The sequence below is a fragment of the Anomalospiza imberbis genome, chromosome 8, assembly GCF_031753505.1.
Source record: "Anomalospiza imberbis isolate Cuckoo-Finch-1a 21T00152 chromosome 8, ASM3175350v1, whole genome shotgun sequence".
NCBI classification, from domain to species: domain Eukaryota; kingdom Metazoa; phylum Chordata; class Aves; order Passeriformes; family Viduidae; genus Anomalospiza; species Anomalospiza imberbis.
This window is the reverse complement of record NC_089688.1, coordinates 9,050,247-9,282,993: the sequence shown is the minus strand read 5'-3', so window position 1 is coordinate 9,282,993 and position 232,747 is coordinate 9,050,247. Positions and strand designations below refer to the sequence as shown.

Below are 232,747 nucleotides of genomic sequence, written 5' to 3'. Positions count from 1 at the left end.
ATTTGTAGATATGGACAAAAGACAGGATAGCAATAAGAAAGTGTCATCCTGTGAGAAAGGTGCCATATGGTACACAAATCCCATTAAGAGGGTTTAATTGTTATTTAAAAGCCTACAGACAAGCAGGAATAAAAGGGAGCCCAGTTCAGACATTCTCTGGATGATGATTTTGCTTCAGTTTCGGTTGCAGTCAGAATGCAAGATCCCTCCCTCCTCCTGCAGGGAGGTATTAAATGTGACTGGAAGAACGCAGAATAACCCCCAGTAAGCTGGTGCTGTGCATGTATCTTACCAAGTCACCAGGCTCCTGCAGTTCCTCAGTGCTAGCAGCCAGTCCTTTCTCAGCTGCACTGACAATTTAACTCAGAGAAGCAGGTTCATCTATAATGCATGATGGGAATTCCATGGTTTAAAATTTTTTGTGTCTATTTTCAGAAGTAGCCCACCCTCCTGCCAAAGCCATAAAGCCATGTCTCCAAACAACAGTATTTGTCACTAGTCTGTTTCTTCTTTTTTTTTTATCTCCGGGTGATGGAAAAGAAATTAACTGGGAGGTCTTTTCAGGCAAGGTGGCTGTACTGTGACCAAGGGGCAGTGCTGGAGCTGCAGAGCTGCCATCTGCACTGGTTCCTCACATCCCAGGCCGGGCTTTCTTGTCACTGTCATGGAGGAAGGAATGCAGACGAGGAGCTGGCTAACTGCTGCCTCCAGCAATCAAAAATTATGGCACAGAGCTGGCTTGCCAAGCTTCAGGCGGTGGAAAAAAATGACCTCTGAAAATGTATCCTGTTCCATCAAGGGTAAAACTAATGTGTACAGTTTGATTTTATTAAATTGGTGTATGGAAATAGTACATAATTTAGAATCATAGGCTTTGGTTAAAGATATGATTGCAAAGTTTTTAGCAGGTAAGGGGCCCTATTAAAAAAATTAAGTCTACAAAATTTAATCCCTCTGTACCTTTATGCTTCAATGTGACTCCTGTTAACTCCCTAAAATTAGATTTTTAATCTCAGATTGGCACCCCTTTCTCTGCCACTCAAGTAACACAAGCAGTGAGAAGATTATGACCACTTATGTAGTATCTATTTTCCTATAATCCTTTTAGCACCATAAATGCTAAATATAGTATCCAGTTTAAATTAGCTTTAACCTCAAGTTGACTCCAGTTAACCATGCAGGAACAGTCAGCGGAAAAGAAAAGCACAACCAAAACCAAACCACAACCCAAAGAAGGCTAGAAAGAGGTAGAAATATTCCTACACTTTTTTAAAAAATGTAGTAAGCTGTTCAGTGCATATTAACAGATGACTGCAATAGTGGTGAATTGTCAACAGCTTTTTGAAAATGTGGGGCTTGTGAGCCCTTAGACTACCACACATGAGTAGATTGGTCACAGTACTCACCCTTGCAAACAGCCATCCCAAAAAGTACAACAAGAAATTGGGGCTGCTCCTGCAGCTCCTTATTCCTGGCTATATTTACAAATCATTAACACTGAACATGGAGGCATTTCTGTGAATCAAACTCCCACTAGATTTCCCAGGAGAACCCTTTGTAGGCATCATGAGACCTTCACAAGGAAAACTGATACATCCTCTAATTAGGGGAGGACCACCGTTGTAACTCAGTAGTGAGAAGAGCTAAAACAGGCTCAAAACCTAGAACAAGAATGACTTCAGTAAAACAACTGCAGAGAACCCTGTCTTTTGTCTGGCAATTGCTTCAGGAAGAAATAAGCCCTCAGCACCAAAGCAGGAGTTTCAGGAGGCCTCCCACACTTGGAGGGATACCCCTGAGGGTCCCAGGGAGTGGGTGCCAGCTCCTGCTGACCACAGCCAGCTTTACAGCTGCCAGGGCCAGATCACTCCATGCATTTTACCTGGGACATTGACAGGTTACATACTTGTTAGCCTGTATGCTCTGTTTCTGCCTCTGCAACAACACTTACTCTGACCAGCTGTTTTCCCAGCTGTTTTAGCCAGTTTGCCTAAGGAGCATAACAGCAAATGAATCCCAATAACCAAATCATCCTGAAGTAAACAACCATACACCATTAAAGTTACGGGTTCATCTCAAAACTTAATACTAGATTTAATAAGGCTGCAAGTTTCTCCACTTCTTACTTTTACCCTTTTCAAACATCACATGGAGACAAGGGAAGCCCACCCTCAGATAGCCTGGCATTTTTTCATACTCCAGAGACAGAATGACTGCCAAACCCTACTCTGGCATGGGAAACGTCATAAAGATGCAAATTAAAATATACCTGACTCTGTCTGCCTGTCCATTTTGGTTCAGCTTGTTGGGAACAATCAAACAGATGCCTAATGCTGAGCAATAAAATGAGTACCCAAGAGCTCTTCCCACAGTTTTCCTCCTTCACTTGGAGGACAGCCACATACACAGATTGCGACATTCTCAAATGTTCATTATCAAGACACAGTCATTTGTTACACACGGATTAGAAGGAGAGGATAGGCAGAGTTGGTCAAAGGAGAAATAATGAATTACGAAATGTTTGTGTGTACTGTCACAGCCACTACCAAAACATGTGGTGAGCTTCTGTTTAAAAAGATATGAAATCCCAGCAAAATAAACAAACACATTGACGAAATGTGATGAAATTAGGGTTCTACACCAAAAGCAGAATCAAACTGGCTGTAGGCAGGAACTCCAGAGCCCACAGTACCCTCATGCATCAAATTTCTTTTATTTTTTGGAAAGGTTTTATAGTAGATGAGTAAATAAAACATTTTCAACTACACCTGGCTAAAAAACCAAGGAACAACAAGACAGCAACCAGTATGGGTCATATCTGGAGGAATTATAAACTCCAGGTACTTATTTTGAGCCTCCTGAGGTTAGACTGAGCACTTACTGGACCACAGAAGGAGTATCACCGCCTGAGGAGCACTCAGTCTCACTGAGACACAAGGGGAGCAGCAGCACCATAGAGAGCAGGGGGAATACAAAGGTGCAAGAGAAGGACACAGTGGTAGAATCACATATTTAGAGGGGATATTTATTGCAAACCTATTCAACTCCTGACTTCAGCAATCTCTTTCACTCTGGACCAAACCCCTACAGTAGGCGATGGACAAAGATCCCAAGTATGTTACACAAGAAGTTACCTGGCTTTCATAAACTTCACCCTTTGGAATAAAATCTTTCTGATTACTTTCATTCTGCAGAATTTTCAAAACTTTCTCACTGGTACTTTTAAAGTGATTAGCAAGTTGAGCAATTATCTAGGCTACCATTTCCTCCTGAAATACAGGTTAATTAAATCTTCTTAGGCTCTGCAATGGTACTATGGCACACAGTTACAGTACAGAGCAACAAGTCACTCCAGATGAAGGAGGCTGTTAAGGTTTTGCTCTCCTCTTTATTCTTAAAAACAAAAACCAAGACCTCATCATGACATAAGAAAACGCAGTCCTAGAAATTGGAAGAAAGAGATTAATGTTATTATGCTAGTGGGGCTATGGCCTGTAACAGTGAAGAGCCAGCATATCTTCTCCTTACTCAGTCCTGGGCCACCATCACCAGTGTATACTGAAATGGCAAACTTCCACAGAGGGGAAAAAATAAGTGGCTCTATGCCAAGTCACCCCTATGCCCACAGCCAAGAAAGATTCACAGCTGGTGCACACCTGAGGTTGCCTAATGACATATCCCATCACTGCAGCAGCCTCAGCTGGGCCCCAAGGAAACCTCAGTCAGTCCTTTTTTTTCTTAGTTAGCTCTTTTTCTGTCAGAACAAAAGACTTCAAAACTGAAAGTGCAATGAGAAGAATATTTCATTAATAGGATTTTAGGCTCAGCCAATGCCCAGGCACTTCCTAATGTCACCAGTGCCACAAGTCCCCTGACAAGAGCACTGGACTTCTCTTCGGCTTTTTTGGGTTTTTATTTTTTGTTTTTATTCTTGTTTTTTGGTTTTTGTGGTTTTTTTCTTTTTTTCATTTTGAATTGGTTTTGGTTTTTGTTGTTGTTTTGTTGTTTGTTACCTTTTTGTATTCTTTTTTTTTTTTACCAGGTCATGGATAGGGATTAATCAATTTCACATTAGATTTTTCCTCACCCTCCCCTCAAGACAGCAATGAAATTCAAACTCATGTCAAATTGATTTTATTTGTCATGAAACAACAGGTCTGTGTGTTGAAGAGTACTGAGTACTCCTCATATATAAATATATACTCATGTACAAATATGTGAGTGACTTGTTTAACTTCTGCAAGAGGCTGCCAGGTTCTGCTGGGGGCTCACAGCCTCTTCAGGCAGGAGATACACAGCAGAGGCAAAAGGATGTGTGGCCATTTGATTTACTCAAAATGTGAAAACCTCACAGCCAGGAAAAAAAAAATCACGGGGCATCTCTTGGTTCTGCTTTTTCTGAAAAGTCCACATTCCTACCATATTCTTTCTCTCTTGTTACAGAAAGAGAAATACAAAGCCCACAGCCTCTGTTCACCCAGCACATGCACAGAGCAGCCCAGGGTATATACTCAGATAACCTGCCAGAGGTGTTAGCAAGCCCTTTCCCACAGCCCACCAGGACAGGGACACCACACTTGGTGACAGGATTTGGGACTAGGGTCTATAGGGCACAACAGAGGCACATATTTATCTCAATGACTGCAGGGCATCCCGTGCCCATGCTGCTGTTTGAGACCATCATTGTGTCTTTAGCACAAGTGTCCAAGCAGCATTGGCCAAGTAAGCCAAGAAAAAAGCCCTTTTCTCCTATCGTGGCATCCATGGAAGGGAAAGGCATTGGCAGTTTGTACTGCTGCTAGATTTTCAGGCTGTCTCTTACTCCAGAAGCATGTGCATGTAGGGATGGGAGCCAAAGACAGGGAATTACCTCTGTTTGCTAGCAAGCACCATCCTCCCAGTCCTGGAGATGTATTACACCTCTTAGGGACCCCTCTAACCAGGTCTCTGTCATTACTTCCAAGTAAGGACAAAATAATTTCTCCAATAAACTGTTTCTAGTAAGAGTAGTGTTGGAGGGAGAGAACAGTCCCTGCATCTCTTGCTGAGGGCATCTGGTGTCCTGAGCACATGCCAGTCCATTTAATAGAGTGACCTGTCTCCATTTACTGAATTGATTTGTCATATGAATGTTTACACTGCCGAGTGTATTTAAACTAATGGCTGCTAAAGCAGCTTATGTGACTTTTTAATCTAGCTTTGCCATAGAGTCAATTGTGGAATGACTGTTTGAAAGGGAAACAGACAAGAAATTGGGGCAAAACTTACACTGACAGACACTGAAAATGGGATGATGTGGCCACAGTAGTTACACAGGCAGATTTGTGGCTCATTCATTACCATCAGACTGTTTCCCACAGCGGAGCTTTTCTACAGGCCAGCTGACCAGAGGCACAGCTCTCCCCCTGTGAGCAGACCTCAGACAAGCCCTGGACAGACTGCACTTTACAAAATTAATTTCATCCTCTGAAGCAGAAAATACAAATTCCTTTCTCCCTGAGGAAAGGGGCTAGTGGGGAATGTGACCAGTTAAGAGAGGCCCAGCTGGGTGCCTCATTCCCCTCTGCTCTCAAGGGTTTTGACTTAATGATCTCAAAGGTCTTTTCCAACCTAGTTGATTTTGTGAGTCACACAGTTATTTATAGGATTCTGTGTGAATTACAGTGAACCTCAAAAGTTGCCACAGATAATTATGTGTGACTATCATTAAGCACTGAGGCAGAAGGGCTATTGGTGACTGAAAGATAGTTTCAAGGGCTTGCTGCAATGTACAGAGACTGGCTCTGGTCACAGATGACCTGATTTATTAAGCAGGTATAATATTCTGTGCCACTATATAGTGGAAGTCTCCTTGTGCCATTTTCCCTTAGAGAACATAATGTTGATCTCTTACAAAACACTGAGATCTGCTGATCTGTTAGCAAATCTATCCGTATCATACTATTTTCCTTTTCAAAGTCTTCCAAAACTTTTTATAGTAGTTAAGCATGCTACATCAAAAATCAAATATGTGCAAAATCATACTGACCCCCCCAATATGTCAGACAACTCATTTCAGCATATGATGGAAAAAGTGAATCAAGGGACAGAAAACAGTCTTTGCAAGAGTAATAATTAGATTTACTTCTCCTAATTCCTTGCACATGATCTTCTGATTTACACTGCATGCTTATCTACCTGCCACACTGCAGCCCTGCAGACAACACAGGACCAAATCTAGGTATTCTAGATAACATGTAACTTCTTCACAGGACCTCTTTGTAGGTACTGCCACTGCTGTTTTAAATATGACCAATAAATTGAAATAATGTTCATTTAAAAATGAGCATTGTCTAAACCTGCTATTCTGACACTGATATATCCTTACCAACACTTGGTACAAACATTGCTTCAAAATTAGAGAAAACAAAGGCAAAAAACTCCTTCAAGAGGATTGGTGCCTATCCCATCAAACATCTCCACCTGCAGGTGCCCCCACAGAGCCAGGAGCTGGGGTTGCTCTCACAATCACAGATCCCTGGTGACTGTCCCATTGCACTCACAACTCTGCTCAGAGCAGAGAGTTGGTAATCCAAGATATAGAAATAGGAAAATGAGATGGGAAGGGACACAACACAATTTTGGTTCCCATCTTTAGTTTCCTGAAGGAAACCCTATTCCATCAGCCTGACTCCAAAGGTGAAGAGTCAGTTCCCATCACCTGTCACAGCAAGAAAAGAAGTCACCTTTGGCTAATCTCATCCTGGGGATAATCAGGTTAGCTCCTCCTGACAGCTGCTGCAGATCGGAGAAGCAGGAGGAGCAGATGCAGCATGATGTGCCCAGCCCAGCTCTTTATGAAAGCCACCTTCACTCCTGCGTGGTTGAAACCATGCTCTGAGCAGGATCTTCCACTTTTCTGGGTATCCCACCTCCCCACGGCAATGGCAGCACCTGACTTTTGCTGCAGCATCCAAAATTTTGGAAGGAAATGGCATGATCTCCTTAAACTGCAAGATCCACCTGGCAGAGGATTTCTGAGCGATTATCACATACCTCGGCTTGTCCCCGGACTTCCACCACCTAAGAAGTGTGATAATCCCCAAAACATACACCCTAGCGTGTCTTATCTGCGGCAGAAATTACAGTGATGTATAAACAATGAGTTGTGCTTTCCACATGCGCGCGGATCTGGCATGAATCCCAGGAGCCAGCCCATGCCCTCTGCCGGGTCAAGTGTGGAAATCGTCTCTCTCCTTCCACCACTGCCAGCTCCAAGCCATGCCACGAGGTCATCTCCAAACACAGCTCATCAAGTATTTGCTGACTAGATACTTGGATTCACAACTGGGAAATGGAAGGTCATTCAGCACTTTGCCTCCTCTCAAAACATAGTATTACTTGGAAGTAAGCTGCTGAATGTAGATTGCCAGTCCCAGACTGCCAGCACAAAGCAGCAGAAAGCCAAGCAATGAGAAGGGAAAGCCACAGGACCCTGTCATAATTATATCTTCAGTTTCAGAAATTACTTTGATGTTCTCTCAACAGGGGATAGCTTCCATTTCCTTCAGCCTTTGCTGTAGCTTTAGTAGAAATATTGGCTGTTCCTGTTGGATTTTTAGTTAGAAGTGGACTACAGTATTTCCTGCAGAAACCAGGGTGTTCTCCCTCAGCACCCATTTAGACTGTATGAAAAGAGATGAGTAAGACCAGAACCAAAGGGGTGCCTAAAAATACAGAAAATATTCCTTGGAAGAAGGCGAAGACACAGAGGTGCATTCAGGCTGTAGTTACAAAACAGTGCAAACCTCCAAAAGCCTGGCTTGCTCCTGCATTCAGCACCTTGTCTAAGGAGCCTGGCCATAGCTCAGCTTGCGATTTATTTCAGACTTCCAGGACAGAGCTGAGTGTGACAAGCTGGAGGAAGGTTCATTATCCGGTCTCTTCAGGCTGGTGGCCACTGGCAGCACACCCCTCACTGCAGATTAATTGGCTCTAAGCAGCCCAGACAGCAGCTGCCATTTGCTTTGTGCTCTTGCATAAAATGCTGCAGATTTTACTCTGAAATCTGGATTTGACAAACTGGGAACAAATAAAGATAGCTGATGGTGATACCCATCATCTGAGCAGACTACCCTTAATGGAAAAGAACTCTGCCAGGAAGAAATTTGTTTCTTATATTTTTAAGATTTATGTTTTTGTTTGCTTTTCCCCAAATAACTTGAACAATATTAATCTCCTACATTATAACCCATCTTCACTGACATAATCCTAATATATTACTGGAGTTACAATAGAAAGAAATAAGAATAAAAACAAAAGACAATGTCACAAGTGAATTAATATTTGACCCACTGATCATAAATCACAGTGAATACACCCTCAGAGAGAGGCAGCTTTTATCAGGATCCTCATGAAGTGGTTAGAGAGTATAAAACTAGGACTTCCTCCTGCAAAACAGCTGTTGAAGCCAATAACTTTAAGGTAGCTACTAAGTGAGGAAAAAGTTCCTAAATGGTCTATCAAGCATGAAGATACCAACATTTTGGTATCATTTTGGTCAAAGAATTTTTATTTTTTTATGTCAAAAACACTGCCTTGTGCCTGTTAATTATTTTAAATATTTCTACCACTACATACATACCATTACCCTATATATAATCTAGTGAAGATATGACATTTATTAAAAAATTTTCTAAACATATAAAACTGCCATCCGAGTCTCAGACAAATCAGACAGCTAATGTTTGTGTGCAGAATTCAGTGACAGATACACCAACCCAGAACAACACTTGCTAAAGCAGCAAATCAGGGTTTATAGCAGTAAGCAATAGAGAATTAAGTTTGTATATCAAACCCTTTAAGAAACAAGAGGAAACATTAAGTAGGTGCACTCTGTCATCCTGAAGATGGAATTAATTTTTTGGTATGCCCCAATAACTAAATCCCTTCTCATTTCAGAAAAACCTGTTTTTTACATGCAAAGGGTGGCATCAGATCTTTGTGAAAGGAATGAAAAGGCAGAAATCATTCCATAGCTCAAACACGAAAATATTTTTTCCACAAAAAAAAGACATGCAGAAATGTTGTGTTGTCAACAGCAATAAAAATACTCTCTAGAAAATAAAAATGACAGTAAATAGAAGGAGCCCCATTGCCTGGCAGGCTGCATCTCCTGTAACTGGCATATGTGTAAAGTGAAATTAGATTCTATCAAATAATGCTTCTCCATCTGCTGACACTCTGCATCATCTGTGTTCTCTTTCTCCTTTTTCATTGAAGGCTAGGCACTAGATAAAGACTTGTGGGGCTGCGCTGAAGAATAAAAGGGTTTTTTTCCCCTAAAGCACACGCTACCTTTGCACCCTCTACCGGAGGAACAGCCAGGAGCAAAGAGCCTGCAGAGTCTCACCACGGAGATCTTCCCCCCCATTACCCAAATATTACCACAGAGGAGCAGTTTTCATCTCAAACAGGTCATTTCTTCTAACCCCGCCATATCCGCTGGATTCTAGTCAGAATCTTTACTGACTTTAGCTGGAGCCAGCAAAAAGTTTACAAATAGGACTAATGCATAGTAAGAGAAGCACATGAAAAATCCTTTATTTACCACATTCTTGCAAGGTAACTCAGGTTTTTTTTATTTGAATTTGGTTCTTTTTCTGTTTCTGGAGTTTCTGGGGTGTGGGGATTTTTTGTTTGGTTTGTTTGGAGTTTTGTGGTTTGTTTGTTGTGGGTTTTGGCGGTTTTTTTTGTAACGAAGGAGTCCCCTTGTGCTGAGTCAAAAGGCCATTTAAATTAAAAAAAAATAGCTCTAGTAGTAATATATCACTAAATAACATGTCCAGAGGACAAACAGTTGCTAGCTAGTGAAAATCAGACCTTTGCTATTGCTATACAGAAATGGCTGTGGCAGATTTTCTGTTGTGAGGCTGGCAAGCCCTTTTCCAGAACCTTCACTCTCTGAGGTAAGCAGCAGATCCCAATATAATATTTTGTTCTTATCTTAATTATATTTTACTAATATAAACAGTAACCCAAGGGAAAATTTTCATGTTACTTGGTATTAAAATGTGTTTCAATAAAATTATCCAAGAAAGCCACCAAAGAAGTTAGGTATTTGTCCATCCCAGTTTATCAAAGGCAGCAATAAACCCTATTAGAGCAGCTCTGCTGTTACATTTACATCCAGGAGGTGGCATTGAAAGGCCACAAATCTGCTCCCAGTGTCCTTAACTGCTGCCTGCCAGAGCCGAGCAGGGAAGGCTCCTGCGGATTCACACAGCGTAAGCATCAAATTTAGGTTACCACTCGCATAAACTCCCTGGGATTAGAGCGATGTAGTCATTAACTAATTCATGTTACAGTAGCAAGAAAAACACTTGATTTCTTCTCTCCTGTCTCGTCCCTTTGTGCAACCAACCTATGGCATATATGCTCTGGCTTTTTTGAGGGCCACTGAAACCACAGGATTCAGAGGGACCCCACACCCGTTAGTGAGTGCAGTACGTGCAATACTCTCACGTGGAGCAGCAGGATCGCAAAAGCTCGGGGGAATTTCAGAGGAACGCGTTCCCATGAGCCTTACCATTTATTCACATCATCTCCAACGACAAAGGCCCCACTAGAGAAACTGGGGGTGTGGCTGAATCCTCAGCTGGTTTCCAGCAGTTCTGAAAGGCACGCTGCCGCCTTGCCTCTCCTACAGCGTTTCTGTGTAACTCCAGGGATGCACTCTGTCGGTGGCCCAGGCAAGGGCTTGCAAGGTTTTACTTTGGACAAAGTCCTCCCAGGAGCTGGTGCACAGACAGGAGCCCTGCCCGAGCGCAAGGGAAAGCTGCCCAGCGCAACTGGGTGCGCACCGAAAGCATCTCACATGGTTGTAGCCTCGGGAAAAAAATCCAGACGTGCACACCGACACCAAAGAGAGCCTGCGAGCCCCGGGATTCCCGCACGCGGCTCAGCGGAGCAGCAGCCCGATTCCCTCCCGCAGCGCTCCCGTCCGGCCGGGCTGGCGGCGCACCCTGCGGCCAGCGCTGCTCTGGCTGCACCACCCCCGGCCGTCACGGCTGCAGAAGCGCTGTCCCGCTGTCCCGTGACAGGGAAAAAGCCGAGGTTCGGGCGGTGCCGGGAATAGCCAGTAAACGTGCTGCTCCGCAGCAGCGCAGGCTGCCCGGCTCCAAGCTGCCCCTCGGCGCAATGGCAGGGTTTCCAAGAGGACTGCAGCAAAGAGCAGAGCCGGGACAGGAGAGCCAGGGCCCTGCTCCCCTTGGTCTGCCACATCCCCTCATCAAGTTGCAGTCCTGCCGTCTCTTTGAAGGAAAGGTCTTTGCTGTCACAGGGCCAGCTGTCAATCAATCATACTACCAGCATGCAAACGCATGATGCTCTGCCAGAAGCAGTTGCTGTCTCAACACAGGCCGTGGTATGCTGACAGAAAAGAACTTAGAAACAAAGAAAAAAATAACTTTTTCTTACTAAGACAGCTTAACATGGCTGTTTCATTTACCCTTTTTAATGAGCTGATAATTACTCCTTTTCAGTGAAGCCTTCTCTTATTTAGTCTAGTGTTATCCCCAGCCCATCAAAAAGAACACATTTGGGAGAAGAAAATACCATTTACTAAAACAGTACAACAAGAGGGAAAAAAAAAAAAAACAGGCATCCAAAACTGCAGAATGGAAGGATCAACTATTCATTATATTTCAACTCTACTGCAAGTGACAAGGTGAACACCGGGATTTCCTTCTTTCTGTAATCATTTACATGCAAATGCAAAAGGAGACTCTTGTAAGAACAACCCAGTTATTGGAATCATTCTGTATCTACAGAGTAAGTAGCAATTATCTCAATGAGCTTTGACCTTACCTCAAAGCTTATGTGTAGCTTTGCTTAGGAAAGAAATAAAGATTAAAATAATATATTTTATTCCTGCATTTCAGATAAATAACTCAGAGGTTTCTGAGTTTTCAGACATTTCTTTGTTTTGAATAGAAGGTGCTCCAATGATGGACATGTAAAGAAGAGAGCAGCTTTGTCAATTCTCATGGCAGCCCAGACAAAATGAATATATGCATGCAGAGGGCAAGCAGAGAAATAAAATTCAGGGTTGGAAGAAACCTTGCCATTTGGGCTGCCAGTCATCAGGATCAGCAGAGCCTCCTGACAGCTTACAAATCTGCATTTCCTTTTCCTGGGGCTTGGTAGCTGAAGGACAGAGAGGACAGGCTGAGACCAGCTCCCAGCATGACATGAGCTAGATGTGGTCCTGAGTCACACCTGGATGTACAATATAAATATGGTACAATATAAACGTGTGTTCTGGGGGGTGCTTAGGTGTGAGCCCTGTTACTGCTGCCTCAGAAAACATAAGGCAGGGAAAGGCTTGGAGTGAACAGACAGTGGCAGGTCGATCCAATCAAAAGCACAGTGATGCTCAGTTTGTAGCACATGAAACTGCTGAAAGATTGAGTGCTCAGAGAGACTGAGGGAAATGCAAACAGAGCCCCTGGAGGGGACCCATTTTTCAGCAGGTCACGAGCAAGCCAATAATGATTTCCACTTCATTTGTATGTGTGCTAAACATACTTGGCATTACTTCAGAGACTGGGGTCAAAAGTTCGATGATTGCTAAAGGCATTGTGCTAGAAGATGCAGCTGGATAGCTGCTAGGGGAGGGTAAAAGCCAGGTTTGCACTAACCCTTACCCCTGCACTATCCTGGTGGGGTTTCCCAACTGAGAACCATTATATATGCAACCGGCACACTGAAAAATGGCCACAAAGTTTATTTTGCATGGTACCTCACTGCCATGATACTTCAAAACAGCAAGCAGAAAGCAGAGCAACTAGGGACAGCATTCCTTTTGTGTATCTCAATAGCCTTTCCATGCTGCTGGTCTCCTGGGCCAGCAAGAACCTTTCTTTGCTCCTGACTCTCTTCAGCATGTCCACCAAAAACATTTAAGCACAACACACACAAAAATCAAGTCATGCACACAAAAGCTAAGGGAGCAGCTCCCTCAAACAACCATTGCCACAGCCCTCTGGCAATTGAGGACACTGCACCAGGAGCTGCTCACTGCTGGCTTTGCTGTAATGCAGCAGCAGAGTCAGGCCCAGCACTACCTGATGTGCCTTGAGCCAAGCACACACTTAGCAAGAAAAAGGTTGGCCAGCCAATAACTTAATTTCTTGGAAACGACCATCAGCATTTAGCCTCACTCTTCAGGCTTTGGTGGTCTGGTGGACTCACAGCATCAACATCACATGCTCAGAGATACATGGTGGAGTTTCCCCCCACCTCCAGAGAACTCCATAAACTCCTTATGCTGCCCCTTATGGTCCCAGTAACACCTCACTGTGCTGCCTGGGGATGAGTGGAAAAGAAAATTATTTGCAAGCACAGGTTTCTCTGCCTGAAGATGATAACAAAGCTACAGAAAAAAAAAAAAAAAAAAAAAAAACAGGGTCAAGTACACAAACATAATGCTGCAAGTGCCCCTTTCCACCAGCTCTCCATTTCTTCTTAACTCCCTTGCCTTTCTCTGAAACATACCTGAGTTTCAGCACAAAATTTGACTTTCTTTGCATTGAACTGACAGGAAAGGAGGAGATTTACGTTGGTCCCGGGTATATTGCATTGACTGTGTTTTCCAAACACAAGAAGCCCTGTGGAAAAGAAATCTTCCAAGGAAACAACAAGCAGACTCAAGGGAAATGGAGGAGCAGAGGCTTCCATTAACTCACACAGGGCATGGCTGAACTGAATTCAGGTACTGAATATTGGCTGAGGAAGACAGAGGCTCATTTTTCAAAGACCCCTGTGCAACTGTCTTGAACGTGACTAGGAGCTTGCAATGTGTGCTCTAAGACTGTAAGCCTGACAGACATGCATTGTCAATTTGACTTTTCACAAGGTGGGGAGGAGTAAAGAAAACAAACCCATCTCTTTTTTTAGCAACTCTCCTCTGCCTTTTTCATAATTAAATTCACCATAATGACCACTGTACTAAATCTAATAAGAAGTCTGAGTTTCTGGTTTCCATTGGCAGCCATTTGCACAGCTCAGTTTAGGCAACTCACTAAACCATAAGAACAGCATTGTAAGGCAACCTTCTTGAGTCAGTAAGTAAGAAGAAAAGCTTACCTAGAAAGTATTAAATCACTAAAATTGATTGGACCCTATTGCTTACGCTCTGATTCCACTGGCAGGAAGGCTCTGAGCTGGCTTATTTACACATGCACTAGTGAGCTCATTCACACACAACTGCTTTCCACCTCAGAGCAATAAAAATTAATAATAAAAATAATTAAACCTCATCAGCCTTCAAGCATTTGGAAACCCCAGAGCCCCATTGCCAGATCCTCTGAAAATGCATCAGCCTTCCCATGAGAGAGACTGGGGCTCAATTCCTGCAGGGACTGGCTGCCAGAACTACCATGGCACCTGGTCGTCACATTCCAGCAACAGATTATTCCATACTATCGACCCTCCTGCTCTGGGTTAATTCTTTTAATTGTCTCACCACATCTTTTCCCATTAGGCTGATGTAACTTGTTTAAGCATACACAGATTGATTTATGACAGCACTAGGGATGTTAATCCAATGCCTGCTCTCCAGTTAATGCACGCACAGTGAGAGATGCAGGACAGCAGACTCCCATATGGGAGCTCCAGCCTTTTGCCTTGAAATCAAAGGCAGCTTCCCAGTGAGAGCAGAATTACAGCACTCCAAGAACAGTGGTTTCCACTGGTGTTATGGGTAATGCAAGGTCACTGCATCCTGCTCTCAATTCTCAAGTGCCATCTTCTTTAAGTATAACAGCAATCAAGGAAATGGAAAATCTCTTTAAAAGTTCACTGTTAGGAAATTATTGGAGCCCACTGAATTCCTAAAATCTTGTCAGGAGGTAAATAGTTCCCTTCAAATGCAACCTCATTTGTCTCCAATTAGAATCAGTTTCCTTCACAGTCTATGTTCAACAACCTTTAGCTCATTGCTGTATGTTCCCTGCATTTCCCTTTTTCTCAAGGGGTGTGCACATAGTATAGAAACCTGCAGAGAGCAGCCTTCTCTTCCACACATACAGTTTAGGTCATGAAATACACAGAATACATAATGCTTACATAGTATGAGTTGAAAAACAGTTCTCAACAGTACCAACAAAAATCCACAAAGCTTTGGGAAAAAAATAGGATACCCCACAGAACAAAAGTACTTTTCCATTCTGTTGCATGTTCACAATTAAAACAATTGGGTACATTAAAAAACAATTAAGTTCATCTGCAGGTGCTACCATCTAACTGAAAGTCAAAGAAAACTTGCCCTATAATTTTGTGTTTCTGGGACAAAAAAAACCCCAAGGAAACAAAACAACCAAACAAAAAAAAAAAAAAAAAAACTCCCAACACATCCACTGTGCCAAACTGCTTACGAAAACTGCAATTCTGCTTCTGAATCTAACCTACGTAACCAAGCATTCTTTGGGATCACAGCTGGGACACCACCAGTCCCATCACATTTTGACAGCAAAGCACAAGCATTTTCCCACCTCCAAGAGGGCTCAGAGCAGGAGCTATCTCACCTGTTTCTCCCAGGTATTCCTCCTGCTACCCAGTTGGTCCTGCCTAGGTTAGTAGTAAATGGACTTCATCTCCTTAGATTTTTAAATCCTCCAGAGAGCTTTCAGTACAATTTCTAAACACAAACTTACTAGATGTGCTGTCAAATCACACCACTTTTTATGAAGTTTATTCCACTTATGATCTACTTTGCAGTTTGAAGGGCACAGACATGCTCAGGCTGAGACACTAACACTAATTCCATGTGATTCTAGCCCAAGCAGGGAAGCAACAGGTGGTGTTCCATCCCTGAGAGCCAGTCAGTGCAGTCCAGATTTCTAATGTCAGGCACCTCATTCTTGCAGCAGCTTCACTGAGAACAGCCTTCGTGCTAAGAACAATTTACAGCATTTTCAAACAAAACAAGAGATAACCGTACAAGTGTCTCAGCACACACCACAGTTGAGACAGCACAATACACAGAGCACCACCATACAGTTTCAGAAGGCTTTAGGCATTCACCCATACACAGTAACACCTTACCAGATCAGAAGGCTTCAGGTGCCTGCCCAAACAGAATATCACCATGTCACTTCAGAAGGCTGCAAGCATCTGCCCTTCTTGCTCTTCAGCCCAACCTTTTATAGCCCTGATTGTTCATGCAGTGCACCTGTGTGCCCTCTGCTCCCTTTGGTGGTTGCTCAGTGCACCTGGGCACTCCATGGCTCATTGCTGCCAATGCTGCTCACCTGCTTCTCACAGCTGTGCCCACTGGGGATGAGGCTGGGCCACAGCCCCGCTCCCAGCTACCACACTCTGTGTGCCTACATACAAGTACCCTCAGATGGCTCATGAACAGAAAACAAACCAAAGAAAAAAAACACCAAATAAAAACACCAAACAAAACGAAAAAAAGTCTAATGTATTGTTAAATACAGGCTATTATTCCGCTTTATTCAAAAATACCAAAGGCTGCTTTGACAGATCTAAAAGCACCAGCAGGAGTCACTGCCCTTTGTACCTTGCAAAGAAGAGCCCCCAGCTGACAAAGACTACATATGGGTTATAAACTGCTCTGAAGCTGCAGTGGAAACAGAGACTTCAGCAGATACTCCCAGTGAAAAAAGCACCACAAAATCACTAACTTCACTCTTCTGCCTCTACTGAGAACCAGTTCCAAGCCTTCACTCCAACAGCAGTTCCACAGTGACACCAGTGGCTCATGCCATCCCAAGACCAGCCTCAGACTAGCAGGCTAAGAATCAGTCTTGTAACCTCCTGAGGTGGAAAGCATGATGCACCCCTGATTTCCCTTCCTAAATCTGTGTGAATACTAATCCCACACACCTATAAGGACCTTCAAAGTGGCTTCAGTCTCCACTGGCTTTATCTATGCTGTAGAAAGGAGCATTTTATCCACTTCTTTATAAGCACTTTGCTTTGAAACACCACAGCTATTCAAAATGTTAAGGCACAGGATAAAAGCTACAGAAGCATAACTTCTTATGAACTAAGCAGTCCACTGGGAAGAGATGGGCAAGTCTGGTGGCAAAAGCTGCCACAGACAAACCTAACATACAACATATGGACATGAGTAAATATCTAAGGTTTAGATATTTAGATGCATTAGATGTACATGAGAAATTATCTAGGTTTATTTTTTATGATTTCCTTAGGTCAAATGGGAAAGTAGGACCCACTACAACTTTATGTTGTTTGTCTCCTGACACCAATGCCTAGTTCATACTTGGAATTTTCTCCTTGGCAATAATTTTGTAGAAAGGCATTACAAAATTGCCAGATAGCTGAGCTTTTCCTGATAGTGAAATTTTACTTAAACAGTTAGAAGATGCAAGCTGACTTGTATTCTGTCACTGGGATATGTCACTTACAATTTATCTTTCAAATGTATATTTAATTATTTCCCAACATATTTGCTTCCCCATTTAACTAAAACATTCATATTCGATTCATTCTGCTTTGGACAAATGAATGTCTTTGCAGATTACCAATCCAAAATATCTGACAGGTTTTTTGATATATCTTTCTTCTGTAGTCAGCATGAGGAGAATGTCCAGCATGATGGAAATGCACATTTGAACAGTCAGCAAACCAAATTGCCAATCTAACATAAATTTTAAAGCCCAAGAAACTATTTGTGAGCATGTGGAAGATGTGTTTCCTGCTATCACAGTTCTGAAAGGCTGTTAAACAATGAGGAATTTGATTTGGACTGCAGCAAAGCCCCAAAAGTTGAGCAGAGATGAGTAGCTAGTGGAGAAGGATGTTAAAAATCAGGAGCATCCAAACATTCATTCAGCTCCCGTTCCCTGCAAAACTGGATTAGAAATTAACTTGAAGAGTCTTGGAGCAAGGACAGATTCTGTATTTTTACAGCTGAAAAGATGAAGACCAGGATAACTTTGGGGGAAACATATACTTTTGTGGTGGGGTGGAGAACATTTTGACAGCCTTCCACAAAAGAGCAAAGACATGACAGGACAAAAATGGTCTTCAAGGACCAGGAAGAGAAGCAGTCATTGGGAGGAACAGCATCCTCCCAGATTTTATAGCTGCTTCTTGCATCTCAAAGACCAATGCCACTTGTCATCCTTGTGTAGTCTGGGACTAACACAGCAAATGTTTGAAGGATATAAAGAAGAGAAAAAAGTGGTTTGAGTGGATGCACACAGTAGACATAGACTTAGCAGGAACAAAACAGGAAAAGAAATTTCAGACTGAACATCAGGAGACTACTCAAGCCCTGAATTTTATTGGCCAGATAGGTATTCTCCAAGAGGGAAAGTGGAAATTCCATTCACTGAGCTATTTACATATTCAGAAATTACTTTGTCATAGGGAATACCCTGTACTTTTAGAGTTGGAAGACATGCCATCATTTACTAGTTTTCTTTTAACTCTAAATGAAGAACTGTCTATTACAACTATCAAGAACATCAACTATTGCTAGAACTGACATAAACTTAGACACAAATCCTTGAATTGTTTTTTCTCTTATTTTCCCTATCTTCAGCTATTTTTCCTTCCCCTCTAAGCACAATTTCCAAAGAGTGAAGCAGCATGAAGTATGGCTGTAACATTAATTAAAAAAACCCACCCTGATCATTTTACCATTCCTCAAAGTATGACAACCATTAATAAAAAGCAGTTTTGCCTATTGAACAAAGTTTTTACAGAAGTGGAAGGGCACACTTTCATGTACAGTCTCCATCCCACATTACACCTGCATCAGACAAGAACTTTTGACAGAGTTACAAGATACATGGTCTCCCCAGAAGGCTGTGGCTAATCCTGCTAATCACAAAAGAACCTGTGGTTGGAGGGGCTCAGTCTTGTCCAGCCAGAACTGCCAACCAGCCCAGCTGGAACCCAAAAAGCAGGACCAGGGGCACCAAGCCCTGCCTGGCCCAGTGCCACCTCATGGCACCACAAGCCACTGGCAGGACTCCCTCTTTCCTCTGCTTTGCAAAGCTCCCCTGTGTGCTTCATGTGCTTCTGTCTGTACTGTGTGTCCGTCTGCCTTGGCAGCAAAGGTTTCAGAGCCTAACAGGAAGAGCAGGAACCTCAGCTACTACTGACACACAGCAGTATGTTAATGGATAATGCAAAATACCCACTGTTTTCTCGATCATTACATTCATGACAATAACTTATTGGCTGCCATTTGACAGCCTGACCATTTTCTGCATTTCACAAAAATGCATTTGATATTAAGTTGTTGAAAATGGACCTTACCTTCAATCTCTTCCATTTTCCTCTACCACACTTCTAAAGATTGTAACATACTTGTCAAAGTAGGTGAGCCTCTCCTGTTTGGCAGAATCAGATTAGCAGGTCTTCTGATCAAAAAAGGAACATATAATTAGTTCAGTCCTAAGTGCTAAAATGTATTGCCATATCCTGAAGAGGGCAAGCTCTCTACTGCACACATTAAGTACTCAGGCTATTAGGAGTATTAATATTTTGCAGACCTGGAGGACTCTTAACTCTCTGACTCATTGTGTTTGGACACCTCATAGCAAAACTTTTTCTCCTGTGAAAGAAAGGTTCCTAAGGATGCACAATTAACTCAGTTCTATTCCTGAGAGCAGAGTGCATCACAGCAGTTGTTGCTTCTCTCTCTCTTTTTCTGTAAAATTGCCCTGATAAAGCATCAAAAACAACTGTCATTTCAAAGCACAAGGACTATCAATTCAGTAGGCAGCAGGACAAGAAAGAGCAGACTGTACACAAGTAATTTTATCTGTTTAACTACTTATATATTTATTCTGATGTTTGGAGAGAAACCTCTCTGATTTTTCCAAAATTCCCAATGTAGGTATGTCTTTATAAACTGAGTGTTAGAAATGTGATCAACTGGTCATACTAAACCCCACTTCACCCTTACATTCAATTTAAACTGATACCGTCATCAGATATAAAGGTTTATATGCTCACATATATATTTTCTAGGATTTTTTCTGAAATCTTGAAGATCCTAAGTATAGTTTCTCTTCCTGGGCCATGGGCTCTTTTGGATTCAATAATAAAATCCTTTTTATTACCCAACAGTCATCCTGAGCTATTTTTCCTACTTCTACAGCCTCTAGAACAAATAAAGTGGTAAAAGTCTTGGTGCAGTCATCCCTGTCCTTTATACAGATCCAAAATCTTCTCTATCTCCTTGATATTAACAGTGGCTTTCCAAACCCACATGTTCTGCACTGGAAGACAAATGAAGTACATCACCTCCTCCACATTCCTCCTCTTAAACTAAATAATTGTCATATCTCTGGATTTTGGGATAAAAGCACAAAATTTTAAAAGTCATCTTATTTCACCTTAAAGTCCCTTCCCAAATAGAATTATAAATTTCTAAGCCAAATACCAGGGAGACTTTTTTTAACTTTAATTTACTGTGGGTCCATCAACTTTGACCACACTCAAAGGTACATTTTCTCCCCATTAGTTCTGTCTAGTCAAAGAAGCTCACGTAGTGATGACGCATCTCTTGCAGATAAAGGTATCCGCTGATTTGATTTACTAAGGAAGCTAAATTTATTATGCAACATTTTACAAGTATAATTCTGCTTTCTCTTGATGGTAATAAATTCGATATCAACTCCCATGAGACAAGAGAACCAGTCCTTTTATTATCCAGACATGACCCCCAGAGCCAGATTCCATTTTAGAGACGGGAAATGACCATATCTCTGATTAAAAGGGAAACTTTAATCAAATAAAGTGCCTCATCAAGCGAGAGCCAAGATTCCAATAGTCCTGACTGCAGCACAGCAACGATCCAATGTCATATCTGCCCCAACCCATTACTGCCTACTGCAAACGTGATATCCATCCTAAACAGCAGGAGCATCCTTCAGCCATTTCCTCATCATCTGGGTAGCTGCTCCTCCCATGCTCACAGTCCTGTGTAGAAACATGTTCTCAAGAAAGCTACCCCAGGGTCTGTTTGAGGAATCAGAGGAGGATGGACTTTGTAGTGTTTAGTTTGATTTTTTCCCAACTAAATCAGTCTCACAGGTGACAAGTATCTTGACACCATGCAGCCAAGTGCAGCAGCCTTGGCTTTTAGCTCAGTACCCTTCCAGTTAAACTCTTCTATTCCTTCAGACACTTTCCTTCTACACCCTGAAATTAGCTTTTGAAGCATTTAGGATAATAGCTTATTTAGAGTCCCAGGTCAAGAGCTTTATCCCAATTGTCAGTGGTGCATTTCTGCAGTTTTACAGTGGATATAGTAAATGAGAAACAACAGTAATAATGACAATATTGATGTCAAGGACTATTGCTATTTTAAATATTCTCTAAGGTTCCACTTCTGTGTAAGCACAATTGGATCTGTATGCCACTCCACATAGGGATCCAACTTAAAGTGTTTCTGGCCATCTATAATGTTTTCTTGCAACAGAGCAAGATCCAGCAACTGACAGATAAATCATCTCCCTTTCAGCTGTGGAAGCCCGGCTACGCAAGCAAATGAAGTTGCCCAAACTCCACATCCATTCAGGAACCAGTCGGCTGAGAGATGGGTTTAGTTCATACAGCCTTCTGCAGAGATCCTCCTTGGATCAGCCCACATGTCATTTCTGCTACAGGAGTACCGATATGCTGCTTTGTGCTATGGAGTACTTCTCAATATCAAAGCCCCTGCACCGGGTGAGGCTCCTTGCTCCGCAGCCCTTCCAGCAGCCACACTGGCCCGACAAAATGCGGGCACTGTGTAACAGAACCGCACTTGAGGATTATTTCCCTGGCGTTTGCCTGTGTGTCAGAAACACGCTCGCACGCAGAAGACAGTTATTGTGTGGCTCTTTGATTTCCAATGAAGCTTCCGTGGTCTCACGCCCCCCCCCCGAGATGGGGGGCTCAGCCCAGCCCTGCCAGACCCGTGCCCGATTAGCCCAAGTCTCCCCGAGCGCCCCTACACCCTGCCCCGGCCAGCTCTGCCGTCGCGGGCGGACCCGCGCGGCCTGTTGGGGAGCAGCCCCGAGCAGCCCCGAGCAGCTCTCGGGTTAGACGGCAGCAGCACAGCGGCAGAGCCCGCAATCGCCGTCCCCCGCAGGCGAGCCGGGCGCCGCTGAAGCAGCGGCGACGCAGGGCTGAGAGGACACGGGATCTCTCCCGCAGCACCGGCGGGCGCACGTCGTCCCGGCCCAGGGGGAAGCAACGGAGAGCTCCGGGACGCTGCCGGGGAGCCGGGCTCGCTACCAGCGATGCCCGGACGTCCGCAGCCAGCCGCGCCGTCGGGCCCCCGCCTCGGGGGCGGTGCCGCGTCCCCACCGCCCTCCCAGGCACACCCCTGGGGCGGAGAGCCCCGGCAGCACCCCCGCCCCGCGGACCCCTTACCGCGGCGGGCAGGGCTGCCGTCCCCGGCGCGGTGCAGCGGGCGGGGCGGGGCGGGGCGCGGAGTGCGGGCGGGCGGGCGAGCGAGCGGCGGGGCCGGCGCGGTGGCGGGGGCGGGTGGGGTTTCCGTGCGCGGCGCTTATTAGTGTGGTGATGGAGGATCAGCCCCTCGGAGCCGCCTGGCAGCGGCGGCGCGGGCTGACGGCAGCCGCCCGGAGGTGAGCGGCGGCGGCTCGGGCGGCTGAGGCGGCGGGGCCGCCCCCGCCGTGCCCCATGCGGGCGGCGGGGCGGCGGCGGCGGCGCTGAGGGCGATGTCGGAGGCGGGGGGCGCGGGCCGGGCGCGGGCCGCCGTGGAGCGGCTCTCGGAGGCGGTGGGCGAGCGGCGGCGGCGGCTGGGCACCGCCATGGGGGAGGCACGGCGGCAGCGGCGGCTGCTGCTGATGGTGGTGTGCGTGGCGCTTCTGCTGGACAACATGCTCTACATGGTCATCGTGCCCATCATCCCCGACTACATCGCGGCCATGCGCGGCGGCGGGGGCACCGCCGGCCCGTCCGCGCCCGCGGGGGGCAACGGGAGCGGCGGCGGCAACCGGAGCCTTCTGCCTGCGCGGTACCCGCCGGCCTCGGGGAGCAACGAGGACGTGCAGATCGGGGTGCTGTTCGCCTCCAAAGCCATGCTGCAGCTGCTGGTGAACCCCCTCAGCGGCACCCTCATCGACCGCGTGGGCTACGAGGCGCCGCTGCTGGCCGGGCTGGCCGTCCTGTTCCTCTCCACCGCCACCTTCGCCTTCGCCGAGAACTACGCGACGTTGTTCGCGGCGCGCAGTCTGCAGGGGCTGGGCTCTGCCTTTGCGGACACCGCCGGCATCGCCCTCATCGCTGACCGCTACGCCGAGGAGCCGGCGCGGAGCCGCGCCCTGGGCACGGCGCTGGCCTGCATCTCCTTCGGCAGCCTGGCCGCCCCCCCCTTCGGCGGCGTCCTCTACGAGTTCGCGGGCAAGCGGGTGCCCTTCCTGGTGCTGGCCTGCGTCTGCCTCCTCGACGGGCTGCTGCTGCTGGTCCTGGCGCCGCCCGGTGGCACCGGGGCACGGGCCAACATGCCTGTCGGCACCCCCATACACCGCCTCATGATTGACCCCTACATTGCCGTGGTGGCAGGGGCCCTGGCCACCTGCAACATCCCCCTGGCCTTCCTGGAGCCCACCATCGCCAACTGGATGAAGGATTCCATGGGGGCCAGTGAGTGGGAGGTGGGCCTCACCTGGCTGCCCGCCTTCTTCCCCCACGTGCTGGGCGTCTACGTCACCGTCCAACTGGCTGCTGCGTACCCACACCTGCAGTGGTTTTACGGGGCCCTGGGCATGGCCATCATCGGTGCCAGCTCCTGCTTGGTGCCCGCCTGCAGGAATTTCGGGCAGGTCATCATTCCCCTCTGTGGCATCTGCTTCGGCATCGCCCTGGTGGACACAGCCCTGCTGCCCACCCTGGCTTTCCTGGTGGACGTGCGTCACGTCTCTGTCTATGGCAGCGTCTACGCCATTGCAGACATCTCCTACTGTGTGGCATATGCTCTGGGGCCCATCGTGGCCGGCCAGATTGTGCACACCATGGGCTTTGCGCAGCTCAACCTGGGCATGGGGCTTGCCAACGTGCTTTATGCTCCTGTCCTTCTCTTCCTCAAAAATGTCTGCCAAATGAAACCCTCTCACTCAGAGAGGAACATCCTCCTTGAAGAAGGACCTAAGGGACTCTATGACACCATCAAAATGGAGGAACGCAAAGGCATGGGCAAAAGCCTCCAGCCAGCGGGCGAGATGGATGAGAACAGCATGGGTTCTTACCACAGAGACCTGAAAGGGGTGTCTGAGGAGGACTCATCCGACTATGAGTACAGTTAGGTTCCCCCATGTGGCCCAGACCCAAGAGCAAGGAGAGACGTAGGAGAGAAGCAAAGCGGGGGATGAAAATGTTACTGCATTATGTTTCTGTACTGACGTGCAATATCTACAGTTTAACCTTTGTCATGATGTAATGGCTTTCTTCTAGACTTACTTTTAATCGGTATTTCCCTCAGCGTTCTGGCAAGGTGGAGGGGGTGGAAAATGGAAGACAATACTGAAAAAAAAAATTGGAGTAATCATTAGCAGAAATCTGAGGGGATCTGTCAAAAAAATCACCAAAAAGAAAACAAAAAACCCAACAGCTTTGTAGCTGGGGTATAATTGTGCAGAGTGTTCTCAAACTGAAACTGTGTGTGACATACTGTATATCTCTGTAAAAATTACAAGAAAAGCAAAAAAGTATGTGTAAAATTTCAAATGGTGTATTCAGGGACTTAGTAAATCTTGTGTACATATACTCAGACTTTCAGTTGGTTTCCTATATTTAAGAAGAGCAACAGCTATCTCATTTTTTCTTCCCTGGGAATAAACTGAAGTATTGTACCTTTTTTTTCTCTCTTGTGCTGCGCTCCGGTAAGTGCAATATGCTGTATTATGTTGAAGTCCAAGTTACAAGAATAATATGATCTGAATAAACAGAATTGAAGGGGACCAATTGTCTTTTGTTTTGTTTTTGAGGGCTGCTTGAGGGAAGGAGCTGGCTGTGCTCAGTGTAACCCCTAAAGTAACAATTTCACAGAGCATAATTCTCACTAGCTACCAAAATGTCACAGGAGAAAACCCCAGTACAAAACGTTCTCATTCATTCTTCACAACATAACGGGTCTGAGCAAACAACGTCGTGCTGCAACCGTGCTACTGCTTGCTTTAAAACAGCTCCTTGAATTCTCATGTGAATTCAATTTTAATTCCCCACAATAGTGAATTTCAATTTTCTAATATTTAAACAATTATGTCACCAGCAGTTAGAGGTACAATACTGGAAAGTGCCTTTCTCAGTGCTAAATGCTGCCCGAATTAAAAGGCACCCACCTCAGTGACTCGACAGGGATTAAACAAAAACAAAAGATGGGTGAAACTCTTCATTGAAACATTTGCAAAGAGTGAAAATCTCCGATTCATTCACAAGGGAACCAGACTGCATAATTTGCCCTATAAATTTCTCTTAATATAAAATAAAGTCGTTTATTTTAATTCTTCACCCAATAGGAAACAAAATTAATTACTTGTAATCGCAAGAAGGGTGCAAAGACATTTACAAGCGGCCATAGCACCTATTAAAGGGCTCCCACCCATCCCTGGAGATCTGGGCGCCGCGGAGCAGCGGCCGGTGGGTTCCGCTGAGCTGCGCGGGACGCACGACTCCGCAACTCCCGCCGGGGAGGTCGAGTCGCTGCTCAGGCGGCGCAAAACTGATGAAGACAGCAGGATGGCGCTTTGGCACGGGGGTTCGGCGAAAGAGCAACGGCCACCGTGGTGTGAGGTACGACCCACTTCCCTAAACCGCAGCCGCTTCTTTGTGGTAAGCGGCAAAAGCGGAGCGTCCCCCAGGCTGCCGCCCGCGCTGCCTCCCCGAGCCGCTGCTGCTGCCGGCCCCATGGCAGCTCCTGCAGAACCCGGGCCCCTCCCGGGACCGCTGCCGCCCCGTCGCGGCTTCCACCCTTCCCCGCCGTGGTGCCGGCAGCGCCGCCCGCCCGTTCGGCCACCGAGCTTTCAGGAGCCGCAGATGCCCCACGGCGACAGTTCTCGACACCGGCGACAATCCCTGTGGCAACGCGGATCTGCGAACACAGCAGCCCCTCGGGGCTGTACTTGCCGCTGCCGAGGCTAACCCCGACGGCCCTAAGAACTCCGGCGAGCCCGGCTGTGCCCGACTGCCGCCGCCCGCCCTCAGGGGACACGGCCGGCATTGGGCGCCGCAGCCGCACGGGCACAGCGGGCGGGCAGCAGCGCGGGCAGCAGCGCCTGTTGCGCGCAGCGGGAGGGGCGGCGGGGCAGGGCCGGGCCGGGCCGGGCCGGGCCGGGGAGGAGCCAGCGGCGGCACAGTTGAGCCGCCCTCCGCACGCCCCCACCCAGAGGGGACCTGGCCGTGGAGGAGGCGGCGGTACCTTGGACAGAGCCGCCGCGACTTGCAGAGCCCGCCCGGCAGCCGCTCCGGAGCTCCCGACGAGCAGGTACGTACGGGCGGGCGGGCTGCGCGCCCCGCGCCTGCCGCTGCCCGGACGGCGCGGCTGCGGGAGAGCCTGGGGCCGGGGAGAGCCTGGGGCCGGGGAGAGCGGCAGCGGAGGCGGCGGATCCCGCGGAGCCGAGCCAGCTCCCTTCGCCAAACTCGGCGGGTTGGGCGGCACCCACGGGGCCGCCCGTTTTGCCGCCGCCCGAGCGTCCCGCCGCGACGGGTGGTACGGGAGGGAAAGGGCTCCTTCGGGGCTAAGGCTTAGGAAGGTTTCGGGACGTACCGGCAACCTCCGGCGGAGCCTGAGCGCTCCCCGACGGGTCCGGCGCTACCGTGGCCCGCGGGGAGCTCACGGCCGGCGACAGGGCGGTTCCTGCTCCGCTGGCAGTGTCCACTGCCGCGGCAGTGCGCGCTTCACACGTGTACTCCTGACAACGCGTACATTCCTCTTAACTTCAAGCATAGGTTCCTGAGAACTTAAAGTTTATCCTCCTGATAACACTGAGAGCGAGGATGAATGGATGGGTACTGAATGTATTGCCCCAACACCACCATATACTGCAAGCTGCCTCCTGAGTCCATCATGTCAGGAGAGCTCAAGTATAAGCACATAGGCTCATTTTAGTCCTTCTCTGCTATCTGCTAACGGAGAGATCAGCGCCTTTTGTTATGGATTTGAGTTACTGCTCTGAGCTGTGGGGAAGGCCACCCGGCTCCCCAGCCTGCTGTGACTCGCAGCCACCGTGTTAAGCCGCTCACCCTGTCCCTCTAGCTAAGCCAGCCGTAAATAAAAACAGCTAGGATTATTTTTTCTTTTTTTGCTTAATAACTTTGAAAATGAACCTCACAGCTTTCTAGTGAGCAACTTTGAAGTCATCTTGAATTTCTGCAGGATTTTCTCCTGTGTCAGTTTTCTTCTCCTTTATTAAGCAAATACAGGATTGGGTGTGATGCTAAGCTGTCAGCACTTGAACCAGGGACAAAGCTTCCGTTCATCCCTGCAATTGAGAAAAGCACCGTTCAGGCTACCACCTCCAAACTCTTTATCACACTGTTTTTACAGATACGCAGGGCTGTTAGTAGTAGCACTTCCCAGAGACACTGAGCAAATATAGACTTTTAATCAGTGTGACACCATATTGCAGTTTGACAAAAAAGCATAAGGAAAGAAAGAACAAAAGTCCCAACAAAAAGAATACCAGCAGGATTTTTCCTTTAAGGGAGTACAGTTTGAGGGGCTCTAAAGACAAAATGGCTGCTCTGCATTTGAATGCAGGTGGGAGGCTGGGGCCAGCCCATAAACAACTGGGCAAGCCAACAGTCTTCCAAGAGTTACAGGACGTACATTATTTGAGGTGCTTTGAACCTGTGTTTTAGGAAGAGAGTGCATGGCTTAGTGATGAGCCCTGTGCAGCACACGAGAGGGAGCGGAGCAGTGCAGTGAGTTAATGTGGCCTTTCCATGAGAGACATCGTCTCTCACCTGGGTTGAAATTGTAAGCAGATGACAAATCAACACGAGTTTGCTGCGTGGCTCATTGCAGGGCCCCAGGGACATCTCTCAACCTTATACAACCTATTTCACAGCACATGGCCCCACTGACAGCCAGTGCAGGACAGGGAGAGGACAGGATCAACACAAGGTGTCAGTGACCACATACACATTTGGCAGAGCCATGCTGAAGCTGCAAGGCTGCAAAAGCCAAGCTAATTCCTCAGGAGAGGAATAATCCACAGCCATCTCTGCCTATTGCTAAACAGAACTCTTCAACTCACTTTCATACATTGCAGAGTTTAATCTAAATTATTCTTAAAAGCTGTTGTAGAAATAATTTCCGTGCCCTGAATGTAATAATTCCAAAGATTACAGAAAAAAATAATTTTCTACATAGTCAACACATGTTGTCTTTTATCTTTTGCATATGCACAGTGCAAAGTAATTAAAAGAAAACCAAAAAACCTCTAATCCATCAAGAGCTGACTGAACACAAAAAATTCCCTCTGCTTTAGCTGTACTTATGTACTGTCATAATTGAAGGCCAATTAGTGGTCACTAGTATATCAGAAGAAATATGCGTGTCAGATAGTTTATTCCTGCACAGAAAAGGAGTGAAGAGGCATCTTCAGAAGTGAAAACCAGAATAAGCACAGTACCAGAGAGACACCAGTGGAAGTATTTGCTCTGTCACAGATCACTTTTGTGACTTTTAGCAGGTTAAGCTGTCTCTCTGGATAAGTATATGCTATTTGGAAAGACTGCTCTACGAAGCGGCTCGAGCCCAGCGTACAGCACCCCTTGTCAGCCCTTCCACAGCCTTCACAGGCAGGCTCACAGGGTCCCCCAGCCCAGACCTATGCCCCAAAGCACTGGTACCCTGTGAGATTCCAGGCTGCAGAGGACAAAGGCACATCTCCATCAAGCTCTTTTTTACATCTTCTAGCACCGCACCTCACTGTACCCATGGAGCAATGCCATGAAAAATACATTTAAAGGCTGTGGTGCTTTCTTATAAAATGGTAAGGGGAGGAAATATAAGATCCTAATATAGAAAACTGCAACGTTACCTGTGTCAACATAACTACATTCAAAGAAAAGTCCCCTCTTTCCTCCAGCTAAAATATAACAGTAATACAAAGCATGCAGATTATGCCACAATAAATTGCAAAGTAAATTACAGTGACAAAATAAACCATGCTGAGAAGGGACCTTTTATGAGCATCATATAGTTCTGAATAAATAAATTTATAGCAAATTAGACAAACAATGTCAGAGCAATCTCCACAGGGCTCAGTTTAGCTACTTTGAATGTTGTACTTCTATTTCTCTTCAGGTTTGCATTCTGAAGCTTCTGTATGTGTTTGTGCAGGGAATACTCCCCTCATACATTTTGGTTATAAATAATGGGTACTGACAGGACTTTAAATCTTTTCTATTTCCAGAACTGAGGCATCAGGCTCCATAAGTGCCCCCAAGTGACTTCAATTTCTGTCCTCAACGAAAGGTACCAAAAGAAATGCAGGAATGCCTGACCTAGAAAAAAACATGCAGAAGAACGAGAAAGATACATACAGTAAAGATGAAAGAGTAAGTAACTCTTTCTGGGAAAACAAAAAGGAAAAAAAGAAGATGACTTAACAACTTTTAATTCTGTAAATTAATATAATAATTGTAACCCAAGCTCTGTTGTAGAGCCAATTTCTTCATTTCAGGGAACACCAGTTATCCTGCAACAGTTTATAGCCAGAAACCTTGATTTAACACTAGTGCTTCTCATCTCCAAATAAACTTTCTCCCAACATCCTCTGAAGAATTACAGTAAAATAAATATCATTATACTACAAATATTTTTATACTACAAAGTCAGACATGGCATGAAATTATTCATACTAGTACAGCACTATTAAACTATCACATGTGATTCATTTTCAAGCTGGTTTAGAAGGTGCTGGGTGTGTATGCCTGTCAATAGTCAGCCTCCAGGGTTTTTTTCCTAAGCAAGTCATGAACTACACAGGAACCTTACCCAGAAAGATTGGACCAAAGCCAGGTATCAGAAAGAAATACTAGTTAGCACATATGTTTCCAATGACTGAGAAATCAATGACAGAAGAAATATGTCTTGACTAACCTGTAGAATTGCCATTCTTTTATTTCTGGGTGTATTACAGGCTAAGTTGGATTTGCATTTCCATTAATAACAGGTAATCCTGTGACACTTTTCATGAGCATCTAAAATCTTTGGTTTCTAGACAGGGAACATAATGCAGCACTGACTTTTCTGTGGATGTCAAAAGGCAGAGCTGGTACTTGAGCTCAGAGGACACCCAGTCCCTGCCTACTGTTCAGAGCACTTCCTCCACGCCCTCCCTCCCTGCGTGCACTGAACTAACTCTGAGCAGCAGGTGGGACAGGTAACTGCTAATCCTTTCTTCCACCCAAAATCACACTATGGCCTGCAATCCTACTAAAATGAATGTCCATTACAGCAGGAACTAGCAACAAAATCTGAACGTTGCGTACTTTTGGAGATGGGCAAAAATCAAATCAGAAAAATAAAGCCACCAGAAGTTTATGGCCTACACTAATCACTAATGGACAAGCATAGCTGCATTAGATGACCATTTCTCAACTAGGTGACACAGCTTCTTCCCTGAGGAACCACACCTAGAGCATCACAGACTCTTGCAACTTCCCAGTCTTTCATGAATTACCTCCTTGCTTTGTTTTCTCACTGCTCCCATAATTGCTTATTGGCGATGGAGAGAGAGACGGGGAGACTGAGAGCTGGTCAGAATCCAAATTGATTGTGGACTACATATGCTTATATACTATCCTAGGAAGGCTAGTAATGTTTTACTGCAATGACTGGGTTGATCATCACATAAACAAACTTACACATTTACAGCATCTCTTACTTGCAGAAGTCTTGATATAATTTTCTTTTTTGGTAAGTCTTGATTTAATCTTCAGCTAGTCTTGATTTCATCCTCAAAGTTCTGTTTGTTCTTGCCAAGGCATCCTGATGATCAAACCTCTTATGCTAACCAGGTCCAAAGTTCATCATCTGTTTTGTGTGTCCCAGTAATTGCTCTGGCTTTTAAATGACTAATTACACTTCACTTGGTTAATTCTACATTAAAAAACAAAGGAAGCTTAATTGCATGGACAGCATGGAACTCTTTTCTTCCCAGATACTATTGCTCCAAACAGGGTAAGGATAACGGAAGTATAAACAGAAATGTTTTATCAAGCCTTCTTTGGGGGGGAGGGGGGTCCAGACTGACTGACAGCAGAGGTTTGGCAGGGTAAAGTACAAGCTTATTGAGGACTGTACTCAGTACATAGTCAGTACTAATAAACAGGTAGACCTGCATGTTTTCTACTTTTATCATTTTATAACCATTCATATTGCCAATCATACAAGTATTAACACATGGTTTTACTAACCAAAAGCTAATCACAACTTCTTTACTAATGAAATACCATTAAGGTATTATTTGATTATTTTGTAATGTATTTTCAGATTTCCTAGAACTTAGCTCAACGTATTTCCTTGCATCATGCCTCTTTGTCGTAGGATTTCTAGAATTTTTACCAAGGAATAGTGTCCTCGATAATTTTCCACTAGTCCATTGCTCTATCCATTTGAAAGCCTACAAACAGTAAATTTGGCCTCTCAAATTTATTAGTTTGTAAATTAACTTTAAAGGGATGTAACATATTAATCAGCAACAAAAGGAAAAAAAAAAGAGAACAAAAGAGGACAGATTGGAAACAAGTAGAATTACTCACTAATTTATATTTCTTTTTTAATGATTAGGAAGTGCCAAAACTTCCTGTTCCACCACTGCAACAGACCTTACACATGTACCTACAGTGCATGAAACACTTGGTGCCAGAGGAGCAATTTAAAAAGACCAAGGCCATCGTGGAGAAATTTGGAATTGCAGGAGGCCTGGGGGAATCCTTGCAGCAAATACTTGAGGAAAGAAGTGAAAAGACAATAAACTGGGTAAGCAAATGCAGTGGAAAAAACAATTGCTGTGTTTGATGATGATTATTTACAAGTTCTTTCTGATATTCTCTATGCAATCACTGTTTTCTTTCAGCAGGTCAATGCAAACAGGGGTCACTCTGATAAAGGAATATTTCAGAAGTAATAGGCTAGATTCTTAAAATTATGTCAAAATCCAGGTCATTATTATGTTTTCAGATCAGCAGTTTGTTTACATTAATAAGGACATTCATTTAGCACAGGTTCATGCACAGAAGTGTCACAACACCTGCAGGAAATACACCTTTTGGATGTAATTTCTTCCTTTGCCTTAAATAACAGGATGTAGAATTTTTATTAGAATGAAAAATACTTTCTGATAGGGCTTTAAAAGTGCCTTGCACAGCCATCTACGCAAAGTTCTGATCCACACCAATTATTCTGGAATGGAATACTTCATTATAGGAATTAGTCTTCTAAAATTGAACTATTATTTGCCATTCATTGTCACGCTATATCAGTGTAGTTACCCTGAAGTAGTTACTTTGCCAAATATGCACATACATGCATACACATATACATCTATCACACAGACCATGCTGAGACCTTTGCCTTTACAAAAGTTCAGCTTTCTTCTTCCCAAGGCAGGCAAATTAGGTAAGGCACAGCTAAAGTAGATTTTACCATTCCACAAAGTCGCAGTTCATCCTGCCCCCATTAACCATGTTAGAATATTGCAGCTGAAAATTTGAGTTTTACTGAAGTCCGTCCATTCCAACAAGGAAAATGATTCTATGGATTCAGTGAAACCCTGCAGGCTTGTTACTGATGTCAGTGAATTGTGTTTCTCCCTTTTGTATGACACACCAAAAAACTCCATTGAATTGCTGCTACAGTCAGGGGGAGAAGGCTACAGTGCTGTCAGTGCTTTCATTTTAAAAGCAGTGCTTAATTTGTGAACAAAATGCTGCCCAATCTTGTTTTCATATTGTGATTACAGAACTTTGTGGTGGCTAAACTAACCAGCATTTGAATAGTGTTCCTGATAGGAAATAATATTCCAGAAGACAACTGCTCATTTGAACACTTATAGCATGAAAATTACAGAGGAAGGATGCATAAGTATTTTCTGAAATTGTGACAGTTTTAAATACTGGTTATTAAAATAAATACCTGATTCTTAAGGTAAATTAGAAATGGTTTTATTTGGAATTTAACTTACCAGGAGTGTATCTCTAGCATGTTCCCATGAAGACTCCAGAGACTGTGGGGGAAGCATCTGTTCTAACAGCAATGAAATATCTCGGAGGAAAACTTTTTCAACTGATGCATGCATTTGTAATTATTTTTGCATAATTTCGTTGTTGTTTATAGTTACCATATGCAAAGCCTGCCCTCTCAGAAAGGCCATTTGATCTTTTTATGATCTTTTAAAGCCTCCATTTTCCAAATAATGATTCTTCAATCTCTGCTCAGACATAAAGGAATGCAGTTACTGTTCATGTGTGTTTTCAATAAAAATTGGTAGAAATTGAATGTGTATCTGTCTGGGTCAAGAATCAGCAATCTGCATTTGTGTCAGTGGACACAAAGGGAATTCTCCAGGGGCTCTATCTATGTGCCACTCTCTGCAGGACTGAACCATTAGGCTTGGGAAATTCTGCTTTGCTCTGTCTTGCTACAGGACAATATCTGATGGCTAGCAATGGAGCATCTTGGCATCATTCACAAATATTCGAAGCCCCCTGAAAAAAAGGCATCACTAGTAAAACCCTGGTCCTCTTTTAAACATATTCTTATTGCTAGAGTTAACATGTTGTATTCAAACATTTTCTGGTTGTAGAGAGAAGCAAACAACAAAATACCCAAAGCACCACAATCTGGAGCTTGTGTAGTTTTAAATGGAACACACTGTAAATTGCCATTGATGGAGAAACAGGATTATGAAATTGCGGCTGACTTCTGCTGAGCTGAGGTCACAGAGCCCAGACTGAAAATGCTCAGCAGCTCCATTAATCAGGGCCCATGGCTGACACCAGGAGCACCAGGCACTGTCCCCTCACACCCAGACTGCTTTTCTGTTTGCTGTTGGCAGCTTTAAGACGTTGTGTCCCCTTCCCTCAGGTGTTTAACTACTGGCTGGATGACATGTACCTCAACAACCGCCTGGCTCTTCCAGTCAATTCCAGCCCTGCAATTATCTTTGCTCGTCAGCATTTCAAGGACGTAAATGACCAGCTGAGGTAATGTATTATGACTTTGCAGCTTTTCCTAAATGAAAGGATATGTTAAATGTACGGCTTTTGCAAAAAGACAATCAACTTTCATTAAAAAATAAGGGCTGTAGCCATTAAAATGATTTCCTATGAGGCCTGCTGACCGAGGGCAGTGTTTCTGGGGTAACTCATACTGATATTCAGAAAGAAAGATGTCATTGCTATTATGTTCATTGCATGAAAAAAATGCCAAGGGATTTATATTTTTAAGGAATATTTATAAAGCTTTTTACTGTACGTGATTCAAGTAAACCACTTTGAGATGAAAAAGATAAATACTAATTTCTGACACAGTTTCAAGGGAAATAATCTTTAACATGGCTTCACTATGACTCATAGCCACCCTGCAAACTGAAAAGGCCACGCTGGCATTAAATTGTCCCTCTCAGATGCACAAAAGGGCACCAGAAACACAGGGGATCTAAGAATAAGAATTCAGAAATCATTCTTCCCCAAGAACACTGCTTCCTTCAGTCCCATCAGTCCCAGCTCTGAACTGATCTTTCTACTTTGAGCTGTTGTGGGCAATTATTATCATTTAAAAAGTGAGAAGGTAAGCACGTAGCCAAGCACAGAATATACCTCTCCAGACACCCTTAAAACAGGATTCCATTCTTCAGCCTTTGCCAAAACATCCTTCCTTTTAAAACAGTAAAAATCTACCTTCATATAGTGCAATTTTCCTCTTTGCTTTTAGCACTCTCTAGCTGCTCATTACTGAAATAATTAACTGCATGTGAATTTATGCTATTATAAAACAGCCAGAACCTTGAAACAAATATGCATTATTTTAACATTTTGCATAGATAGCTAATGCATCTTTTTACTTTTCTTTAAACATAACTATAAATGCTTCCATTCATTACCGACTAAATTTATTATGCACACAGCTTTCAAAAAACCTCCACTTTGCATTTTCTAATGCACGTGCTTTAACAAGGAAATATTTTTCTCAGAGCCTCCCATTCTGACGCAGTGCAAATGGACAATGTCAGGAAAAAATACACCTGTCCACAGCTCTGCAAAAAGAATATCTTTTTAGGACAGGAAGTACTTTAATACTGGACAGGTTGTGAGTATTGATATTGAAACCCATGTGAGGATTCTATTAAATATTCAGTCTGTGCTCCCATTCTCTAAATAAGCACTTTCAGGCTTCCTCCTGTGGTAGTCTGTTTAACCATTTGAAAGGACTGTCTCTAGGATTTAATATTTCTCCTGACATGAATTAATTTAGGTTTTGGGTGGGGGCAGGGAGCTCTTCTTGCCAAGTCAGAAGACTTTCTCTCCTTATGCTGTGTCATCAATCATTCAGGCTTTCCTCTGTCTCCCAGAAACAGCCCAGTGTTGCCAAATGACAAAAGACTGATGTCACTTCTCTCTGCTACTTGCAGGTTTGCTGCCAATCTCATTTCAGGAGTGCAAGACTACAAAGCTTTACTGGACACGTAAGTGGCTTGGAAGGAGAGCTTGAGTATGCACAGGGCTTCTGATTCAAGGCTGCTCTCAGTACAAAGCTGGGCTGTATTGCACCTCTCCACCACGGGGAAGGGCTGGGGCTCCAGCATGCTCCAGGGCAAGTGCTTCAGCAATTTTTATGCCCTTTCTGCTGTATTCCTGCAGTGTAACAGATTGAAGAAGGATCCTTTTTGATGGCTGGCAGTCATCACTCGGGCAGGCACAGTGCAGCCCAAAAGGGCACAGACAATTTGCCTAACAGAGTTACTGAGAACACAAGAGGAAGCTTGTGCTCCCCACACCCAAAGGGCAGCAGCACTGTGGTTACACAGCCTGCACACCTTTCCTGGCACTCTCCACATGCTGCACTCTCCACTTACAACAACACTGTCCCACCTTCCTCCACCCAGAGAAATAACACATCCCAGCAGGGGAGGGAAGTCTCACCACAGAAAGGCTGGCTCAGTAGCTAGTAAAAATAAGCTACTTATGCTCGTGTTACTTTCTGAATAAAAACACATGGGAAACACATGATTCTTCAAGTCATGTATGTATTATGCACCACTCCAAAAAGTCACAGTTCATCCTCATTAACCATGTTAGAATATGGCAGCTGAAAACTAGAGTTTTATTGAAGTACAAGGAAATAAGTGATACAGAGAATTTGAGAGTTTGGAACTAAAGGAAATATTGCTGGTTTAGAACCGCAACAGTTCTAAAGACATGCAGTTCAAAACTAGCATAAAACATTACTCTTCATAAGCTGCATGAGAGTAAACATTCTTGCCTGCTTCTTTACCCATCCCCTCTGTTTGACAAGTTGGAAGCTTAGTCCTCTTTAACAGAAGAAAAAAATCTCTGCACTCTAAGATTTTCTTCCTCCTGTGGTCTCTGTAGCCTCTCCTGACCAGCAGCACCATTATTTCCTGCTGCAGTGTCAGTGGGGTATTTTACAATCCATAATCATAATTGTGACTGTGATAATTCTTTTTTTTTTTCCCCCTGGCCACTAAAGAAGCTTTTAAAAAGATGCTGGTTTCACCTACCTTCCAGTCAAAAAAAGAATAGGTTTTCAGCACATGTTACTCCATGTGTCTAAGTAAAAATTAGCACAAAAGTGAGTACCTGTGGAAAACAGAAATTCCCACTGTATTGCCCAAGTCATTCCTGTTTGTCAAACAAGGCCCTCTCACACACACTCTAACCAGTCACTACAGTGCATGACTTCTGTGATTTGCAGGGAATTTCATCACTACCTTTCTTTGAGGTGCTGGTCTTTCCCAGCTGTTCTGCTGACTTCCTTCCTGCCAAATTTCCAGGATCCCATCTAGGCAGGCTTCCTATGCACATTGCAAAGCTGTTTGTAACCTGCTATTTCCATTTCCACTAGATAATAATGCAATTGCTTAATGAATATGCATGAAGCTGCCAGGAATGATGTATTTAACTGTGGTATGGGAATTCATCTATTTCCCTTACACTGTAATCTCATTTTATTATTCAATTTGTGCTATACCTGATCTAATTGTAACAGAACAAAGGACAGATAAGATTTCTTTTCCTTTCTGTCTCCCTTCTTTTCCTCTGGCTTTGTTTTTCTCCTTCTCTGCAGCCATGCTTTACCTACTGATTTTTCTCGTGGACAGCTGTCTGGCCATCCTCTCTGCATGAAGCAATACTATGGACTCTTTTCTTCCTATCGTCTTCCAGGACTTACCAAAGATACCCTCGTGGCCCAGAAAAGCAATGTAATGCCAGAACCAGAGCACATCATTGTTGCTTGTAACAATCAGGTAAATTGGTTTTCTTTTTTCATACCTTTCTATATTTCTTAATTTGCTTAAATTCACTCCAGAAGAGCCTAATCTAATCTCTGTTCAGAAATGCAATTAGCGTGCTATGTATGAGCTCACTTCTTACCAAGCATTTGCAGTTGATATTTCTAAAAGATGCTTCTGCAGCATTTTTGTCCTTGCCCCACATTATGTTCCAAGTACAGTGATGCAGAAAGGAGGAATGTGACAGAATTTATTTGCTTTCTCTTTCCAAGAAAAATGTTTAATAAACAGAGATGAAATCACAAAGAAACAAGAATCCTATTAGAGTGCATTTGCTGGAAATGCTCTTCTCATGACAATCAAGTATTGGCACAGTCAAGTTCATGGCAACTATACTACCATCACACCTATGCATGGCATAGACACCGTGTAGGGGCCCTAAGCTATGCCTGAAGAAGTTAGCACAGGTGCAGGCAGAAATACTGAAGTGTTAGAGTGAATCTGCCCCAACCAGTAATTACCAGGGAGCAGCAAAATCTGTTTCTGGGCATAGCACCTTCCAGCCCAGCTTGACTATTTGCACTACTGGAGCCATGCCTGTAGGTGCTCTTGGAATGAGGAGGTAGCTTTCAGTGAAGTGCTTTCTGCTTTTCCAGGAAGCACAGGAAATTTTCTAGATTCTCTAGATTATGTTTAAACAAATAATACCATGAAAATTACTTACATACTGCCTGATTTTATCTTTCCAAGTTTTCTTAAATTATATTCAAATAGTGTAAATTTTATTTGAGTCCAACACACAATATAATTCCCCTATGGCAACTTGGCATTACATTGGTGTTAAAACACAGGTGGGATGAGCCCTGGGCCATTCATTCCCCAGTGGTTTTGTGTTGAATTGCATGCAGGCCTGGCTTTCCAGGCAGGACTTCATCATCTCAACAGGTGACAGGGTCCAACCCACCTCTGACTGATCATCTGACTTCTGTAATTTTTTTGCAGTTTTTTGTTTTGGATGTTGTCATTAATTTCCGTCGTCTCAGTGAGGGAGATCTTTTCACTCAGTTACAAAAGATAGCAAAAATGGCAGAGAATGAAGAGGAAATGCTGCCTCCAATTGGCCTGCTGACAACAGACGGAAGAACAGAGTGGGCAGAGGCCAGGATGACCCTTATGAAAGGTTAGCTGCAGCAACCCCAGCTTTCTCTTCATCATCTTCCTCCTCACCATCACTGCCTTTCTTTGCTGAGAGCAAACATCACAGCAAACACAGGACTAAATGTGCAACCCCACTGCTGAATTTTTCCAGCTGTAGGAAACTCTGTAAGATGTGTGTTGCCAGGGGGGCAGCAGAAATAGCTTGACCCTTTGGCTGTGTATGTTTAAGTGTTATGCCATGTAATAACTCTCACTCCATTCTTTGTTTTTCATCACATAAATTACATTATGTCAGATTTTGTGATTTGTCTCTTTCTTCATATCTATTTTGTACCAATAGGAATGATGTATCCTCTTAGCTTTTGGCAACTATTTGATATTATTGATCTTATCCAACAAAAGCATCTGCAAGTTAAACACCTATTGAATCTAGTTGTGTACTCTCACTAATCAATGGAGAAGGTGCCAGGGCTGACTCAACCAATTCTTAAGTATCTAGGAAAGGTAGCACCAGTTATTATCTGGGGACTGCTCTCTCTCTCTTTTCCAACAGGCAGCATTTAGCTGTCTCAGATTCTGGACTCGAATGTCAAACTTGGAAACAGATGAAAATAAAGGGTAGGATTAGTGACCTCTATCATATCACAACTTATGTATTTTACCCTGAGGCTAAGTGATAAAAATGCCCTCTTTTTGCCATTTTACATGTAATAAGTATTTACTTCTTCATCCTGAAGAAAACATTAACTCATCTCTCTATCTTCAGTTCAGCAAGGCCACAGAAAATATTGCTGTTTTACTAATGCCCTGGAATATACAAGAGTTGCCAATAGTCTTGAAATAAGTTTATCCTCCTAAGCAAGGTTCCCTTTTTCTTTTTCAAGTTTATCTGTGCTTACAAAACTTAGTACAGATACACACACAGAGTCCTGGCCATTATTTCAGCAATATTATATAGCATTAGTCCCATCTTTAAGCTTTCTCCTCCTCTTCCCATCATTTCTTTTTAAAGGAGGAGACAAAATAACTTATTTTAATGATAATTGAAGTTAACACCTAATCATTTATTTTCATATCATACTAAGTATAACAGTCAATGCCTTGAAACTTTGAAGAAAATTCTGTGTTAATGCCTATATCATCCAAAACAAAAAGAAAAATCAACAAAAACTAGCAAAAACTTCTCCATGGTGTTTTTAGATTGCCTGGCATTTCCCAAAATACTAATTTTAATCAGAAGGCAAACAACTCAGTTATGCAGCTGAAAAAAAACAGATTCTGCAATAGTAACTCTCATAGGACCATGATGTGAGCCTTCTCTACTCTAAGCAGGAATCCCATCCCAGACCATTCATGTTAGCACAGCTCTTCTATATAGTGAATGTATTGCTGTTACCCATGGATATATGATCATTAACAGCCCTTTTCTTTCTTATCTGTGATGGTGAATTGTTCCTGCAACAATATATAAGAGAGGAAGAGAGAACCTGGCAAGCAGTGTGGGTGAAATGTCACTCCACAGCTGGTCTGTGCTGGGCAGGGCAAGAGAGAACGCTTTGGGACAGAAAACCCGTGCAGTGCTTTGCAGAGGCTATGGAGGTTATACCTATGGGCCTCCACAGACCTGCAAGCAGAGCATACTTCTTCTAGGTGAGAAAATGTCCAAGAGACTGTAATAAACCCAGCCATCACTGATTTATAAACACACTCAGCATTGTAACTGCCTTAAGGCTGCAGAACTAGTTCGCTCTTCCTAAGTACAGGAAGTGAATTCTGTATGAAGTGACTGGCTACAGTCCCATGGGCTACAGTCCCATGCATACTATATCTGAATTTGATTCAAAACTGTCTTCTCATATTTTCCTTTCTAAAACTAAATTTAAAAGACCCCAACTAACCAAGAGCTGACTGGCCAATTCAATGCAACTGTGCATTAGAAAGGAAGAAATGTCTTGCAGGCTTTAGGCTTGGTCTTACTCTCCTTTCTTTTAGCTCTTCCTGCAGATATTTTCAATCCCAAGTCATGGTTCATGAGTTCTCGTGCTATTTATTGCCTGCTTCACATGATAATTTTTCAGTGTTTGATCAGCCCTCTGCATATGTTTGTTTCCTTCTGTAAAAGTATCTTTTTTCCCCTACTTCTCTGTTTCTGGCACGGCTTAATTTTATTCAATCTAATACCTAGACTCCAGATACCCTGAAGCCATATGTCAGACTAAGGGCTTCGTATCTGTCAAAGATGTGTGGTAGCAGCCACAATGAAATATATATAAACCTATCAAACAGTGGAAAGCAGAATGCTGAGCAAGCTGTGAGCAGTTTGTAAATCACTATCCAAGCTGTTTTTCCTCAAAGCTGCCTGTCTGCCAGCACCAGAAGCTGATGTATATAGGGCAAGTTCCATTCACAAGGATCTTTTCAATCTTTATACTGATGCACCCAGATCATCAATGAAAAAAATACCACAATTACGGTCAGCCCTGCAAGTGTGAGATACTAGAAAAGCTTTACAGCCAAGTGGACAGGGATGTGTCTTCTCTCTTATAAAGCTTCTGAATGCTTTTGAAGACACTCCAAAGGGATGCTGGTGTTCATGTTTCGCAGGGCAGCAACCTCTCTGCACGCCCCATCAAACACAATCTCTTGGCTCAAGCCTTTGTAGGAGCTGGCAGGTGCTCCGGCTGCTTTCCCTAGGACTCTTCTGTTGGCAAGGGGACACAACACGCTCTGCACTCCACCAGGTCCCCAGGGAGCCTGCAAGAAGTCAGGCTGACCATCTCTGTCCCTTGGGCCCTGGCTGCTAATGCTGCCTTGCAGGAGCCACCAAACAGCAATAGGCAGAACCTTACCATAACCTGCACAAGGCCACAGCTCCCCCTCTTCCTTCTCAGGCACTGCTATCACTTGCCTCTCCTTCTCTTGACACAGAGAAGGATTTTAATTTCTTGCATATTTGGTCTCTTTTTCAGTACACAGCATCTGAAGAATGAACCTGGATGGTAACAAGTGTCTGGGTTTTTTCAAGGTCCTGACTAACCTATGTTACTCCTTGTAACCTATGTTATTTTCCAGGAAAGGGGCATTATTTCTTACTATGAAAAATGCTGCTCTTTCAGACAATCAAGCTACTTTACATACTTGCAGACCTTGAAAACATGCACATATTGAAATGGCCCCATATTTCAAATGCAAATCAGAATTGTTTAATTTTAAATATTTTTCCATTCTTTCAGCTAAAATAGTTTTCTGAATTGAGCAGGTATTTGTTGAACTTAGCCTCAGCAGTTCAGAAACTTGAACTGCTTTCAAGTTCTAGACTTGAAAGCAGTTTTGATCAATCTGAATTCATATCTTTTGTTGAGAACATTCTGAAGCAAGTTTACATTTACACCAAAATCTAGCAAAACCAGAGGATGAAAGCTGTTCTGTTAAGAACAAAAGGAGTTTTATGTTGACACTTGAAAGCCCTTTTTCCCGTGATCTTGTTAACAATTGTTAAAGCAATTAATAATTTGATATGTTTTTAAATGAAACAAGTTCTTGTTATAAGCTGCACACTTCTATCTTTTCAATGAGGGACTGTAAAAAGTGCTCACAATTAAATATTTCCTATGCTTCAAACTGGTGCTCAGATGCAAACAAACCCTGAACCTTTGTAATATTTCTGAGCTAGACAAAGAACCTAAGAAATATATAAATATACCATAAATAAGGAGGAAAGCACTGAGGATAAGGTAAAAATACCTGCAGTAGTCCAACCATTTAAGAAGGTCAAGACAGGGAAAATAAACAGAAAGAGATCCAGAAAAGCCCATTTTATTCAGCAGTACAGTAATGACAGGAGACCAGCATAACGTGTCAATCCATGGTTTTGGCAAAACCACGTCCAAAAACTAAACCTCAAAACCTCATTTGCAGATGTTTCCTCATGTGATTGTAGGCAATATAAGCTAATGACCAGAGACAGGACAGACAAAAGGGTTTTAATACAATAAGACAAAACCAACATAGACCCTGCTGCTCCTTGTTCTGAAAAGCGTTTTCATGGGAGAACAACACAAAAACACTCTAAGCTCTGCTGTTCCAGAGCAGAATGCTGCAGCAATAGCATGAGCTCTGAAGTTTTCTATTTTCCACCTGTCCTCTGTAACTGTTATTTATAAAATAAGTAAGCAATACTGGCTTTAAGAGTAAAATAGATCTATTTTGTAATATAATTACTTCAAGGAAATGAAAGGCAGAAAAAGAAAGTGGTTATTATTGAATCATGTGAGAGATACACAGAGTTACAAAAGTTAACACAGGAATTAATGCCTTGGTATAATGTTCCCTTGCACTGAGATGATCTGCTGCTGAGAGAATCTCTGCAAACACCAGCTCATTGCAGAGTCAGAGTCAGATCTTCAGTGCTCTCCAAGGCAGAGGGTTCCCCAGCCAGTGCTGTACTCAGAGGTAAAGAGGATGTGAACATTTCACTCTTTTGTCCCCAGACTCCACCAACCGCGACTCTCTAGACATGATTGAACGGTGCATATGCCTGGTGTGCCTGGACAGCCCCAGTGGGGTGGAACTCAACAACACAAACATGGCATTTCAGATGCTGCATGGAGGAGGCTACCATAAAAATGGGGGCAATCGTTGGTATGACAAACCTATGCAGGTAAGAAACTTACAGCACTGTGACATTAGTTGCATACTGCCTTATGTTGGAGACCACTTAGAGTCAGGTGGGAGAAAGAGGGGAAGATGGTGTCAGCATCTGCCTGGGCAGGTTTGGTGTGAGCAAGGCTGTCCCTTGCAAGGCAGGGGAAGCAGGGACACTTCCACCTTTTCCAAAGCTGCCCTTTGCTCTTGAGATAACACAGATATTCAGATGTATGAGAAGGTAGACATTGGCTATTAAAAAACAATGAATTTTTCTACACTGAGTCAAATGCTGGTCTAGTATCCCAGAATGAAAAAAAAGAGCACAATATTTTTCTTCGTTTCCTCTTCTTACACATTTTCCTGACATCCTAGAAATGCTCCTACTTATAATTTGGCATGTGTTTAAATCCTCACTTAACAGACTGTTTATTCATTTAATGGCATCCTTGTTGAGACTTTCCTTAAGTATTGACTTCTCTAGCCTTTTTCCCCACCAGATTTTATTGTCATATTTTAAAGCACCGCACTGTTATTTCCACTTTGCAATAGACCTAGAGTGAAGAGATGTATTAATCTCCAACTGTCAACAATGTTGACACCTTATGAAAAATTGAAAAAACCCTGACTGATACATTGCTTGCATAATGCTTTTTACTCTTGCCATATCTAAGAACAGCAACATGAAAAGAGAAACACCTAAAATAATTGCCATGACCGAGACGGGACTTTGAAGGAGGGATGTGAGAAGTCAAGGCAAAAAGAAGTTGAAGGCACTTTATTGTTATCACAGATCAGTTTATATATTTTTGTGGCCCCAAGCAGTTACAGCCCCGAGCAGTTACATCCTTAAGCAAGAATTTCCCACTAGTTACACAATCAGCCTACTGTATGTGTTATTTGGCAGCCTTACAAAACCACATCGTCTCAAAAAACTTGATAGCTGTATATGCTGTACTTTGCTAGTTCTTCTTTTCATATCTATGGTTGCTTATCCCACAATCTGTACCAGACCAAGGCCAGAATACCTTGATCCATAAACTCACCTGTGCTCTCTGTTCCCTCTCCTTTCTCTACTCCCATAAATAATTTCACTTGCACCAACTTACCCAGGAACAAATACATTTCAGTAATCATTCCTGATTAATGCCACTGCAAATGACATTATTAGCAGACTCTTTCGAGGAACAGACCACTTGTCTTTAGAACAGTTAGAACCCTGCTATTTGTTGGGTCAAGTGTTGAGACATTTCAAGCAGATGAGAAGAAACAACACTTTCTTTTTGTCTACTATCATAAGGCAGCAGAAAGCAAATAAAATTGCATATATGTGAGAGAACTTAATTTGTCCGGTTGTATTCAGGCCAAAATAGTTCAAAAGTGAAGACAAATTCTTAGGGAAATAAGATCCCATTTCCTTTTATGCAAACACAGATTATGTAGGAAGCCATTATCACAGTAGAATTTGTTCTTTCTCTCCATATTCTTCCTCACCTTTGCAGTAAGGGTTCAGAAAATGTCCAGGTGAACTTTTTGCATCATGCCCACTTTCTGAAAACCTCATGGAAAGCAGGGAGGCAGGATGTGATACAATTGTGCAAGAGAGAGCTAAGTGGGTGAAGTCCAGCCAAATGCACTTCCAAACAAGTGTGAGGAAAAGCCCAGAAAAAGAACAGGAAAGCTGCAGTATTGGCCTAGACATCTGCTTTTGTATGAGATGCCGAAGTTACAAATTGCGTGGGTGTATCACAGAATTGGAGTGCAGCAGGTTGTCACCCGCAGTGCCACGTGTATATGATGAAATTCAAAATGAAAACAAATAAGAGGGAAATGAAATTAAGAAAGCATCTAGAAATAAAAGATTCAAAATAAGCTATGAGAAAGCTATCAAATAAGGACGAGCTTTGTAATAAAATGGGATCCTAAGGGTTTCCCAGATACAGATGTTTTGTTGTTCTCAAAAGTGGAAGGTGAAGCCTGGCCTGTCTTTGTATTGAGGGGTTTTATGTACCATAAAGCAGGTGCTAAATCAAATTTTCAGATTCCATTGGGAATTACTAACATTTACATTCTCACAGGATTCAGTCCCAAATAGCAGCATGAAAGGAATTCGGTGCAACACCTTTCACAGGACAAGCAAGTCTCCTGCAGTAAATCTGTAAGTCGCCGACTGATCTGTAGGGCAAGGAAGTTCCTGATACGAGCAATAAGAAAACCATAGGGGAAGGATAACACCTTTGTCAGGTTTCCATCATGGATAACTTACCCAGAACACAATTTATTCCCTGTATATGTTGCACCTATTCTTCTCCTGGTTCAGTTTGTGGTAGGAAGAGACGGACTCTGCGGGACCGTGTGCGAACATTCCCCTTTCGATGGCATCGTAATGGTGCAGTGTGCTGAATACCTGCTCAGGCACATGTGAGTTCCCTTTCTGTGCATTTTATACCCATTCCAGCCCCTGGGAAGCTCCTGCCAGTGGCAAATTTCCCCTGATACACAGGGGCACTAAGACACGTAAAACTGTTGAAAAGCAGTAATTCATCTGCTAAAAGAGCAGTGTTTAATAAATTGATTATTCCTGTGACCTTAATGACTTCTGTCTCACATACCAACAGGAAAGAAAGTTCCAAGAAATTAGTTCGAGCTGATTCAGTGAGCGAGCTTCCTGCTCCACGGAGACTAAGATGGAAGTGTTCCCCTGATATTCAGACACATTTGGCATCAGCAGCAGAAAAACTCCAAAGGTAGAACAGATGCCTCATCTTTCTCAGCCATGACTGCAAGCTGGGAACTACCCAGCACATTGCATGGGCTGCCTCCTTGGGGGCCTCTTGTCTTCCTGCTCCTCCTATTCTTACCAAGCTGTACATACCTAGCATCTCTCTGCAGGATAAGACCCTTATGGGCTGGAGCTACTTGTCTGTATTCAGGAATTGCATTACCACTGTTTTCCTTCCATGTAAATATTAGGTACTCCAAAAACCACTGGAAAAACAGCTTACCCATATTTGCACAGGAAGCAAACAATGCAGATCCTCTGTTTTTGTATCTTATGGGTTTGAGCTGACTCAATCTGAAGCCAGGGCAATAGGGGTACATATAGAGGACAGAAGAATACAACTGGTTTGAATAAACCATTTGAATTTAGGAATGTAATTTGTTTACATTCATATTGCTCCTACAAAGTCTAGTTTTCTGACTCTGTTTCCAGGCCATCAAAGATTTGCATAATCTGTGGGGGTGGGGGCAGCAATAAGAATTTTTTCTCAACATTCAGGCCTGTGATCTCTTTGTAGAGAATTAACACATTGTCTGCATGATCAGCTGTAAGCATGTTCAGTGTGGTTGCATTAGATATAACCTCAAAGTGGCTAGAAAGATACATATGAGTGAGAACATTCAGGATGCAGAATAACTCCTTTGTGTTTTTAAATAAAGGTAGTTGAACTGAATCTTGGAAGGAGCTTAGGGCCTTCCTCATGTCCTAAATGCACTCAATTCTCACATCAGTTAATCTCTCAGAAACTTGTGAAGAACAAAACAGACCCTTGCTTAGGCTTCAGGGGTGGAAACACTAGGTTGAGGGGAGGTTGCTGGGTTTTTGGTTTGATTTTTTTGTTTGTTTGTTTGTTTTAAAGATGTCTTACTCAAATGAAGAGACTTGAGTGCTACAGTTAAAGCTGCAGATAACAAGCCTGGTGTAGAATCTGTATGAATAAAAATTACTGTCTAGGAACAAGTTACCAAAGGCCAGTACTGTCTGCAGAGCAGGAGACCACTCACCTCTAGGAGGGTACTGGCAGGAAAAGATCCCTGGGTTTTATTTGCAAACAGAAATGGGACAGAATACGGTTTAGTGGTGAACAAGGTAGGGTAGGTTAATGGTTGGTCTTGATGATCTAAGAGTTCTTTTCCAACTTTAACAATTCTATGAGATTCTTACATCTACCCCAATAGTAACTGCCTTCTGCTTGTTTTCCAGGGCAGTGGAAAATCTGGATTTTATAGCCTACAAGTTTGAGCACTATGGAAAGGAATTCATTAAGAAACAGAAGATTAGCCCAGATGCCTACATTCAAGTAGCACTTCAGTTGGCATTCTACAGGTAAGGTTAGTTCAATTCATAGGAACAAGGTGCACAAGGCAGTGGGGTTTTATACAGAGGGTCCATTTTTTCCTCAACATTCAAACAAATGCCTCCTGCATGAAAATGAGTTATCTTGCCAAATGACTGTAGGGCAGACAAGATGGAAACTGATACCTGGTTCTGGGAGAGAGTACTCCTTTTCTTCATTCCCTTTCCCTCTTCTTGCTCTGCCTTCCCATCCCTGTGTCCCACACATGCCAATCCCAGCCAGTACCCTCCGGACAGCTGTCCCTGTGCTTGGCATAGAGAGGGTGAGGGAATATGCAGGGATGTCTGGAGCAGCAGCAGCTGGGGAGTCCAGGTCCCTAGGGCAGAAACACCACTGCCTTGCCTCGTGGGTAGCTTGGGAGGAACCACAGCAGTAACCACACATGCATCTCTGGCACAGGTGGAAAAGCATCCACTACAGCACAGCGTATCAGACTGGAGTTCCTACACAGAACAGTAACTACTGCTGTTCCCTTCTTCACAAGCATCCCCAGATTTGATAACATCCCCTAATTTCCATGGTCTTATCAAAGTTAAAAGCTTCTTTCTACATTGCCAGAACTCCAGGATAGAGATAGGTTGCATGGTTTCCTGCAGAACAGCCTATTACACAAATAATTCTTTATCACGTCAAATTAAATCCCAGAGTGGTCTTTACCTGGTCAAGACCAGAGATGCTTAACACATTTCATGTACTCCTTTAACACCTGTTGAACATCCATTTTGCATATTCCATTAATAAAACTTCAACAATGACCTGGCCCAAGATTTTCATCTGGATTCCAGCCACGATATAAATCCCATGTTTGCCATAAAAACCTTAGGGAACAGTGGTGTTCTGAGACCACCTGCTTCAACTGAAAGACACAGTGTCTCCTGAAGCAAGGAGTAGTATCTGTATACCTGGACCCAAATTAAATAACAGTCTTCATAATCTGTTCTAATTGCTATGAGGGTTTTTATTCCAGCTCACAAAAAACACCCTACTCCCCTTTTAGTTTTCTTCTTTTCATTGACGCACTCAGTGCATTTTCTCATGTTTTAAATAAAACATATTTCAAGCCCATAAGTAAATGATTAATTACACAATTATTTTATGATGCAGTACAAATAAAACATTCCTTGAGATCTTTCAGTAAATTTTTGTTTTACTAGCCTTGTTTTTACAAAACAAGTCATTTTTTACTGGCAATGCATAACTAAAACATATACAGCTGTATGCAGCTCTTCATATTAGAAAGGAGTGAGCATCCATCTTTTTAAAGTTTCTTACAGAATTCTATCGACATTAAGATGAATACTGTGCAAGAAATAAAAGTGTGGCTGTAACAATAAAATGTACCAAGCCTATATTTCTTCTAGCCTTTATGACTCTTAGAAAATAATCATTCTTTGTTTTTCTTCCTTCACTCTCTCAGGTGCCACAGGAGGCTTGTCCCAACCTATGAAAGTGCTTCCCTGCGCCGATTTGATGAGGGCCGGGTTGAGAATATTAGGTCTGCTACCTCTGAAGCATTTGCTTTTGTCAAGGCAATGGCAGGTGACAAGGCAGCTGTGTCGGTATGTTGGGCTGGCTCCCTCTGTCCTCTTTGCCAAAACACTAAGTAAATAATGCATTCATGGTCCCAATTCTCTCACTTTTTAACTCTTAACTGAGAGCATAAAGGCATAGGGCAGGGCAGCAAGCATTACAGGATTTTGCTTTTTGTACAGACCAACCATTAAGCTAAATATAAACATTCCCTTTTTTGTTATTTAAGCATCCAAACGATTCAGAGGTACCTAAATGTGACATTATAAGGAACATAATATCTAATTTTAGATTTAGTACTGTGATATGAAATGTTCTATCATCAGATGCAAGTTCAGTTCCCTGGAGAGATCTAGGCTGAACATGCAAAGTTCAGGATCATTAAACTGCCACACCAGGGGAATTGCCTGGCAGGTCTCCTGCAGTGGTTAGTTCTGCTGCAGCCTGCAATGTGTGATGTAATTCCCATGCTTTCATTCTTGGATATGTGGATATGTTCTTTTTTGATATCTTTTTTGTTTTAAAGGGATGTTTCTACCAAATAGACTAAGTCCTATAGGATCCTCAAGGGAGCTGAACCTTAATGATGAAAAGCCTCATCAAGTTAATTAAACAACTCTCTAAAATGTCCCGATATCATACTGCAAAAAGAAAAATTAAAATTGCCTTTCTTTGGGACACCACCATCTGTTTGCCAGAAGCATGAGCACTGTACAGAGTAGACGGCAATGCAAAGAGGTGCAGCTGAGAGCAGATCTGCACAAGCAGCCCTGTGCACTGTCCTGCCCACCATCCCTGGAGAGCCTCCCTCAATGTCTCTGTGCCACTTCCACCCACTGCGCTGCTGTACAGGGAATTTCCAGGTGGCTGTTTAGATGCAAAATGCTGCCACAATACAGTTTATTTTTCACAGTAAGCTCATTCCAGTGGCAACAGCCCACATGGCTGTTCTTTAGAATTTAGCATAATATTGCTAGAAGCATTGCTGGGCTATAGATTAGGTGTAAATTAATGAAAAATTATAAACCAAGATCTAACATCCCAGAGAATTATGAAAATTTGCCCAGATAAGTCCTCTCTTCATCCACAGCTTCTTCAATTTCCTTAATGTTATCATGCCCAGAACTTAGCTCCTGATGAACAAAGCTCAAGTAAGTCCCATGGTAAAATAACTCAAAAAACCCAAAGTAACTCCCTTTCCTGGGTGGGTAATTCATGGCAGACTATGACCATACTATTGCACAGAATAGTGACTACCACACAGTAGGCAAGAAGAGGCTGGTTTTATTTGCTATCAGTGTCCTGTGTGACATGATGGCTGTCAATCACATTTCATCAGAAGTTCCTGTTTTCTGTGCACTTTCCTCTCTCCACCTGGGCACTCAGCATAGTCCCAGCCCATGCTGTGGCACACTGACCATGCTTCTGGCAGGAGCCAGCATGCTCCTACCGCATTGTTTCAATACATCTTTCTAGCCCCTTGCACCTATCTCTTCCTTCCTGCCTTCTTCAAAGTTACTGACTCCTGCAGCTCTCCCAGAGCTTCAGCATTTCTCACCTTTTTCCCACCCAAACCTGAGATCGTGCTCCCCTTTCCCAGCCTCCAAAACTGTCCTGTTTTACATAAGCAAGCCAAAGAATGCCATGTGTCTCTAGATGAAGCTCATATCTTTCTACGGCATGCCTTGGCCATACAGAATAGGGGGAATAATGGTTTCATTTCCCCTGGAAAACCTGTAATCATACTGCAAACCAACCCAGTGATAGCTTTCCTGGCCTCTTCTCCACCGAGAGATACAAAGGACACTTATACTGGTCTGAGATGGTTCTTTCCAACAGACATTAATAAATCTTTGTTTTGATGTGAACATCTTCATCTTTCCATGCAAAACTACATATATATTACTATCACAGAAACATTAGAAAATTAATTTAATACAACCCTATTCCAAGGTGATTTCTTTAGATCTACGCACTGCTCTGAACGTGAAGGGGTTAATTCTTTTTTCTGGACAAAGAGATGCACAACCTGGTATAAGTAGCCTTGAACTCCCCAAAATATTGTCTGTTAATAGCCATTAAGTCAAATCCAATTAAAAAACATTTTTTTTCTGATACAAACAAAAATCATCCTCAAACGATAGCTTGAACAGTCACCAAAGATTGATTGAGTCAGATTGATTCTTCAGCAGGAGAAATATCTCATGCATTTGACACTTGCTGTAAAAGCAGCAGCTACTGCCACTAGAGATTGCTTGAATAGCTGTAAATTAATCAGATTTAAAGACTGCATTTGGTAATTTAATCTGTACAAGGGAACTAAGGCCTGGCTCTAGCCTTGTGAAAAAATATCAGACTTTGTATTTTGAAGGTCCCTGATGGTGACCTTGACTTGCTTCTAAAATGAATTCTTTGCTCAAAAGATCATTCATCGTCCATAGAAGCTGAAGGTCCCCTGTTTATCTGGAGACCCACTCATTACTGGCTGTTTCAGGGTCTCCCAAAGTTGCAGTGTTGGACTTTATGTACAGCAAGGCAACACTTCTTAAGATCATTCCCTTAATATAAAAGGCTGCCATTTGACAGGAGTTAAAATTTACGGCTTGTTATCTGAAATGTGAGAAATCTGTGGATGCAGCCTTGGAAAAATCTAGATGCCCTTTCACACATGGGAGTAATTTTTTGACTGGCTAGTAAAATATCAGTAATGGCTTTCATTAATATCACTGTCATTCTCTAGATAAACCATTCTGGAGAAGGAACACTGCCTGTTTTGAAAATACTGAATTACACTAGGCAATTAATTTCCCTACTTCAAACATAGTGATTCTATTGGTAATAATCTACATCCCCAAAATCCATGGAAGGAATACACAAAAGGAACTGCAAGCCTTTTCTTGACTTCAAACAAACCACCACCAAGAAACATGTTCTCCCCTTGCACGATCAGATGCTGGTGCTGATCAGGACATTGATCCCTGTGGCTTTTCATTTATCAGAGTACTTTTACCTGAGCTAAGAGCAAAGGACATTTGGGGTGCTTGCTATTTGGCTCTCAGTTAGTTGATGGAAGATGCTATTTCTTTGAGAGTTGATTCAATAATACATATATTCTGATTACCCCAACAGGATTCTGAGAAGATGCAGAAATTTAAGGATGCAATTGCAGCTCAGACTAATTACTCTGTTCTGGTGAGTAAAACACTGCCTGTCTGAATAAGAACTAGTCAGCTTTTTTAAGAAAAGTGTGAAGACTGTCATTAGCTATTTAAACACTAGAAAAATTTAGGCATCTCCAGACAGGAAAGTGTCTGCTGTATCACACTTAGGAACATTTCTATGGCCCAAATAGCCATATTCAACTAACCTCAACTTAAAAAAGCTCTACACCTAATACTAACCATCTATGCATTTTCTTATATTTCCCTTCACTAGATGATAGAGGTCCCTATCTGGAACCTGATCCTCAGATGGACTGGTGTTCTGGAACATGTATTCTGGTATTCCAAACTGCCATTTCTAATAAAGGTCATTAACAATGAGGGAGTGATTATAGTAAGTTTTCTTTTAAAGACCTGAATGCAGTGTCTAATAAAAGGGAGAGATGCCCTCCAGTAAAGAAATCAGTTTAATATCAAATACAACTCATTTTCTGTTGATTAAAAATGAGATAATTCAGTCTGGGTAATGCTCTACATCCCACTGTGCCAAGACAAAGCACAGACTTGTTCTATAAACAACTTACTCATACCACTTATGAAAATAAATATTAATAACCAGCTATGATAAGTGAATTTGCTACCTATGGTTTTGACTCAGACCATTGCCTATAAACCCATATTTTTGATTACTCTTTGAATATTCATAATATTCAAGAAATCATTCAGCTTCAAAGGTCTATTCTGGGCACTGAAGAGGCAAAGTGTTGCTTTCAGGCAGGACTGTGAAACAAAAGAAAAACAATTCTGTGTTTCGAGCCTTGCGCTGAGAACCCACATCTTAGAAGCTGGGACTTCACGTGTTCTGTAAAGAGAAGCCACGTCTTACTTCAGGGCAACTGCCTCTCCTGAACCATCTTAGGGTAACCTCACAATGAACACAGCACACTGTAGGTCTACTGGGTCACAACCAATAGAATTTCTGCACAACAGCTCTCAAAAAAAAAAAAAAGAGGAAAAAATAAAAACCCACATTAATTCTCCCTTCAAGTTATTTCGAACCCAGAAACTGTTATAAAATTCAGCCTTCACTGTAGCTCATGGGAAAATTTTAAAACTTCCTTTGGAAAAATTATTTATCTTTAAATTTAAAAAGCTCTCTAGGTATTTCTACTTACCAAGCTCCCCCTCCTTTCTCAGAAGAGCAGAATGAATGTAATCTTTGGGGCTTTAAACTCTGAGTAAGACTTAGATGGTCTAACTAAATTGTGTGTAACAGACTGAAATGTAATAGCTCCTAAGAAAACAAAAAAAAAATCTACTTCATAAAACAAAAAGCAATTTAATGATTTTATTTCCCCTTGTTAAGGCTTACTAGTAGCAATGCTATCTTAAAAGTGGAGTTCTAAAATTCAATTTAGCCCAGTTTTTTCCTATGCGTTGACTCACAGTTTATTTCGTTAGCCTGTCTCAGCCTCTCTGCAGACATGACATTGATCTATGTTGCAAAAATGTCATTGCTAACAGCCTTATAAATATTGTGTGATAGCAAAATATTTCCTTTGATTATCAAGTCAGTTTTCCTGTATGGGAAAAAGAACATAAACACATTGCTGATGTATGCTACCTTTTTGCAAGCATCCTTCCTCTGTCTGGGCTGATGAACAAATAGCTCCTTTACCAATGGGTGCTTAGTTCTTAATAAACCAAACCAGGCTGAGCACTCCCAACCCCCTGTTTTAGGCACTTAGCAGTGGTTAAAATTACTCTCCTCGCAGAAGTAAATTTGTGCTTTTTTTTTTTTTTTAATCCTTAAGAGGAAAACCAAGCTCATGCTCTTTTTTATATCCTGCCTTCTCTCAGGCTGTTTGTTCCCCTTGTTACAAGGGTCCTGTGCCACAGGGATATCAGCTCTGCTCTCAGGGCAGTACAATGCCCCTAGCTGAGGTTCCCTTCCTACATGCCTTCAGCCTGGGCCACAGAAGAGCTACAGCTCAGTCCACAAAATCAGTGTTTTCACCAGCAAGAACAAACCTGGACTGAAGGATTCTGAACACACTTATCTGAGGAATTCCTGCCTGGCTAGACAAAATTTTGGTGTGGTTTCCTGAAGAGACAAAGCTCTGTAACTATCCTGTGTACCAAGCCCCCAGTGCTGAATTTTGATCCCATTAGCCATCTTCAATCACATTTACTGTAGGGCAAAGCTCTTAAAGCTAATAAATGCCTTAAGTCTAGAGCACTTGGTAGCTGGACAGAGCAGAGACGTGAGCAGCTGATGGCAGGGACTCACTGCAGGCTCAGCAGCAGCTCCTGTGAGCTGCCACCACTGCTTCTGTATCCCTAACTCCAGTTTTCTCAAGTGGTGGGACTTGCTCAAAGATCTGTGATAGATCACTGGCAAATCTATCTGTTATTCTGCTCAGCCTGTTGCAGACACCTACCAGATCCTTGGATCTACATTCTATGGAATGGCATGGGCTTTAACTGCCAAAGGGAGATGCAGGCAGCAAGGTGATGGAAGATTTGTTCCAATTTGGAGGTGTTTTGGAGCCCTCCACCTTGAAACATAATCCAAATGATGCACAGAAAATTCCAAAGCAGGCTTAGAAATTTCTGCTGTCCCATATGCTCCCCTCAGCATCTTTAGAAGCCCAGCCCATGATATTCAGCTCTGAAAGACAACGAACACACAGATAACATCAGCACATAATACACATCAGGACTGTCTCTTTCCTAATTTGTAAATCTTCAGAGCATCATATGAATTTCTAGTTACTTACCTTCAGCAAAGTACATACTCAGAGTAATATCTGAACATTACAGGCTTTACATCACTCAAACCAAGTTCATCAGCTCTGACCAGAGCACTAGGCAGTAACAGTCCAAATGCCTGCAAACTCAGTTAAATGCTGTTGTCTTATCACAGGCTGTTACTGGAATGGCAATAGACAATCATCTGCTAGGGCTCAGAGAGGTGGCACGGGAGCACTTCAAGGAACTGCCAGAGATATTTACAGATGAGACTTATCTGACAAGCAATCGATTCATCCTCTCAACCAGCCAGGTGAGTGCCTCCTGTCCACGGGTCTTGCCAAGCAAAGCATAGTTCATTTGTGCTCTGCCAGACCTTGCTGCTCACAGTAAGAACAATGTAAAAAAGGCAAGCAAACAAAAGCAGTATCATCAAGAAGTCTGAAAATTGCTCCACATTTTCAGTCCTGTTTTGGTTCATCAGCACAGTAAATACTGACTGCAGTTATCACTTCAAAGGCAACATTCCAAAGTCCTTTGCAGAAATTCTGGAAATGCACACAAACAAACTAGCAAAATTCACATGAGGTCTCAGTTTCCAAACTACATATATTCCCATTCCCCTTCTTTCCCTTCTTCCCCTAAGATGACATCTCTAGTGAGCAGTCTTTACTCCACTGACAGTATAGCCACAAGCCAGAAGGGCTGCCACTCTGAGAAACAAAAAGCCAAGAGCCACGAGGAAATTTTACTCTTAAAAGTTGCCACATTTAAGATCTTTGAGAGCATTCTGTTGGTTGCTGTAGGACAGCAACACATGCAGATGTGCAACTTAAGACTTACAGACATTTTAGACAGGTACAGACATTTACAGGTTTACAGTTATGTCCACATACAAAGGTACTCGAAGAGTCAATACTGCCTACATTTAATGTTCTGAATAAGGAAGCATCTTTATGTCATACAGCCTAAAAATTAAATGTTTCATTGCATGCAGTAGTAGTCCTAATGAAAAAAGAAATCTCTGTAGGAATTCATTAACTGAAACACTAACCAAACTGCAACAGATTGGGACTATGCAACAAAAGAGACTTACAATAGCATGCTACAGTATAAAACCTTAATAAGTAATTTGATCTTGTCATAATGTTTGTAGGCTTTCAGACATGAGTGAATGTAACCAACATGCTACTACATAAATTCTCCAAGAAACTATCCATGAGCAAAGAGTGCTTCTGAATGGCTTTATGGCCTTCGGCTGTTGCACAGCAAATTCATCTGACAATTCTACGGCTCTATTAGCAGGACTAATGGCCTGTTCTACACCATTAAAAAGGCAAATGTTGTTTGAGAAGGCCCATGAACACAAAGTCTGAAACATATAGTTTTTTAACACCTTTTATTTTCTGCAGAAGAAAGTGTTTCACTGCTATATTTTGCCATGATTAAACTGGGGTGTAATAGAATGCCTACTTGCATTAAAGTATTTTTAAACAGCATCAATTATAAACTATTATTAGAAATTGACAATGCTCATTTCTCTAATTTAATTGCAGTCTTCGCATTACAAATTTAACATAACCTTAAGAAATTAAAAACCTTAAAGATGTTTTACATATCCATTTTATGTACAAAGATTACATAAAATTCCTATCAATAACAAATCTTTTACCTTTCAAATATCTATATAAATTGAGCAAAGAAATGCATTATAGCCACCTCAAACTACACCAGTTTTTAAAGCATAGCAAACAAATAGAGTAACCAGCTTCTATACTGTGATCAGCTTTTGCCATCCAAGGTAAATCATCTCCAGGTCTGGACTTCTGAAGACAGTGATACTCCACAAGGCTAGATTCACCACATTACCAGCATTTGTAACATTTTTTCTCTTTTTCCTAATTCCTAAGCAGATTTTAGGTGCCCTGATTAATCAGAGATCACTCCTTCCCTTCTCCCTGCAACCAGGTTCCTACTACTATGGAAATGTTCTGCTGCTATGGGCCTGTGGTGCCCAATGGATATGGGGCATGTTATAACCCTCAGCCAGAGCATTTATTATTCTGCATCTCAAGCTTTAAGGAATGCAAGGAAACCTCCTCAGACATGTTTGCAAAAGCTGTGGAAGAAAGTCTCCTAGCAATGAGAGATCTGTGCAACAAGTGCAGTTCCACTACAGCAAAGCCACCTGCTAAACAAGAGGCAGCCACACAGCTGCAGAGTGACCACCAGCGCTAGGAGGCTGTGGGAATTATTCTCCTGAATCCACTCCAGGAAGAAACATGACATAGCTGTTCAAAGGCAAGATAATACTAGTAATATAATAGTGTAGAACCAAAGTGTCATTTGTTTCTCATTGTTGCCAACATTTATAACTCTGTGTACTAAATCTGCTATTTCTTGCTTACGAGTCAGCAAAAAAGACTTGGTCTCACTGACTGAAGTGAAGGAGGAAGTCATAAAAGTATGTGTTGTACTACCATTTCTAACCATAATTATTTTGTGCCACTTTATTACCTAAAAATTTGAGTAAGTTATATGCATATGACATAAATACTAAGGATCACCAATTAATTAATATCCCCTGCAAGTAGTTCTAAAATATTCACATCTATTACTACAAGAGTTGCATGTAAAGAAAAAAAGCAATTTCCCCTCTTGGGAATTTTGAGAGTAACACTGTAAATAATAGGCTAATGCCATTGTATCTTGAACTTTTGCATGAAGTGCAATAATACCACCAGTCTATTTACCATATAAGAAAAACTGATTATTTTTTAAAGAGTGGCCCCTGTGCATTTCCACAGAGTTTAGGAACATAACATGAGTGTTTGCATGTTTCCCCCAATTCGAAAATGCTGCAGAAATTTAGCTTTATTCTGGTTTGCACTGGTCTCAAGCACAGTCCAGTTCTGAAAGCAGCATACTGGAGACATGATCTATCACACATAACTGGGAGAATTTTGTCCCTAATGAATTGACTTAATTATTTCTTTCTATCGGTGAGCAAAATCCAGCCTGACAGCAGCAAAGCACAAAACAAAAGTACTATTCAATCCTACTTAAGACCTTTTCTGTTTGCATTGGAATTAATTTAGTCACTGTGACTGGCAGGAGAGTGAATGCAACCGGACAAAATCCAAGAGCAATAATTAGAATGAAGAGGTAAATTTGCAATCTAAGGAAGTCTTCAAGCTAGAGTTATAAATACCAGTACTGGTACTGATATCAGCTTTGCATCATCCCACTTGGAGGGATTTATAGTTTATATTTTTTGATAGCAGATGTAGGGTATCATATTCTGCAATATACAGTAAATTCAACCAGGCAAGTGGCAATATATAGTGTCTGCTAATTCCCATTTTATGTGAATATTATCCTGAGGTTTTCCTAATTATCTCTTTCATTCCCTATAAATCCTTCCAGGGACTGATATTTCCAGTTATTTTCTCATGAGATCATATGTGCTGCCTTACTTAGAGGTGTTCAGTATCATTGTTAGAACACAACTTACTCACTGACTGAAGACATTCAATTCCTAACTCTGGCGCAGATCCCATGCTGCACAAGCTGGAACACACTCTCAGGCCTGGCCAGGGATTGCTTCCTTACCTGTGGAGAGGTGATGTTCTCTCTTCCTTTGAAAAATCACACGTTTAAGCACTCTGAAGCCTAAAAGCAGAATAGATTTATTGCAATAACCTAGAGATGCAGATACGTTTCTGTTTAAGAACTCTAGATACAAATTCAGGAGATTCTATATGTCCATGATTATTTTACTGCCTCTTTGGAGATACATGAATGCAATTAAGCAGACTGCTGGATAAAGGATATCCACAACCCCATATATGAAAGCACAGTAGGCCTGATAATCAATTAGAGCAAGTAGCTGTGTTTAAGTAAATCAGCTATGATGATTTACAGACATTAAAAGCTGGGTTCATTTTTTTTAAAGTTATTATATTTCACTGAAAAATATGTATGCTTTATTACTTCATGAGCTGTGGTTCAAATCAAAGATGAAATCTGGTTTTAAATTACATAAATAGTATTTTAGCATAAAAGCTACCCCAAATTTATCATAGAATGGTTTAGGTTGGAAGAGATCTTAAAGATCATCTTGTTCCCACTTCCCTGCCATGGGCAGGGACACCTTCCACTTGACCAGGTTGCTCCGAGCCCCATCCAACCTGGCCTTGAAAACTTCCAGGGTTGGGACATCCACAACTTTTCTGGGCAACCTGCTCCAGTGCCTCACTGCTCTCATGGTAAAGGTCTTCTTCCCAACATCTAATCTAATTTAAAAGTTAGGATGCAAAAGTACATAAACAAAACCCAAGAAAACTGTTGACAAGACCAAAAGTTTGCTTAAAGAATACACGGTTCAAAATAAAACTTTAAATTGTTCCTATACCATAATTACAAAAATTACTTCAAAACATTCCAAGTAATTTTTCTTTGTATCATTTCACTACAAAAGCATTCTGCATTTCTAACAGAAATGTAGCACTACATATTCTTTTGTAGAATTTTATGTTTTAAATTGTAGTCATATTTTAAGTGTATAAAAATACTGTGAATAGTTATTTGATAATTTATTAGTTTTCTTCTAATTAAATATATACTTTTATTTTGTAATCCTAGCTACATAAGTACAGATAGTTATTTGCAAATATTACCTGTTTCGCATTTTACTTTTTTGTCTGGAATCTTAACAGTAGCTTAGACACTGTGCTCAACACAGTCACTGAGAACTCAGGAAGCATCCACACCCACACCTGATACCTTATACCAATTTTTTTATTAAGAGCCCCTTAGTTGTCTACAGCTGCTGTAACAGGTGTTTTGCATTCTCCAGCTCTGGAAACTACTGGTGGTGGAAAATACTGACAATATATTTTTACTTGAAGACCAGTGACTACCCATACTTCCTATTTATTTAGCTAACCATTCTGTACTTGTATCTTACTGATCTGGTTTTAGTGTTCAGCCTGAATATCTGAAAGGAGCAGCTTTGATGACCTCAGTCCCTGCAGAAGAAATCTTTTGTGTACATGGTTTACCTTTGCCACTACCTGTGCTAAAAGCACTATCGGCACGGTACCTGACTTGATGCGGGAAGCTTCAGGCTCAGTTCAGGTCTGTTTAAATTGGAGGGTTCTGGTTAAATTACAGATCGATAAAAATTCACAGGCATGACAAACTTCTCTGACAGCAGGAGCTTCACAAGGGACTGTACTGCTTCTCGGTTAACACAATTCCCTACACCTGTGTGATGTGATCTCATGCTGTATCTATCAAGGATTTCAGGAAACAGGTTTTCTTAAGTTCTTATTTAAAATTGTGTTATGCAGATGAAGTTCCTTTATGAAGTGTAAAAATACACACCTTTATGCACTTGTGGAAACCAAACATGAAGCTTTTAAAATGTTTCTAACCAGAATACTGTGGAATAGATTGTTCAGTATAAAAAGAGAGAAAATTGATTGACAAACTAAGTGTAATTGCATTGATGTAACAAGTGGCTATGATTTAATGAGCCCGCTCGGTGGGACCCGGGGCACACAACCCCCTGCAAGAGAACTGTCAGAACGTAATTGTTTCGCTCTCCCCGTGGGTGTACACCATTGCACACGCAGTGCTGGGGTGCAGAAATTAAAAAGCAAATTTTTAAATGAAACTCCGTGTTCACAGTGATCAAAAATAAAAGACGTTCGATTTCAAAAAAGGGTGTTTCAAAGGTGTAAGAGCCCGACCTCGCTCCTTTGACAGGAGTGCTGCCAGAGCCCCTGTGCCACGGGTAATTTGGCAGGACACGGCTGTGAAAACACAGCGTGAGTTGCAGAAGACAGAGAAATATTTTAGTGATACTTTTATTTTTATAAAAAGGTATATATTTATGACAAATGTAAATGTGTATTTATAGCACATGTTGTTCCTGTTATGTTTTGTCTCTACTGAAATATATTTATCTGTCTATATCGATATGTACGCCCTGAAGTGTACGCTGATAACGCTCATTCAGCTCGTTCACGGACGGAGCTCCGCACCGCAAATAAAAGCTATCACAGGAAAGATCTTGTCGCCTTTTCGTGCCTTCAGCCCCGGCCCCTCGAGCCCACCTGGCCCCGCCGCTCGGAGCCTCAGAGGCCGCCCCGCGGCTCCCGGGCCCCGTCCCGCCCGGCGGCTGTGCGGCGCACTCCGCCCTGCCCTGCCCCGCCCTGCCCCGCCCTGCCCCGCCCTGCTCTGACCCGCCCTGCTCTGCCCCGCCCCGCCCTGCCCTGCTCTGCCCTGCCCCGCCCCGCCCCGCCCTGCTCTGCCCCGCCCTGCCCCGCCCCGCCCCGCCCGGCAGCGGGCGGGTCCCGGCCCGCCGGGCTCCTGAGCTGCGATCGTGCAGTACCGCGAGCAGGAAGGGACTCACAAAGATCAGCAGCTCCTGGCCCTGCACAGGACATCCCCAGCCGTCCCAGCATGTGCCTGGGAGCGTTGTCCAAACGCTTCTTCAGCTCTGTCAGGCTGCTGCTATGACCACTGCTCTGGGGAGACTGTTCCTGTGCCCAGCCACCCTCTGGGTGAAGAACCTTCTCCTGATACCCAGTGTCAGTCTCTCCCGGGGCAGCTTCAGGCCATTCCCTCGGGTCCCTGCTCAGATTCCCTGTGGCCACAGCGTACCGAAGGCTCTCGGTGTTGCAAGGCTGGCCGGCTGCGAAGGGGGCTCCAGCAGCTGTGCCACATGTGAGGCAGGGGAAAGGGCTGCTCCCCAAACACGCCTCAGAAAGCACAAACACCTCCATCTTTTGTGTTTGCTAGAATAAGCTTGCATTACAGTGTGCATATATTTTCCAGGTACACAAACCTCATTAAAAACACAGACTGAAATAAACACATAAACCAACGATGAATACATTTAAAGCCAAATGTAGTAGAATTTGCGAGTAGTTACATTTGCTGCTCGCAGCTCAGCTATTATTTCCAGCAACCAGCACACGGCAGGCAGCAGGTACCCCCAGGCTCGGGTGCCCCGTTTTGAGCAGAGCTGCTCCGACCTCCCACATCCGCCGGTGAGGGACCGAGCCAGCTGTGCGGCTCGGGGCACTGCTGCAGGGCTTGACATGGCTCCTCGGCTGCTCTGACAGAAGAGCAGCGCCTCGGGGCTCTACAGAGTTTGCAGGTGCTGAAGAACTTCACTACCCATACCTAAAGTCGCAGTGATGTACAGCCCACAGAGAAGGGCTGTAGCTATTTTTTTCTCATGCATCTCATTAAGGACTGGTATAGGCTATTTCCTCTTTAAGAGGGAATGAGCAACACTTTTCCTCTGCTCCAATGCTCTCCAGCTGTAATAATCATTTCTGCCTAGCAAAATTCATTTAAGGTTGGAAGACAAATCAAATTGCACGCATGTGATCTCAAGTATTCGAATAAGTACAGTTTTGTGAATTTAAAGGCTTTAGATAACATAGAGGCACAAAAAAAACTCAGTATCAGACAAATCCCTATTTGCTTGACACTGAAAATTTACAAAAAGCATGAGTCAATGCAATAAGTGGGCTACTGGCAGCTCATTCCAGTTTTTCTCACTGGGGTTGGTAGATCATTGCAATGTACCTGCCATGGCCCTAACCTGGGAAAACTAATAATGTGGGCTTTTAATTTAGAGCCCAGAGTATAGAGATGTCATCTCTGTCACCCATTTTATAAGTGTGAATTAATTGTCTGAGATTACCATCAAAGCTTCCTAGAAAGCAGTGAGAGCTGTCTGATGAAAATGGCAAAACAGCAGCAGAAGGTGAAAGCAGGCTACTTGATGAAGCACACTCTTTCCTCAGCCACTTCTACTTTTTCAGTAAGCTGAATTAAAATACTGCAAACAGCCCTCACAGGTGGACACAGGTTAAATCCTTGAGAAATGCTGACCCCTGCAAGTCATATAGCTACAGTGGAACTGGGACAGAGAAAGTACCTCCACCTGCCAGAATAACTGAGGTGTCAGTACAGCCTTAACACAGCTGATAGAAACCTGGAAAGGTGAGACCCTGAATGTTTGCCTATACAGGAATTTGCTTCTGCTTTTTAAAACAACTCAATAGAAAGTGATGAATTAAAAAAAAATTAAATCTGGGGTGTGCCCAGGCAAGTACTTGGCATTTCTGTGTTGCTGGAACTGTATTATCAGTCACTTTTCTTATTTCCCCAGTTCTGATTAATTTAATGTTATACAATGTACCATAATAAACCTGAAAAGCTCCTAATTAATCTAAAAATATGTGGATCAAGAGATTATTTTGTCCATTCTGATTTTATTCTCAGCTTCACAAAAATCTGAAGTGTTTAATGTCCTGAGAAATTACTCTTTCAGTAGAAGAAAGATGAATTATGCGTCAATGAACAATTGGGTTATCAAGGTTGTTCACTTAATGTTCCAGCTGTTCTGTAACACCATCTTAATGCTTACTGGAGAATTCTTCTGAATTTAGACTTATTCTGTGGTACTTATAAATAAATGCATTTTGTTTCTTACAGCTGCTCTGCAGTTAGCAGAGCAACTGTAGCAAATAAAATTACAAAATTAATTTCTTGCCATTTATACCCCTAGACCTAGAAATGACAGAGGGTGGAGGCATCATTCAAAGGACATCCATTAATGTAATAATAGTGAAGATGGAGATGAAAGCTGATAGGCTTTGTGGGGCGTTCTGTACAGCACTTAACTACATTAACACTGGGTTTTTCTCATCCTCATAAGTGCTAGAACTTAGATATACTCAAAATTCACTGGGAACCAAGAAAATACAGTACTGACCACTGTTTCTTTGCCCTTTTCCAGCTGGCATGAATGGAGATGGACATCACCTAATTCTGGAAGTGGTAACAAACTGAAATGCCGTAGACCTGGTTGTCAACAGGGAGATGGTATTTCAGTGCAATGTCTGTGACCTGCATTTGGACAACTCCTGAATTTATTATTTGCAGTTTCTCCAAAAGCACTTGCATTTTGAAATGAGCGCTTCCTAAGGCATAAACAGCCCAGGTTCTATCAACATTTACACTTTTAAACTCTGTACTGCTGTATATCCAAGGCAGTTGAAAAGGCACAGTCAGGAACAGAGAATGGCTTGGGAGTTAAGGCCATGTCTGGAGAGCACTGTCTGGGGTCATCCCACATGCACCAGCACACAACCACAAGAAAACCTGCTAGGTTTTGGTCCACAGAGGTATTAGGGCTTCCCTTTGCTTTCAAAATAGCAATTTTTCTTTTTTGCTTGAGCTGAATCCATCTCAGATTACAGAATTAACCACAGCAGAGCCAAACTGGGTCCAGGTACTGTGAGGGAGAGCACAAAGGGCTGTATGTGTGGGGTAAGAAGCAGAAATGTAAAGGGTAAATACATTTACTTGCATATATTTTGTAAGTTGTAGTTTTCTCCTTTAGGAGGTGATGGCAAGTTAGATCCACTTTGTGGAGAAGCCAGAAAAGCAGTGTAAAATTCTTAATTTACAGAGACATTTCCCCTTTAATCTTGGGTTTCTGTCAGGCAGTTTACTTACGTCACAAAGATACCACCAATTGGTTCTTTACAGTTTTAGGTCTCTTAATGAAGAGGATAATCTTGTTGCACCCCCATGTCAACCAAATAAGAATAGAACACCTTTTACAGAAACAGTTGTATGTTACTACCCTGAATATTGCCAATTCGGGTAGAACTGACTTGTATGGCATTTTAATAATTTGAATTAAATTAAAGAAGACTGAAACTCTGGATATCCTTCATTCTTTCCACTTTATAAAGTTTCTTATGGCAAAGATACTTTTGAAGTAATTCATAGCTGATAACACTTCTTTTTACAGTTATACAGGTTTACAGTTCAGCTCTTCTCTTGGCCACAAATATCTCAGAGAACATTTGTGCATCACTAGGGAGCCCAGAAGTAGAGAGAAAGAAATTGGCATAGCCATAAGGACAGGATTAAAACTGACTGGGTGTTATCATCGTTGATATTTCATGTACCTCAAAAGTAACTAGATTATGAAGCTTCTTTTTTGCTCCTTATTTTTCAACATACTTTCAACATCAATATTATTTTAAAAACAATTTAAACTTGGGTAAATTCAGCAGTGTGACAATAATCATATGCCAGAATGCTGGTGCCCTGAGCAATATTCAGTTTGGCCCATAATTAGTTATGAAAGAAGGAAGTGGTTAATCTTTGCATACTAACAAAGGGGGTTGAGCCAAGAAACACAAGGATTTGCTGAAGCCCAGGAGCCGCAGGCAGCAAAGCTGCAGTTTCCAGTAGGACTGCAGAAGAGCAGGCTGCCCAGCACAAAACTAAAACCCAAAGGAAACCTGTCACTCAGTATCTTCTACCAGCTGAAATCTGCAGGGAGATGGCAAACCACATTTACAGTAACACTGATCCAACACAAAAGTGTGTCAAAATAACACTATCACTATGTCCAGATTCAGTCCCTTCCCTCGAGGTGACAGAGGCATTAAACCAATATTCTTTAATAAGAAAAACAATACTCATAATTAAAGCTGAGCAAAGCAAGAATTGTATTGTCCCTTTAGAAGACTGAAATATTTTTGCTTTCTACCACTCTGATATAACAAGAAAGTGGGAACATCCAGACTGAGCTGGATTGAGATCAAGACAATTAAGCTTGGCACAGCTGGCATGGGGCACTTTTTGCAGGAAGCATTCACACAGATAGCAAACTGGGTTTGCTGCACCTGCCCTGGACAGAGGGAGTTTGTTCACACCTTGCTGTGACCCTGGCCCTCCCTGCCACTACCAAGCAGATTGTCCTGCCCATAAAGCAGCTCCAGTGCAGCTCTCAGCAGAGGCAGGGATTTCTCAAACACACCTACTGCATTCATCACTGGGACACCAATAAATGACTTTCTGCTCTGGCAGTAAATTGTTTATTGGCTTCTTAGATAAATGCAAATTAATTAGACTAAATTAGTTTAAATACTGCTAGTTCTAGGCAGGATTAACTCCCAAAAATAGCAGAATAAACTCCCCAGATCTCTTGAACATGGGAAGCTGTGAACATCACTGGAAACACAACAAGCAGAAGAGCTCACTACTGTGACTAGTCTTGTGGTAGATTTTTTGGTTTGTTATTTTCTTTGTTGGGTGGGTTAATTTTGCTATATTTGGTGCCCTCTTTACCATCACTCTGAGGACATTTCTGACATACCTCCAAGTCAGAATAACAGCAGTTTTGTAGGGAGATATTAGGCCTTAATAAATCAACATGTTGAACTGGAGTAAATACAACCAAGCTTTGAGGAACACAAAGCTGCAGGTTTGAAACAGCAAGCTTTCAAGACAAGCATGGGTTGAGGACAACTGCTCTGATTTTGCTTTAGAGTAATATTATGACCAAAATGTGAGAGTGAGGCAAAAAATCAGCTGCACCTAAAAAAGATCTCATAGCTCCACATAGGGAACTCAGGCCCTGTTACTGTGTTTTTGTTACAGAAGAAAGAAATAAATACAATTTTGCAGTAGCCCTTTCAGTCTGGTGCCTGCCCCCAAACACTACCTGCAGTTAGTTGCCACAGCACTTGCAGGCAGCTGGATATTGAAAGGCACTACAGTAGCCAAATGGACAAAGGCATGTAATTTTTTTATAATGAAATATCCACTTTTTTTCTCCTCACTTTTTTTCCTCATTTATAAGGGGATTATCTGCCCTGTGGATAATCATGGCCATTCAAAACTGAATTTAGCCTCCAAGTCTTCTCTACAGCAACTTTCAACCAGACTATTGTGATAAAGTCAAATCAGGAAGAAGAAAGCAAACCGCAGCAAATTATTCCAGTAGTAACACCAACTAAATTGCTGTGCAGCTTTTATGGTTTGACTAATTGTCTCATTAAGGCACATTTCTGATCACTGAAATGGATCTCAAGTATTATTAATCACTGAAAAAACGGTACCACTAAGAGCCTCTCTCCCTCCTATCCTTGGCACTCTTTGCAATGGAAAAGGCTCACAGACTCCTGTTGATTGGAGCCCCACTGCTGCACAGTTGGCAGTCAAATGGTACTAATGGCACAATAACCCAATATAACTAAAAGAGTTATGCCTTTCACAGTAACAATCTCTTATAACATGATTAAGCTCCATCATGTGCATTTCCTTGTGTTTTGCAAATGGCTCAAAAATCTGACAATTTTTCCAGTAACTTCTTCAAAAGGAGGGGGAAAATATATATAAAATTAAACAGCTATCAAGAAAAACATATAAAACCTCGATAAATTTTAGAATAATATGAAAACAACTGCAACAAGCATGGGCTGCATGGCAGCATGATTGTGTGGCACCTAGTCACTTCCCCTTGCAGAACATACCTCCAAAGACTGGCTTTGGCTCAGTTATTTGCAGGCACTTCAGTGAACCTTTGTTTAGGAGCTGGCTTGCCCTGGGCTTGCTCTGTAACTGATGGAGACACCGCCACAAAGCAGCTCAGATCTCTGTGCACAGACTGTGGCATTTCTGGGCTCCTAATCTAGGTATTTCATTGGTGTTTGGTTTGAAACAATATTAGGAAAGATTAAGCTGCTTCCTCATATAAGGAGCACACTTAAAAGGAGCAAACTGGCATCATCCAAGACACCACAGATGGGCTCTCTTCATTCTCAGCAAACAGGAGGACTTTGCTCTTGGCCATCACTCCCAGTGGCTGCATAGGCCATACACTGCAACAGGACAGTTCCCTTACCAGGGGAGGCCTTCAGGTGTTTAGCCCATGCATTATCATATTAACAGCAGCAGGCACTTGATTTCCAAGCAGCTGATTTTCAGAAGCCTAATGCAGAAGTGGTACAGTTATTGCTGCAAGACATACAGACTTTCATGGTTACCAGTTTGATCAAGCAGAAAAAGAGACCTGCAAAGGTCTGGGAGCTCTTCTGTGGATATGGAAGTGGTGCATGGGAAGAAAATTACAAAGGTAATCCTCAGTATAGGCTCCTTCAAGTGAGAGACAAGATGCATCACTAATTTAAAATTTATTTGAAATGCAGCCATTGCTTGCTGCAGCTTTCAGTTTTGATCAGTTTTGCAAGGCAGTTTTAAGAAAAGACAGGGTTGCTCTGCACCAACGCACAGGCACTTTTCAGGCACATAAATATTTGCCCACACATAGGTGCTTATGCAAATGTACCCAGGAATGACCCACTGAGGCTGTATGAAGTACAGCCAGAAACATCACAAACAAGTGGTCTTTGTTGTAGGCTTTGGAATTAATTCTCGGGAACAGAATGTGGCTACAGAGATCTCCTTCCCTTTGGGCTTTGTTACAGAGACAGGTACCACAGAGCTGAAATCTGCATAAATCTATTGAGCTTCTGAGCTGTGCAATATTATGCTCACTATGACAAATATTATTTTACTGATGAGTCTAATAAGGGACCTCAGGCTTCTGGTAAATGAAAATGAAATAAAAATAGAAGTAACAAAAATAATCACACTTCATGTAGCATGCCCCTAATTTTTTAATGTACATAAATATCAGAAGAGTAATGCTTAAAAGAAGGAAAAAATATTCAAATTTTTTTTTCCTGGCAGTCCCTTCAGAAGCTATTTATGAGCAGTCATAAACTGACACGTACACTCAGATATATTTTCTTGAAGCCTGTAGAGTTTTGTCTAAGCAAAAGCTTCAGAATACGTGTCTGTAAATAAATTAAAGACTGTCTGGTTTATAATGAGAAGGGTGTATTGTGGTATAAATATTGCAGAGCACATTAAATAAACATGGTCACATATGACCAGGTATCTATTAAATGAGCAAATCACAGGAGAAGTTAATTATCTGAGAGTGTAACCAGAAACTGTTTAGAATCACTGGAGATTAAGTTGCTTTATTTCTGTTTATCTTTCCTTCTGAATAGGCAGTAGGTCGTTGCAATGAAGAGTCCCTAAGCAACACAGAGCTTCAGCTCTTCATCAACTGTAAGATGACAGTTTTGTCAACACCAGTTTGAAGTCAGGATAAGCCAAAAATTTTATTCAATGTAATTTTGTGCAAAATGGGTTGGCACAAACCAGTACTTTAAGATGTAAAAGTGCAAAATATTTACAGATACCGTATGGTATGTTCAGGGGAAAGAGGAAAACTTTAATGCTAAGTATATATTTGTCTCACACACTGCTGCCTAAAAAAAGCATATAAGGACTTCTCCAAAACAGATTTGTAGTGTCAGAGAATAGTATCCTGAGAGTAACATACAACTTTACCACAGTAATAAGATTTTTCTAGATTTCACAAGTTACTGTGTTTCAGTTTACATGCAAAAACGTCAGTGTTGATGAAATTTGATTTTGCTTGAACTGTGAAACTCACGAAGAAAGCTGTCCACTGTTCATCCTATACAAAATAACCAACATTGCAAACATGGACTAAGTAAGGATATCTTTGGGCAAGCCACTGTAGCACAAAGAACAACTGATGAATGAGGATTCAATCACATACAATTATTGAAAACAAGATGAAGCCAAACCCCTTAAATTACTTAAGTACTGCTTAAACCCTGTAATTAACATATAGTAATAAATATTTCATCTTTAACAAGCCTACTGGGAGCAGTTTGTTAAACATTTATTTCTAGTCACGGGAAATTATGTACAGTCATTTTGTCATGTTTTATATTAGATAATTTTATTTTATCCTCTTTATTTTACCCCCAGCAATGGGTACGCTAATTTGGGGAAATAAAATTGTTCCTCTAATGTATCTGAAACATACTCTTCCTTCGTATGTCTTTTGGCTTTTACTAATTAACTTTACCCTTGCAAAGTCTTGGCCAGCACACAGTGCCTGCTCACATCTACTTCCCAGCCTCTCCTGTGGAACTGACTCACTCCAAATAGGGGAGCTTTAGTGGGAACCCCAGCAAAACTACCCAGGGCATCACTGCAGAACTGACCTCACAGCCTGGGCAAGGTCACTTTGGGCCAGCAGAGAGAAGAACCAGGTCTCCTCTTTGGCACGGGTGGGTTTTCAGGCAGCTTCTAGCACTGATCTGCACTTTTTCCTTCAGCCCAGGCAGCATCACAGGTGCACGGGGAATTCTGTGAGAGCACCAAACATCACTGCCCTTCAAGCAAGTGTATGTGCATATAGCTGCTACGCCACTGCAGGTGAAATTCCAATGAAATGCAGTCACTTAAACCAGTACAAAAACAAACCCATTAGAGGGATAATCTACTACCCACCCAAGGAAAATAACTGAGAGCGAAGCTGAGCTCTAACACAGACCCCCTCCTCCTGGGGCAGGCTGAATGCACCCTGTCCTGAAGTGGAGGAGAATCTCACATTGGCTGCGCATGACATGAGCAGAAAGTGTCTATGTGCTCTTTTTGTAAGAGCATCAGTGAATTTATGGGCTATTGAGCAGGAAGTAAAGGTTTCTGAAATTATAATTCAGGGTTTCATGCAGCATATTTAGCGATGACTACAACTGTTTTTCCCTCTAAACAAATTAGATCTCCATTTGCCATTAATGACTGAATCACTTAAATATCACAAAGAACTGCCTAGTGCACTTATTAATAATTGAAAACTTTGAGGAAATCCATGAAATATTTTCAATCAAAGCTAATAATTCTCTAAAATATTACTTTTCCTGAATAATTACTCCTTTTGTTCCTTTATTCCTTTTGGATAATAGGCGACATTTTAAATAACGGTATTAAAAAAACCTGAAGTAACTGTTAAGAGGCATCTAAAACCAGAAGTGGTTTCAATGTTAAAAAACACAAATTAGAAAAGAAAAAAATATTAATCTGTTTCCTTCCAGCAAGTATGCTGAATTTCTATTTTAGACTGCATGCTGTTCCCTGATATCTTACACCAATGATTAGGAAAATGTACTCACTTAATCTCTGTCCTCATTCTGTATAAACATGAAGAAAAACTTTCAATTATCTTTTTAATCAGTAGAGTCCATGAAATCAAGACTTCTATTGCTACACGTTTGGACTTTGCAGAACTACTCAACAGTCAAAAGGAGCAAAGACAAAAAAAAAAAAAAAATTATCAGACCTAATAGGCATCTTGAATGCCATATTGTAGTTACTCTGCTCAGTAACTTTATTGTTCAGGAACAAGGGCAGAAAGATATATGCAAAATTACCCACATCTGCAGGGGTTTTTTTGGTGTCTAAAATGATCATCAGCACAGAAAGTTTGTGTGACAGGTACTGACAAAATCTCCAAGACCTGCAATTTTGTCCACAGGACATGGAAAGAGGGAGAAGTAGAGGTTCAGTGTCTGTCCATCTCAGCAGGTCTCACCAGGGGACGATGGCTGCAGCCTGGAAAAGTCCAGGTTATTCTGTAACTCTCCCCAGGAAAGGAGAATTAATTTTTTTAAGTGTTTGGGGTTTTTTTGCAAAAAAGAACAAAATGCGTTTCTTTACCACTGACAGGTCCCCTTACTTTTCCCAAGCCAGCCTCACTGCACTCCACTGCAAGCAGCAGCATTTTACAGCCCGAGCAGCTTTCGCCGCTGCTCGCCTCAGAGATCCCAGCCGCGCCGTGTACTTTACTCCAGGCCTGGCAGTCCTCAGCAGCTCTGACAATAATTCAGTGTTCCCTTTAGCCCAGGGGAAGGACAACACGTCCCCACCCAGTTCCCAGTCTCTTACCTGCCCATACAAAGTCCAATATCTGGGAGCCTGAGGCCACTTCTCCCTCCCGAGCCTTTCCCAGCAGCCATCCTTGGCCTTGCTCCCCACACCTTGAGTCCGCAACTCCTTACTGCGGAAATGGCGGCAACGCCGCACAGGGCACAGCCACAGCCCTCCATCCTGGGAAAACAAGGTAAAATGCATGAGGTATTTAGGGCAGGACAGCAAATTAGAGAGACATGGGCCAGCTGTGACCACAACCTGGGCTTTAAGCCCCACAGCACACAGGCCAGTCCCATTAGCAGTAGTTAATTATCCCCACCTGCCCTGGGCTGCTCGTTAGCCTGGCAGGGGCCCTGACGCGCCTCATCACATCCCAGGGCCCAGCACCAACCTGAGGAGCTGCCTGAAAATCAAAACATTCTGAATTCACTGAACCAATATAAGAGACAACAGTGGACTCTTTTCTTCCATCTTTGACCAGCATTGTTAACTTTACAAATCTGTGCCATCTGCTTCTACAGCTAATCTGGCTTTATGTGAGTATTGAGTGTGCCTCTTTCATGTTTTAAACAATGTTTGACATCATCTATGTCAACAGCAATTAAAAGAAGACATATAGATACATATATAGATACATATATATACACACACACATATACATACACATACATACATACATATATATATGCATGTGGGAAAACACAGAGTAGAGGTTCCCAAGCTTTCATTTTGTTGCTGCTCTTAGCAGCAGTGGGCATTCCCAGCTCTGTTTCAGAGGCAGCACATCTGCTGGCTGTGCACCCAGGAAAGAGCTACCCAGAGCTCTTGGAACAGCAGCCAGAGAGTCTAGCAAGGGATACTTCAAACAAAACAAAGAAAAGAAACAGACAACACCCCCCAAAGCATACACTTCCATCTACTCGGTTCAAACAATGCACACACATTCCTGGATTTTGTCTAGTCTCCTACATTAATCTTCACCTCCTAGAACAAACAGAATGGTGTCTCTTCTGGAGAACAGGTTCCTCCTCTGCTCTTGCACAGACTCTGACTGTACCATGGGCAGAGCAAAGGTTTCTATCAAGCACACTCCTGCCGTCTGTCAGGAATGAAGAACAGTGACAGAAGCTGATTATCTTAGCAAGTCTTGCTGCTGCACAACATGGTGTGTCCCCAAGTAGATGAAGTCAACTCATTCTCACATTTGCTGTTTCTTCCAAATTGCAAAGCTGTCATTTGAATTTCAGTGCCAACTTTTTTCACAAGAGGTCTATATAATACTTCAGTCAAACATTATAGAGAGATGAATCTTTTAATCATATACCATCTCAAAGCTGAAGACACAGCATGTTTAGAGAAATGATTTACAATGTTTAGAAATTAGAGATGTTAATTCCAGTCTAGTTCCAGTATTTTAAAAACTCATTGAAATAAAAATGCATTAATGTGTTACTTCAAAAAATTAGCAAATAATAAAATGTTCTAATATAACATCAATGTTATTGTCAATTTTGACTCAATGGTTTGGAATAATTATCTTTTGCTAGTCCAAATGTTGTCTACCTCACTGCTTCTACGTTTAAATAAGCCAACATTGAGGAAACAAATGGAAAACAGAAAAATGAGCTGTCCTAACACTTTTACAAATATGATGTTAATGTCCCCACTCAAAGGAGAAATTTTCAAAAAGAACAACCATAACAGAGAATTTTCTTCTTATGTACTTTTATTTTATTGGGTTTTTTGCATCTTTGATGGAATTTTTATGCAACTATTACGCCACAATCTATGATACACAATGAGAGTGAAAATCTGTCATTTCCTGTTTATATTTCTATGTTAATTTTGTTTTCTACCTCTGTGTATACTGTGGCAAAAGTGCATTTATCATATTTCATGCAGCGCTGACTCCCTTATGCAAACTGAGAATACAATAAACAGAGCCAGCAATATTTAGCTGCACTCAATTCTTGCTACAGAAACAAGCATTCATAAAAGCATTAAAATACTTTGGGTGATGGTTACTGTCTATCAGTTTAATGTTTTGAGCTATAGAAGGGGATAGGAAACAACATTTGTGGCTGTCAATTGCAGCACTTTCCAAGTTTATTAGGTTTTCAAAGACTGAATTAGCTTAACTGCTTCAGTGAGAGAAAAAGCCCAAGGCAACCAGCCTGATTTAAAAGGATGCTACAGAGTTTCACAAACATTAGACTAAGTTCAGTTCTGGATTCCACGGTAAGTACCTTACCACATCAATTCTTTGCTCTGACAGAAGGATTCTTTCTTCACCATCACAGTGTATCCAAGCCAAATAAAAGGACAATACAAGGCTCACAGGCCTTTTTGGAAACCTGCCTGGGCATGTAACACCTGATCATAGCTGAAGTTTTTAATTACAGCTTTTTATTTTGATAAGACAAGAAGCCCAGGGAGCGGGAGCACCTCTTACTTTTGAAATCATTTGATGCTGAATTCTCCTGGTGATCACCCACTACTCTGTCAGCTGTGGTCTCATGTATACTTCTTGCCTCTTCAAGTACCCCCAAACAACTTTTTCTTGGTCCCTTTTACTTCTGCCCTTCTTGACCTCATATCTAAGTGGTTCACACTACTTACTGTTACCCCCAGTTGAACAAGTTTGTAAAGCGACTCCCTGTTTCCAGCCTCCTCCTCACATCTCCAGGTTACCTCACCATCTCCTTCCAACAAACACAGCTGGTACATTTCTCTACCAAAGTCAACTACCAGCTCTGCTTTTCAGTTTCATTGCTCTTCTCTGATACATAGAAATAAGTAATTTCTTTTCCTTGTGGTAATGACTCTTGTGTGCATAACTATGTTGCTGTCCATGCCTGCTCTACTTATTTACAGTAATTAGACAGTGCCCACAGACTGAGATATGAGCCTCACCAAGCACACATTGCATCCTGAGATAGGAGAAGCTTCTTGTGTTAAACAGGTCCCAATTCAAATAGACAAGTGACAAAAAATGGTGGAAGATAAGCTGGAAGTTTTTTTCCTTATAAACTGGGAAGCAAGGTACAGAGTAATGAAGTCAGCTACTGGATCCTTTTATTTGGTAAAGCAAATATACATATTTTCCAGTATTCTCTCCACTTTCCTTTTGGATGCAGTGTTTTGAGAGACTACTAGTCAGAGACAGGTCAGGGCCCTGCAGTTAGAATGTCTTTCCCTCAAAGGCCTCCAGGTTGAAAGCTGTATCCAAGAACCTTCTGAGTGACACCAGGTGCATGTTCTTGTTGCCCGTGGCAGCTGCAGCAGCAGGCTCTCGGCCAACATACCTTCATGACAAAAAGAATTGGGCAGAAATGAGGTGAGAAGAGACACCATTTTGACAATAACAAGCGTAAGAACATGCTCTTTAATGCATTCAAGTCAGCTTGGCAGGTCTGGATATTTAGTCAATGCTTTTTAAATAAAAATCAATCTAAGTTGTACCAAGTTATACTTCTAGTCAGCTTTCCTCTCATCATTGTTAAGCTGTGTCTTCTCCCCATCCCTCCCAGGGTAGCCAGGTACACTGTCTCATAATTAGGTTAACTTGCTTTCGGCAATGAAGACTCTCATTCATTTGACAGCTGCCCGGGCAGATCTGAGAGTCAATAATCTAAAATAAATGCCTGGACTGAGCTCTTACAACAGCTGTTTCTGCAGAAACCTAGCATCTGGAATGAAATTCTTAAAATGACAGAATCTTAGACATAAGAGACTAAGTGCTGTGCTAAGTAGCAATAAACATAGACCTAGCTGCTACTAATCTTGTTTTAGATCTACAAGAAGGTGCAATATGTGCACGTTGTATTTGAGAAACAGTAGTCTAGATTTTTCCCTCTTTCACCTAAGAACCCAGACTCAGAGGTTTTGATTTGTGAAGAACCTGACTTACCCATAAATACCTGAAAACAACCCCAACCAAATTTAAAAGCAAACAAATCAGCCCAGGAGACAAAGCAGTTGTTTAAAGTCTCATACCAGATGGGTCGAGTGCGGTTCACAATAGTGCGGAAACGAGGTCTGACATAATCATAATATCCACTGTTTTTGTGCTCCTCCTGACACCAGACTAGATCAGCAGTTGGATACTTATCAAGTTCTTCTTTCAGCAAGTCAAAGGGGAATGGTGAGATCTGGAAAAGGAGAATAATAATTGTCAAGGCTTTCTCTTACGTGGTATTAGCCCATGGTGAGTCATTACTTTTCCATGGAGAGTGACTCATGCTTCTCTAATTGATTTAATGCTCAGAAATGAATACACAAGTATTTTATAGTTGCATTAGTATGAACAGAAGTAGGTCATAGTCCAGACCACCTGCACTCCTACAGCTTTTTTAGTGAAGTAGCTGTAGCATGTCCTTAATCAATGAATGACAATATAGCTTCAAGTGCACTATTCACAACATTTAAACCTAGCAGACTGCATATACAAATTTAAGATGCTATCATATTATAATCCTCACTTTGTTATGTTGTTCTGGAAAAGTCATCAAGTTTTCTGGATCTCTGCCCAGTATGCTATTGATGTGTTCCTTCTCCACAAGGCCATGAAGAATTAGAATATGTCTTGTAAGATGCTAAGTGCTAGAAAAATGCTATCTTTAGCCAATCTAGGAGAGGTGTCTATTTAAAAGCACAGGAACCCCCATCACCCTGTCTTCTGAGATCAGAGAGTTCACCTGTTCAAGTCTGGTTATAGCTACTTGTTTCTCCAGGTCTTGGTTCTTTCTTTCTTTCACAAGGTCATAGTAGACTTTTCCTGTGCAGAAAATCACTCGCTTGACCTCATGTGGTGCCTGAGCTGCTGGCCCATTCTCAGGAATCACACGTTGGAAAGTGGTACCTAGTTGGAGCACAAATTTTAAAAAGTGTCCTCAGTGGACCTGACATTTCAATAAAGCAGCCCAAGAAACAGTCCTTTAGTCCTTTACTGAGAAAGCAGCAGGTTGCAGTGATCAAAGGGTTCTCCTGCCTGTCTGGTCCTACTCTTCAGACTGGTAACTTGGCTAAAGTGACTTTCAGCAGTTCTATTTCAAGAAGTTAGAAGACTGTTAAAAATCCAGTCTTTTACCATACTTAATAGACAGAATCATATCAACAGTAGACTGTTTTTCAGCTTTGTGCTGTGTATTACATCTTTACTTTTAAATTGATTAGACAGCTCCACTTTGCTTCCAGTTTGGGGTTTTTTTCAGAGAATCAACTGAACTACTCTCTTTCTTCTTTCCGAGATTATTTCAACCATGTAACTTTCACACAGCTTTACAAATTTCAGAAACAAAAACACATTGTCTATAAAAACAAAACACATTAAATTTGGCAACTGCAGAGATATTTACCCAAGCGCACACATTACTGCTATACATTTGATTTAAGCCTCTGAGAGCTAAAACAGCAATAGCCAAAGCAAGAATTAGCACAGAGCTGAGCTATATGTATAAATGCTAATGTACAAGTACAATTTCAGATGCATATCTTCACTGCTACCACCTCCCAGGAGTACAGTTTGCTTGGGATACTGGAAGAGGGACTTGATGGTCTAAAAGATCCTTTTCTTTGCTCTCGTATATGATTGAGTAGAATTATTTCCACATTAAACAACTGCAGAGTAGCAGGCAGCAGCTCGATCCCTATTCTGAATCAGCACACTCACTTATCAGGAGAATAAGCTCCTGTTTGAATCATTTATCTTGTGGAAGGAAAGCAACAGCACAAACATATCAAAGAAGAACTGATTTATGTCAGAATTATCTTGTCCCACTGAACAGCAGAATTCATCATTAAAAAAGACTGAATCTGTGCTTCATTGGGTCAGCTGGAGTCAATCTTCCTCTCTCTCAGCTTTCTATTAAAAGCAGAGCAAAAAGGGTTAGCTGAGAGTCAGAAACACTTTATTATCTGTTGTCCTCTTCAGCAGAAACATGAAAGTATGCCACAACTCAATGTTAATTTGGAGTTTGGCCACTACTGAGGTTAGCCTGAAGTAGAGGGGACTCCCAAGACAAAGTGACAAATCCCAAAGCCTACAGAATTTCTAATCTGACCCATTCTACAGAGCTTTTAAACAGTACTAAAAACAGCAAATGCCTTTGCTTGAGAAGCAAATTTTACACACTTAGAAAAATAAGATAATACAATATTTAGGCACACTTACACAGTGTAAGTTTCTTTTAAAAAACTGAGCAGTGGCTCTCTTCTGACAGCAGTCAAGACCCTCACTGGCACTGGAGATAGATCAGCACACCACATTCTCACTCTGAACAGTCACTTTAATCCCTCACTCATTACATGCCACTGCAATTCCTGATGCCACTCCAACAGTCTAACCAGTGCAAGGTAGGAGAAAGCCACTGCAGTGTTTGGTATTCCCCCTGCAGTCACTGTGTATCTCTTGGTGCTGATGGCATGCCAACAGCTCTGAACTCACTGATCTCACTTTAGATCACTGGTGTGACACAGCAGCCCCACACCAAGCATTGCAACAAGAACTGGGCACATTATTCTTCCAAATGGGTCCAGTGTAATTACAACCCATCTCTCAGTCATGGGGTCAGGAAGCATGGGCAGTACAAAGAACAACTACATTTTTATATGAAGAGAAAAAGAGCAGAGGGACATAGTAGCCTCTTGAGGGGAAACTCCCTGCAGAGATGGGAATGTGCTTACCATTAAGTTTAAGGGTTAAGGTTTCAAGATAAACCTGTTAAAATTAAGAATCTATATGTGAAAGCAAATTTTTCAGCAAAAGTCCCTGCTACCTCTCACTGTGGCAGCTCCACAGGAATTATGCCGAAAGAAAAGACAAACTTTGCAGAGCAGATTCTGTTCTTCACAGTCTGACATGCAACTTGGCATAGCTAATTATTTCCCCACAATACTTTGAGTTGACCTACCAGACACCATTTCATCAAAACTGGATTTAGCTTCTGGATGCCTCAGCAGTGACTTGGGTGTCAAAACAATCAGCTGTAAGACAGAATTTTTTCCAAGAGTCAGAAGCTGCTTTATCTTCATTACACATGCAACATTTGTAACACTGCGCACACAAAAAACCACAAACTGAATATGATATAGAATAAATTAGTATGATAGCAAACACAGTAAATTATTTTTTCCTGTTTTGAAAGCCATGAAAGTTTCAAAATTATTCAGAAGATTTATGTAGCCTACTCCTTTTACAGGTTCTCAAAACTCACTGCTTATACTTTTTTTTTTGACAACAAAATCAAATCACAGGCTATGAACCAGTAAAACATTCAACAGTTGTATCTTGGGTCTTTGAAGTTCCAGCAATTAGACATGCAGATTATATTTCTGCAACCTCTAAGCTACATCATTAATATCTTGACAAGCTCATCTGAAGATCTGCATAGCCAGATGGAAGCAAAGCTGAAAATCAAGCTTTAGAGCCATAGTAAATCAGAGCTGAGATTCTTTCCATCACACTAGCAACTTCAACCTGTGTTCAGTTAAGGTTTTCCACCAGCAATCCTCATTCTTTTCAGCAGTGTGTCATATGCAAAGGCCACTCCTTGTTTGAGGGCTAATTTACCTGGAATAATCAAGTCCATTAAGGTAACCTTACCGGCTTTCTGAATGGCAGCAAGATCTGCCTTCGGAGGACATGAAAGTAATTGGCTGGAGTTGAACAATTCACCACAATCCAGTTGCATTCATACAGCTGGGAAACTTCAAACTGCTCAGTGAACTCCTGAGAGAAACATTAAAGGCATTAGAAAAATGTCTCCAAGATCAGATAAAAGGCTTGAAAACCATGCTTCTATTTCTCAGCAGCTCCCTTCCTCAAAAAAATTATTTAGCAGCTCTCAGCTGAGATTGTTTTATTGGCTAGGGAAGCATCCCTACAAATCATTCCTTTTTGTTTCTACTTCTTCCTAAAAATTTATGCAAATAAGCATGAAAAGTTTCCATTAATTCAGAAAAGATGGGAAGTCCAGGAAGAAGACTGAGGAGGACTAGGACATTAGCAGATGGAAGAAACAAAATAGAACCACTTTGAAAGAATGTTTAACTATAATTCAATTTTTCAGTGTACAGTTGGCTTTCACTCTTTCATCCCGTAGAGCTGTGTACTTTATCTGTAGAAGTGAATGACCAATCTAGGAAAGCCTTAGCCCAATAAAAATTATAAGTTGCTTATTTTCATACTCCTAGCAGTACAATTTAGCTCCACTGCAAAGAGCCAGGGTAGTCTCACTTGACCTCCTTTAGAAATTGGCTAGAGAACCTATTTGCAGTGCACACAGCAGTATAAACAAGTTGGATCATTGGCCATGAGGAACAGCCTTATATAAAAAGATCATGCTGCCAGAGATTAACTGTATATGACCTCAGCTTTGTAATGAGCAGCAATGCTGCTTACTTCGATTACTTTTATTGGGATCAAGTCAAAGTTACACCAAGACTTTGACTTGGTGTAACTAGCTAAATCCAAACCCACTATACCTAGCTAAAAGGATTCTACTAACAAAAAATCTCAGGGATGTGAAAAACAAGAAAAGGACAAAAGTACTTACTGGATAGGCATCAGAATCATCATTACTCATCTGCAGAAACCTCTCAGGCCTGGCTGATGAATGCTCTGGACCCTGGCAAAGGTATCATTTAAAACAATGTTAAAGAGCCAAATGAGCAGTAAGACATCAGTCTAGACCACTCACTGCATGAGTACCTCCTGTCCCCTCTGCACCAGCTGCACAACTGACCCCCAGCCAAAGGCATCAACAGCAGCAGTGGGAGAGAGAACACATCACAGGACAGGATTCCTCATCTGTTTTCATAGGAGTTTGGGTTTCACATGTATTTCCAACATTTCTACCAGCTGCAAGTGATTTCTACCCTCAGACTAGCTGCACAGTGAAGACCAGTGGTCCATGTGGGCACAACAATCACCTTGCCAATGCAGAGCAAACAGGAGCACGAGGAATGACAGGAAGAGAAGCACTGGGTGCCTCAGAGTACTGCAGTGAGTCACTCTTTGTGCATGCTGAACAGGACAAACAGAAAGTTAACTGCTGACTACTTTTGCTGTATTAGCAACAAAAGCAGGCACAGGATCTGTCCTACTATTGTTCACTGCTCAATATAGGACCAAATACTGAGATGAATGCTTTAGCTAAAATGGATCAAAATACACACACGCATTATCTGCCAGACTAACCTATGATTAATTTCTGCCTCCTCAGGAGATATTTTATGTTCTGTCATTACGGAACACTCCCATCCACTGTCTCACTAGCAGTACCCATGGCAATTATTTGAATTGTACAAATGCTGTTAGCTCCATTTTGCATTAGCAAAACATGCATGCTGGCCACAGAAATTATCAGGAATAAGTAATGTCATAGAATCTGTTGTTTTTCCTTTTCATGTGCCTGTTTGTAAAGGATAAGAGAAAGCTGTGAGGAGTGTGAGAATGCAATGTGCTTTTTAAAGTATTGCTACTGCTGACAGCCTTGGCTTGTTCAAATGACAGGTGCCCTTAGGAAGGGCTTTAATTTCACACATAGCTGTTAAGTATTTTAACCCACAGACAAACTATTACACCTCTCAACTCTCCCCATGTCTCCTAAGCTAATAATGCTCATAAAGAGATTTCTTCTTTATATGGCTCTCATAATAACTTCCTCTATTGAAATCTTAATACATGAATTCCAAAATCAGTCATTATTCTGACAACTGGTAGTCCCCCTTGATTGAACACATCATCCTTCCTAATTCCAAGGGCAGGATTCCAGATCCATTGGAGGGACACAAAGGTAATCTGAGGACTGGAGCACCTCCCCTATGAGGACAGGCTGAGAGAGTTGGATGGTTCAGCCTGAGGAAGAGATTGTTCCAGGGAAATATTTTATATAATATTTTATACTTTACAGTACTTAAAGGGGACCTGCAAGAAAGCTGGAGAGCTACTTTTTTACAAGGTCATGTAGCAATAGGACAAGGGGGAATAGCTTTATGCTGCAAGAGAGCAAGTATAGGTTTGATACAAGGAAGAAAATCTTTGCTGTGAGGGTGGTGAGCAGGTTGCTCTGAGCAGTTGTAGATGCCCTGTCCCTGGAAGTGTTCAAGGCCAGCTTGGATGAGGCTGTGAGCAGCCCCTGGTCTAGTGAAAGGCTCCCTGCCATGGTGATCAGTAGATGGTCTTTACAGTCTTTTCCAACAATAACCATTCTATGACTCCGTGATTCAGTCTGCTTCATGGGCTAAGGGAATTCAAAGGAAAAAAACATTCTGTTGGCAACAAAGGTATAACACAAACAGCCTAGAACTGCACCGTGTATCACTGCTCCTTTGAATTCTGCCTCCACTTTTGAGGTGCCAAATAATCTGGTCACAGATAGGAAAGGACTTGAGAGCAAGGAGCAAAGCTGCACAAAACTGTGGTGCACATTAGTGGCCCTGTTTATTGTAGCACCTCTGCTGTTCACATCTGTTTGCCGTAAATCAAATCCTGCACTAAGCATGGCACACACAGCACAAAACCCAGTGCTTCACAAGCACACTGCAGTCAGTACACTGGGAACAGAGATGTTACCAGCAAACAATTACAGGAGAGGCAGGTGAGGCTTTCCCATTACTCACACACTGCCCCAGCAACAACCTCAGTCCAGAGCCTCAGTGTTCACATCCATCTTTGGTTTCTGTGCTGACACCACCAATCAGACTGCCAGCAACCACTGCGTGGGATGGGGTAGGGTTTATCTCTACTGTGACCACCTATCCAGTGAGACCTATACTGAATCCATTAGCTACTTTCAGATGAGTCCCCAAGGAGCCATTTGGCTGCAGAGTCTTTCAATCACAGCCAACTTGCCTGTGAATGCATGACCTGGAGGTGAAGGGATCCATATCCCATTAAGAATCCTTCCCCAAATCATCTTGTCCCCAACACTGTAGTTATAGAAAGACTAGTCCTCCTGTAACAAAATGGTCCTCTGGGAAGATAAAAAGATTTCAGCAGCCTGGTGGGATTCTTAAATATTCCAAAAGCAGCTGACACTAGTAGCAAAATAAGCATGTTTCAGAAGACCTGTACAAATCTTCTCTGCCAAGTGGCTATGGGAAAAGAAAGATTAAATATATTCTAAGTAGCAGAGAACCAGCCCCTTAAGCCGAGTGCTTCCCTGCAGAGGACCACACCACCTGCTGAGGGCTCATTCAGGTTGTCCCCTCAGGATACAGTTAAAAAAATTAATTTATCAAAACCCTTGTGAACAGCATCAGACCCGTTATTCTTTAAGCACAATGGATATGGAAAGCCATTCATAAGATATGAATGCACCCCAGTGTATCAGGACAGGATCATAATTGAATGGAAATAAACTAGATTGTTTGTGAGAATAGAAATGACACAGTTTGCAGTGAAAAGGTCTAAAGCATTTATATAGATGGAGATTGCCACTGTGACACAAACTATGCTTTTTTAAACAGAAAACTAGAAACATACATGCAACAATTCATGAAGGTTAATGTATTTGAAAAGGAGAAAATTAACCTTGCCTGACATGATGGTCATGTAATCGTAAAAATAATTTAAAATATATGAAGAACAATTCCACTGCTGATATGAACTTCATGTAACTTTACACATAGGGTGTGCCCACGCCCTTTCCCTCTAAGACATTGCCTAGTTCCTCCTACAAGCCACCAAAGAAAAGACAGTCAACAGCTAGTAGAAACATTTTCCTTTCCATAAAGAGGGAGATTTCTTATTATATCAAAATTAACCAAGGTCAATGATTTTTAAAGATGTTTTAAAGTTGTTTTATATAGTTTCATAGTAAGAGAATTTAGTGCAGAGTTTACAGAGATACACTTTATGCAAAATAAAACCAAGTAAGCACTCTCAGAGAAAAAAAAAAAAAAAGGAAAAAAATGTGGGGAAGTGGTACATGCCACTAAGAAGGACACAAAGCTAAGAGCTCAGAAATATTTCTCAGGGTTTTCTGGTTTTCACCAGTCAATCTATCTGCATTCTTCTCATAACAATGAGGCAGCCCCACATGCTTAACAGTGCCTTCCTCCCCTGGGTTCCTATCACCACTGGATCCCCAGGCCACCTTTGGCTTTTCCAGCTGCAGAGAAGGCACTGCAGCCAGCACTCCCCTCCGGCATGTGCCAGCCAGCAGCGCTCACCATTCCTTCCATCCCGTGTGGCAGGAGCAGGACGATCCCGTTGTGCCGAACCCACTTGGCCTGGCCGGAGCTGATGAACTGGTCTATTATACACTGAGCCGTGTTGTGAAAGTCCCCAAACTGGGCTTCCCAGCACACCAGGGCATTGGGACTCGCCATAGCGAAGCCAAGCTCAAAACCTGACAAGCAAACAAGTAGGAGAAATAGAAAATAAACAGATTTCCTGAAAATTCTGTTCATTCCTTGCTAAAAATTAAAAATAAACCCAAAGTTACAGCATGAACTGGATTTTTGGAGCCCCGTTATAAATCATGCAGTTTTCAATAGTACGATTTCCAAGCCTGACTTCAATCCTTCAAACTCTTCCTCAAACACTTCAATATCATAGGAGTTTAACAAATTACACTCCCTCCCTCTGCTCCAACTTTAGTATATTTCCCTAACAGCTCACTGCTATCTTCTCCTCTAAAAATGCACTTACAGCCCAATTAAAAGAGTTATTTATTATTTTCAATATTTCCAGAGCCCTACACAACATTGTCTTTCTTTCTTCCTCTCATACACAGATGATAAAGAAAATTACAGGTGACATCAATTTTCAGTCTACAGACACGATCCTCGTCTTCAGATCTTCAAAAAAATTTGAATATAACAGCTGCGTGGCAAACACATCTGGGACTTGGATAAAAAAATCCTTTCTGAGGCAGAGCTAAGGACCTTTAGGTTTCTGCTTCGGTGTTAAAGTATTTGATCTCTGTTCATATTTTCCTTTGACCCTTTGATACAGCAGAGCCTGAAGTGCTGAATGAATACCTCTACTCAGATTCTTCACCTGTAGTTTGAAGTGATTATAACCAAAAGGTTAAAGCTCTCAGTAAAAAGCACAGCTATATAGCAGTGCTCTGGGTGTAGAGGTTCTGACTGAGGCAAAACTGATTCAATACACACAGAGAATAAATATTTAATTGACAGATACATTTCATGTTGAAGCTCTACACAGAACATAATGATCTGGTTTCAAATACAGAACTCCAACAAGGGATTACTCCCATTAAAGCTTACCCCAGCAGATCAACTAACTTTTGGGTCTTCATAGTCTACTCCTTGTTAATTCCAACCCAGTTCTTCATTTACCATCCCCATGGCAAGAAATTTTTGAGTCGCTTGGTTTTGGACTACTCATCTCTGAACAGTCCGTCCATGACTCCCGCAGATGCTCATGGTCCCACCAAAAGGCAACTGATACATTAGAGGCCAAAAAAAGACTGCAAAGTCAGACTGACAGCCCTTTGTCTGTGAGTGCCCATGACAGGTCATCACCAAAGAGAATGACTTCTTCTGGCCTTGCCTTTGGCCTGACTGCCTGAACAGCCTTTCCTCCGTCTCTGGCCTCCTTGTTTGTGCAATTCCATGGTTCTTAACACAATGAAAACAGGGGGAAAATTTACACAACTCCTTCAATCATATTCCCAAAGGTATCTGAAAAATAGATTTCCCTAGATAGGCTTGAATCCCATTCTAATTTTACACAAGCTTTAAGAGACCATTTCTACTGATTGGGTGACATGGTTGAGAAAATATGCAATATGTTCAAGACTTATTTGTGCATATGCTGCTCTCTGTAAGGGTGGGGTAATCTAGCTTTTAGAGAAGCACAAACTGAGGTCTTGCCCACTCAGAGTTATCAATAATCAGACAGTACTTTTCAAAGAGTATGGAGCTCACTGCTTACTTAAAATTTGGTCACAGCACACACATAATTCTACTTCATATATGAAAGATCACCCCTAAAATTCACATGGAAAAACGAGTATAATTTCTCATTTCCTATCTTGTTGACAACTTCATGTTAATCTCTACAGAGCAACAATGTTCTAGGTGAAGCTGCATTGAAAAATGTGATCTTAACACAGATACCACTTGCAAGCTTTCTGACAGCTATAAAAATGTCTAGGAAAATTGATCCAAATGTAATCTATACATTCTGATAAATATTTTGAGAACAATGTTGCTGAGACTACTATTTCATGGCACATATGTCTGTGGTATACACATCTTTGGTATACCAGAACTCAATTTTCCACCAGGAAAATGGCAATGAGAGTTACTAAATTAAAACTATTCCAATCGTGATTGTAGCAGTGGAATAGCTTTAACTCTTGACAGACTAAGGAGTCTGTGAAGAATTACTACTACTACCTTCATGGGGAGAAAATTGCTTAAAGAACAAGATCTAAACTGCTAAATGAATTTTTTAAAAGTGCTGGTGAAGAGAGATCTAGACAGATGCAAGGTAAACAGCCCAGGAGAGGGTGAGGTGATCTCTTGAAAGGGAATTTTTGGGGCAGAGTCAAGATCAGGGAACATGACCTGAAGTAGAAAGTCTCCATTCTCCACCATTCTAGAGAGGGGACATGAACTGCAGGGGAGCGGGTTCCTACTCAGCAGAGACATTGCAAACTTTATTGTTTGACTCTGCAGGAACAAGAACTGAACATTTCTTTAAAATTCTGTGCAAAAAATGTGGGTTTAAAGAATTAACTCTTACACAGCTAAAACAGAGAGAGAACAAGTTGAAGCTTTGAGGAAATCCAAGGCAACCAGGCAGCAAAACAACTTTCAAAGAATGTCAGGCAAGGAATCTGCACACCCGAAGGGTGTTGAGAGCAACCAGCAAACTCCAAACAGCAGGCAGCTGCTCAGGGCTCAGAGCACACCAGGGCACAGGGAACCAGGAACCAGCACAGCAGTTTGGTAAACTTCTACACTGAGGAGACAGAGGGAAGAAAAATACACAGCACTTGATTAAGGCTGCAAAGCTAATGTTTCAATTGCTGGAGTTCATTATGGTCCCTAGATGACAGACCTAGCAGAAATGCTTCTTTCTTTTAGTCCAGTGCCTGCTGTGCTCCCTCACTGCTCTTCTGTCACTCTGGCACAGAAAGAAGTGTTGTCAAGCAAAGTGGCAGCTTACACAGCATACTGTGCTGTGTTTTTCCCCACAGCATTTTCATGATTGTCATAAGAAGAGCTGTTTTTCAATTGATGTAAGTAAGGCTACAGCCATAACTTAATTCAATATGACTTTAAAGTGACTTAGGGCATGAACGTTAAGAAATGGTTAAAAGGGCTTATCAGTACAAGGATTTTATGTCAGAATAAAGAAAGGTTCAAAGACAGATTTTTGCTATCTTTAACAGAAATTCTAAGCACAGAGACTACAGAGGGGGTAGTGCATGCATCCTTTCACAAACCCAAACACAGCTCAGGACAAAGTGAAGTTAGTACCCATCTGGTGGCTGACTATTAAACACGGAGACTGATGCCTTCCCAGAACTCCATGCAGATACCATGGATTACTACAGTCTGTCCTAGTTCCTAACACAATTTCTGACAGGTATTTGTATTTGCTACCCCCAACATAAAAAATACATTGTTCTGACTGAGCAGTAATACTACATATTTCATCCTAGGTGTGTATTGGAAAAAAAAATTACATTAATACCTGTCTTCTTCCTTTCATCTTTTGCTTAAAACTTGACTTTTTCCCTTGAAAAAAATATACTCCAAGTCCCATGGTTCACAAATTTCCTGAACTACACACTAGTTCCAAGTCTATCTTGCCTGATATTCCTTGAAAGCTCCCAGTATGGAATGCCCCAGCCCAAAGGCAGTATTGAATCTGACAAAGAACCTCACCTCTTGGCTAGAGATTCAACACTATACAGTCATTCTGAGGGCCACAAAGAAAGACAGGAAATCCTTTCAAGTATTTAAAAAATCCTGAAGAGCTAGAATGGAGCATCTGTAAGTCAATTTTTTTCCTCCTCTACCCTAATCAGCAAATAAGTTCAGACAAACATCTTCTGCTTAAATGACTTGTAACGCCCATCACTTACACTTCCAGATATTCAGTTTCAATACAAGGGAAAAATTATAGCAAGGCAAGTGGATGCACAACTAAATTTATTATAATCTGGGTGTAACTAAAAATAGTAGACATAGGATGTCAAATAAAATTATCAGAGGTTATTAAATACTCTCAATTATCAGAGATTGTTAAGTACTCTGATTTAATGTCCTGGTTACACCCACTCCAGAGCTTCCTGTGGACAAAATATAAGCAGTTAGAACAACAATTGATCAAGACTGCCTTTATTTTCTTTCTAAGAGAAATCAGTCTTGCCAGAGTATCATTTTAATGAGGCAATGGCTCCCCAGGTGTTCCTAAATACCTTGACTATAACTTGGTGCAAAGCTCACAGCTCTGAACAGATACCAGCTCTTGGCTTATATACCTACCAAGGAAATATTCTGTAGTTATATCATGCTGGGCTGTTTAATTCATTTTTACTTAGCTCTCCCTCACAGAAACTAAGGAAATTGCTAAAATGCTTCTGAGATGCTTCATGTTAACACAGTCATAAACTAATTCCTAACACTTTTTCGCCATTTTCCCCTTTATAATATCGCACAAGTCTCCCTACAGCCACCAAACACTCCAGTGTGCTAATTCTAAACTGCTTCTTTTAACAGAATTAGATAGTAGAAACAGCAGTTAGAGAAAATAAAGTGCTCAGCGGTATTGGTTCTCAAAAACCAATTCCATAACTGCAAGCCTTCACTTATTCTTCCATGTATTAAAAAAGAGACCCAGTGATGTTACCAGCAAAATAAATATAAATTCTGATTGCTCTTCTTTGACTCAGAGCCTTAACTAGAAGAGACATGTTCACAAACTGCTGCTTATCCCAAAACTGTCTCTCTATGGAGGCAATACACAAGAGTAAACATATTGGAAAAGGTCACTAAAAAAATACCAGCAAGAGAGAGAAAACTTCATTACAAAATCACTTCAACACAGAACACGGCATTTTTAGTTTAAAAAACCCAACCCAACAAACACACAAAAAGCCACGTCACTTACCAACTCTTTGTACCAATTTAATCTCCTTTACTGTTAGAAACCATCTCGGACATAAGGGATTTAAAGTTATTGAAAATTGAAAGTATCAATACTATTAGTTTTGAAGACCCTGTCATCCCATCTGCTGAAGCTGAAGTGCACAGAAATGGTATTCTTGTTTTCAGCAGACAAACAAAACCCTATTTTTCCCTATTGCTTGTATTCAATGAATTTTGTTAAATCAACTTTCAGCTATCTTTTGGTGGGAAAGGCAAAAGGGCAATAGTGAGCAGGATGAGATCAAGAAAGAGAGAGAGCCCACTTGGTTAGTTTTTCAAGAATGGAATTGTGACAGTTAGAATTGCCTTCACGCCATATCAACAACACTAGGCTTCCTATAGAGGTGTTATTTTTGAAACAAAATCGGATTTCAGCCATATCCAGACATTTGTCACTTCTTTTAGGATGTACAAAAACCAAATCCAGAAACCTATGACCCACTTACCCACAAGTTTTGCAGCAATACTGTAAACAGGCTCAAATTAAGAAAACTCAGAACACACTGTGAGAAAAAAATCGCAAATTGGAAACAATCATTTTCTGAAATTAAATCCTTGATTTTTATCTATGCCAATTATTTTGTTCCCATTTATACACATCCTTACTTGCACGTTCCTATTTAGAGTTTACCTTTACATGTTGGTGATACAAAAAATGTGATTCTTTTCCCACCAGTTCTGCCACAGAGCTAACAAGAATACCTAAAAAATCTGGTCTTCAGCCCATGCTTCAACTGTACAGTTTTATACCACTTTAATTTTAATATTATCAGCAATATGTAATATGTAGCATTGCAACAATGACTAAGTAACCAAATATTTCTGGAACTTTAAAACAAGCTATCAACTACCACCTTTATCTACCACAATGTTTCAAGTTTTTCCTTCACATGCTATTTTATTATCCATAGAATCAGTAACACTTTTGATAAATTATTAGATGTATTTGTTTCATGCTCCACATTCCTCTTGCCACCCTCATCATGTCAGAGTAAGGTTATCCATTCTCTGTGGCTGAAGGTAAAATAATTCACCATGATTAATGCTATCACTAAAAAGAAGAATTTGTTTTCTTGAAATAACACATTCAGAATAACAGTTCAGATAAGGCCAGGGCAGATTTTTTATATCTCTATGACAAAGTGTCTCTGGTTTTCTTGTCAGTTCCTCTTAAGAAAGCATCAGGTGCACATTCCAACACTGCCAAGATCAACAATAGCAGACAGATGCTTTTAAACAAATCCCAGAACTGTAAAATGTGGGGATGCTTATTTAAGGGATGCCAGAACCTGAGAGGAAGAGCTTTGATACCTGTTTCATATATGACCATTTCACAGCTTTTTTTCCTCCACATTCTTTTCCTTGCTGAGCTCTGCTTCCTGTCTAGGAGCCCTAGCAAACCCCAGGCAGATGGAGACATACCCAAGACGCCGTACTCGGAGAGGGAGCTGTTGCACACGGTGTAGGGGGCCTGCTGCTCCCACAGGTGATTCATGGGAACACAAATTCTCTTGTCAACTTCTTGATCATGAAGTACATGGTGACGATGGCTGCAGAGAGTTGTTGCAAGAGATTTATTATCCAAGAATCATTTTGGGCTTTAACAGAGATATTTTCAAAGCTAAGGCATCAAAATTGTGTTCTGGAAAGCAAGCAAGCATCATGGTTATCTCTGCTATACACAACACCCTGGGGTCTGGTTGAAATCATGGGAAATACAATCACATGTCTAAATACAATTGCTGCACTGTAAGGACTTTTACTGACTATCCAGGCTTCTCAAACACTCACAGAAACTGAAAATACCTCATCGCTAGTAGAACTGGGGAGAAAGAGAAAAGGATGGGGAAGCTGTTGCTATAAAACAGAATTATTAAAGAAATTCAGAGGAACAAAATTGTTACTAAAAACATTTCCTTCTGCCTTCCCCACAAATTCTAATATTTTCCTTGAAATAATTGTTGTTTGTCTTTAATGGAAAAAAATGTAATCTTCAGCATTGAAACTTGAAGGAGTTGTATCCTCTTTCCTGCTATTTCCACTCACATGCACCATTTACATTTCTCTAGAACACCATTAATCAGCATTAGAATAGGGCACCAAGGAATACTACCAAAACAGAGATAACTGAAGTAATTACTGCAATCCATTAACTCTCTGAGCAGACTGACTGAATCACAGCAATATGTCCAGCTTTACAATCACTAACATAAGGCCACTTATTGCACTGGTAACAATACTGTGTGTTGTAGAGCTGCCAACACTGAAGTATGAATCTTTTTGCACTTCCCTTTGCTATAATGAATGCTAGCAAAAGAGCTCTGAAATTTATCTATAACTCAACAATGTAAAGCCAGAAAAAGACTAAACCTTTGAAGAGCAGCACAGGAATAGAAGTAGAAAGAAAGGGGGAAATTCACACACCAGGCAGCTGTTTGGCAGAAATCATTTTTGCCACTGCACTTTTGATTTTGTCATTAAGCCAGCGACAGAAGACCTAGCTGATAAGCTTCTTGAATACAAAGTTTTGTGTTTCCCGAGCAAAAGGTGATTAAGATGAGCATAGATGGCCAGTCAGAAATATACAGACATACAATTTGCACATCTGCAATTGTCAGATTTACTGACATCAAACCAGTACAGAATCAAGGCTGTCTCCCCTTCCCTCTGTCCTCAAGAGTTTGTCTCCAAGAGGAGAAGGGGTCTGGTGCTTCTGTCAGCAACTTTATCTAGCTTCTATCTATTGATTGTGTTGGGGACTGAAACAGGAAGAAAAGAAGCCATCACATGGAATATTGAACAAAAGATTTTCCAGACATCACTTTAGAAGCTCCAAAACAGTGAAAGAACCATGTGGTTTTACTATGGCAACACAGTATATTCAGTTCTTCCCAAATTCTAGCCAATGCTATATTAGAGAAGACAGGCACCAAAATTTATTGCTCTTTTCTGCAAGCATTCACAATGAAGCACAGTGCAGCATTCACCCCAGGAATTGGCAGCACATCAAAGCTTTCAATTAAATACATCATTAACATTTTACTCTTCAGAGAATCAGGTAAGGCAGCAAACTGTTCATATTTTACCAAGTGATGAAATCCTGCCTTCATACATGCCCCATAGGCATTAAAAGTCTTAGTACAGAGGACCTTATTTCACTTTAAAAGCCTCACCAACTGGCAACATGTTTGTTCACAGGGTACACAAGTTCCAAGCAGGCACCACTGGAATTTAAGAGATTCAGGACCTGCTGCAGCAAGTATCCTCTCTTACTTCCCAGCAATTAGATGGAATGCAACTGTATTTTTTGTTAGAAAGCAGGGGGAAAGATACCATTTCTGCTTTTCAGCAAGAGAAGGTAGAAAGTGTCTAAAATGTTTGTTCTGGCTTAAATATTATACTTGAAAATGCTGCTTACAGATAAACAGGAAACTTGATTATTATTGACTGCAAGAATCTATAACATTCAGATTAATTCTGAAGAAAGAGCACCAACTTCCTCCTCCCTGCAGAAGACCATATTTTTTAAACAAATGCCAAGTTATTTCTTTAAGTGTGGGACTTCAACAGTTTTAACAACATCTAACAGTTATCTCAGTACTGACCTGAAAGTACCTCTCTCCACATCCTGCCCACTCAGTCGGACATGGATCCCTTCTTTGAGCACAGAGCCAAAAGCCATGTACTCTGCTAAGGCCCAGTCAACAAGCCTGTTCTTGGTCATTTCCGAGCGGGCTTTCAAAATCCGAGAGAGTCCTACATCGGAATAAAGATCAGAAAGGAATGGATCTATTTCAGAGAAATTCTCTGTTCGCATAGCATTCACCATTCTCCTTCCTCATTGCCTAAACTAACCACAATATTAAATCAGGTCTACAAACTGTTTTTCTAGAACTGAACTGCTGCAAAATAAAACAGCTTGCTTCCCAGAAAGCAGTTGTGTAATGTTCATACCTTGTTTTTGAAGAAGAAAGTAAGGTTGACTGTGTTGGAAACTACTGAGGACAATTAAAAAGACCCATGGTGAATTTCTTCCTCCTCAAGATTTATTTTCACATCTCTAACACCAAGTACTGTTTTATAAGAGACTGAAAACAGCAATTTGGTTTCTGAATTTTTGTCCTCCTTCCTTTTCTCATTTTTTCTTGGCATTTGTCTTATTGCACTTCTGGAGATGTTATACACTGAAACAGGATGGATGGATCAATACTATGAATATCATATAAACAGAAAAACTGTAGCAGCTGCCAATGGATTTTCAGTTGGCAACCAAGAGCTGACATTTCAGTGAAGATTTTATAACCTTGTGAGCCAAAGCACAAGTTACAACACTGTCACTTTCAAAGGGAACAAAACTTCACAGCTGCGCACAGGTGCTTCCAGCTTTGAGGCCACAAGTCTCCTGTATTCACTGTCAATTGACAGCATCTTATTTTGCTGCACTGATGATTTTGGTAAGCTTTCCCATATGTTGTTTTCCCATATTTCCCTTTCCTTACTTTCCACAGTTTTACACAAAAACACCTCACTTTTCTTTCTACATGAAACTCTCATTGAAATTGCTTCATTTTAAGTTAAAAAAAAATCTTGAAAATTTTCCCTTTAGAACATACTAAACATTTGATTAAAAAAATAATCTTCCCATTGTTTGTTGCAAGACTATATGATATTAAGCTTTTTCATTCTAGTGAAAGGACAAAGTACTTCAAATTTCTGTTTCTTTCCCCTTCTGTTTCTCTACAAATTCTTTCTCACAGCCTTTTAAACTGCATAAAAGAATTTAGCATACCATAATTGTTTTGAACCATAAATCTACCTTATATATTGGCAAGTGTTCCCTAGTGTCAATGGTTAATCAACTTACTAACAAGAGACCAATTTACCTTTTTAATTAGAATGTCTAGTATTACATTTTATTGGGCAACTACAATTTTTAATTTATCAATGTCACAACAAAGTGCACAAATGTGTAGAAGAGTTAAATTTATCCATTAATTGTATCTGCTCAACAAGCCTTTAATTAATAACTGGGAATGCCCCACCATCATCACTTCCCAAAGGAACAGAAACACATGGAATATTTCTAGAAGACAAACTTTATTCTTTGATGGATGACTCCAGAAAGGATTAGCTTTCTATGTTGAGAGATTTTAAAGAGAAAAAAATTCTCTTTATTCCTTATCCTTAGTATGTACCGTACAAGTCAACAAAAGAAAAAAGATTCCTAAGCAAAGGGTCTCCATGTTTCTCCATGGAATGTGCAGGTTATTGTTCCCAATAGTTGCTAGATTTCAACCTGCCCAGGAAATAAACTATCTCACAACTCTGACACAGTGTTGGGGCTCCCCAGTGAGACAGACACTATAATAGATGCCAAAGAGAGGACTGAATCTTTTCAGAACAAAAGATAAGACTTTTTTGGAAAAAAAGCAAGGACTTGAAGAATGAAAGGAGTTATTAACTTAAGGCTGCAAAGAGACTTCTACCTTGCTCAAAGGAAAATCTATTTTAATAAGGTATGAAACAGAAGTGGTGTGATTCTGAAAGAATATTATGTTGAGAACAAGCAGCAGGAACTTAAATGTCACATTCTCCCCACCCATAGAGTGGAAGAGTCAAAGTAAAAAAAGGCACAGGCATTTTCCTCTTTGAGAAATGGTCCAAGAATAACACTGTGCAGAAATACAGAAATGGAGCAAGACACAAAGCCAGGAGGAGACACAAAGCCTTCAGCTGACCTGAGTGTATTTTGAAGTCTTCGACTGGCACTGAACTAGCGACGTTGCCAATGTGAGTCAGCAGCTCTTCCGAAATGCCCGTCGGGGGACAAGACATGCTCTTGGGTTCTCCATCTGCGTTAAAAAAGCCTGCAAGGACAAGAGTTGGTGACATGTTCAAGGACTGTTTAGGAGATATGTATATCACCTCTAATTTGTTCAACAACTCAAGTGACATGCTAAGCAGCAGACTAAGCCTAGTTCTTCCCCTTTTGCTGGGAGACAATAATTTTGATTGTCTGCATGACAAGAGAAGCTGATCTTACAGGCACACAATGATCTATTTTGTTCCTGCTTTCACTCCCTGTGAAGTCCTACTATGTGGGCAGAGGCTGCCAATAAAAGGCATATGGCACCTCAATCCGTCAAATAAAAATAAATAAATGAATAAATAACATGAGACATACTCCTTCTTCCTGACAGCCCAGACAGTTAACAGAACTGGAAAACCACTTCCCTGCTAAACTGGAAAATGGCTTTTTCAAAGTCACAGCTTACTTCGCACATTTTTTAACAAAAGCATTTATTTCAAGTTGATCTGGCAGAATGCTATATTTGCTATTAACAGGGGCAAATCAAAGGTCATATATTCCATTTTAAAGGAGTGTTATCTGATAAAATCTATTTAAATCCTAGATTTTGGACTCAAAATAAGAGCACATTCGGGTAACACTAGGATAAGTGAAAGTAAACTCTTTACCAGGCCAAGGTGAATCCAGCCAGTGCTTGATATGAAGGATCTTCTTATCCTTAGATCTAGTATATGCTTCTTCACATATTCTGTCATACTTTGCAATTTCTTCCTGGAGAACAAAAAGGTTTTAAAATGGATAAACATAACACACTCATATCTTACAGATGATACCTCTCATTCAGCATGACAATACCAGCTATTTAACTCCATGAGAAAATTTAGTTACAATAATACAAATAAATAAAATTAATTTTATCTAGGATCAAACTGTCTTCTAGAAACATGCTTACACACATTACTCTAAATAAATCATTTCATTGGACAGGTGTTACAGAGGAGTGTACCAAGAGCTGAAGCTGCAAGCATTGCTTTTGAAAGAGACAAAAGTGAAATACCAAATATAATTTACAGTCATACTTCTAAGATCAAAATCATCCAGCTCTTATACTCCTGGCTACAACAGCCACTAAAGTTTGGAAAAGAAGGTTCCAAAAAATTAGTCTGTCTGGGAGAGTCTAGCAAAGAACAAAGAACCTGCTGGCCACACCTCTCAATAGCAACAGATTGAATGCCATATTCCATAGAGGCAGAACACCTCTGCCTGTGTTTCAACCCAGAATCACACTGAAGTTATTGAGCTAGCTAATCTTTAAAGTAATCAACAGCAATGTTGAGCTCAGTCTGTGCATCCAGGATCCTAGATCCAGTCACCAAATCCCACAGTGCCTCTACTGGCACACTTGTCGCTGTTGAGTGGGACGGGAACAGAAATGACTCCAAGTCAAAGGCAAGATAATGAACTGATTTATTTCAAATGTACCGCTCTATTTATAGGGAACATCGTGCAGACTAATTTCATTGGTCTTAGAGTAAAAACATCTCACACCATTGGTGTGCAGTGAGTGATGCACGGTGGCAGAACCTATCTATAAACAATGTGAACAACAAGATAGATTAGAGAATTATTTACATTCTTTCCCAACTGTTTCCCAGGCTCTCGCCTGGTTAGAAAACCTTCTCTTTTTCTCTGTGACTGAACTGAGAATATCCACACACACTCTTTCAATAAATGAATCAGGAAAGCTACTTCTGCATGAGCCGTGATGCTTCTCACAGATCACAGAATGCACCTACCAAAATGCTTATTCCTTGATCTGCAATATCATGTCACTACACCATCTCAGAAGGTCCATGAAGGTTTCAAGGCTCCCCAGAAGGTTTCATCTGCACTCTAAACACCCATTCCCCAAAAAATTAAGGTAAAGACCTAACCAGTTTAATACACACACCAGACTCTACACTTTACCATTCTGGAATACTTCAAATGATCTCTGAACTTGGTTGAATTCTTACAAGAAAACCAAAAGGCTAAATTTATTCTATTTCATCACTGCTGGACACAAACCTGCCAAGGTTATCAATATGAAGCCATCAACAGGAGTGTTCAAATACTGTCTTGCTGCTGAATCAAGGTTCTAGAGATGAAGAACAGCTGACAAATATTTATATTTTCCAATGTTCTCATTTAATCACCTTCTCCCTCAGAACTGAAGCAATTTTTAATGAGCAACATAGTTTAATTACTTCAGAGCACTTCCAGTCCTTTTGTTACAACAATAGTATTTTACATGAAAATCCAAGCCAAATTGAATCACAAATTGTCAAAGGGTAAAGACTTATCACAGTAAGGAAGTTTTCAAGCAGGCAGCAGACAGTGACAGTTGGGTCTTTCTCCTTACAACTCTTTAGATACCCTCTAACTCTGCTGGCATGTACCTCAAACTCCTGCAGTGTCACAGTCCCATCTGCAATCAGTTTGTCAGCATATTTCTTCAGCACTGGCACCTGCTTATGGATCTGCTTGTACATCAGAGGCTGGGTGAACATGGGCTCATCCATTTCATTGTGCCCTCTCCTACGGTAACAAACCTACAAAGGGAAAGATTGCTTCTGTTGACAAGGAAAAATGTAACATGGAATATTTCTATTTCATAATTTTACAGAGATTTTAAGAGGTTTATTGCATAAAAAACATTCATGGCTTCTTGTGGGCCCGTTTGTTGCTTGGTTTTTTAAAATGAGGAAACTAAAGGCCTTTAAAATGAAATATATTTCTTGACTGGACCTTCTAAGCCGCAAAAAGTAAAGAGTAGTACATAATGCACAGAATGAGAAGTGAAGAAAACCAAGACTTACCAAGTCAACCACCACATCCTTATTGAAAGTGTTTCGCCACTCTGCAGCTACGCTGCACACATACATCACTGCTTCAGGGTCATCAGCATTCACGTGGAAAATGGGAGCATTGACCACACGAGCAACATCAGTGGGATACGGAGATGAACGGGCCATACGGGGGTCTGTGGTGAAGCCAATCTAAAAATTCCAGAAACTTCCATTAAAATAATTTGGGCACCTCCTGCTACTCTGTTTTGAAGTTTGCATTTAATAGCCATTCACACAGCAACAGCATCACCTTTTCATTTTGGCTAGCTAGCTTCTTTTTGCTCCCTTAAAAACCAAAGCAAGCCTAATACAATTAAGTATTACAAATTGAATTGAATACACACAGGTGATAAAATATTATCTGCTCAAGAGCTGCTAGATACTAGAATCATTTTCAGAAACATCTCAACCATTCTAATAACCAGAAGGGGCAAGGGATACAGTTAATAACAAACAATAAAAAGAGACAGATGGGCAAATATTCAGCAGAGAAAAGTTGACTGCAAACGGCTGTATTTGTTACCTGGTTGTTGACCACAACGTGAACAGTGCCATTTGTGGTGTAGGATGGGAGGTCACTAAGATGGAAAGTCTCATAAACCACTCCTTGTCCTGCAAAGGCAGCATCCCCATGTAATAATATGGACATAACCTAGGAGGGAGAATTGTACTCACATATCCACACATATATTAGAAAGGAAAACTGCAATTTGAGCTTCTCAGCAGGATTTCTTGGCTCCATATTTCTATAGTGCTTTTAACATAAAACAGTAATTTTATAATAAACCATAAATTTCTTGGCATTCTGCTGCCTTTTCTCAGTTTGCAAAGGAAATAAAACTTTAAGCCTACTTTTCAAAGTTACCGTTGAGGTCTCATGTCAGAAACCTTATCTAGTTCAACAGGTGATATATCCCTTTTGAAAGAGGAAAAGTGGAAGATTCTGTGATATGAAACTACTGGCAAACTATTTTTATTGGAAACACCATGAGAAACTACCATTAAAAGTTACTATATTAAACAATTTTTACCTTTTTCCCTGCTGTATCCCCTCGATAAAACTGTTCAGCTTTTGTTTTGCCTTGCACAACAGGATCAACTGCTTCCAAGTGAGAAGGGTTAGCCATCAGGGACAGAGTGATTTTCTTGTTTGTTTTTCGGTTGATCCTCTCATGGTACATTCCCAAGTGGTATTTTACATCTCCAGATCCCTAACAAGAAAGAAGTAATCACAATTCAGGAATGTGACTCAGACCTGTTCCATCTGATTCACTAGGCCTAAAATTTTGCTTCAGCCTGAAAACTGCATCTGGTTACCTGAACATCGGTGTGCACTATGGGTGTGACACCATAATTTGAAACTGAAACACTGTTCCTATTCTATTATCTTACTATTGTCATCAAATGTTAGATAAATACTTACAGCATAGTAATACTCTGTTCATTCATATAAAACAAAAAGAGATGCTTAGAGGTTAGAAGCTCTGTCAAATGGAACTTATTTATCTACAGTCACTCCTGAGAGACCTTCTGCATTTTAGAAGTATAATATAATTCTTAAATTTGTTATGAAATTTCACCAAACCATGTTCCTTAAACTAGAAAAGAAGGCATTGCAGCTGATAATGCTGATTTCATAGTAACCATGACCAAAACAACTGGAAACTATCTTGAATATTGACCTCTCCATACAGATCTAATCTGTACAAAGCTACATACCTCATCAGCTGCTTCAAGTTTGGGATCAAACTGACAGAAGATCTGCTCCAGCTCTTTTCGGATTACATTAGCCAAAACATTCAGCCGACCTCTAAGAAAATTCCAAACACAGTTATGTCTCAAAAATGGCACTAAGAGAGTCAACAGTATAAAACTCACAAAATCTGTAAAGCACCCTGTAAGAAATTTGCAATTGACTCTTCAAACTTTTGAACCTGAAACCCTTGATTTAACCCTTCTTCCCATTACAAAGTTCCTCCAATGCATTCCCTCAGACATTTTAGATCACCCTGTTATCCAAGTGAATTTTGTAGCTATCTAGCAGTCTTCAAATAATCATATTATAAATTAGTTAAAGCAGACTGCAAAAGTAAGTTCAAAACTACCTCACCAAGTTCTCCCAGGTCTAGAGACCGTATGCAATGGCAGAGAAACCATGGCTGCTGCCACATTTGCTTGCAGCTTCAAAGTACACTGAGGAGAGTTTCTCTGTCATTTACTTTTGAAGCCTGTAGCCTCTTACTGACAGGCATTTGCTACAGTTCCGTGTTCCCATTACTTGTTATGACTGACTCTTCCTACCTCAGCTTCTCTAATATCAACTTTTAAAATAAATTTCTAGAACCCAAAACTTGTCCCAACACAGTAAGCCCATTTGTTGTGGTGTTTCCATTGGCATTACCTGTGAGGCATTCCCATTATAACATACTCAATTCCCATTTCACTGGATTTATCAATGATGGTCTTAAGTGCAGGAATCATTACTTCACATCCTTCCAAACCAAATCTCTTTTCGGAAGACCACTTGCGAGCAAGGAAGTCTTCAAATCTTTGCCAAAAAGAAACAAAAAAAACAAGAGAAATTATTTGTACTAAGGTAATGTAGTAAATGCCAATAGTTTACCATCTTACAGCAAATAAAGTTACAGTAAATTATTTTAAAACATCTGTGAATACAAGATATACACCTCTGGAATGCAGTCACACATGGGGAGGGAAACAGGAGAGAATTCAGTCTTCTTTCTCCCCGTCTGAAAACTATTGACTAGGACTTTGAAGCAATTAAGGGTCCCCACCTCAGACAAAATTAACTTCCCAAGTTAAACTCTGTTCTCATGTACATAAATCTGACCACTGGGAAGGCCGAGTGACTGCAAAGATGTCTCTTTTATGAATTTAAGAAAATATAACAGGGAACTTATATTTTCTAATACCTGTAACAAAACCAGAGTAGAAAACACATCTATTCCATAGGTCTCATCAATAGCAAGGCTCCTCAGACTGTGTGATGTAACACTTAGGAATGGGCCATGAAGCAAGACACTGGTATCCCTGCCTCAGCTTCAGCAGCAGAATGATGTCAATCCCTGACAGCTTTAAGCTCTTTTATTCTTTAATGCATTTGGGCCAGAGGCAATGTTAGCGGTTAAAAAGTACCTTTTAACAAACACTGAAAGGATTATACATTGTAAAGCATGGAGATGGGAAAGGCAAAGAAAATACTTCTTCATGAAAGTAACTGTATTGGTTACATCATCTGTGCAGCACCTCACCTCATAATACTGCCATAATCCATTAACACTCAGCTTATTCCTCACTTAGAATCCTGACATTTACCTCTTTAGACTGAAGTCCTAAAGGCACTGATATGAATTGTTGCCAAAATCTCACCTAGCTCAGCCATCAATACCTTACAATCAATCAAGGCATCTAAGCAACAAGCCAGACCCTCAACTGAGCCATTCTGCCAGAATTCCTCAGGGAAGTCTGTGGGGCTATGCCAGTTTCTGTATAAAGGGAAAGCAGTGTGCCTTGTGAACAGCAGGTCCCACAGGGTGAAGGAAAGCAGTGCACACGCTGATTTCTTCCTCTTTGCAGCAGCAAGTTCAGCCAGTACTGGACAAGCAGCAAGTTCATTACTGGAGGCAAAGTGCCACTAAGTGTGCAGAGCTACAGCATTTCAGAGTCACACCTTGCCAGTCCCCCACGTGCCACTGGGGGTCACAGAGCCCCAGCCTCTGTCACTGCATGCATTCAGTGCCCACTGAGGAAAACATCTGGTGAAAGCTGGCTGCTCTCAGAAGGGATTAATCTGGAAATGCTCGACCCTGCCCAGATCAGGCTCTACATCAGGGTCTAACATGTTTACTAATGCATTACAAAGTAGCTCAGAAATATACAATGAGTATTTTACATAAGGAGGAGTTTAAAATGACCCTTTGTTCAACAACCTATTAGTGAAAATCATACGGGATGAGAAATCCAACTTTAAAATTCAGTTTCAAGTACCTGAACTCTGTAGTTCTTGGAATGAATATTTTTTAAAACAGTCTTGAGCAAAACAATGAAAACCTGTTTTGCAAAGTCACAAATCTCAGGAGGACCACCAGTTTTCCACAAAATCAGACTTTGTTCCTGAGTCATTTTCAAACAATAAAATAAAAAGGCACTCCAAAGATAGATGGATAGAAATTCAGACAATTCATTTGGCAGAAGAAGAACATTAGGCTTCTTCATGCCACTAGAAGCCCCAGATCTTTCCACAGCTTAGGCAGGAATAAAAGCACAAATTCTTGTCTTAGGATAAATACTGAGCACCTGTTAAATTTACTCAAGTGTCATATTAATTTGACCAGTAAGTGTCATTTTAATTTCTGTTTAAATGAAACTTTTAATGAGACATTATAACACTGGCAAACAAAACACCTGGCAAAAGTATATTTTAACACCTCCAATGAGCACTTCATTTTTAGATCTTTGAACATAGAATCTTAACCAAAAAGTGTGCCTATAGAAATCTCTGACTCTTGTGTTTAACAAAGGACATGTACACTGTTTCAGGTTGTAGGGACTGAAATAAATCTTGTGTCTGAGAAGCCTTGTTCCAGGGGTAAGAGGATAATTCCATCTCTGGGATCACAGTATTTCCACACAGATAGCCACAATGGGAGCAGTCAATAAGCTATTTCCAAATGTGCTTTCTTTTATTGTAGATACTAAAACTGCTGCTGCTGCCAGGTCATGCAACAGCACAACACATTTTGGCACATCTCAAAGTGAAAAGGGCAGAAAGGACTTAAAATCACACACCAACATTGTTCTGACACTTATTTTCTGCAACAGGCTGCAAATCTTTAACACAAATGTGTATTACTAGTGTGTTGAAAAAACTTTTTCCTGGTTTACCTCCTCAAGCCAATGAAAACACTGCCAGGCATGCCACTAAGTGTCTTTTGAGAGAACAGAATTCTAAGTCACACCACAGACCCTGACAGATTCCTCACAGCACACACTCCTTTGATAAGGCAGGCAGGTTAACTACACCCACCTGTACTCCAGATTTCAGTGAGGCTGTTCCCCCCACGTCAGCAGCTTCCAGGTCCCACAGCTCCCAGGCAGCAGGCCCAGAGCAGTGTCCCAGCCCAGCCCAGCGTACCTCATTGAGCGCACCAGCCTTGCCAGCAAAGTCCTTTTATCCTCGTTCGTGAACTTCATCACGCCCGGCGTCTCAAACTTCTGACGGATCCACTGGCACTGCTCCACATCGTTGATGAACATAAACTCCAGGCCAATGTGTTGGCAGTAGGTATGCTAGCAAGTGAAAACACAATGGAGAAGCTTTAGGAGCTAGTGGGCCTAATATAGCAGTTTAACAAAGAAAATAATATATTTTTGAAATTATATCCTCTGTTACTCTCCTGAAAGCTACCGCGTCTTCCCCTTCCACAATATCTCCCCCAAAGTAATTCTATAAATGAATAAATTGTTTTGTTGAATCTAGCTTTGTGTCACAAAGCTTTCTCTACAAAGTAACATTTCCAAATTTTTAAACTGGAAGATTCTTATCTTGTGCTACACTCAAAGTAGGCCAACAAACCTGCATTACACTGACTGGCTCATTTCACCTAGCTCAGTGCTTTTCTTACAAGCATAGTACACTCTTCTTTAGATACACCAGCAAAGATTTCAAGTAATTTATCAGAATTTGTGTATTTTATCACATCTTTTGTAAATGTAACCTTAAACCAAGAAATAAAGACAGTGAGAAGACAGCTATGAAGTCTAATGCAAATCATCTGATAACTGTCAAGTTTCAGAAACCTGTAAATGTGAAAAAAATCCAAGCAGCTGAGAGCAGAGAAAGGACAGAGAGAAATGCAAAGACACCACAGAAATTTTATCTCCTTGTTCATTCTTTAAATTTTATTTTTCTTACTTTAAAAAGAGTATTTCATTAGAAAAAATATTTCCAAAATATTTCCAAATATTTACAAGTCAACAGAAGTAAGACCTACTGTGAGTTTGAGACAAAACCACTCTCAGCCTAGTGTGTGTTCTCTACTGCCTTTAAGGAGTTCAATGTTAACCTCTATTAAAAAAAAAAAAAATAACAAAGCTCTAGAGACAAGAGGAAAGAAGAAGGGTATTTCTCCTTAACACAAATCAGTTCCTTAAGGCTTTTCTATTTTGCTATTGATTTTGTCCTTTTATTTGCACATTACAATTTTAAGGATTATTGCTACACAGATAAGCTAGAAGTGCAAAAACAAACAAAAAAAACCCAACCAAATACAGAGCTCAAATGCACAAAGATAATGTGGTTTAACAATTTACCATGCCTCAGCTAAGCCAACATAAAAGTCAAGCAACTGGGAATATCCAACAATGACTCACTCGGCAGCCTACAACTACATTACCATTCCTATTTGCTGCCTTGCTATTTTGAGTTTGCCTCTAATTATATTTAGTCCTTCAAATTAGTTTTTCTTTAAATTATTTTAGCTTTGATGACTTCCTATGGCATAAACCATGTCACCTGTCAGATAATGAAACTCTAGAAAAAAAAGTGGGGATGGAAAACAAGGACCATCACAGTCTATCAGCTACAGCTGGGCCTTCATGAATTTGGTACCAGCCTTCATATTTTTCCTCAAGTAAAGGTCTTACTAAAGCTGGGGATCTGAAAGCAACCCCTGAATGCACAGGTGTTTTATCTGTGTTACAAAACTTAAAAGACAATTTCTAAATGCTCTTCTCCTTTTAAACAATATCAGTTCTTTCCAGAACAAGGGCTAGCATTAATATTCTACCATATTCACCTCTTTTATACTCATCCTGAATCTATGTATTTCCAATATCCAGCTAATTGCACCGGTGGTGCTGTAACCTCTAGAAATAGTACAAAGGTTATTTCTAATGTTGTTGGAATCCTTTACATTAATTATAATATTAATAATAACTCTATTAATAAGCGGCAAATAATAAGGGGGTTTTGTGACACACTTGGAAAAAATTCACTTTGGTTTGAATGAAAACAATCCCAAATGAATCACGTCCCACTGACCTCCAGGCGTTTGATGATCTCTCGCAAAGACAGACTGTTCTCATTTCCTCCTATGAAGGTGGTTGTAGGCAGCTGAAAGACTTTGTCCAAATCTGATTCATGCAAACCATAAAACCCTGCAACAGGAACATTATTGATTTGCAAAGCAGAACAGGAGACAAAAAGGAAACCAGCATTGCTTTTCAAGCCATGGCAATCATATTTAATAAAGCAGTATTAAGAAAAAAGATTAAAAATTTAAAGTGTGAGTATTCTGAAGGTATCCATTAGTAAAATGGACTTTAATCTGGATTTTAAAAAGTGTTTGAATTAAATAGTCATTACTTGATTCTTTCTTAAATGCTCAAATTAAACAACTGAAATTAGAATCATTCTAGCCCTTTTTATATTTTACCATATTGTCATCAATTACCATTTATATTGTCATATATTTTACCATATGTCATCAGTTTTCCACACCACTTCCTACAGCTCACTGTTTAATAAAAAAACTGACTCTAACATAAGCAGCAAACAAAAAGAATCCCTCCTCACTGACAGAACCAGTTGGTTCTGTAAAATGGAAGCATTTTACATTAATAGACAGACCAAGAGAATGCACAACAGTTCAATAAAATGCTGTACAAGCACTCTGGAGAACTTGCAAAGTATTTCTATTTCCTCTGTTTTTAGGGAAATTAGTTTGAAATAGCCCTCTAATGACCTGTACAGCTCTAGTTCTCAGGCAGTGACCCCTTATAAAATACACAGACTTCCACACCCCCACCATCTAAAACTTGTTTAACCACATTGACCCATCTTGATTTGGACATATCTAAACTTGTTCTGGCTGAGAATATTATTTAAGAAAATATTTAACCTAACTATTATGCAGTTTCAAAAGCCAAAATACACAATAGACAAGACTGAAAGACTGGTATCAATGCAAGTTAAAGGCCTGGCATGATCCAAGTTTAACTTAGACCTGTTAAATGAAAGAACGAAAAACAGTTTCTTATAATTGTAAGAAGCAAAGGTGCAATACTTATAATACACCACAGTTATAGAACCTTATATAAACACTAAAACTACATATGTTCCTACACATGTAGAAATATTAGAAAAATTAAAAATAGCTTCTCCATTTTTAATTTTGAACTCTTTATCTTGGTTCCAGATAAGCTGTGACAATCACTTTAACTCTTGTAAGGCAGCATGCACATAACTCTTAAATCAATCAACTGCTTAAATGTTAAGTGACTTTTCTGAAGATAAAAGCAAAGCAGCAAATTCAGGATGAAATAATAACAGCACAAAAGATTTGAAAACAGGCCATAGGACTGCACTGCTACCACTTTTACTATACAGCACTGTCAGTAAATAACACCTTTTTTGCTTTAAAAATAATACACTTTAAAATTTAAATTTTGGCTTTAATAAAAATTTCAATAACATATTAAAAATTTCAGACCTGGCATGGCCAAAAATAAGCATAGGTATCACTACTTCTCCTTTTTGGTACTGTAACAGGTTTTTCCCAGCAGGAGGGGAGAGTGACACAGGGGGTGACAAGGCCTTTAGTGCCATTTGAAACAAAGCAGTGCATTTATTTCTTCACTTTTGATGACCTTCCCTCAGACTTCAAAGGCTCTTGATGTCCTCTCATGCATAAACCAGAACACATCCAGGAGTGATTTGGGCACACACAGAACATCTGTGCTTTGTACCACAGCACCACATATTTACTGAAGCATCACCTCGTGTTTAAAGAGATACCCTTGTACTGAAATCCTGAAAGCAATTCTATACTGTGACTCATGCAGTAGGTACATCTGTAACTACCTGCATTTTTAGAAGCAACTCTCAGAAGAAATTTCCTACCACAAGGTTTCTCAAAAAGAAACCAGAAGATGGGACAAAAAATGCACAGAAAAATCAAATATTAAAATAATTTCTGTCCTGCCAAAGACCTTTCATAGTTTCCTGCCTGGAACATTCAAGGATAGGATTTGAGATCTTCCTCTATTTTAGCTCTGCCAAGACTGGGTTAGAAATTTTGTTTCCCCTCAATTGAATCTCCTCAGTTACACTCTCAAACACATCCTCCCATCTCATTCAGAGGTCTGGCATATTTTTCCTTTGGGCATGAGAGTTTCAGTGGATGCTTTCTGATCATTCACAACACCCTGTACTAAATTATCTGTAGAGTGTAAAGAAATGTGTACTGACATGCTAGTAGTCACCCAAGCTCTAAATTAATTATATTTGCTCAGTAAATGTCTCATGTGTTTTCTAGTTGGTACTTTTCTTTGATTAAAGCTGACAAACTTCACAGAGAAGGCCCAATTTATGTAAGCACCCCTCTAGTCTTAAGCATCCACTTCCTTTATATGATCAGAACTGCTTCCTTCCCTACACTAGAAAGAGAAAACAGAGCAGCAAAATGTAGATATGCTTATAGTAAAATTAGGCAGAGGGTGTTTTACTTACTTCCTGCACTATGTTTTCTATCTGATCGAAAAAGCTTCCCTACACATCAAAGAAAAATTGATTTAGTGTCTTCATCAAGTAGAAAACCACATTTTAAACTAACCAAGTAGATTGAAGATCAGAGAAAAATCAATCAGGTGTTTTTTTTATTCAAGTAGAGAGCAGCAAAGAAATTGATCAGTGCCAATTTCTCAGACACGAGCCCTCCTAACAATGAGAACAGCCTTTGCAAAAGCAGACCCCAGTGCACTATACTCTTTTAGCAGTAAACTGAAGTTTATAATAGATGATATAATCACCCTTGGATTATATCCACAGGTAAAGAATTCTATGCTTTCCACGTTTTCTTTTGTTAACTTCAAATAGACTTCTTCAAGACATACATAAGGAATAAGTATCAGACATTAGATTCCAAATTTGGTATGAAATTTACCCTAAGTTCTCTGTCCAGTGCTTTGTTTATTGCTTGGTTTCCCTACTGACTACCCTTCAGATGCCCCCAGTTCAAACAAGTTTGAACTGTAATGCTATAAGAGTAATTAGGATTATCAGAATGTATTTATTAGTATTCATTTCTGGTGTGGTTCAAAAATAAAATATTTAGGGGGTTTATAACAATCATTCATCAGGAGATGAATTCACAGGAACCTCACCTGTGATCTCAGAGTAGAAACTCCTTCATCCTGAAATTTTAGCCTCCTTACAGATGCTCAAAGGCTCTGTATCATGATATCAGCAAGCAGAAAAGGCAGAAGCATCCCTGAAATGTGGCATCCCTGCCCCTAGAGGGGAGTTGTAACTAGGTGATCTTTAAGGTCTCCTCCAACCCAAGCCTTTCTAGGAATCTGTGCAATGTCTTATTAAATCACTTCAGGGATACATAAATGAGCATTTCAAATAAGAAGGCACACAGCTTACACACCAAGTTTATCAATTGTGGTAATAAGGTCAGATGGAATAAACGAATCCAAATCTGCATCCAGAATTCCAAGGGGATCTAGCTGAGCCACATGATGGCCACGGATCTGAAAATGGAGGAAATTAGGGCAAAATGAAATCACACTAAAAGTCAGGCAAAGGGAAAAAGTCAGTGATATCTCTCCATAATATCAGCCATTAAGCTGAACAAGCAAACACCACTAACATGATGACAGGGTTACATATTCCCAAGTTTTCCCATAAGAACAAAAAATAAGCATTATATCACTGATTACATATACACCTCTACCAAAAATTACACATTACAACACAATCTCCATTATGTCGGACACACAATTTAACTGGGATTACACTGGAGTTTTAGTGAAGAAGGCTTCTAGAGAGTACACTCTCAGTCTGTGGGTAAAATTAAGTAACTATGATGAGCCCAATAGATCTTTCCATTTGCCAATTCAGTCATTTTGTATTTTTGCCTGAATCCTCCTTTCTGCACCTGCAGTATATTAAAATACAGAATTGCTGACTTAAAACAGATTGGTGCTGAAGTAGTTTATATTGGAAGTGAAGGGATCACTCTTCCAGAGCTCTGCTCCAAATCAGATAGCATCTGACAGCACCTATTTTCATTCATGAAATTTCAGAAATTTGATCTGATAGAATTGATATTCAAGGCACTAAAGAACACAAACTGAGTGAGGAATTTAGCGAGCTTTCAATGATCAGTGTGACTGGTGTTAATGCAAGCCACAAGTTGCTATAATCTAGTGTATTATCATATAACATTGCTACAGAAGAAATAACTAATTGATCCCAGAGAGTCACAAATATAAAACCATTTTTAATATGCCTCTTATGTGTGACTCCCACATACCAAATTAACTCATTAAAAGCTTTGTATAGATGAATAATTTCTCCTTCTAATTTTTCTTTTTAACAACAAATTTGCATCCCTTGGGTAGAATTTCATTCACACTACTAGTATCCTAATTGTCTCTGAAAAAAATGCAAAATTATAGAGTGCAACATTAGCAGTGAAGTGCATCACACAGTAACAGAAGATGATTACAGTGTGGTTCATCAAGAAGGACCTGTAAAAACACTGTTCAATTATTGTATATTTGCAGGAGAGTTTATAACGAAATGGTTTCCAGTCATAAGAAACCAGAAATACTGCATCCTTTTTGGAACTATCAGCCCTGTAAACTCAGCCTGACTTCTGTTATTTTTTGCATCTCATGAATCACCAGTAATGAAACTCCAACAGGCCAAATGATGCCCATAGCAACATCTGTGCCATCTGACTGTTTACTGCAGCACTAAGTTTATCTGACTGGAACAAAGCAAGCAATTCTGTCTCAAACATCATCAACAGGAAAGAATTCACTTCCTTAAGTTACATTGGCTCTTCAGCATTAATAGAGAGAAGAAGATCAGCAGGAATGCCAAAACCCAGAAAGGCAGAGCAGTAAATGCTGTGCCATATTATTCCAGCAGCAGTTTGGTCTTTAACTAAAAGACGGTATTTCCCTCAATATCAAGGCATTTTTTAGTAAGTCCTACTACTTTCGCCGAATACAGAAAATAGTAACATCTGCAAAAATCAGAGATCAGCCTTGTGAAAACACAAACAAAGAAAATTTTCACCGATTGCCATATGACAAAATGCAAGTACAGACTAGCAGAAACTAGACCTTGATTTCTCTGGCCTCACTTTTGTTAAGCACACATATCCCACTGAAAATCCTTCTTTCAGTGTCCCCAGTGCTCTCTCTCCTAGAACAAGCAATAGATTAACTGCCTTTTCAAAGTCCAGCTCAACAGACTACAAAGCAGTTTAGCACAAAACCATAAAACACTGACAGGTTTGAGAAATGAAAATTCTGTATCCTTCTCCATTTCATTTCATTATCAGGCAAAGGAAGGTCACAAATTATCATATCCCTTCAACACTGAATTTAGAGGGTACTAAATACCTTTTAAAAAGCAGACAGTTGCCTTAGGCAATCCTCTGTGACTGTTTGTTGCAGACACATGGGTGCCTGCCATTTCTACAGACATTTCTGTTCCATCACTTGACAAATACAGGGAGCACAATGGCAATCCCTGAATTATTTTCAAGTAAATTGTGTCAAAGCAGCCTAACGTTCTACAATTTTCTATAATACTTCACCAAATTTTTACAGTACAATTGGTTATTTCCTGCATATCTATTTCTAAGCAAATTTCACATATTCTTTATATTCACAACCATTTCTACTCTTTTACAACAACCCTCCAACTCAATGGTGACAATGTGATGTGTACAAAAAAAGGTCTTTTAAGAAGCTCCTCTTCTATTCCCTCTCATAACACCAAAGAGGATTTAAAATACTTAGGGCAGGGAGGAACAGATCTGCTTAAATCAAACTGCAGGAAACTTCATGGGAAGTTACTAATTTAAAAAGTACTTGTGGAATATTTTGTCAAACACAGATCTAGTTTTATTGGTTAGTTATTTTTGGGGGGTTTCTTACATAATTTGTAAGCCTTTTATTGAAACTAAGATACTAAATACAAGTCTAAACAAACATATTTAAACTTATTTTTCATTTGGAAAACATCTAACAAAACCCACTGCCCTATTTCCAAATTCCTTCTTCTTTTAGAGAAAAATAATTAAACTATACTTAATTTCTTAATTTAATAAAAGGGTTAAAAATCAGAGTGTGAAACAAAATCAATTTTGAGGAACAGCTCTCTAAAAGAATCCATCAACGTTAACCCAAACTCAGTACTGTCAGCCTCCCAAAAATCAGTTTCTGGTTAATTCATCATTTCTCATCTCTCCTTTTACCTAAAATCCTGCTTAAATAAGCAATCTCAAGATTCACCTTAGATGTATGAGAAGGCAAGTACATTCCATCCTTTCCTAAAGATTGGCAGTAACATTTAGAACTGCAGTACAAACGTTCCCAGAGGTGAAGACACTCTCACAAACCATTGTCTCCATAAAGTCCTTCCGGGCTAAGCCAGATGACCAAAATCAGGCCTGTGGGTAATCTGAATTATGAGTTTGCAGCCCAGAAGATCACCCCAGTCTGAATCCAGCACTTCCATGTTTAGACACTGTGCTGGAAAGAAAAGCTGTCTAGTTCAAGACCTTTTGTATCAGAAGCAAGACAGTAGTTAAGACCAGAACACAAACAAGAACATAAAAAGGAAGAAGGTTGTTTGCACAGAAGAGGCCTTCCCACGCCGCCCCCAGAACGCACTTACTTGGTATGCCCTTATCAACGACTGCACAGCAAGGTGGTCTTCAACAGCCTTTTCAGCTGCCCCTGGTCGCGGGGCCAGGCCGTGGCTCTGCAGAAATGATCCCTTTCCTTCCTGCTGAGCTGGCAGATGGGCTGCTTGGCCAGCATTAGCACTTCGGAAAAACACATCCCAGGACTGGACACGTGTAGAGAGAAGAGAAATATTTACAGCTTCAAACTAAAGTCTCATCCAAAGCAGCTCTTTCAAACCGCAAATGGAACCTCACTGCATTACAGTGTTAAACACTACTCAGAGACAGCAAAAAAAAGAGCACTGATATGTCCCAGTCTCAGTACAACCGTGTGTTTTATTCACACAGAACACTTTTCCTCTCATTTCTTACACCGAGCTTGCTCAACAGAAAACTCTGCAGCACACAGGACAGTAAAGCATCTCCATATATTATCCAATCCCACAGTTTTTTTTAATTGTGCTGTTTATAAAGGCAGTCAAGAATGGGTACAAAATAATGCTGCTGGTAAAGAGCTATCAAGCCTATAAAACAATGAACCTCAATAAACTAAATCCTTTCCTTTAATGATGCTCATAGAATTTATGGTACTTCAAGACACTCACTGATTATGTTAAATCAGAATCAGTCTTAAGAGCTTTACTTGAAGAAACTTTAAAAGCAATTAAAGTTTTTTGAGTGAGACTTGTTCTAAAATCCTTTCCTCACCAGCTTAGGTTACTTTACCATGAAAGAAATTATGGGCCTGGCTTCAGGTGCAAGTCATAATTTTAGAAAAGTACTTATCTCAGAATCACAGCAAATAAGAGATCCTTTTATTTCCTTCTGTGCTTTTACACAAGCTCCTTCATTCACATATGCCCAAATCTCGTTTTCCTGAACTGTTTTCGTTCTGATGAGGTGGTCACTGTGCCAGGTTAGAATGGTATCAGATATATTAATGCTAACAGAGAGCCGCAGAATGGGACAAAACATGTGAGATACTTATACTCAGCAAAGAACAAAGTCTGTGTAAAACACTTCCCTCAGCTGGCTAACTTCAGAAAACAAAAAGGAAGCTATTTAAAAACTTACATATCTTTGTGACTGGAACAGAAGATGTGCAAGAGATAAAGTTCTGCAAGGCTGCAAGCCTTGCAGATTTCCATTACATTTCAAAGAACCAAGTGCCAGAAAAAAAGAAAAAGTAGTCCAAAGCAATTCTTTTTAAAAGATTACTTAATATATGCATTACAGAACCAACAAAAGAATCAAAATAATATAAGCATGGCATGACAGAAAAATATTTACAAAATCCTTTTTGCTTTCATTAACAAAAAGTCTTCATACTGAAATTTCTAAAAGCTCCAAGGTGTTCAGAAACACCACGAGAGGGGCAGCATAAAGAAGCTAAACATCACCCAACCTCCCAAGCTCAAGTTGTGGAAGTGAGGGGATTCATTGAACCTGTGGGTGGGAATCTCATCATTAGCATGAGGCCACTGCCCAAGAAACATTGTTTTAATGCACCCCTCTTCCTTCTTTATTCATACAAAGCTGCATCAATACAAATACAGTAAACTTAATTTATCACCCTGCTCTTACACAGGCTTATCTAAACATAGCCTGACTTTTATATGCCCTGACAAATTAAGGCAGACAGATCATGTGTGGTGCCCAGTTCCAGACACACTGATGAAGAATTCATTCCTCCTTTCTTCTCTTATTTATGTCTGTTTCCTATATTCTTCTTACCTTGACATCTTGGCAGCCATACTGAGATTAGAAGTCTGAATTTACATCCTATAAGTGGTGCACAAGAGCCTATAAGTGTGACTGTATTTCACCTGGGATTCTCTCTCTACACCTTCTTGGTCTGTGTTAAGAACAGTATTGTTATTCCATGCCTACACAGCACCCAGTCCGAGAGTCTGGAGATCCCTGACAGTGAAAAACAATCATAATCCCTTATTTAACTACACAAGTTACTTAGACTGAAGAAATTATTTGGGCAATACACAGTAACAAATTATCATTAAACATTAAATTAGGAAATTCCTAACATACATTTGGATCCATTACATCTCTCACATTTGAAGTTTTAATAAAGAATTTGCTTTGCTTATGTTAAGGTTTATTCCTTACTTTTTCTAACACCATGATACATGATGATAATAACATAATTATTCCTTTTTTGAGTAAAACCTTTCATTTAAATGTAAAAGTTACCACAGCACAGTCCCACAAACAACTGAACGTGTTTTTAGACAAATGCTCTGCTGAGAGAGTTGTTAACAAACTCCAAATAAACATGCCGAACAAATGATCTGTTTAAGGAGAATCAGTATAGGGCTCTTTCTTCATGCAAACTCACAAATATAAAGAAAATGTTTCCATCTGAAGATGCAGCCAGCTGAGACAGAATGGACCCAGACTATTTTTTCCTATCACATTTTTGAACTTATTGATTTGTTGGACAGGCTTGACATTTAATCAGAGGGGAGGGAAAATACATCATTTGGCTACAGAAAATTAGTTTTTACTAGATACACATCCATCAAAGCCTCTACAAATTTCTATAGTGTCTTTCAAGATTGATACCAGATTATAGTCTTCAAGTTCTGTGTATCAATATCAGTCTTTGGCAACAGCATTTGCCATGTGACTGAACAGATAGAAGACCAGCTTGCTCTCATTGAAAACCTGCAGCTTCTCAACTAAATTAGTAAAGTTTGTCAAGAGAATGGTAGAGGAGATTTATAATAGAGAAATATATTCACAAAAAATACTATAGTGATAGATTATACATTTTCTTTCCTTCTGCCAGCAAATCTATACTGTAGTTAACCATTATTTTCTCAAGTAATATAACACAATTTAAGTGATTCAGTGGCAACATTTTACTGTCATATAATAAACAGTGTTGCAATTAGAATAACAAGCAACATATGCTTTATCTTGATTTTGGTTTGGGTTTTTTTCCTAGTGCTATCACAATACTCATCAACCACAGTGAGGACAGTAAAGCCTTAGAAGACACACACTGAGCACCACTATATCATTTAAAAAAGAAAATTAATAAAATTAAGTCAAAGCAAAACAATCCCCCACACCTTTTCCTAGTCCATAAACCAAGGAGGTGATTACACACTCATGGCAGAGCAGCTGCACACAGGATAACATGGCAGGCATTGTGTACTCCATAGCAAACCATGCAGTTTTGTAATTAATCTTGTGATAGTAATAACTGAGCCTTGTCAAGCTTCTCTCTTATGATCTATGGCCCTGACACCAAGCTTCAAGGAGAAATAATGATGCCTTTTTCAAGGCACACGTCATTTTATTCTGATTGTTGTTTTGGTCACTCTGACGATAGGAAATTCAAAAGGCAAGAAAAAGCAGGAAATAATCTGAAGTGGATTTGTACAAAGAATAGAAACTCTTTATATATATGTATAATATCTATTATATATATATGCATATTCCTTGATACACAACCATGATAAAAACAGAAAGGAGAAATACTTTGGAATATGACTGCCATATTTCAAACAGCTCTAAATAAGCATACTTGGGAAGACATGTCCAATGAAATCTTCTGAGAGGGAAATCAGTTCAGGAGCCCTAATTAATTGGAGTTTCTAAGTACAAGTGAATAGAGTATGACTTTTAAAGCCCAGGAAAAATCAAGCTTTTCCATCTAATCAATGAGGAGGCACATCCCCTCTGAAAAAGGGTCATCCGAGAAGAAACATGAAGAGAAATAAGGTATAAAAAGGAAAATTAGGAAAGAGAATGCAATGTCTAAATGCACAAGCTGTTTCTCTAAATCATGCTGGACATACCAAATAAAACAACTAAAAAAAGTGGCCTGCAGAGAGCCAAATCATTAACAAAACCATAATCAACACCACATGGAGTCTCTTGACATAGTTTTCCAAGACTTCCTGTCCTTTCCATACCCAAATGACAAATGCATAATTTTACAGTCAAAACCACAGCACGAATTTTTCTGAATTTTTAAGAAAACAGGGTGATTTCAACACTTAACATTTTAAACTTGTTTTATGAAAGCTCAAGTTGAACAATTTCTGTCAACAAAAATCTGGGGAAGGTATTTGCAGCTTTCAGCCAATGAAATGAGATGGTTTTCAAGAAACTAAAAATTAATTTTGTTGATGAAACAAAGCAAAATTAATTGGCATTCTTCTCCCACTCCCCTTTTTTCATAGGCTGTGAAAGAACTAATAACTTAGGCAAGAATAGCTGTAATCCATTATTTCCATCCATCATATTCTTTCAAGCCTCATAAATCAGGGACACAGTGAATTTACTTCAGTTTGTTATGTTGCAAGTTTATTAAACACAGTTAACCTAGAAAAGAATTCACATAGTTTTATAATCGTGCTCATTTGGGCTGGGATAGTTAATTGCACAGTAACTGGTTTGGGTTTCAAAAGGGGGTTGGCAATATAGAGACATTTTTGTTATTGCTGAGCAGAGCTTACACAGTGTCACGGCCTTTCTACTCCTCATCCCACCAGTGAGGAGGCTGGGGGTGCACAAGGAGCTGGGAGGGACAAAGCCAGGACAGCTGACCTCAACTGACCAAAGGGATATTCCAAACCACATCATGCCCAGCATGGGGAAAGAAGAAGGAAGGGGGAACATTCGGAGTGATGGTGTTTGTCTTCCCAAGTCACCATTACATGTGCTGGAGCCCTGCTGTCCTGGGGATGGCTGAACACCAGCCTGCCCATAGGAACTGGTGAATGAATTCCTTGTTTTGTTCTGCTTTGCTTGTGCTTTGTTCTTTTGCTTTCCCTATTAAACTGTCTTTATCTCCATCCACAAGTTTTCTCACTTCCACCCTGCTAATTCTTTCCCTCATTCATGCATGTGTGTGTGAGAGAAAGCACAAGTGGCTGCGTGGTTTCCAGATGGGGTTAAACCACGACAAAAATGCATCTTGAATCACCTGGGATCCACTCCCTAGGCCACACCCTGCATTCCACAGTCAACTCATTTATTGCTTGCTGTTCAACCCACAACCTGCATCACCTCAACAGGATCCATGATCAGACAGCTCTTGAAGCGCCAGATTAAATGGATGGCCTTTCGGCAGAATTTTTAGCATTTCTGCCTACCCCGAGCACCGACCCGCAATGCGCAGATGTGCATCTCCCGGCCGCCTTGGTTCAGCACCCTGGCCAGCTCCGGGCGGAGCGCCCCAGCGCTGCCGCCCGCTCCCGGCTGCGGCGGGTTCTGCACTCCTCTGCCCGCACCGAGGGCAACTTCCCACCCACAGAGACGCCTGCAGGGCTTCCCAGCAGCAAAACGCACCCCACTGCAAAGGGGCTGAACCAGGAATCTCATTCATCTAAAACGAAAGAAGTTAGCCAGAAGCCAATATAATGTAAATACAATAAAAACCAGGATGTCACCTTGATGCCACTCCTTATGCATGAGTTCATCCTTTCAGTATCCCCAGTAGAAAAGTGTTGATTTCGATCTACAGCCTTGACACATCATGAGGGCTTTGCAGAAATTCAGTGCACCCACACAACACGCTATCCCACCCCACACTGGTGAAGCTCAGCTGGCAGCTACAGGACAAGGACTCAAAGTCAGATAAGAAAGAGCCATTCCTGGAGAAGGTTTCTCCATCCCAAGTTCAGGCGTAAGATAAAAGTCCTAGGATCAATCTGCTATGTGAATAAGAGACGCTCTTCAGAGTTGGCACTGCATATGTCATCTTTCAACAAGACTAAGTTCATGCACAACATCCAAAGTTAAAAAACAGCTACAAACCACCCTTTTTGGTTTCTGCCCTCCGCATGCGTCACTTCCTCACGCTCTAGACAGATTATCAGACTTAGAACAACAACTTCTAAGTGACATTTTGATATACACGCCTCAAGAATAAGGGAACAGACAACCAATTTGGTAAGTATTTTGAGCACAATTCATATTACTTCCTGGAAAATGACTCGCCTGTCTTAGAATTGATCAGACTTCTCATCAACTTCTTAAGTTACTATACATGTATCACCATAACAGAGCCCTCTTTGTCAGCAGAAAGCTTGTTAAAAAATAAGCCTATGTATTTTGTCCTCAAGAAAGGATTTGGGTAATAGAGTTTTTAGAAAAGCAAACAAATGTCTATTGCCTGAAGAGAGAAGGAGAGACGCAAATCAAAATACTTTTCAAGATACTTCAGAAGAATATTCTGACAATTTCAGATTCAGTTTTAAAGTTAAAACTTCCATAGTTTAATCCAAAGACAACAGAACGTTCATCTTCTTCAGACAGTTTAGAAGTACCAACATCAGAACATTATTTAAATATATTCTCTGATACAGCCTTACTATAAACCAAAAAATTAAATATATTTTATTCTTGGGTCTTCTTCTAGATGCAATGAATTACTTAACTGCTTGACCAGAATTTCCATGGAGGAATAAAGTTTCAGAGCAGCTGTCTATTTCTGGACTGTACTTATCCTTCTTTCCACTCTGCTCACCATTCTTGTGCCTCCTCTGTACTTTCATACTTGCAATATCACATCTTACACCAATCAATAGGTGGGAAATTAATTTCATGTTTTTCATTTCACACAAGACCTTTTCCTGAACTTTTTATTAAAAAGCGAGTGAAAAAGTAAAAGAAACCTATTCCACTCTTAGCCCAGCATTACAGTCAAGTTTTAGACTTACCTTGTGTACACTTTTAGGGTTTTCAAGCCATGCATAGTACATTTCCTCCACGTAATTGGAATTACTCCCACTCAGGAATGGCTCTGAGGTTCCTGATGAAACATACCGTTGGCCATGTAAAAATGCCCTTCTGGCTATATCCTGATTTTCTAGAAGTTTATAGCCGTGCCTCTTCAGCGTAGCTGCAAACAACTTCAGATGACTCATGTTTGTTTATTAGCCAGACGATCCAAGTCTATTAATAAAATAAAACCAAATTTAATCAGAAGAAGAGACAATGAATTGCAGACACATTTCAGCCTCACAGGAAAAACTGAGGTTTCTGGCTACAGCGCCCTAGTACAAGGCTGAGGCCTAGGCATGAAGCTCCCTTCAGAGTTACAGCCACAGCAGTGGAGTGGCTGCTACTGGCCATCCCCACATCAGCCAGCTCCTCTCTCAGCTCCTGTAACTGGTAACGCCACCCTGCTCCCTGAAGCAATCACCATCTGTACCGCCAGGCCCAGCTCCCTGGAACAAATGGAGCTGCTAATCACTGACCTCTCCAGAGCTCCTGGCAGCCCCAACTGCTTCCCCTCTGTTTGGAAAGCTGTGGCCTTTTACCCAGTCAGGCTGGGCTGAGGTCAGCAAACAGTGTCAGCCACAGGTGCTGCGGAAAACAAAAAGCCGCTACCTCAAATTTCTGCCATGAGTAATGGAGCTGACTAAATAATTAAAAGTGTTAGTTAAGTGTTCATATTGACATTAGCCTTCAACCAAACAGTGAAACACTGAGAAAAGGCTCACTTTAATGTGTTTTCCTAACTGGCAACATTTATCTTGTGCTTCCAATGATCTCTTATGAGCTTTGTAACAAGAACAGCAGATTCCATGCAATTTTGAATTGAGAAATTCAATTTTCCAAGTTAATTTCCCACAATAAAGGTTGAATCTTCTGAATGCTGTACACCATTAGCTCCAGTGCTAGTAAAGGGAATCAGGGCTCACCTTCAAAACAAAAAAAACCAAATGCATCTTAAAATTAGTCCCAAAATAATATACTATTAATGTTGAAGTTGCTAAAACTGCAAAGAAAGAGCAATAATGTGAAAAGAAATTATTAATTTTGTTTTCATTTTTAAAGTATTTAGAAAGCTACAATATCATGAAGGATAAGGTATTAATTTAGAACAAGTAAAATTCAGCTTTAACTCCATAGTGTCTCTCATTTGTTTAGCTGTCCACCTAGAAAATCATTTATTTGGTCCAAGGTAAAACCCAGGTCTTTTGTTGCTTGGTGTGACTGCACAATTGCTAAAAACAAAAGTACTGAGCTTCCAAATGAACTTCTAAGTTTTTTTAAGAACAACATTATTTTGAGTAATAGAAAAAAAATTTATGCTACCTATTACATGTTAAGATTTCTTCATCTCTAATTCAAAAATAGATACTATCAAAAAACATAAACATTTTCTGTATATAAATCCTATTAAATTATTTCTCACCATTTCTCCTCTTATAGCCTCCTTTCAAAAAACAAAATACATGGTCATAAAATGCCTATTTTTTAAGGGATAGGAATAGCTATATTCTTCATAATCCAATTTAAAAGTTAATATTACTCTTTAAAAAAAATAAAAAGGGCTCCTACTAAATAAAACAGTATTACTTCTTGCTCTTCTCTGGCATCACATTTTTAGCTCAACATCTATTTTAAAAACTGATGACTAGATCCTTTTCTTAGTCACTAACTACCATTCCAGCAGTGAACTGTCCTTGATCACACCAGGTTCCCTTGTCTACTCTTTCAAGACTTCTGCAGCCTTTTCACTCTCACCCACCAGCAGACCATCATCCACTTACCAGATGCTCTAAACAAGCACTTGTCCACATTCTCCATATCCCCAGCCATGTGAAAGTGTTCTTCCAAGGCAGCAGTGCTGAAACTAGCACCCAGTCCTCATTTAAACCTATGAGCTTCTCAAAAGCACACACCCTTATCTCTCCACCTGGCTTTTGCAGCAAATTGGCAGCAGCTGGGCTACTGGTATGCTGAATCCCTACTCACCAGTGTTATTTCCTACCTGTTTATATTCCCTTCTCATTTCCCACTTCACACATTCAAAGCTTATTACAGCACCTGTGTCAACACCCGTCTCTGACCAGGGCTCCCAGGCAACTGGAGGAACATGAGCACCACCAGCACCATTTTGGAAGCAGATTAAGTCCTGCAGAAGCACTAACAGAACTCATATACTGCCTGTACACACAATGCTCTGTAAGATTTAACAGCAAGCATTCATTATGTCATTTTGCAAAACTGGGTGAGACTTCAACATGTTATAACAGTAAGAACAAAGAGGTCATTATGGCACTTACAGCATTATGTCTGTGCCCATTGTCATAGAAATTATTATCATTGCACCTACCTCACTGGATGCAAATCTCACCCTCTGCTACAAAACCTTTGCACATGTACACTCACTCCTAAGGGATTACCTACTCTCACTTAAAGTACTTTGTAAAGACTTCAGAGAGAAGGGAAAGAGAGGAATGTTTTTTCCCAGTTTATCATACTGCAGCAGCAAGCTTCTTAAGCACAGGTAATTTTACATTTTTTCTTCATCATATAACCTGAAGAATGTTCTGTAGCTTGTTCTTCTAGAACTTAGTAAAAAACACATAACATAATAAGAAAAAATTGTCAGGGAAATTGGAAAATGGGTGTAAATAACATAATATATAACAGAAAAAAGAGCTTTTAAGTGGTACCAGTCACTTCCCTCTGGTTCCATTTAAATTTCAAAATAGGGTCAGATCCATACTTCAAGCAGTAACTACTGCTTATTCAATCTATAAAAGCATAAGGAGCTATGTCATTCCAGCCAGACTTCAGTTACAGATTAATATGACTCAAAACCCTGGACTTCTTCCTAGTTTTTCCTTCTGCACACACCGCTCTTCAGCACAGATGTCAGCTGTCAGCAGCTGAACAAACCAGAGACCACCAGCGTGACCCCAGACCATCCCGGCCCACTCAGCCTTGAGACTGCCAGTCAGAAATCAGCACCCAGGACAGCGCACAGGGCTCGGGAAGAGTTAGAACTGTTCCACTGCACAGTTTCCCAAACCAACCCTGAAATGAACACAGTGATTGGAAAGGGATCAAGCTGAGCTAAAATCAACCTAAAGAATGGTATTAATTAAATCGCTACCAGAGGTCAAAAAGAAGAAAGAAGCAGTGAACCACAAGAACAACCTGATATTTAATGCACCACAGCACCCTCAAAATGGTGGAAGTAAATGAAAGCCCGAAGTAGCTGAAAATTCCTGCAGCTGTTCTGCCTCAAACGACGACCTAGCTTTCACCTTGGCACTTCCACCTCTAGAAATGCCCTAATGTCACAGTCTTGGGAATTATTCTACCCAGGTTTCTAGAGGGTCATAGAAGCTTGTGGAGAACAGACAGCAGACATTTCTGATAGCAAAGGTTTTATCCAGCTCTTCAAGATCACTCTCAGAATAAATACACTGCACATATGAATTAATACCCTCCTGGTATTGTCAGTGCCCTTAATGAGTTTCTTAACCCATGTGAAACCCTGCTGCTCATGTTCTTTATGCTCTGCAGAAGTGGTGGGTAAAAAATCTGGTCCATGTTTCATAAAAATAGTTCTTCATCCACTATCATGGCAATTTCCCACAATGTTCCCCACACAGCTTACTCTTAAAGTTCTTTTTAAGATTGATTAATTCAAATTTAAAAAGGCTGACAGCAAAAAAAAAATGGATGAACATTATAAAATTTCTCCAAAAGATTATCATAGATAACTTAAATTACAGATACAGGGAATACCCTTATTAAATAAGGCTACTTCAGGGATACCTCCATGCACTAAATGTTGTTGTTTTTTTGTTTTTTTTTTTCTCTCAGCACAGAAATGCCGTACTGTATAGAGAATCCTAACTCTCCACACAGCAAGTTGTCCTGCAGGAGGTTTTCCAGCGGCGCATTGGCCCCAAGGCGCACCCCGCCAGTCCTGGGCAATGGAAGCGTCTCGGTGCCATGGAACTTAACGGATTTATTACCCTGCCCTGAAAAACGCCTTCAGCGGGTACCAGAGGGGTAACACCCCACAGTACCAAAGGGATGACACCACCACAGACTCCAGCCTACCAACAGAGCAGAGGGAGGGTCTGGGAGGGTCGGGTTTGTTCTGCGGCCCCTCCCCGTAACGCCAGGACGCGGCGTCCTGGTCACCCTGGCCACCGGGGGCCGGAGCCTGCCGGGCTCTCGAGGCGCTCCCGGCTGCGACGGGGCTGAGGCATCACCAGAGCCCGGGCCAGGACGGGCCGCCCCGCTCGCCCCACGCTCCGGGGCCCGGCCCGGCCCGCGGCGCGACCCCCGGCAGCCGCACGGCGAGAGGCCCCGCCGCGCCGGGGGCCTGCGCGGGGGACGGGCCCTGCACCGCGGCCGGGCCCGGCCTGGCTCCGCCGCCCCCCGCCCCTCACCGGCGCGGACAGACCTGCGGGGGCGCGGCGGCTCCAGCGCATCCGCGGAGCGCGGCAGGGAGGGCGCGGAGGGAAGGGAAAGGAAAGGAAGGGAAGGGAAGGGAAGGGAGGGAGCGGCGGGAGCGGCGGGGCGGGGGCCGCACCTGCATCACGTGAGGCGCGCGTTGAGGTCACGGTGGGGCGGGGCCGCGGGCGCTGCGCCGGCACCACCGCCCCGGGACACACCCGGGACACAGGACACACCCGGGACACACCCCGGGACACGGGACACACCCGGGACACGGGACACACCTCGGGACACGGGACACACCCCGGGACACGGGACACACCCCGGGACACGGGACACACCCGGGACACGGGACACACCTCGGGACACGGGACACACCTCGGGACACGGGACACACCTCGGGACACGGGACACACCCGGGACACACCCCGGGACACACCTCGGGACACCGGACACACCCGGGACACCGGACACACCCGGCACACCGGACACACCCGGGACACACCCCGGGACACACCTCGGGACACGCCCCCGCCCCCGGACACGCCCCCCCGGCCCCTCACAACCCTCGGTCTTTCACAGCCCCGGCCCCGCACAGCCCTCGGTCCCTCACAGCCCCGGCCCCGCACAGCCCCGGCTCCGGCGGGCACAGAGGGCGTTCTGATGCTCCCGCCCCTCAGCTCTCACCAAGCAGGTAAATACAGGCGAGAGCACCGCGCCGGTGAGCACCTGCGACAGGGAACGCCTAAGGAAACCCATCCGATGGACAGGCTGCTCGCACCGCTCCTGTGCAGGAGAAGCTTGACGGGAAGAAGATGGGAAGTTTGACAAGGGGCAAACGAAGTGTCCCAAGGACACACATGTTTGCTCTCCAAAATTTGTACATAAAGTAGACTGAATGTAGTAGACCTTGACAAATTGATAGTATCTGGCTTACATGACCAAATATAAAATGCCAGATGACACAATTTCAAGTGTTCCTTTGCTGGTAGAATTCTCATTTACAACTTTCATGTTTTCTTTTCTCCTGGTAGCCTTCAAATTACATATCTGTCTGTTTTCTCTCATAAATCAAAAGTTATGTATTTTTTTATTTACCTGCTGTTAATCAAGTTACAACAAAGATAAATGCCTATATATGGTAAAACTGGTATTTCAGCTAACTATTGACACCATCACATACATTCCAATGTTTGGTAACTTTCTGGGTAAGTAATAAAATTAATGGGAAAACTAGACACACCTTAAAGGAAGAGAGAAAGAGCTATAATTTGTTTTGTGCTAAGGATATAGTGCAAAAATGAGTTTATCAGGGTCACATGGGCAGAAATGGAAAGGAAAAACCTGAGGAAGGAACACAACAGGCTTCATCTGGGGTTTTGTCACCTAACGGTCACTCAGACTTTTTGAGGCTTACTGGTTGATACAATTGTTGATTAGAGTAAAATTAATTTCTTCAAGATGAAAAAACCCTTAATCCTCACATAAAGACATCAAAAACCTTATTATCATCTCAGCAGTTTTCCTAGCAGCTGTGCACCTTCGGGGGACTGCAGAGTGAGGGTGTGAATGATGCGTTCATGGTTTTGTGCTACACTGTTTAGTGCAGGGAACAGATGGAGCAGGGATGGGGCACAGGGAGCCCCCAGGACGGCCCATTCCTCGCTCAGTGCTCCTGGGGAGGGCGGCCCAGCACCCCTGCACAGGGAAACAGGAGCTGAACTGGTACTGGCAGCTGGCCAGATGCTGCTCGAGCCTTCTGGCAAGTGGTGAAACATTGTTAGATGCTGAAACTACTAATTGAGTCTTAACCTTATTATGGGCAGACAGAAGCCATCTTTAGAGCAATCATGTTATGCTGACTGAACATAAATTAAATTAAAAATTATAGTGAGGACAAGCAGACCTCCCCTGCACTTTAGAGGGAAACCCACATGTCAAATCTGACTGTGAATACCATTGCAGTGAATAGGATAAATTAAATATGCTTGGATAGACACTAAGATATTACAGTAGGTTTCAAGTGCTTATGTTGTTCCCAAAAGCCTTTGCCCAGTTTCACATTTATGTTATTTTTCCTTTCTTTCTTTTTTTTAATGCTTTGCACCATGGGAATTTGTATGCTTGAAACAGCAGGATTCTGGTTGATTGGGATTTGGAGGAGCTCCCAAATTCTCCAATATTCATTGTGACTTGGTTGTCTCACCAGCCTGCCCCAGCAGCTTTTGGTGTACTGAGCTATTGCCTCGCTGCTGCTGGCTTCTGGTGTCACTTTGTCACCAGTCTACATCCCTGAGAAGCACTTGCTTGCCACTCATCCATTTGCTCTCCAGTGAGACCATGGTGGACAATAAGCGATTTGCCCACAATTCCTGGTTCAATTCTTACAATTTCCATTTACAATTCACATTTACCTGCCCATTTATGTGTCCACTTGTATACTTACCTCTCCCTCCAGCCAGCCAAAGGGAGATCCACACACTGGCTTTGCTTCCTGCTAAACCATCACATTTCAAAGTTGGCCGGAATGGAAATCCATCAGCAGAATGAAAACTTTGAACAAAATTGCAATCCCTAGCACACACGCAGTCAAGTGTGCCAGCTTGCTTTGCATGGGTCTCATACCAGCTCCATAGTGAGGAAATGTTATGTGCTAGAAAAGTTTTGTAGTGGATAAAATGTACAGCACAGGATAGTCACAACAGCGCCCCTGTGCTGTCAGAGGTGAAATTGCCTGCTGTGCTGAAAGACACACTTGCCAGGCCATTTTTATATTTATCCTCACGTCCTGTAGCACCAGTGTGAATCTAACAAGTTTGCTTACTTATTTCTGCCTCATTTCTGTCTTAACTCAGGCATGAGTTAACAAAACTAGATCCAACCTGTTTAAACAATCCAAAGCATATTTTAACAAAGCTAGAACCCAGCTGGTTTTGGAAACTCACTGTGCTGCCCACTGAGGGCTCAGTGTGCTTGTTGCAGGGTATGGTGCTGCACACCCCTATAATGCCTTGCTCCTGTCTTCTCTTGGGTTTGGTATGAGGATTTTCCTGATGGATCAGCAGCCACTTGCAATCAGCACTGAGCCCCTGTGGTTAATTGCTCCACACAACTCTCTCTCCAACACAGCACGACTTCTCCGTGGGCTTGTTTTTTAAAGGGTAATCTCATAGGAGGTGGTCGGGGTACAGGATTACTCACAGAAGGACAATCTCATTAATAGCTTCCCCTCCTGAGATAGATACATTTATGTGTTTTTGGCAACTCTTCATTGTTGTTGGTAATGTAATTCCACTAGAGACAATGTTGACCAGAAGTTCTCTTTAAGCCAAGCCAGAAACTCCATTTGCCTTTATTTCCCAATGTGCTTATTACACACAGACTACAAAATAACAGAGGTTCAAATCTAAAGCACCATCTCTTATCAAAGCAAGGCAATTTGGAAACGGCAAAACCTGCTCTCACTTGGAGCCTAACATGGATGTCACACAGGACTCTGGCCACTATGTTTGTCTAACATTTAAATCTGAGACCTAAAAACCTTAGAGCCCAGACCAAACAGCTGCAACAAATGATTCAGTCAGTTTTCAAAGGAGATGCTTTGGGGGGTTTCCTAGGTAGACATTTCAAATACATGCTAAAACCCTTTTTTAATCCCTTTTTCTGTCAACAAATAATTTATCAAGCTTTTCTCCCTCCCCAGTCCTACCTAAAAGAAGTATTTTAATTACATCTGACACCTCCTGCAGAAAATTTCACATGAAATATCACATGGGTTATTTCTGTTCCCTTTGCTTTCTGAAACCGTGGCTCTGTGTGCCATAAGCTTCGGTAATATCCCTGACTTCCATAAACAAACTTCCAGTGGTAAAGGAGATGTGCTGCTGGATGTCTGAGGGACAGAAAAGTCAGTTCCAGTTTCACACAGCTCCTTGCTTTAGGCAGGTTAAATGTGAGGCAGCAGGGAAAGCCAACAGCATGCTGGGCTGTGCCAACTGAAGCACAGCCAGGAGCTGGAGGGAAGCAATGACTGCCCTTTCCTCAGACACAGGGATAACCTGGTGGGGGAGGGAGTTCAGCAGGAAGACAGAGCCAGCAAAGCCAGGTTCTTCACAGTGCTGCATGGCAGGAGGATGAGATGGTGAACTAGAAATGGCCCCATCTAGACACAAGGAAAACATTGCTCACTCAGAGGATAAAAAACAACACAACGGGGACCAAGAAACATGATGCCATCTTTGGAGGCATCTGGAACCAGCTGAAAAAAGCCCTGGACAGCCTGATGTGACCCCAGTGTTGATCCTGCTTTGAGCCCTGGATGACCTCCAAGCTTCCTTCCAAGCTAGCACCTATGATTTGTACCAGTTTCACAACAGAAGTCATGTCAAACCTAAGGGTAAGCAGGCCACCATTATTTGGTCAATAGACAAACTCATATTGATAGTTTTATCTGAATAACAGCTATCTTGGGTTTACTTATTCTCTGTTCTAAAATGTCAGGCTGTGATGCTCTGCAGAAAACAGGTACAAGTACAGCATGTCTTATTGGAAGACCAGTAACATCCAAGACCGCTCCTTGATTGATTCTGGCCAATAGATTATTTTTAAGTGATTTTATTCTCCAAATATATTTCTGGATAGAATCAAACTGCAGAAGCCCTTTTGTCTAGCCATAGATCGGTTAGAGAGAGACAAGCTAGACAACAGAGCTGATTGAAAATCAGGAAAACAACTTCTACTTGGTGGTTTCCCAAGTCTTTCCTAATAAACTAGCCCATTATAAACTATCCCTATAAACTAGCCCACTACAAGAACAAAAGCAACTATTGCTGTAATTATTTCTTTGATACCTCATGGTATTTTCATTAAATTCTTAGAGTAAACAATTAACTACAGTATATACAAAGCGGTGAGTTAGTAAGATACGTAGGTTAAGGAGGAACTCTGGCATACAACATTTATTACAGCTGCCAAATAATGAATTCATGTGGAAATTAGCAAGAGCACTAAACTTAATTTGTCCCACTATTTTAATGGGAGGTCAGTACATTGGCAGGCAAATCAGCAAGAAGTCTTCCCACTAACTGTGGAAACTGATCACCACTGACACTGCAAAAGAGCCTGCCAGTATTTGGTACAATGACAATGAACAAAGCACTGCCAACTGCCCTTGCCTTAACCAAGAAAGAATTGAAAATATCATCTTCTTCTATTTGTGGATTAGGATAAAACTGCTAGAAATTTGTTTTCAGTATTTGCATGTGTTTCATTAGAGAATCCTAACAAAAATAGAAAAAAATAATTCTTTTTGATACCTTTCTTTTGGCTACATCTAAAACATGCTACATTTTGTTAGATTGTTGCTTTAGGTAACAATAAAATTTTAAGGTGCCCTGACTTCATCATATTCAGCTGGAAAATTATCCTCATCTCTTCAGAACTATACCACTGGCTGTTTTCTTCAGGAGGATCTATTTTGATTTTTAATGCTGTTTGTCTAGATGAAGGAATATGGAATTATCTTTCATTTGGAAGAAAACAAATAAGGGAAGACAGTTCTCCATCAGCTAAAACTTCTGTGGTATCTGAGATTTACAGCTCTCACTAGGAGCAGGGTTTGCTAATGAAGTTTTTGAAGCCACAGTGGCAGTGTCTGATTGTAATTGCTGAAAGGTGACTCTTGAAGAGCTTTATTTGCACTAATCAACACCACGTTGTGCCTCAAAGCTAGAGTTCCCTTAAAAGCACTGTCCCTACTGAGTTATTCTGCAATAACTAAACAGGCTTTTCTGTTTTACTTCTGTTTTTCAGAAGTAAAAACTTATCTATGTTTTTCAATGGGATCCTTTGGAGTTGCACTCCAAACCTGTTTAACAGTTAAAACTTCATCATTTCTTTCTAACACTTTGCTCTGGCATTCCCAACCCTTTCTCTTCTGGTGCCAGAGCCATAGGGACCATCTGCAAAAGTAGTAATGTAAAATACCCAAGGGCTCAGGAGTGGCCTGGGAATATCAAACCTGTTAGCTGTAGAGTCACAATCACATTTCTTACTTTCTTGATAGTGGCCATTTGGAAACACTACATCCACAGTGCTGAACTCAGCTGGACAGTATTCAAGAGTGCTTCTGCTTCACAGTTGAAAAAGCTCTGTATTTCCTTTATGTTTAGTTCCCAGCAAATTGTTCAATTGTTTTCCTGTAAAGAGGAAACACCTGAACTGAGCAGACCTGTGAGGATTTCAGTTACCAAGGTGAACTGTTTGTGCTTCATGGGGACTCTTGATCCACTAGCAGCCACCAATAACACCAAATATATATTCAGAAAAATAATGTTGGTGCCATAGAAAAATGCAACAACTCACCCCAAATTTGCCCCCAGTATGTAGTTTTGGGCTTATCATCTTGGAATGATAAACTGTTCTAAATCCCTTTCAGAACAGTTGGCTGTGCAGTCCATGCTGTCACATTACAGATCCCCCTCTTTCACAAAGTCCTCACCCATCAACGCTGAGCTCACTGGATCGTTCCAACGCTGATTAGCACGAGGCAGCTGTGGAGCTCAGCACACAGCACCACAGTGATGTGCAGCTCTCCAGTCTCTGCAGGCCAGTTCCAGCGGGTAGCTGTGCTTGTGTCACGTGTGTAGAAGGAGCATCTCTACAGCTCCCTTTGAAGGCATTTTGAGCTGCGTGAAATCCTGGTCTGATGAATCTTAATATCACCTTCAATGCACAGAACACTACATGAAGAACAACATCATTAAGTGAAAGGAAGGACCCACAGTGAGATGACTTCTGCCTGTAATGATGCTAGGTTTGGAGTTTTAGTGTGATTGCTGCGGCAGCCTAAGGCAATTACAGGTGTTGCCTTAACAAACGAACCTTTCCTGCATAGACCCATTCCCTGGATGAGTATGTTGCCTGTGGGAGGCTGTCACTGAAGACAATTACAGAAAAAATATTGAAAAGTCTGTAAAGGTGCCTGGCAAGTGAGAAATAAATCCCACCTGTCACTTCTTACTCAATCCCACTAGCAAATCATAATCCTCAGTCATCACCACATCGGAGTTTGTGGCACGGAAAGGATCTGGATACGAAGAGCAAGGATTGCACGTCACTCTGGGGACTGTGATTAGCCCAAGCCTTAGGTAAATGAGTTTGGCTCTGTCAGTTCAGTCAATACTCTAAAGCCACTGTGCATGGCCGGCACACGCTGTCCCCACCGGCGCTCCGCCTGCGACAGCGGCTGAGCGGGAGCGAGCCCCGAGGCTGAATTACGGCTCCTCCCGCAGACAGGGTGAAGCTTTCGGGCGAGGCTGAGCTCATCGGCCAGACGCTGCAGAGGAGCCATCTGCCCTGAACACAAAGAGAAGGCAAGCACTTCAGTAAACAAAGAGGCTTTTGCAAGAAATTACAACCTTCTCAAGGAGCGGGACAAAACACGCACGGGTCAGCCACAGGACTGCACTGACAGCAGTGTGCTCGACCGCCGTGAGGAAAAGGCGCTGCCTGTGTCTGCTGGGCACTGCCTGAGCTGGGGATAAGGGACACTCACGGGGTCCCTCACCTCCCCCTGCCTCATTCTTTCCTTCAGCCCACTTTAGATGCACTCACCTGGGTGCATTACCAATCCTTGGTTTTGGAAAGGCTGTAAAACACAAGCTACCAAATACAACATTATGATACCTGGGCCACTAGTTGCTGCCTGTGTTATGGCTCTCAGTCCTGGAGAAATATTAAGGCAGCAGAGAATACCTAGAATTTGACCTAATTCAAAGTTGGATTTAATTCCCTTAAGACATAGTTCTGTCAGGTCATTGCCACAAGAATATTCAGAACAGCAAAGCCTTCCCCTCTTCATTTAAGTATACAAATGCCTTATTTTGGTCATAGATTAAGCATTTCTCATGGGTACAATTTTACCTTGGACTGTAACAAAAACCAATTTCAGAGGAATTTATTAACATTTTGAGGCTCTCTGAAGGTCATATGTAATCAAGATTTCAGGCAAAAAGAAGGGGATGCTTGTTTAAAGCAAACAGAAATTTGATTAGCCTTGAAACCCTTTCAGCTACTGAGGCCAAAGCCTTTCCTAGTAGGCAAAGGAGGTTTCTGATGTAAGTCAGGGTAACAAACCCCTTCCAAAACTGACATGCAGAAGGTGCAGGTTCATCTGAGTGTTTCCAGGTCTCCTACCAATGACTGGAAACAATCTTAAGACTTCAAAAACTTTAGAACAAAACCAACCCCAAAAAAATCAGTCAAAAGATTTAGAGCCACAGATGCTGAAGCTATATGACTTTAGGAGGTATACTTAGTTGTCATTAGAAACATCTCATCCACATGATTGCTCACAATCAAGTAGTCCAATTTCAGATAAGGAAAAAAAGCTCCAAATCCGTTGCATTTTAAATTCAATCTGCTGGCTTTGGCTGCGGGTTTTTGTCTACATGGAATTGGCAGAATGAGGAAGGAGTGGACTCAATCAATCAGTAGGTCTTCTTTTTTCATCTGAATGCTCAGGGAATTGTCATCACCAACTGTAAAGTCTAAATGCCACTAAGCTGCGATTTACAATGTGGATGAATTAGGAACCTCCTTTTCTCGAAGTTGTGGTATGTTCAATCCATGTCCAGAAGACACTGATTGCATTTTTTCTCACCTTCCTCCTCAAAATGCAATAGTTTTGATTTTCCACAGGATGTAAAATCAAACATCCCTTCACTCCTGACCTACATTTGCTGCAGGTCATTTAATTATGAATGAAAATGCCACTTTGTTTATATGACTTCAATTTATGACAGAGATTAAGTTATGGAATTTGTTCTCCTGGCATCTTATTAATATTGCTCTGCTGTAAAATTCCTCAGGCAACAGGCAAAATAATGACTTAAAACTGCAATGAGATAATTACCTAACAATGCAGGCATTTTGAAGATAGACCTAACTCTGCATTTGAAAATACAATTTTTAGGACCTTATCCTTTATATAAAAGGGTGTGAAACACTTACAATTACTTTAATTTATGTTCATGACATTTTGGTTTCGATCCAATCAATTCCTAGTACATTAAAGAAAATTTTGTCATTATTCAATAACAGGATTTTAGCTATTCACAGCAATTTTCTTAACCTTTAATTTTGAAAAGGTAAGTCTTCAAATCTTGGCAAAATTAACTTTGTGCCATGATGAAACACTTTGATCTATACAGTGCCTTTATTGCATCTGGTATGCAAAGATGCTTTGATGAATGAAAAAAAATTAGCAAATGCAGCATTTCCCATCAACTTGCAGCCTAAAGGCAGTTGTACGTGTGCCGAGGAGCCAAATCCTCACTGATGCAAGGCCATGGAGGAGGATTCTTCTGAAGCATCTCTAAAGCAGATGTCATAAACTACATCTAAATCTTAAGTGGACACAAATATTTAATTTATTTGATTTAGCTCCCTCCCCTTTCAAATGGAAGTAAACAAAACTTCTCTCTCCTTACTGATAATTCACACAGTTCAGGATCATGAACTTTCCTAAATGTCCCTTTATAGGCAACACCTGATGTAGAAGTAGCACAAGAGATTTATCTGCAAGAGTGGAGTGAGTTAAACTCCTGGGAAAAGATCTCTAATATAGTGCTTTTCCCTCTGGTGAGTTCTGCAAGCCAAGCCAGAGGGGACACCCTGCTTTCTCTACACATGGATCCAGTTCCTCACTGGCCTGATTATTCACTGTCACAAAAGAGGACCCCATTGATATGGGAACATTGTTACTGATGAAGATGCACAAGCCTATGGAAACAGGAAAACCTACCCTCTGGGGTTCCAGGTACACAAAGCAAAACAACTTCAACCAACCAGGCAGCTTGGAGAAAATTTTCCATATTATTCTTATTCCAATTCCAAAGTTGCAAGATTCTAGACGTGTAAGGTGCTTAACTTTTGTCATTTCCCCACACAGCTCCAAAAATTACTTACTCGGACACTTATGGACAGAGCTCACACTGGTGTTTTCAGAGAAAGATCACTCTTGTGTTTTTTCTCCTCTGTCAGCAAAGCAAGACTACTGTCAGGATCCAGTCAGGACAGTCTTTCACAAACAAAAAACATCAATCAAACAGGCACCAAAGGAAACCCATACAGGTGTTTCTGCTTGAACACCATCACATGGGAGATGGCAACCCAGCAAATGGAAACAAAAACAAAAATCAATTGCCTCCTGAAAGTGTTTTGTGCCTTTTTTGCAAAGACCTGCAAACTTTGAAACTAAAGGCTATTTGGGAACATACATCCCCGTCCCCGTTATAGCTGGTCTTGATGATGATTTTTGAGAGAATTTAAGCATCACATTTAGAGAGCATGACTATAAAATATTACTGTAATAAATGTGAAAACATTGGAGTTTGCCCCTGATTCTGTCGTTGCTTTCCTGGTTTATTTTTTAAACAAACATTACTAGCAATTTCTGAGAATAAATGTAACAGTTCCCCACAATCAAAATAATTCTCTGTCTCCATCGAGTGCAAAGAAAGGTGAAAGCACTGTCTTTGAGCAAGAAGACTGCAGTTTTCCCCTTTAGCCTCCTAGCACACTCCACCACCCTGAAAAGATTTCAGATGCTCAAAAGCCATTACAGAGCCCATCCCGACAGGGTTTACAGGGGTTTAATTTCTTATGCACGCCAGATGTTGTTCTGAGTGTAAATTAGTTTATAAAAGCTAGCAAACATTGTCCTTCCAGGCAAAAACACCCATAATGCCTGTAACATTTAGCTAAGGTCAGACATATTAAAGAAGTGATGACATATGGATATATTAAAACAAACAGTTTGTCATTTGTCATTACTGCCTTCCTACAAAAATAGCCTTGGTATGAAAGTTCAGAATTTGAATAGGGACAGTGATTAGATGCTAACACACATACAAACCTCTTGGATCCAAACTGGTAACATCATGTATGGCACTGCATTATTGTTTCTTGTTAACTCTAAACATGGACTTTTAAAACAAACCCGCCTCACTGGTCCTTTGTTCCCTTCTTATTTAGCAAATGCAGCTTTTATCTGTGCAGAATCTCACTTTGATAATATTAATTACAAAAGGAAGCAGCTGTAGTAGGTATAAAAATTCCAATCATTTACAGAAGGCACCTCTAAAAAGCAAACAAAAAAAGATGTTACTGAATTGGGCCTTCCAAGTGAAAAACACTGAGAGCAGAACAGACAAAGCCTCTGTGGTAAGTTCTGTACAGAGAAAGTAAGTCCTTATCTGCATGGTACATAAATTTTCCAAGAGGACATTTACAAAAAACAGTGTTTATCACTTGGGCAGAAGGAGATGAGGCTTTTCAGTAACCTTTACCCAACCAGGCATACTCTTACTGTTTCACACCCAATGGAGCAATGCCTTCATTGTATTCCATTTCTTTAAAAATTTGAACATCAAAGTGGTCCTCTTAGCTATTCAACAATTAAAAATAAAGGGCAAAAACCTCATCTTTAATATCACCTGTTCAAATTGCTATTAATTAATGAATAAAACCTCAGGGAAAAAAATCAGCACAAAAATGTGTCATTTTTAGGCACATCAGCTATGCAGTTTTCAGTACAGTCCATCAGAGAGAGAGGACAGCTGACTGCAAAAGGCTGAGGTGTGTGAGGTGTGGATACCAGAGAGCCAGCAAGCACAGCCAGCTTGTAAAGACAGTACAATCTCTGTCTAGGTTCCTGTCCCCTGCTTCCCAGATTTACAGCTGATGAGCTACATCAGCACTCCAGTAGTTCATGGCAGCTTCTTTAAGACTTCTTCAATGTGTGTGCATGCAGAGCACAGCGTGCACACACCCACACACATCCCACAGTGTCACCAAGAGGACTTGGAACACACCAGTGCCTCCTTTAGCTGCAGACCAAGTGCCACGTACCAGGACCATGCAATGAAAGCCTGGCTGACAGCTCAGCTCAGCACAAATTGATGGTATTGCTGTAATGGAGTTATCAGTGACAAATACCTCCTATGCAACTTCCAGGTCACACTCACTTAAGCAATGATAAATGAGCATGAAACACTGCTAGCACAAAACAAGATCATAAATACTCAGTTCTAAGCTTAAAAAACCCTACCATTTCAGACAGCTGTGCATCTTGCAGTCTCCATGATTTTATGGATGTTCTCACTCTTGTCACAGAGGTGCCACAAAACAGAAAAAGATGACTTTATGCAGATATTAAAAAAAAAAGTTAAAAAAAGAAAGAAAAAACCCAAGTCATCCATCCAGAGCAAACATTGCTTCACCCTACACTGGCTGATATACAATTACCTCAGTGAACCAGACAGAGTTTGTAACAGCTTTTGGAATCCCAAAGTCTGACATCCATCTGTCCATCCTTCTGTCATAGAAAGCTGTTCAGGATGAGAGGATGCAGATTGTGAACTTAAACATGAAAAGTTGTGAAATTCAGGTGTCTGGGATTCCTTTGTCCAAACACCTACATAGGTGGGAAGACAATGGAGAAAACCAGGAAAAGTCCACAGTGAAGCAGCCCTTGCAATTGTGCTTTATCCCCAGGGTTATCTCCACAGGCTATGGTTGCTTTTAACGTGTATTCATGAGGGTATTTGCTGATTACAGTGAGATCAGTGACAGCTTGGGACAGACTGGCAGCTGCTTCTGCACTGCAGCAGCACAATGGGAACACCTTCTGCCTCCCCTGCACCTGGGATTTCCAAGGTACAACATGAAGAGCATCAACTCTTCTCTCCTTTCCCAGGTGTCATGCAAACAAAGCTCGCCACCCCTAGCTCATCCAGCACTCAGCCAAACACTGCTCGTGAAAATGGGATCCCTTTGGCAATTTCCATGAGCAGAGTTACCTGGGCACAGTGCAAGAAGCTCCCTGCTCAGCCATGACCCACCTGCTCATTCCTGTTCCCCGAGACGTGTCTGTCATGTCATCATCTTAGCTTCCACTGCTGCTGTTTGATGGATTAAATCCTTTAGTATCAACACTGCAAACTTCATAAGCACAGCTACATATAAAACCTTAGGAGCAATCAAATTATATTTTTGTCTTAATTTCCTGTAATGCTAAAAAAATTAATTCCTTAACATTTCAGAAAAAGCTTGAAATGGTTTTATTTAGGAGGATCTCAGCCCCACTATTACAAACCATAAAAACCCTTATACAACATGTTAATTATTTATATATTTTGAGGGGGTTATTTGCTTTTATTTAGTGACATTTCCTTCACGAAGTTCAATGAATAATCCAACATCTACTTGCTTACCAAAAGCTTGGGAACATCAGAATATCTGCATGTGGCCATACACACGGATGAAACCTCACACTTCCACTGATACCCTTCCAATTTACAGTAGCTAGCTATGTTTTACATTGCTATGCAGACAGAAGCAACTACCACAATACTGTACAGGAAGAATAAATTTCTCAGTTCTGTGTTATGTGTCAGTTTACTGCTAGAACTATCTGCAGTATTATGCCCTGTGCATTCAAATGTGCTGGAATTCTTCTGTCCTGCAAAGTATATTAAGTGACAAATTACACAACATGGCTTCAGTCAGAATTTTTTAATTGTATTCCTACAAAATTATGTAAACATTAGCATACAGATCCAGAAAAATCAATACAATATAATGGTGCATAAACTGTAAGTTTAGAAGAATGTCAGGAACACTTCAACAGTTTATAAATTAATATATACAGTATTGGATACTCCTCATCAGATAAGGAAACATCAAAACTGAGCAATTTAGGTGTAGAGCTGTAGAACAACAGAAGTGCTCAAACACCAAACTTGACTATGAGGCAACATTGCAATCGACCTGACTGCCTGTTATTGTTTCATATTAAGCACTCAATTTAGCTGCTAAAAAGTATAAAACAAAAGTTTTGGTAGGAAGTTTATTTTTATTGGAATAATATAGCAAACATCCCTAAAATAATAAAAAATTCCAAACCTAGAATACTCCATCACCAGATTTCTGGAAGAGTGAACCTGAAGCTTTCTAGGCTGCATGAGGAGATCACTGGCATCTCCATTCCACACTACTTCCCCCAGAGCACCAAAGGCATCACCAGCTAAAGGAAACATTTCAGGGAGTTTGGAAATGGGGAGTGATGGGTGGGGGAGAAAAACAAAGATGTAGAGCACATATTGGGCTGACATGCAGCAATCTGGGCAGTTCAGCTCTTTACTGGATTAGAATATCATGGGAATGTAACACCATTGTTAACTAATTCTGGGCTATTTTGCTTTAAAAAAACCCAGAACAGAAAGCAACAACAACAAAATAATCTTCAGCCTGCCTGGGATCAAAATCATATTCAAAGCATTCTTACAATATTGCCCTTTACGAGATCAGGACCACACCACAAAATCCAGGATATATCATTCTTTTTCAGACAACACATGAAATGAAAAAGGAGTTATTTTCCTTTGTTCCTGTCCATACAAGCATAATTCACTAGAGAAAAAGGTATGGTAAACATATCCTAATGAATGATCTCAAGCAAAAGGCATTCTTTCCCATATTAGAAAATGCTCAGTATCACTGAAACTACAGACTGCATAAGAAGACTAGGATCATCCTGGAAGCACTTGACACTGCAAGAACTCTTAACCGCATACCTATAATATGATCATCATAGAATCTCTCCAAAGTTTAATTTTTCTGTTTCTAGAAGTAGAATTTCATTCCATCATATTTTGGTATATTTTTCATACCTGACCAATCACTTCTCACAATGACTACATTGCACTAAAGAAGTATTTATATATAATAAAGGGGAGGAAATTTCTAGCCATCTAAAGCTTTTTGTTGTATTTTTTTCCAGTTGTTTAGGAACAAATTCTGTTCATCTCTTCTATATGAGATCCTGAGCAGTAAGGTGAAAAAGGTTTGGCTGATAGCACCACTTTTCCATCACTTGTCATAATTCCCAGGGTACATCTATCATTGGCAATGCATCTAGAAGCACTATCATACTTAAACCTAAATGCCCAAATAAGAGCTAATCAAATAGTTATTCCTATTGCCAGAATCTGAGCCAACACTGAAACACCAGGAGCAGGAGAAAAGATTTCTGCTAAATCTGAGGATGCAGGTTGCAAACACAGAAAAAAACCCTGAAATTCTAGCCAAAATATTTTCCTTATAATGGATGGGGGTGGAGAAAACTACACCTGGTGGGAAGAATAGGAAGAAACTTCTGTGTCCATCACTTTCCAAGTAACACACCTGCAAGCTGCCCACTTAGAATTAATGCCAAGGTACAGCTCCCTGAAGGTGTTTATAAATGACCCAGACTCTTTCCTGTTGCTTCCCCCAGAGCAGATCAAGCAGTGAGTGATTTATTCTAAGCCAGACTGCCAACAGCTTCCAGCATTTAATTACCACGGTGTGTTTGAGGCTTGGAGAGTTTTATCTGATATAACTCAAAACGATCCATTGATTAAGAAACTTAGGTCACTACATTTCCTGCTGCAGATTTTACTTGTATTGCTAACTCGTAATAGCAACTATGACAGACAAAAAAAATCTAATACAGAAGAGGTTAAACTTAGGAATCTGGGCTGAAACTTAAACTGGGCTTAAATATGAATAGACAAAAGTCTCACTGGATTTGCCCTGTACATAGACCTGAAAAAGTTTTATCACAGATGTATCTGCAGTTTTGTGTAAACTATTAATGTACTACAGCAACACTAATTTGGTATTCACAGGTAGTAAAAGCACAGGTTTTAAAATGTTTTGCCAACACTTCACTGTTGTTCCCATGTCTAAAATGACACAGGCAGAAATCCCTAACGAGACCTCATGTTCTTATCTGTAGCCTGCAGACTTTCCTCCCACTTTTATGTGATTTGTTTCTTCACTCACATGTCCCATGGGGATCTTATACTCACATATATGCATACTGAGAGAAGGGAGAACTGATATGACAATATGAACACAGCTAGCAGACCTTAACTCAAATATTGCCAGCAGCAGTGAACCTTGAGAAACTTCCAATAGACTAATGTATCTAAGACCTTGTTCAATGTGGTAACAGATAGCACCAACAAAACAGTATTGAAGAGTTTCATATGAAAATCTTTCCCTCTGCTTCCAGCTTTGGTCACATTTCTCATTTTCCCACTCTCTTTGTTCTTTCTCTACTTCTTTATGCTAACTTTTATGTCTAATTTGCAGTTGTGAAATGTATTCTTGGCTCCCCCAGAACGTTTCAAATTGTAACCATTTATTTAGAAAATTAATTAGACTCAAGACATTTTAAGTTAAACAAATGAAAACTTTGGTAAGAACACCAATGGTACCTTGGCACTCTTAAGGATTATGACAATTTTCAGTAAGAACAGTCATTAAAATGCTTCTCTCTAACATCATCCGAGGAGTTACATGGCTGTCTGTACTCCAGCTCTAAGCCTCCATGAGAAATCTTCATAAGAGCTCTGAAAAATAAAGGCAAAGGAGTACAGGGAAATCTGAAGTCTTTAGCAATCTTGAGTGAAATGTACATGTGTACTAAAATATTCTACTTAACAAGGTATAACGCAAACCAGACTTACCAAAGAATTTTTTTCTGTACACACATGAACAAGGTTTTCATGTATCAAACTATCAAACAAATAAATCTCATCTCTCAAAGGTATTTGTGGGGTTTTTTGTTTGGGTGTTATACATAACTACCAATGCAGTCAATGTAAATTAAGCCAGCTCATTCATTATGTCCAGCAATTCACACAATATACCAGTGGGAGGAGATAAACATTATTCTGATCAAATACATTTATTTTAATCTTCAAAACACAACCCTTTTTCTTCATCCTCCTCATCATCATCAGTAGAATGTGCATAGGACTCTAGGGTGTTGTATATGAAAGAGTACAGCTTGACATCTGGTCCTGAAGTAGAACAGTTTCTGCATTGTTCATTGTAGTATCTCAGCAACAGCCTATAAATGTCCCCTTCAAAAACCAAAAAGAAATCATTAAACACCATGTAAGAACATGCCATATGAGCAATATATGATTGCAAAGGAAGGCTAGAAATGCACATGCGCACTGAGACTAGGAACATCTCTAGGAACTGAGTGGCTAGGAACATCTCTAAATGAGCAGTGACAGAGGAGGCAGATGACTGTGTAATCGGAATGTCTGCACGTTGTTCAGAACACAGGATGGCCTCTCTCAACTTCCTCCACAAGCTATCCTAACATTAAGCTTGCATACACATTACTTACAAATATATTGCCAATTACCCAGCTTTGTGCTTCTGGCCCAGAAATTAAGACACATAGCAATTACACTGTTTTTCTTGTATTGCAACTGAATAACACGTCAGACCACATCTTGCAGGATCAAGACAGAACCACTAGAAGACAAACCTCTATCAGGAATGCCTAAGCAGCTTTTCCCTTTTCAAAGCTTTACTGAGTTATATCAAAAGCTTTTGCTAATCTTCTACTAACCACATGTACCTCTATTTTTCAAATTCTTCAGCACAACTCCAAAGTGAATCAGAAAAGCATCTAGAAGTCTTCTAACTGATTAGCACTGTGCAGTAAATCCCAAATCAGAAGAGTTCCCCATTCTGGAAACAGGTACAAATAAACTTAGACCCATTTGCCTGTGTTCAGGACTTAGTGGCAAGAATTCATATTGGAAAATTTCTACTTATAGAGATGGTTATGTCTCTTTTGTGCACACAAAGATTTCCTTTTGCTCACCAATAGTTTGGCCCTTCTCACAGAGAAAAGTATGCATGCTGTAAATGTCCCGCATCAGCTCCACATCTCCAAAGGTAAAATACACAATATCACGTCCAGCCTCAGCAGCTGCTAATATCTGAATTAAGGCTGAAACAACAAAAATAATTACACATGAACACAGGAGAAAACAATTTGCTGAAGGAAAAAGCACAGCTTAAGTTTACAGCAAGCAACCATAGCATCAATTTCCACGAGGATGCTGCAAAGCAGTACAAACAATGGGTAGGTAAATATTACTTCAATTTTTTTAAATGAAGTAAAGAATGCTGGGCACTGCAGGTCAAGAGTGTTGAAGCATTCTGCAAGAGCTGTTAGTGACATCCACCTTTACTTCCAGATAAACACTGTGCTTAAAACTGAGAGGGGTTTATTCTGGTCCATGTCTGCCCCCAAGCAGCATGCAATCATTAATTAGGCAATAAATGCCTGCGGGGGCATAAGGCAACAGAGCAGCTCCTTCCATCCTGGTATGAGCTGCCCAGACAGCCACAGACAGTGGGGTAAAAAGCATTCATGAGCACTCGGCAATTTCCATTCTGTGCCACCTGTAAGAAGGAATGGAGCCAATCCTTTCACTAGGTAAGCTATGCAAAGTGAAAGCTGACCCAACTTTTAGCTCCAAGAAAAGAACTATGGCTCTGCAGCCTCTTCCTGCAAAATTGAAGGTGTCCATCATACCTACAATAGAAGTATGCAGCAAGGAATACGACGGCTTATTCTGACCTGTGAGGGGTGATGACAGCAATGCAATTCATGTCACTTAACTTCCAGCTTTCTGTCAAACTCATTGGCCCAAGCTGCATCCCAAGTTCTGCCAACAGCTAACATTACAATATAGACAGACTTCGTTCCTCTATATGCAAAAGAAAGAAAAATGTTTCCTATCTTGGAAACAGTTTTTTGAAGATTCACCTTGAGAAATCATCTGGATCAGCAGTGCTCCTGAACCAAGCTAAGGAGCTACTGCAACTGGAGAAAGTAGCTCTGGTTCACTTCTCACCCAGCTCCTGACTTTTCTGCAGCTCTCTGGTGCTCATCAGACATCATTGTGCCAATTCCATTCACCAAACTGGCAGAAAAGTTATAGATTAAAAATCAAAGCTAATTGTTTTCTGCTAGAACAGCAGTTGAATTGGCAGAGTGAAAGGTTTGCTAAGAGCCAGAGCTGAGGCAAGGGAGGGCACCAGACCACAGAGTCAGGAACAACGAAGAGGGAGAAGAAACAATGAGGGGGAGATGAAAACCAGGACCCTTTTAGGCAGCACCAAACTTAGAAGAGTGCAGCTTTTTCACCAGCCAGCACTGCCAGGCTGGAGTGCCACAGAGGCATGCAATAAATCACAGGTTCATTTCAGGGAACTACAACAGTTCTAACAATGGACCCCAGCAACTATTCCATCAGCTGCAGCCTGTCTTACTGCAGAGCCTGTTGGTGCAGCTCTGATATTAATTCTTCCCTTTTCTACTCAGTAAGTAGAATTAATTAAAATGTGATTAATATTGTCTTTGTAAAGATTAATTTTAAATAAAACAGTGTACATAGTGCATTACCACCTGCTAGTGGAAGCTAAATAGAAAGCTGTTCAGAGCTCAGCTCAAGAATCTTTAACATTTTTAAACAGAGACCTATTAAAACACTGCATTCCTTAATAAAATAAACCCTCCTCTTGTAAACCCATAGCCAAAATTATAAATTACAAGAATCACATGTGAAATTAATCTCAATCTGGGAATGATATTTTAATTAAACCACTGAACCAGCTGTGGATTTAGTAAAGCTTCAGTAGTTTAGCTTTTAAAGAGTCTAATTAACTAGCTTGCATAGGGGAACAAAACCTAATGAATCTTATTACTCATTCCAAAGTGCAGTTGCACTTTAAAAGATGATAAAAATATCCTACTGCTTATTTTGAATTGCTATAGATCTTACAAAATAGGCATCAAAATTTCTGTCAAGAATCACACTTCACAATCTTCTGGACATCAATGATACACAACACCGTGGGAAATTTCCGTGCTACTGGTACAGAAAGAAGCATCACAGGAAGAGCAACAGAGCCTGTGGTACTGGGGTCTGGAGGGATCTGAGCTCTCTTGGCCCTTGCACCCAGGTGATGTGATCCCACTTAACTTCTGGACTTCCACCTGAAGCAATGGCTGTACTGACATTCCTTCTTCTACTTTAAGAAAACATACATGGGATATTACAGTTCAGACCCAAGATCTTATGCAAATTGAAGTACTTGTTAAACCTTCCTAACATAAATCAAGTATCCTCACATCCTACAGTAAATACTAGTCCTGATATTGGTAGGATATGCATTTGGCAGCCTATTTTATCTAATGGAAATCAAAAAACAACTGCCAGGAACTCAATGAGCATTGAGAAAAAATTAGATGCTTTATGAATTAAGTACATTAAGAAAGAAATGAAGCTGGTAGCCTGATATCTGTCTCACTGTAGCTACCTAAAGCTGTTCGGAAAAGCAAATTTGAAATACTCTTCAAATGCTCGGAAACAACAAAGAAATGTAAATTTCTATTTACAATTATATGAACCAGGATATGAATTTATATGTCAGGATCCATCAGTTCTTGAATTGATAGAAAAGGTCTTAAATGAATGTAGGCATGTGATATCTGCTGCATTACAAATACTCTAATTAAACATAAAAGAACATGAGAAAGTGAGTGATATAGCAGGCAAGTCAGGAAAGAAAGCAGCATGACTGAGTGACTGGAAACCACTCTGGCATACAGCAATATATTAAGGAGTGAAACTAAACATTTACCATTGCCAGCAAATTTGTGAAGCCTTGCAAATTACCAGGTACTTTAAAACAGCTTTGCAGAGATATGAATTTCAGGCAGAATCTAAAAAGACTGCTCCAGAAAGGTCAACAGATTTATATGACTGACAACTGCAATGAACATGTTCTTCTGTGAGCTAAAGCTGCATGTTTGTGATTTGGAAGGTTTCAGTGCTACAAGTCCTTGCAAACCCAGCATTTCACCATCATGTACTTGCCCCAAACTTAAAGCTGAAAATAGCATAAAAGTCTACAGCACAAAGGATAGAGTGGAATGCTCTTTCATTGTTTAAGGCCACATTACTCAAGGCCTAAAGATCAGCACTAATGTACCAATTCTATAGAATGCCATTTCTTGGCAAACATGTATTAATTAGAACAAAAGCAAAAAAGGTACTTGAACAAAAACATATGATTCAGGATCAAAATGCAAGCTATTTGATTAATGTGAACATTAACTAATTGCTATGATTTACCTTTTAATCGGGAGTCCCCTCCAAAGGCACCACATCCCCAGTTTCCTGTGGCTATTGCAGAGAGATGTTGAGGTGGAACGTTGGGTCGAGAGAAGCCACAGTAGGCCTACATGCACACAAGAGTCAGAGATGGATTTTAGACACAACCTGGTGCAATACTTTCAAACAATAAAATGATAACAAAAATCAGTATTGTCTCCTAGCAATACCAAATTCAAACTACTTCAATACACCATTAGTCTTCCTTTAAATTCAACATCAATAACAAAAAAATTTAAAGGAGGAAGACTTTTGCCTTATTTGGACCCAAGTTAAAAAATGAGATGCGGGTCCTGAGTCCCAGGCATTTCATCACAGATACAGGAAGATTTTCAGGATAGCCTGAGCAGAAAATTAACTCAAGACTTAAAATTTTCCTTAAATACCAATCAGTCCTCATAAAAAACATCAGCCAAACCAACACACCTTATAAATGTTTCAGTGATTTACCATAATTTATTTTAACAATGCAAACCAAATCAATACACTGAAAATTGTGGGCAGATCACAAATTCAGTGATGTAGGCAATTAGAATTTTGTACTAAGATACCAGTGAGGTTTACAAACTGTACTTAAATGTCTTTTTTAGGGCTAATTTCATTACCAACCATGAAGAAACAAGCTGATGAATGTTCCTTTAGTCAAGATGCTAAGGTTTCACAACTAATTTAAATTAGTCCTTCAGCACTGTACATCATTTCAAGAGGGTGTATTGCCTTTCCAGCTGAGAACTAGGGTGGTGTGTTCCCATGTTTAAATTTATTTAAAATACATCCTATAATATTCTATACCCTCCTGTAATGCAGAAAGCAGGAGGCTTTAACATTGAGCTCTCATATTCAACACCCAAGCTCACTGCATCTGTAAATATAGAATCTCACTAAGGAGACTCATCAGCACATTTTGATCCCAAAAATTGTCACACTAGCAGAATGTAACTGAATTAGCATTCTTGTACTCCACTGCCCAGTAAAAACAGCACTGCCACTGCTGGAACAGGCCACACACCTCTCACAACCTATGCCTTATACTGGCCATAATTCTGGCCCATTAACCTTCTTATTAACTTAGGAGAATCTGCTTTGTTAACTGGAGACTGATTCCAGACACAGCAGGTCAGCAGATAAAATTCGTGCGTGGGATAAAAACAAAGGCCTTGAAAATCTCAGGTCCCATAACCATAAACAGTACACTGATGGCAATTACTAGTCCCTGTAAAAGTACAACCTTAAAAGCACGGAAAAGTCTGCTTTAGCTTCAACAAAAGAGCAGCAACAAAAAAGAAGAAAAACAAGTGACAGGAAAACCTTGGCTATACAGATGATAAAGCACCTGCTGCAGCTTGGGAAAGTAACCCAACGTTCCCAAATATGGTGTTTGGGAATCCATGGCAGACACCAAAGACAGGGAAACATCTCAAGTATCTTACTTAAGGGGAAGATGCCAAATTAGGGATAGCAGAGGAGAGAAAAAAATTATGTCCACCGCAATTCCAGCTTCCCCTGTCAAAGAGCTCTTCAGCTTGGGAACTTTTGATGTATGAGATTATCAAGGACCACAGTCACTGCAAAGTGCAGTTTTTACACACACAGCTGACTCAGGGCAGGGTCAAGGACTGAAAACTTTCAATAAATTATGCAATAATTATTAATAGGAAGCATGCTAATTTTGAATGTCAGCCCAGAAGCTTTGATTAAAGGATTAAAACTGGCCTCATTTTCAGTCTTCTTCAAGACTCTAAGCTCTGACTGGCATGCATACACACATAAGTAGTTACAACAGCCCTTACAGCTATTGTGAAAACAAAGGGCATTTATGAACAGCTCGATCTGATCTCTAGAAAACATCAATACAGGAAAAGGTAAAGTCCCAGGCAATATGTCAATACTCCAAGAGCAAAGAAGAAAGGTAGAAGAAAAGCAAGTGGCAACATATTTATGAACTGCCCCATGTTAAAACATGAGGCACCTCCTTTTCCACCTTGACTGCACAGTTGAGTAGGATTCAACAGCACAGAACTTAGACTCATCGTTTAGAATTACAGAACAGCTTGAGTTGGAAGGGACCTTAAAGATTACCTGATTCTAACCTGCCTGCCATGGGCTGGGATGCCATTGATTAGCTCAGCTTGTTCAGAGCCTCATCCAACCTGTGACTGAACTCTACCACGGATGGGGCATCCACAGCTTCCCATGGCAACCTGTTCCAGTGCCTCACCACCCTCACACTAAGGAATTTCTTCCCAATACCTAATTTAAACCTGTCCTCTGTCAGTTTAAAACCACTGGCCTTGTATTGTCACTATCTGCCCATATTTAAAGTCCTTCCCTGAAGCCTTCTCTTCTCCATGATGAACAACCTCAACTCTCAGGAGGAAGCAGGACAGGGAAGAATTAACAAAATGTATCTCCACATTTCATTTATATTTTTTGAAGTAATATAAAACACACCTTTGAATAGCACATCAAAGGACAAGAAATACATTTGACAATCTCTTGCTTTAACATTGGACAGCAAATCCCTGTCATATGAGACACAAATAAGCAAGAACTTCCTTAGATGAGGACAATAACATAGAAGTATTTGAAAAGGCTCTATAAACATTAAACTGCAGGCTGTTGTAGGAAGTTACTGGCCTTGTTGAGCTCTCTTCTAATTTTCTCTGGACCAAATTGATCAAGGAAACGTCTGAAGTGAAATGCATCTATAGCAACAATTTCAGTGTAGCGTCGTTGCCATTCATCCCTAAAATTGGAGGGGGGGAAAAGTAGATGACATTAGTTGTTTAATATCAGCCATATAACCCTGACTCAAAATGAGCAATTCCTTTCAGAGCTTCTCTGTTAGAAGCAGCTGAAGAGGTGAACTCAACAGACAATGGAATACTTTTTCTTTGTGGGTTGGAAATGAAAGCAGCATCAGAAATGAGACAAGCCTCCCCATAAATTTAGAAATACCCTGGCTAGACTTTGAGCATGAACGTGAAACAAATCTAATTACACAACACTATTTATCAAGTGTGTAAGAACATTGCAAGGTCAGTGTTTCTCTGTCTTCCTCCAACATCTAAATGAGAGTACACTGTGTATGTTTCTATACCAAATGAGTAATTTTCTGTATATACTCTAATGACATTGCTGGAGAAATAAATTAGAGCTCAGAGCTTTCTACTCAGATTCATGGTATTGATCCTTATGTTGCCACACATCAGCTGTACTGTGGCATCTGAGGTAACACTGCCAAACTTCTTGTGACATTGCAAACCATAGTTCAGTCAGTATCTTAACAAAAATGTGCATTAAATACATATATCTCTAAACTGTAAAAGATGGTGGTCTAAGAAATGGCATAAGGGCAGTTACCACTTATTAGCATTAGTATGATATTACCAATATGACATAATTTTATTAGCTTGTTGGCTCTGCTGAAGAGAGCAACATCAAGCAAATATCCTATTAAGGCAAATGCTAGAAAACACTTAAAAGTTTTCAAATTTCTAACATTTATTTCTTCGTTCACTCAAAATACTTATATGGAACATTACCTAGGGGTCTTATCTTCGTGGCTCCTTGCCCAGCGGTAAGTCTCTGCATAGCCTGTGTATTCACTGTACTGCTCAGTACCTGAAACAAATTATTTTCCACATTACATATAAAATATGTACATTTTTTTCACTTGGCAAATCTTTGATAGGAATCACTGCTTCTCCAAATGAACACACAACTCTCAGAAGCAATGGGAAACAGAATTTGTATTTGCACCACAAATACAAGATTTCCTTGTAAAGCTTCCTTCCCACAGATGATGAACAGCACCCACCATAGAACATTACGAGTACAGATCCACATATGCTGCCCAGTATATAATGAGAAGTACTCAGCACCAACAAACTACCTCTGTACAAGCACAAAGTCCCAAAAAACAACAGTCTAGAACATACTTGGCTGCTCTTGAAAAGGTCCAAAAAGGTATCTTGGCAAGTATTAAAGGCTGTCAGAAAGCATCTCCTTAAGGCCACCAGTAATTATAGCTACTATGCTCTGCTATACCAAATCCTTTTAAAGGTTTATCAAGACAAAGACAAGACAAAGAAATTTTGAATTTTAACTGAGAACAAGGATCATAATCTTTCTAAAAGGCTGCCTTTCACCTCATTTTATAGAGCTTCAGGACCTTGTTTCAAAACCTGGGCATTGCACAAATGCTTCAGAGAAATATTTCTGAAGTAATGCCACAGGAAAATCACACCTTTTCCCCATTCTGAGCTCACAACAGCTGAGTTTCAGAAGCAATCACAAAATCATAGAATGGTTGGGAAGGGAACCCCCAAGGATCATGAGTCCAACTCTTCAGTGAACTCACGACCTTGGCATTATCAGTACCATGCTCTGACCAGCTGAGTTGACTTGTTTGGAGGTTCATGCAGGTATAGTTTGGCACAATTATAAACAGTAACAGTAAGAAGAAAACTGTTAAGCAATTCCTTAATTTGTGATACCAGCTATGCCTATAAATAAAACAGGGAGAAATAGGCTTTAAAGAATTACAAGATGACAGCACAAAACATCTGATTACCAAGACAAGAGTACTGCCTACCTATTGCACAGATCAGCAATACCCTGAGAATACAAATGTTTAAATTTAATCTGAGTTTTCCAATCTCTAAATAAAAATGCAATGGAAGTCAAACAATCAAAAACATAAAGCTATTAACTTTAAACCTTGCTGACAAGGAAATTTGAATGTTTACCTCCAGCAGTCTCAAGCATAGGAAACAAGCTGTTAAAAACTGTTTACAATGATGCATATACGTCAAGATATTTTCCCCATTTACCCACATTAATTTTAACTGACAAGACTTATCAATGCTCATTTAATTCATCTGCCCTGTTACACACTTATTATTTATTTAGTCTAGAAGATTAATCATTCTGAAGGCACACAAATATCACTTGAGGCTATTTTGAAAAGCTGCTATGCAAAATGAGTGGGATGGTAAGAGATTCCTCACCGAGTTCAATTCCTGATAAAAATATCATCTGAAAAATGTGGATAACAAAATATGCCTATGTATTCACACACATTCATGCCCTTAGACAAAGGACAACCACAAGCAGCTTCCATATTCTGAAATCAGTATTCTAATTGAATTGCAGGCTATCAGTCTTCACTAAGACTTTTCCTGACATGAGTAAAATTCAGTTCTCTTGATAGGCTTGGTGAAAGTGTCTAAGCACAGAGCAAAGAAAAGACAGATAAGGGAAGTATGTGACTCTTTTGAGAGCTCTCTTTAGAGGACAACCTAGCAAAACTTCCAGATTGAAAAAGGAAGCATTTCCTTTGGTGTCTAAGATGGGGAAAGAAAACTCTAGGTCATCGATATATTGTACCTGGATAGATTAAATGATAAAGTATTAGGCTGGCTTTTTCAAGGTTCATTGTTTTCATTAATTTTTATGGAAGTGTAGTGCCTGATGACAAAAGCACCAGGAAGCAAACAAGCAAATACACACATATCTATTAAAAAAAAAATCAATGCTGGAAAAACTCAAGGAAATCACACAGACTCTAAAGTCATGTCCAAGAAACCCAAAGTTAATGAAAATCAATGAGTTTTCATAAGTGAAGCTCTGTAAATTTGTCAGACAAAAATGATCATTCAACTGGCAATACTTCTGCCTGTGAACTACTGGGATACAAACTTCTGTTGCTGGGAGAACAAAAGCAGCATGGGATAAGCTAGATATGTTAATGTTTCTGGTGAATCTTTTTTCTTCCCATTAAAAAAGAGAAAGAGGTAAAAAAAGGCAAACCACAAATAAAGTTTCACCAGAACTTTAATAACAAGCTACAAAACCTAGAAAAGCCTACCTAAAGTCAAAAGAATGTATATATAAGTACCATTCAAATATCTATCCTTTGTGAAACTTATAAAAGTTACAGCATCAGACAAAAAGCGAAACTGCCAGCCAAGTGTCAGTGTTTATGGGACCTCACCAATTTAGACAGATTTGCAATTATTACTAAAAATAAATATACCTTCCTCAGACTCCATGGTCTGGCTTTACATTTGCATATGACCTGTACAGCATTATAATGTTTCCAGGGATTGAGAAAATCCCACCATAGTGTTCCTCTAGTATTTCTAATGAGCTAGAAATTATACCCCTGAAGAGGCAGGATCACTAGCAGTAAATAAAAAGTAGATGTGAAAACTGCAAGAGCTTAGTTTTGTAGTCACCAACATAAAGGCATATTTAGTGCTGTAAGTGAGAAGAAGGTCCTTCTTTCCCTTTCAGTCAGTTCTTCCAATCCTTATCTTGTACCACCGTTAGTCTTTGGCTCTCCCAACACTGGCACAATCAGCCTGCTAAATCCAGCTGAAAAACAATTTTCCTCTCTGAGTAAATTTTCAGCCAAACCAATTATCTCATCTCATCTCATTTGCTGCCTGGCTAATGTGGTCAGAAGTCTCCAAAACTGCCCTGCTAAGATGTAGTCCTGACTGGCCATTGATAGATCTGTAGATTTAAAGCAAACAAGGAATACAGCTTCATCTGCTCCTATCACTGCCTGAGGATGAGTGAGCTCAAACAGGAGGGAAAAAAGAAAAAAATCTGAATGAAAACCACTCACACTTATTCAACAGCTCTACCAGAAATGCAGCTGCAGGAATCTCTGGTGTTGCTGCTGACATGTCTGTAGGTAGATGTCTGTGCTGTAGAACTCGACTGTTTGCATGACCAGTTTCATAGTCATTACAGCAGTGATCTTAACCAGATACTGTAAAATCACAACAAATTTAATTTATCTCCCAATTTCTTGGGCTCCTCTGCAAATTTAAGCTACACAGCTTACAAGCTACCCATTAGCCTGCCGAGTCAAGATGCATCACAAAGAATGTAATTTATCAAGAGGATCATGACACAGAAGAGACTTGGCTAAGAACCAAGGTGGAAAAGCTCCAGGGATTAAATAAAAATGATGGAATGGATATTTCCATTAGAGAAGAACTCCATAACCCAAATGCTAATTGCAAAACACTGGAAGATAAAATATCAAGAAAGATAAAATGTTGCAGTGAAGAAACATTCTCACCTTTACTTGTCCATGCCAAATCCCCATTTTTGTTTGCAGGGGAACGGAAGGTCTTTCAAAACACTAATTCAGTGTTTCCCCCAATCAGTTATTACCCAGACTGATAGCTGTGCTCTGTTTTTAGTCTTCCCAAAAAAGTCTCTCCCAGAGGACAGTGCTTAAAATATGTTAATGTAGTATCACATCCAAAATACAGAACAGAAGTCTCTGATGGCCAAGAACTTTTTTTCTGACTCATTTTTTAGAAATGTAATTACAAAAGCCAATTTATCAAAACCTTTTCACAGAAAAGGCATTAATTCTGGCAGAGTGGAAAAACAAAATAAAACACTGTCTTAAAAAGATTGCCAAGAGTAAGACTGAAAACAAAAGATACTCTGCCCAGTACAATCAGTAACTCAGGACAGAGTAAGACCTGCAAGATTTATGCTCAAATTTCCACCGTGTATGCATGTGAGAGGAAGAAGTGCTATTGATGGATTTTTCCAAGAAATGTGTTCTAGTCTGGGTAAATATTATAATATCGTTGCTTTAGTGTAAAGATACACTTTATATATCTTTATAGCTGCTCTTTAGTGTAAATAAAGTAGTATTATAGCATCATTTTATTTCTTCAGTCATGAAAAATGCTTATTCATGTATAGAACTGAGACATGCAGCATGAGCTGGGCTGCTCCAGTTCTTAACAGGGACATTTGGTTTTTGATGCTGTTTTAATTCAATGGATAATTAAACAATCCAAGCTCTATGACAGAGTGAGAAGTAAAAGAAAAAAACCTCTTCAGCTAAGCTCTGGACAGACAGGACATCTCCACAAACAACGCCTCAGCAACATACTAGAGAAGCAGCTTATTTTTGATGTAATTAGGAACCCATAACTAACCTACAAGTAACATAAACACATATGTAAAACTTATAAGATCAAAATCCTTCAGAGACAGTTCCTAGCTTTCTACCCTTTCCTAATGGATGGAGATTTTCTACTCTTTGTCTTCCTCCCCTTTTAGGTAATCAGAAGGTAGAGGTAGATCCTCTTCTTAAGAGTGTTCAATCCCACTGATCACATCAAATGTTAGAAATTCAGGAGAGGAACAAAACCCCCACATCCTTTAAAATGAGAGAAGCAATATCAGCTACTAGCTGGAAATTGTGGATGTTACCTATATTGCCCATCAGCATTTTTTAGCTAAAGATATCAAGTCCTCAAACACATTTACAGAGGATAAAATAAGTTCTTCTGCTTGTTGCCACTTATGTTTCTCCTTTCACAAAGCATCTAAGGAAGAGCATCCCTTGTGGTTTTAGCTGGGATGAAGTAAGAGGCTCTTTGTCAAATGAGTATCAACATTTTTCCCCTTTTTTTTAATCCTTACAGCATTTAAACATACTAAACTTCAACTTAAAATATATTTTGTATATATAAAACCAGAATTTGATGTGAAACATTTTCAGCAAAGACTAACCTGTGATGATAAGACATTCATTGTGATCCAAGACTTCAGTGATGAGCCTTGATACAATCAGTTCTGGATTGATTAAAAACCGAATTTCTTCTTGTACTAGTCCTGCCGCGGTCACACCACCTCCGACAAAACGGTTTGCAAAATCAACCTACCAAAAATACGTTCAGGAGGATTATGATGGGATAAATTAAAAAAAAAATCCTTTCCTTAACAAAGTAAATAAAATCCTGTACAAATTTCAATTATTGTGTTGAAATCTGCTGCTATCACTTAAAACTACAAGCAGAGAGACTGATTAACATGATCATGCCTCTCTCTTTTTTTCCATTCAACTTCTCAGAAAACTTACAACAAATGAGACATGAAACAGCAAAAGGAATTTTGCACCTCAAATGCTCCAAATCCAAGTTGTGTGGGCTTTCCTTGAAGAGGCACATATTTCAGAACAAAACACGTTTCAGAAAATGTGAAAGATGAAAACAGCATTCTTTTTAGGGACATTGAAAAACCATTATTTTGTCCTTTGGAAAGCATTCTGCCCCAACTGTCTACATGGAAGTATCTTTAGATTAGCACTGCCCCTGTAACTGTTCTATACCAAAAAACCCTCTAATGAATTCTTCTTGAAATGTACTAACAATCTCTTATGAACTGTCCTTGAAATGCACTTGAACAAGGCAAATAATTTTGACTCTAAAGGTTTCTCCTTGAAATAGAGAAGCTCTGGACTATTTTTTGCCACTATAGTACATATTTTGCAAATTACATTTTCATACAGACAACAGTTTTAAAAGGAGTTTGTTTATTCAATCAAGTCATTATTATTCACTCAAATTAACTGCCCATATAAATTTATAATTTTAAAAAGTTACTTCATCTTCCAAATACTCTTAGCTTCTTATTGGTTTTTACTTAGGTAGTTGATGAGAGCACAGGTACAGGAGAGGGACAGAAGTTGCTGGGATGATATGAACACCTGTGTAGATTACAAAATTACCCAGGAGGCAGAGACCAAAACACACCAAGAGCCAGCCACTACAGCAGCATATGTTCCTCTAGTGTATCCTGGAAATACCAACACATTTCACTTGTTTAAGATTTGCTAAACTTGACTATGATAAAAGAAGTTACATGAAAACCACTGAGATGTACAGCGTGCCAGAGCCCCAGAGCACTGTAACTGTGCTGAGCAGCCTCCCCTGGGGCCCAGCCTTGTCCCACACAAACATCCACCCTGTCCTGGAGCTCACCTGAGACACATACCTGTGGGCCCAGGTCAGCCCTGCTGATGCCCACATGCTCACCAGACACCTCTCACAGCCCCTGGTGCCCTGACTCACCACCTTGCCTTTGTCTGATGGCCACCAGCCATCAGCAGGGGCTGATGGTGATTGTCACCAGCCCTGCCCACTGAGGCTGGGGTCACTGTGGACTCCTGCATTGTCCTGCCTCCCTGCTGGCCTGACTGCTCCTCATCTGAGCAGAGGTATTTTGTTTGTTAAGACTTGAAATAGCCAAGAGGAAAAATATCACATCCTAGGCAATACTCCCTTATACAGAGTACAACACTAGAAAAATTTTCATTATTGAGCAATTGTTGAGTTCTTCATAATTTCAGCACACATTTGAGTGCTCCAGTTTCATAGAGTTATGAGACATTTTAAAGTCTGAGCAAAAAGGATTGCAGAAAAAAATTCTCCATGTCTCGTTCCTCCTCTTCCAATGCAGTACTTGTCTCTGTCTAAAAAAGTTCTAATTTTTACTTTTTTTTTTTTTTTGTAAAAGAATTCTAGAAGGCAGACTTTTTTTTTTAAAGAAAAGCAGAAAGCAAACAACTGATTTGAAAACACAAATGTGTTCCTTCCTATATCGTATCTATGGACAGGACATCCTCCTTATGAATTTCTTTTGCTGACTGCCTCCCAGACTGAAACACTGGTGCTGGCAGCAGCAAGAAAGTCTCCTGGATCACTGACCTGGTCACTGTCTGGGGCACAAGAATAATTTTTTTTAAAATAAACTGAAACCCTTGACAAGTCATCAAGATCACAGCCTGAATCTTTTGTCCTGTCAATCTTTGATCCCAGCTTGAACCAGAAGACCTGAAGCTGTCCAGGACTTGTGATTTTCTGTCAGCCCTTTCCTGTAACAGGTACATGTGCTACCTAGATGAGCTGGGGAACATTGACAGTACTAAGACTGCCCATGGAATTAATTTTGATAGGTTTTTTTTACACTGCATAACACCTTGTCATTTAAGTCAATTGAGGATAAACAAGTAACTTTGTTAAGCTGGCAGACCATGAAAATATGACAAAAATATGAAATCCACATGAACTGTTATATGCACTTACCTGTAGCATACCTTGCCCATTGCTTTCAATGGTGCCTTCATAGGTGACATGCAATCTAGATAATTTTTTCTGAGATCTACCATTGAGGAAAAATATAGCACAGAAAGGATCATTTCAGAACCCCCACAAAAAAACATTCATTTTAAAACAAAATTCACCCAAACCCCAACTGCTTACACACCTTAAACATAAGGTGGTTTAAAAAAAAAAAAACCCTTATGGATTAAAAAAAAACTTTGCCTAGCAGAAACAATGTAGAAAAGTTTAACATAGTCATTTGTTCAGTTTTTCCACCTTTTACCATAAAATTCCACATCTGAAGTTCTAAGTTCTTCTTGATCCCCAGCAATGAAGCTGCAATACTTGTGCTCCTGCTGATCATCACCCATAGTTCATTACATTACCTGTCATTTCTTGATTTAAGAAATGATTGGTAATATAATCCCTCTCTTCCCCACCCCCAACTCAAGCAACAGCATCAAAGATATATTACTGTTTTAAAACTTCAAGTAATACTTGTTTGCTTTACAGACAAACATATGGGAAAACTCAGGACACAAACTACTTGTGGCAATTCAGCCACTGCCCTCTGTATTTCTTTCTGCAACAGTCCATAGCAAAGATTGTTTTCTGTAGTACCTCTACACCTGAACCAACTCCAAATGAATGCCACTCACTTGTTGTGGACTTAAGAAACTTCTTACATTAACAGATGTTTGACTTACCTCTCCCAGTCTGGAAACTCCTGGAGACACTGCCTTGTGAACGTCACCAATCCCGTAGGTTCTACAGGCAAACCAACCCCAAAGGAAAATGTATTAAGTGTGGGAGCTTAGCCCTTAGATTATCTTAACAAGTAATCTTTGAAAACTACAAACATCATCCTTGGTAGATACCAAGAGCTTAACTTTCCTCAAGAGTGACTCTGATTTTTCCCCTGACAGCCCATGCTCTAATTGAAGACAGGTAACATGAAGACCAAAATATTACTTCTCTTCCCATTTCACAGTTTGAGTATTTCAGTTTTTCCAGATCTAGGAAAAACTATTTCTTAAGTGATTTTCACTTTAACAACACTAAACACTACTAGAAAGCCCCAGTAGTTGAAGTAAATTGTGCTGTTTTAGAGAAAAAGAGATTGTGAAATTTAAAATCAACAACTGTTCAGTGCCAGAGAGTATTCAACCTATGGAGGGAGGAAGCAGCAGCTCATATTTCCAGGAAAGTCCAACTATATCAGTAAGCATGCAGTGTTAGCAGATTCCAATCAAGCAGCTTTTAACCCTGCCAGGATGTAAGTGAACTTCACTGTATTCCACCTGAGACAAGACTCCTGCCCTTGAGGGGAAAAGAGGAGCTGTTGCTCATTGCAGGAAGGATGCAGTATCGTCTTTTCTCCTTATTTCACTCAAAAAAAGTTCAGTTTTGCAACAGAAAGAAAATATCAACCTTTGATTAGGTGATATCATCTCAATAAAATCTTCAATTAAGACTTATTTCTCTGCTACAGTAAATCTACTGTGATTTATGAAAACATTGAGAACACTATGTCAAGCACAAATGCATCCTTCTAAAAAAGCCTTAAGTAGTCCTATGTTTTACTTTAAAATTTAGGTTAAAAAAAAAGTTACTTTCTCTGAAAAAAGTGCATAGCTTTCAAGCATAATAATCAAGTGCTCTTTCAAAGGGAATTCTGGTATCAGTTGTGGTATTCTGCAAATTAAGCACTCTCCTTTTGAGCACAAAGTCTTCAGTTTCTACTGTGCTCTTTTACAGAGAGCTCAATTATTATTTACAATAAAAAGAGCTACAAAACTATTACAGTAATTTATAAAGCTAAGTTACTTCAGCCTTACTAATTCCTGGGACAAAAAAAGAATAAGGAATGGCATATTTTAAAGGTACGATACGAATTTTTAATTCAAGGAAAGAGCATAAAAGAATCTCATTAAATATTATTTAACGTTATACTGTCAGGAAATCTAATATGGTAGTTTCATAAAGCATGTTCCCATTAGAGTTCATATTCTCAGGGGCTCAGGGACAGCTGCATCAATTTAGGATTTGGTTTGCACAAAACCATTATAACTCAGGTATTGAAAAAAAGCTGGTATACCGTATCTCTTCTCAGTCCCACACATAGATCACAAGTTACTTTTTAGCTCAGAGATTTAGTTCTATTGATATTGCTTAAAGTCTGACAGCTGAAATAGGATATAGCTGCATTTATTTTGTGGTGAATTAAAATGATGAAGATGGTCCAAACCAAGTAAGCAGCTTTTATATTTAAAAGTTTAAATCTGTCTTTCTTTTAAAACAAACTCTTCTGAGAAAGTATGAAGTTAATAGTAAAATGTTGACATGTAAAGAAAAAGTTCTTAAAAAAAAGACTATTGTAAGGGTATTGCTGCAGATCTGATGTATGCTACTACAGTAAAATCTTTCTCCCCCAAAAATGCAATATATAAGCTATGGTAGTTTTCAACAGATCTGTTATTGAAAGCTTATGCAAATGTTCAAATCTGTGGTAATAACAGAAGATGTGACTATGCATTAAATTCTCCAAGAGCAGGAGATATCTCATGTCTTGCTATCATTTGTTTTATTTGAACTGGGCAGCTTTGCTTTGGAACCGTAGAACGGCAAAACCTGAAATACCAAAACAAGTAGGGGAAAATCCTTCAGAACTCCAAACATTATAGTCAAAAGAGTAAATATGTATTCTGCACGAAATGTGAAGCCTGACTCAAAATCTCTAAGCCTGTGATTTTAATGGCTGTAACAGTGCCAAGTTCCCTCTACAGCCTCACTTTGAAGTGGTAATGCAAGTGGTTGGATACATTACTAGCATATTATATATATATATATATATTTATATATTTATATATACACATATATATACACACATATATTTATATCTACACATCTACACAATGATATACACACACATTTTTACACACATACATATTTATATATATTTATCAGAAAAAATAATACAGAATGAGCTCTGGGCAAATAATTTGCTTGCATGCATCATACATATGGTAAGAAGTGCCATTAGTATGAAAATCAGGGTACTTTGCAAGCTGTCTTTTGTTAAATACTTCCATCATGGCTGTGTAGCCATTTGTAAATTTAATGGGATTAAATTTTTCATCTATCTGCTTTGCAGCTCAAAAAAAGGATAAAGGATATACTTTTTTCTGTGACTCTTCTAAAATAGCAGAAAAGGGTCTTAAGTTTCTCAGGCTTTCTTGGTGACCTCCCTTCAAACAACCTGAAAAACATGAAATAAAAACAAGCAAGTAGATTTCAGAGAAACAGTGCAGAGCAATTAGTGTTACTGACTAATTGCAATTTGATTTTTTGTAATTATTATGCACACATTTCATTAGCTTTGCATTTAAGCACTGTACTGTAGAAAGAACACTCTAGACAGCCCCTCTGTAATTCAAGATTTTAGGACTAATGAGTTTATTGACTTGCTTTATTTCTGATGAAGATGCCAAGTGAATGCTTCTCTCACTTGCACCAATTTTCTAATACCAAGAAATGTAATTCCAATATTAACATTTTGGAAAGCTACTAGTTTTATTTGCAACAAATGGAAATGTTTAACAGGTGTTAAGTGACCAAGGGGTGAAAACATGTATGTTGAGTACTCCAAGATCCAAATGTCACCCTCCTTTCAGCTCAGTGAGTTGCTCAGTAGAATTAATGCAACCTTGCTGCTTTCAAGAGCTGCACTGCACCAGCAGCACTTCCAAAGAAAAGAACCTTCCCCCAACAGAAATGGCTCCATCCACTGGGCTGGTACAGCCATTCTAACAGAGATTTGTAAAAAACCTAAGCATTAAAACCAAGGATCCTTTTTTTAGCCATTAAGTGAATGCATTCTTTTAAGGTTAGCTGAAATACTTTTACTGCATCATCTATCTTCCAGCAACTTGAACACGCATTACTTAATTTCACTTCCAGCAGAGTGACAAGGCATTGTTATTGGCAACACATAATGGAATTTATCTGGAAGGAAGAACAGCAGTGACTTCAGAAATAATGCCCTTGAATAGGAAGTTTACAAAAAGATGTCTGATCCACTGAAAGCCCTAAGGATATAAGATTCCCCCCCAGTAAACAGTCTAAGTAAAGCAATGACACAACATTATTCATTTGTTTCTGTGTAGTGGAACGACAATCTGCCTTTAATACCAGAATGCTGAGAGGTGAATTAAACTAGATTTAGCAGGGAAGTGAACTCGATTTTTTTCAGCATTTAAAAATCCTTATGATGTATACAGGCTGAAGAGATCAACTGCATCTGAAATCTGTATTAAGTCACAGAGGTTAATTTTATTAGCACTTCATTCTTTGAACAGTGAATCAGGACTCTAGGAAGGTAAACTCCAGACTTTTACAGTCTATTCTAACACAGGCTTATATGCGAGTTCTATCAAGGCCTTGAGCTTGCACAGGTAAAAAGGGGTTTATAAAAGGAGTCAATGTGTGCATGTATGTGCAGGTGTTGTCTAAATTACCCCCAACCTGTTACGTGGAAGTCTCATTTCCTATGAAGCCTTTAAACTGGTTCATTTATCTGTCAGCCTGATCACGCCTTTACTAATTTTTTTGCCTCTTCACATCAAAGTGCCATCTTGCTTACATTGCAAACTCTCAGGAGAGAGTTCTTCATGTCACAAAGGCAATATGTGATCCAGCATAAACAGCAGGCTGGGCAGGAAAGGTGCAGAACTATGCCTGAAGTAAGTCAGATCACTAAAATCAGTCATATTTGTGAATGCAACAGGAAAAGCAAGTCATACTTACATGATTCAAAAATGGCCTTGTCCTACCCCATTACCTTAAATGAGGACATCACATGGCAAAGTTAGAAATGTTTTAACCTTGAACCTTGTTTCTGAAATAATCAGTTGGGCAAAATAATGAACATTTTATTTTTGAAGCAAATACTTTAAAGAATAGAGCTATATGAAGGCATCCCTAAGATATTAAGTAACACTATGCTCCAAGTGCTGCAACACAGATCCTACTATAAATCCACCCAAAAATCTAAGTGGAAACCACATAATTTCCTGACAGAACCACCTAGGGCCAAAAGCCATTAATTTCAATTAAAGAACTCATCCAGATGAAGTGCACTGTAAATCAAATGCAAAGCACTGCAAGTCCACTTTCAGGTGAAGTAATTAAAATCTTAGTGGCAACTGCATATGTAAGCTTTGTACAGGATGTTCCCACTGCCATGCAGTACCTTCAATTTATCAGCTACAGGAGCTCAGAAAGCCTCCAGGACTGATCACCAAATTCCTCTCTGGCTCTCCAGCCACGCCAGGGGAGTAGCAATATTAATCAAACAGAAGACCTCCACAGAGATACATTTAGGTATTCGAGGCCAGAGATTTTAAAACATAAGAAAGTAGATGTGCGAACTTTGTGTTTATGACATTGTAGATTGTTAAAGTCATTGTGCCTAAATGAAAAATCTTTCCTAGCAAATATTCAGACATTTAATTGTTTTGAAGAGAAATACAATACATGAGAAATAAAATACTAAAAACAGTAAGAATTAATGAATTCTTTGTGAAGGAAGCATACAGTAAAGTATGCTTACTTCACTTAGTAACTGTCAGTAAGCATACGTAAAGTTACATGGCAACAGTTCATACCATTTCAACAATTATTACAAAAACATCCATGAGCAATTTCCTAAAAATTTTGGGGTGGAAAATAAAGCATTTAAAAAGTACAATCAATATTCTGGTTTTCACAGTCTTGACTGTCAACTCAAAATTGTCACATTTGCAACCAATATTTCCACCTTCTAAAGCTGGAGTCAAAAGCTCCAAAGAACCTACTCCCAACTCCTTTCTTGCTGAGGCAAGTGGACTTCAAACTTGCAAGGAACTTCAAAGGGTGCATTGACAATAACACAAGACAAAAATTATTTAAGAACATTAAGAGCTTCACAAAAGTGACCTTGGCTTGCATGGAGTTTACTGGGGAGAATTTGAACCAGTTTAAGTAAACAGTTCCCAAATACACTGTTTCTGATTAAGGTAAAATTAAAATACAGAATTTACCTGTAAAATTTAATTTCCAAGGAGTTCAATTGCTCCCCCAATGTTACTCTAAGAACTGCCTCCAGCAGGAGCCATTACAATCACGTGATTTAATCTCCCAGTTCAATAATTTGCTAATGATATTTCCATACCCAGGCTGGGCTTCCTTTGAATATTTCTTTTCAAAGAGAATAATCATGTCTTTACATTGAAGTTGGAACCTATTGTAAGACCTAGAAAGGTGTACACACTGTAACAATATGCAAAAATGTGCAGTACGGCTCATACTTCAAATAATAATTCCCATTCATAAATCCATGGCATTTCATGGGTTCTCTTTGCAGAAGTGTGGATACACAATTCTGTACTTGTGATCCCTACAATTAACCATGTGTACTGTTTCCTCCACTACCCACAGGAACTAAAAAGTGTCTTTGTCTTTACTACTGGACTTAAAGAAACACTTGTGTTGTTTCTTATATTTTAGTGAGATCTCACTAAAGATAACGGAACATCTGAACAAGTAAAAAACATTTAACTAAAACCTGATCTTCTCCTACAAATAGAAGTCAAAGAAGGACTTACACAGAAGTCATATGGACAGATGAATTTCACCCAGTAAGGAGACTGAGCAGGGGGAAGGATGCAAAGTTAAGGCAGAAATGAAAATACTGGATAGATGTTTCCTTCCACCTCAAGGACACAGCTAATCACTGAACAGTTTTAGTCTAAGGCACTGGATGACAAAACACTTAGAAAAGAGAATAAATCAAATATCTTGCTTTTTCTATGTTGCTCCATTTCAAGCTTATGCTTACCTGATGTATATACACATGTCGGGGTGGAAATAATATACTTAACTATGTTACTGTCAAACTTGTACTGTCCTCCGTACTACTGAGGGCTATTTTGATTAAGTGGCTGAGCATCCTCAGTTGCTGAGCATCCTTAATGGGAACTACTGAAATTTCAGGTTGATACACAGCACCCTAAAGGAAAAACTAATATAGTGTTGAATGGTCCAATAACCTCTTCATTTAGAATTGCATTAGTTGCACTGGGGAGCACATAAGCACCTCTTCCATCTCTCTCCTGCAATTCCCAACCTCTTGGAATAAAAAAGTGCAGTTTCAGGAACAAACAAGAAATATAAAACTCTTTCAAAACCAGTATCATATTTCTAATGAAGCATTTTTTGAGCTCTAACTTCTAATACTAAGCACAGCTTATCAAAACAGTTTCAAAAGGATTCTCTCTCAGTATGATTTGACATTTTTTATTCATTTGTGCTCAAGGCAACCTTAGTCACATCCACATTAAGGACTGCCTATAGATATCAGTGTATCGAGGGTCAAGCAAAGCTGTGTGCATTAATGTGCACAGAGAGAGAGGAGCCCACCATGTAAGATCTGGAATGTGTCTATAATTATGTGTGCTTATCACACCATTGCATGGGACGGACAACAATTTCATTCTCTAAATATATGACAGAAAACCTCTTTACCATATAGGAATAACTGGAATTACATTAATTACCCATATCCTTTGCCTTAAGTGTTTTCTGAGAATGCTCTTTTGTTGATTATTTATTGGGTGGGGTTTCCCCCATACAAAAACATATATCTGCCTTTTAAAATGGAGTTTTAAATCTCTAAAGCTTCACTTCTGTGAAAAAGATCAGAGACAGGACCAGTCAAGGATTTTTCATGAAGAATGGATCTGCAACAAGTGTTTAATTGCTATAATTTGTGCTTCCTTTCCCAAGAGAAACAAGCTACACTATATTTTGGGAACAGCAATACCCCAGAGACCCACTATGGTCTCCAAAGCACCCCAGGTGGTGTGCAAGACAATCCACTAGGCTGCAAGAAGAATATATTTGTGTCCCATTCATGAGATTAAAAAAAAAAAATTGAAGTAGTCGTTATTTCATCTTCATCTCATCCTTTCTGAATTTTTTCCATGTTTTAGAATGCAAATATTAGTAAAGTAGCACATGTATGTAACTCCTAAATAAATGAATACAAATATATTGGGGTGTATAAATATATATACACTATAAATACAATACATTGCTCAAAAATGTTTTACTGATAAGTATGTGTCATCAAAAAAGTTTGGAGACCACTGCCCTAGACAGCTTTAAATATAAATACCTAAACAACAATTAGATGATGCAAGATGAAGAAAACTTAGCAAATTTAAAATGGGACATTCTTATATCTTTAATATATAAGCCTTACTAGAAAGTCCTGCAGTCACTAAAAATATTTTAAGTGATAATTAGAAGGAAAACTATTCAGTATATTACAAGTTTATTTTATGAAATTTGGACTTAATGGAAATCAAAAGCAGAATAATTCAAATGAGAAATTCCTTCCAGAGAGATGAAAGGCAGGCAAACTGACCATCCCTCTGAAAAAACAAAAGGAAATGCCACTGTTCACATCTTGCATTTCCTGATAGAAAAACAGAGCACAACCTCCCACAGGTCAGGTACAGCAACCTCAGTTCTTTTGTGGTGCCTGGTGTGTGCCTCTTCCACTCAACATGAATTCTGTCTGTATTAAAACTGCCTTCCTTCTCTCAGCTTTATAAAGGATGTCATTTTAGAGTTCTCTAATTTCCTTCATATCAAGCAGGAGAAAAACAAAACATTCAATATCTCAACCTCATGGGCAATTTCTTATTTACTTTGAGGTGTTATAGGTACAAACTGTCGTCATCTGAGAAGTTATTTAAGAACACTCCACTATTCAATAACCTTATGTTGAATTAGAATTTCATCTGTAGATAAATAATGACTTTTAAGATGTGTGTAAACAAAAAAATGGAGCAATGTAATTTTGCTGGGAAATCTAGATGCAAAAAAACTATCTTTTATCTCAGACACTCCCATATACTAACACATCTCTTTGCCGTGCTTTTCATTTTGTCATTCTGTTTATTGTGGCAAGTAACTTGCTGCATTATAAATCTGTTTAAGAAAAGGTTTTGGTGATTTATGAGTCTTGAAATGCATCAGGTTGATATCTGACCTCAATGAAATGATAAGATGCTAACTGCAAGTACTCAACACCAGAGAATAGTGGGGTAAAATGTTTTACCCTGGGGGATCTAAAACAAGGGACAACAAACAGCAGGGTACAACTAAGGTCTGGACTACATGACTATATTTACTAAGCTGAAAAACATTAGATTCAGTACTGTTTTAATCGCTACAGCAAAGTAATTATGCCAGATTCATAAAAATACTATCCTTTTGAAGTTGTCTATTTAAAGAGTGTTTCCTCATTTACCAAACACAAATGTTGATTTAAATTTTTTTACAGAAAATTATACTCGACTTAAAGTAATCCATCCAAAGCTAATCAGTTCACATGCCCAAAGTAGGCATAACAGAATGAGTTTTGTAGGATCAGTGCCCTTTAACTCAGAAAATCTAGAACCACTTATCAGAGGAGCAATATATTTCAGTCCAAAACAAGTTCTCTCGAAGTCATTAGATAATCTATTCCACAGAGAATATTCATTAGTGTTATGAAACTGATGTTGTTTATGGAGAGATAATTGCATTACTGGTAAATTAGATTTCAATTCTCCTGCATAAATGTACCATACAGCTTCCCATTTCCTTTCATATATTATATATTCCATAAAAGAAATATATCTTAACTAGTGTGTTTTTCTCCTCATTTCCAATCACTTGAAATTATTTTAAAGGTTTGTTTGATAAAGATGAAGAAATTCAGACCAGAGCATGCACTGATATACGTGCCAGAAGATCTACCAGGCTCATGGTGTTAGACTTTACTGCCTTCAGTTATGAATTCAACCCCATTAAACTCCATTTAATGGGAGCAATTACATCTGTAGTTCAGCCACAGAGTTTTTGCACAAGGAAAATGGAAGAGTTCTTCTAACTTGACACAACAGCTGAAACAGATCTGTAGCAGGTCAAAGACACAGCAGAAGCAAAGAAGGTCCTTGGCAAACCTGTGTCATTTCCAGAACACTAATTCAATATTGCAGACATTTTTCCTCACATTTTACTTTCATATATAAACAAAATAGACAGTTTCCTAAATTATCAAATTCTATAGTGTCTATAGTGTAATTACAACCATCACCATAATCAACTATTTTAAACTCTGCAATCAACATCATAAATGTAGAGAGTTAATGCAATTCAGGCTCTACATTCAACCAGAATGCAACTTCCAAGAAAAACATATCAATAAGATAAATAAAATGGCCAATTCAATTATTTCTTTCTTTTTTGATGGGTTATTTTGGAATAAAGCTTCCCAATCTAATGTCATCACATATATTATAGTAGTGTTTTTAAAAAGAAAAATTGAACACTCTAAATTTAGCTTGATATTTTGAACAGAAGCAATATTTTATGCTATTTAGTATGATCTGATGTTTGGCCACTGAATGGATATCATTCTACCTACTCAAATATTAAAGCTCTTCAACTATGAATTCATTTTTATCAACTGCATTTGAAATTAATTATCTTATTAATGACTTAAGACTCATAATAGGCTCATCCCTGCCAAGCAAAAAAGGGAAGATTACTGAGTATTTAATTATGCACAGGTGACCTTCAGTCTGTAGCAAGATAAGGAATCAAAATGGACAGTCAGTGTCAACACACACCATTAAACCAAGTGCTTCAGTGTCATAGGAGGAATGGCCACACTGATTCTCCTCTCATTTGGCAAAACTAACAGCAGGAGAGGAGAGGCAAAGCATAGATGGTGTGTGTTAATACCAACACATACAACAGCCTTCCTCCCAATCAGCTGCACTTATGTCTCTGAGTCTTCAATTTTAAACTATCTTGCAGTGACTGTCTTGTTTTGTCAAACAGATTTGTACCTTGGGAAGAGTAGGGGTGGAACTTACAATATGGTGGTTAATAGCACACAAAAACCTAAAGCAGAGAGAAGACTGGGAGGAAAAAAGGAACATATCAGCATTTAAATGTAAAAACTGTAACTATTTTATGGTGTATAAAAAGTTACTAATGTTTAAGTCTGCAAAAAGTGATCTGACAAAAGACTGCTGTGTAAAACTAAAAACACAAGAAAATGTACACAGCTGTGTTTCTAACTTAGAAGTTGCAAATTTCAGTTTTTCAGTCTCAGAGATTTGAGGGGAGGAGTGGGAGCCTTTTGTATGAATGTAAAGAGGACATGGATAAAGGAATGGAGGAACACCCCCTTTTCTAAAGAAAAGCCCCTCAAATGCTAGCATCCATGCACTCAGTAGCTTGGCTTTGTTAGGGAACAACAGCAGATTATTTTTGATACCTTAAGAACAAAGTCATTCACTCACAGTCATGCAGCAAATGCATTATGCTGAGGAAACAACTAAAGTCTGAAAAAAGCAACAGACCATAATACTGTGGGGACAAAAGGTTGATGTGTGAACAATCTGTTATGCCCATCCCTAAGCAGACAGAGCAGAGCAGCAGCCTCCAAAGCCTTTACATCAAAACATTTTTATAAGCAGGAAAATAGTCAGAAATATTTTAACTTCAGTCATTGCCTACTGCCTTTTGAGTACATCCAGCTTCCCAAAATGCTTTTTTTTAAGAAGCTTAAAACACACACTGCAGTGAACTAAATCCTGTCATCTTTGCAAGTCTGAAACAATAGCTGAAAACATGACTGTTGAATCTGTCCTTGCTACTAAAGAAGTAACTTTGCAGGGCAGAAAAATACAGGGTTGACATGAAGAAAGAAAACCATAAGATACTATCTATCTTCCTTCTCCCCTCTCATTCTAAATTTTAACTAAGTCAGGTTATATACAGTAGCAGAAAATGTACAGTCCTGTAGTATTCTCTTCAGAAATCTTCCTTTTGCTTTTATCCTACCAGTCTCCCACTCTCACTGACACATTTTTTCCAATTTTATCCACTGTCTGCCACACTTTGTATTCTACTTCACTAATCTGCTTATTATCAAATTCAAAATACAAGGGGTATAGTAATGTAGATTTGGTGCAACAAATGGTTAAGTAAAAAAAGGAATGGAAAAGGAAAGTGTACTTATCTAATAAATGCATAAATTGGCAAACGCTGAGGAAGAGCCACTTTTAATCCTCAATAACCAGAGGACATTAGCTTCCCTTCTTTTCTCCAGTTTGGCAACAATATTGTTGTTCTTGCACAAATAAAAACGGCTTTCTACCCAATGTGACTTGAAGCTGAGCATTGTCTCATTCATAATGCAAAAGGAAGGCCTGAAGGTTGTCTGCTCTATTCCCCTTCTAAATAACATTGTGGGACCTTACCATGATAGCACCAGGCAGCCAAGTCAGAAAACAATATTGGACTGACTGGAACAGAGCAGAACATTCTGAATGCTTAATACTTCATACTGGTCATTCGTTGAGTCCACAGCAGGAAAATATTTACCAAATAATTTGCCAAGGTTTTTTATTTAGAAGTAGTTTGCAATATTATGCCCTGAGTCAACCACAAGTAGTGCACTCTAATACTATCACCTTACATTGCTCTGCAATTTTCATAGAGGAGCATATGAATTTACTCCAGTTATTTAACAGCATTTTATTCTACAGTTAGCAAGAAATTATCTAACTTGCAAAATTTAACTCCTTGGTTTATAAAATGATTAAATTGCAACAAAATCAGTAGCTTAAAGTCCTTTAAAAACACCACAAAATACAGCTAGAAGCATGCAGTCAAAGAGAACTCCTTCCAGCCCTTTCACTCTCCTCTTTCAATGCTCTGAACATCAGTATTTTTAATGCACCAATGGTACTTTTCATTGATTTGTTCTTAGGAACTACTGGTAGAAAAACACATTGAATTGTATGGCATGATAATGTCCACCCACACTTCTCTTCTGTAACCCACTGCACTCTTGGGATAACCACCCAGACAGTGACGCTGGTCTCTCCTCTGAAATACACAATGTGGACAAACCTGCGATAGCCCTTAAAGGCAGCAGCTGCCAAAACCATCATTAGTACACTGGCATGCCTGACAATTTATTTTGAGAAGTCCTAGTCTAATACAGCTCTCATAATACACGAACACAAGTGTGCTGGATCACAGGCAACACTGCTTTTGTACTTCATCTCAGCTGTCAGAGCACATACACTACATCTGTTAACAGGGAGGAATAAGAAAAACTCTACATCAATAATCTATCCAAGCTTCAGCCTAATAAACTTAAGGTTGATCTACACTTCTGTGGAAGAGCCAAAAAACGATGAACTCATATTTCTAATCTACAAGCCCACGTGAACCATAATATTCAGTAGCAGAAAATGCCTCCATCTAGTTCCCTCATTTAAAATTGAAATAAGCATATTTAAATTATAAAAAAGATGTGAAGAAAAATTTATAATCAAATCTGTTTGTAAGTTAGCACTAAGAAAAAAAGAATAAATGCTTGCTTAGACATCAGAGTATCTTTAAGTAAATTCTTATTGTGGCCTTCTTAGGCTAACTTGCAGCAAAAGTAAAAAGTTAATTTTAACATGCAGCTCTACAACTGCCTTAAAATAATGGTATGGATTCTGAAGAATGAAGTCCTATTGATATGACTTAATGTCCAGATCACCACTGATGACACAGGAGACAACAGAAACGTGGCTGGGGAAACACCAACCTTTAATTTAAATACACACATAACACTTGAAACACAGCTAAGATATACCATTTGCAGATGATTGGCTTATGAGGAGGCAGGGACTTGTATCAATCTAATTATGCCAGAGCAAGAGTGTGTCTGTGCATGCTCATGCATAAAAGAAAATTTGTAATATTAATCATATCTTCCTGTGCACAACAAGATCATTTCTTACATAGATGCACAGTTTTCTTGTCCCTTAGAGGTAATAGGAAAAAAAAGACAAAAAGCAGACTAGTGAATTTAGTGACAGAAACATGAAACAAACAAGTTTCTCCCCTAAAGGACAATAATATTTCCATGGCGGGGTTATCAGGTTCATTTACTGCCGAGTGCCATACCTGTTGAAGTTAATGTCTGGATAACTGGAATACTCAGACTTCATCTTCGCATTGCGACGTGGAAAAGTACAGAAGAAAGCATTGGCCAGAAAACTGGCAATCTGCTCCTGTGACATTGTGATGGAGTGATTCATCTTTTGTTTCAGCAGAGGTATTGGCTACCAACAAAAGAAATGAGGGGGAGGAAGGGGCAGGGGAGAAAGGAGGGAAGGAGAGAGAAGAATAATTAGCTTACCCTTTTTGAAAGAAAAAACAGAAGCACAAAATTACATTTATTATATTAGAGCAAGAGTAATTTAGGCCATTGGTAAAGCCTTTAATCAGCAGCACCGTTAAAGTCAAGAACAGTTTATTCATGACAATTCAAAAGGGCTTGCCTGGCAAACTGCAGATTTCTAATCAATAATAAAAAGATCAGGAAAGCACAACTTATCAAACAAAACCATCAGGAATGCAGAGGGGAAAAAATAGATGGGATGTTGCAAATCCTGGGCAAGGTTAAAAACTGAAATAAAAATTCACTTTCAACAGCTGTACAGTTAAGAACCCTCAGGGAATGCTTTCAGCCACAATAACCATGCTTTGAACTTTACAAAGAAACAAGGAAGTCATGCCACAGATGACTCTATGCCACTCTATGACTTGCTTTGAATTTTTTTCCATCCTACTTGAAGAAATAACACTGATGGTATTTGTAGAAAGTGTGTAATTATTGATTCTTTTATAATCCGAATGAACAAAAAGTTCAGCTTCACTTTGGTCTTCAACTTGAAATTTTATTTTACTCTGGCCAGGGTTTCCTTAACATAAAAATAAAGGGGCAGAGGGAAGAAAGAACTCCCTAACTTGAAGCATTATACATCTTTCATTTTATCAGGCATTAGCCTTCTAATTTTGAGCCTTGGCTCACAACATTCATGGTATTTTATTTTTTAAATTGTGTTAATATGAAGTGTGGCAGGGGTACATCATTCTGACTGCTGAGTCCAGTAACCATTATGATAAACCCACTTGACACCTGCTTCCAAAATTCTCAGCTATCATCATTAGCCTAGCTCCAGTACAGCTACATTTTCATTCTTCCAGTTGTGAAAACAGAAACTGCTGTTAATTCCGACTGGTGAATACACAGCCCTGTTTACTCCAGAAAACAAACAAGTTTTCTTTCATTCTTATAACTACTACATTGACATTCACTGAATCTCATTCTGTCTTCTGGCTATTTAATTAACAAGCTATATTATGATGTCTGAAGTCACACAGCTAGAGGGGGGAAAAAAGCCTGAGAAGCTCACTCTAATAAGTTCTATAAACCTTTAAAAACAGAATATTTTAGATAGTGTTATATTGGAACAAATTTATCTTTATGTCTAACCAAAAAAATGAATCTGACAGAGATTTTCACAATTTACATTGCCCAGCAGTAAAAGTATCTAAAAGTCTCACAAGTCTTGTGCTTGCCTTGTCTTCAGAAACTTTGTAGCATTTTCAAACAACCTCCCTCATTGAGTTACCAGCAAAAAAAAAAAAAAAAAAAAAAAAAAAAAAAGTAAGAAATATTCATAGCTTGAAATTATGTATATACTTCAGGACTCTTGCAGCATAAAAAAGTAGGGAAAGATTTTCCCTGCTTATTCCTAATAGAATCAATTCAGAAAATTGTAACAAAGAAGTTTACAAATTGCTGCCACTCTACTAAAATGTTACATACCAAACATCCTCACTTGACCAGCCCTACTCACTTTCATCAGCTTTCCTCCTTACAGAACCAATTCCCATAGCATTAATATAGAATTAGTTAAGGTTTGTATGTGTGCAAGCTCTAAACAGAATAAAGTATGTTCAACTAAATGAAAGTTTTATGAAAATACCAGTTCTAAGATTAAAAAAAATCTAAAATAAAAAATTAGATCGGATTGAAATAAAAAATTAAACCAGATTATTCAATTGTTCCAGTTTCTAAGGTTGATTTTAGAACCTGATTTGTTGTGTGGTCATTTCTTTTAAGAAATGCAAGAAGCAACTTCAGCATAGAGAAAGGAAAGGGTTATTCAAGTTCAGGCTAAAACTGTGACAGTGAGATTTACTTTTTTTTGCATTCTATTACATAATTGCAGATGTGTATTGTCCATTCTGCTCCTTAGGTCTCATCTGCCTTCAACACAAAAATTACAGCTTTTATTAAGAACATAACATGACCCTGATATTTTGACCTCAGCCATCAGCTGCAGTTTGCAGAGAAGTGCTCTGCCACAGAGCACTTGCAGGCTGGGTTTGCTTACCTGGGTGCAAATACTAGGGAGACAGAGTGCCAGCTTGACCATATCAGGAAGAATGGACTGGAACAGATGTTGAGCCTCTGCATCTTCAAGAACCTGTTAAAAAAAATAGAAGGGAAAAAAAAAAGGATTTTACCTCAGAAATAATGATTGAATTAGAAGTTTGTGAAAACAGGACCCATGCAAAAGAAACAAGAAAAAAAAAAAAAACAGGTCCTCTTAGCTTCATACCAAATCTGTACCATTTTCACAGTAGTGCCTCACTGAATTTACCTTGCAATAATCCACTGACTGAGATACAGAAACAAGTCTCAAAAGTTGCAGTTGAGAAAACATGTCACCAAATGCCCTTTAAAGAAAGCTTGAATAAGTTATCATTTTACTCTTTCCAAGGCAATGAACCAAATTTTCCTCTGAAAAAATCACTACTTAACCACAGAAGTACTGGAATAATTTACTCAGATTTCATATTCAGATCATAGACCAAGACAAGTATCTGTGACATCCTCCTATAAAGGACAGATAAAATGCACTCCTGGCTCAGATCAGTGGGCCTCTGCAGCAGCAACAGGAAATCCTATGCAAGAGGATGCAACCTGGGCATTTTCTGCCACCCATGTTCCCTCAAGAATTACAGCCACTGTAACATAGCAGGTGCAGCCTGCCAAGCCCCACATGCTGAGGCTGCAACTTTTCAGTCTCTTCCTGTAGGACACCTGACACTATGACTATTTCGGCTGCCTCACTCTCTCTTTTAACATACTTTCTGAGAAGGGAAGACCAGAATTAACAACACTGAAAACAAACGGGCACACCCACGTTTCACAAAGCCTCTCAAAGCTTTTATCCCCAAGAACAAGTCACATCAAACCTTTCTTTCCCTGTTCTCGGTTCCCCCCTGACACTGTCTGGCCCACTGTGATTGTGTTCAGCTGCCAAAGCCGATCAAGCCAATATGTTCAGAGCAAGTCCAGGATCTCCCTTCCAGCTGCAACTGGCAGTTCTGAGCACAACATCTCACAGCCAAGGTTTAGATGAACACACCCACATGCCTATTCATGTATCACACACCTATTTTTCAAAGATGCAAAAATTTCTTTAAGGTGGGCAATGCTCTCCTAAGAAAAGCTAGGATAAGAGGTTATAAAAAGAAATGCGACATAAAGCGGCACAGCTGCAATGCGTGAAACAGCACAAAAGCCTCAAAACGCTCACAATCTGCTGAATGAAAAGGCTGAAGGAAGATGCAGAGAAAAGCACATTCCTATGCTGTGGAAGTTTTTCCTGTTATCTGTGGATACAGGCATCAGATGTCAGTGGCTGCTAGATTTGCATGCTGCATTCAAGGCAAAAAGCAGAGAGAAGAGAACGCACAACTTGCACTACAGCTGGGGAACAGAAGACAAAGGTCACAGCTCAGTTGTCTCTCTCCATCCTTCCCCTGCAGGGAATCTGTATTTGAGACCAATACTTTCTACCAGTTTCTAGACTAAAAGCCTCAAAATTCTGAAATGGTGGCTTTAAAACTACACAATATTATTTTGCAAGTAACACTTCAAAAATTGATTTGCTACCAGTTTTGCACAAAACCAGCTACAGACAGAATGGATGAAACAGCATGAAGGTATTATCAACTTTATTCTACAACACTTAAGACTAATTGTGAAATCACAGGAACAGATCTTTTTAGTCATATTATCAGGGCTTTGCACTTCACATTTCTACAAAAAGTTTCACATAGGCTTCAGAATATAAAAAAGACACTGGCAATTATCTTGAGAAGGAAAATATGATGCCTCTGACCCAAGACACACTGATCCTCATAAACACTGAAAATATTGTTTGAAGGCTAGTAACTTCTGCTCTTCCAAGATCATTAAAGTAACCATAGAAATATCTTGGCTCTGTTGTCTCCTGCTCCAAGTAATAATATAAAGGAATAAGAGTACTTAGGGAGTTGAAAACCAAAACACAAACAAATGCTCAAAGCACAAACAACTTCTGTTCAGGAAAAGGGGGAAAACATAACAACACCAAGACCTACACAGTTACTCTCTATGCATTATGTATGCTGCTTGTGGAGGCATAAAAATGAGGATTTAATATAAAGTTTTAAAATGAAAGAAGAACTTACAAAGCACAACAAGCCCAGGAAACATGAAAATAATTTTATATGAGGAAGAATCCAAATAATAAGCAAAGTACTTCAGAAAATAAATTTATTTTTAAGATGGGAAATGAGCAAGATGCATCTCTCTCTCCTGTTGCTGACTACATATGCACCTACATATTTACACAGCATAAGTCAAACCCTGAAAACTATGACCTAACCTTTAACATTATCTGCTCAAAGGAAACTTTTCTCTGTTCTTAGGCACAATGTTTTTAAATGCCATAAAGTAACCAAATGAGCATTTAAAGTCTGGAATTTCAGATCTCAACCCATAAAATGAATACATAAGTTACAGCTATTCAAAAACTGACATTTAACCTCAGATGTCTACCAGGCTGTCAAATTCTGATATTCTCTTCCCTTCGGGTAACACTTCCTCTCTTTTAAAGTTGACATATAAATAGTGGCTGCTGTGCTTTGCTGACTGCCACAGACTATACAGTATCACTTATCTGGTGACACATTATGGCACTGGACTCTGTCATAGCTGTCAAGACTTCAACCTTTTCTTTATGCTTCTTTGAAAACAACATAATAATAGTGTGAGGCAATTTCTTCCCAAAACAGAGGCAGGCCAGCAATTGCACAGCTCGGCTCTGATGCAGAATACTAACTATAAAGGTCACTTCTTCTACCCTGAAATCCTACTTTTCCTTCTTCTTACCTTCCTAATAATGTACCAGAGTATGCTTTCTTTTCTATAGTATTTCTATGCATGAGTTTTACTTGATCTCCACTAATTAAAAATGTCAAGATTTAGAGGCTTTTACTGCCCAAAAGTGTTCTCCTTGACTTCTGATTATTTTTACATGCAAATGAAGTGAATTCTTAAAAGAGTGTTCAGTGCCATGAGGACCCCAAATATATGACCATTGATCTACAAATATATGATCATTGAGAGTTCACAGACCTTGTCAAGAACTCCACTGTCACTGCATATTCTCAGCTATGCCAAGTGCAACACAGAGCCTGGTGTTACCTGTGACAGTCTCTTCAGGCTTTGAAAGCAGCAAAAAATGAACACTCAGTCATGGAAAGTAAAAGAATTCCAGGACGTGAGTGCTGACAATATAGCTGTATCTGGCAGACATCCCAGGATACAAATGCCAACCTGGAGAACCTAGCATCAGCAGAGAGAACACCTGGTCACAGAACTGAGGGAAGATTTATTTAGAAGGCAACTCCCTTCAGGAAGCAGTGACTTGTACTGATGTAAAATCCAGCATATTTAGAGTGACATTGCACATTCTACATATTTGATGCTGCTGAAAGAGGAATGTGTTCATTCTATCCATTCAAACACATGCACACACCCCCACACACCACATTTCATCAGCTCCCATGTTCATCTGACAATTTCCTGAGATCCTTCATCTTGCTGATTCTACAGAAAAATAATCTGGAGGTAGGGATAGTCTGCCCCTGCAGTAATAAGTTGAAGCAGCCTACCCAAAAGCTATGCATTATTAGAAGTGTGCAGAGTGGATGTTAAGTGAAAAAGAATCAATTGTGACCCTTGCCAATGTGCTACAAAGGCAGATCTTGGTTGCAACTCTTCTCACTGAAAAAATAGGAATGTTCTAGTCAGAATGAAGTTGTTAAAACAAGCACCTCACTTGGAAGTAAATCTGCTAGTACAGGAACGTCTGTATGAATTCACTAATTTGCTTTTAATTGTGTACAAGTTTTTCAAGGCTACAACTCTGCAAACATTAAGAGGAAGGACTAAGTTTCCATTTTTAAAGGAACTAACATTTGTTTTATAACTTAAGGAATTCTAAAACATGAAATGGTTGTCAACAAGTCTTCATAAAGGAAAATACATTTAAGTACTGTAGCAATTTTGGTTTTAAACAATTGATCAGTTTCTCCTTTCCTTCTTATGCACTGCTGTCCTTTGCAGCTTCCTTCAGTATTTGAAACAAAAACATAAATGCAGTGTTGACTTTATCAGTGCTCCAGCCATGCAAAATACATAGGAATTAAATACATGCAGGGTTATACCCTGGGGGAAAAGTATGTGGAGTCAGAGTTGCAAAGCATGACTTGCTTTTAACCAAAGAAATAATTTGGCAACTCCATCACTATTTTCACTGGAGTGACTGATTAAATGAACAGGACTTAGGGCTCCAATTCCTAAGATGCAAATGGCTCAGCGAGCCGTAGCAGAGGTACGAGCTCTTGGCCAAATCTGCAGTGCAATTTAGCAAAATGAACATTTATCCTGCAGCAAAGAGACCTGACTAAACATGGCTGTAAGTAATGGTCTCTTGTCACTATAAAGCAGTCCTCCAAAATGCAGCGGACGAATGCCTGACAGCCTAATAAGAAGGATCTGAGGTAGCATGGGGTGATAGTGATGGTAGAGAGTTTAAATCTAAATTTGACAGCTCATCAAAGCAAACAAACTGCACATAGGGTGCACAAATTTGGACAGCTCCATCTATCACACAGGAAGGCACAGCCATCATGCCAACAGGCAGCCAGCATGCTAAGACAGCAATGGCTTAATGCTTTCAATTTGTGTGGTGTTATACGCCCATATTAACTTCTGTGGCAGGACAAGGACCAATTGAATCATGTTCTTAAGGATGAAGAGGAAAACCAGAGTGCTTCCTTCAGACTGTGTGTCTCTTATTTTCTAATTCTAATTGATTTTGACCTTCTGACTTTTTCCTTCACAGCTGCCATAATGCTTCATGCTGTCAGTGATCTGAACCATCCACAGTTACTACAGTGAACTTTCCAGTAACAAGTTTCCAAATTATTTCAATATAAGATACCATATGGTTAGAGCTGATAATGCTGAACGAAATAATTGGACAAGCCAAATAAGTTGTATGTATTCTATTTAGAGCAGGTTCATTCTCCTAATTTCAGGAATTTGTTTTTTCTTTTTCCTTCTTCGCTATCTTCAATTTGTCTCAAATAAAATATCTATTTATAGTTCTATAGGGTATTTTGAGGCACACTAAATACTTCAAAGCTGAAAACATTGTCCTTGAAGGTATTTTAAAAATGTGTGGATGTGGTGCTTAGGGATATGGTTTAGTGGTGGACTTTAGTAATTTAGTAGTGGCAGTGCTGTGTTAATGCTGGATTCTGTGAACTTCAGGGTCCTTATCAACCTAAATGGTTCCATGATTTTGAGGCATTTAAACACCTGAGTGTGCTCAAACAATCACAACATGTGCCTGCTCCTCTATCACACTGTTTTCATTCTCTCATCCTTCCAGAGTACTTATTTCCTCCTTCTCCCATCTCATCCAGAAGTCCCCTGCTTTCTGCATACTGTTTAACACTAAACCATGTTGAAGTCTAAATCCATGACTAGAACTCTGCAGTGCCAATAAAACAACGAAATCGCAGGTTATGACACTGAAGTCCTTTACCTGAAAGTAACCAACCTCAGACTGGCAATCCGTACTCCCTTTCTTCCTCTAATCCTTGTCATAGGTGCCTTTAAACATTGCAGAATCCTAAGAGCAGACTTTCTCAATCTGATATTTGGAACAGCTGGGGAAAAACAACTAAACGAACAAACAACAAAAAGGCCCATGCCTCAGTTCTTACTGAGTGACTTTAAAAATTAATATAGTTACATTAAGCCCCCAAAACAAGCTTCACTATGTAGTACTTTCTACAAAGCCTCTCTTTCTGCACAGGGAGGAGATCAATTCTACTTAAAGACATTGTGCAACAACTATCAGTGTACGCACACCCAGACAGAGACACCAGGCTGCAGCCCGGTAACTCATATGCCTCTGTAAAACAGACTCCTCATAATGTCAAAAACTGTACATATTAACAAGACTGAAACATAGAAGAAGTGTGGGGTGGAGGTGTGGTGTGTGTGCAATCTAGTTCCCATTTGATCACGTCAATGAATTTCCAAAACTGCAGGAAAGAATACTCTGCTCTGCTTCTTCCAGTTCCCTTACAAAACTAATCCAGTAGAAAACACACTTAGCTTCTTCCAGTTCCCTTACAAAACTAATCCAGTAGAAAACACACTTAGCTGTCAAATCCATCCCATTTCTTGAGTGTTTGTGTGATTAGAAACAAAAGGAAGGACAAAGTAATCTTTGGAGGAAAGAAGAAAGAAACCGTAACACTGGATTATGCAGAGAAGAATCTTATTTGAGAATAAGAATGCTGCTGACATTTATCAAAACCACAAACTGACACTCCAAAAGGAAAAAAGAAGACAGCTTACAAGGCAGAGGTTAATTTGGTTATGTTTAATTTTTTCCCCCCAGAGGCAAATGCATGTCTTCTGCCAATCCAACTCTGGAATAATCTCTCAGGTGTATCATCTTTAACAACTGCTGCTTTGTTCTCAAAGCTTTTAAACATTCTAAATAAAATCTGAGAGAAGAATGTGTGTTTATTTTTCAATCTCCTCTTAATGGTTTTAGAAGCCCAGTTTATACTTCCAAGGAACTGGAAATTTAACCTGTTATTTTCACTACTCTTCAGGCCACCAATAGCCTCTAAGCTGCAGCAGAGTGATTCTGTCATGGCTAGAAGCATCCCAGCCATTTCCAAAGCAGTGGCAGAGTCCTGGGATGAAAAGTCAAACACCACTTTCTAAGTACTTTTAAGTTATTCCAGGGAAGTAGAGCAGTGGAGAGGACAATGTCCTCGTCTCTACAGAGGAGCTGTAACATGAGGGGAATATAAAGTACTTTTCTGATAGAAGTTACCAGTGAAAGTGATCCGTTTCCAGGCTTATTCAAAACTTTAATCTCTCTCCATACAGTAATAGGGGAAAAATATTTACTACTGCTATGATTTATAAAACATTATTAAACAACAGTGTAGAAGTATTTGAAAGCCTTCATATACTAAATACATTCTGCATCCACTTTTGAAACGTTGGCACAAAAAGCTTCATGAGACAACACAGCTGTTACCCTTATGAAAACTGTATTTTCTTTAACATGCCAAAACACCAAACCAAAACAAAAAAAAAAAAAAAAATCAAGCACAGGCAGAAGGGAAAAAAAAAGGATCAAGTAAAGACAAAACTCTACCACTGCAGATTTTAACCAATCTATAGACCATTTTTTGCTTGACTGTCAGTATTACACAGGCTCAAAATGACCAATAATTAAAGAAAAATATCCAGTAATTACAATTTTATTGGCCAAATAAGACCCTCTGACCATCTTGAGGGTACACACCTTGACACCTTTGTAAAGCTGCTCTTTAAAGAATGCATGGCAGCAGTAAACAAACTCTCCAAGAAAGCCATATAAGCAAATTCAGTTTTTCAGACAAAAAGGAAGGAGGATAAAACCCAGGAATATAGCTACAGTCCACTTCATTTATACTCCATAGTCATCCTAAAAAATGGCAAAGCCTCTTTATGATTTCCCTACCTACATGTACATCTTTTCAGCGAGCATTTCTCTTGAAAGCTTTAACCATCAGGGTCTGTTTTGTGGGGCTTTTGTATTCTAACTGCTCAATACATTATAAATAAAATTTTAAAAAGATCCAAAAGCGCTAAGCAGCTCAGGAAAGCCCCCCACAACAATGACTAAACTTCTCTTAGTCATTTGGGATACATAGGCAAGCACAGAAAAATGGTGACTTAGACATAATAAAAAGGAAGTAAAGAAATCTATTCAACAGTCCTCTGACCCCAAAACAAAACAAAGCAAGTATCACAAGGCAGCCTTTAAACCCAGAATTTTAGGGGTTTTTTTATTTCATTTTTCAAAGAGGAATGTTGTCAATACAGTGAAAAACTATGAAAGAGACACTCAGAATGTGTCTTTACATAGATCTTTGTTAAAGCACTGAGTATCCACAAGCACTTGAGACACAGTATAATTTTATCTCTGCACCTGCTATGTGCAGCTATCCCTTCCCTGACAATTCCAACTCAACAGTCATTGTGACAGTGCTTACAAAACACCACTTAAAACATACTCCACTCTTCTGCCAAGACAGTACAGAAAACTAAGAATAAGCCTGTAATTCAATGCTCTTTCTCCTCTACAATGCCTAGTTTCTAATGTTTTGAATGTGTACAAGATGCATATTGGCCCACCACAGAAAAGCTCACCTTTTGTTCAATATGGGAATAAATTCCTTTCTGCTGCTGTGAAAAGAAAACCCTTCATGGCACACTCAAAAGACCTTTTCAGTTTAGATTTTAAAAAGGTAATCTGATGTAATGAAAATTGCTTGAAAACATCTGGACTAAAGTAAAATCCGACAAGGAGCAATGGATAGGCTATTTTCAGCCTTGGGACATTCTTTTTCTGGCTTAAAAGCCTACATTTGTAGTGCTGACATCTCTGTACAATGCTCGCTTCTGTTAGTACTGTCCAGACAATTATAAAAATGATTTATCAAAAACCCAGCCACCAGAACAATTTGGTACTTCAAAATTCCTTCTATTCCAGTTTCACTGATTACAGCAATTGCTTTTTCAAGCAGGTCATTCAAACAACAAAACAAACAGGAAAGACTGTCATGGCTCAAAAGACCTATGAGGAGACAGGAGTGGGGTGAAACCTTATTAGAACATAAGGATTTCCCAAGATATGCATATACTTAACGGTAGCAGTGTTCTGTGCTTGGTCTTCTTCAAATGAATGAAAATCTAGAGCTCAACCATAATCCAATTAAACTATACTGCATTTGCATCATCTTCACATGTTGCGTTTATAGTCCTTTTTTTAGATTAAAGTAATTCCAGGTAATTTGAAAACTTTCTCAAGTTAACTTTGAGGTTATTAAAGATAATATTATACACCCACAAAAGACAGTGCGGTTCTGTGGCTGGCTGCAATTCTGCAATTTGAAGTGGTGTATGTCATTGACAAGACAGTTCTTAGTTTTATTCAGTTATCTCAAAATGCAGCCAATTCTTCTTAGAGAGAAAAAAGACACACTGCCAATATTTGCATGTCTGATTTTTTTGCTCAGTTCTCTATCATTTAGTATGCTCTACTGTAACTCAATTACTTGTATCTGACATTTTCTGAAAGTAGCAAGTTCAGCCCAAACATGCTAGTATGTTAGGTAGTAGCATACATTTAAATGAGAAACTACACTTTGGCCAAAAACTGCACTAAGCACATTCTGTAGATATTATCCCAGGTTTTACAGGTCTGCACCACAGTCAGCAACACACATGTGCTAGGTGTTCCAGTGAAATACATTAGTGTTCTTCCATTTACTTTAATTATTCAGAATGCTAAATTTACATGGGAATCAACAGCAAATATGCAATTACTGGCCATTAAATAGATTGATTGGCTTCAACAGCTTTCCCAAAAGACAGAAAGGCCACAAGGTATCCATACCCAGGCACTGCAGACACCAACACAGTTTTCTCTATACTAGAAGCAAATCTAACAGTTGGAAACTGAGTATCACACAGTGGAGAGTGTCTTTGTAAAGACACTGATAGCATATACCCTCTAAGAATTCCTACTTGAGTCAAGTAGGCACCAGGGGTTTAGAGAGAGCCTGGAAAAGCAAATTTTGAAAGGCATTAGTGCCTTAAGTGATTCAAGCATTTAAAATGTCAATGACCTTTAGTATTTTTGCCTCTTAGAAAAGTCTGTTGTATAGATGCCATACCTTCCTGTCAGCAACATCTCATATTGCACACTATGCAACAATAGACCCTGCATGACAAGGCCACTTGTCTCAACTCTCAGCTTCAATCCAGCCAAGCCATAAGAATGTAAAAATGGACAATAGTTCCATGTACAACAGAACAACAATAGAATGAAAGCACACCAGCAAAGGATTCCTGGAAAAGTCTAGCAGCAAGAAGCACAAGTAATCAGCAGCACTTCCTCATCTGCAGTAACCAGTACCAGAAATTCCTAGAGTCCACCAAAATATCTCTGTGGGTGTCAATGAGATCTTTTTAACAGCAATTTCTCCAGGTTCCTTCAAAACCTGATGCAAGGCCATAGCATCCTCTAGCTGCCCTGACAAGGGGTTCCACAGCATTCAGTATCTCAATAACTACTTTTGTCTGGTGTTGAAACCCTTGCCTGCTAAGAATGCTTATCTGGTGTACCTTAACTGCTTCACTAGAAGAATGAACAGTCATTTCCTCTTCACCCTCTCTTAATTTCTTTTGGACAGCACTGTTATACCCATTACTCATGTCCCTCAACTAACATGCAAAGGTGAAATGATCCTAACTTATTTAGATATTTCTCATATGGAAACTATTACATACCTTTGCATCACTCCTGACTCCTTTCCCTGTATCTTCTCCATTTTCTAAACTTTCCACCAAGATGATCAAAGACTCCAGACAAACAAAATATAGTTATGGATCCACTGTATTGTACCTGCAAGAGGTATTGTGATCCATTTGTCAGACCAGCAGCTCAGAGACCACCACTGCCTATGCCACACAAATTTACCTAAACTCAATCTCTGCTCTATGCCATTTTCCTCTGTTCCTGAAAGGGCAGGACAGATGCAAGCAATAAGAGGAAGAGTTCATTGACAAGAATTACGCTTAAGCACTAAGAGACTTTAAAGCAATATAATAAAAACAAAGCATGTCCAGCACAAGGAGACCAATCTAAAGCAGCAGACCATGTGATTCTCTTAAATGACAGAGCCCTACTATTCCCTTTAGATAAAGTTGCTGTTGTCATAGGTTAGTCTAAGGCATAAGTCCTGAATGACTTAAGTAGACTTTTTATTTCATACACTTGAGAAAAAGAAAAATAACTTAGTTTTACCTGGTATGGCAAATCTAGAAGAAAGAAAAATTAAAACTACTACAGTACATAGCACTATTGAGCAAAAGCATGTAATTAATACCCAGCCCATCATCACTCCCAGAAATAAAGCTCATCTGTAACACACTGTTGGTTCCAATAAAATTCCATCCATAATGGTTTCCTTACATTTCCTTTTCTGCCTTTTCTGTTGCTTACTCTTTCCTGGCTTCTAGGTAACTTCTGGGAAAAGAGATGCAAGGATGACTTCCAAGTGACAAGAATTTTGCACATAAAAATAATAATATTAGCACTAATAACTTTCACCCACTAAGTAATAGCTTGAAGAAATCCTAAGCATGTATGCCAATATCAACAGACAGATGGCCAAACAAATTATTACAACACTATTAATTCTGTAGAGAACAGCAAAAAAGTCAGATATCTGAAGTAAATAGCCACCAAGATCTTTACATACACTGTTCTATGAACAAGTTCTATGTTCTATACACAAGTTCTATGAAATTGTCAAAAGAAACAGAAAGGAATCCAAACATCCCAATTTACTTCACTGTACAAATGGGAATTATACTTCCACATATTAACTGAATTCAAGAGAATCTTTTGGAAAGTGTGAGGGCTCCCTCTTCTGACAACACTTAGACCAAACTGCAGAATTTGCAGGCTGCGTTATTCCGGAAAAAAATCTTGGCTCACATACAAGGTATTTATTTCCTATTAGTTAAGAAAGCTGAGAGTGTTTTCATCTTAAGGGAAAATAAACCTAAGGCAAATAAACTGGTAATTATTGTTATTATAAGAAAATTGACTTGAATCTTACAAAGTACTGTTTAAAAATAATGCATATTTTGACAGTATAGCTTGCAAGGAACTACTTAAAATAGGAAGCCCAATGCAAGACTGATATGACAGTATTTAGGAGATTAATAGATGAGGTGAGCTGTGCCCATAATCAGAAGATAAAATAACAAAAGGCACTTTATAATCAAATGCAGACCTATTGAAGTAATATCTGAATAAACCTCAAAACAGACACCACTAGATTTACAGACACAGCTCCCTTCTAAATCAGACTACAAAATCCTTGGTTAAGCAGGCACTGGAAGTCAATAGTGCCCAATGATATAAATACATACCTGACTCTGGTTTTATCTTTTTCTTTTAATATATATTTGTGACCACATCTCCTTCTGTTGAGAGGCTGCCACTCCCTTTGGGCTAATTACTCAGGCCAGCTTTCCTTTTAACCAACCCCCTCAAACCTTGGCTGGGCAAATCTGAAACAGCTCCTCTGTACCCTCAAAATCATAGGCTAAACCAGAAAATGCACAGGCTAGTGCTAAGCCCTTAATTATTAACTCATAAATACAATAAATTCAAAAGCACTACAGCTCACTACAGCCAGTCATTTCCTCAGAGGATGTCAACTTTCACACAAGAGCTGCTCACTTAAACAGACTGCAAGCATTCTTTGAAAGCAGATGCCTTGTTTATTTACAAAACTTGCTAAGTTCACACTTCCCTTAATAATGGGAAAATTCAAGCATTTCTCTGCAAAATCTATCCTCTCACACGTCCTGTTCACGAAACTCAGTATATTCGACACAGCAAGCCAGGGCTTGCTTTTGCTCCTGTGGTCTACAAGAGGCAATTCTGTCACAAGCTCCTCACTGTTTCTTATTTAAAATACTCTGCACACTCTTTTAACGTGGCTGAAAATCTGTGTATGAAACAGATCTCCACCCTTCATCTGAGAACCACACAAATAAATCATCATTCCCAGGATACAGAAATTTCCTTTTCATCCTCATGAAAGATTGAAGCCTGAGCTCCAGTTTATTTCCCTATTGTTCCCTCTCCTCTGGAGACAGCTGCTATTACTTACGCTCTCTGGCTTATGATCTCTGAATCTAATGACCCACAGTTTCCAAAATCCCAAATGCACACTGTGAACACATCAGGACAAGCTCAGTTGTGCTTGTAGCAATATGATGCAAATCTGGTACATTCCTGAGTCAGATTTTTAACTGAAGAGCACTCATACTTTAAAACATTCTAAGTTAAGTATGTAAACTTCAGTAACACACGAGTGAGCTCAACAGGCCAAGTTAATTTCGCTTAGCAGGACAGTCAATAGGAGCAGGGACTGACTGTCCACAGCCTCTACCATGAGCCATGTCAGCCACCCCCGGGATGAGAGGGGGGAGCACTATATCTGCAAGATGGATGAGCACAGCAGCTCTCGTGGCTTGCAAGTATGATACCTCTGGGATTTTTATAGGTGCCTATCGTCAGTAGTAATAATGCTGTGCTGCATGCAGAAGAAAATTCATTCTGTGAAAGAGCAGTCCCCACACACAATGGAGACAGGCAACAGAGAGAACAGAACAGCTCCTCTGATCACATGCCCCCAGCAGACACCTATTTACATACATAACAAAATTCACTTCAAATCAAATTTCGTTTCCACTGAGTCTTAATAGAGCTTAGCAAACCCCTCCCAAGAAAACAGGTATGTGTGCTTTAGAAGTACTTCTGAAGTACTGAAGAAAAATACAAGAATTTCTACTGCATCTCATTTAACCTTTCGTTATTAACATAGTTTAACATTTCATTATTTAACTTTTAACATTTCATTATTAACATAGTTTCTAATTGTCAATCAGGATGTACATTAATATTAGTCCAACTTGCATTTGAGACGCACTATTCATTTATCTTTTCCATTCTCCCCATGAAAGTACTAACACCTAATACTTGAAACTATAAAATCCATCCCAGTCTTTCAAAGGCTCTACAGTTTAAATTCATCTCACCAAATAGCAAAGTCTTCCTGCTATACCAGCAAAGCACAGTTTATAAAGACACCACTACAATATAATATTAAAGTTTAACAAAAAAGAAAAGAAAGACCAACACACTTTAAAACAAAAAAAAAAACATTACACTGGATATATTAATGCAATTTCTTAATAAATCTGGTTGTCATAAAACAGGAAAAGGGCATTTCTCACCTTAACTTCAGGAAGCTTAGAGATTACTGAAGAACCCAAATTACATGTATAAAATTTAAAATTAAGTCAGTTTATAAAGTATAAATATTGTTTCAGCTAAGTTACCAGCTAAATAGCTGCTCACTTAGATATCTGACAACTGGAAACATTTACTCTTGAAAATTACAATAAAGCCAAAAGCATTGAGACATGTAGGCAAGATAATGACTTTTACATTACTTTTCTTCCTATTTTAAATCAACTTGTTTTACCTTCTCACAGAAGTCAGTAAGAGCTGTGAAGTCCCATTTCTTGGAATAAGCAACATTGTACCTCAATATGGCCTCCTAAGGAAGAAGCACAACAAAACAGAGCTAATTATTAATGGAAGAAAATGTATTTTAGGAAATTTCCTTATTGAAGGAACAGCACCATCTGGTGGCTAAAACCTGCCACAGAGCCTACCAAAATCCGTAACACTTAATTTGCTCTATTAATAGAGAGCAAATCCTCTCTTTTGGGTTTAGCAATGAATAAGCTTCACTCTATGGGGTTTTTTCTCCTAACACAAAATAAGACAAGGCATGCATATGTCCCAACAAACAAATGTTCCCCATCCCATGCTTGCTCTTGTTAACAGTACTAATAAAAGTTATTTAAGGTATAAAAGCAATATAGCACAAGTTGTACTAGTTTAGGAACTTAAGGAATCAGAACCACAGCAAATTAAATAGACCCTTTACAACAATACCACCCTTAAAAAAATCACAAGAAAAAAATACCAAATAAAATAATCTCAAGGGAATTCTCCTCAGTTGCTGGGGAAGCTCTATTTGTTCATTTAAAGTTTATCTATAGCTTTTGCATCCCCCTCCTTCCCTGCCTTTCACGTATAACCTAAATTACATTATTCTTCACCAAAAAAACATAATAGCAACTCTAAGCTGCTCCAATATTCATGTTACTGTAAGACTTTGTGCCAATATAACTGTAAAAGTTATCAAGAGCATTAGTCTCCAAAATCTACAGATTTTTGTCATTTTAGTGATTTTAGTGGAGTGAACAGATGCGAAGAGTTACTATTTCCAACTCTCTCACCTGTGCATCCCCGACCATCTGGCTACACAAAATCCTCATGCTATGTTTACCACAGACTAGTATATACTGCTGGACAAACACAGTTTTGTGTAGACTTCAAAATGGCAATTCATTTAAATAATCTGAATAAATTCATTGGTAACACTTAGTACTCATTAAGAACCTTCATTCTTAAGAAATCCCTTGAACAGCAGAGACTTTTTCGTAATTTATTTTTCTAGGTCATTAAGCCAGAATCACTGGCAGTATATAGACAACCTGAATGTATTTATATGCATATAGACTTGGTTTCAAACTGACAGGCTTACCTTCAAATCATGTGAGCAGGTAAATTTGTTAAGTAAGGCAGTTTGGATTAGTTCCCATCGACTTCCAGCAGTTCTATCTCCATTCTTGAAAGTAAAAGCCCAAAACAAAGTCAAATTAAATTACTTAAAACATAAAGAAACATTTACTGTCATTTGCAAAATTGGTAAATGAAAAGACTGAGTGTATTTAATAGAGGCTATAAGAATTCTTTGTTTCTGAGTCGAGTATCAATAATCATTATAGAGTTTTTACTACAGTACACACTCACTGATTATATTCACCCTAGTCTGAAGTATTTCAATGGGTATGTTTAAGTGTCAAGCAGTGACAAGAAATACCAGACCAACAAAGCATGTGCAGGGCTAATATCTGCAATTGTTTGAGCAGAACAACAGTCAGATACACCTCACTATCAGCAATACCTGACAGAGTATTATAATCAATCTGTGCTTACAAATTCATTCACTGTTGAAATTGCAAACTGATTCACACACTCAAAATATATAAATATGTAAGTAAATAAATGTATCATTTATAAGGAGTTCAAGTTTACACTCTATACAAGTATAGAAATATATATATATCATCAAATCATTGGCTAAGTAAAATAATTACCAGGAACAAAAAAGGTCTTCTGCTCTGTCTGAAGCATCATGACCCAAAATCCAGTTTTTCAGACTTGATTTTCTAATTCCATAGTCAGTCTGACAATTGAGCAAATGCAGTGAACTGAAAATTCATCTATGTGGAAAGAAACTCATTTAATCACACAACTGTAAATACTTAATCTTACCTCATCCTCTACAGGGTATAAATTTTGTTCTGAGCAGGGCATTTTAACATGCTTGTTGTCCCATAAATCTTTGTAGTGAGTTGGAAAAGGTTTAGGTACCTCTCCTTCCCTCAGAAGATCTACCTGTAGCACAAAAGTATGGGGGAAAAAAAATCAGACTCTACTTTCAAGTTTTTAAGTGGAAGAAATAAAAAGTAAGCAAAAACACAGTTTAAAAAGCTCTCATCTACAGCAATCCTTTTTAGAAAGGGGAAAGCTACAAACTGACCACATGATATCTACTCAGAAAAAAATCCATCTGTTAATCTTACATTATACTTGTTGAAAAGAATGCCATCTTAACACACTCAAATAAAGGCAATATATTCAATTACTATATATCCAATCACTAGCTAAAGACTTCCTCAGTTATCAATTTAAGTATCTACATATTTTCATCCAAGTATTTTCAAAACATAGTTACAAATGTAACCATAGTCATGTACAGAAATAGTAATTTTAACCTAACACTGAAAGGGATGAGGAATCATTATAGCTAGAGCAATGTCTCACGTTTACTCCACAGAACATCAGAAAAGTAAAAAAAAAAACAACACACCACATTCTTAAAGACTTAATTTGCTATTCAGCCCTCTAGCAGCACTAAGTCTCTCAGAATAAGTCTTTAAACTCAATGTGCCTTTCTTTTGGTTGGGATTTATCCATCACCCCATAGTTTTCTGGTCACGTTTGTTTCAACAATAATTGGATTGCATACTACTCCAAAGGATTAAAGGAAAACTTATCAGATTTGATATAAAATGCAGTGGCAAAATTGCAAGAAACTGCTTCATTCTTCCTCTTTTCCATATCTTGACTATCTTGAGCCTCTTGTATGTTTTGAGCCCAAACCAGAATCACATTAAAATGAAAACATAGCATGAAAATGTTGGAAGTACAATTTTACTTGTAGAATTTACGACTCAGTCAAGGAAGCACTCACAATCCCCCACAAAACAAAAATACTTGCCCCTAACAAGACTGAGGCAGCAAAACCCTGCTTTTCATCTGGATCTCAATATCCTAATTCTATGCACCAGAAGAGCCAATTTTCAGGAAATCAGTTGCCCCAGTCCACTTGTAAGGAATGGCAAGACAGCTGGCATTTCCCATTACTGAATACTAGAGGCAGAAGTTTGGCTCGAGGCACTGCAGTGCATCACTGTACCCTGACAGTCACGGTGTGGGCGGCCGAGGGTCGCAGGTGAGGCAGACGGGCCCCACACGCCGGCATCCTCCTCATCTCTTCAATCGGGGTTCCAAACCATTTCTTGTTGGCTGGCAGAGGAGGTGGTGTATATTTAGCAGCCTTCCTTCCTGGCCTCTGGGGCTTGAATTCACACTTTTCTTTCCTGCTGTTAAAATACAATGCATTGAAACATTTTATTTCCACTGAAAAAATTGATGGGCAAATACACAAACTTCCACCCCAGGATGACAATGACAGCAGTCAGTTTATTTGCCAGCCTTTGCTGCAGCCTTAGGCCAAAGCTTTATTTGGGGAGAACTTCCATCACCACCAACCTTCCCCTCCCCAGGACACACAAGTACATGTCTACCAAAACACTCTTCTCTACAGGCTGACAAAACCCTTCAGAGAACCGCAGTGGGTTAGCAGAGCAGGGTACTCCTCTGCAGAGCCATGCTCCTTCCCAACAGGATCTGTTTATCCATGGACAATGCCCCAGTAAAGATGTGCAAAACTGCTTTCTTGCCCTACATGAAGGACTTGAGTCAAGTCAAAGAATTGCATGTTATACCAAAATACAGAGTCCTTTTGTTTCTGTTCACTCCCTAGACACTTATTCACCTTCTCAGCTCCCACTGATAACTAAGGTCTTCAGAGCAGAGATTGTCCTTTTGTCCTTACACAACACTCGGCATGCAAAGTCCTGTGTAATGCTCAGGGCTCCTGTTTCCATTGCTGCAGTGCAATCACCAGTCCTTCTCTCTCCCAAATTATGAATAGAGCCCAACAAAACAAAACAAAACAAACCCACCCAAACTCAAAAACATCAACAAAAAACCTCAAACATCTCTACAACTGCTCTCAAAAGTGAATTTTCCCATGTCTATTTCAGTTAAAGCACCAATAGCATTGATAGTTCAACAAAACAGATTCGCTATTTTGACAGATCAAACTAACAAGAATTCTAAGAATTGCACTGGACAAACATATCCTTCAAAAACCCCACAAACAGCCCCATTAAAAATAAGTAATTTCAATCTTAGATCAATTGTCTTTATATGTTAAAATACATTTTGCAGAACTCTTTACACAATCCACGTCTCTGAAATTCTATCACCAAAGAGGAAACTTCCAAGCACAAAAAAAACAGATGAAGAGGCAGACAGAACACTACCTTTTCTCCTCAACTTTAGGTATCCTCATGAAGTGAGAAGTGATTTTGGAGTCTCTCTTCACACCCTGTTTTGCACCTTTGCATTCTGATGATGGAGCAGGAGATATCCCAGGTGCCTTTGTATGCAGAGTGTCCTCTTTAACAGAATTATCTACTTCTTCAAAGCTTTCACAGCCCTTGGCAGAAAAACGTGATTTCCTTGACTCCAATTCAGCATCCCCATATTGAATTCTAAAAGATTTGTTAATTGGTTTTGACATATTAATCTCCTCTCGTTCATCCAGAAAGGGACTTGTTTCTTCATCAGCCTCTGACCCATGGCAGCTATTTTTAGAATTATCCACATCCATCGGTGACTCTGGTTCACTTTCTTTCTCAAAAGCAGGTGAGTCCCCTGAACTGCTCTGACATTTGCTGAGTTTCCCAGGACCTCCAAGATCAGATATACAGGCATCACAACCAGCATCTGAAAGTGGACTTTCTGGAACTACATCCCCTTCCTCTCGCTCACCCGTTAGACAGACAGAATTGCAACTCTTCAGCTTCTGTGAATTGCATGAAGCCACTTGTCCATCTGTATCGATGTCTTTTGAAGAAGGTTTTGAATTTCCTGTTTTTGAAGTCCGACCTGCTGATAATTTCCTCTGAGTCCAAGCGGCACTGCATTCTTCAGAGCCTCTCTGCTTGCCAGCTTTGTGCATCTGATCAATGTTGGCATTTTTAAAGAGGTCTGCAGACTGCAGCCCCTTCACAGGATCTGTATCTAAGACAGCATCTTTTTCCTCAGCCTCCCAGTTACACATGCTGCCTGTCTGAGGCAGATTTACTTGCTTTGCACCAACTTCCACCGATATTTTTGCATAATTCTGCTGACAAGTATTCTCTAGCTTTTTCACATCATGCTCACAAACGTTCTCTTTTTTAATGGAAGTCATCTTAGGATTTGCTTCAGTATTGTTATTAATTTTGCTGTGCAAGCTGTGGAAAAGTAAGGGAATTCAACATCTTATTTCCAAATGAAATTTCTGTGCATATTTTTTAAGGAACAATGATAAATAACAGAAAGTACAGATTTTTATTCATTCTACTCTGTAAGTGAACACTACCAGAAGCAACAGGTTTTACTGCACCGAGGACTGTAGCTCACTAGCAACCTATTTCCATTTAAAGGCTCCAAAGGATGGTCAATCAGCTGCTTACCTCAGGAATCTATTCCAGTCATTCCTTATCTTAAATCTAAACATTATGAGGCTATTATTTAGCTATTTTCTCCAGATGAAAAAATAAATGGAAGTTGTGATGAAGTCCTCCATAACTTTTATTTTTATCCATTAAATACAATGAGCAAGGAAATTAATGGTTTTATGGCCATTTCCTCAGAGCTACAAATTCATCAAAGAAGAGGCCGCAGCAGTCCATAGTCTCCTATTACTTCCTTACTTTTATAAGCAGCCCATGACTTCAAAAAAACTCCACACAAAAGCTCAAGTAAAATATATTTCAAACTGATAATAAAAATTAAAAGATACATTAAATCAGGAGGTTTTTAAGAGAAAAATAACCTGATTTGCCTTCATGTAAGGCAGGGCAGGATAGAAATATGTCCTAATGATAACACAAGGAAATGAATTGAGTTTTGTATGACCAGATGTCAGATAGTCATTTCATATTTACATACTTTATGTGCCACATAATTTATGTGTCAGTGTATTGATAAAGAAAATTACTTAGAGGACTCATGAATATTAAAAAAAAACCCTGACTAGTCTTGGTGAATACACTACTCTGAACAGTATCTTCTCCTGAATGTATTATTACAACACTGTATACTCTCAATGCAAACTGAGTACACTAAACTCTGTATGTCTGGTCACTGCCCAGCTTCCCATTTACACTAAGTAAGAAAATATACAATTCCCACACCATCCTAAATTCAGCTGCTGGACATTTTAATAGACTACAGATTCCTGAAGGCATTAACTTTCTCCATGAATGGTAACAGATCCTCTTCTAAAAGACCGCTCAGGATAAGGAGAGATGATAGCTTGGAGCTGCATCCATAGGGTGATTATTTGAAAACAAGGGATCATAGAGGGCTTTATTTCATGATAATTTAACTTCCCATGTATGCATTTATTCCTGCAAATTTTGATGAACAAAAACGAGAGTTATGATACTGCTGCCATCTCAATTACTCTTTAAAGGTACTGACAATATCTATTGCCAACTTTAGAAATTAAATCTAACACAAAGACAAATTTAAATTAAAATTGTCATGTTAACTGCAATAGAAAGGCACATGAAATGTTTACACAACAAATAGGCTTCTTAAAGTTGCCTAGGCTCTAATCTGTCAGCAGGGATGGAGAAGGTCATAGAAGAGCAGTACTCTAAAGGGAATTTAAAAAAAAAAATTAATATAATTCATTCCCTCCTTAAGAATCCTCTTAACACCCTTGATTTAGTGGAACCCGTATGCCTGTAATTAGCCCTGCATACTTCTGTGTTAATCACTATCACAAGTCCTCCCAGCTATTTTTAGCACTGCTATGGACTTGGATCTCTATTTATTAGCAAACACCAAAGAAAAATAAACCAGCACATTTACAACTGCAACTACAGAAAAATAATATCTGATGTTCCTCTGCACCAGACAGCTAAACTCTGGAGTATAACTTTAAAGCAGCAGTGCAATCACTGCTCCTGACAGACCACTGAAAATATCAAATTTTACCTGGTATCATTCAGCAGCAAAAATTTGTAACATCTTCCATAAAAAAACCTTCAATGCACATTTGAGCAACTGTAAATTCTGGCTGCAATTAAACCAAGCTGCATATGTTTAAACCACAATTGCAGTTCAATGAGACAAACCAAAACAGATTTTTGTCTGTAAATTAACAACGGTGAGTTGGTCGCAGGACTATCACTGCACATCTGCAGCTGCTGGTGCCCTATGTGAAACAAAATGAAAGCAGAACTTGACCTAAGACAGAATGATTTTACAACTAAATTGATCAAGAGTTTGGCTGCCACTGGAACAGTCTCATTTTGCCTTCCTTTGCTACAGGTTCCTAACTCTTGCTTTGCAGGAGCAGATGTATTAATTCACCTAAACAGTGACATGCTTCAGGAATCTCTGTCAGCAGTAAGTTTGGGCTTGGGTGTTTCAAGAGGATGGGAAGGGGAGCAGTTAGCTGTTTGTAGTGAAAGTATCTGTTACTCAAGAGGATGAGCCAAGGTAAGGAAAGCAGCAGAAATGGGGCTGCCTCCATGTAGCCAGCTGTACTGGCAACCTGCACTTCTAGCTCCCACCAGACCCCCTCGAAGAACAGAACTTCTGAACAAGTTTATCTTGTGCTTTTTACCTTTTGGACTCCGTTGTCTTGGGTCCTTTATTCTCCAACCAACTGGTAATTGTCCGCTGTTTACAAACTGAAAACCACAGTTCACTGTTACTACATGAAACATGATAAAACTGCAACATCATTGCATATGAAAAAGGTAACTTGTACTGGGTGAAGATAAAAACACCTCCAATTAAGCCCTCATTAGCATCTCTACTATAGGGAGCATCCAGACATTAGCAGTATTAAAACTACATGTGATGCAATATTTAATTTGCATCAGTCAGCAATTGTAGGTTTTAAAATAATCTTTATAAATTCCAGGCATGGTGTGTGGTGGGATTTGTTTCATCCAACTTTTCTTTAAATATTGTTAAAAGGTTAAAAATAAACAGTGAATGTGTAGAATTCAAATAAAAGACCAAAGTAACTTGAACTTTCTAGCTTTCACCATTACCTTTACTGACCACCACAGTGAGCCCCAAAAACTTCTGCTGAATTTTGGAATGAAGAGGCAACATGACATAACTTAAAATCAAAAAAGAACAAACAACAAGGCATCTTTCAGGACCCATCCAAGAACTTTATTTGTATGTAACATACTGTGAAACATAAGGCTTAATAAAAGCATAGCACACCCTGTAAGTGACTCAGAAAAGGACTTTTTCCTTTCTCCTCCACCCACAAACAGTTTGAAAAGCTTTTCAATACTTACTTTCCTTAACAGCAACAAAATGAAGGACACAATTTCTTCAGATTTACTACCAACAACAGTTCCAGTCTTATCTATGTGTTGCTGCAGCTCACACAAGATTTTAAAACAACAGCAACAAGTGCATTAATTATGCAGAGACTTGGGGGGCGGAATAGGGAGAAAAAAATTCAAAGCAATTCTTTCAAAACTGGACAACAGTCTTTATTAGTATAAGGGATATTTAGTTTTGTTGTTGTTATTTAAAGATATCCTGCAATTTTGGCAACTAGCTTCAATTCCCTTTCTTTCCATTTGCCAAGAGAAAGCATCTCCCTGCCACTGCTGACTGTGCAAGGTGTTTGCTCACTGCTTTCAGCTGGGTAAGGAGCAGCTGGAGTGCCTTACTGTAACAACAGTTTTGCAGAACTTCAAAACCAGTAAATCATGTCTGGCTCTTCTGAGTATGGGAAGTCTCAGCAGCATTCTGCAAATGGAGGTTGTGTAACTTGTAACAAAGATGGCTGAGGCCATAGGCTACTTAAGAGACATTGTTTCATAAACACTTTCCCTAACATTCAAGGCCTTGAAGGATTTTATACAGCTGCTTATCAAATACCCTCATCAGAGGATACCACAATTTTTAGAATGAGAAGTAATCTCCAGAAAATACTAAAATAATTTTTAGTTATTCTGTAATGGCACAAACAGTGCACATATTTTTATTTCCAAAGATTCATTAAACTTGAAACTAGTAGTCATCCTGATTAGCAAATTTCACCTTTTCCTAACCTTTGAAGTGTTAATCCAAATTGCCTACAGGTGAGCAGCCAAAAAACAAAAAAAAAAAAAAAAAAAAAAAAAAAAAAACCAAAAAAAAAAAACCAAACACAAAAACCTGAAGAGACATGTTAAAACATGGGACAAATAAACCTGTTCAAAGGCAGCTGACTACCTCTCGAGGTGTAAACTTGTGCTGAGGAAGAAATACTTATTCATTAGCACAATAACTAGAAATGATGGCAGCAGCACCAGAACAGAACAAAATGGCTTTAGGTTGAACTTCAACATCTAAGCAGCCACATAAGCCCTCCAACCAACATAACACACATCACTTTCATACTTCCAGCATGGCTTTTTGCTACAGATAAGGTGGTGAAAACAAGAGGCAACAAAAAGACAACCCATGCTTATTCTCAGCATAAACAACAGAACCAGACTTTGCTGTCTTTTTTTTTAATGGCATCTTTATTTCTACTCGAGATTCCCCAAACCATTCCCATAAAACAAATAATCCCCTACAATCTACCTTTGAGGAAAACATCCTAATTTTCAGAAGATTCTCGTTTACTCTGTAGGAGTGTACACCTCTAACTCCAAACTATTATCTACTCAAAGGTGTCTCCTAGTCCTCGCTAGTGAGGTTTAACTCATGAGCTGCAGATGACAGCAGATCTGTCTGGGGCCTTTTTCCCTTTCCATTCATTCCTTTCTATTCCTGAAAGAAGTGCATTAAAATTTTATTTTGACAGCGTTAGCCCTAAATAGAAAACAAAACTAAGAAAGCCACGTGGGAACTTTGTCTCCACAGCTTTGTTAGGCGGCAGGAGGAGCAGCCACCCCACCCATGGGGCCAGCAGCGCTCCAAGGTGGCAGCCACGTGCTTATGTGAGCTCCTGTCATTACTCTTGTGTTTGTGTTTTCTTGTCATTACCCTGTGTGACAGCCTCGCACAACCCCCGCCGAATGCCTTTTTACCCGCAGTAAATATTTGTCCCCTCTCTTGTGGAGGAACACGCTACCTTTAGCGGCTCACACCTCTCTTCGATGGTTTGCATTATGAGTGGAAACTTGCAAAGAATCAGGCACAAAACCGGTGTAAAGCCCCTGCCCGCAAAGCCAGCAGCGCGCACTGATCACACCACGGGGCTGGGACACGGGGGACACGCTGGCACCGGGAAGCGAAGTTAGAGACAATTCCAGCCCGAGGAGGAAGGGCAGCTCCGGGGAGGCTGCGCGCACAGGCACATGCGGCCCCCGCCGTTCAAGGCTGCCCAGGCCGGCAGCAGCACGGCAGCGATGCCCTGAGCGGCAGAGAGGGACACGGAGACTCGGAACCTCCGGCCCGGTCGCCTCCTCCTCCTCCTCCTCCTCCTCCTCCTCCTCCTCCTCCCGCCCAGCCCCAGGAGCGACCGCGGGCGGCTCGGGCTGTCGGGGGGCGCCGAGCAGCGCTCCCAGCTCGGGCCGGTTCAGCGCTCCGCAGGCACCGCCGGCACCGCCGGCCCGTCCCCGCACCCCACAGCGAGCAGGCGGCCCGAGGAGGCGGGGGCTGCGCGGACGCCAGCGAGCCCCGCTCCGCGCCCGGCCGCTCCCGCCGCCCCGGGGCCGGTACAAACCTTTATTCCCCACGGCGGTGGCGGAGCTGCAGCCCCCGGGCCCCTCCTGCCGCTCTCCCTGGGAGCCGCCGTCGGGGCTGCCGGTGCCGGCCCGGGCTTTCTTCCGCGGGGGTTCCCGCCCGCAGCCCGCGCTCATCCTCGGCGGGGCCGCCCTGCCCGCCGGGGCCGGCCAGCACCCGCCCCCCGGGGACGGCGCAACGCTGCGGCAGCGGCTCCGCCCGTCCGCATCCTCCGTCCCGCACGCCGGGCTCTTCCCAAGGCGCGGGGGGCGCGGCGGGGCCGGGAACCGGCGGCGTCCGGCGAGCGCGGCCCGGCGCTCGCAGCAAGATGGCGCCCGGCGCGCCTCACCCCGTCGCCATGGCGACCCGCAAAGCAGCGGGGCCGGGCGGCACTTGGCGGCGCTTTACGGCGGCGCTTTGCGGCAGCCGCTGGTGGTGGCGAGGGCGGCGGGCGCGGGGCCGCCATGGAGGGCGGCGGGAACTCCAAGGGCACCGGGCTCGGCGGCCTCTTCGGCGCCGGCGGGCTCGGGTACTCGCACGCCGACCTGGCCGGGGTGCCGCGTGAGTACTGGGGCAGCCGGCGGGGCCGGCCCAGGGGGGCAGTGTCCGCGCACCGGCCGCTGCAGGGCCGGGCGGCCGGGCCCGAGAGCGGTGGCGGTGCCGATGTCGGGAACGTCGCGGCCCCGAGGGGCTGCGCCGCCGCCCGGCCGCGGGAAGCCGATCCCGACCGCCGGCCCCTGCCGGGGGTGGGCGCGGAGGTGCCAGGCGTCGGCGGGGGCCGCGTGTCGCCGGCAAGGGGCAGCGGCCGGCCCCTGCCGCCCTTTGAGCGGCCGGGCAGCTTCACGGCAGAATGTCCCGTCCTGCCGCGCACGAGCTCTGCCTCCGTTTGCCTTCCAGGATGTGAACTGTCGGCGTTAAAGTGTTCTGTATTGTTTCCTTTCAGTAACTGGGATGAGCCCTTTGTCACCGTATTTAAACTTGGACCCCAAGTACCTAGTACAGGTGAGGAGGTGGCATGTATTTATTGTGTTGAACTCGATTTCAGTGTTTGCATGATTACCTGAGCACCTAAAACCTCCTGCAATGCTGGGCACTGTGCACTGAAGTCTTGAACTGAAGAACAGTGGAAAGCAACCATTTCTTCAGTATTATCCCTAATGAATCTTGAAGTGCTGAGACATCTAGAAGAAAATGAGCACTGATGATGCAGAGGACAGGTAGGGCTGTTGAGACAATCCAAGGCTGCTGCTGTTGGAAAGAGATCTCCCTCCCTGCCTTGAGGCAGACAGCCCAACACCACAGCGGTTCTGGCACTGCTCACACCTCCACTGAGCCCCTTCAGTCAGTAAGAGCAGCAGAATCTCTCCCCTCTTTTCGTGGATGAGTTTTCTGAACTGTGATGAGTTTGATGGGTTTACTGGGGTGTTCAGCCAAGCTCCAGACCTGATAACAGGTTTTGCCATCACAGCAGCTGCACATTTCACATCACTGTCCTTATGTCATTACCCAGATGAAGGGAGAACATCATGAAGTAAAACTTCCCATTCTGTAGAATAATGTAGCTGTCACACTTGCACATCGTAACATCAGTTAATATAAAACAGGGCCATCATAAGGAAAAAAATATTTTAAGTCAAGTAATGTTTTCCATTTTCATAAATATTAACTGTAGCTGAAAATGTTAAAATTAATCCAATTATGATGCATGTCAATTACTTTAGTTAGTATTTTTCTACATATATAGCTTATATTATCTGAGAACATGCAATTTTCTAGAATTAGCACTTAAAGGTCCTCAGTTGCATAGTGTCTGCTAACCTCTGTGCCTCATTTCATGGTCCCCTGGGTCACTGTTTCCTTTGTAAGTGGAAGCTGTGCATGCAGTTCTGGGGCCTAGAAGCTGTTGTAGCCTGGATTACAGTGTAGCATTCCCAGGAGGATGGAACACCATGGCTATGTCTCTGGTGGAAGTTGGTTGATTCACTACTGTGGCTGCTGTTGAGTGGTCAGAAAGAAGCTGAGATTATTTAGACTTTCTCCAAAAACACCCTCTAAAGTGCTTTTGTTTAGTTAGTGGTTTGTGTTGGTGTTAAAACAGTATAGCAGGGATTTTGGAACAGAGTGTGTGTACTAAGAGACTTTTAGAAACAAAAGGGAGGTTTGCTTTAAATGCAGAGGTGTTGGCATTAGTGTCATGAAGCAGTTCTAAAAATACCTATTGATGTAACACTAGAGGCTGCAGTCTGTGTTGTAACACTTCACTGCCCTTCATGTTTAGCACTAGTGTGTTGAAGTAATAGCAAAGTGCATTGAAATAAAAGGGAATTCTATTTTTTAACCTGATCAAGTTGCCCGTACAAGCTGTGAGATCTCCTTCCTTAGAGAATCACAAGACATGGGAATGGCTCTGAGTGCCCAGCTCTGACTGACCCTTCTTTTAACAATAAGGGTTGCACTAAACAGTCTCCACAAGTTCCTAGGACTCCAAATACTGAAGGAAAAAGACTCAGCTAATATTTCAGAATATACGAGGTCTTCCCATAATAACAAATGGCACACTCATACTCGTTACTTTAAGCCCCCCATTTTTGGTTAGTCTGTGAATACAGGCATGGAACAAGCTGTTTTCTGCAGTGCTGTGTTGGCTGCAGCAGGTAACAAGTGTTTCAAATTTGTGTTTCAGCCTTTGGCAGAAGTCTAGAAGATGGGCTTTTGAGGTTGCTTCTAGAAACTTAGATGTTACGTAGACAAGGATTGCTTCATCTTGACTTTGGGGACAGTAGTGAAAACTGTTAGAAACTGCTAACTTGTGTGAACACTGAATTTCTCCAACTGTCTAGTTACACAGAAGATAGAAACCATATTGTAGGTTCATTTTATTGATAGCACTATTCACAATTTTAGGAGCTATTTTTTCTATATTGCCATTCACATTCAGTGTCAAGTGTGGGCCAGTAAAACCCCTTAGAATGTATTTCCTTGAGCCTCCAGCTGTTGGAGTCATGCATCAGTTAAGTAGGGGTGGATAATACTGTGGCTGGAAAGCACAGAAGCTTAAAAGAGTTCTGCTGCTTTAGCACCTTATCAACAACAGGCATCTTCAATGTCTCCTACTGAAGAGGTGCCTTGGCACACCTTCCTTATCTCTACACATATGCCAGTTTCTCTAGGTCATTTCTCTAGCTTTTTAGACCACTGATTTGCAAGAACATAAGCCTGTCCCTGTGGGAAAAAGATGGACAAGTGAAAAATTAACCAAGCTCACATATTTCATGCTTGATCATCATTAGTTTTGAGTGTATTCCTTGTGTTTTTCACATGCTTAAAATAGGTCACTTATTTCAGTGCAAGGAAATACCTCTTTTCATAAAAGGCAGTTTTTATTTAGTATCAGAGTAGTGGGAAACTAAATTAATGCATCATTGTATAAGACTGGGTTCTCAGTGAGGAAACAGTGCTGTGTAATCAGACAACAGGAATGTTTTTAGAAGGCTCGTATTGCCTGCTGCAAGATGTAATTAGTAATTAAGCAAATAGTCCTTAAAAACAAAAACAGCCAACAACCCACACAGTATGAGCTCCTTGGCTGACTGATGTAATTTATAAAAAGTTAGCACAGCTAGGGGGGAACAAAAAAGCACTCAGTAAACTTAACTTTTTACAGTTCTTTTTCATGCTTAATACAGTATACACATAGTGTATTCCATCTCTGTGCTACTGTAGGCAAGAACTTTCCAGAAGTACATATCCATCTTCAGTTTATTGCATGGATTAAAGAAAAAAATGAATATGGCTTACATTTTGAACCAGACTTGGAAAATACAAAAGCATTTGTTTTTGTTTTCCCCCAGGATACAGATGAGTTTATCTTGCCCACAGGAGCCAACAAAACTCGAGGCAGATTTGAGCTGGCCTTTTTTACCATTGGAGGATGTTGTATGACAGGTAGGTGGTTGTGATTTTCACTTTGCCCAGCTGTCCAGGTAACACCTATGCACTAAAGTGATGGATGAGATTGTAAGTGTCTTGTTCTGAAAGACATTGTCTGTTCTAATCTCAAGAGATACTTGATTTTAGTTTATGCACTGAATTCTCTTCTCAGTATTTGCTTCTAGTATTGTTTATTCTTTTTCTTCTTAAAAAGTAATAATTGGTATTATTCCAACTAGGGGCAGCATTTGGTGCACTGAATGGTTTGAGACTTGGCTTGAAGGAAACACAGAATATGGCGTGGTCAAAACCTAGAAACGTACAGTAAGTGTTCCATCTAAAAAAAATGGACTTCTTAGTGACAGAGTTGTTTCTTCCACTCTAGACAAGGTTAGATCTGAATATACTGCAAAAATAAATGGTTTGGGTTTTTTTTCTTTTTCTTTAGTGGGGACAAATGGGAGTCAGTATTTGTTTTGATCAAGTTATTACATGTTGTTAATTACAGTGATGTTCAGTTAAACCTTTTTGCTTTTTATTTAGTCACAATTGGTGTGTCCTGTGACTTACCTTAAATATTTGAGAAATAATTACTACTTTGATGTTTACTAAAAATCTACTTCAAAGTCAAAGCAATTTTTATATGTAGAAATATTCCCAGAAGCAGTAGTGTTTACTTTCAGCTTTTTTTTTTCACAAGCAGGAAAAGATTCAAATGGAGAGCTGGGCCTGCCTGGATTTGCATTAGGGAAGACATTGGTGCATGCTGCTGAGCAGGCATTGCAGGGGGGAGCTGTTCCAGGTTATGGCATCCAGGAGCACCCATGACATTGCTGTGTTTTTGCCTTACCTGATTGTTTGAAAGAATGCAGCAAAGACAGGAATATTTGTTTCAACAGGATGCCTCTTCTTAAAATAATGGCAGCTTAGACATAGCTATAGGCAACCTAAATGAAAGAGACATTGGAAACCAGAGGAACAGAATAACTGGGGGAAAGCATGGGAAATTTCCACTCCCAGAATACTTTGGAACAAGGGAATTTTAGAAGAGTAATTTAATATTTCCTGGTACAGTTTATATTGGCTCTGCTCCTTTTTGAATTGTTTCTATATTCATCCCCTTGTTTATCAAATTAGGACTTTCATAATGCTCTAGATGAACAGAATTGTATTTTAGGGTTTGGAATCAGCAGAGTTGGAGAATGCTGTGATGTTAAGCACAAACCTTGGCAGGTCAAGCCCAGGAGGTGGCAGTCAGTGCACGCGCTGCTCTTATCCTGGCCCTACAAGGCAAAGGTCTGCTGAAGGTCATCACCTTCCAACAGTGCATTGAGTTCTGTTTTTCCCTCATCAGGTGCAGGAAACAGGCTTGCTTAGCTAGATTTCATCCAAATTTATCCTTAATGTACACAGATTTATTTCTTAATGAATTTTAATTTTGCTGTTATTCACCTGTCATCAAATATCTCACAGTATGCCATGGCTGTTAGAATTACTGATTCTCTTATCAATTCAGAATAAATATAAAGTTAAAAGGTGGGAGTTGTAATTAAGGAGAGGTTATCAGTACCCTAGCTTCTGAGATTTTTTTTTCCTCTTGTTTCAAAATGAAGTGTTCCATTATTGTTTAGTTCATTGCCTGGCCATATTGAATAATGACCTGTGTCCTAATAAAAATTATAAAAAAAGGAAAAACAACATAAAGCAGTGAAAGTGTCAGACAACATCAAATGCTGAACTAAGTTCCAGTGGTAGTCAGCTGTCCAGAGCAATACTATGCCTGTGATAGTGTTACACTGCTGGGAGATAAAGATCAGTCATTTCTACTGGCTGCTGTTGTCACCGTTCTGGAGACAGCTGGTACCAGCAAGAAGTGGCATTGTGCTTCCCTGAGAGCGCACTAAAGGTTCTCTTTTCCTCTTTGGTGCTAGTCTGGAAGCCTACACACAGACCAGACACACAGACACACCTCTTGGCCTTGTGCTGGGTGGACAGGTGGGATTGTAAGGGACTGTCTCTTCCCTTCCTGACGTACTGTCACACATGGACAGACTTGCTTTTTTGCCCACACCATTAGCTCAGGCATCCCCACACGGCATCCCCACACTCCCTGACACATTGTCCTTGCAGAGGAGCACTGAGGCTTTCTTGGAGACCTTTTACCCAGCTAAGTCTGCCTAGGTGTGTCAGTCATTCCTGGAGCTGTGTGTAGTCACCACGTAAGGAAGGACAACTTGGGTTAGAAAGTCATTTGAAGGGAAGAGATTTGAATCTTGGGGAGGGTCAAGTTTGCCTTGAAAAGAGAAAAAGATTCTCTCAAGACTTGACAGGACTGAATATTTGCTTTCAAAAGCTTTTAGTTCATCATTGCAGTTTTGTTAACTACATGTATAGTGTAGACACACAAGCCCTACTGTCATAAGTACTGCCTTGATATAAACACAGAGTGCTAAAGGTTTTCATACCTCTAACTCCTTCACAGAATTCTAAATATGGTGACACGGCAAGGAGCCTTATGGGCAAACACTCTGGGATCACTGGGTAAGTAAAGTCACTCCTTCATAGGGAAAGCAATTTAAAGATGGAATTGTTAAGAAAGTGTGTTTGTGTATTATCTGAATGAGAGTGTTCTCTAAATTTTCATTATTAAATCCATTAGGGAAAAGAGCAGTTTTTTTCCTTTGGGAAAGGAAAAAATACTGAGGGTATTTCAGTAGACATGAAAATGGAAATTAAAGGCTAAAATAGGATTTGCAGCATAAGGAGCCAAAAGCCTTTAAGTAAAAGCCAAATTTTTTACTATGTTATAAACAAACACTGGCTATATCAGAAATAACTAGAAATTACAGATAATGTTTACTTGTTAATAAAGGCCAATTAAATTAAAACTTAAGGCAAAAAATATAATTTAATATTTCTGAAATAACTTTAATAACCTGCACTGAGACTCTGTGGTCATGTGATCAACTGCCTGATGTTTGTTTCCTGTTAAAGTCAGCAAAATGTTTATGTGAAGAAGAAATGTGGTAGTCAGTACAAAGATTTATCCTTTAAATGATGGTACATTAGCAAGAAAAATCACACATGGTACCACTGACTCTAAACCTAAATGTTATTTATAACTAATGTGGGTTAGGAAAAAAGAGAAGAAAATGACCAATAGTCTGATGTATGAGAAAAAAACTTCTGTGAACTGAGATTTGGGTGGGAGGGGGCTGTAAAATAAAATCACATCAGTTGCCTCAGAAACAAGATTATTTCATAAAAGTCAGTGAAATAACTAATGCCCTAGAAATTACAAATTTTTTTACCTCCCCCCAGTCTTCTTAAAAAATGAAAATGGTGCAGTAACTTAAAAAGGAGAAATCCAAAATTGATTAAATTCTTTTCAAGAAAAATAATGATGGAACTTGTTGTCCTACAAAGCTGTAGTTGAAGTTAGCAATATTTAAATCAGAGACTACATCATGTTATAATCCAGTCTACATCTGTTTGACTTTTGAGAAGTGCATCAAAGAATAGGCTAAGTTGCATGTATGACATTTTTTTTCAGTCTTATTTCTGAAGAGCAGATTAGCTGCCATTTAATTTAGGCATTAGCTTTGGAGGGGCATAGTTAGAGAGAGGATTCTGAGCTGCAGCAAGAAAGGCACTTTTTCTATAAGCAATGCATGTTGCCTGCTGAATCTTATTGGGCCATTTTTGTTTGGATTTTTTTTCTTTTTTTTTTTGGTTCCAAGTCTAACAAAACATGTCTGAGAACTGAGATGCAGACACACTGCAGTTCAAGGTTTCAGTTTAAGTGACACATTAACAGGTTTTTTCATCTGTGTTTGAAGACAGATTACTCAAGAAGATGTTTGTGCATTCCAGTAACAAATTGTTATTTTTCGTACAAAATATGGCCTGCAAAATCACAGAGTTAGGCAGAACTTTAGATTTGGGATTCTGGCAAACCTCTGTCTTGTCCTAGCTACCAGAGAAATTCCTTTCAAGGAGTGGAATTATTTTTGCATCTTACTTCACCTGTGCAGCTTTTCTGTACCTCAGAGATTCTTTTTGTCACTACTGACAATTTTTGTCATTCTGTTCCCGAACAGAGGCAACATCTGTGTGGAATTATTTTAAAAAACTATGTTGAATTATTGTTAATCTACTTGCTGCTAAGACAAACTGAAATACCCTTGCTTGTGCTGAATGGAGAGCAATGGTGCTGTTAACTCATTGACATTATTATGGTTGCTTATGAAGGATTTAGTGCCTTTTAGCAGAAGGAAAGATTTCAAATTCTTGGGGGGCAAGGAACGAATTAAATGGCATTGTCTTTATCCCTTCAAAATGACGACATACTCCACTAGTCTTTGCCAGCATGAAATATGAGTGTATCATCAGGAGTGAGGATAGGGTGGGGGGGCTTTTCCTTTCATCAAAATGTATAAATGATAAATGCATCCATGCTAAAAAGCCCATGCATTTCTCTTTCTAGTCCTTTCCAGGACAGTCCCTAAAGTTATGCCAAAGCAAAAGCCCCTCTGGGGATAAAGATCTCATGCACAAGCAGAGGTGAAACAGCTGTAAATGTCAAATCCTAAGCATTCTAATAGTAACTTCTAAAAGAAACATCGCCCATTGTACTCCAGCTCTTGGTAGCCTGAACTGAATTATGTACTTAACTCACATTTCATCGCTGTCACACATGGACAGCAATTTTATCCACCTAGAAAGTGCTGGGTTTAGTTTCATGTCACCCACAGAGGACTGTATGAAACTGCCAGTACAAATTTAAACACTGAATTTTCAAACAAATTCAAACTAGCAAAATAGGCTTAAACTTCAGTCGGTGCTTTATAACACAGACTGTCATGAAGAATGCTACTTTATAACCAAACTATAGCTTGAGAAAGAAGGAATAGCTGTACAGGAAGAGATTTGGAAAAGAAACACCAAAGATGGGATTTTGGAGAGGATTCCCTTCAAAGAGAAGGCAGAAAATCTGCTTTTCAGAAGCATAGTGTAAATAGCTACACCAAGCCTGGACTCTTAGCTTTGGGCTTCAGACCATGGAAGATTTTTTTTAATCTTTTCTTCCCCCCCCCAGCTCTACTTTACAGTGCATTTGGAGTCGTCATTGAAAAAACACGAGGTGCAGAAGATGACCTGAACACTATAGCTGCTGGAACCTTGACAGGAATGCTATACAAAAGCACTGGTAGAGTATTTCTCCTTTTCCCTCTTATGTGCTTATCCTAGTTATTAAGATTCTCATTACTTTTACTAAATACTGTCCTGCTCTCAAAATTGACAGTGTAAAAATGGCTATTAGCTCAATGTCCCCTAACCCACAATGGTTTTCACCCAGCTAAGGCTACCTAAGGAAAACTTGCACTAAAAAAAAAAAAATCCCGCTGAATTAAATTTGATTCTTTGCAACTGCACAGGGCTGACAGTAACCATGAGAGCCAAATTATGACTGTTGTACATATATACTGAAGAAGCAGTCATTTATTTCCTCAGCTATATGGTGAGGTTGTATAAAACACATACTCACCTCATTCCTAGTCATGTTTTCAGCAATAGCAGGAATAAATCTAATTGTTTCTCAAATCCATGAGTGGATGCAGGCAAATGGGAACTACCTTCCGAAGTGAATAGGGACAGAGAAGGAAAACACAGAACATAGAGCTTGTTTGCATGAAGATGAAACTTAATATAAGTGATCCACATAACAGTAATTCACATGATAGTGGTACCTGGAGCTGCAAAAACCCTACACACAGAGAAATTGATGTGTTTATGAAATTCTTACTTAGGTTTTCGTGAAACTGTTGTCTTGGGGTAGGATTCTAGTCTTTGCTTAGTGATCAAAACCAACAAAAAAGGTTATTTGAAAACAGCATGGATTTAAGGTTAGAATGCTGATGCAAACTGAATTGTTTGCAGGAGAGAGGGTCTGATCTTCATCAGCAAAATGGCTGTCAACACATGTTCCAAGCTTAACAATTGGAGGTATCTTTTTTAGAGGATTTCTGGGTACCACAGATTGACATTAACACATGGAAAAAAATGTATGTTTTAAGTTACTCGGTAAATGTTTGGCTGCATGACTCACCTGCATTTTATGGAGGAGATAATGCAAGAACTAACCTATGTACTTTTGCATATCTAACTGAGCCTCAGTGTCTTAACAGTGTTCCTGAAGGCCTGCTTTTTTGGGGAGCAAAACAGTTTGAGTAAATTTTCCTGATGGCTTACACTAGCTGAAGCCACAAATATTTGGCTGGAGCAGCCTTCATAAATATGAGACTCTTAACTTTGCAAGGACACATATCTCTCTTGTAATTCATTTCTTCCTTGGGATTTCATGAGTGATGTGACATATTACCAAGAACAGCTGGAAAGGGTAGAATATAGAAGCCTAATATTTTTTGTAGGAGTTTATTAATAAGGAGAACTGTCATCTAATACTTCAGCAGAAGCATCCCCCTTACCTTCCAGAAATATAGAGCTGGCATTATGTGTAATATTTTTTTGGCACAGTACAACCATGGATAACTACTCCAGTCACATGCAGGGTCATCTGACACTACTATGGTTTTTATTACCAGAGCACAGTGGGACATTTGTTTTGTAACCCAAGATCTACAGAGCTAATGGCAGTCCTAATAAAGGCAAATTAAGTCAGTAAATCTCTTTTCAATACAGTATTGTATTTCAAGTGTGTTGTGCCTATGAACCATAGTGCAGAGAAGCTGCTGCCTCTCCTGTCACCTTATGCCAGAGCACCCTTTCTTATTCTGTATGGTAAAACTTAAAAGTTCTGCCTTTGCACTGCATCAGTGTATATATTTACCTTAAAACATGGAATATTTAAACCATGCAAAATCAGCACACATCTGACACATCAAGACTTTAATAATTACCTGTGCTACATGGAATGCCATCACATACTGGCATTAAGAAAAGGAAAGTGTAAAAGCTGTGAAGGACACTGATTTATATATCTCCATATCTTTAATGTCAGCTGGAAGCTCACACAAACATGCCATTGCAAATTTAGGATGCTCTGTAGTCCACAAGGGGTGGATACAGAGTTGCAGGCAGTGCTATTCAAACATTCAGATTTCCCACTTCCATCATTCCTGCTTTGTAAAGAGATCAGGAACATACTTAAGAGGAAATGGGATAATGTGTGGCAGGTCTTTTATTATAACTTCATGCTTAACCACAGCACTGATGGAGGAATCACATCAGAATCTGTTCTTCACTGAAAAACACTCCTGTGTAACTGCAAAACCTAGACTGAATTTCTGAAACCAGTGATTAAGCATCTGATGAGTAGACAGGAAAAAAAAAAAGCCAGTTGGGAAGACTTTGTGAAGGCTGAGATTAGTTGCCCCAAACTGGTCCCAGTTTTCACAATTTGTCCTTGTAGAAGTGTTAATCATTACCAAAATGGCAGCAGTCAAACAGAACCTGCACGTTCTAAAGCCATTGATTGTGAGCAGTTTTGTGTAAAGCCACTTGACACAGCTTGTGTGGGAGAAGATAAGAGAGGATGGAAAGCTCTGCAAGTGAGGACAGTGGCAATTCAGCCCCCTCCCTGCATTCACTGGCAGTGCCATCACTCATTGAAACTCCCATTGAAGTGACTGAAGCAGTTCAATGCCCATTAAAAGCAGGTGACAGCTGGGCTCCATCTCAGCAGTACTGCATGACTTAGGTCAAAAGACACCTATTGAGTGGAATGGAAAACTGCTGTGAGGACTAAACAACTTCTGCTTGATTCATCTGACCAAAGTGATCTCCAGCTTTCACATTTGTTTAAATTTAATGCCACAATTACTGACTAGATTTTAGCCCAAATGCAGCAATAAGAGTACATATTGATTTGTTACACCAGTCTTACAACTTCATGGGAGCAATTTTTTGAGCTCACCACTAAACTTCTACCCAGAACATTGAGTTTGGGTAACAGTTAGAAGAAAACCCTTTGGATTCCTCTGCCAGTGGCATATACAATGTAAATGTTACAGCAACTCAGTCAATTACAGTTTTGCTAAAAGGGGGTCTGATATCCTAAGACCACAAGGATGGCTTTTCCATTTAAATAAGATACTATTCTTTATTCTTCAATTTTAGGCAAAGGCAGAAATTAGTATCTGTTATGCTGTGTTTTTTCTGATAAACGTTACAAAGGACAAACAGATCGTAAAACAAATGTTTTGCCTCCTTGCATGTGCTTTCAACCTCTTCTAAACTGACCATCTTTATTTGGCTTTCTTATCATTGTATTAGTCATGAAAGTAACAAACCACCAAACAAAAATGATTGTCACTGTGCACTATGTCACTGTTATACCCTCCCACCATAAAAATGCTTGGTTCCAGCTGTCACAAAGCTACAGCTGGCTGAGGCTCCTACACTCCTCAAGCATGCAGGATTGATCACTCAGGAAAAGATGAACTAGGTAGGACTTTGGCCTGACCCAGTGTGACAGCAGTTAATTTCTCACTGGAATTCCTGATGGACTTCAGTAAGCAAAAATGTTAACCAGCCTTTGCCTCTTATCTGAGGGTTACACAGGTTGTAGATGTTCTTTTTCTTGGATAATTTTTTTTCCTCTCTTGAGGTTAGGGGTAACAGCAATGAAAGTAAACTAATTCTTCGGACAAACTAAATTCCTTTGTCTACTTTTGTGCTGTAAGAACCTGATCCTAGGTACGGCATCTCATGCCTTTGGAACAATAGATGTTACATAATTTGGTAGAGAAAACGGTGTCTCTGAAAAGACAGGAATTACATGCTAGCAGTAGCTGAAGGTAGTAGTTGTCATTTTAAGACCTCAGAATATAACCCTGAAAAGTCAATACATTATGAATTAGGAAGGCCTTAATGTTTTATTGCCAGCAGTAAAATCTGGCGGGAGCTAAAGATCAGTTTTGTGACATCCAGTGGGTAGTTAAGGGCAGTTGTGTTAGCTGACAGCTTCTTGAGCTATAAAAAGCATGTTGTCTGAGCCCAACCCATGTTTTTCTTTGAGCCAGACAGGGCTGTTTTCTCTGCTGGAGAGGGGGAAAGAAGAGCTTTTTGGGGACTGCTCTAGGTACAGGCCTGGGATATCTTACTTTTCTGCAGTATTTGGAAAAAAGTGAAGAACTTGCTTGTCATCACTTAAATTAAGGACTGTGAGGCATTTTGGAAATTTAAGAAGCCCTTTTAACTTAACTAGTGTATAGGAGTCTCAATCAAATGATGTTTGGAGAAAGGATTTTTTGTTTTTTTTTGTTAATCTGCAATAAGGAGGAGATTAGGACAATGTACAAGCAGCACTACAGGTAACAACTTGTTGAGGCTTTCTTAGTTATTGAGGACTGATGTCTAAGAGTGTGTGTGGCCACTGAGAGCAATGCTGCCCAGCTCTGCTTGTCGGGAGCAGTGGACTCAGAGCTGCAGGGGTTTGCAGGTGCCGTTTACAGTAGCTGAAGTAGCCTCCTGTCAGTCAGGTGCTGATGCTTTCACTCAGTGAGAATACAGCAAATTTTAATCATGTTTGCAAAGTAACTTCAACAGCTCTAGTACTTCTAAACCAGTAAATTAAATTGTAGAATCCTACTGTTAGTCTTCTAATTTAGCCTTCATACCACAGTAACTACAGGAAATGTTCCCTCTTTTAAGCTTTGTTGTTTCTGTATTCTAAGCACAATACTGCCTTAGCTGCAGCAATATGAAAATGGAAGATGCTTTTCTGGAATATATCTTGCTTCCAAATAGAAGTTTATCAGTTTCCTCAGTAATTTCTGCATCCACAGACTTTCCCCACTACTTACATGAAATGAACCCCATGGAGCAGCAGTAAACTCTTGATACTCGCTAATGATATCAGGCCACCCACAGATGTTCAAAAAAATGACTGCTTGATGGTTCAGATGGTCTGGTCACTGAGCTTGAATTTGTAGCAAAACTGAGATTGCCTTGTACACTTGAGTTGAGCCCTTTAGACCATTTTAAAGTATTTCTGTTCCTGAAGGCCCAGCAGGAAGATAAGCTGTTTTCATTCAGAGTATCCAAGAGAGATTGAAAGACAGAAAACTAATCACAATTTAAAGATTATTCTTCTTTTCTTTGGCATAAGTGGGTCTGAGGTTTTGGTGAAGGTATTTGTAATTCTTGCTATTGGATGGTTCTTCCTTTAAACATTCTAGGAACTATCCCAGGACATTGGAGTAAAATTCTGAAAATAGAGACAGTAGGCTTCTAAATGGAAGCTTTTGCCCTCATGGTTTTACCTACTGGACAGGAGCAGCTCAGTGTTAGGCGTGGCTCCTGCTGTGCCAAAATGGAGAGCTGTGCTGTTGGAATGCTGTGTGCCATGGCACAGTGCACTGCAATGTTGAGCTGTGCCATGGCACAGTGTAAGCTGGAACCTATTGAAATCCATAGAGGAGGGACAATTCTTGTTGGTGAAAGGGTGCAACAGAAGCCAGAGAACTAATTTCCCATTTAGAGAGTGTCAGATGTATCTTTGGAAACCCACAGCAGTGCTCAACTCTTGTGCAAGGTGCCTGATCTCAAAATACCTGCTTCCAGAAGTGTCTGTCAGCTGGAACCTTTATCTTCCTGGGACATGCAAGATTAGGGGCTCATGGCCATATTTCAGCAGGGCTTGTCAGGGCAGACTTGGTATCAAAGGCTTGCATAGAGTGATTGCAGAGGAGGGGTGGGAACGTGTTCTATCATGCAAAAACAGCTGGGATGGGAGTGGAGAGTTTCTTTTTGTTAGCAAATTAATTTTCTCAGAGGCCCTAAGATTTTCTGCCCAGCAATGGGGCTGCATTCTAAAGTGCATTACTGTTTGAAGTCTGCCACAGACCTGGACATATTTACTCAAACACAAATCTGACCAGTTAGGGAAAGTTTTCTTTCCCTTTTTTTTTTTTTTTTTGTAATTACTGTGGGTAGTTCAGAAATCAGGAGCAACTGCTACAAAAAAACCCAACCCCCCCCCAACATTTTGTAGCAGAAGCATAGTATAGAAACAGTGGTAAAGGAACACTTCTTGCTTGTTTTCTTGGATATTTTCTGTCTCAGTCATGCACCTATACCAACTGCACAAGTTTAGTACCCTGTTCACAAAACATCTTCAGCAATGTCCCTAAGTTGTCTGCAGGCCTACAGATGGGCTTTAGGCCCTGTGGTTGACTTTTGCCAGTGGGTTCAGAGCTGCCATCCTTACCTGGCTGGCTCAGCACATGACAACACCAATATTTGCTGCTGTAGGAGCAGCACATCTAAAGTCCTCGTACATGGATGCTAGAAAACAGCTCAGCGACCCAAGTTTAAGATGACACCTTTCTTGTACAGCCCTGACTTCACAGAATCTGGAGCCAGGCTTGATCATCCTTCAACTACCTGTTCTTGCATAGGAAGAATAGGATTTTAAGGGGAAAGGAGAAGAATTTAACCTGGGGGTAAGGAAAGAGCCTGTAGGGATAGTCATAGTTCTGTAGTGATCACATTCTGTGGGGATGTTCCACTTTTCCTTGTACACCTGATGGTCATGAGCCCCCTTTGGGAGTTCCTGCTATTGTCTCTTGAATCCTGATATGAACAGCAGAAAATTGGGCTCTAATGTTGTATTCATTTACCCCAGCAGGAGTGAGGAGTCAGTATTTTTACAGATTGTCTCATACTTGTTTTGTACAAAGTGTCCTTTAAATTTCACCTGTGGCTTTTTGCCAGACACTGCTTGCACATGGTTAGTTTTGTGTACCCAGCTGCAAGTCCTTCATGTGAAAAGCTTTTTGTGCAACAAATTCAAGATCAATTAGCAAACAGGAACATCTACATTTGCTTTCCTAAATGCTGATTTAGGCACATAGGTCATATTCAGTAGGGCTTTTCTTAGAGCTGTTGAATTCTCAACAGTTACAGCAGTGAACTCAGCCTTATACCCTAAAAAAAAACTCTCAAATTGCCACAGCTCGTCTGGCAAGGAAGTTTCTAGAAACTATGGCTAGACATGACTTCGAATACCAAGTCCCACTTCTGCAGCTTCTTGATTTCATTACGTGCCTGGGCAGTACAGGGAGGTTTAACAACTCCAGTGAAACCCATTTAACCTTGCAGCACAGGTAACAGTGTCAGTCTAGCTGATGCTGACAGCTTGTTGCCTCACTAAAAGTCTAAGGGCAATTCTGTGAGACAGCTTTATGACCCATAATGGAAAGAAAAACACACAAACATAATCTCTCTGATTACTGAGGTACATTTGTTTTCAGGTTTGAGGAATCTGAACTGCTCTGCCAGTTTCTCCAGTAAAGCAGGCAGGGTTTTTTATCATGCCGTCAGCAAAACCGGCCTTGTTCTATACACTGTACACATTATCTAGGTTGGTTCAGCTGCAATGATAAATATTGCAGAATCAAACTCACTGAAGTTTTCCTGGCACTGAGGGTCATACTCCCAGGTGTTCTGTGCATTTATAGTGCATTCTGGGAGTTCTGCTGAGGCACAGAAGTGTTTTGGTGTTTAGTAAAAGCAACAAATCTCTGCTTGGACCCCTGTACACCCCAGTCTTCACATGGATGGAGTAGACATAGGATGCCACCTGACTCCCAGCTCCAGCCAGGTGCACTGCCTGCAGGCAGTGGCCAAACTTACCCTGTATTTCTGCCTTACACTAATTTGCTCACCAGCACCTTAATTATTTAATCACCTGTGTGACTCAATTTTTACCATGGCAAGGTGATAATTCTGATTTATTAATAAAAGAATAAAGAAAGCTGTTCAATGGTCACCATAGTAAATACCTGCCAGTTAATCCCTTTCATGTACCTCCTGTTTTTTAATAAAAAGATGTTAAAATTCCAAAGACACAGAAGCAATAATAGGTTTTGCATGATGGCCCTAATGAATCTCTGGAGCCCAGTGTCACATCCATATCGGCTGCTGTTTTGTTCACTTATTTCCCTCCTGCCCTTTCTCCTTCTGCCCAGAGCTAATTATCATAATTGAAAATCTGGAGGAGATTTTGTAACGGGAAGAGAGCATGTCTATCTGTAAAAACAAATGTAATAAGGACAGATAGAATAGATTAAATAGGACTTGGGAAAAGCCATCTTGGCTTCCAGTGCTCCGTAGTGGTTCCCTGAAGCAGTAGTGCTAACACAGTTTGAGAGGAAGTCATTCCAGCAGAATTAGTGTCAGGATCAGGAATGAGTGACCATGAGCCTTGCAACAGGCTTGAGAGGAAGGTAGAAAAAGCACAGGGATTCTTACTGGAGAGTTACTCAAGAAAGGACTGTTCATTGAGTTGCCTCTGGATTTAAACAGCTTCTTGGAGGCTGCTGTTCACTGACCATTTCCTGACAGTAGCACTAATGAGCTGCAATGTGTTCTGTTTTTTGCAGGTGGAGTGCGCGGGGTAGCACGAGGTGGGATCGCAGGCCTGACCCTGACTGGCCTCTACGCCCTGTACAACAACTGGGAGCACATGAAGGGCTCCCTAGCCCGGCAGTCCCTGTGAGCAGGGCAGAGGACACGCTTGCTTAGTCACCAATCAAATCAATTGTGAGATCTATCTGGTGCCCTTTGCTATTTTATTTACAATTAGTGTGAAACCGATGGAAGCTGTGCTGGGAGGAACCTCTTGACACCGGGTAGCTGGACTGGCCCTTCCCACCAGCCAGTTGCTGGAGAGGCAGCAATATTTTTTGGACCTGCAAGTGAACAGAGTGGCCACCAAGACAGAGTCTCCCTGCCATGCTCCCCAAGCAGCCCTGGCCAGAGCTGCCAGGCATGCTGGGCCCCCATAGCTGATCCTGCTCACTGCCAGGTTTGTTGGGTGCCTGTAAGGTCTGTGTCCATGGAGCATTCCCTGCAGTCCCAGCGCCTCGCCCGGCAGCGCAGCCCCAGTAGCCATGGCACAGCAGGGCTTGCTATTCTGAGAGCACAAGGCAAGCTAGCAAAAGGGACATCATCAGAATAAAACTTACTCAAACCCGTTTCAATCCTTTGCTCTTCCTGCTACAAAAGCATTCTGCATCCAGTGACCTTTTTATGGATTCATTTTAATGACCAGTGTGATGAAATCCTGGGGGAGTTGGTGGGTGAGGGGAACTGGACAAGCAGGATGATCATCTGTCTCCTGCTGGGTGGCTATGGCATACCAGGGCTTGACTTCACTCCCTTATTTGCTCTAACAAATTGATGGTTTATGGATGAAATACAGTTGCTGTTGCAGAATAGCTGCCAGTGGATTATCAAAACATTTGGGTGCTCCAATATCCCAGAACTCATTTAGCCAACAATTAGAAATCAAACAGTATAAAGACTGCGCTCATTACCTATTATAGGACTTCTAATTAGCAAGAAACTTTTTGCCTGAAGTACCATATGTAGGTTATTGGTATAACAAAGACTGTGATGAACCTATATGTTCTCCAGAGTTAAATTTAAACCATGTACAAAGTATTATTTGCAGATAAATTAAACAGTAAGTTGGGAATTAGTTCAGTAATTGGAGTTATTGTGTAAGAACTCATCCCTTCTGCATTTAAATAATTAAATAGGTGAATTATTGAAGAGGCCTGAAGACAGGGAAGGCAGAGCAAGGGAAAAACAGGGAACTTAGCGGTCAGCAGACAACATAATGCAAACCAAGGTGACATTTGAGTTTTCACTACTGAAACAGCTCTTAGTAATTAGATTGCATACACCAAAATAAAAACAACAAAAGTAGTAGAAGGAAGGTGGTAGCGCTTACCTTCCCCCAAGAAGAAATACCACTTTGCTAGGAAGCCTCATTGGTAGCAAATAACCACTGAGACCAGCTTTTTATAGAGCAAGTGCTCCAGCTAATGAGCCATCACAGGTGAACTCAATTTGCTTTGCTTGGCTGCCAGGTCAAATTAGTTGCTTTATGCCAGCACTTAACGTGGCATAAAGGAAGCAGGCCCTTTGTCACCCCCTGTGTCAATGCTGGTTTTGTTAAGCTTTATGTTCTGCAATTCTGTAGTGCTCTGCATGTTGTTATTGTGTGAGAGCTGGACTTTCTTCCTAGCATGCATTTTTTGAGGGCTGTACCACCAAAGAAACTGTGTTTCCCCCCACTTCCCCCTTCCAGGCTGCAGAGGGGTGATGTGGGCTTCATCTGCACAGCGCTGTCACATGGGACATCAGGAAAACACGTGCACTTCTGAGCTTTCTGTCCCCACTGGCATCAGTGAGTTCCTCCCCTGCACGTTTCCTGGTCACCGCTGGTTGGACTTGTGTTCCTGCACTTTTGACTATGCTGGATGAAGGATTGAGAACTGCTTTGGGGTTGATGGGGGGCAGGGGTGGCTTTTTAAATGTCAGGAACTCTGTAATGTATCTTAGGTTTTCTTAAGATTTTTCAGGACTAAAATGTGACGCAGGAACTGTCTGCCCTGACTGAAGTGGTTAAACCATGAAGCTTAACAAATGTACTTCCTTCTTCGGTGCACTGGAGATAATACAGAAACAAGCCTTTTCAAGTTCATAGTTGGCGCAGCCTTAAGGCTAGGCTGAGTCTTGATCAACTTAGCATGTTATCAGGTCTGCAGTGTGCTCAGATTTCCTGGAACTGCTTGCTTCAAGGGCAGAGCTGAGAGCATTTTTCTGAAATAGCTGTGTTACAGCTGTTAAAAGTTTTGGTTCATAATCTCTTTGTATATGGAGTAATCTGTAGGTTGAGCTATGAAACACAACCAGCACAGAGGCAGCTGTGAGGGAAGCAAATTGTATGATACAATACAGAGAATGTATTTACAATATTCTGTGTCATGACATACTGCATTCATGATTTACTGGAAATCAGTATAAAGTTGCTACTTTAAATTGTGACCAGAAATATATCCAAGTTCAGTAGGAATAAAAGTATGTAAAATCAAGTTGAAAACAGAATTTGGCTCAAGTTAGAGCCCTCTCATGCAGTGTTACATAAATGTGAGCATGGGAGAGACCTTGACTGTCTTGGAAGAGTGGGGTTTTGGTGCCAGGTGTGGTATCTTTGCTGATAGATCCAAGGAAGCTTTCCATGCTGTGGCACCAAGTGAGGGAGCTGAGACAGCAGGTGTAATGGAAGGGTTTTGAGTCTTGTGAAGCTGGTTCTGCTCAGTCTTTGGAACAGAAAGGCAAATCCACTTACACCATTCCCTGTCAGCAGGTGACTTCTCATGTGGTTGGAGGAATTTGTTGAAAAATCACTATTTAGGGTGGAAATCTCTGGGCACCCTGAAGCAGAAGCAGCTTCTGAAAACGGGAGGCAAATGTATGTTAGGGCAGAAAAACCATCCTGTGTTCATAGTCTGTTTCCTGTGATCTAATCTGGGACTTCAAAAGGAGGGGGGAAATCCTTTTGTATGTTTTAACAGAAGGTTACCCCTGTACTTAATAAATTCTAGATAGGAAACGAATGTTTAAAGTGGAGCTTTTTGCACTCTGTGAGTGTTGGTCTGTGCTGTTCAATGCCAGCCGGTGCAGGGACACCAGCGGGTACCCCAGCCCTGTTTGATACTTTCCCAGCATGGCTAATGCCTGCTCTGTGTTCCTCGCAGGTATTTCCCCCTCTGTCAGCTCCCCTCTCTCCCTGCCCTGTGGGAGCAGCTGCCCCACTGACTCCACAGCTGTTCTGAGAACAAGGAGTTGAAGGGGCTGGTGCCCCAGGAGCCTGTGGCCACCCTGCTCCAGGGAGGTGTGAGGGAAAGAAGCATTCCTCAGTACAGGACATCAATCTCATAGCTCAGCTTGTTCAAAGAAAGTTCTCCAGCCCTTTGAGAACCCATGAAGAGCATTCGCTTCCTGCTACTCTGTCCTTGTCTTGGGATAATTTTGAAGTACTTTTGATACACATTCAGGTGTTCTGCATGTGACTGCTTCTAACAAAGAACTTACAGTCCACTTTAAAAAATAAGATGTGTGTGTGCACCCCCACATGAAATTTAAGGTATCGTGGTTGAAAGGCTGCCAGGCCCAGCTGTAAATGTTCTCCTCATGAACAATGAACACTGCAGACTGCAGTTAAATACTGGAAAATACTCAGTGGAGGAACCAGTCGTGCAGGGAGGCTGATTTTCAAACACCAGGGAGACAGAGAGGAACTCACTTCCAATTGCACAATGTTCTTCAGCCATGGGAGAAGAGGACTAAATGCCACTGAAATCCATGAATCCTCACTAAGTATTCAAGAGTGCTAAGAAGCAAATGGGTCATTTTGTCCAAGTCCATTTCTTCCAACAGCTGAGCAAAGCCCAGGAGACTGAGACACACCAGCTGTGTGTAGGAGTGTGCCAGCTCCCAGAGTTTCCCTGCTCTGGAGCTCAGTGCAGCTCCAGGCAGTGGTGAAATGAACTTAAGCACGTGAATCCCAGTTGGGTGGAAGCACAACTGTAGCGGCTTCCAGACAGAGGCAAGCGGGACACGTGCCACAGCAGTTTTAGTTGACCATCTTGTAAATGAGACACAACACACACTTTGGTTGCAATTATTTTTTAATGGAAAAGACTAATCAATGTTTTACATAAATATCAATTAGTGACAAGTCAGTTGAGTAAATGAATACATACCCCCAAGTTTCAAAGGCTCATAATGAACTGACAAAGTAGCACACAATGAGGACTACATGGAATTAATTGGAAGAGGTGGGCTGCACATCAATCCCCTTAATTAAGTTCAACTGCTGATCACATCTGTTACTGGAGTTAGTCACAGTGCAGTCTTCCCATGGAGCAAGAAGGACACATGAAGGGGAAAGTGAACTCCTAAAACACCTCTCTGCCTGCAGCAGAAAGCCCTGGCTATGAAAGTACAAAAGCCTCAAGTGTTTTACTGATGTTAAGCCCTTTCAGGGTCTGGTTTCAGATGCGCAGTCTCCCCTTCTCAGACTAAAAACTTACTTTTAAATGAATGCACAGGATTGATCAGACAGGAATGTGTTCACACTGCAAAGTGACACCAAGGTCGGATCTTAATTTATTTTCTACAGGGTTGTGAAGAACTCAAATCACTTTTATTTCCAGGCAGGCTGCAGGGATGGGGAGAAGGGGGGCTTATTTTCATAGTCATAAAGAGCAATTTGTTAAGTGAGTAGAAGCTGCGCCAGAAACTATGGAGCTTCACAGTTTTTCCATGGAGCCTGACAGGCATGATCCACGTTTCCATATAATGTCTTTGCACTCGTTCCTACAGGCTCAAAAGGCTAAATATCTGAAGAGGTATTGCTCACATTATGTCCACAGCTTCAGGAAGATCCAAGTTACTGGACCCCACTTTCACATACATAATCACATGGAAGCCACAGATTAAATACCTTTAAGCTGCATCAGTGGGAGCCACAGTTTGCCAACTTAGTGTTTCCCAATTAAACAGCAGGTCATCAGTCTGCAGAAGGCATCTAATTCCCCAAATATTACTTTTAAATATTATGTGGCTAAGATGCCTGCTTTCCAGTGGTTTAGTCAATAAGCATTCATTATGAATTATCTAGAACTAACAGAAACACACATTTCATTTTACAGCTTTTTCAGTGACATTCAAGTAGTTTGTAAATGCTGGGGACACAGTAGGGTCTGATCTACTGGCGCATGAAAATTAACACCCTACCCTGTTCTCTGAAAGGCTCAAAATTCACAAGAAGAGTTTTGATTTAAAACTAAGTTACCAATTCTCCTGTCACATGTTAGGTCCCATAAATCCATGTATTTTTCAAAGTCTGGATTTCACATATTTAGCTGGGAAATGCACCGACACAAGATGCAAATGAAACCTCTGAAGTGAGCAACTGCTCCATAAAACAAATTGCTTGCAAGTACAGCCTAAGTAAGCTGGAACCCAACGCATGACAGTTGTAGCAGCTGAAAGAACAGCAGCACTTCTAAAGTCACTGTCAAAGGTGAAAGTTCCACAGCACCAGAAATATCCTGCTTTATACCTGCACTGGCTTCAACATACTTCAAGTGACAACCCATTAAAGATCCTTGTATTCCCATAACAGATACAAATTTGCTAACACCTCTAAAGCATCAGATTAAATATGGTCAGTGGGTTTATATTTCAGAATTAGTGACAACAAAAAGGGATCTTCTGCACCAGAACTCTGTTAGATAAGGAATCTTTCTTTTTGTTATAATTTTAGAAGAGAAAGCAGATGGCCAAACACAAAACACAAGCACTCAGCTGGCTGCAGTCACTCAGCGTGATGTGGGACTGATAGCAGGAAGGGGATGATTTCAACACATCCAGTTCTTCACATCTAAACAAATTTAAAATAGGGTTATTATTCTCTTTGATAAATAGCAACACTTTGGAAAAAAAAAACTACTATAAGATACCCTTGAAAAAAAGTGGTATTAATATTCCTCCTAGAACTGAGGATCCTGCCTTTTGGGGTTTCAAATACTCCTGCTAAGGACCATTTTCATTCATTTCAAAAACAATGACAAAGAGTTATCATCAGAAAGGAAAGACATGAGGTCAGCTGGAAATACATTACTAAGGTAAGAAAGAAGCTGCCTGAAGATTGATACATTAATTCCCTATCTCAGTTACAATCAGAGTTACCAAGTGTCAATCAGTTGAGAGGTTTACACAAGGACAGAAGTCATTCCCTCCCTGGCCTGTGATCAAAAGAGGAGGAAAAATAACAAAGGAGAATGGTCCCCGCTGTTAAAAAGGTGTATGGGGAGGAAATTACTATGCTGTTAAACATAATTTAAAGAGTTGAAGGTGACCATTAGCTATCAGTGTCTGTGTTCTGTACCCCCAAGTACAGGCTCAGCTGTTCTAATAAATTCTGTATCCTACCTGTAAAGGAGACCGATACAGCCATTTTTCGTTATCTCCACTGAGTTTCATACAGGCAAAAAGGTCACAAACTGTAGGAAGGCCAAAGTCCTGAAAGAGAAGTCACCTTAATTACCAACCCCAAACATAAATACATTCTTATGTATCTTCAAATTCTGTAAAGTGTTCAAAACCAAAACTGATTTCTGAGTCTTTGAGATTAATACCTTCTTCCTTTAGTGTAACATATTAACTTGTTTAGTGCTAAGTAACTAATAATTGCAAAAACATTAAAAGAGCCAAGAAATCTAAAAGCTTTCAGTCAGTATTATCCAGAAGAGCTACGACTTTGGAAGAGAATTAAGCCATTAAATTCAGTAAAGCAATAAACCTGGCACATAAGACACAAAAGTATCAAAAACTTATGCTCACTTGTGCTTTCTTGCGCAGAAGCCATTTATCTTCCACTGGAGGCAGGTTTGCATTTTCTAGGTCATTTGAAGCCAACACCCAACTGTTTACATTTAAGGGGAGGTGGAATGGAGCCAAGAGGTCTAGGCAAGGACTCTTGAAACTCTTGTCTGCTTTTTCCCGACTCTCCTTTTCTTCTGTGCTTTCTGCTTTTTGCTCAGCCTTGGCCAGCCAGCTTGTCAGAGGCCTCTCGAGCAATGCCTTCCAGGGCTCTGCGATCTCTGCTGAATAATCTGCTTTCTCTGCACTCACGGGTTCCCTTGGGAGCTGCTGGGCAGGGCTAAGCCAGGAATTGGCAGCAAACTTGGTCTTCTCATGCTCAGGGTCTGGTACATCTCTCTGGCTGACCGGAACTCCATTTTTGTCCTTCCCATCTTTCTTCAGGAGCCATTTGCAAAGAGCCTCTTTTCCACAGTTTTCATCACACACACATTCTGAAAAGCTGGCACACAGATCATTAGCTTTGCACACATCTTCCACTTTAAAGGGGGCCTGAGGATGCTGAAGAAGCCAAGCATTTACAGCAGATGTAGTGGGTAATTTCTTTCCATCAAGATGCTCATTCAGGCACTTCAGATTTCCCAGGTTCTCAATTTCCACACTTTTGCTCTGGCTGCCACGACAACTGGTACATGTTTCAGCTTTGAGGAGCCAATCATTCAAATTACATTCCTCTCTAAAAGGTTTAAATTCATTCTTCCATTTCTCATCTGAAGCAATACTTGCATTTTCTGTGTCAGGAGTAAGCAGCCAGTCAGAAAGGTCCATCTCTTCTTGTCCAAGGGATTCTAATTCCTCCACCTTTTCAATAGTGGAAAAGGATGAGTTGAGAGTAGAGGTGGAGTCCTTGCGACCAGGGGAATCTGTCTTCCCAGCAACATCACGCTGCTGATTGTGCAGGAGCCAGTTCTCCAAATCCTTCAGATTACCCCAGGCTTGCTCAAAATAGCAGACTTTGGAAGAATTCAAATCCTAGTAAAGACACATTGAAATACATCTATTAAAACTAAAAGACAATCTTCGGTAACTGTATAGTTAGAGCTCAGAGCATTCAGCTAGTAAGTGCCAAAGCATCAGATGAACATAACGCAGAATGAAGAGTACTACAGAAGGTTTCATTCCCACCACATTCTCCTTGCAATCAGGTACAGTGTTTTCCCCTCTGTTCAAAACTAGGTTAGCACACAAAAGATTTACCTGGCTGGGCTCTGACACACACTTTTGGGTAACCCATTCCTCAAGATTGGTGCTGGGAACATAGGGAGCCTGGCGCACACCCACAGGCCTGCTTCCAAGTAACCAGCCAGCCAGCGAGGCACTCACTGTCCCACACTGCATCTGCTGCTGAGAGAGAATGCCCTTGGTTAGCAGAAAGACTGACTGCTGAGCCAGCCTATGGTGAACATCAACACAGGCATTCAGCAGGCAGCAGTATTGCTGCACCAGAAGGAAACACAGTCCCCTCTAATGATGAAAAAAACCCATAGGAATTGGATAGTTCTAACATCAAGGAACATTCAATTAAGAAATCCTGTCAGTCACACCCCACATACACTCTCACACTCTGTTCTTGCCTGTCTGCTCCTGGAGCAGCTACAGTGTCAGACCACTCTGCTCACCCTAGCCACTGCTACTGGCCACTCAAGCATCTTCACAAACAAACACAAGCCATTACTCAAGCTCACATCACATGCTTGAGTTCTCCTCTTTCCTCTAATGCAATTAAACACTCACACACAGGTCAATCTTACCTGCTCACAGTTCATTAGGGCACAACTCTGCCCTGGGAACCAGGGAGAAGCATTCTCTCTCTCTGAAGTTTGCTGAAAGAAAAGTAAAAATTAATTTAAATCTCCGTTTCGTCCAGTTTCTAGGACAAATTCTACAATGAAGCAGAAGTAAAGCACAGTTACAAATGCTCAGTGCTTTACGGCTAACAATGGTCTCAACATTTACAACAGAATGGAGAAAAATTGACTATAAAAATACTACCTTGAATCTGCTTCCTTTAACAGAATTGTCTCCAATAATACAGGAAATATGCTGCTTACATAAGAATTCCAAAATACTTTTATCACAGAAAACATCTACTATGCTTTAGCTATTGCTATCTAAAGAAAACAGCAACGAATTTTCATCTGCTGGAATAGAGTAAGAATGCAGTAGTCATTCCCTCAGCCTCTGCCAAAATACATTAAAATACATGTACATAACTAAACTCAGTGAAAACTACATGCAATAATTAATAAATCACTGTGTATTTATTATACAGCTAAAATTATATGACTCGCACACAGAATCCATTCAAGCTGTCACTAAAAGCAAAAATATCACTTGGAATATATTGCTCTACTGAAAAAAAAAAATATTTGAGGCAAGTATTCCAACCCAGGGAAGTCCTGGTGCTTACCATCGTTTTAATGGAACCAAATGAGGTAATAGCTTGGCGAAGGTAAGACGTGTCAGCCTCAAAGTTCAGGATGGAAGACTCTTCAGGTTTAAGTGTAAGACTTTCCAGTCTGAAAGAGAAAGGTGATAGTTACAGGAAGGAAAAAAATTACATTCCTCTTCATCTGTCCTGTCTTGGAAGTCAGTCCATTATTTCATAAAAAGGCTTTCATGCTACTTGGCAATAATGAGGTAACAAAGAAGACTTTTGATACTGCATACAAGAAAGGAATGGCTATCTACAAACCAAGAACAGAATAAACTGCCAGCAAAATACAACTTTCACCTTCTTACTTCAGCTGCCATCAACAACTAATATTTGAAATGATCCACATAAGCGAGTACCTCTCCTGCTCATTATAGTCCTGATTTATCACCTCAGACTGCTGTTCTTATTTCTAGGAACTATTAAAAATGTAGGAACAGTGAGATATGTTAGTTCTATTAGAATAAAAAATCAGATTAAATTCATAAGTTAAAATAAACCAAACTGTGTTAACTTGCATCATAAAATATATTTACCTCTCCAGGCAAATTGAAATCTGGTTTGCCAGTTCGTTACTGTAGGAGTGTTCCAGCTGATGAATAAGGCAACTGAACTGTCCCAAGTACTGCATGGAGGACAAAACACACGTTATTGTTTCAGCTTCCAAGATTAAAGTTGAGCCAATACTTGCAAGGACAATGTTTGCTTGAAAATGCCAGTGCAGCAACTGACAGCTAAGCCTTACCCAGTAGAGCTGCTGTGCCTGCTGCTGCAAGGCCTCCTGTTTGAGCTGCTGGATGAGATCCACCTGCTCGAAAAGCCACACCTCACGGCTGCGCAGGCATTCCAGCTGCCGGCTGATGTGGCTGTGGATCTTGGCCTTGACCTGTCAGGAAACACTCACCATTTCTACATCTGTCAAGCAGAGTGGATGTACATGTGCTGCACTGAGTACAAACTACTGTTTGTCAGTGGCAAGTGGTATTTTTGGAGTGATTTATTTCTCAAAAGTTCATCACAGTCACCCACAGCACCACATGACTCAGGTTAGTAAAAGTTCCAAGGTTACCTTTAAAGAGGTATCAAAGAATAACGTTATTTGTAATCTCTCTCTATTCTGATGTTTCAATCAACAATCAGCTTCTGGAAATTCTGCATGCCTAAGCTTGCAGAATTGATAAAGATATACAGGAATACTTTTATCAAGAGCATGGTAAAATGACACAGCAATGTGTTTGCAAATTGCTAGGAAAATTTTAGACCACCATGATAATAGTAAATATTCTGTAATAATAAAAACTTTAATTGAAATCACGTTAGTTATGAAAAAATCTATAAGAAGTAATTTAATATTACCTCCCGCCAGTTTTCTTTAATCTGCTGCTCAGCTTTGACAATTCCAGATATAGCTGTTTCCAAGTCCTTCTTTGCTTGAAGGCACTTTGCCAGAGTCTCACTGCTGCAGGAATTTCTGTTTCTATCTTGTGGTGGACTCATTCTTGAAGTGTTCCTAAAACACAATGGAAAAAACTATTTCTTAATAGTTTCTATTCCTCTTTAACAGAAGAGGAAGGGCATCATATGAAGAACCATCTGCTCTACTTCACTATAAAGGTGAACAAAAAAGCCCCCAAGACTCTACACAGATGCAAGTTTTCTAAACATAGATAAAGCTCTCCTCCAGGAGAAACAACGGTCTCTCAAACACCTCGGCCCACAGAATTTGCACAATCACAGGAAAACCAACAGATATTTGACAACAGCTTCAGCCACAGGAGTTTAGGCAATCCTCCCCCACCAGTCACCTTCCTCCAGTTTTTATGCCTAGCCAGCAAACTCCAGAGCTGAGGGGCTGGTTCAGGCAAGGTCCAGCAGCAATGCTGGAGCTGGGGGAGAATGGCCTGACCAGGGGCAGGAAATATTTCCATCACCCTTCTTTCCTCTGCAGGCAAATGAGCTGGCTCCAATAAATGAGAAAATTCCAATACCGTTTCACTAACTGAAAACCCACATGTTGCTACAAAGATCATTCTTTACTAAGCTACAAAGGCCAGAATTTTCACAGCTACCCATTTTGTCCTGGTCACAGATGAGGTAACAGCTTCAGCACCGTTTCAAGTAGAAGGGGCTCAAATACAAAATTTCTACAGAAGTTATACTGGCAAGGACTCTGCAAGTAAGGGGAAAAAGATAGTATGGATTTTTAGTAAAAATGGGAAGGATCACTGTAAGCACTTTTCCTAAACAGTGGGTTATTTTGTTACCAAAGAGTTTGAATTCTCCTGTCAGTTTCATGAGATTCCTGAAGCACTGAACATTCACAGTATTTATTCTATTTAAACAAGTCCTCAGCAATGACAACTATGGAAATTCCCAGCAGATTTAAAGCATATACATGTGCCAATCTAAAATGCCACAAATTTTACCACTACTCTGGAGGGAACTGAAAGTAGTTTTGAATGTGACAAGACAACCAAGACCTTGTGTTACTGAGCAGCTATTTAGTCTGCAATTTCCAAGCCCCATGATCATATAAACTGCAACCCAAAAGTCCTTCTACAGGAAGATACAAAAGACAGATATAAAAGTGTGTGTTTCACACAGGAGAGGGCTAAGAGTGGCTTGCAAGTGGAAGGTGACAGTAAAAGCAATGTTCACGGTGGGGCAGGAGCAGAGGCTGCACCTCCCTTAGTTCCCTCAGCACCACGGGCTTCCTATCTCTCCAGCACCTCCGGACACAAGACATAGACTAGGCAAAGAAGCTACCCCAAGACCCTGCACACAACTCAATCCCATCCTCACCATAACATCTCTCATCCTCTAGGAACTGCAGAGCACAAATACAAGAGACCGCAAATGTAATATTTAAGTTTATGTTGTTTTGCACCAAATCAGACAGTGCAGAAGTCCGAAATACATCATTCTCCATGCTGTGCTGTGAACACCAGTTTTGTGCCAGTATTTACACACTCTAGCTTGTTCACAGGTTCAGTTCTGTAAGGTTTCATGATCTTCACCATGCTAGCAACATTTAATAAAAGGTAAGCTAAGCTTTTTCTCACAACACTCCCTAGACTTTATTTTGCTTTTCAACTCTCATGTACAACCTACAGGAAGTAGGAGCCAACAATGAAAGGAGCCCTAGTTCTCGGATATAATCTAACAAGTACATGACAGCAATACACCCAGCCAAGAAAAGGATATTAGGTACCTTTGAAACCATCATATAGCCAAAAGTAAATTTTAAAAAATCATATTGGTTATTATTTCATTTTTTATATTCTTACATACCGACGAGTCAAAGTCTGAAAGGCTAAATAAAACTACCATATTTGTTCACACAATAGATAATGTACTTAACAACTCTTGTGAAAATTATGTTAACCTACTTTATCACACTCTGTATTAGCAACTTCATAATAGCACAATTAAATTTAAGACGGTTACACACTCTTCTCTAATACTACTGTTTGTTGTTCTTCCTTTTTTCGATGATTGCAAGAGACTCACTCCAGAATGTAAAGAGAGAATGAATGCTGCCTTCCTCCAGCCAGCCAGCTTCTGTTAAAATGGCTGTTCTTAGGCTTTGTCGCAAATAAGCCAGTAAAACTCACATGTTGAGCATGAGAGCCAATCCACCCTTCAATTTCCACAAGTCTCTAACAAAACCAAGTGGGGGCAAGCACCTATTTCCTTGCTTCCCAGTTACTCCTAAATAGCACTAAGAATTTAAAATGTTTTCAGGTCACATGCTCTGAAACACCCGCGATCACACAATTCGGCTCAACAGTAACGGAACACAAGAAGACACACGGCTGCAACACACCATCATTTGCTGTGGCCATTTCCGAGCCATCAAACGGTTTCCAAGCACACGGGGGTCCCCACCAGCCCCCGCTATGTGCGTCACGAGATGCACGCCCCCAGCAGATGAGATCGCACTTACTTTCCGCGCTCAGGAAGCAATCCCGCAATGTCCTGTTTATAAAGCGGCCTCCATGCCCAGGCACGGCCTCCGGAATGCTTTCCGGAATGCCCCTAACCCTGCAAATTCCGCTCCAAGCCCTGGCTCGCTGGAGCGGCCCCGCGCCTTATCGGAGCGGCCCAGCCCGCGCCCCGCCCCGGCCACCGCGCCCGGCCGAGCCGCACGTCGGCAGCGCCGGGGCGGGCTCGGGGCGGGCCGCGACCACCGGCCCCGGGCCGCATCCGCTCTGCCTCGGCCTGGCTCCGCTCAGCCGCAACACCTAGCGCCTCCAAACATCCAACTAGCAGTTGAAACCGCGTAACCTCAACGTTTTGCAACAAAACCGCTATTTCTTGCAACTTCGTAAGTGTGGCAACGTATCTTCTTCATGTAGCAACAAAGCAGACCCGAGCGCTGAGGCAGCAGCAAGAGCTTAAGAGCTGCGACCGACCCAGCTGCCGAGCTCAACCTTCCGTCCCTGGCCGTGCACAGCCCGGCAGTGAGGCTCCCCATCCAGCACTGAGCCTGCGATGTGCCAGAAACACTGACACTGAGCAGCTCGGATGCAAGTTAGTTCCTAGAAAGAACAAAAAGACACGCACACATACACAGTTCTGTCACATCTACTCTTGCTTCCACAATTCCACACACACGGCTGAGGAAAGCACACAGAATGGCCTCGGTTGGAAAGGACCTTGAAAACCACGTCGTTCCAACGCCTCTGCCACAGGCAGGGAGACCTCTCACTAGACCAGGGTGCCCAGCGCCCCATCCAGCCTGGCCTTAAAAACTCCCAGGGATGGGCCATGCACGTGTCCTCGCCTGCATTTAAGCAGTAAAAATGTTATAGCCATGAAACCAAAAGAACTGCCTGAATGATAAGGAAGATGATACTATTGTTCCTAATAGTAAAATAACTACCAGTTTTTACAAGAAGACTTTTGGCTCCGAGATGTTAATTCCCATAGGTCAGAAACTGCTGGACAAAACTAATTTCAAGCTTTTAATTAAGTATGTGGCTGCTGGTGAGCAGAGGAGGAGACAACACTGCCTCTTCTGCAAGCAGGCTGGCAGGAAACTGGTTCTACCAGCTTTTCACTCTCAGCACAACCATCCCTGCTGCCCTTGGGAAGAGCATTGTTTTTCATTTCAAATGGGTGAGGAAAAATCACCTCAAAAACAGGGCTGTGCAGAGCCTTTGTTGGGGAAAAGCTTCTGAAGGGAACGAAGCCTCCCATTGAACAGGCTCTATTTATAAATGTGGAATGATTTCTTCCATTTGGCAGGACAAGGCTGCTCCAAAGGCCTCTCTGACCTGTCTTTATGTGGCTTTAAAACAGCTGCCTTGCTTGAACTGAATCCCCACGGACTTCCATCTAACCCCACCAAAAAACAGTAGTTCCTCTTAAGAAGCTCTCCCAAATTAGACAGGCAGGAGTTGTGGTCAGAGCGTGAAGTACCCTAAGTACAGGAGCTGAATCTGGGAACTTCCCTTTTACAGCCAAGCACTTTGTACAGTGCAGCATCAGCATTATGTGCCAGTATCTGCATGGAACTCCTGCTAGGGGGATTATTTTACTCCAAAACAAGTATATAACACCCTACTTTTTAAAATCACAAGCCATGTGAAGAAATAACCTTTAACAGTTTTGAGCAAGAGAGAAAGTGAAATAAACACCTTAAGAAATAGTAACAGAAGTTTCAGGTATTACATTTTCTAAAATTCAGCTAGTTTTCACCTGTCTGCACAGTATATGGTCTGTGCCACAGACCTGAACACCTGTGACTATCTTTTCTGACTGTTTTAGCTCCGAAACAGCCCAGGCAGTGCACAAAGCACTTGTACTGAGACAATCTCACAAGAGCTGGGCTCTGAACAGTCACAAGTTACTAAGGCAGCTGTGAAGAAGTCTGATCACTACTTTATTCCATCCACCATAAATATATATTTTATGCACAACAAGCATATAACTGAAATCACAAAGTATTTGAATATCAAGGCCCGATATCTCTATGCTATTATTACTGAAAATACCAAAGAAGATACCCAAGAGTGGGGAAGACACACATTTACTTTAATGCAGATTGCACAATACAACGCATCTTCTAGACTATTGCACTTACAAACCCTTCGGGAAACAAGTGACAAAGCCGTGGTTCTGCCTGAAGCATATGGCCCCAAAGACAGCACTGCCATGCTCTCTGCACATCCATCTATCCAATGTTATGCACTTGCAGCATGGCGAAGAGTGGTTTTTACATGGCTGCCGGCTTTTTTCCACTCCCCTGACTGCATACCTTATCGAAAGTCTCCGGGGACGGCAACCTTGTTCATCTGTCACTTTTTCTCTTTAATCCCAGCCATAAACACCGAGTTTAAAGCTGTCAGAATGTTCAGCAAAGCCCGGGAAGCTCTGGCTCACACCACTTACCAGCATCGAAAAACACAGGTCTGACAAACTTTCAACAAACACGATGCGGCACAACCCCGACCATTCCTAACCCAGACACTCACTGCTTATATAACCTCTGAGAAGCGCAGCTGCTAACAAAAGACTTTGCCTTTGCAATTAGAAACGTGGCTTTAGGAGCGCTCGCGGCACAACCTCTCCGGCACACGGAGAGCGAGATCAGTACAAAACCCCGTCTCCGCGGCCCGTGTGAGCCCTGCGCCTCGGAGCGTCCATTTCCCGACCGACCTGCCCGACCCAGGCCGGGTGCCTGGGCACTTCCCGCAGCGCGGCACGGGGTGCCTTACGGGGTGCCTCACGGGATTCCTCACGGGATTGCTCCCGGATCCCCCCCGGATGTCTCCCCCGCCCCGCCGGTCCCGCCGGCCCCGCCGTCCCCTCACCGCTGTCCGCGCGCCGCTCCCTCAGCCCCGCGCCGTCCGCCGGCCCCGCGCGCTCTCGCGAGACCGCCGGCCCGCGCGCCCCCTGCCGGGGCGGCGGAGCGGCTGAGGCAGCGCTGAGGGAGCGGCGGGGGTGCTGCCGCTGCTGCCGCTGCTCACGGCGGCCCAGATCCGGGAATCACGGTAAATCCTCGGAGCACAGAACGTGTATCGTGCGGCGAGCCACCGGTGTGGGTCTTTTTCGTGTCCAGCGGAAATTTCCCAGAGTACGTGTCTTGGTGAGGCTTTCCACGGTCCAGGTTTTGGGTTTTCCTTTCCGCAGGTGGGAAGCAGGGCGGAGCACCTCCCAGTGCTGCCGCCCCCTTTCCAGCTGGGGGGAGTTTGTGCTCCCTGCCCGCGCGCTCGAGCTGGTCAGGGGCGTGGAGATGAGCACGACAGCGCCGGGGCTGCGGGTTCCAGCCCTGTGGGGACCTTTCAGGAGCCGGACTCCATGGTTCTCCTGGCTCCTTTCCAACACAGACTATTCTGTGATTCGGTGTGATTTCAGCCTTTCCGTGACTATCCGGTCAGCGCATTTGTGGAGTGATGCCTTTTGTAAGTGTATGCACAGCATTTAAAGCTTAACAGAGAATGCATGGGGGCTTCAACCAGAAAGGACTTCAAATGGAAATCTAAGTAGCTGAGTACATGTGGTAGCTGAGTCACAATTTCCCACACATTTCCTCCTCTGGGCACAGACCAAGGAGCTGTTCTTCTGATCAGGACCCTACTGGAGGTTACAAGTACAAATTATTCAGTGCTGACATAAGAGAAAGTATAAATCAGCAGCCTAATCCCAGATGTGCTGTTACCCTAGAAGCAAGCATTTCAGGTATTTGGCTTCCTTGTCTAAACACGTAGGAGACACAGGGTGTGTTATATAATCCTCCTCTGTGTACTTGGATTTAAGAGGAAAAATAATTCCAACTGACCTTGGAAAACCAGGAGTGCTCATACACCTGTTGTGTTGCCCCATGCAGCTACCCAGCAGGACTCTCCCGAGGAAAGAAAGCTGCCTCTCCTGGGCAAGCAGGCACAGTGAACAGTGACATGTCTTCCACAGGCTTGACGAAGGCAATATCATAATCCAGATGGTCTGAGAGTTTTTTTGTTGGTAGAGTTGCTTCACACAGTTGCTTCACACTTTCTGTGTGGATTCATTGTGGTTAAGGTCATGCCTTCCTAAGAGAATTTGCTCTTTGGACACATATTCCATCTTACCTCTAAAGGAATATCAAGGGTAAGGAACCACAAGCATCTTTTAATGGTCTCTTTCCTCCCACCCCTCATGGCAGTACACACTGCTCCTCCCTCAACCATACGCTTTGCCATGCCAGATGTGCCTTTTTACACAAACCTGCATAGCAGATGAGAAAAAGAAATTTAAAATTACATCAGCTTAAGCAAAAGGCAAATTGATGATCTACCAAAATAGAGGCAAAAGGTTGGGTAGAGATGCATTTTTATGGGAAAATAAACAGGATAATCTGCTTATGTTAAAACAGAAGCAAAGATGGAGACGTAGTGGGCAGTTCCTCAGCACTGGATAAAACTGTATCAGTATTCACAATAAGCCTCCAACCGGAGTATGAATAAAAGCCTTTTGGATGCATAAAAGGGATCTAAATACACATCAGAAATAGTTAATGAGGATAAAAGTCTGCAGCTTTTCCCTTCAGAAGTTTATGACGCCACATAACGCATGCCTATACCCGAGATTCTTGCTGAAAGGGAATCCCACTTATGGTTCTGCAGCATAAAGCCCATTCTTCCTTGATTTGACAAAAGTGTATAATTACTCCCTTGTCACACTCAAAGACATTTTTCCTTGCTCGTCTGCAGTGTGGAAATGAAGACCAGGGAGAGATTCATCCCTTCCCATCCCCTGGACACATGAAGGTTTGATAGAGAACTGGAAGCTTTTTCTTCATTTCTTAGGTATGGGCCTGCAAAACTATTCTGCTAGGCACCACTCAAACCACAAAGAACTTGAAGAATATTCCCTGGTGCAATGGCTTTAGAGCAAATTTTATGGGGTTTAAAGAACGTTTGTTTTCTGTTTGTGTTCAGATTGTTCCTCTTTCAACAACTGCAATAATGTAGTTGAAGGGCATCAGCTGTATTAACTTCTCTGGTGAATGCTCCAGAACGTGAGTTCCCTGTTCTGCAATGCTACCACACAGCTGAGCAGTCCATCCTGCCTCGTAAAGGGACATTAAGGAAGCGCAGCAAGCCCGGCACAGCTGCGGCTGCAGCGGGACACCAAGGACAGACCAAGCTGCCGGCTGAAGAAGCAGCAGAGGTCCCAAGGCAGAGTATGAAATTCTAGAAGAGTCGTCATTGTAGCTGTCAGGGAACCTCACACAGGCTCCCGCGGGAATCGCCAGTTTCCTCAAGCTCTGCCGCTGGAAAGGGACTGTTTTCCCTTCGTCCCTGCCAGCCCGGGTGCATGACCCTCCCTCGCACGTATCCTCTCTGACGTGTGTCCTTGGTCCCCTTCCAGGCAGGCCGTGACCTGGCACTCGGTCCCACAGCTGTGCGCCAGATCCATCCGCAGCCTTCCCGCAGGGCCCGTCCCGCCCGCGGCCCCAGGGCGACCTCAGCCCCCAGCCCGCCCAAGGAGCCGAGCAGAGCAGCTGCCACTTGTGCCGAAGTCCAAAGGCTTCACTGCCCGGCAGGGCACTTTCAGAGCTCTCTGCACTGTATTTACTCACCTTGAATCTTTGCTGTTTGTGTCGAGCTACCTCAGTGCCAGAGAGGAATGTAATGTTTTTGAACTCCCACACAAACAGTTTCATATATAGATTGTAAACAGATATTTTAATGGCCTTTTCCTGCACACCACACACAGCCTTTTTCCTTTCTCTGTTTAGGGATTTCTCATCTCTGCAAACGTTTTACTTACTGTCTATTCTTCTATCCCACTTCACATTGAACAAAAGTACCACCTACACCTAACTCCACACTTATCTTTCATTTAAAGAGGTTCTCAGGAAGGTCTTCTGTAGCTTCTCCAGACAACCTAACCAAAGGCAAAAGTTCTGGAAGCAATGGGTTGCTTTTGTGAATTAGGGTCCCAGCACAGATGTGAACAAATTTCTTAGTTGTTGTGGCCCAAACTTATCAATGCAAAAAATAACAGGCACAGCATCAAAGGACTCACACTAGAGGGAGGGACGCATGTAAACAGTGTATAAACAATTTTAACTAAACTGGAACTGTTTTTACAAAGCTTCAACCTGCTTCAGAAAAGTTGTTCTCCACCAACATAGATCGAGCCTGTAGCAGAACAGCAATGTGATTTTGGTCACTAAACATTTTGCAGCTCCCCCCAGTATATATATATACACACACATTCCAGTCAAAACTGGAGCAGGAAAGAACTCCTACTGCAGACTTGAAACACAAGGGCTGCATTACAGCTCCAGGGCTTGCTCTCATTTGAGTGGAGGAGCAGGTTGTTGAACAACATGCATCATACATTTGAAACAGGTCTCTTCTGCTTTCTCAGAAACATTTGTCTCATCTTTTCCCAAGATCCTTTTTAAGAAAGCAGTTATGGCAGCATGACAGTAAATTAACTCTTTATTCTACTGTTAGAGTGAGGCTGATGCTGAAAAAAAGCAAAA

At 40.7% G+C, this 232,747-nt stretch overlaps 7 protein-coding genes, 4 long non-coding RNA genes and 1 other non-coding gene across 33 annotated transcripts; 5 read left to right on the top strand and 7 right to left on the bottom strand.

The window, feature by feature from the left end:
• Window positions 1-299: 299 nt before the first annotated feature.
• On the bottom strand, window positions 300-31,194 carry LOC137477900 (uncharacterized). Of its 4 annotated transcripts, none has more exons than XR_011001260.1 (5): window positions 30,897-31,194; window positions 29,394-29,506; window positions 28,855-29,020; window positions 27,325-27,479; window positions 300-381 (listed from the first exon to the last, which is right to left on the bottom strand). It is a non-coding gene; the product is annotated as an uncharacterized lncRNA (long non-coding RNA). The 4 variants fall into 4 exon arrangements; XR_011001262.1 differs by lacking the exon at window positions 300-381 and adding an exon at window positions 19,300-19,403; XR_011001261.1 differs by lacking the exon at window positions 300-381 and adding an exon at window positions 26,857-26,909.
• LOC137478559 (uncharacterized) lies at window positions 504-16,324 on the bottom strand. Its single transcript, XR_011001650.1, has 2 exons — window positions 16,087-16,324; window positions 504-659 (listed from the first exon to the last, which is right to left on the bottom strand). It is a non-coding gene; the product is annotated as an uncharacterized lncRNA (long non-coding RNA).
• On the top strand, window positions 22,587-24,959 carry SLC18A3 (solute carrier family 18 member A3). Its single transcript, XM_068197269.1, has one exon. It carries the CDS (start codon window positions 22,719-22,721, stop codon window positions 24,303-24,305), a length of 1,587 nt encoding a protein of 528 aa, XP_068053370.1. The 5' UTR covers window positions 22,587-22,718; the 3' UTR covers window positions 24,306-24,959.
• On the top strand, window positions 29,403-58,390 carry CHAT (choline O-acetyltransferase). The gene is made up of 14 exons (XM_068197270.1): window positions 29,403-29,565; window positions 31,802-31,993; window positions 34,100-34,218; window positions 35,646-35,699; window positions 37,322-37,502; window positions 38,490-38,667; window positions 43,136-43,305; window positions 45,610-45,710; window positions 45,908-46,036; window positions 47,275-47,397; window positions 48,846-48,987; window positions 52,088-52,150; window positions 55,046-55,183; window positions 56,839-58,390. The coding sequence occupies exons 1-14, from the start codon at window positions 29,503-29,505 to the stop codon at window positions 57,106-57,108; spliced, it is 1,923 nt and encodes a 640-aa protein (XP_068053371.1). The 5' UTR covers window positions 29,403-29,502; the 3' UTR covers window positions 57,109-58,390.
• Window positions 31,822-60,486, bottom strand: LOC137477899 (uncharacterized). 5 transcript variants are annotated; one of them, XR_011001255.1, is made up of 4 exons: window positions 59,550-60,486; window positions 58,389-58,542; window positions 33,354-33,441; window positions 31,822-31,960 (listed from the first exon to the last, which is right to left on the bottom strand). It is a non-coding gene; the product is annotated as an uncharacterized lncRNA (long non-coding RNA). The 5 variants fall into 5 exon arrangements; XR_011001256.1 differs by lacking the exon at window positions 31,822-31,960 and having other exon boundaries at window positions 33,225-33,441; window positions 58,385-58,542; window positions 59,550-60,484; XR_011001254.1 differs by lacking the exon at window positions 31,822-31,960 and having other exon boundaries at window positions 33,225-33,441; window positions 59,550-60,482.
• A 2,977-nt stretch (window positions 60,487-63,463) lies between these two features.
• On the top strand, window positions 63,464-64,365 carry C8H10orf53 (chromosome 8 C10orf53 homolog). The gene is given in 2 exon segments (XM_068198555.1): window positions 63,464-63,798; window positions 64,291-64,365. Coding segments are annotated over 2 exon segments (171 nt in total). The 5' UTR covers window positions 63,464-63,702.
• A 10,219-nt stretch (window positions 64,366-74,584) lies between these two features.
• Window positions 74,585-122,525, bottom strand: OGDHL (oxoglutarate dehydrogenase L). 5 transcript variants are annotated; one of them, XM_068197263.1, is made up of 24 exons: window positions 122,397-122,447; window positions 122,302-122,366; window positions 117,797-118,031; window positions 111,092-111,265; window positions 107,820-107,922; window positions 104,429-104,544; window positions 102,521-102,675; window positions 99,767-99,913; window positions 99,085-99,175; window positions 98,397-98,576; window positions 97,889-98,017; window positions 97,336-97,515; window positions 96,916-97,068; window positions 95,146-95,248; window positions 94,407-94,535; window positions 92,274-92,424; window positions 90,091-90,218; window positions 83,704-83,882; window positions 80,082-80,153; window positions 79,130-79,255; window positions 78,438-78,510; window positions 76,224-76,387; window positions 75,523-75,677; window positions 74,585-74,831 (listed from the first exon to the last, which is right to left on the bottom strand). In XM_068197263.1, exons 3-24 carry the CDS (start codon window positions 118,001-118,003, stop codon window positions 74,708-74,710), a joined length of 3,039 nt encoding a protein of 1,012 aa, XP_068053364.1. In that variant the 5' UTR covers window positions 118,004-118,031; window positions 122,302-122,366; window positions 122,397-122,447; the 3' UTR covers window positions 74,585-74,707. The 5 variants fall into 5 exon arrangements, with proteins under 5 accessions (XP_068053364.1, XP_068053365.1, XP_068053368.1 ...); XM_068197264.1 differs by having other exon boundaries at window positions 122,406-122,423; XM_068197267.1 differs by lacking the exon at window positions 122,302-122,366 and having other exon boundaries at window positions 122,431-122,525.
• Window positions 122,526-135,857: 13,332 nt separating this feature from the next.
• On the bottom strand, window positions 135,858-195,898 carry PARG (poly(ADP-ribose) glycohydrolase). 7 transcript variants are annotated; one of them, XM_068197251.1, is made up of 18 exons: window positions 195,631-195,898; window positions 192,565-192,631; window positions 189,197-190,174; window positions 188,002-188,185; window positions 186,795-186,917; window positions 186,001-186,084; window positions 184,867-184,941; window positions 170,694-170,786; window positions 168,412-168,569; window positions 157,515-157,594; window positions 155,043-155,103; window positions 154,318-154,393; window positions 151,964-152,111; window positions 146,947-147,025; window positions 146,039-146,147; window positions 143,363-143,468; window positions 140,035-140,163; window positions 135,858-139,273 (listed from the first exon to the last, which is right to left on the bottom strand). In XM_068197251.1, exons 1-18 carry the CDS (start codon window positions 195,764-195,766, stop codon window positions 139,101-139,103), a joined length of 2,859 nt encoding a protein of 952 aa, XP_068053352.1. In that variant the 5' UTR covers window positions 195,767-195,898; the 3' UTR covers window positions 135,858-139,100. The 7 variants fall into 7 exon arrangements, 6 of the variants coding, with proteins under 6 accessions (XP_068053352.1, XP_068053351.1, XP_068053355.1 ...); XM_068197250.1 differs by having other exon boundaries at window positions 188,002-188,188; window positions 195,631-195,893; XM_068197254.1 differs by lacking the exon at window positions 195,631-195,898 and adding an exon at window positions 191,931-192,086 and having other exon boundaries at window positions 188,002-188,188; window positions 192,565-192,616.
• A 132-nt stretch (window positions 195,899-196,030) lies between these two features.
• LOC137477893 (mitochondrial import inner membrane translocase subunit Tim23) lies at window positions 196,031-213,138 on the top strand. Its single transcript, XM_068197262.1, has 7 exons — window positions 196,031-196,190; window positions 196,573-196,631; window positions 199,481-199,574; window positions 199,799-199,883; window positions 202,042-202,100; window positions 204,658-204,768; window positions 212,969-213,138. The coding sequence occupies exons 1-7, from the start codon at window positions 196,094-196,096 to the stop codon at window positions 213,082-213,084; spliced, it is 621 nt and encodes a 206-aa protein (XP_068053363.1). The 5' UTR covers window positions 196,031-196,093; the 3' UTR covers window positions 213,085-213,138.
• Window positions 198,491-202,456, bottom strand: LOC137477895 (uncharacterized). The gene is made up of 2 exons (XR_011001252.1): window positions 199,428-202,456; window positions 198,491-198,851 (listed from the first exon to the last, which is right to left on the bottom strand). It is a non-coding gene; the product is annotated as an uncharacterized lncRNA (long non-coding RNA).
• Window positions 201,304-201,506, top strand: LOC137478612 (small nucleolar RNA SNORA74). Its single transcript, XR_011001703.1, has one exon. It is a non-coding gene; the product is annotated as a small nucleolar RNA SNORA74 (small nucleolar RNA).
• Window positions 213,139-218,672: 5,534 nt separating the features above from the next.
• Window positions 218,673-229,135, bottom strand: NCOA4 (nuclear receptor coactivator 4). Of its 5 annotated transcripts, none has more exons than XM_068197257.1 (10): window positions 228,975-229,135; window positions 223,621-223,774; window positions 223,010-223,150; window positions 222,801-222,889; window positions 222,241-222,349; window positions 221,582-221,653; window positions 221,028-221,174; window positions 219,792-220,802; window positions 219,381-219,470; window positions 218,673-218,829 (listed from the first exon to the last, which is right to left on the bottom strand). In XM_068197257.1, exons 2-10 carry the CDS (start codon window positions 223,759-223,761, stop codon window positions 218,824-218,826), a joined length of 1,806 nt encoding a protein of 601 aa, XP_068053358.1. In that variant the 5' UTR covers window positions 223,762-223,774; window positions 228,975-229,135; the 3' UTR covers window positions 218,673-218,823. The 5 variants fall into 5 exon arrangements, with proteins under 5 accessions (XP_068053358.1, XP_068053361.1, XP_068053362.1 ...); XM_068197260.1 differs by having other exon boundaries at window positions 221,028-221,171; XM_068197261.1 differs by having other exon boundaries at window positions 221,028-221,168.
• Window positions 229,136-232,747: the final 3,612 nt, after the last annotated feature.

What these genes read in the sequence shown, in the direction of transcription:
- SLC18A3 (XM_068197269.1), top strand. Translation starts at nt 22,719, where the DNA reads ATGTCGGAGGCGGGGGGCGCGGGCCGGGCGCGGGCCGCCGTGGAGCGG.
- CHAT (XM_068197270.1), top strand. Translation starts at nt 29,503, where the DNA reads ATGCCTGACCTAGAAAAAAACATGCAGAAGAACGAGAAAGATACATAC. An exon ending in GGTATGACAAACCTATGCAG is followed by an intron (nt 43,306 to 45,609) that starts GTAAGAAACTTA and finishes CTCCTGGTTCAG; the next exon opens with TTTGTGGTAGGAAGAGACGG. An exon ending in CTTCAGTTGGCATTCTACAG is followed by an intron (nt 47,398 to 48,845) that starts GTAAGGTTAGTT and finishes TCACTCTCTCAG; the next exon opens with GTGCCACAGGAGGCTTGTCC.
- OGDHL (XM_068197267.1), bottom strand. Translation starts at nt 118,003, where the DNA reads ATGAGTCATCTGAAGTTGTTTGCAGCTACGCTGAAGAGGCACGGCTAT. An exon ending in ACCCTAAAAGTGTACACAAG is followed by an intron (nt 111,266 to 117,796) that starts GTAAGTCTAAAA and finishes ACACGTGTCCAG; the next exon opens with TCCTGGGATGTGTTTTTCCG. An exon ending in ACGTTGTGGTCAACAACCAG is followed by an intron (nt 97,516 to 97,888) that starts GTAACAAATACA and finishes TGGAATTTTTAG; the next exon opens with ATTGGCTTCACCACAGACCC.
- PARG (XM_068197250.1), bottom strand. Translation starts at nt 195,766, where the DNA reads ATGAGCGCGGGCTGCGGGCGGGAACCCCCGCGGAAGAAAGCCCGGGCC. An exon ending in AGGGGACTCCCGATTAAAAG is followed by an intron (nt 140,164 to 143,362) that starts GTAAATCATAGC and finishes TTGTTGTTTCAG; the next exon opens with CCTTAATTCAGATATTAGCA. An exon ending in TGAGAAGGGCCAAACTATTG is followed by an intron (nt 139,274 to 140,034) that starts GTGAGCAAAAGG and finishes TGGTTTTTGAAG; the next exon opens with GGGACATTTATAGGCTGTTG.
- LOC137477893 (XM_068197262.1), top strand. Translation starts at nt 196,094, where the DNA reads ATGGAGGGCGGCGGGAACTCCAAGGGCACCGGGCTCGGCGGCCTCTTC. An exon ending in TGGAGGATGTTGTATGACAG is followed by an intron (nt 199,575 to 199,798) that starts GTAGGTGGTTGT and finishes TATTCCAACTAG; the next exon opens with GGGCAGCATTTGGTGCACTG. An exon ending in TCAAAACCTAGAAACGTACA is followed by an intron (nt 199,884 to 202,041) that starts GTAAGTGTTCCA and finishes ACTCCTTCACAG; the next exon opens with AATTCTAAATATGGTGACAC.
- NCOA4 (XM_068197257.1), bottom strand. Translation starts at nt 223,761, where the DNA reads ATGAGTCCACCACAAGATAGAAACAGAAATTCCTGCAGCAGTGAGACT. An exon ending in GTGTGTCAGAGCCCAGCCAG is followed by an intron (nt 220,803 to 221,027) that starts GTAAATCTTTTG and finishes TGTCTTTACTAG; the next exon opens with GATTTGAATTCTTCCAAAGT. An exon ending in TTCTGCGCAAGAAAGCACAA is followed by an intron (nt 219,471 to 219,791) that starts GTGAGCATAAGT and finishes CTTCTCTTTCAG; the next exon opens with GACTTTGGCCTTCCTACAGT.